Below are 202,500 nucleotides of genomic sequence, written 5' to 3'. Positions count from 1 at the left end.
AATTATAGAGATAGGTCATAAATGAGAGAGCGAAATAGACAGATGATAGACAGATAGATGATATATGATAAGACAATGGATGGATGGACCAATTATAGAGATAGGTCATAAATGAGAGAGCGAAATAGACAGATGATAGACAGATAGATGATATATGATAAGACAATGGATGGATGGACCAATTATAGAGATAGGTCATAAATGAGAGAGCGAAATAGACAGATGATAGACAGATAGATGATATATGATAAGACAATGGATGGATGGACCAATTATAGAGATAGGTCATAAATGAGAGGAAGAAATAGACAGATGATAGACAGATAGATGATATATGATAGACTTGTGATGGCGAACCCATGGCGCGTCTGGCAGAAGTGGTAGGCAGCACCCTCTCTGTGGGCACGGAAGATGGCACATGTGCATGTACCTCTCACCGACTAGTTGGTTTTCGGGTCTCTGCCATGCATGCACAGGGTGGCAGGGCTCATGCAGGGGATATACACACAGGTGAGGCGGTGCATGCCCGGAGGCGTGCGCATACATTGCATTTTGGAGGTTCAGGTGCGCTTTGGGCACTGGGTGCGGAAAAGGTTAGCCATCACTGTCACAGAAGTTGTAGGCTACCAAAAACTTATTGCCAAATTGTCTCTGATTTCACCAAATTCTTTCATGAACTAGAATGAAAACAAGCAAGAATGAACAACGGAACGGCTTTTCCCTTTCTGCCATTGATTGAGACATGCGGGAGAATTTTCCCATCATGGGCCTAAGCTTGTGGAACTCTCTGCCACAGGAAACAATCCAGACTTCTCATTCTCAGCTTTTAAAGGTCTGGGGGAGGGGGGGAAGCATGAAATTCTAACTCTGCTCTATCAAGAACGTGCTTTTATTTTAAGCTGCGGCTGCGTTTTATTTTATTTTTTTCTGCAGGACTCCGATCTATTTTAAATGCTGGATGATCATTTGGCCATTAGGCAAGGCAACAAGAGATTTCTTGGGAAAGCATCTCTAAGCCATATTCCTTGCAATTTTTGACCCTTTCTGGTCAATTTCTGTCTGCCTTCAAGTTCTTCAGTTCACTGGGTCCTATATATCAAAATGAAATTCAATGTAGAGAAAAGCAAGGCAAGAAAAACCAATGATATAGATAGAGGCTACGTGAAACTTGACTTAATGCCAGTAACTGTGAGAGGGATCTTGGAATTCAATGGACAATCATTTAAAAACAGTCCTAGGCTGCATAAACAGAGGGATAGAATCAAGGTCACGTGAAGTGTTAATAGCACTTTATCAGGCCTTGGTAAGGCCACACTTGGAACACTGCATTCAGTTCTGGTCTCCACGATGTAAAAAAGATGTGGAAACTCTAGAAAAGACTTCTCTCCACGTAAACTTGGACCCATTATTAAGGACTACTTGTCAACCAGTTGAGAATCCATCTGCTGGTGAAGCTGCCTATCCCACTTTTTTTTCTAGCTTACAAAGAGACTTAAAAGAGGAAAGATTCCCAATAGGTTCCTTCTCTGCTCCAGAGCCCCTAGTATTCGCCCTTGAGTGCAGGACTTAAAGGAGATTTAAAAGTCACGGTGACTTCACTTGCTATCTTGCGCGGAGATGCTGTTTAAAAGGAAAGCAGCTGCTTCACACATCGTGAACGCTTTGTGCCAACGCAATCAGCGTGAGGGGGTAACACTAGCCGGCTACGGTTTCTTGGCATTTTCTCTGAAGGATCCAGCCATCCAAACTACATGGAAGTCCTCAGCTTCCTGGTCGTTCCTTTAAAAGTACAGGCACCCCTTGACTTACAACAGTTCGTTTAGTGACCGTTTAAAGTTACAACGGCACTTGTTGTAACAACACGCAATAAAAGCAGCTAAGATTGTATGTGCACAACACTGGGAAAGTGAAGCGATTCCTACGGATGAGAATGTGATTAGGAAAATATTAGAATGTGCAGAAATGAATAGGTTAACCCTCGCAATTAAAGAGAAGGGACAAACTGAATATTATATTATATGGGAACTAGTCTACCTATGGTTAGAGAACAAATATGAAACTTAGAAAAGAAAGTAGATTAGTGCAATATAGAAAACAATATTAATGGAATGGAATGAGCTAAGAAGAGGATTGTTATAGTATCAGATATATCAGTATTAAGTCATGAAGGGACGCGGTCTCTCAATGGCTAAGACACAGCTTGCCGATCAGAAAGGTTGGCAGTTCAGTGGCTCTAATCCCCAGCGCCGCATAACGGAGTGAGCTCCCGTGACTTGTCCCAACTTCTGCCAACCTAGCAGTTCGAAAGCATGTAAAAAATGCAAGTAGAAAAATAGGAGCCACCTTTGGTGGGAAGGGAACAGCGCTCCGTGCACCTTTGGCGTTTAATCATGCCGGCCACATGACCACGGAGACGCCTTCAGACAGCGCTGGTTCTTTGGCTTTCAAACGGAGATGAGTTGGGAACAACTAGCACATATGTGCGAGGGGAAGCTTTATCTTTACCTTATTAAGTCATGAGCAGATAAATAATGAATATGGTTGTAAATTCTAATTGTTATTGCACAAGATATTTGTACCCAGACGACACACTGTTTAATGGAAGATAGTTTGTATTAAAGTAAAATTATATATGTATGTATGTATGTGTATGTATGTATGTGTGTGTACACACACACACACACACACACACACATGTTTTTTATTTGTGCTGATAAATAAATAAAGGGAGACTAGTATAGATCTATTTCAAGCTATTTAGCTCTCATCAGCTAGCCATACCCTTACTGGGATTCGAACCTGGGCTATATTACATATTAGGCAGACGTCTTAGCCATTAAGCCACAGGCTCTGATCCGTTATCAGCTGAGCCAGGGAGAAAGGTATATATTTAAAGTCACAACCCCTGGTATGCCCCAATTATAGGAGGAAGCTAACTGCTTCCATTCTCTGTCAATCGGCTCGTCACAAGAGTCCATCACGACAGAAACCCAATATTTTTACTGTTGCCTTTGCTATATTTGTGTTTTATTTGTGCTGATAAATAAATAAAGGAAGACTGGTATAGATCTATTTCAAGCTATTTAGCTCTCATCAGCTAGCTATACCCTTACTGGGATTCGAACCTGGGCTATATTACATATTAGGCAGACGTCTTAGCCATTAAGCCACAGGCTTATTTATCAGCACAAATAAAACACAAATATAACAAAGGCAACAGTAAAATATTGGGCTTTCTGTTTGAATGGTCTCTTGTGACGAGCCAATGGACACAGAATGGAAGCAGTTAGCTTCCTCCCATAATTGGGGCTTACCAGGGGTTGTGACACTATATATATGTTTACAACAGCACTGAAAAAAGGGACTCAGGGCCATTTTTCACACTTATGACTTTTTTGGTATCCCCACAATCACATGATCAAAAGTCAGATGCTTGGCAGTTGCTTCATATTTATGACCGTTGCTGTGTCCCAAGGTCACGTGAGCCCCTTTTGTGACCTTCGGACAGGCAAACTCAGTGGGGAAAGCTAGATTCACTTAACATCCAGGTTATCAACCGCAGCAATTCAGTTTACAACTGAGGCAAGAAAGGTCGTAAAGTGGGGCAAAATTCACTTAACACATGTCTCACTGAAGGACAGGATTTTGCGTCTCACTTGTGGTCGTAAGTTGCAACTACCTGTATGGTTTTATTATAGAAAAATCAGTGGGAGATCACGGCCTACAGAAAAAGCTCAACTCGGCTTCCTTTTTATTCCCCAGAGTGTCTTCAGGAGACATAGACAGATTTATAGTTATTCCTGGACAACAGAAATGAGGAGAAATGTTCAAATCTTTGTTTGGTATTGATATTTACTTCCATGAAAGTTTTACGCCAGAACGGTTTCAGTCTTTGGAGTGGGTGGCCATAACAAATTTAATAATGACAACAGGTCCTTGGGAAGGACTTGATCAGTGGGTAAACATGCCAGAACCAGTCTAAACATCTGGCTGATTGCAGAAGCATAACTTAAGAACTGTTGATAAGAAAGACAAAAAAAAATCTGAATAGTGGGTGTTGAAGAGAAAGAACTGGAGAAAATTGCAAAACACAAAGAGCTGCAAATAGAAACATAGCGGCAAAAATAATCAAAGGCAATCCCAAAAGTATTCAGCGCCTTCCCTTGGATGCAATTCTAAAAAAACTGGAGCATCACTTGAACACCATCGGCATTGACAAAATCCTTATCAGTCAATTGCAAAAGACAGCTGTATAATGCCTTGGTACGACCACATAGGGACGCCGTAGCTCAGTGGCAAAGACACTGAGCTTGTCGATCAGAAAAGTCGGCAGTTCGGCGGTTCGAATCCCTAGCGCCACGTAACGGCATGAGCTCCCGTGACTTGTCCCACCTTCTGCAACCTAGTAGTTCGAAAGCATGAAAAAATGCAAGTAGAAAAATCGGAACCAACTTTGGTGGGAAGGGAACAACATTCCATGCGCCTTCGGCGTTTAGTCATGCTGGCCACATGACCACGGAGGCACCTTCGGACAGCGTTGGCTCTTGGGCTTTAAAACTAAGAGGAGCACCGCCCCCTAGAGTCAGGAAGGACTAGTACATATGTGCGAGGGGAACCTTTACCTTTAAGACCACATGTGGAATATTGCATCTAGTTTTGGTCTCCACAATATAAAAAAATATATTGGGACTCTGGAAAGAGTGCAGAGAAGAGCAACAAAGAGGATTAGGGGACTGGAGGCTAAAACATACGATGAACGGCTGCAGGAACTGGGCCACCTTAGATAGGGGGCTGATATTGAAGACCTCCAATATCCCATCCAGCCCTACAATTCCATCACTCTATGATTCTAAGCTGTACCTCTAGCACTCATCAAACCACATCTGGCTATCCCAGATCCCGAGGAAGGATTTGATTGACCGACAAAAATGCCAAATCCTGTCTGAACATTACGGATGAATTTGCGAGTGTCCTCCATGCCAGGTGTTGCTAGTATAGCTGGCAGCAGATTGGGACAGTGAGGAGGGTTGGGGAGGAACCTGGGCCAGTCCTGGAGTCTGGGGAAGGCTCTGATGAGGGCTCTGTGTCGGAGGCAGAGAGGGGGACAGAGCCGTCTGACAGTTATCAGCTGCCTTCAAAGTCAGACATCAATGAGGCAGAAGAACAGCTGGAGCCTGTTCCCAGTGTGCGCATGCACAGAGCAGCCAGACGAAGGGAACAGCTAAAGAACAGGGGCCGACTCGGGAGTAAAGCCACAGATGGACGGTGAATCGCCCCTCCCAGAGGAAATAAAAGAGGAACAGAAGGGGAGTGGAGTTTGCAGGAGAGACAATTAGTTCGCTTAATTGGTTCGTGACTCTCCGAGACTCCTTGCCAAGTTTTGCAGTGAAGGGGAATAGTAATAAGGTTACAAACTTATTGGTTTTAGTAGAAATATTTGTTTTCTGTAACACACATCCATATTATGCCTTGTATTTGTAACTATTAGGATCTGTAGAATATCTGGCAAATGTCAAAACGTCTTACCCTTGCCATTTGAACTCTTATCAATCTGCAATCTATGGGCATCGAACTTATGCTGGAATCTAGAGCTGTAAAACTGACACCTTTGATATGTCCCCCCTTCTGCCTGAGAATCTCACCTTTGATCTGTGCCCTTCACAACAGGAGGCCAAATGGCCAATCCTGGGAACAGGAAAGAGATAATGTTGATAAGGCTAGTGAGGATGCTAGCCAGGATGTTATTCTGTGATGTCTCTAACTGTATAAAAAGGAGCTACACCTTCTCTGAAAGGTAGTTCTTTCATGCATATCCTTGGGGTATGTTGGGAAACAACTGACCATCATGACTTTAAACTTTGATCAAAGATTAAATGCCGATTGTTATTCAAGCCTCCTTTTAAGGCTCATTGTGACTTGGATGCATTCTCAAACTTCTATGGGTCTCAACGTATTCTCAAACCTAACAGCAGATCTCGGCCTGGCAGCTCTCCAAGCCAGATAAGGTCTGTGACTGTAAATCCTCCCTTGAAAGCTGGAGGTAAATGAGCAGAATTCACAGTCAGTTAATAAAAGGGGGTTTTGTCGGGACAACAAGGAGTTTGCTTCATGCTCTTGGGAAGCCTCGGTCAGAACACCAGACACTGCACATTGCCAAAATCCTGCTACTCCTTCTTAGAACTGTCTTCTCCTAAGACGATGTGCTGGGGATGATGGGAGATGAAGTCCCATCACTGGCTGGGGGAAGAAAGGAGCACCCACCCTCTATGCTTTAAAAAAAGACAAAGCTTGAATTAAAAATTTGCCCTTTTGGTGGCAAAGTTGCCAAGCGTCCACCCTCGGCGTCAATTTTCTCCATCAACCCTGACTTCTCACTGCCCGCTGACTGCGAAGGGGCCTTTGAAGCTGAATTAATTATGGAAAGCCTGATTAGCCATCCATTAATGGGTGATCTTTGGGCAAACGCCGGAGGATAAATGCAGAGATGGAATCTTTCGGAGTGGGCGTGCTCCTGGGACATGCTCAGGGTGTCATTTTTGGAAGGGAACCTCTCCTAGCTGCACCCGTGTTGCTACAGGGTGTGGGGCCCTGAAGAGTGCAAAAACAGATTGCAATTGTTCTCAGCCGCGCCTACGAAACTTGCAGCATTTTCTTAAGAAAGAAAGGAGGGGAGGAAGAAACATTTCCTGTGTGCGGCAATTCGCTGCGACAGGACGCACTTCCATTGCACAAAGTTCAACGCTGACAACAACACTTGGAGCCTCCGTTCCCTGTCCTGGCCGAGGGCTGCCTTCCCCAGTGTGCTCCTTTCCCCAACCGACTGGACTGCCATTCCCAGCATTCCTTCTGCCAGGAATTAGCCAAATGGATGGGAGACCACTAAGAAATCCTGGGGAATGGAAAGTGTCAGCCTCTGCTTTGCTACTGCTTCGGCTGCCATTGAAACGGGGAGGAGGGGGCATGGTATTTGGGAGGGGAATCATTGTTGTGCTGGAGGAAGTTTCTAGACACTGAACTGACCGCCTTACTGCGCATGTGGAGGAGGGGTGTTTCCCGCCAAGGTCAGCGGTCCAGCATTCCATCCTGGTGATGCCTTTCGAAGTTATCTCACACCTGACATTTGGGAGAATTATGATTGGACTGTGCAGGGGGATGCCAAGGGGAGGGGAATGAATTATACAATGTGTTATTCGCTTTCGCGCCTAATTAACCAGACTCAGCTTAGCTTTGCAACTGTTCATTTATGATTAGTAAAAGTACACTTGATTTCAATACAAATGGAGTCCAGTGGTTTTCTTTCCTGATTACTGAATGAAGTGCTGCTGACAGAAAGCTACTTGTGAAATGAAAAAAAAAATGTCCCTGAAAAGGGCAATACAGATAGTCCTTGACTTACGACCATAATTAGGCCAGGAATTACAGTCAGAAGCTGATCAACACCTGACCAGATCCAATTATATTATTGTTTTTGCAGTGAGCGAACACTGGCCAAATCAATTTTATCTACTGGGTGGGTTTTTTTTTCCTGTTCAAAGTTACAATGGCACTGAAAAAAATTGACTTATGACCGTTTTTCACACTTACGAACACTGCAGCATTCCCATGGTTACATGATCAAAATTTGGACCCTTGGCAACTGGTATGTAATTATGACCCTTGAAGTGTCCTGGGATTATGTGATCCACTTCTGCGATCTTCTGACAAAGTCCATGGAGTAGTAGCCAGATTCACTTAACAACCAGGTTACTAAACATATCATCTGCAGTGGTTCACCTAACCACAGTGGCAATAAAGGTGGTAAATTGGGGCAAAATTAACTTAACAACTGCCTCACTTAGCTAGAGAAATGTTTTGGCTCAATTGTCATAAGTCAAGGGGGTTAGACTAGAAGACCTCTAAGGTCCCTTCCAACCCCGTCATTCTATTCTATTCTACTTGTATTTAGGAAGGCAAAGAACATTTGGGTGGCTGAACCTCTCAACTGTTCAGCTAAAAACTCTGCCCTGGGGCTCTGAAAATATTGCTTCCTACAAAGCTAAAAATACCTTTAAAAAATGCAATTATTTTTTTTTGCAAAGTCTAACCTGGCTATACAATTTTCCCCTGATAGCTCAAAAGTGGAGATTTTGCATTTCCCCCAAAAAATGCTTACGCAGAACTCAGCACAAACAAACCCCACCAAAAATACATTTGTAAATGAAATAGGCATGTTTGGGGAAAAAAATGATTTAGATGCCTATTTCTCTTTAGGAGTTAAAGAAAAGATTTATTTTGAGAGGAAAACATATTTCGTCGTGCTATCTCTAAATTCAGTCCCAATCTACCTGGATATTTAGAAGAAGAAAAAAGCATATTCCAGATTGCTAATAGAAAAAGACCGCATGAAAAACAGATTACTGGAGCAGAATTGCATAAATTAGACACCGTTTCTTGTTTAATTTGAATAAAAAAAAAAAATTAGGGACAGCTTTTCTAAGCAAAGCGATGCAGCGTTAGCAGATTTAAATTCCTTCCTTGCTGACATCGACATAATTTTTAAAAACATTAAAAAGAAAGAAACGGAATAAATGATTGCAGCATCAAAACCAAGTGGATGCTCAGTGATTTGGGACGTATCCTGAAAAATAGTAGTTCTAGACTTACAAACATTTGTTGAGTGACTGTTCAAAGTTGCGACGGAAGTGACATAGCAATAGCAGTTAGACTTATATACCACTTCATAGGGCTTTCAGCCCTCTCTAAGCGGTTTACAGAGTCAGCATATGACATGACCGTTGTTCACACTTACGACCATTACAGCAACCCCGTGCTCATGTGATCCTAATTCAAATGCTTGTCAATGGATTCATATTTATGACGGTTGCCATGTCCTGGGGGCATGTGATCCCTATCAAGAGCCGAGGTGGCGCAGGGGTTAGGGTGCAGTACTGCAGGCCACTTCAGCTGACTGTTATCTGCAGTTCAGCGGTTCTAATCTCACCGGCTCAAGGTTGACTCAGCCTTCCATCCTTCCGAGGTGGGTGAAATGAGGACCCAGACTGTGGGGGCAATATGCTGACTCTGTAAACCGCTTAGAGAGGGCTGAAAGCCCTATGAAGCGGTATATAAGTCTAACTGCTATTGCTATTGCTATTTGGCAAACTTCCATCAAACAAAATCCAGATTCACTTAACAACCCTGTGTCCAACTTAACAACTGGAGTGATTCACTTAACTATTGTGTCAAGAAAGGTTGTAAAATGGGGTAAAACTCACTTAACAACTGTTTTGATTAGCAGTTTTGATTATTTACCTAACATCTGCAGGGATTCGCTTAACAATCACGGCAAAAAAGGTCCTAAAATTGGACTCGACTCGCTTAACAACCACCTTGCTCAACAACAGAAATGTTGGTCCCAATTACGCTCTTAAATTGAGGAGTACCTTGTGGAGATAGTCTTCGTCTTACGACCACAATTCAACCCAAAAATTTCTGTTGCCGAGACATTTCTTGCGTTTTGCCCCATTTTACGAGCTTCCTTGCCGCAGTTCTTAAGCAAATCCCTGCAGCTGTTCAGTTAGTCACACAGTGGGTTAAATGAAACTGGCTTCCCCACTGACGTCGCTCGTCTGAAGGTCGTAAAAGCGGGGCAGTGCAACCGTCATAAATATGAGTCAGTTGCTAAGCGTCCAAATTTTGATCAAGTGACCCCCGGGGGGGATGCTGCAGCAATCCTAAGTGAAAAATGATCATAATTCCCTTTTTTTTTCCCCAGTGACATTTTAACCTTGAACAGTCACTAAATGAATTGTTGTAAGTCGAGGACTTCCTGTGGTTCGCTTCCTTAATTTGATCCATTTGCACTTTTTTTTCCCTTTCAGGCTCTGTCTCAACCTGATCGGAATCCCCAAGTCCACTTCCCAATTCTATTTTTCCTGCATTTCTAACAATGCCAGATCTCTGGGATGCTGAAGCCAATCCTTCAACAATTGCTCCCCCCCCCTCTTTTTCCCCCCAAACTTTCAGACCCCCTGGTCACTCTGGGAAGCGGAGGCCGGACAGTGAATCCCCAGCAAGTTTCCTTTTGCATCTGTGCAGCTGTGAATCTCAAAAACAACAGCAGCTTCTCCCGGGGTCACGAGGGACCAATGCTCCACATTTTTTAATGAGCGGATGTAAGAAATGTGGGGGGGTTGGGGGGAGGTTGTGACAGGATATTGGCCTAATAGGACATCTGCAATTTTGCAAGCTTTGGGAAACCAGGCCTTCATTCTGGAAACATCCTCTGCTAAAGTTCAGGAACCAGCGAGCGGTCTCTGAGCACGCACAGAGAGCCTTTGTCTTCCTTAAGATGTGGCAGACAGAGCATGCACCTCTTGAAAGTTTTGGACTGGGCTCGAACTTAGCGCCTCCTGTTAAAGAACTGGGTTTTCCAACCTGGTGCCTTTTCTGGGCTTCCCAAGAGCCTGAAGCAAACTCCTGATCCTGACAAAAAACCCTTTTATTAATTGACTGTGAATTCTGCTCCTTCACATCCGGTAAAGTCTTTCAAAGGAGGATTTACAGTCACAGACCTTATCTGGCTTGGAGAGATGCCAGGGCCATATCTGCAAAACTTTGCAAGGAGTCTCGGAGAGTCACGAACCGATTAAGCAAACTAATGGTCTCCTGCAAACTCCACTCCCCTTTCGCTCCTCTTTTACTTCCTCTGGGAGGGGCCATTCACCATCCACCTGTGGTTTTATTCCTGAGTCGACCCCTGTTCTTTAGCTGTTCCCTTCACCTGGCAACTCTGCGCATGCGGACACTGGGAACAGGCTCCAGCTGTTCTTCTGCCTCACTGATGTCTGACGCTGAAGGCAGCTGAGAACTGTCAGACGGCCCTGGCCCCCTCTCTGCCTCCGACACAGAGCCCTCCTCAGAGCCTTCCCCAGACTCCAGGATGGACCCAGGTTCCTCCCCAACCTCTTCACTGTCCGAATCTGCTGCCAGCTCCACTGGCTGCTGGCGGGCCACAACCGGGTAAAGTGGAACTACAATGCCCATCATGCCCCGCCGGTGGCTTGGGGATTCTAGAAACAGGCATGCTGGTGCTTCTAGAAATGTTTGAGTTGTTAAAGAGCTAAGGAGTGGGAATGTGATGGCTCTCTCCAAAAAACCTCCCCTCTGCTCAGAATTCCATGTGCAGGTAGTCCTCGACTTACGACCACAATTGAGCACCGAATTGCTGTTGTTAAGCATTTGCTACGTGAGTTTTGGACCCATTTTCCGACCTTTCTTGCCGCAGTCGTTAAATGAATCACTGCAGTTGATACATTAGTAACCCGGTTGATAAGTGAATATGGCTCCCCTATTTCACTTTGCTTGTCGGACGGTCGCCGAAGGGGATCACCCGACCCTGGGAGACTGCAACTGGTCGTAAGTCTGAGTCAGTGGCCAAGCGTCTGAATTTTGATGGATGCTACAAAGGTCGTAACTGTGAAAAACGGCCGTAAGTCCCTTTTTTTCAGTGCCGTTGTCACCTTGAACCGTTGTAAGCCGAGCCTACTTGTAGTCTGGGACCATGGGCTTTGTAGTTAAGCCGGACGGAAATGACTGTCTCGCTTTGTTCCCTCGGCTGGGGCAACGCAGCAAATATTGCTGCATTTTCTTCCCAGCTCAACGCCGAAGGACCAGACTCCAAGCATTAATAATGCAGTAGACAATGTAATTATTCCTGTTTTTTTCTTTTTTTCCGAAGCCCCAGAAAATGTGTTTTTGGGTCACCAGACTAGCTGCCTCGGCATCCTCTCCGGTTGGCAACTGGGCTGCCTAGGAGCCTGAGGACGGCCACGGATTCCTGCCCTTCTTTGGTATAAACACGACCAGCATCACAATACAGCCGTCCTCTTTATTTAGAAGAATAAATAAAGAATAAAAAATAAAAATAAAACAACGGGCCGGGGCATTTCTCCAGCAGGGTGTTTGCCTTGGAAGGCTGCCGCCCCGCCAAGACAGCTGAGATTAGAGAAACATCTTTTTTGAAACCTTATCGTTCGTCCCCGGATAAATGTCCTTCTCCCCACCGCATCTGACCCCCCCTTTCTTAAAAGGGGCAATTGTGCTGTGTGAGCCCCCCCTGCACCTTTTCAACGCCCCCCCCCGACAGCGTAAAGGTGAGCCGTCTTCCACGCCCAGCGGCAATGCATCCCCTCCTGCAAGAAAGATGCAGGGTGAATTTCCCCTCTTTGGGAACAAAGGGCTGCAAACACCAGCAGTTCCTCCCGCACCCCCCCCCCCCCGGCCTTGTGCCAGTCCGCTCACGCCTCCTCCTCCTCCTCCTCCTCCTACACGTAAAGCTGCTCCGGTGTCCTTGGAGAACCCTGGTGCAAAGTCACACACTCACACACACACACACACGGGTGTGTGCACGCACCCCCCTGGCCTGCGGGGTGGGTGGGTGGGTGGGGTAAGCTTTGCTCCCTCTTCCCTGCGCACCCGTCCCGTTGTGGAATGCCGAAAGACGCGCCAAGATCTTGGGCTTTGCCAGAGCATGACGCGGGGAGTGACTGATGGGACATGTCGGGCCTGTCTCGGGAGCGGGGGGGGGAGGGGGGGGACTCTCACATAAGGCCAGATCTCCAAGCCAAAACTGTCTCCTTCTTCTTCACGGGAGGAAATTCGGCGAAAGGAGTTCAGCTCCTAGGAGGAAACCGCAGCACAAGGGGACGCACGAACCTCGTGGTTGAAATTAAAGGGGATCAGAGCATTTATGTCAAACTGGGAACATGGGAGATGTTGCATTCACACAAGATGCAAGGCATAATGTCTTTGCATTGGGTGGGTTGTTTGTTTTTGCTGAAGTCACCCCTTAAGCCACCCTAGCCCCTTGGAAAGAGGGGGAGACGGGGACTTGGGTAAACAGACTAACAGAGGGAAGGGACCTTAGAGGTCTTCTAGTCTAGCCCTCTGCTCCCACAGGAGACAAATGGTTGTCCAATCTCTTCTTCAAAACCTCTAGGGATGGAGCACCCACAGCTTCTGGTGGCAAGCTGTTCCACTGATTAATCCTTCTCATCACCGCTTAGAACATTTCTCCTCATTTTCAGGTTGCTTCTCCCCTTGATTAGTTTCCATTCATTGCTTCTTGCCTTGCATGGTGGTGCTCTGGGGAATAAGTTGAGCCTCCCCTCTTCTTTGGGGCAGCCCCTCAAATATCACGTCCTCCTTCTTTTCACAGGATTGACACCCTGGCTTCCTCCCAGGAAGCCGAGGGAATTCAGAAAGCGGATTAAACACCTTGTGGGAACGCAGCTATTCCACTGCTGAAGTGGCTGAAGGCAGATGAGTACGAAGGCAGGTGTATCTGAATTACGGCAGGGCGTTATCTGAGGACTCAGATTGTTGGGGGCAATATGCTGACTGGGTAAACAACTTAGAGGGGGCTGTAAAGCAGGGATCCCCTCAGGGATCGGACCTCAGGGACCACTAAATCCATAATTTTAAATTCTGCGGACCGCTAATATGAGCTGTGTAATGACTGGCTGGATGGGCGTGGCAAGGTGGTCATGTGACTGGGTGGGCGTGGCCAACTTCATGTCACTCACTTCAAGGGATGCCTCGCCGGGCTCTACTTGCCCCTCCCTTCCTAGCCCTTCTGCCCGGGCTCCTTAGGGCCCCAACAGGAAGCCGTTGCTGGAGCTAAGTATCCACCAGGAGAAAGAGTTGGCGAAACAGCTCAGTTCAAATTGGATCTGACCAAGAAGGAGACTCAGCAGAAGCACCACACTGAGGACTAGGAGCATAGGCTTTCCAAGACATGCAGAAGTGCAAAGCCAGGTCCCGGCGCTTGGAGGCTCAGTGGGCTGAGATGATCAGCCAGTTCCAGGCCGTGATGCTCTCCCACTGGAACGAGGCCCTCCGGCTCTTCGTCACCAGCGTTGCTTCCCTCCAGCCTTCGCCCAAAACCCCCCACCGGGAGGCTGAAGCAGACCTCAAGTGGCCCCCCTCCGACCTGTACAAAAAGACCCCAAAGGGGGAGACTCTCTGCAGCAACACAAGCGTCCATTGCACGTATCCGTCCCAGGGGCCGTAGTTTGAGGACCCCCTGATTTAGTGCAATATAAAAAAGGCAAATAATTTTTCTGCGGACCACTAAAATTTTCTCGTGGATCACCAGTTGGTGACCGCTGCTGTAAAGCATTGTAAAGCGGGATATAAGTCTAAGTGCCATTGCTATTGCTTTCTCAGTGGCAGATTTGAGGGCACAGACACCCCCCACCCTTTTCTGAAAGACCATAAGAGGCCTGTGCCCCTCGTAGCCTGTCAGCTTCTTTGCCACTTCACAAACAACAAACTTTGAAAGTGCAACATCCAGCAGTCACAAGTTTTAAAGAGAAACCAAGGATTAAAAGTACAAACACCCAGCTCAGCTCCTGGAGGGTGAATTTTGCATCCCACTCAAGGATGAATTAAGGCCACTCTGCACAGCTTCTAAGCCCAAACACAGGTAGTTCTTGAACCCAACTTTTTCATCGCTAAGCAGGGCAGTCGCTAAGTGGGTTTTGCCCCATTTTATGACCTTCCTCATGACCACAGTTGTTAAGGGAATCCCTGCAGTTGTTCAGTAAATCACACGGTTGTTAGATGAATTCTGGCTTCGCTGGTCAGAAGGTCGCATGACCCATGACCCCCTGGGCACCGCAACCGTCGTAACTACGAACCCGTTGCCGAGCATTCAAATTATGATCGCATGACCCTGGGGATGCTGCGACAGATGTGTGAAAAACGGCCGTAAGTCACTTTATTTTTATGCTGACTAGGTGGCTCAGTGGCTAAGACACTGAGCTTGTCGATCAGAAAGGTCGGCAGTTGGGCAGTTCGAGTCCCTAGTACAGGTTTCCTGCGTGAGCAGCGGGTTGGACTAGATGGCCTCCCAAGGTCCCTTCCAAGTCTGTAACTGTTTTTATTGTTTCCTGTACCATTGTAGCTACGAGTGGTCCCTAAGTGAACTGTTATAAATTGAGGACTATCTGTAAGGTCACCGAGGTCCCGCTACATGTTACAACGAGAAAAAGGGTACAAAAATATGTTGGAGAATCCTAAGAAATCCCACCAAAGCTTTTACAAAGTTTTCTTGGCCCAAATCTTTGCTTGCTTCTGGAAATCGCCCGCTGAATCCCACCAAATGCATTGGACTACATCGTCAAGCATCCCCCGCAGGGCTTCTGTTATGGAAGTTGCAGTCCAGACATCTGTGTCTCCACTGTACAAATTGGGGAAGTCAGTCAACGAGATCCAGGTGTGTTCCAGAGGTATTTCACGGGAAGAGTCTTCCACTCCTCTACTCACAATAGAATCCCTTATGCCACCAGGCTGGAATTTTGGGCTTGGACAATCTGGAACTACGCCACCTACAGTCTGACCTAAGCATAGTACAGTGTTTTTCAGCCACTGTGCCGTGGCACACTAGTGTGCCGTGACATAGTGTAAGGTGTGCCGTGGGAAAATTACTTTATATATAGTCAATATAGGCACAGAGTTAATTTTTTTTAACATTTTCTAATGGTGGTGTGCCTCGTGATTTTTTTCATGAAAAAAGTGTGCCTTTGCACAAAAAAGGTTGAAAAACACTGGCATAGTACACAAAATTGTCTGCCACAATGTCCTACCTGTCAAGGACTACTTCAGGTTCAACCACAATAACACACGGACAAACAATCGATACAAACTCAAGGTAAACCGCTCCAAACTCGACTGCAGAAAATGTGACTTCAGCAACGGAGTGGTCAACGCCTGGAATGCTCTACCCGACTCCATTGTTACATCCTCAAACCCCCCACAGCTTCAACCTCAAACTGTCCACCGTGGACCTCGCCCCATTCCTGAGAGGTCCGTAAAGGGGTCGTGCATAAGCGCACCAGCGTCCCTTCCGTCCCTGTCCTACCATCCCCATTTATTTGTACCCATTTCCTGTGCTCATCTCCATGTTCATACTTATACCTGCTATCTTGTAAACTAGATAGATAGATAGATAGATAGATAGATAGATAGATAGATAGATAGATAGATAGATAGATAGATAGATAGATATAGATAGATATAGATATAGATATAGATATAGATATAGATATAGATATAGATATAGATATAGATATAGATATAGATATAGATATAGATATAGAGGGAGAGGGAGAGGGAGAAGGAGAGGGAGATAGATAGATAGATAGATAGATAGATAGATAGATAGATAGATAGATAGATAGATAGATAGATAGATAGATAGAGATAGATAGATATAGATATAGATATAGATATAGATATAGATATAGATATAGATATAGATGTAGATGTAGATGTAGAGGGAGAGGGAGAGGGAGAGGGAGATAGATAGATAGATAGATAGATAGATAGATAGATAGATAGATAGATAGATAGATAGATAGATAGATATAGATAGATAGATATAGATATAGATATAGATATAGAGGGAGAGGGAGAGGGAGATAGATAGATAGATAGATAGATAGATAGATAGATAGATAGATAGATAGATAGATAGATAGATAGAGATAGATAGATATAGATATAGATATAGATATAGATATAGATATAGATGGAGAGGGAGAGGGAGAGGGAGAGGGAGATAGATAGATAGATAGATAGATAGATAGATGATAGATAGAAAGAAAGAAAGAAAGAAAGAAAGAAAGAAACAAACAAACAAACAAACAAACCATTGGCTTCACTCAACACCTACCAAATGTTGGATGTTCTCCCAAATCTTTAAACTAATCCAACTCACTGCGTTTACTTGGCATTCAGACAACACAACAAAGAAAACGACAAAACGAGATCAAAATTAAGTTTCATGTGTTCCAGGAGTGTGTAGTTTTTAAGTCTTTAAATGCCCCGGAGTAAGCAGTCATGTCATCCTCACCAAGTTTCCCCAAACAACAGAGAAGGTAACAACTGTGTGGAAGTTGTGCCAAAGGACTCCCGGAAAAGTTGATAAATTAGAATGCAGCTTTGCTGAGTAGCAGATAGAAATAGTCTTAAAGGAGGGAGGGAAGCAGGAAGGGAGAAGGGAGAGAGGGAAGGAAGGATTGGGGAAAAGGGAAGGAAGGAAGGAGAAGTTGTTGGAAGGAGAAGGTTGAGAGGGAGGAAGAAGAAGGAAGGGAGGAAGGAAGGAAGGAGAAGGGTGGGTGGGAAGGAACAAAGGGGAAGAAAGGAAGGAGAAGGAAAGAAGGAAGGGTGGAGGGAAGAAAGGAAGGGGAAGGAAGGAAGCAGAGAGATAAGGAAAGATGGAGAAAAAGGGAAGGAAGGAAGGAGAGGGGTGGCAGGGAGGGAGAGGAAAGAAGGAAGGGAGAAGGGAGAGAGGGAAGGAAGGATTGGGGAAAAGGGGAAGGAAGGAAGGAGAAGTTGTTGGAAGGAGAAGGTTGAGAAGGAGGAAGAAGAAGGAAGGGAGGAAGGAAGGAGAAGGGTGGGTGGGAAGGAAGAAAGGGGAAGAAAGGAAGGAGAAGGAAAGAAGGAAGGGTGGAGGGAAGAAAGGAAGGGGAAGGAAGGAAGCAGAGAGATAAGGAAAGATGGAGAAAAAGGGAAGGAAGGAAGGAGAGGGGTGGGAGGGAAGAAGAGGAAAGAAGGAAGGAGAAGGGTTGGTGGGAAGAAAGGAAGGAAGGAAGGGGTGAAAGCAAAAAGGAAAAGAAGAAAACTGCCCCCCAAAAGGGACGAACCTAACAGAGATCAATGTATGGAAATCAAATGCGCAGAAGGGTTGGGTGGGCACCTCATGCGTGGCACTGAGTACAGCAACAGCCCAGTGCCCAAGAAACGTTGCCAAACAGGAGGGCAAATTTTGCCATTTCCTTTGCAATGTTGCTTGGGCTCTCTCTTCTAAATACAGATCCTCTCGACTTACAACGGCCCTGGGAAAGAGCGACCATTCTGACCACTTTTCACACTTTACAACCGTTGAGGCATTCCCCCCGCCCCCTCCCCCGCAGTCACATGATCAAAATTGGGACCCTTGGCTGCAGATTCATATTTACGAGGGTTGCAGTGTCCCTCGATCAAGTTTTGTAAACCTTCTGACGAGGAAAGTCAAGCCAAATTCACTTAACAGCTGAGTGACTGACTTTAAAACTGCGGCGATTCCCTTAATATCTGTGGTAAGAAAGGTCGTAAAATGGGGCAAAACTCGCCTAACAACCTGCGGAGCGTAGCAACCAAAATTGTGGGCTCAGCTGTGGTCGTAACCCGAGGACTACCTGTACTATTTGCAGGAACATGTGAGAATCTCTGCCTGAACCTGTATCTCCAACCAGCCTGGAGAAAGGGCTGTGAAGCTCCTACTCCTCTTTAGCCATGGAGCTATGCTGTCTGGCTTACTCTACAGGGTTGTTGTGAGGACCAAGCAGGTAGAGAGAAGCATCATTTAGTTCATCCAGTTAGACGCAAATTAATCTAGTTATTCCAGTTAGTCGTAAGTAGAGGGCTATCTCTAATTTTGCATTTGGGAGTCGCACGAACCATTCATTTATCAGCCCCAACAGCAAATGTGTCTTTGGAACTGCCTGCTACAGGACCCCACCACACCACTCGCTTTGGCAGAGACTCGGAGTGTGTTGTGGACCGTCAGTGGCCAGCAAAGCTGGCAGCAGATTCGGACAGTGAGGAATCTGTGGAAGAAGATGGGCCAGTCCTGGAGTCTGGGGAAGGCTCAGAGGAGGGCTCTGTGTCGGAGGCAGAGAGGGGGCCAGAGCCATATGCCAGTTATCAGCTGCCTTCGGAGTCAGAGATCAGTGAGGCAGAAGAACAGCTGGAGCCTGTTCCCAGTGTGTGCAAGTGCAGAGTGGCCAGACGAAGGGAACAAGCGAAAGAACAGGGGTCGACTTGGGAGGAAGGCCACAGGGGGACGGTGAATGGCCCCTCCCAGAGGAAATAAAAGAGGAGCAACAGGGGAATGGAGTTTGCAGGAGACCATTAGTTCGCTTAATTGGTTCGTGACTCAGATATCGACCTGATAAGGTCTGTGACTGTAAATCCTCCTTCGAAAGGCTTTGCTGGAGGAGAATGAGCAGAATTCACAGGAAATTAATAAAAAAGGGGGGGTATTTTTGTCGGGACAAGGAGTTTGCTTCAGGCTCTTGGGAAGCCTCGGTCAGAACAGAGGGTTTCGGGTGTCGTGAGAACCCACCCCTGTCAAGACGGGAAAGAGATCCAGGCCAAGCGTGTGGGTTTGTTCCAACGCGATCTGCCTCCCGCCACACTCCAGCCCCACGCAAGACTTGCCGCGTCTTTGTGTATGGCAGAGAAAGATTATTATTAATCTTTTAAAGCAGGCCTTTTGTGCTCGGAAATGGTGGGTTAGCGCAGAGTTATTTTTAGGCCTGCGTGTCTCACTTTGGGGGCTCACAACTGCGAGCAGAGAAGCTGATAACATCCAGGACTCCTGCTCCGAGGTCCTGCAAAGCACCCTCCCTTCGCACGCACACAAACACACGCGCACTGGCCCACCTTGCCCACCAACACAAACACGCCTGGTTTTGTCCGCCTTGCACTTTCAACACTCAACGCTTTTTTTTCTCCTTTCCTCTTTTTTCTTTTTATTATTCCGAGAGGCCTGGTTGCAAAAGAGCAGCCACATTGCCAAGCAGGACTTCCCCACAACCTCTGTGTGTGTGTGTATGTGTGTCACACACACACGCCGAGTTGTCGACAGATTGTGTGGCACCAACATTTATCAACCCAGGCAGCTGCTCCCCTGCCCCAAATCCCCAAGAGGACGCACGGAAGCCATGCGTCGCACCGAACATTGGGCTCTTTACATTGCCCAATGTATTTATTTATTTTTCTTTTAAAAAAGAAATAAACCAGCAATCTCAGTTTGCCTGCCTCTTCAAGCCACCTTTCCCACTGGGGCACACCAGGGCTCCCTTGAGACGCATTCTCCTTCCAGGCGCATGGCATGAGATGCAGTCATTTTATACACCGGGCTCCACGCTGCATTGCACACGATCTGGGCTGCACACACACATACACACACACACAATTACACACACACACACACACCCTCCTCAAGACACACACTACCATGCCAGAAGCACACAAATCTTCACCTTCTCACAATCGGCACACACAGCTCCAAGAAGGGGAGAAAACCCCCAAAACGCCCAAATCCTGTTTGCCCACATCTGGCTCTTTGGTAGAGACACACATCAGGAAACACAGCCTGACAGGTAGAGATGGTTTCTCTTCTCACAAAAGCCCCGTTTTCCTTTCACACGCCCACCTGGCTAGGGAAAGGGGGCTGCTGCTGCTGAGATATATTTTTTTATTTATTTAAAAGGGGCAGAAAACCCAGAGGGGAAAAAGGAGGGTAACTCTTAATATCCATTTTTAATATCCACTTTTTAATATATATATTTTAACCCATTTCGCAACCTCGCGAGGCGCTCAGTCCAGCTTCGCTTCTTTTGGGGGGGGCTTGGATTTTTTTTCCCCACGTCGCCGCCCCTTGCATTGAGTTCCCAAGCCGGGAGGATGCCCGCAAAGACCCCGGCGGCTGGGTTCGCACGACCACGACCCCCCCACCCCCTCCTCAACCCAGGTCAGCGAAAGGCCAGCCGACGCACAGCAGCGGCTGCCGATCCTTAGAAAGCTCCCTTAAGCTCAACCCGGGACCCGCAGAGGTCGGGGAAAGAAGCGGGAAGCCGGGCTGGGTCGGGCCAAGGCGAAACCCTCCCGGACGTTGCGCGGGGCAAAGCGTCCTCCTGATAGCCGAAGTTAAGTTGCTTGCTCCGATCCCAGGAAGCGCCGGATCCGCCGGCCCGAAGAAGCGGAGGGGGGGGATCCAATCCCCTTCCCCTACTAAAAGCCCCGCGGGTGGGCTGCGCTTTAAACGGTGGAGCTTGCATTCGCCCACCCGGGAGCGCAAGAAAGGGCAGCAGCACTCTGTGCATGCCCAGAGGCTCGCTTCCCCGATGGGATTCCTTCCTTTTCTCTCCCGTTTGTTGCCCAGCCCTCCTTACGCTTCGAAGCGGCCAGAGGGGGTCCGATCCCTCCCTCCTGTCCTCGTCGCCCTCGGGCACTCTGTTCACGCCCAGAGGTATCCACATTTCCCCCGCCCCTCTCCCTTCTTCCCGGCTCACTCACCGGCTCCGGGGCGGCTTGCCTTGCGCGCCCAGGCTGCTCTTTTCGCCCGGCTTACAGCGGAGCCCGGCGGGACGCGCAGCCTCGGCTCGCCCGCGGAGGCTGGAGTGGGGAGGGGGGGGGCGGAGAGGAGGGGGCGATCCCTAGGCACGTCCCCGCCTCGCCTCCCTCGCCCGCCCCCGGCTTGGCCTTGAGTCGCCGCCCGTCGCCCAAGCCGGTCGGAGGAGCGGAGAGGAGCGCAGTGCGCAAGGAAGGGAGGCGGGACCCCCTTAGCGGAGGGAGGGGGAGAGGAGGGGGCTCTGGGGGGAGAGCAGCACCGTCACACACACATACACATAAACACACACACACACACACACACACACCACTTCTCCGCCTCCGAAAAAAGCAAGAGTGCCTCTGGGCGTACGCAGAGCGCTCTCTCTTGTCCGCGCAGGGAGCAGGTAGGTAGGTAGATTAGATAGATAGATAGATAGATAGATAGATAGATAGATAGATAGATAGATAGATAGATAGATAGATAGATAGATAGATAGATAGATAGATAGATAGATAGATAGATAGATAGATAGATAGATAGATAGATAGATAGATAGATAGATAGATAGATAGATAGATAGATAGATAGAACAAGGGGGGGAGAGGGAGGGAGGGGGACCGCTCCGCGTCCCCACTAGGCGTCGTCCCCACGCGTGGAAGGCACCCCACCCAGCAGCAGTTTGGGAAGCTGGGTGTGTTGTGTTCGAGTTGTGCAACGTGGCTTACCCGGTAGACGAACCCCGGTTAAGGAAAGGGAGGCGCGCCCCATAAGCCCGACAATCAGGCTACCAAAGGAGATGCGCGGAGTTGAGCGCAGCGTGTAAACACACACACACACACACACACAGAGTGCCCGTGTTGCGCTGGCAGAGCGTGACCTACTTCACACCGCTGTGGCAAAACAAAGCCACGTCCAACCCACAAAGTACCCGGACTTTCGTTTTGCCTAAACGGGACCTCCTGCAAACTTGCTCTCCTTTCTCGGCTGTTTCCTCCGGAGTTTAGGGCGTGAGAGTTGGGTTCATGAAAACTTGGGTTGATGACTTCACCCGTTTGCACCAAGGGGTCCTGAAAGGGTTCGGGTTAGGCTGGATTTCCCCCCTCCCCCCCCAAAAAAAAAGCACCCTTAACAGCCAGGGAAAAGCTGACATCAGACAAGGGTGTGTGAATGCAACTGCAAGCTTTTTTTGTTTTTAAAACCTGACCTGGTTAGCCATGTTGGATGAAAGCTAGAAACCTCGGGGGTGGAGGAGGGGCGTTACCTGGAGATGTTGGAGGCGCCACGCCTCTCCATAAAAAGCAAAACAAGGCGCCAGTCCTCATGGTTCCAAACACCCTGCTGTGAAGGAAAACCTTAACCCCATCATATCCTTCTGCAGATGGTGCAACAATGGCTTTGCTCTCCCAGAGCAGGGTTGTGCAACGCACTCTCCTTGCCTCTCCTCTCCGTTGTGGGAGTTTACGCACCTGGGTGGTCCTATATTCTCAGGAAGTCAGGTTGCCTCCTGTCTCAAATCCTTTTTTGTTCTGGGGAAATGTTCTACATATTTGCCATCTAGGGAGGGGGATGTAACACCCCACCGGCTCCATTCATTATACCCGAATCTCTCCCCCACCCAAAAAAACCTTAATCTTAATCTCTAATTTCTTTCCTGCTCTACACATCTTCGATGAGTCTCTATCTATCTATCTATCTATCTATCTATCTATCTATCTATCTATCTATCTATCTATCTATCTATCTATCTATCTATCATCTATCTATCTATCTATCTATCTATCTATCTATCCCTATGTATTTATCTCTATCATCCATCATCTCTCTATCATCTGTCTGTCAATCATCTCTCTCTCTGATCTCTCTCTCTCTATCTATATCCATCATCTCTCTCTCTCTCTCTCTCTCTCTCTATCTATCTATCTATCATCTATCTATCATCTATCTATCCCTATGTATTTATCTCTATCATCCATCATCTCTCTATCATCTGCCTGTCAATCATCTCTCTCTGATCTCTCTCTCTCTCTATCTATATCCATCATATCTATCTATCTATCTATCTATCTATCTATCTATCTATCTATCTATCTATCTATCTATCTATCTATCTATCTATCTATCTATCTATCATCTATCTATCTATATCGATGTATTTATCTCTATCATCCATCATCTCTCTATCATCTGTCTGTCAATCATCTCTCTCTCTGATCTCTCTCTCTCTATCTATATCCATCATATCTATCTATCTATCATCTATCTATCTATCTATCTATCTATCTATCTATCTATCTATCCCTATGTATTTATCTCTATCATCCATCATCTCTCTATCATCTGTCTGTCAATCATCTCTCTATCTATATCCATCATCTCTCTCTCTCTATCTATCTATCTATCATCTATCTATCATCTATCTATCCCTATGTATTTATCTCTATCATCCATCATCTCTCTATCATCTGCCTGTCAATCATCTCTCTCTGATCTCTCTCTCTCTATCTATATCCATCATATCTATCTATCTATCTATCTATCTATCTATCTATCATCTATCTATCATCTATCTATCTATATCGATGTATTTATCTCTATCATCCATCATCTCTCTATCATCTGTCTGTCAATCATCTCTCTCTCTGATCTCTCTCTCTATCTATATCCATCATATCTATCTATCTATCTATCTATCTATCTATCTATCTATCTATCTATCTATCTATCTATCTCTATCATCTCTCTCTCTCTCTTCCATCTATATCTAGCTATCTAGTTATCTAGACATTCTAGACTAGAGGATAGATTGGAATGGAATAGAATAGAATATTGAACAGAATAGAATAGAATAGAAAATATGGAATAGAATGGAATACAAGACAAGTAGAATAAAAACTTTATTTCCACTTTAAATATACATTATTCAGCATGCATTAAAATGAAATTTTGTTGCATTCAGCTCTCAAAAGATAACCATTATGCATACACACACACACACACACACACACACACACACACACACACACACACACGACACAGAAATATCAGAGAGAGGGGCAGGGAGAGAGAGACAGAAACTCATCAAGGAGGTGCAGAGGGCAGGAAAGAAATTAAGATTAAGGTGCGGGGGGGGGGGGAGGAAGAGAGATTCAGGTATGATGAATGGAATCTGTGGGGTGTTTTAGCCCCCCTCCCCAGTTGGCAACCCGGCATAATGCCGATCCCCGGGGGTCCCATGTGTGCCTTACAATTTGGCATTGCAGGCTGCTCCGGTTGCCATGGCAACTGGCTCAGTGCTGGGAGAGGGGGGGGTCTAGAGGGCCGGGTCCTAATTCAGCAGCAGCTTCCTTCCTGCCAGTCCCAAACTGCCATCATGGTCTCCGTCATGACGCAGGTAAAGGTGTGCTGGAAATGGTGCCCCTTTTTGTGCCTGAGTTTGGGCTCCAGAGACAAGGAAGCAGCGATCAAGCCTCAAACAGCAAACCGAGTCTTATCCCTAACCGAGATCAGCTGCTTGAGAAAATGCAGCTGCCGAATATTTGAGGCTTGCTCAGGTATGGTACACAACCTCGGCTAACTTCACCCGAACAGCCAGCCCACAACTCCCACAAATGCCTTAAAATCCCCAAAGACTCCAATCTTAGCCTGTCTTGGGGGTTTAAACCCAGTCACGGTATGCCCCCTTCTGTCAGTGGCTGGTGTTCCCAGGCTAAATGCAGGCTTGCCTCTGAGCATCCGCAGAGGGCTTTTTCTATCTGTTCCGACCTTGGCTTCCTGATACAGTAAAAAGCACGCGCTTAGTTCCCAAAACCCTCTTTTTATTTCAACGGCTGTGGATTATGTTCATTCACAGCCTGTAATGAGTCCTGAATAGTTGTAAAAAGTCCTACAGTAGGCTGCCAAAGTCCTTCGGGATAAGGCTGATAAGGCACCCGCCTTTATCTCCCTGGAAATGCTGCCAAAGACTTAATTGGCAATTAAGACAAACAGAGCAAAGAGTCAAAACGGAGCTTCAGAAGGTGAACTGACCAGCATGAACCAAGTTGATTCCTGCAAAGTCTCTCCTGTGCCATTGCTCCTCCTTTATGTTGGAGGGGCCAATTACCTCCAAGCCTTACTGCCGAATCGTCCCTTACTATCTTAACTGTTCTTGCCTTCTGGCAGCTCTGTGCACGCACTGGAAACAGGCTCCCCCTGTTCTTCTGCCTCGCTGGTGTCCGACTCTGGAGGCTCCGGAGGCAGCAGATAACTCCCAGATGACTCTCTCTCTGCCTCCGATGCAGAGCCTTCGTCCAAGCCTTCCCCAGCCTCCAGGGCTGGCCCATGTTCCTCCCCAACCTCCTCACTGTCCGACTCTGCTGCCAGCTTCGGAGGCCGGGTCTTACATTAATTTTTTTGCTCCAAAAGATGCATTAGGTCTTTATTTTGCAATTCGCAATTCGCAATTTAATGGGTTTCTATGCCGCCCAATCCTGGGGGACTCCGGGCGGCTTACAAATACGAAATGAAAATAAAATACAACAATACGAACAATTTTAAAAAACACAACATGCATTCGGTTTAATTGGGGGTTGAACCTGATTCGAAAATCAGCAACCCCAGGCCTGTCGGAACAGCCAGGTTTTGATGGCTTTTTGGAAGGCCGCGAGGGTGGGAAGGGTCCGAATCTCTGCTGGTAGTTCGTTCCACAGAGCCGGAGCAGCTACAGAGAAGGCTCTCCCCCGAGTGGTCGCCAGTCGGCATTGTCCGGTCGACGGCACCCGGAGGAGGCCTAGCCTGTGGGTTCTTATCGGACGTTGGGAGGTGTGTAGCAGGAGACAGTCTCTCAGATATCCAGGTCCCGTGCCATGTAGGGCTTTAAAGGTAATCACCAGCACTTTGTAGCACATCCGGAGACTAATGGGGAGCCAGTGCAGCTCGCGGAGGATAGGTGTAACATGGGTGTATCTAGGTACACCCATTATCGCTCGCGCGGCTGCATTCTGGACCAACTGCAGTCTCCGAACACTCTTCAATGGCAGCCCCATGTAGAGTGTGTTGCAGTAGTCGAGCCTTGAGGTGACAAGGGCATGAGTGACCATCCGAAGGGCCTCCCGGTCCAGATAGGGTCGCAACTGGTGCACCAGGCGAACCTGGGCAAAAGCCCCCCTGGTCACAGCCGACAATAGCAATAGCAATAGCAATAGCAGTAGACTTATATACCGCTTCATAGGCCTTTCAGCCCTCTCTAAGCGGTTTACAGAGAGTCAGCATATTGCCCCCAACAATCTGGGTCCTCATTTTACCCACCTCGGAAGGATGGAAGGCTGAGTCAACCCTGAGCCGGTGAGATTTGAACCGCTGACCTGCTGATCTAGCAGTAGCCTGCAGTGCTGCATTTAACCACTGCGCCACCTTGGCTCTTGCAACAAATGATGTTCTAAAGTCAGCTGCGGATTCAGGAGGACGCCCAAGTTGCGGGCCTTCTCTGATGGGTGTAAGATTTCACACACACACACACACACCCCAGGCTAATAGATGGAAAATCCAGACTATCCTTGGGAGGAAACATCAAAAGCCACTTGGTCTTTTTTTTGGGGGGGGGGGGGGGATACGATACTAAATGCATCCATCTGGCTGACAATCTTAACTGGGTCTTATTTTGGGGGTAGGGCTTATATTACGAGCATCCTGTAAAAATCATGCCACTGCTTATTTTCCAATTGGGTCTTATTTTCAGAGAAACAGGGTAGTTCCTTCCACAACCAGCATCCAGTGCCAAGGCTATTCTCTGGAATCACTTGAGCATGTACAGAGTGCTTGTTCCTCACTATCCGAAGCCCCCCCCCCGCAAAAAAAATCAACCTTGTTCAATCAGAAGCACCAGAGACTCTGTCTGGGGAAACTGAAGTTTCAGAAGCTTAACCGGTTGCATTAAAAGCAGAAGAGCTGCCACCTTGTGAAAATGATGCCAACCTCCTTGTCAGATTCGTCATTGGGTGCCGGTGTTACAGAAGCCCAGAAAACGGGCTACTCCGCTTATAAAGTGGTACTGTGGGACCCACCCATATTGTTCTGCTCCGAGCTCATTTTGATATTTTACCTATTTAGTTGCATCCTCTTTGCCTTCCACGTTCAAGGCCTACAAAAAAAAATGGAATTCAATTTATTTCCGGTTTGGGCAATCTTTGGGGAGCCAGATCAAGTCTGTTTGCCCCCAAATCCTGGGATTTGCTTCCTCAATCCATCTGCCTTTCCTTCTCGGCCTCCTCCGGGGAGAAGCATTAAAATTGCCCAGGATACATTCCCCCCCCCCCAAGGTTTTTATTTGTTAATATAAATGTTCACATGTTATATAAACAAAGTGATATCCGGGCCCTTTCTTTTACATCCTCTCATTTACGCAATCCATTTTACATCATAGTTCTGTTTCCATTTTCAGCCAATTTCTTCTCTTCCGTTATTTTTCATCTTTATACTTACTTTTTTCTTAATACATAAACAATACCTTCAATTTCCCCATCAATTTTTACACCAAATCATCATTTCATATTTCCTCCATTGATCTATTTCACCATAAACAACATATATCCCTCTAATTCAATTTCAACATAGAGAGTAATTTCTTTCCATTTTTATCCACAATTAACAATATACTATAATTTCTTTATTTCTTAATCCGTTACATAACATTAACAATCTTGCTACTATTCCATTTAGTCTACTAATGTAACTCTTTTTTCCTTTCCTCCTCTTTTAACCATTTTCTCTTGGGCTCTCAAAAATTCCTCTTTCAATTATTTTTCTTCTTCTCCCCCTTTCTCCTAACTTCTTCCTTTTCCTATTTTTCTGGTTATTGTGTCTTTTCTTCAGAGTACTTAATTTTATTATTCTAATAATTTCCCCCAGATTTTTCCCTATTGTCCTTTACGGTTTGATGGTTTCCTTGTCTGCTTTTTCTTTGTGACTGTAAATCCCAGTGAAATCATCTATCTACATTTTATTTTCAATTCTTTTTTTCTTCTGCATAGAATAGAATAGAATAGAATAGAATAGAATAGAATAGAAGTAACAAAATTGGAAGGAATCTTGGTGGTCTTCTAGTCCAACCCCCTGCCTAGACAAGAAACCTTATACCATTTCAGACAAGAGAAGAGGGGGGTCAATCTATTTGCCAAAAAAACCAGTTGGAAACAATCAAGGAAAGAAGCTTACTTGGCATTAAGGAGAAATGTCTGACAGTGGAAAAAATTAACCAGTGGAACAGCTTGCCACCAGAAGTTGTGGGTGCTTTAAACACTGGAGGTTTTTAATGAAGAAACTGGACCCTAAAATGATATAGGGTCTTCTGCTTGAGTAAGGGGTTTGAACTAGAAAACCTCCAAGGTCCCTCCCAAGTTTGGTATTCTGTATAAATTGAACTGGGGCTGCTTGTGAACTGTGAGGTTGTCTACTATTGGATGGGCAAGACAAAGGTGTATAAAGCAAGAATTTGTGTATTTCATCTGACGTTCTATCCTCAGGCTTCCCCAGCATCACGAAGCCAAGTCCTCGTCCCGATAAAACCCCTTTAATTTAATTAACAGTGAATTTCTCTCCAGCAAAGTCTTTCCTCTCCCACAGGTAGTTCACAATTACTGACCTTGATCAGATGTGGAGAGTGGCCAGGCCGATATCTTTCAGATGCCACAATTCTTGGCAAGAATGCAGGAAGGATCTAATTGTCTCCTGCAAGCTCCACTCCCCTTTTGCTCCTCTTTTATTTCCTCTGGGAGGCCGTTCATGGTCCACCTGTGGCCTTACTCCCAAGTCGACCCTTGTTCTTTAGCTGTGGCTTCGTCTGGCAGCTCTGCGCATGCACACACTGGGGAACAGGCTCCAGCTGTTCCTCTGCCTCACTGATGTCTGACTTCAAAGGCAGCTGATAACTGGCATGTGGCTCTGGCCCCCTCTCTGCCTCCGACACAGAGCCCTCCTCAGAGCCTTCCCCAGACTCCAGGACTGGCCCAGGTTCCTCCCCAACCCTCCTCACTGTCCGAATCTGCCATCAACTCTGCTGGCAGGCCACAAACAGCTGATGCATTAATGGTGGATACTTACAACCAAGTCTCTATGTGTCATACCAGCCTATAATGAAATGTCAGCACATGTGGCCATAGATGGCCACCTCCCCAACCGATTAAGCTCTTCCAAATCCTGCCAACTACAGATCCCATTACCCCCGTAAAAAGTCTTAGTGGATCCATGCCAAAATCCCGGGGAGGACACTGAGATCACACCCAGACACAGACAGATAGACAAAGGGTGGCTGGTGGCACTAATTGGAGAATCCCACTAAATTACTGTTTTTAAGTCCTCGCGAGCTTCTCTCTTCTCTTTGAACCTTGGATGTCTTGGGAACAAAAACTATCAGAAGCAGAGGGTACCTCTGAGCATGTGCAGGGTGCCTCTTCTCCCTCCACCCGGCCCCGGAAGATTTGAAGTGGATAGGTTATACACTCAGTAGGCGTTTAACGGGATTCAGATATTTTCAATTTTCTTAATAATGAATTTATAACCTGCTTTTGCTTCCTGATTGTTTGCGAGCTCACATTGGCAAGCATAGAACAAGGAAAATAATAATAATCTTATTATCCTACACTATCTGAATACCTGTGCTCCACTACTAAACGATGTGATCGGGCTTGATAAATAAATCGACACTCAACAGCTTAAAAATAAATGTGTAGTTACAATCAGCCTTTTTCCTTCTCTCCCGCAGGCTGGCCCCATTGATCCTCTCCTATCCCTTTCTCTCCCTCAGGCTAACTCCTTAGCATCAGAGCATTTTTCAGGTTGAGTCACGTGCTGGTCACACCCAAGCCCAAGTGGCAGTTGGAACAGAGTTCTTTTCAGGTGGGGAGGGTTAGTAGAACGTCTTAACTCCTTAGCATCAGAGCGTCTTACTAATACTAAAAGAAATTGTAATGATCCGATGGTCATTTCGGAAAATCCTTTCTTAGCAAGCACCTAGAAGCCAAGAGGAACATACGTGCCAAATATCAAGTTTGTAGGCTGTACATTTCTGGAGATTCAGTGAGGATGCATGAGTGGTATTCACTGATGATAGATAGATAGATAGATAGATAGATAGATAGATAGATAGATAGATAGATAGATAGATAGATAGATAGATAGATAGATAGATGAGGATGCATGAGTGGTATTCACTGATAGATAGATAGATAGATAGATAGATAGATAGATAGATGGATGGATGGATGGATGGATGGATGGATGGATGGATGGATGGATGGATGGATGGATGATGGATGGATGGATGGATTGATGGATAGACAGACAGACAGACAGACAGACAGACAGACAGACAGACAGACAGATAGATAGATAGATAGATAGATAGATAGATTCACTGGGTCATATTGCTATCTGAAACTTAAGATTTAGATCTTGTCTTTCCATCTTGTAGAAAAGGGTTTCTCAATTTTGGCTACTTTAAGACTTCAACACCCAGAATTGGGGAACTCTGGGAGGTGAAGTCCACCCGTCTTAAAAAGTGTCCAAAGTTGAGAAATAATGCTGGTCTAAAACGGATGGACAGGCCCAGCCTCTGCATTCGACTCCTGCCATTTAACGCAAAACCTGGGTAGCTTTTCCATCGGCTAAGGAAAAAGCGTGAGAGCGCTCACGAGGAGGGGGGCCTATTTTTAGCTTCCCTTTTCCCAAATGCAAAAGAACAGCTGTTGTGGCCTGTTTGTTGGAGGAGAGGGGGGTTAATGAGAGCGAGATTATCCACTCCCTGCCAATTTTTATTTTTTATTTTCTTTTTCAATGGCCCAGTTTGACCACTTCACCAGGCTCTTGGGAAGGACCAGGGGCGCCTCAAATCTGCCTTATTATTTGGCACTGTCCAGATGTGTCTGACTCCAAATCTCAGCATTCCCCAATCAGGGCCGGTTGGAACACTTGAAAGTCTTCAAAAAGGTGAAGTTTATTTATTTGGCCTTTCCCAGCCACTGGAAATGGTAGCGAACAAAATAAGGGCAAGCAATTAGATATATCTTTGGTATTTATTCCCTCCTCTGCAAACTCTTTCTGATTTTTTTAGGAGTGGAGTTTTAGAGAAAGAGAAAAATGGTCCCAGGCTGAATCATTTTCTTTGGCTTTTTTTTGTTTGTTTGTGTGTGTGTGTGTGTGTTTGTGTGTGTGTGTGTTTTTGCAGAAAAAAAGCCTGCTCTTGAAAGCTGCAGATTTCCAAATGAGGAGAAGATTCTTAGCAATCATATGAGATTATCAAATAAGATCTCCTGGTCCGTTTCCGGAGTCAAGAGTGGGTGATTTTTTTTTAAACAAAAGATATTTTCATTGATAATTAAAAACATATTTTATTCCTTATTTCACTAATATTATTATTAATGATGGATGGATGGATGGATGGATGGATGGATAGATGCATAGAGATAAAAGAGAGAATAGAGAATAGATACAGATGATAGAGAGAGATGATAGATGCATAGATGATACCCAAAGTATTTATAGTAATTTTAATATGATATTTATAATAGAAACATTAGAATATTATACTCCATTAACATTACGGCGCGGTGGCTCAGCAGCTAAGAGGCTGAGCTTGTCGATCAGAAAGGTCGGCAGTTCAGCGGTTCGAATCCCTAGCGCCGCATAACGGAGAGAGCTCCCGTGACTTGTCCCAGCTTCTGCCAACCTAGCAGTTTGGAAGCACGTAAAAAATGCAAGTAGAAAAATAGGAACCACTTTTGGTGGGAAGGGAACAGGGTTCCGTAAGCCTTTGGCGTTGAGTCATGCCGGCCACATGACCACGGAGACGTCTTCGGACAGCGCTGGCTCTTCGGCTTTGAAATGGAGATGAGCACCGTCCCCTAGAGTCGGGAACGACTAGCACAGATGTGCGAGGGGTACTTTTACCTTTACTTAACATTACAGCATCAAGGTTTTTTTCCCCATAGGGAGACTTTTCCTCTCTGACTTTATTTTCACCAAACACATTCTGTTCACTTCTGACTTGTGAACCTTGGCGGGGGAAAAAACTCCCAGCCAAGCCTTCACGCCCCAGCACCTAATCGGCATATATTTCACCCCTCATAAAACCCCCTGCTCTCCCGCGACAGACAGCAGGCTAATAAAACCTCACCGTTACATTATTCATGGGCCACCACTACCCCATCCAGTCAGGTCTAACTTGGGAATCCGCTCGATTAAGCTTCCCGGGACTGTCGGTCTCCGTTCCACTTGGAAAAGCTGCTGAGCTTTTAATAAAACTCTCGCAGCTGGAAGGCAATCTCCAGTTCCTAATTAAAAGAGCAAACCGGCTTTCCGAGAAGGATGCTCTCTCGTTGCCGTAGCTCAGTGGTTCCCAAACTTGGCAACTTTAAGACTTGTGGACTTCAACTCCCAGAATTCTCCAGCCAGCTCTGCAGAGCTGGCTGGAGAATTCTGGGAGTTGAAGTCCACAAGTCTTAAAGTTGCCAAGTTTGGGAACCACTGCCATAGCTCAAGAGCGAGAAATTTGGCGGAGGGTGTTTTAAAAAAAGCAAGCACCTAGTTTTTGCTGGATGTTTTGCTTTGCGTTCCTCTTGGGGAGTTTGTTGCCGGTAGTTCTCGGCTTACGGCCGTAACTGAGCCCACTGTGAACTCACCAAAGGGATGGGTTGCACTGGCCACCAGGGGGCACCAAGCGACCACTTTGATCCTTCCTGGGAATCATCCCAAACATACAAAGCCAGATGTTATTACAGCAATTGAGCCCAACATTTCCCTGTTGCTAAGCGAAACATTTCGAGTTTTGCCTGTTCGGGACCTTTCTTGCCACATGTCTTAAGTGAATCCGCCGCAGTGGATAAATTAGTAACCTGGTAGTAAGTGAATCTGGCATTGATTTTGCTTTTCAGAAGGCATTTTTGGAGCTTGTCGGGTGTGAGTCCCTGCTGGTGAAGTTGGACCTCAAGGGTCAAGTAGGTCTGCTGCTAACGTACCTGCCTCCCAACAGCGTTGCAGCAGCCCTCCCCTCGCTCCTCGAGTCAGTAGCCGAGCTAGCAATTGAGTTCCCCAGGCTTATGGTCCTGGGGGACTTCAATTTGCCTTCGCTCGGTGAACACTCTGACGGAGCGCAGGAGTTCATGGCTTCCATGACAGCTATGGGCTTGACCCAGGTAATTCGGGGCCCAACCCACGCAGCGGGTCACATGCTCGACCTCGTATTCCTCTCGGAGCAGTGGACTTGTGATCTTGGTCTGAGGGGTAATGAGATCATACCCCTGTCGTGGTCAGACCACTGCCTACTGAGGCTTGACTTCCGGAGGCCAAACCCCCACTGTAGGGAGGAGGAACCGACCAGGTGGTTCCGCCCCAGGCGACTTATGGACCCCCTGAGGTTCCAGATGGAGCTTGGGGTTATTCCTGATACTCTCACCCACAGTTCGGCGGAGACTCTGGTTGCTGCCTGGCACTCGGCAGCATCGGAGTCCCTTGACCGGATTGCGCCACCACGGCCCCTCCGGGTCGGCGGATCCCGGAGGCCTCCTTGGTTCACCGAGGAGCTCCGGGAGAAGAAGCGCCGGAGGAGACGCCTAGAGCACCTGTGGAGGTCCGATAAGTCCGAATCGAACCGAGCACTTTTAACAACTTGCACCAAGGAATATATCAGGGCATTGAGGACAGCAAAAAGAACGTATATTGCCACCTTGGTTGCGTCCGCTGAGTCCCGCCCAGCCGCCCTGTTTAGGATAACCCGCTCCCTCCTAAATAGGAGGGATACGGGGGACCCCCTGCAGGGTAGGGCTGAGGATTATGTCCAGTTCTTAGCGGACAAAGTTGCTCGGTTTCGGTCGGACTTGGACTCCACCTTTGCAGATCCAGCCGAGGCACAGGGAGATAACTTGACAGACCATCTCTGGGTTGAGTTTCAGGATGTTGCCCCTGGGGATGTGGACAAGGCCATACGAGCTGTGAGTGCCTCCACCTGTGTACTGGACCCGTGTCCCTCCTGGCTGGTTGCCAACAGCAGTGAGGTGACACGAGGCTGGATCCAGGCGGTCTTTACCGCCTCCCTTCGGGAGGGTCACTTCCCCGCCGCACTTAAAGTGGCGGTGGTGAGACCCCTCCTGAATAAACCATCCTTGGATCCAGCCGTTCTCAATAATTACCGTCCAATCTCCAACCTCCCCTTCGTCGGGAAGGTTGTTGAGAAGGTGGTGGCCTTCCAGCTTCAACGGTCCTTGGAGGAAGCTAGTTACCTTGACCCCTTCCAGTCTGGCTTCAGACCTGGTTACAGCACAGAAACCGCTTTGGTCGCATTGACCGATGATCTCTGGAGAGCCAGGGATGGAGGCCACGCGTCCATCCTGGTTCTCCTTGACCTCTCGGCAGCTTTCGATACCATCGACCATGGTATCCTTCTGCGACGACTGCGGGAGGTGGGGGTGGGAGGCACTGTTTTGCAGTGGTTCTCCTCCTACCTCTCGGACAGGTCGCAGTCGGTGTTGGTTGGGGGGCAGAGATCGTCCCCTAGGCCCCTAACATATGGGGTGCCGCAGGGTTCGGTCTTATCCCCCCTACTATTTAACATCTACATGAAACCGCTGGGTGAGATCATTCGGAGGCACGGGATAAAATACCACCAATACGCGGATGACACTCAGCTGTATCTGTCCGCCCCGTGCCAACTCAATGAAACGGTGGACGTGATGAACCGGGGCCTTGAAGCCGTTAAGAACTGGATGAGAGCTAACAAACTGGTACTCAACCCAGACAAGACCGAGTGGCTGTTGTGTTTCCCTCCCAATAATTTGGCCAGTGTTCCATCGCTCAGGCTGAAGGGTCAAATTTTATACCCCTCAGATAGGGTTCGCAACTTGGGAGTCCTCCTGGACCCACAGCTGACTTTTGACCATTAGCAATAGCAGATTTTTATATACCGCTTCACAGGGCTTTCAGCCCTCTCTAAGCGGTTTACAGGGTCAGCATATTGCCCCCAACAACAATCTGGGTCCTCATTTTACCCACCTCGGAAGGATGGAAGGCTGAGTCAACCCTGAGCCGGTGAGATTTGAACCGCTGAACTGCTGATCTAGCAGTCAGCTGGAGTGGCCTGCAGTACTGCACTCTACCCACTGAGCCACCTCGGCTCATCACCATCACCTGTCGGCTGTGACCAGGGGGGCATTTGCCCAGGTTCGCCTGGTATGCCAGTTGCGACCCTACCTGAACCGGGAGGCCCTCACAACAGTCACTCGGGCCCTTGTGACCTCTAGGCTGGAATACTGCAATGTGCTCTACATGGGGCTGCCCTTGAAGAGCACCCGGCGACTTCAGCTAGTCCAGAATGCGGCCGTGCGAGTGATAGTGGGCGCACCGCGGTTCGCCCACATAACACCTATCCTCCGCGAGCTGCGCTGGCTACCTGTTGATCTCCGGGTGCGCTTCAAGGTCCTACTTACCATCCATAAAGCCCTCCATGGTAGTGGATCTGAGTACTTGAGAGACCGCCTCCTGCCAATTACCTCCCTTCGACCTATTAGATTGCACAGATTAGGCCTCCTCCGAGTTCCATCCGCCAGTCAGTGCCGACTGGCGACTATGCGGAGGAGAGCCTTTTCAGTAGCAGCTCCGACCCTTTGGAACGATTTCCCCATGGAGATTCGCACCCTCACCACCGTCCAGACCTTCCGCACAGCCCTTAAGATCTGGCTATCCCGTCAGGCCTGGGGATAAAAATTCTAATCCGCCCCACCCGAATGTTGAATGAAAGTTGCGTTTTATTGTTTTAATTTTTTTTACTCACGTATTGTCTTATGTTTTGTCTTGCACTCCCCCTCCCGTGAATTGTAAGCCGCCCTGAGTCCCCTCAGGGAAAAGGGCGGCCTATAAATAATAAATAAAATCTAAAAAAAAAAAATCTAAAATTTTTTTGATATATATTTTTACTTTTATCTCAGGCATGAGGCTGACTGTAGGACTACATTTCCGCCGATGATGTATTCAAGCTTCTTGTGCAGTATTTGTTTTCTCCCAGATGACAGCAGCTTCTGCCTGCTCTGAGCTAAAGGTAAAGGTTCCCCTCGCACATATGTGCTAATCGCTCCTGACTCTAGGGGGCGGTGTTCATCTCCGTTTCAAAGCCAAAGGGCCAGCGCTGTCCGAAGACGTCTCCGTGGTCATGTGGCCGGAATGACTCAATGCCAAAGGCGCACGGAACGCTGTTCCCTTCCCACCAAAGATGGCTCCTATTTTTCCACTTGCATTTCTTACGTGCTTTCGAACTGCTCGGTTGGCAGAAGCTGGGACAAGTCACAGGAGCTCACTCCGTTACGCGGTGCTAGGGATTCGAACCACCCAACTGGCAATCTTTCTGAATGACAAGCTCAGCATCTTAGCCACTGAGCCACTGGGTCCCAATTATCTAGCTACCAGCCTGGGTTTTCCAACCTGGTGCCTTTTCTGATCGAGGTTTCCCAAGGGTCTGAAGCAAATTCCTTGTCCCGACAAAACCTCTTTTTATTAAGTTACTGTGAATTCCTCTCATTCACATCCAGCAAAGTCTTTCAAAGGAGGATTTACAGTCACAGACCTTATCTGGCTTGGAGAGCTGCCAGGCCAATGTTTGCAAAACTTGGCCAGGAGTTTCAGAGAGTCACGAACCAATTAAGCAAACTAATTGTCTCTCCTGCAAACTCCACTCCCCTTTCGCTCCTCTTTTATTTCCTCAGGGAGGGGCCATTCACCGTCCACCTGTGGCCTTCCTCCCAAGTCGAGCCCTGTTCTTTAGCCGTTCCCTTCGTCTGGCAGCTCTGCGCATGCGCACACTGGGAACAGGCTCCCCCTGTTCCTCTGCCTCACTTATGTCTGACTCCGAAGGCAGCTGATAACTGGCATATGGCTCTGGCCCCCTCTCTGCCTCCGACACAGAGCCCTCCTCAGAGCCTTCCCCAGTCTCTGGGACCCCGCCCAGGTTCCTCCCCAACCCTCCTCACTGTCTGAATGTGCCATGAGTTCCGCTGGTCGCTGGCGGGCCAAAACACTGCCTACAATTTACCCTGCTAATCCTTCCATTCTTTTCTCCTGCTCACGTTGCATAAAATCGAAATTCCTGCAGAACGGGGAAAAAATCGAAGCCTCAGCTGGGCTCCCTTTTTAAGCCCGAGTTCATTTATTTTTAATTAATCTTTTAATTAGCACTTAAGCGCTCTTTACAGCTATATTCATAAATATTTTAGCCCTGTTTATATCGTGTATACGTCTCGTGAAAATATTAACAAAATGCCACCTAGGCCGTGTGTGGAAAGACTTAAGCAGCCTTTTCTGGATCAATGACGGGGGGCAAAATGTTGAGCGATGCATTTAAGGAAAACCGATGGGGTTTTTTTTTTCCCCTCTTCTTTCTTTCTCGCCTCCTCCGTGCAGTTTAAGCACTGAGGCCTCTCGGAGCCCACTGTTGTTTCCAAAGGAGACTTAGAGAAGCATTTTCAACCCTAATTGAAATACTAATTTGAAAAGCAACAGGATCACACAGCCTGATGGGAAAATGAGGCTCCACAGGGAAGGAAAAACCATTCTTAGCATATCCCTAAAGATTTTCTTCTTGAAAGGGATGTGATGGCTCAGTGGCTAAGACGCTTGCCTTGTTGATCAGAAAGATCAGCAGTTCAACGGTTCGAATCCCTAGCGCCGCATAACGGAGTGAGCTCCCGTGACTTGTCCCAGCTTCTGCCAACCTAGCAGTTCGAAAGCAGGTAAAATCTGCAAGTAGAAAAATAGGAACCACCTTTGGTGGGAAGGGAAGAGCGCTCCAGGCCCCTTCGGCCTTGAGTCATGCCGGCCACATGACCACAGAGAGGTCTTCGGACAGCGCTGGCTCTTCAGCTTTGAAACAAGGATGAGCACCGCCCCCTAGGGTCAGGAAGGAGACTAGCACCTATGTGCGAGGGGAATCTTTACCTTTTAAAGATTTTTTGTTGTTGTTGTCGATTGTGGCAACATCACCCTCCCTGAACAAAAGTTAAAATATCTGTTGGAACACATTTTAGTCCTCATCTTGCGACTGTTCATTTAGTGACCAAAGTTACAACAGCACTGAAAAAAAGTGACTTTTGACCGTGTTTCACACTTAAAACCGTTGCAACATCCCCATGATTTACGTTGGGATGCTTGACAACTGGCTCATATTTGTGACGGTTGAAGCGTCCCGAAGGTCACGTGATCCCCTTTGGCGACCTTCTTGACAAGCCAAGTCAATGCGGAATCCAGATTCACTTGGCCACCGGGTGGACTAACTTATCTACTGCAGTGATTCGCTTAACAACAGAGGCAAGAAAGGTCATAGAATGGGGCAAAACCCACTTAACCAATGTCCCACTTAACAACAGAAATTTGGGGCTCAATTGTGCTCGTTAGTCATGGAGTACCTGTAATTAACACTAAAAATATAGGGTGTTTTTAAAAAAAAAGAAATATGGTTTTATGAAATTTTGCAGTCATAAACAAGTAAGTGTTTCTTTGACCTTCCTCACAAGAAAGCACAGATCAGAAAATGCCGGATTACAGTTCCCAACATCCCCAGCCTAGTACTTATAGTGCCAAGTGCATTCTTTACTTTAATGGACTTCCTTCGGGGGGGGGGGGGGGGACGGGACCCAACCCTTCTTACATTACCCTTTGGACAGTGTTGATGTGATTTGATTTAATCTAGTGAAAATAAAGACTAGGGGAGACATGCTAGCAGTGTTCCAATAATTGGGGGGTGCTCCTATAAAGAAGGGGGGGCAACCTATTATCTGAAGTAGAAATAGAATAACAGAGATGGAAGGGATCTTGGAGGTCTTCTAGTCTAACCCCCTGCTTAAACTGGAAACTCTAAATAGATAGGTAGGTAGGTAGGTAGGTAGGTAGGTAGCAGGGACGTGCAGTCACTAGAGGCAGGGGAGGCGGGGCCTCACCAGTCTCCTAAGGGAAAAGTAAGAATTTTAAATATTTTTTAAAAAATAATTAAAGCCAGGGTAGTTGCTACCAGATTCAAAGTCACAGTGGCTTGGTGTCTGCTCTCAGTGTTAACTATGGGAGGAGGCCAGAGAACTCGGGGCCTCTTTTGCCTAAGCAATTGTTCGCCTTTTAAAAGTTAAGGAGGAGTTAAAAAGGAAAACTTTCATATGCAAAAGAGGCACTGATTCTCCCGCCTCCTGATCGGGGAGCAGCGAATCATGCCTTATGAGCACGCTTATGTTGAGCATGCTTACGTTGGGCGGACAAGAGGAGAGTTGAGAGAGTTTCCACAGCTGGAAAAGGTGGATCGGACGGAGGGAGGGGGGGATTCAAATTTATTGTAATTTAATTTGTAATTTTTTTATTGTGAGGTGTGTGTGTGTGTGTTTTCTTTCTTCACAGCGGTGGGGTCGGAGGAGGCGGGGGGCGAGGTGGCGGAGCACGGAGGCGGCAGGGACGTTCTCGCTGCTGTGTCCCAACAGGCTAGGCGTTTCACGTTTATGTCCGCCATAAATGCGAGATGCCTGGCCTGTTGGACACAGTGGTGGCAGGGGGAGGAATGGGCTGGCTGGGTGGGAGGACGAGCAGGGAGGACGAGGAGCAGGAGGAGAAGAGCAGTGAGTCCAGGCAGGGAGCAGGTCGGGCGGGGGTGGGGGGTGGGCTGGCTGGCTGCAGGCCGGTGCAGCAGGATTGTTTGTCAGAGGAGGTGGGGGGGGGCAAGGCGGTGGAGTGCAACTCAAAACAGGTCTTTGTAGTTTTTTTTAAAAAAGCTGACATCCCACCACATTGCTCCCCACCAAAGCTGCCCTTGTTTTTAGAGCGAGACACCTTCCAAAATTAAGCAATGCATTTAACAAAAAACAAAATAATACCCCCTCGGACGAATTAGTGATAAAAAAAACTTTGGATTGTGCAGAGATGGACAAATTAACACTGAAATTAAAAGATAAAGAAGAGTCGGAATATTATGAAATTTGGAACAATTGGTACATATGGCTGCAAAACAAGAATAAAATTAATTAAGCCAAATATATATATAAATATATATATAGAACTGTGCATAAAGGTGTGTAAATATAGAAGCGAAATATTATATACGTGTACAGGTATGATGACATAACAATGTTGATGTAATGACTGTAAGGTGTTGTAGAAGGGAAAAAATAATTTTTAAAAATCTGCTAAAAATAAAAACCTTGCAGGAAAAAAGAAAGAGGCTCCTAGCAGTCAGGAATGTTTTAAAAGCTTTATTTTTAATTGTTTTCTTTTGCTTCTATCTTCCGGTTTGCAATCCTTTTCCTCCGCATTTCACAATGGCCGGAAGGATTGTGTTTTGTTTTTCTGCTGAGAGATGAACAACCAGCTTTCTTTCCCCTGTTGGGCCCGGATCTTTGGCAGACCCTTCCCCCTCAAAAGCTGCAAAAGAAGCTTTTTCTCACACTAGGAAGGGAAAGGAAGAACAGGAGAATTACGAAGAAAAGGATGATAGTGAATTTTAAAAAAAAAACATACCGAGGGGGGCTAGGAAGGTGTGGGGGTCCTTCCTAACACATCCCCCCCTCGTTGGGGGCTTGGCCGAGATGTTGCAACCGAGACCCCCCAGTTGCTGGGGGGTAACAGGGCAGGAGGACAGAGGGTGGAGGGTGCTCATTCCCGAGGCTCATCGGGGGCAGGGATCTTTGCACGGGTGGGCTCGACCCCCCAGATCTCCCGGGCGTACTGGGCGATGGTGCGGTCACTTGAGAACTTTCCGGAAGTCCCAATGTTCCGGATCACTTTCTTCGTCCATTCCTTGGAGTTCTGCGAAAGGCCAGCAACAGAGGAATTGAGAGAAGGGAGGGAAACCGTTTTCCTCTTATTTTCTTAAAATACATTTTTATTAGAAGTTTTACAAAAAGAATAAAAACTACCAGAAACTAAGAGAGAGGAGGAGAGAAAGAAAGAAAGAAAAGAAAATAGGCAAGGAAGGAAACTAATGAAGGAGAAGAAAGAGGGAGAGAGATAAAAGGAAGAAAGGAAGGAAGGAAGGAAGGAAGGAAGGAAGGAAGGAAGGAAGGAAGGAAGGAAGGAAAATAGGCAAGGAAGGAAAGCAGGAAGGAAGATGAGAGAAGGAAGCAGACAAAAAAGAAAAGAAGAGAAAAGAAGGAAGGAAAGGAATGGGAAGGAGAGGAAAACTTCCATTTTCCATTGTAGCAAATATAAGTACCGTGTTTCCCCAAAAATAAGACAGGGTCTTATTTTCTTTTGACCCCCAAAATAAACGCTTGGCCTTATTTTCGGGGAGGTCTTATTATTTTTGAGGTGCAGGAGGCAGCAAGCATGGTCACCTCATGGCTGCTGCTGTGTTGCAATATTTTAAGGGAGGCCCTATTTTCGGGGGAGAGCATGCGCTCAAAAGCCCAACTGGGCGTATTATCCGCGAAGGCCTTATTTCGGGGGAAACAGGGTACCATTGCGACTTATGGCTGGTGGGCAGGCTCCATCACAATCGTAAGTCACATCACAAACAATCAAAACTATTGAAAACCATTTTTAAAAAATCATCATTGACAAGAACGTAATCCAGTTTAGTAAAAAATATCGCCCTTTCTCCAAAGCACTTATTACAGATTTGCACTTGCAGCCTCTTTAGAAATGGGTCTCACAGTTTTAAAGAAAGTGTTAAGATGATGGATGAAAGACCGAAAAACAGATGCTGCTGGGAAGAAGATTTTATATCCTTATATTTTAGCATCCGTACCCCTAATTCATCCAGTCCCTGCAACTGTTCTTAACAAAATGTTTTAGCCTCCAGCCCCTTAATCATTTTGGCTGCTCTTCTCTGCACTCTTTACAGAATCTCAACAACTTTTCCGCATCGTGGTGACCGGAACTGGATGCAAAAATTTAATTTTAATTACCTGGATTAACCAAATGCAAAATTTAACAGAATTACACTTCGCTCTACCAGCCTTAGCTAAAGTAAAGGTTTGTGTGCTAGTCGTTCCCGACTCTAGGGGGCGCTGCTCATCTCCGTTTCAAAGCTGAAGAGCCAGCGCTGTCCGAAGACGTCTCCGTGGTCATGTGGCCGGCATGACTCAAAGCCAAAGGCGCAGGGAACGCTGTTCCCTTCCCACCAAAGGTGGTTCCTATTTTTCTACTTGCATTTTTAACGTGCTTTCGAACTGCTAGGTTGACAGAAGCTGGGAAAAGTAACGGGAGCTCATTCTGTTAAGCATTGCTAGGGATTCGAACCGCCAAACTGCCGACCTTTCTGATCGACAAGCTCAACGTCTTAGCCACTGAGCCACCATGTCCCAATTATCTAGCTTCCAGCCTTAGCTAGATAGTAGCTAATACAACTTATGGTCTTTCCGATTCTACTGTCCCTTGATTCAAAACAGCGCTAATATATGCAAATATATGCCCCTCCCCTCTGGCGCAAACTCACCTTGTAAAGGGCGCTGACTTTATCTTGACATTTAATGTAAGCTTCGTAGTCGGCAAAAACTTTAAACCTGCACCAAGAAAAAAAGAGTGATTACTGGAAAGTCCAGTTTTCTCATTAAGATGCTGGTGGGGCAGCGAATGAGACTCTTGAGGTCATCCAATCCAGCCCCTTGATCCAGATTAAAAGCACCCCCGACTGATGACACTCAGTGTTTCCCACCCTTACCAACTTTAAGACAAGGAGATTTCAACTCCCAGAATTTGTCAGCCAGCAATAATTCTGGGAGTTGAATCCACTTGGATTCAAGGGTGAGAATTTGAAACACTGAGCTTGCTCATTAAAGGTAAAAGTGAAGGTTCCTCTCGCACATCTGTGCTAGTTGTTCCCGACTCTAGGGGGCGGTATATAAGACACCTGGCTCACATCCTAGTTGATTGATGCTTGTATAAGGGGGTGAGAGACAAGTAAAGGGTAAAGGTTCCCCTTGCACACATGTGCTAGTCGTTCCCGACTCTAGGGGGGCGATGCTCATCTCCATTCCTAAGCCAAAGAGCCAGCACTGTCCGAAGACGTCTCCGTGGTCATGTGGCCAGCATGACTCAACGCCAAAGGCGCACGGGATGCTGTTCCCTTCCCACCAAAGGTGGTTCCTATTTTTCTACTTGCATTTTTTACATGCTTTCGAACTGCTAGGTTGGCAGAAGTAACGGGAGCTCACTCCGTTACGCGGCGCTAGGGATTCGAACCGCCAAACTGCCGACCTTTCTGATCGACAAGCTCAGCGTCTTAGCCACTGAGCCACCTACTCATTGTCCACTTTCGATTTCGTTGCTCTTGTTTTTAACTTTTGGTTACTTGAAAAATTTCACTTGAAAATTTTCAGCCCACTGTTGTATTGTCTCCTGCATGGATGAAGATGGAAGAAGGCCTTTGATTTCAGGCAAAATTTTTAAAAAGGGTGGGTGGGGAGGAAATTATCATAATTTTTAAAGTTAGGATTCTTAAAGCTTCGCTTTAAGCTGCCCCCTGCTGGACACCCATCCCAACGGCGGAAAAGAGAGGCTGAGCGAAATACTGTACCCCCCAAACAGATGTTGATGAGAGGGGTGGACTTCAACTCCCAGAATGCCTCAGCTAACGTGTGGACTTCAACTTCCAGAAGGAAAGATGGCTGCGGGATTCTGGGAAGAGAAGTCCACCCACCCCAGAGCTGCCAAGTTGGGAAACGCTAAATATATGGCCATATTTATTCAATTGATTAAAGGCCTGATTATGAGCAAATGCCTATACATGTAGACTATGGATGGATAAGCATAATAAAATATGGGAACCATTTAAATGAAACACAGTAGGTTTTAAAAAAAGCATATTTATGTGTATGTATATTCTAATACATTTATATAACTATCATGCAAACATTATAAATCTTATTTTTAATAAATATTTACAAATTATAAATATAACAATAGATATTTTGTAAATGTTTATTTACAAAATATAAAAACATTTATTACACAATTACTTAATTATACATATATATTCATAATATATGCCTTAGTTACTTCTAAGTAGAATGGCAACCATTTTTTTTTTGGTAACTTTTGTACTATATTTTACGCATTTTTCGTTAATTTTTTTTAAGCACTTGTGGTTTTTAATAATGGGTCATTGTGTTTTGTTCCTTTCAAGCTCCCTCCCCCACCTATTACTAACAGAATATCAGACAAAATAACAGAGTTGGAAGGGACCTTGGAGGTCTTCTAGTCCAACCCCTTGCTCAGGCAGGAGACAGATTAACAGAGATTAAGAGAGTTGAAAGGGACTTTATAAGTCATCTAATCCAACCCCCACCCACCCAAGAGGAGACCCTACACCGTTTCTGACAGAGGGCAGTCCAGTCTCTTCTTGGAAGCCTCCAGGGATGAAGCTCCCACAACCTCCGAAGGCAACTTCTGTTCCATGGGTTGATTGTTCTCACTGTCAGGAAATTCCTCCTTATTTCCAGGTTGAATCTCTCCTTGGTCAGTTTCCATCCATTGTTCCCTTTCTGGTTTTCAAAGGGGCTTTGGAGAATAGCTTGACCCCCTTCCTCCTCTCTGTGGCAGCCCCTCAAATATTGGAAGATGCTCTCCTGTCCCCCCTGGTCCTTCTCTTCCCTCGACTAGCCAGGCCCAGTTCCTGCAACCGTTCTTTAGAATCTATACCAACTGGCTGCCCAATCCCTTCTTACTTCAAAAGCAATAACAAATATATGAAAACAAACTCTGAGAAAAACCGCTTCCAAGTCATAAGGCTGGAATACTGCAACGTGCTCTACATGGGGCTGCCCTTGAAGAGCATCTGGCGACTTCAGCTAGTCCAGAATGCGGCCGCGCGAGTGATTGTAGGTGCACCTCGGTTCGCCCACATAACACCTATCCTCCGCGAGCTGCGCTGGCTACCTGTTGATCTCCAGGTGCGCTTCAAGGTGCTACTTGTCACTCATAAAGCCCTCCATGGTAGTGGATCTGCGTACTTGAGTGACCTCCTCCTGCCAATTACCTCCCTGCGGCCAATTAGATCGCATAGATTAGGCCTCCTCCAAATACCATCCGCCAGTCAGTGTCGACTGGCAACTACGCGGAGGAGGGCCTTTTCAGTAGTAGCTCCGACCCTTTGGAACGATCTCCCTGTGGAGATTCGTACCCTCACCACCGTCCAGACCTTCCGCACAGCCCTCAAGACCTGGCTATCCCGTCAGGCCTGGGGATAAAGATAATCTGTCCCCACCCGAATGATGAATGAGTGTTGCTTACTATTTTATCTTTATGTATTGTTTTGCGTCTATTGTTTGTACTCTCCCTTCCTTATTTTATGTAAGCCGCCCTGAGTCTCCTCAGGGAAAAGGGCGGCCTATAAATTCTAATAAAATCCTAAATCCTAAATAAGGGAAAAGGAAAATGTGCGGGTTGGCTCTCACCGGTCATGGTACATGAGCATGTTCACGATATCCTTAAAGAGATCCGGCTGCTTGGGTGAGAAGAAGCCGCTGCTCAGCTGGTCCATGGCTTGCTTCAGTTCGGGGATGCGGTCATAATAGTCCTTCGCGCAGTAGCTGTGGGGGAAAACAGGGTTTATTTTAGTCCAAAATGGTTGTCCTGCATTCTTGGGCAGCCTTAGGCAGGCTGCTCCTCCTTCGGCTCCCTACACAAATTAAACCGGAGGGAAAAAAACCCTTTTTTAAAAAATAGACATATTTTATCTGCTGTTTTGTGGGAGGAAACCCCAATCTGATCCCCCAAAGTGTCTCAATGTTTGGGATGTTTGTGGCCCATCAGCGGAGCTGGCAGCAGATTCGGACAGTGAGGAGGGTTGGGGAGGAACCTGGGCCAGTCCTGGAGTCTGGGGAAGGCTCTGATGAGGGCTCTGTGTCGGAGGCAGAGAGGGGGCCAGGGCCGTCGGACAGTTATCTGACAGTGACTCTCAGAGACTCTGTGCCCAGCCTTTCCTTGCACAGCACCTCATTTGGAAAATGTTGACATGGCAGCTTTCCAAGCTAGATAAGGTCTGTGGTCATAAATACGCCTTTGAAAGACTGTTTGCCAGGCCTTGGCTGGATGGGAATGAGATGAATTCACGTTCGTTTAATAAAAGGGGTTTTGTCGGGACCAAGAATCTGCCTTGTGCTTTTTGGGGAAGCCTGGGTCAGAACAACGAAATATCCAGGTGCCCATTTTAGCCTCACCAAGCAAGTTAAGACTCATGAAATTCTAAAGCTGCAAGAGACCTTAGAGGTCTTCTAGTCCAACCCCCTGCTCAGCCTTCCCTTGCCTTGAGCCCCTTCTGGCACGTACCCCTTCTTGTCCATCTCCTCCACGTCCTCCACCCGCATGCCAAAAATGAACAGGTTTTGCTCGCCGGCTTCCTCCGCCATCTCCACATTGGCGCCATCCATTGTGCCAATGGTCAGAGCCCCGTTCAGCATAAACTTCATGTTCCCAGTTCCAGAAGCTTCGGTGCCGGCTGTCGAGATCTGCTCAGAGAGATCAGCTGCGGGAATCACTGCACGAAAAAAAGAAGAAGAGCCGGTGTGAATCAGATCAAGGAGACTAGACTAGAGAGTGTGTGCCAAAGATGTTTCTTCCAAAGTCAACTGTTTCTCCTTGAAAACGTTTTGCTTCCCATCCAAGAAGCTTCCTCAGTTCTGACTGAATGGTGAAGGATGGCAGGATTTATACTCCTTGCAGTCCTCTGGTTGTTGGTACTCTTCCTGAGAGTCGCTGTGGCCGCTTGGAGGTTTATCTGTGCCCTCAGGGTCACCTGAATTTTGCAAATGGGTGTGGAACCTTCTTCGAAAGCATTGCGTTGTAAACAACTGAACACACTGAAACTCCTTTCAGCAGTGCCAGGAAGGTTCCACACTCATTTGCACAATTCAGGTGACCCTGAGGGCACAGATTAGATATGACATTACAGCTTTATTGATTAGCCTATAGGCCAGTGTTTCTCAACCTTGGCAACTTGAAGATGTCTGGACTTCAACTCCCAGAATTCCCCAGCCAGCGAATGCTGGCTGGGGAATTCTGGGAGTTGAAGTCCGGACATCTTCAAGTTGCCAAGGTTGAGAAACACTGGCCTATAGGCCATATCAAAGCATAAGGTTCGAACACCCATCGCCAATAAAATCCTACATGAACAATTTACAATAATAATAGGGCAAAATACAATAGTTATAGGATAAGATGCAATATAATTTAATACATTCGTACGTTAAATGGAATAAAATGACATAAAAGTATATCTCGGTGCCACCCTTACAATCTACCCCAATCAGTCCCACATATGGAGATCTCAACTGAACCATTTCGTTTAAGGACTGTGCTGTGTTAAATATTATTTTCAAGTTCTGGCCAAGTTGTTTTGACAGCGGGTTCCCAATGGGTCCTTCATTTGGTATATAGACCCAGGTACCTATCTCTCAGGGACGTGGTGGCTCAGTGGCTAAGACGCAGAGCTTGTCGATCAGAAAGGTCGGCTGTTGGGCGGTTCGAATCCCTAGTGCCGCGTAACGGAGTGAGCTCCCGTTCTTTGTCCCAACTTCTGCCAGCCTAGCAGTTCGAAAGCAGGTAAAAAAATGCAAGTAGAAAAATAGGAACCACCTTTGGTGGGAAGGGAACAGCGCTCCATGCACCTTTGGCGTTGAGCCATGCCGGCCACATGACCACTCAGATGTTTTCGGACAGTGCTGGTTCTTTGGCTTAGGAACGGAGATGAGCGTCGCCCCCTAGAGTCGGGAACGACTAGCACATGTGTGCAAGGGGAACCTTTACCCTTTACTTGTCTCTTACCCCCTTATACAAGCATCAATCAACTAGGATGTGAGCCAGGTGTCTTATATGTATGTATGTATGTATGTATGTATGTATGTATGTATGTATGTATGTATGTATGTATTTTGTGTCACAACCCCTGGTATGCCCAAATATGGGAGGAGACATTCTGCTTCCTTTCTCTGTCTATCGGCTCATCACAAGAGACCATCCAGACAGAAAGCCATTATTTTTACTGTTGCCTTTGTTACATTTGTGTTGCATTTGTGCTGATAAATAAATAAAGGGAGACTAGTATAGATCTATTTCAAGCTATTCAGCTCTCATCAGCTAACCCAGGTTCGATTCCCAGTAGGGTATGGCTAGTATATAATATATATATAATTTTAATCTTTAAAAACAGAAAGAAAAACATAAGAAAAAACACAAGGCATATATAACAATATAAAGTAATTATACAGCCTTCTGTATCGGCATTCATGTTTAGCCTTTATAGTTCTTCATTCTGCATTGCCTTCCTATTGATTTTACCTTGTCTAATAATATAACAACTGATTGACCATTACCATTATATTCACATTCTCTGATTTCTCTTTCAGCTTCTGTTTTCTAGCCACATAAATTCTATTCCATATTTTGTAGAAGTCCAATTCTTCTCTTTTCTTTTCTTTTTCGTTCCATGATCATTTTGTCCATCTCTGCACATTCGAGTAGTTTTCTAATTATTGTTTCGTCTGCGGGTGTATTAATTTTTTGCCAGTTTTGTGCGAAAGCAATCCTGTCTGCAGTGAGTGTGTGTATGATTATGTATTGAGATTGTTTATCCATTTTTGGTTCTAATATTAATAAGAATGCTTCTGGTTTCAGTTCTGTTTTTCGCTCCGTAATTTCTTCCAACCATTTCCGAATTTTGCACCAGTATTTCCTTGCGATGGGGCACATCCACCACTTGGGTAGAATGTCCCAGACTTGTGGCTACATCTCCAACATTTGGGGGATAAATCTGGATACATTTTGGCCAATCTCGCTATGCCATCTATAAAACATTTTATAGGGGTTGTCTTTGTAGGCTACTGCCATCGTAAATTTATAATTTCTTTCCCATAATTTATCCCATTTTTCTAACTCTATATTATGGCCAAAGTTTCTTCCCCTGTTAATCATTGTCTCCTTTACCGTCTCTTCCTCCATTTTATATCTTAAAAGAAAATTATATAATCTAGTAATCATTTTTCCTGCCGTTCCTAATAATATTTTATTTAATTCCAATTTGTTTCTCCTGCATTCCGTATTGTTCCCGATCTTTTTTAAATCTTGCTTTAATTTGTAAATAGGGCCACCATTCCATATTTATTCCTTGTGTTTGCAGATCTTGTACTGATTTCAGTTCTCCTTTTTCATCTTAAGAGTTCTGCACAGCTTACCACTTTACTGAGATCTGTAGTATTTGGGTATATCATTGCCGCCACCATTGATAACCAGATTGGGATTTTCATGTAATGGGTCTTTTTCTATTCCCCCCCCCAGACCTTAAGCAGAGCATCCTTTGCTATGTGTCTCTGGAAGGATGAATGAGATTTATTATTTCCCTCCCAGAGGAAGCCACGCCAGCCTCGCTGGAGATCTTCTACCTCTGCCGCTCCACAAATGCAGATGAACCTCCAAGCGGCCTCAACGACCCTCCGAAAGAGGACTAACAACCGGAGGACTGGTTGAACACTGCACAGCAGTGGTGGGTTTCAAAAAGTTTTGGAACCTACTCTGTGGGTGTGGCCTCCTTTGTGGGAGTGGCTTGCCGCCCATGTGACCTGGTGGGAGTGGCTTGCCGCCCATGTGTTTTCTCTCTCTCTCTCTCTCTCTCTCTCTCTCTTTCCTTCCTTTTGTCTCTCTGTCCCTTTTTTCTTTTTTTCTTTCATCTCTCACTCTTTTTCTTTCTTTTTTCTTTTTTTATTTATTTGTTTCTTCCTTTCTTTTTCTTTCTCTCTCTCTCTGTGTCAGTCAGTCAGTCAGTCTGTCTGTCTGTCTCTGTGTGTGGGTTCTACCACAAAACCGCGGACGACAAAATCGCGGTCGACGAAAGCGCGTATGTGACGTCATCACAGCGCGACGAAAAAGATCGAAAAAGATCGAAAAATGTAAAAATAAAGCTAAAACCTTCCCCTAACCCCCCCAAACCTAACCCTAAACTTAACCCTAAACCTAACCCTAAACCTAACCCTAAACCTAACCCTTAACGTAACGAAAAACCTAACGCTAACCCTTAACCTAACGCTAAACGTAACGCTAATGCTCTAACCCTAACCCTAACCCTTAACCTAACCCTTATCTTTATGTGAATCGGCTTGCTGTAATTTAATTTTTATTTCAATTTTTCAATCTTTTTCGTCGCGTTGTGATGACATCACATACGCGATTTCGTCGACTGCGCTTTTGTGGAACGCGCTTTTGACGGGTCACGCTGTGTGTGTGTGTGTGTGTGTGTGTGTGTGTGTGTGTGAGTGGTGGGTTTCAAAAGTTTTTGGAACCTCTTCTGTAGGTGTGGCCTCCTTTCCGGGTCCACTGGTGGAACCTCTTCTAACCGGTTCGGTAGATTTGACGAACCGGTTCTACCGAATAGGTGCGAACTGGTAGGGACCCACCTCTGCTGCACGGTGTAAAGAAGGATTCCTTGACGATCCACGCCAGCAGATCCTAGCCGAAGCAAAGAGACCTACCCTTTTCAGCCAGGGAGACGCGGTAGTTTTCCAAGAAGATCATCTTCAGCCGGTCACCAACAATGGGGTCGTGGTTGACGATGTCTCCGATGGCGGTAACAAGCTTGATGATCATTTTGGCCATGTGGTAGCCAGGAGCCGCCTGTGGGGGATAAGGGGGTGGGGGGGTTAACCGGTACTTGAGAGACCGCCTTCTGCCGATTACCTCCCTAAACCGACCAATTAGATCGCACAGACTAGGCCTCCTCCGAATTCCATCAGCCAGTCAATGCCGACTGGCGACCACACGGAGGAGAGCCTCTTCTCTGCTGCTGCCCCGACCCTATGGAACGAGCTCCCCATGGAGATCCGCACCCTCACCACGATCCAGACCTTCCGCGCAGCCCTCAAGATCTGGCTCTCCCAGCAGGCCTGGGAATAGGTTTCCAATCACCCGCCCGAGTGTTTGATTGCTGAATGAAAGTTGTGTTTTATTATTATTATTTTTTTTGTTCACTAATTGTTTGTTTTGACCTTGCACTTCCCCTCCCCTGTGGTTGTAAGCCGCCCTGAGTCCCCTCAGGGAAAAGGGCGGCATATAAATCCCAATAAACCTCTAAACCTCTAAACCTCTTCCTTTGGTTTGGGGACCCTCATCCAGCTCAGAAGAGAAACACCTGTTCTGCCTACTAAGAGTTTGCAAGGAAATGCCAGGACATCTCCAGGTAATCAGAGTATCCTGACCAGAACTTGGTTCCGGAGCAGAGAATATTGGGTTAAATCAATGTTTGCCTGTCTCAGCACGTGTAAGATGTGCGGACTTCAACTCCCAGAAATCTTAGCAATGGGCTATGCTGGCTGGGGAATTCTGGGAGTTGAAGTCCACCCATATTCAAGCATGCTGACTGGGGAATTCTGGGAGTTGAAGTCCACCCATATTAAAGCATGCTGACTGGGAATTCTGGGAGTTGAAGTCCACCCATATTCAAGCATGCTGACTGGGGAATTCTGGGAGTTGAAGTCCACCCATATTCAAGCATGCTGGCTGGGGAATTCTGGGAGTTGAAGTCCACCCATATTCAAGCATGCTGGCTGGGGAATTCTGGGAGTTGAAGTCCACCCATATTAAAGTATCCTGGCTGGGGAATTCTGGGAGTTGAAGTCCATCCATATTTAAACATGCTGGCTGGGGAATTGATAACGACATCACTGGAAGTTTTTAAGAAGAGACCGGACAACCACTTATCCGGAATAGCTATAGGGTCCCCTGCTGGAGCAAGGGGTTAGACTAGAAGACCTCCAAGTTCCCCCCAAGCCCTATGATTCTTTGATTTGAAAGCTAACAGATGTTAAAAGACCAAGCAGATATTCTCTCTGTATCCCCTCATCACACCTCTGCCTTGAGTATCCCAACTCCCATCTTCCCCAACCCTGCCCTCTGCTTTCCATCCTCACCTTGCCTCCAATCATGACTGTCCGCGGCACAAAGTGTTTGTTTGGTTCTCTCTTGATTCCTGTTGGGGGGAGTAGCAGGGAGGGAGAACAGCCCACAGTCAGATGAGAAACAAAAACCAGCTTCTCTTCTGGTTTCCCGTCTCTCCCTGCGAATCCTTTCAAAGGCAGGATTCGCACGGCCAACTTAGCCAGAAGTCCTGCATTCATTGAACTCATTCCTTTACTGCTTCTGAGAAGTAGCGGTTTGGTGCAATGGGGAAGGGAGCTGTCTAGAAACTGGGTGAGGATGAGTTCTAGTCCTCACCTTAGGCATGAAAGCCAGCTGAGTTAGACTCTCTCCATCACAGTTTTATGGTGAGAAAAGTGAGGGGGGGGGGGGAGGCTTAAAGTGGACCAAGTAAAATCAAGGTGGGATATAAATCCGACAATAACGAAATAATCAATGAACCAGGCTTAGCTGAGCTGGCATAATGTGCTAGGCACAAAATAATTTGCAAAACTGAAGAGGAGCTGAGGCTTATAATGTGCCCTTGGTTGTTTGGGGATGGATGGGTGGATGGATGCAGACAAAAGGAGAAAGAAGGAAAGAAAGAAAGAAAGAAAGAGGGAAGAAGGAAGGAGAGAGAAAGGAGGGAAGGAAGGAGATAAAAGAGGAAGAAAGGAAGGAGGGAGGAGAGAGGCAGGAGGGCAGGAGGATGGAAGGAGAGAAAAAGAAGGAAGGAAGAGAAAGGAGAGAAGAAAGAAGGAGAGAAAAAGGGAGGGAGGAGAGAAAAAAGGCGGGAGGGCAGGAGAAAGAAGGAAGGAGAGAAAGAAGGAAGGAAGGAGATAAAGAGGAAGTAAGAAAGGAGAGAGATAGAGATGGAAGGAAGAAAAAAGAGAGAAGGAAGGAAAGAGAGAAAGGGAGGAAGGAGAGAAAGGGAGGAAGGAGAGAAAGGGAGGAAGGAGAAAAGCGGAGGAAAGGTAGGGAGGAAGGAGAGAAAAAGAGGTGGGAGGGCAGGAGGAAAGAAGGAAGGGAGAAAGAGGAATTAAGAAAAGAAGAAGAGAGAAGAAAGGAAAGAGAAAGAGGAAATAAAGGAAGGAAGGAGAGAAAGAGGAAGGAAGGAGAGAGGAAGGAAGGGAGGCAAGAAACAAAAGGAAGGAAGGATCTGAATTTCACCCAGAGAATACCAAATCCCACCAATGACAAAACATGGGAGAGACTCCTGAAGAAAGGGGGGGGTATTCATTCTCCCCATGTCTGTCCGCCTGTAGCCACAGCCGGAGGACGGCACTCACTGTTGTAAAGTGTGATGACATGCAGGCAGTTGAGCAGCTGCCTCTTGTACTCGTGGATCCGCTTCACCTGCACGTCGAAGAGGGAGTTGGGGTTGATCTTGACCTTGTATTCCTTCTCCAGGTAGACAGAAAACTTCAACTTGTTCTCCTAAAACCAAGGCGGGGGACGGGGTGCAACGTAAACTTTGGGCTCAACTGTAGTTGTAAGCCGAGGACTACCAGAACGTATTTGGTCCCAGCCTGGCCAAAATCACACCTCTCCCACCCACTCCCACCTCCTCACCTGTTTGATTTTGGCCACATCCCGGATAAAACCTTCGTCATCCACAAAATTGAGAAGTTTCTTCAGCTGATCCAGATCAGAGATGTAGTCTTCTCCGATGCGCTAGAGAGGAAGTTACAGAAAGCAAAATTAGATTAGACTGGATGATTAGATTAGATGAGATTAGAATTCTTTGTTGGCCAAGTGTGATTGGACACATAAAGAATTTGTCTTTGGTGCAGATGCTCTCGGTGTACGTAAAAGAAAAGATATATTCGTTACAAATCATAAGGTACAACACTTAATAATAGCCATAGGGTATAAATAAATCAAATCATACTAGATTTATTGTTTTTATATGAGGTTTTATATTCCGTAGGCTGCCTTGAGTCACGATGTGCGAATAGGTGGCAATATAAACTCCATAAATTCATAAACAAATGCATAAATTCATAAATAAGTAAATAAATAAATATTTTAAAAAAATGAAAAACCCCTCATTGCTCCTGCAGGCATATTTCAGCTTCTACATACGATTCCTTTCCCTGTATTGGATACCTCAGACAGTCAGAAAACAAACCCAACAACAAAAAATGCTTTTAAGTGGTTTTGGTTCCCCCAACATGCAAGACTACAACTGTCCTTTTGGGGGGGGGGGTCACAGGAAACAGGAGTCCCACTGCATCTATTCAGTGAGAACAATTAACCAGTGGAACAGCTTGCCACCAGAAAGTGTGGGTGCTCCATCACTGGATGCTTTTAAGAAAAGATTGGCCATTTGTACAGAACGGTATAAAAGGGCTCCTGCTTGAGAAGGAGGTTGGACTAGAAGACCTCTAGGGTCCTTTCCAACCCTGTTACCCTGTTAACCATATGATTAAAATATTTGGGAATTGCTAAGCAGCAACCATTAGATGCAAGTTTCAACACCCAACACTCAACAGAAGCTTCACGCCATCTGCAAACCATGCTTTTATAACCAATCTTCATCAAACAAACCACAATGGGCTGGCTGAACTGTAAACCATGATTGACAATCTATAATCGGTATAGACAAGAGCCTAACTCCGAATGCAAATCAACTTAGCATCTTAAACAGAGTTTATGCAACCAATTGGTTTCAATTTGAACCGCATCATTTCATTAATCATTCGCTTTGATTTCAACCAAATCGAATTAACCTAATTTAATTTGTTGGTGTTAACTGCCTGCCGTTTGGAGAAAAGTTTAAAAAAAATAAAAAAAATAGGAAGGGAAATTCATGGCCAGAACAGATATTTTGGGGAAAGCGCATAGAAAATCTTTTGCAGATAAAAAGTTTAGTGACTAAAACTCCTTGCTTGATCTCATGACACTCTGGGCTAATTTTGGCCTAATTGCTTTCTCTCAATCCTGCTGCCTGGAATTCAACATCTACAAGAAAAAATAGGCTATAAATAAACAAATCAATATTAGGGAAAACTGCCAATGGGAAAGGAAGTGACTGTTTTAATGGATTATTTCATTTTTTAAAAAAAAGGAAATTATTAAAAACCACAGGAGCAAATAGCTATTAAGGAAGGTCGTAAACCAATTTATATTGATTGGTCCATTTTTACTCTCCACCACTTCCAGGCTAAAAACCATCATAAATTTGCCCCCAAATAATAGTATTTTGGAGATGAGCTAAGAATGGATTGTGGCGGTGATGGGGTTTTATTACTGTTGTGGCTAGCACGGCTGGCAACAAATTCGGACAGTGAGGAGGTTGGGGAGGAACACGGGCCAGTCCTGGAGTCTGGGGAAGGCTCTGATGAGGACTCTGGGTCGGAGGCAGAGAGGGGGGCACAGTTATATGTCAGTTATCAGCTGCCTTCAGAGTCAGACATCAGTGAGGCAGAAGAACAGGTGGAGCCTGTTCCCAGTATGCACATGCACAGAGTTGCCAGACAAGGGAACAGGTAAAGAACAGGGATCGACTCGGGAGGAATGAATGGCCCCTCCCAGAGGAAATCAAAGAGGAGCGAAAGGGGAGTGGAGTTTGCAGGAGACCATTAGTTCGCTTAATCGGTTCGTGACTCTCCGAGACTCCTGGCCAAGTTTTGCAGAGATCAGCCTGGCAGCTCTCCAAGCCAGATAAGGTCTGTGACCGTAAATCCTCCCTTGAAAAACTTTGCTGGATGTGAATGAGCAGAATTCAGAGTCAATTAATAAAAGGTGTTTTTTTTTGTCGGGACAACAAGGAGTTTGCTTCATACTCTTGGGAAGCCTCAGTCAGAATAATTACAGGCTCACCTCAGCTATAATCTCAGCCAGTCCAGGGTTGCATAAAACCAGCCACCGACGGGGCGTGATGCCGTTGGTTTTGTTCTGGAACTTGTGTGGTTCAAATTCGTAGAAATCTTTAAACCTAGGGAAGAGAGTGGCAATAAGGAGAGAGATCTACGCAGAGCAGGGGAAACAATTTCCGTTTGGCAAAAGGGCAGACGAAGATGGGAAAAGAAGAAGAAATAAAATTTTCTTTCTGGAGAAGGCAAAGAATTATCCACTATTGGGGCTGCGTTTGGATTCTAAGATAAAGGTCAAGGTTCCCCTTGCACACATGTGCTAATCTTTCCCGACTCTAGGGGGCAGTGCTCATCTCTCTTTCAAAGCCGAAGAGGCAGCGCTGTCCGAAGACGTCTCCGTGGTCATGTGGCCAGCATGACTTAACGCTGAAAGCGCATGGAACACTGTTACCTTCCCACCAAAGGTGGTTCCTATTTTTCTACTTGCATTTTTTATGTGCTTTCGAACTGCTAGGCTGGCAGAAGCTGGGACAAGGGACAGAAGCTCACTCTGTTATGCGGCGCTAGGGATTCGAACCGCCAAACTGCCGACCCATCTGATCAACAAGCTCAGTGTCTTAGCCACTGAGCCACCGCGGCACTGGATTCTGTAAATGTCTGAGAACCCGGATTGTTGTTGGGGGCAATATGCTGACTCTGTAAACCGCTTAGAGAGGGCTGAAAAGCCCATGAAGCGGTATATAAGTCTAACTGCTATTGCTATTGCTATAAATGCAATTCACATTTTCCCAAACTTGATTTAATTGTGTAGTCCGGGATCCTCCTCTTATCCTTAAATAAAGAATCTTAATCAGAATCTTCATCTTAACTATAGTGTTAGCTAGGATCCTCGTTGTAATCTTAACTAAAATCTGGCTTAGAATATTTTTCTTCAATTATAGAGTTAGCCAGGATCCTGATCTTAGCCTTAATTCAAATCTTAATTAGAAATTTTGTCTTTGACTAACCCTTCCAACCGTTTTTCACGCTTATAACCACTGCAACATTACAATGATCACTTGATCAAAATTAAACTGCTTGGCAACTGACTCCTATTAATGACGGCTGTTGGGTCCCAGAATCATGTGATCCCCTTTTGCGACCTCCTGACAAGCAAAATCAATGGGGAAGCCAGATCCACTTAATAACTGTGCTACTAACAGCCGCAATGATTCACTTAACAACCGTGGCAAGAAAGGTTGCAAAATGGGACAAAACTCACTTAACAAATGTCTTGCTTAGCAACATTCTTTTTAGGCTCCAATTGTGGTCGTACGTTGAGGACAGCCTGTATTACAGCAGCTGCAGAGTTGTGTGACACTCGGCCTGTATTTATGACGGTGGCCGTGTGATCCGCTTTTGCGACCCTCTGACAAGCAAAGCCCATGGGGAAGCCAAATTCACTTAACGACCATGTTACTAACTCAACAACCGCAGTGATTCCACTTAACAACTGAAAGGCAAAACTCAACATCGGTCTTGTTGAACCATGGAAATTTTGGGCTCAGTTGGTCCTACGTCAAGGACCTTCTATATTCCGGCACCTGTTCAGTTTCAAGAGAAGAGAGCTAACCCTTTTTGTTCCTTCCGGTTGCACTTTCGTGGGCTGCACAACCCTTCTTTTGCACAAGAGAGTCCATTGTGCCAGGTTTGCACAAGGGTCCAGTCTGCTCTCCTCTTGTTTGTCCCCCGATGGTGGGAGAAATCCCCCTCCCGCACTCCCCCCATCTCGCTGGGACTCCAGATACCTACACGGTGGCCTTCAGGATCTCAGAATGGATCCAGGCGACTCCGTTGACCGCATGGGAGCCCACGATGCAGAGGTGTGCCATGTTGATCCGTTTGACGCTGCCTTCTTCCACCATGGACATACGGCGCATCCGGTCGAGGTCTCCCGGGAAGGTGGCATAGACTCTCTGCAGAAGACATGGACAGACAGACAGACACACACACACACACACCGCAAAGACGCTGTTAGGGCAATCGTTGCAAATGACCAGATTCACACACAGCCTTGTGTGTGCCTTTGCACGGTTATTTTATGTTGTGGGAATGCAACCGTGATCCCTGGAAACAGCTGGAGAACACGAGGCCTCCTTGAGGGACCCAAAGAGAAGGCAGGAGAAAGAAGAGAACAGAGAGCCAGCTGGAATGGAGTAGCTAAGCAATGGGTTTGGCTGGCTGGCTGGCTGTCCAGGTCCTTAGAACACACAATAACAGACTTGGAAGGGACCTTGGAGGTCTTCTAGTCCAACCCACTGCTGAAGCAGGAGACACTATAACGTTTCGGATAAATGGGTGTCCAACTTCTTCTTTAAAATATCTGATGATGGAACACCCCCCAACTTCTGAAGCCAAACTATTGCTTGACGCCTCTCTCTGTTGGGAATTTTTCCTTAATTCTAGGTTGCTTCTCTCCTGGGTTAATTTCCATCCATTGTTTCTTGCCTTGCCTTCTGGTGCTTTGGAAAATAGGTTGATCCCCCTCTTCTTTGTAGCAGCCCCTTAAATGTTGGGAAACTGCTGTCGTATCTCCCCTGAAAGGTAAAGGTTCCCCTCGCACATCTGTGCTAGTTGTTCTCGATTCTAGGGGGCAGCGCTAATCGTCGTTTCAAAGCCAAAACGACAGCGCTGTCTGTTGTCATGTGGCCAGCATGACTCAACGCCGAAGGCACACGGAACGCTGTTCCCTTCCCACCAAAGGTGGTTCCTATTTTTCTACTTGCATTTTTTACCTGCTTTCGAACTGCTAGGTTGGCAGAAGCTGGGACAAGTCACGGGAGCTCACTCCGTTACGGGGTGCTGGGGATTCGAACCGCTGAACTGCTTACCTTCCTGATCGACAAGCTCAACGTCTTAGCCACTGAGCCCCTGCGTCCCTTATCTTCCCTAGACATGCCCAATTCCACAACCGCTCTTGGTATGTTTTAAGAGCCATGGTGGCAGTGGTTAGATTGCAGTACTGCAGGCGACTTCTGCTGACTGCCAGCAGTTCGAGTCTGACCATGCTCAAGATTGACTCATCCTTCCAAGGTGGGTAAAAGGAGGACCCAGATTGTTAGGGGCAATGGGCTGACTCTGTAAACCACTTAGAGAGGGCTGAAAAGCTCTGTGAAGTGGTATGTAAGTCCCTTTGGGGCTTTGGGCCAGAAGGTTGGGGCAAGAGATCATCTGGTGCTTTGGAGAATAGGTTTATCCTTTCTGTGGCAGCCCCTCAAATATTGGAAGATGCTCTCATGTCTCCCCTGGTCCTTCTCTTCACTAGACTAGCCAGGCCCAGTTCCTGCAGCTGTTTATCATATGTTGTAGCCTCCATTCTTCTAATCCTCTTTGTTGCTCTTCTCTGCGCTCTTTCCAGAGTCTCCACATTTGTTTAAATAGCGTGGCGACCAAAACTGGACTCAGTCTTCCCAAGTGTGGCCTTAGCAAGGCCTTCTAAAGTGGAACTAACTGTTGTAATGAAGAGGAAAAGTCTTTTGACAAAAAGAAAATAAAAAAGTAGGAGATGTTGTAATATAGTTCCTTGTGTAGGCGTAGCGGTCACCCATGGCACAGTTCATACCAGGGCATGCAGAGCCACGCTGAACCACACAGGAGAAAACAAACTCCTAAAACTCCATAACATCCTGATAGTTCATAACATAACATCCTGAGATGTGCCCTACCAATGACGCCCAGGATTTGACCATATATAGACAGAACTTCCCTGAGCAGTAGATTAGAAATTGTACTTTTACAGGCTGTTTTTAATCACATGCTATTGCTCCTCCTGCCTTTGTCCTATCTCAATAAAAGGGGCTCTCAGACCCCCAATCTGGGTCGCTCCATCCCGAGAAAGATCGTGTCCTGTCTTTTCTCCACATTGGCCTCATGGACGAACCACGGGAACGTTACAACTAACCCTTACACCTGATTTTGATCCTATATCCCTATCCAGGAGCAGTCTACCTTGATCTATCGGACTGCCCAAAATATGAGACATTCGGCCCCAATGAACCTTCCGGGGGGGGGGGGGGATTGCACTCACATCGAGGAAACGCTGGTTGATTTCATAGATGATCTCCAAGTGACGCGGCAGGAGGGTCTCAAAGAGGTGGACAGGCCAGCGCTCCAGCGCCTCTGGCAGCACGGTGTGGTTGGTGTATGCGCAGGTGCGCACGGTGACATCCCAGGCCTGCAATGCGGAGAGAGAGAGCAAAGCTTGTTTCAGAGGCACATCGTTTGCAAACATTGTAAAAAACCCAGTGCAATACTGCAAGTGACTTCTGCTGACTGCCGGCTGCCTGCAATTTGACATTTTGAATCTCACCAGGCTGAAGGTTGACTCGGCCTTCTGTCCTTCACAGGTGGGTAAAATGAGGACCCAGATTATAAACCGTGGAGAGAGGGGCTGTAAAGCACTATGAAGCGGTATATAAGTCTAAGCGCTATTGCTATTTTTTCCTCCCTTCCTTCCTTCCTTCCTTCCTTCCTTCCTTCCTCCCTCCCTCCCTCCCTCCCTCCCTCCCTCCCTCCCTTCCTTCCTTCCTGTTAAAATGCAGGATTGCAGCCTAACTCTGCTCACAGTCAGGAGTTTAGCCACCAGCTCAAGGGTGACTAAATCTTCTGTCCTTCTAAAGTGGGTAAAATGAGGACCCAGATTGTTGGGGGCAAGAGGCTGACTCTGTAAATTGCTTAGAGAGGGCTATGAACCACTGTAAAGTGGTATATAAGTCTAAGTGCTATTGCTATTTTTCCTTCCTTCCTTCCTTCCTTCCTTCCTTCCTTCCTTCCTTCCTTCCCTCCCTCCCTCCCTCCCTCCTTCCTTCCTTCCCTCCCTCCCTCCCTCCCTCCTTCCTTCCTTCCTTCCTTCCTCCCTCCCTCCCTCCCTCCCTCCCTCCCTCCCTCCCTTCCTTCCTGTTAAAATGCAGGATTGCAGCCTAAACTCTGCTCACAGTCTGGAGTTTAGCCACCAGCTCAAGGTGACTAAATCTTCTGTCCTTCTAAAGTGGGTAAAATGAGGACCCAGGTTGTTGGGGGCAAGAGGCAGACTCTGTAAATTGCTTAGAGAGGGCTATGAACCACTGTAAAGTGGTATATAAGTCTAAGTGCTATTGCTATTTTCCCTCCCTTCCTTCCTTCCTTCCTTCCCTCCCTCCCTCCCTCCCTCCCTCCTTCCTTCCTTCCTTCCTTCCCTCCTTCCTTCCTTCCATCCATCAATGCCTAAGGTTTTTTTTGTCAAATTACAGATTCTTACCTTATCCCAATCCAGCTTCTCAATATCCATCAAAATCCTCATCAGCTCTGGGATGGCCAGCGAAGGGTGTGTGTCATTGAGTTGAATGGCGACCTGCAGTTGTCAAAACACAACAAAACCGAGGGAATGGTGGGAACTTAAAGCCCTCCAAGGTCCCTTCCAAGCGGCATTGTCATTTCAGCTGTCCTTAGCCCATTTTACAGCTGAGAAGGCTGAGCTCCAAATTCCCCAATAAATCCAGAATAATTCCTCAAAGCTTCTGCTGCTAATCTCCCTCTGAACAAAAGAAGCAGCCCCAACTCTCCATCCAGCTGGGTGTGACCCATCTTGAACCCTCTAGGCCTGTTCCCAGTGTGCGCATGCGCAGAGTTGCACAGACGAAGGGAACAGCTAAAGAACAGGGGTCAATTTGGGAGTAAAATCACAGGTGGACGGTGAATGGCCCCTCCCAGAGGAAATAAAAGAGGAGCGAAAGGGGAATGGAGTTTGCAGGAGAAACAATTAGTTCGCTTCATTGGCTCGTGACTCTCCGAGACTCCTGGCCAAGTTTTGCAGATATCAGCTTGGCAGCTCTCCAAGCCAGATAAGGTCTGTGACTATAAATCCTCCCTTGAAAAACTTTGCTGGATGTGAATGAGTAGAATTCACCGTCAATTAATAAAAGGGGTTTTTGTCGGGACCAGGAGTTTGCTTCAGGCTCTCGGGAAGCCTCGGTCAGAACACAAAAGAGGAGAGGAGAAACGGGACTCTAAAGCTGAAAAGGGAGCTGAATCAAAACTGACCACCCCCCGCGATGGGGTCTCCACTGGTTCCCTGAAAAACTGCCCCCCCCCCAGGCTTATCCGGTGAGCTTTCCCACCCACTAAACCTCCTGGGACACAAGATTGGCAGATGCGCCACAAACTGCCTTGTTGAGTACCTTGTCTGGGAAAGCGTCGAAGGAGGTGCGGACAGGATCGCGGCTGCCAAACTTGGAGGATTTGAACCGGCGGATGATATCTTGAAGCGTGGCGGCCACCACGAAATACTCCTGCTTCAGACGCAGCTCTTTGCCTTCGAAGAACTGCGGAGAGAAAGGACAGACATCAACCTATTATTGCTGGCAGCAGAATCGGACAGTGAGGAGGTTGGGGAGGAACATGGGCCAGTCCTGGGGGCTGAGGAAAGCTCAGTTGAGGGCTCTCCGTCGGAGGCCGAGAGGGAGTTAGACGGCAGTGAGGCAGAGGAACAGCTGGAGCCTGTTCCCACTGTGCGAATGCGCAGAGCAGCCAGAAGACAAGAACAGCTCAGAAAGCAGGGTCGACTTGGGAGGAAAGCCACACCTTGGAGGTGATTGGCCCCTCCCAGAGGAGACAAAAGAGGAGTGAATGGGGAGGGGGCTTTTGCAGGAAACAATCCGTCCCTTCGGTCGTTTCAAGAGTGGAAAGTTCTGTTTGTGACTATAAGAGACTCTGTGCCAAGTTTTTGCCTTGCCCTGCGGTTGGAAACTAGTTATCTGGCAGCTCTCCGAGCGAGATAAGGTTCGTGTGGATAAACATTCCTCAGAAAGACTGTTTGCCAAGCCTTGCTGGCTGGGAATGAAAGGAACTCACAGTCATTTAAATAAAAGAAGTTTTGCAAGGACTCTGCTTCATGCTTTCTAAGGCGTACCTATTCTCCAAAGCACCTGAAGGCAGGAGAAGGAGCAATGGATGGGGAAAGATTGTCTATGGAGAGTCTCAATCCTGGTTGTCCCAAAGTTGCTTTTTTCAAGAGGCAACCGGACTTTCTGGCTTTTCTTTGAAGAGGTTTCGCTTCTCGTCCAAGAAGCTTCTTCAAAGAAAATCCAGGAAGTCCAATTGCCTCTTGGGGAAAAAAAAACACCTTTGGGACAATGGATGGAAACTAATCAAGGAGAGAAGCAACCTGAAATCAAGGAGAAATTTCCTGACAGTTAGAACAATTAACCAGTGGAACACCTTGCTACCAGAAGTTGTGGGTGCTCCATCACTGGAGGTTTGTAATAGCAGTAGCAATAGCAATAGCAATAGCAGTAGACTTATATACCGCTTCATAGGCCTTTCAGGCCTCTCTAAGCGGTTTACAGAGAGTCAGCATATTGCCCCCAACAATCTGGGTCCTCATTTTACCCACCTCGGAAGGATGGAAGGCTGAGTCAACCCTGAGCCGGTGAGATTTGAACCGCTGACCTGCTGATCTAGCAGTAGCCTGCAGTGCTGCATTTAACCACTGCGCCACCTTGGCTCTTCTAAGAGTAATTTTGTAAGAAGAGACTGGACAGCCATCCTTCTGAAATGCCAGGGGAATGGGCTAGAACAAGGCTCCCCAACTTTTCGGACCTCAGGGACCACTAAATTCATAATTTTAAATCCCGCAGACCACTAATATGATTTGGCTAATGAATGGCTGGGTGGGCGTGGCCAACTTGATGTCACTCATGTCAAGGGGCGCCTCGCCAGCCTCTGCTCGCCCCTCCCCTCCCAGCCCTTCCTCGCCTGCCCACCGGGGCTCCTTAGGGCCCCAACAGGAAGCAGTTGCTTTAGCGAAGCAGCCACCAGGAGAAAGAGTTGGCAAAACAGCTCAGTTCAAATTGGATCTGACCGAGAAGGAGGCTCAGCAGAAGCACCTCACTGAGGACTAGGAGCATAGGCTTTCCAAGCAGAGGGGAGACCTGTGGGAGTTGCAAGGCCAGGTACTGGTGCCTGGAGGCTCAGTGGGCTGAGATGGTCAGCCAGTTCCAGGCCGTGATGCAGTCCCATTGGAACGAGGCCCTCCGGCTGTTCTCCACCAGCGGTGCTTCCCTCCAGCCTTCGCCCAAAGCCCCCCACCAGGAGGCCGAAGCAGACCCCAAGTCGGAATTTCTACCCCGCTCCGACCCTCCCAAAAAGACCCCAAAGGGGGAGACTCTCTGCAGCAACACAAGCGTCCATTGCACGTATCCAGCCCAGGGCCCATAGTTTGAGGACCCCTGATTTAGTGCAATATAAAAAAGGCAAATCTTTTTTCTGCGGACCACCAAAACTTTCTTGTGGATCACCAGTTGGTGACCGCTGATTTAAATATTCCCTGGCACATTCGGGGGGGGGGGGAATAATAGAAAAAGATACTTACATTATCATTGGGATACAGAACACGGGAAATGTTTTCTGCCAGATTTCGGTCCAGCACAGCCTGGATGTAGCCACCCACATTGACTGAAGAAGGAAAGATTTAAAAAAAAAAATGGAGAGGAAAGAATAGGTTAATATAGTTTAATAAACCATAGGAAGCCTCAAAATTAAAATGAAAAGATCATTAGGACTAGAAACACAGCCTTCTTGGTGTTGGTGCCACCTCTAAACCAAGTTTGGTTCGGGGTCATGTTTCTGAGTTTATCACGTCTATTTAAATCGAAGTTTCCCAACCGTGGCAACTTTAAGGTGAATGGGCTTCAATTAACAAATGCTTCGCTTAACCACAGAACTTAGGGCTTCAATTGTTGGCATAAGTCACCCGAGATCAGTTTCAATCTCAGGTCGGTGCTACTTACAATCCTTCAGGTTGAACTCGTTGGGAGCCCTGGCGGACCACAACCGCATGGTGTTGACTGTGTTGTTGCGATACCCAGGCACGGGTGTGTCGTAGGGCAAGGCGAGCACCACCTGCGCGGGGATGGGGAGGGGGAAAAAGTAACCATGATCAGTCCCCAGTCAGACCCAGGCTGCACCTCGGCTCAGCCAGCTGTTGCGGAAAGATGCATGAGATCTAAAATGATAATGTTAGAATGGAGTTTGCTCAGAAGCTGAAATGCACCAAGTGAATGAGAGGAAGAGTGGGAAACAGAGGAGAGAAGAAAGATAGGAAGAGAGGGATAGGAGAGAGGGTAAGGGGGGAAGATGAGGAGAATAAGGAGGAGTGGTATGAAGAGAGAGGAGAAGGAGAAAGGAAGGGGAAGTAGAGCAGAAAAGGAGGGAAGAAAGGAGGTAGGAGAGAGGTAGAAGAAAGAGGTGTATGGAGAGCAGAAGAGCTAATAATGGGTTTTTATCTTTCTGGGCGTTGATGACAAGAGGAACTGATGTAATTACTACTTAATACAATAGGATATTGGCTATGTAATAGTTATACATGGGATTATATGTTATGAAAATGGAAAATGGAAAATAAAAAAGTATATTTTCAAAAAAATTGATAATGTTGGAAGGCCGTGGTCACCTCTTGAATGGACTACTGCAATATGCTCTACCTGGGTCTGCCCTTGAATACTTAGAGAGAGAGAGAGAGAGAGAGGGAGGGAGAGGGAGAGAGAGAGAGAGAGAGAGAGATGGAGGGAGGGAGAGAGAGAGAGAGGGAAAGAGAGAGAGAGAGAGAGAGAGAGAGAGAGAGAGAGAGAGAGAGAGAGAGAGAGAGAGAGAGAGAGAGAGATGTAGATCAGTGATGCTGAAAAGGGAGCATGTGCGCTTTTCTAGGCCGCAACCAGGGAGAGGAGCTGCCCAGGGGTCATGCGCGCATTAGAAAACAAACTCCTGGTTTCTAATCTTCCGGTTACTGGCGCACATGCATGGGCGATGATCAGCTGGCCAGCGCGCTTGCTCATGCTGGAAAACGGAAGACAGGCTCTTCCAGTTTCTGGCACTGCCCACATAAAGGCCAGGTGATTGTTGCACACGCATGTGTGCCAGAAACCCAGAAGAGGAATGGGCAATGATGCACGTGCTAGGCGACATGGCTCCATGTGCTACTTTGGGCATGCATGCCATAGGTTCACCCTCATGGATATAGATAAATAGAATGATAGATATAGATTTGATGAGATAAAGATGATAGATAGATAGATAGATAGATAGATAGATAGATAGATAGATAGATAGATAGATAGATAGATAGATAGATAGATAGATAGATATAGAGAGATAGATAGAGAGATAGATAGATAGATATAGAGAGAGATATGATAGACAGATAGGTAGGTACTAGGTAGGTATGTAGGTAGGTGGGTGGGTGGGTAGGTAGGTAGGTATATATATATAGAGAGAGAGAGAGACAGAGATGATAGATAAGTAGGTAGGTGGGTAGGTAGGTATATCAAGAGAGAGAGAGAGAGAGGGAGAGAGAGAGATGATAGGTAGGTAGGTAGGTAGGTGGGTGGGTGGGTAGGTAGGTAGAGAGAGAGAGATGATAGGTAGGTAGGTAGGTAGGTAGGTAGGTAGATTGATCGAGAGAGACAGAGAGAGAGAGAGAGAGATGATAGGTAGGTAGGTAGGTAGGTAGGTAGGTAGGTAGGTAGGTAGGTAGGTAGGTAGGTAGGTAGATAGATAGATAGAAACTAGCTAGCTACTTAGACAGAAAGATAGATCTGTCTGTCTGTCTGTCTGTCTGTCTAAGTAGCTAGCTTCTATCTATCATCTATTGTTCTATGATAGATATAGATAGATACAGTGGTGGGATTCGGCCTGTGTGTACCCCTTCGGGAGAAGCGGTTGTTAAGTTTCTGAGGAGTTTGGAAAACTGGTTGTTGGAAGAAATTATTAGGGCAGAGAACTGGTTGTTAAATTATTTGAATCCCACTGCAGAGATAGGTAATGATAGATAAATAGAGATAGATATAGATACAGAGAGAGAGACAGAGTGACAGAGAGAGAAAGAAAAAGAGACATAGAGACAGAGAGAGACAGAGAGAGAGGCACAGAGAGAAAGAAAGAGAGACAGAGAGACAGGAAGAGAGAAAGACACAGAGATACAGAGACAGAGTAACACACAGAGAGAGACAGAGTGATAGAGAGAAAGAAAAAGAGACACAGACACAAACACACACACATACACACACAGAGAGGGATGATACATTTTAAAAAGTCTGCTATGCCATCAGTGCAAAATCTGGCATTGCTATGAAGACCACAGAGCAAATGATAAAAGCTACAGGAAGAAGCCTTTTCGCCCAATTTTCCCTTTCTGATTAGATCACAGACACCTTTTTTCCTCCCCTCCCCCTCCATCTATCCCTGGTGAAGTAATTTTGAAATGAGAAGCCTGAGCAGGAAGCATCGCCAAAGAAATAAAGTCAAGGCTCTTGAGCCCAATTTAGGTCTAGGAATATCAGCTCAGTTAAGCCGATCGGCCCCAATTTAATTTGTCGAAATTCTTGGGGGAGAAATCCATTCAGTTCACTAAAGTGATTGGGAAAAAGGAACCCGGCAATTATTCAACCTCCTCGGGGGGGCATCACGTTTAAACCGATCTGAACCAGAAAGCTGGTTCCCTTTGCAAAATCAATTCAAGGCGCCTTTGGAGATTTTAAAGTGTTTAATATTAACAATATTAATACAGGTAAAGGTTCTCCTCGCACATCTGTGCTAGCCGTTCCCGACTCTAGGGGGCGCTGCTCATCTCCGTTTCAAAGCCGAAGAGCCAGCGCTGTCTGAAGACGTCTCCGTGGTCATGTGGCCGGCATGACTCAACCCCGAAGGTGCACAGAACGCTGTTCCCTTCCCACCAAAGGTGGTTCCTATTTTTCTACTTGCATTTTTTACCTGCTTTCGAACTGCTAGGTTGGCAGAAGCTGGGAGAAGGAACGGGAGCTCACTCCATTACGCGGCGCTAGGGATTCGAACCGTCGACCTTTCTGATCGACAAGCTCAGCAACCACTAAGCCACCACGTCCCTCTCATAGGTAATATAGTAATACTCTAATAAGGTAGGCTTAGTGGTTGTTTGAAGTTACAATGGAACCTCCCTCTCAAAAGCTACTTAAAATTCAGTTTTTATGTCCTAATAGCCCCCTCTCCCCCAATCACAATTGCACTTCGGAGGGGTGGGGGCTCAGCAACCAGCCCGCATTTATGGCCATTTACAGCAGCATCAAATGGTCATGTTACCACAATTTATGAGGGTTTTTTTTCCCCCCAGGAAACCATCATTTATTTCTGGTTTCAGACAAATAAACAAGGCTAAGCAAACAATGGGTTCACTTAACAACGGCCACAAAAAAGGCTGTAAAAATCACTCGCAGCTCACTCACCAACTGGGAGCTGGGAAATTCTGATCCCAATGGGGGTTTTACAGGTAGTCCTCGACTTACGACCACAATCGAGCCCAAAATTTTTTTGTGGCTAAGCAAGACATGGTAAGAAAGGATTGTTCCATTTTACAATCCTTTTGGGCCACAGTCGCTAAGTGAATCCCTGCAGTTGTTAAGTTGGCCGCACGGTTGTTAAGTGGATCTGGCTTCCCCATTGACTTTGCTTGTCAGAAGGTCACAAAAGGGGATCGTGTGACCTTGGGACACTGCGACCGTCATAAATACGAACCAGAGTCCCAATTCCGATCAACGTGACCATGGGGATGCTGCAACGGACGTACGATAACGTAGTTATCGTCCGGTCTCCAACCTTCCCTTTTTGGGGAAGGTTGTTGAGAAGGTGGTGGCCTTCCAGCTCCAACGGTCCTTGGAGGAAGCAAACTATCTAGACCCCTTCCAGTCAGGCTTCAGACCCGGTTACAGCACAGAAACCGCTTTGGTCGCATTGATGGATGATCTTTGGAGAGCCAGAGATGAAGGACATCCCTCCATCCTGGTCCTCCTTGACCTCTCAGCGGCTTTCGATACCATCGACCATGGTATCCTTCTGCGACGACTGCGGGAGGTGGGAGTGGGAGGCACCGTGCTACGGTGGTTCTCCTCCTACCTCTCGGACAGGTCGCAGTCGGTGTTAGTGGGAGGGGAGAGATCGTCCCCAAGGCCCCTAAATTATGGGGTGCCGCAGGGTTCGGTCTTATCTCCCCTACTATTCAACATCTACATGAAACCGCTGGGAGAGATCATCCGCAGGCACGGGATTAGATACCATCAATATGCGGACGATACTCAACTGTATCTGTCCGCCCCGTGCCAAATCAATGAAGCGGTTGACGTGATGGGCCGGGGTCTTGAGGCCGTTATGGACTGGATGAGGGTTAACAAGCTTGTGCTCAACCCAGAAAAGACCGAGTGGCTGTTGTGTTTCCCTCCCAAAGATTTGGCCAATATTCCAACACTCAGGCTGGGGGGTCAAATTCTACACCCCTCAGAGAGGGTCCGCAACTTGGGAGTCCTCCTGGATCCACAGCTGTCATTCGACCACCATTTAACGGCTGTGACCAGGGGGGCATTCGCCCAGGTACGCCTGGTGCGCCAGTTGCGACCCTACCTGAACCGGGAGGCCCTCACAACAGTCACTCGGGCCCTTGTGATCTCTAGGCTGGAATACTGCAATGTGCTCTACATGGGGCTGCCCTTGAGGAGCATCCGGCGACTTCAGCTAGTGCAGAACGCAGCCGCGCGAGTGATTGCGGGTGCACCCAGATTCACCCGCATAACACCTATCCTCCGCGAGCTGCGCTGGCTACCTGTCGATCTCCGGATGCGCTTCAAGGTGCTATTAATCACCCATAAAGCCCTACATGGCAGTGGATCTGGATACTTGAGAGACCGCCTTCTGCCAATTACCTCCCTACGACCTATAAGATCTCATAGATTAGGCCTCCTCCGCATCCCATCGGCCAGCCAGTGTCGGCTGGCAACTACAAGGAGGAGGGCCTTCTCAGCAGTAGCCCCGACCCTTTGGAACGAGCTCCCCGTGGAGATTCGTACCCTCTCCACCGTCCAGGCCTTCCGCACTGCCTTGAAGAACTGGCTCGCCCGTCAGGCCTGGGGATAAGAATCGCTACCCCGCCCGAATGATGAATGGATGTTGCTTACTATTTTATTATATGTTGTTGTCTTAATGTTGTATTCCCCTCTCCCTGGTTTTCTGTGAGCCGCCCTGAGTCCCCTCAGGGAAAAGGGCGGCCTACAAATGCTAATAAACCTAAACCTAAACCTAAACTTGTGAAGAACAGTCCCCGGTCACTTTTTTCAGTGCCGCCGTAACTTTGAACGGTCACTAAATGAATAGCTGTAAGTCGAGGACTTCCTGTCATGTAGGAACTTCAAACAGCAGCAGCGAGAGATGGAAATGAAAAGTCTTGTGGGAATGCAGCCAGAATGCCAGATAAGAGAAACGTTGGGTGATCGAATTCAGCCCCTTCTACCCAGTTCGGTGTGAATAGGTAGCGGCAGCGGCGGGAGGCTCCACCCACCTACCCGGATGGCATCACGCCCCATTTTTGATGCTCTGCGCATGCACAGGAGGTCCTGCACCTGCGCGGAGGTGGTGCGCGCAAGCAAAGCGAGCGAGCACTTCCATTTGCAGACAGTAGTGAAGGCAAGTTGATTCCGCCCCAGGTTGTATCCCAGGGAAGCTGTGATGTTTGGGGAGGAAACACTAGGAGGACATCCACGTACACTCACCTGCGCAAGGAGTCAAAAGCCGCTTACCTGCGTGTCAGCCCACTTCACTCCTCCCTCTCCGTGTTGCACGTGTCCGTAGAAGTGGACGGGGATCATGTACTCCGGGCGGGCCTTCTCCCAGGGATTGCCGTAACGCAGCCAGTCGTCGGCTTCCTCCACCTGCCAGCCTCCCAGGATCTTCTGGTTGAAAATGCCGAACTCGTAGCGGATCCCGTAGCCGTAAGCAGCCAAGCCGAGAGTCGCCATGGAGTCCAGGAAGCAAGCTGAGGGGCGACGGTGAAACCCACATGAGGACCAGTGAGCAGAATGGAAAGGAGACTAAAGTACATTGGAAAGCAGGAGGCTCCGACTTTGACAACATTAAGACTTGTGGGCTTCAAGTTGGGTGGGGAATTCTGGGAGTTGAAGTCCACGGGTCTTAAAGTTGCCAAGGCTGGATACCCCTGATTTGGTTCTGACTGAGGCTTCCTCAGAGCGTGAAGAGCCTGTCCTGGTCCCAACAAAACCCCTTTTATTAATTGACTGTGAGTTCTGCTCTTTCCCATCCAGCAAAGTCTTTCAAGGGAGGATTTACGGTCACAGACCTTATCTGGTTTGCAGAGCTAACAGGCCCCGATCTGCAGAACTTGGCAAGGAGCCTCAGAGAATCACAAACCAATTAAGTGAACTAATGGTCTCCTGCAAACTCCACTACCCTCTCGCTCCTCTTTTATTTCCTCTGGGAGGGGCCATTCACCGTCCACCTGTGGCGTTACTCCCAAGTACGTCCCTGTTCTTTAGCTGTTCCCTTCGTCTGGCAGTTCTGTGCATGCGCACACTGGGAACAGGCTCCAGCTGTTCTTCTGCTTCTCTGCTGTCTGACTCTGAAGGCAGCTGATAACTGTCAGATGGCCTCGACCCCCTCTCTGCCTCCGACACAGAGCCCTCCTCAGAGCCTTCCCCAGACTCCAGGACCGGCCCAGGTTCCTCCCCAACCCTCCTCACTATCTGAATCGGCTGCCAGCTCCTCTGGCCGCTGGCAGGGCACAACAGCTTTAAAGTGAGTTAGACGTAAGGCATGTTGGCTTGGTTTCCCTGAATAATGCTATGGTTTGTAAATGCACAAAATATAGAAAGAAACAAGCCACATTAAGGGTTCGCTGGTTGTGCGAACCAGTCCCAAGTTTGACTGAAACCAGGGGATTGCAGAGACCACTGGCTGAGTGTGGCACACTGGAGGCAGAAGGGTCCCCAGAAAAACCTGCATGAGTTAGTAAGTTCCTCTGAAATGGTTGCCTTAAAATAGCTGGATTGGAGTTGGAAAGGAGACCAACAGGAAATCTTCGAAGGCAGACAGGGTTAATCTCTTCCCTATTAACGGCAAGCAAACACCGTGGAGTGTCCGCGAGACCACCTCAGGGCCTCCACTCAACTCAGATTGCACTTTATTCTGAAGACCTCTCTCTCTCGCTAGCTGTCACAGGCTGGGTCTTGTGCAACACACTCGGGCTGAATTCGCACCATGTATCTAGCGTACAAAAACAGCCTGAGAAAGCTCAGCCTAATGAATACACTGTAGATCCATCCCTAAGTGGGTTGTGGGCAACAACCAGACTCTAGATCCAATGATGGCGAATCTATGGCATGGGTACCAGAGGTGGCACAGAGCCCTTCTCTGTGGGCACGCATGCCCTCTTCTGGTTTCTGGCACTGAACTTCATGGGCACTGGAGCGCTGGAAAACAGTCCCAAGACAGTCCATTTTTGGGGCATTTTCAGGCCATTTTGGGGGCTCAAAATGGCCCAAAATGCCCCCCATAATGGCCAAAAGCGCCCCAAAAACAGGCACGCACGCATTGGCCAGCTGGTCTTCGAGTTTCCAGCGCTCCGGTACACGCACATACACACGTGCATTCTGGTTTGGGTGCTGGTGCCGAAAAGGTTCGCCCTCACTAGATGATCGCCTCTATGCAATTTAGGGGGTGGACTAGATGACCTCCAGAGGAACCATCCTAATGCGGGGTGAGGTTTTTCGAGCAGAGGTTGAACCCTTGTCTAGGAAAAAAAAAATCCTCCTGACGGGAAGGATTTTAAACTCAGGGGAAGTTGGGTTCGTCTTTTCCCAACGAACCGGTTGTTTTTTATTCCGTTGTATCCCGCCGGTATCGTTTTTGCAAATCTCATTCAAAGGCGGAAGTGTTCAGCAAAACTTATCGCTTGATCAGCTGAGGAAAACGTCGCCCTTCAATACAATGGCAGACGGGGCTTCTCTGCTCCCCAAAAGGCAAGATCGTACAAGATCTTTGCAGGAACTTTGGAGCCGCCAAGGAAGGGGGCTGTTATGTCCCAACCTTCCCCTCCCTCATGCCCACCTGCCAGTCGCCCCAGTCCTCCGTTGCCCAAGCCGGCGTCCTCTTCAATTTCCTGCAGCTCCTCCATATCCAAGCCCAGCTGTAAGAGGGAGGAAAAGAGAATAATTTCAATTTTGGGACCCCAAAAATATTGGTTAGCTGGTTGTGTTCCTCCTTTTATTATTTTCACAATTAACTCAAGGAAGTCAACATATCTAAGATTCCTTCCTCCTCCTCCTATTTTTTCCCACCATAACCACCTTGTGAGGTAGGCTGGGCGGAGAGAGAGTGATTGGCCCCAAATCACCCAGACGGCTTTCATGCCTAAGGGTGGGACTAGAACTCACTGCCTCCTGGTGATTGGGCCAAAGTCACCTAGCTGGATTTCATGCCTAAGGGTGGGACTAGAACTCACTGCCTCCTGGAGATTGGGCCAAAGTCACCTAGCTGGATTTCATGCCTAAGGGTGGGACTAGAACTCACTGCCTCCTGGTGATTGGGCCAAAGTCACCTAGCTGGATTTCATGCCTAAGGGTGGGACTAGAACTCACTGACTCCTGGTGATTGGGCCAAAGTCACCTAGCTGGATTTCATGCCTAAGGGTGGGACTAGAACTCACTATCTCCTGGTGATTGGGCCAAAGTCACCTAGCTGGATTTCATGCCTAAGGGTGGGACTAGAACTCACTGACTCCTGGTGATTGGGCCAAAGTCACCTAGCTGGATTTCATGCCTAAGGGTGGGACTAGAATTCACTATCTCCTGGTGATTGGGCCAAAGTCACCTAGCTGGATTTCATGCCTAAGGGTTGGACTAGAACTCACTATCTCCTGGTAATTGGGCCGAAGTCACCTAGCTGGATTTCATGCCTAAGGGTTGGACTAGAACTCACTATCTCCTGGTGATTGGGCCAAAGTCACCTAGCTGGATTTCATGCCTAAGGGTTGGACTAGAACTCACTGACTCCTGGTGATTGGGCCAAAGTCACCTAGCTGGATTTCATGCCTAAGGGTGGGACTAGAACTCACTATCTCCTGGTGATTGGGCCAAAGTCACCTAGCTGGATTTCATGCCTAAGGGTGGGACTAGAACTCACTATCTCCTGGTGATTGGGCCAAAGTCACCTAGCTGGATTTCATGCCTAAGAGTGGGACTAGAACTCACTATCTCCTGGTGATTTGGCCAAAGTCACCTAGCTGGATTTCATGCCTAAGGGTGGGACTAGAACTCACTGACTCCTGGTGATTGGGCCAAAGTCACCTAGCTGGATTTCATGCCTAAGGGTGGGACTAGAACTCACTATCTCCTGGTGATTGGGCCAAAGTCACCTAGCTGGATTTCATGCCTAAGGGTGGGACTAGAACTCACTGACTCCTGGTGATTGGGACGAAGTCACCTAGCTGGATTTCATGCCTAAGGGTGGGACTAGAACTCACTGACTCCCACTTTCTAACCTAGTGCCTTAACCAGTAGACCAAACTTCCTCTTCCCTTCATAACATTCTCCTTTGTGAAAAATGCAGGGAGGGGGGCATCTTTGCAAACTTTTTTGCCCCCCTCTGGGATCGCTTTCCCTAAAGCTGCCCCCTCCCCAGTTCCCTGCCCCCCTCCCCAATCGGTTCAAGAGAGCAGCTCCCAAACCTGGTAAATGGCTTCATCGCAGGCATTTTGCAAGCCCAGGTTCACCATGGTGTTTTGCAGCGTCCGTCCCATGTAAAACTCCAAGGAAAGGTAATAAATGCGCTAGGAGAAAGGAAGAAAAAAAAAGGGGGGGTGTCAGTAAGTAGCCTTTCCCCCACCCACTCCGAAGAAGAAAACTTTTGGAATTCTACTCGAGATGAATTTGCAAATTGGAGATTTGCAGAAAAAAAGTGGAAATTTGCAATCTGAAATCTAGGCAGCATCCTAAAAAGCAGAGAAATCATCCTGCCAATCAAAGTGCGTTTAGTCAAGGCTCTGGTTTTCCCAGTTGCAATGGATGGCTGTGAAGGTTGGACCACAAGGAAGGCTGAAGAATGGAGGCCTTTGAACTCTGGTGCTGGAGAAGACTCCTGCATTGAGTCCCTTGGACTGCAAGGCCATCCAACCGGTCAGTCCTGGAGGAGATCAACCCTGGCTGCTCTTTAGAAGGCCAGATCCTGAAGAGGAAACTCAAAGACTTTGGCCAACTAAGGAGAAGGAGCCTCATGCTGGAGAAGAGCCTCATGCTGGGAACGATGGAGGGCAGAAGAAGAAGAAGGGGACAGCAGAGAAGGAGGTGGCTGGATAGAGTCACCAAAGCAGTCGGCCTGAGCTTCAATGGATTCCAGAGGATAGTAAAGAACAGGAAGGCCTGGAGGAACGTGGTCCATGGGGTTCCGGTGGGTAGGACACGACTTTGCATCTAACAACAACACATCCAACCTGAATCTTGGCTTCACGTAGTCCTCACTTTACAACCATAATCGGAACCGTTGCTAAGCCAGGCAGTTATGCAGGGAGTGACAGGGATTCAAACCGCCGAACTGCTGACCTTTCTGATCGACAAGCTCAGCCTCTTAGCCACTGTGTCCCTGTTATTCCTACATTATGGATGCTGCTCCCCCGTTACTGGTGGGGAAACGGGAAGATTTATATTCTAGAACAGTGTTTTTCAACCTTGGCAACTTGAAGATGTCCGGACTTCAACTCCCAGAATTCCCCAGCCAGCGAATGCTGGCTGGGGAATTCTGGGAGTTGAAGTCCGGACATCTTCAAGTTGCCAAGGTTGAAAAACACTGTTCTAGAAGACGTGTGTTCTATAAACCCTTCCATTCCCCACCAGTCTGTTAGAACTGAAGGCGCTTCTGGGATGAGAAGAGAAACGTTTTCAAATTAAAAATCAAGGAAGTCCAGTTGTCCTTTGCAAAGTTGATAGTTGAGAATCTTCATAGACACACTAAGAAAATAGCTGGGTTTCCCAAACACACCTGAACATACATGACCCCCCTTTATGTCTGGACTCATGTGAATTACAAACTCAAGCCAGTCAGAACAGAGTTTGAGTCCTAAATCCTTTTTCTCTTTTCTTGGAACCTAATCTTTGCACACGGAGTAGGCCGTTTTTAAAGCGCTGCATTGCCAGCGTTTCTATCAACAAACCCCGATGTGAGAAGCTGTCCAGAGCCAAAAACCTGGCATCGTCTGGCTTAAAATGTTAGCAGAAGTTCATCCGGCCTGACTTCGAGTCCTCCAAAATGCCTCATTTCACGAGGTGGTTTACCAATGGATGCTACATTTCCCATCCACACGGTTAATAAGTAAAGCACGCCTCTCCTCGCATCAAATCCGTAGACTCAAACGATCGAGGTTTATATCCGAATGAGAAAAGCCTGAATTTTGCAAAAGCCCATCAATATTTTGGAGAAGAAATGGAGAGAAAGACCCCAAAAACACCAAAGGAGAAGTCAGCTACCAGGGCTGCCCCAGAGAGGAGGAAAGGGGTCAAGCTATTCTCCAAAGCCCCTGAAGGCCAGAGAAGGAAGAATGGGTGGAAACTGACCAAGGAGAGATTCAACCTGGAAATAAGGAGGAATTTCCTGACAGGGAGAACAATCAACCCATGGAACAGAAGTTGCCTTTGGAAGTTGTGGGAGCTTCATCCCTGGAGGCTTTCAAGAAGAGACTGGACTGCTCTCTGTCAGAAATGCAGTAGGTAGGGTCTCCTGCTTGGGTGGAGGGTTGGACTAGATGACCTACAAGGTCCCTTCCGACTCTGTTCATCTGTAAACAGCAGGATAGAAAATCCTAAGAGATTTCTCTACCGCAAAATTTTATTATATTCTCATTCATTGGGACGATACTTTATTCCAGGGGTCTCCAAACGGGGCGATTTTAAAACTTGTGGATTAAGTGAATTTGGCTTGTCAGATTCACATAACCCCAGGATGCAACCCCCGTCATAAATATGAAACCGTTGCCAAGCGTCCGAATTTTGACCATCTGACTGCAGGGATGCTGCGATAATCCTCAGTGTGGAAAAAATTTCCCCCTTTTTTTCAGTGCTGTCGTAACTTGGAGCTGCCACTAAACGAAACTTGTAAATCAGGAGCAACCTGTATTCAATGCAATCGTGCAAATGGTTGCATTGGCAGATCCTCGGTTTACAAGGGTTGTGTGAACGCAACAAACCCCTTGTGTTAAGAACTGAATGCATCGTGCAAAACAGGAATGGAGCGAGGGCAGCCATAATACCCGCCTCTCCCAAAAAGAGAGATTTGTCAAGAGGAGCCTTCCCCCCCCCCGCCTTCTTGACCTCCCCCCCCCGCCGCCCGGTCCAGCTGCGCTGAGTTAGCCCTTGGTAAAAGTTTGCAAGCAGTATCCAGTATCCCCTGAAGGCTCCTGCTGACACAACAAGCATAGCTGGAATCAAATAGCAAAAGTTCACTCCAAATGTCAGGCCGGCTAAATTTAAAGAGTCGAGGCGCTTCTGCACTGGGGCGCGAAGGGAGAGGGCAGCCCACGCAGGGCAAGGACCCCTCCTGCAAGAACTTTTTTGGGGTGGCAAAGATGGGGCGGCTCCAGCTTTGGGACCAGGCTTCTGCTTGGCATTCAGGGTAGTTAGTCGGGCTACTACTACAGAAAAAAAAAAAAACATGGCTACCAACCTGCCTTCCATTGAGGACCTGCACACTGCAGGAGTCAAAAAGAGGGCTGGGGAAATATCTATAGAACGCAACCCTCTTGGACATAGATTGTTTCAACTCCTACCCTCAAAACGACACTATAGGGCACTGCACACCAAGACAACTAGACACAAGGACAGTTTTCCCCCTGAATGTCATCACTCTGCTAAACAACTAATTCCCACAACACTGTCAAATTATCTACTAATTATCTACTACTCTTCCTTCCTAGTACCTCTCTCTTCCCACTTATGATTATAGCCACGTTGCTTGTATTTTTAACATTTATAATGTTTTACTTCTTTCCTAGTATGATTTGATTGCTTATTAGTAACCTATGACTCTCACTAAGTGTTGCATCTTATAATTCTTGATGAATGTATTTTATTCTCCTTATGTCCACTGAGAGCATCTGCACCAAAGACAAATCCCTTGTGGGTCACACTTGGCCAATAAAGAATGCTATTCTCCTTATTCTATTCTATCCTTTTCCATTCCATTCTATTCCATTCTATTCTATTCTCCTTATTCTATTCTTTTCCATTCCATTCCATTCTCCTTATTCTATTCTATTCTCCTTATTCTATTCTCCTTATTCTATTCTCCTTATTCTATTCTATTCTTTTCCATTCCATTCTATTCTCCTTATTCTAATCTTTTCCATTCTATTCTTATTCTATTCTCCTTATTCTATTCTTTTCCATTCCATTCTATTCCATTCTCCTTATTCTATTCTATTCTCCTTATTCTATTCTTTTCCATTCTATTCTATTCTCCTTATTCTATTCTTTTCCATTCTATTCCATTCTATTCTATTCTCTTCTACTCTATTCTCCTTATTCAAGGTGTCTTTGCTGGTGGCTTTCCCCCCCTGCCCGTCCCTCATCCCAAACTGGGGCTGTGATTTCCCACCATCCTAAGCGATGCTATCAACAGCTATTAATAGGCACCTCTGCAGCTTTGATCTTGCCCCCCATGGCTGCCAGCTTGCCTCCCCACCCCCCACCAGCCCCTTGGAGTCCTGCCTGCCCATAACTGGCTGGGGAAAAAGAATCCGATGTGGACAACGGCCACCGACTTGCTGTTTTCCTCTGGGATTACAGCGCCCATCATCTCAGCCTGGGTGGGGATGATCAGGACTGGAGGACGGCGGGGTTCAAGGGGTGCAGAAGGGCTGTTTTTAGGGAGCCCGCAAGGAAGGAAAAAAGGGAGTTGTGAGTTCGATCCTAGGCAGAGGCAGAGTCTCCTGCTTGGGCAGGGGGTTGGACTAGATGACCTGCAAGATCCCTTCCCACTCTGTTAACTCAAACTCAAGGAGGTGGGGGGGGGGGTTCCTATCCCAGCAAGCACCAATAGGGGATGGTGGTTTTGGGGGGGGGCACGCGAGATCCTTTGACGGCAAGCAAGCAAACTCGTCTTCTCGCGCCCAACCAAGATCGCCCGCGAGCGATCCACGCGTGGCTAAAGCGCACAACAGCCCTGCCAGGTAGGCAGGAGGAGGGGGGAAGAGGAGGAGGAGTGGGGTATCCGCACCTTGGGGTCCTTCTCGTAGTAGTGCTGCTGGGTGCGGATCCATCGCCCGACCAGGTGGTCGCGGACGGTGTGGGCGAGGGCGTAGTAGTAGTCGCGGGGCGTGGAGACGTTGCGGTCCTTGACCAGCGTGAAGTGGAGGTGCCGGTTGAAGCTCTTCTTCAGGTCGGTCACGTTCTCCACGCCGGCCAAGCCCCGCACGCTGATCTGCTTCCTCTTCTCGAAGTCCGACAGCGGCAGCGACATCGCGGCGGTCCGGGATGGGCTGGACGGGACGGGACGGAGGGAGGGAGGAACGCCGGCAAATGCGCCCCATGCCTCGCCCCGCCGGCCTTTTAAACCTTCCCCTCCCTTCCCTCCGGCTGATGCATTATGCATGAAGGGCCGGGCCGGGGTCCCCGAAGCCCCTCCCGCCTTGCCCGGAGCTCCATCTGGCCACGGGCAGAAAAGAAAGGGAAAGGGGGAAAAGAAGAGAGGAGGACGCTAGAAAATTGTCTTTTTTGGGGGGGGGGGCGGAGAACGACCTAATAGGCCGGTTTGGATGACAAATTTCTTTTTTCTTTCTTTTTTTGCTCTTCTGCTGTTTTTTTTTTTTTTACTACTAGCAAAGATTTCTCCTGCGGATCTGGGGGTTCAAATTTTATTTGCCCTTTTTGCTCTTCTGCTGTTTTTTTTTTACTACTAGCAAAGATTTCTCCTCCGGATCTGGGGGTTCAAATTTTATTTGCCCTTTTTGCTCTTCTGCTGTTTTTGAGGTTGGCTGTTTTCACTAGTGAAAATTTCTCCTGCGGATCTGGGGATTCAATTCCCCCCCCCCTTGTTTCTTTTTCTTTTTGCTCTTCTGCTTCTTTTGTGTTGTTGTTTTCACTACTAGATTAAATTAGATTTAATAGATTTATAGGCCACCCAATCTCGAAGGACTCTGGGTGGCTTACAGAAAATAAATATAAGAATAAAGAATTTAAAAAAACAATAGAGTTTTAGAGTTTAGAGTTTTATTTCATTTGTATGCCGCCCTTTTCCCTAAGGGGACTCAGGGCGGCTCACAACTCAAACAAGGGAAGGGGGAATACAGACCGTTGACAATAGCAATAGTTAGACTTATATACCGCTTCATAGGGCTTTCAGCCCTCTCTAAGCGGTTTACAGAGTCAGCATATTGCCCCCAACAACAATCCGGGTCCTCATTTTACCCACCTCGGAAGGATGGAAGGCTGAGTCAACCCTGAGCCTGGTGGGATTTGAACAGCCGAACTGCTGAACTGCAGTCAGCTGAAGTAACCTGCAGTGCTGCATTTAACCACTGCGCCACATAGAAGACAGATTAAAACCTCATCATGCACCCAATCTGGTCGGGGCCGGACCTCAGTCATGAGGTCAACAGCCCCCCCCCCCCGGCCTGCCGGAATAGCCAGGTTTTAATAGCCTTTCGGAAGGCCATGAGAGTGGGGAGGGTCCGGATCTCTGGGGGGAGTTCATTGCATAGGGTCGGAGCGGCTACAGAGAAGGCCCTCCCCCGGGTGGTTGCCAGCCGACATTGTCTGGCTGACGGCACCTGGAGAAGGCCCACCCTGTGCGATCTTATCGGCTGTTGGGAGGTGTACGGCAGTAGGTGGTCTCGCAGGTATCCAGGTCCTAAGCCAGTGTTTCTCAACCTTGGAAACTTGAGGTCCTGTGGACTTCCAACTCCCAGAATTCCCCAGCCAGCTATGCTGGCTGGGGGATTCTGGGAATTGAAGTCCACAGGACTTCAAGTTGTCAAGGTTGAGAAACACTGTCCTAACCATACAGGGCTTTAAAGGTAATAACCAGCACCTTGAATCGCGTTCGGAGACCAATAGGAAGCCAGTGCAACTCGCGGAGGATAGGTGTAATGTGGGTGTATCTTGGCACACCCAGTATCGCTCGTGCGGCTGCATTCTGAACCAACTGTAGTCTCCAAACACTTTTCAGGGGCAGCCCCATGTAGAGCGCATTACAGTAGTCCAGTCTTGAGGTGGCGAGGGCTAGTAATGATTTCCCCTGCAGATTTTTTTTTTTCCTTCCTTTTTTCTTTTCCTGTATAAAAATAACTAGTGGATGCCATTTTTTGGGGGGGGCGTGATGGGCCCCTTTGGATTATAAATTGTGATTTTGCAAGACTTGGCTCCAGGAATATATTTGGATTAGGCTTTGAAGAACCTGAAGATAAGAAGCAGTTGAAGGAATTGGAGTTGGATTATGAACAGTGATGAAATTTGATTTTTTTTTAACTCCCAGTTCTGTGGGCAGGGGAAGGATATTGCAAAATCCCCATTCCCTCCCCACTCGGGGGCCAGCCAGAGGTGGTATTTGCCAGCTCTCCGAACTACTCAAAATTTCCGCTACCGGTTCTCCAGAACCTGCTGAATTTCATCCCTGATTATAAGCAACAATTTCACCCTTCTCTGAGATTACAATTTAGCAGTTAGACTTAGCAATAGCAGATAGACTTATATATCGCTTCATAGGGCTTTCAGCCCTCTCTAAGCGGTTTACAGAGTCAGCATATTGCCCCCAACAATCTGGGTCCTCATTTCACCCACCTCGGAAGGATGGAAGGCTGAGTCAACCCTGAGCCAGTGAGATTTGAACCGCCGAACTGCAGATAGCAGTCAGCTGAAGTGGCCTGCAGTACTGCACTCTACCCACTGCGCCACCTTGGCTTAAGTATATTACTGGTGGATTATAAATATCAAGATTTCTAAATATATACATACAAAGATAACATGTTTCTGCAGCCTCCAGCCCGCTGCCAGAAGAACAATGGAAGCCATCCTTCAACAAGAAAACTAACTTCGCACAAGCACAACACTGCTTAGCACACAAAATCATAGGGTTGGAAGGGACCTTGGAGGTCTTCTAGTCCAACCCCCTGCTTAGGCAAGAAACCCTGTCCCATTTCAGGCAAATGGCTGTCCAGTCTCTTCTTAAAAACCTGCAGTGATGGGAGCACACACAACCTCTGGTGGGAAGCTGTTCCACTGGTTAATTGTTCTCAATTGTTAGGTAATTTCACCTTAGTTCCAGGTAGATTCTCTCCTTGTTTAGTTTCCATCTGTTGGAATCTGGACTTTTTAAAATTACTATTGGCTTGGATATCTGTTTGGGTTCCTTTCTGTCCCCAAGTCAACATCTGGTGGATGACTTTGTATGAGCTCAGGGATGGATGGATCAGGCCAGAGGAATGCTTTGATGGACAGCTGCTGGAAGAGCTAAAGAAGCTTCTTGGATGAGAAGGAAAACGTCTTCGGAGAAAAACCAGAAAGTTCAGTTGCTCTTCGGGTGGGGGGGGGGAGGAAGGAGTGAACAAGGAGAGATTCAACCTGGAAGTAAGGAGAAACTTGACTGTGAGACCAATCAACCCATGGAACAGAAGTTGTGGGAGCTTCATCCCTGGAGGCTTCCAAGAAGAGGCTGGACTGCCATCTGTCAGAAATTATGTAGTATGTCCTGCTTGGGCAGAGGGTTGGACTAGATGACCTCAAAGGTCCCTTCTGACTCTGTTAATCTGCTTCTTGTCCTGCCTTCTGGTACTTTGGAGGATAGGGTGACACTCCCCCCCGTTTTTTTGTGGCAACCCCTCAAATACCGGAAGACTGCTTTATTTGAGGGGCTGCCACTCACACAGCATCTAGCCCTGAAAGAGAACAAGCATCTAGTCCTCAAGATTTGGAGTGTTACACTGCAAAGGTGCTGTGGCTACTTTGGGCCACCATGAGGCAATTTGAAAGCCTGCTGGCCGCTGCAGAACTACAACTCCCATCGCTCCCAGGCAGCAGGATCATCCCATGTCCTGTAAAGCCCCTTGGGGGTGGGGGAGGGAACGGCCCCTGTTGGCAGCCGTACATCGTGTTTTACAGATGGGGAGGGGCGACGGAGAATTGACTTGTTGGCACTGGTGATCCTGGAAGGGGGGGGGGAAGGGGGCAGCTGCCAGGATTCCTGCCCAGCCTAAACTCCTGGCAAGAGAACCAGGACGCACACCCAGACACACAACACACACACACACTGTGCCCGTCACTCAACTGGCAGGTCTATAAATACAGTGACTTTCAGGGCAAGGTCACAGCTCAGCTGACTGCAGCCTGGACCACTTAGCCCAACCTGAAGCCCCTGCCCCTGGAAAAGGCTGCCCCGAGGCAGGCTGGGAGATGTAGTCGCCTTCACACCTGGCCTTTAGGTCTAGGAGCCCCAGGTAAGGAAGTTAATACCCAGCCCTCTACTAGAAGATGACATATTTTGGGAAATATTAAAAGGGCAGAATATTTTCCCCCTAAAAGGCAGGAAGAAACGTATCTCGCTCCCTCGTCTTTATCAATGAGCCATTAAGGACTGAGCCAGCCTACTCTACATAACAAAGGTGGGATTAACCATCCACAGAAAGTCACCACAAGGCACCTGGGAAAATTACACGGTCTAATGGTTAAGGCGTCAGGGTAGATAGAAAGCAAGATGGCCATGAGCTCAAGTCCTGCCATGGAAGCCAGCTGGGTGATTTTGGGCCACTCCTTCTCTCTTAGCCCAACCCACCTCAGAGTTGTTGGTGTGGGGAAAATAGGAGGGAGGTGTGTTGGGATACGTTGGCTGCCTTGAGTTATTTGTAAAAATAATAAAGGTGGCATATGCATTAAAAAAATTAAACAACATATAATCCTCGATTTATGAGAGACCAAAATTTCTGTTGAGTTGTTAAGTGAGCTTTGCCCGCTTTTAAAACCTTTCTTGAGGGATGCGGTGGCTCTGTGTTTAAGACGCTGCGCTTGTCAATCTGAAAAGTGGGCAGTTCGAATTCCTAGCGTCACATAACGGAGTGAGCTCCCGTGACTTGTCCCAGCTTCTGCCAACCTAGCTGTTCGAAAGCACATTAAAAAATGCAAGTAGACAAATAGGAACCACCTTTGGTGGGAAGGGAGCAGCGTTCCGTGAGCCTTCGGCATTGAGCCATGCTGGCCACATGACCACGGAGACGTCTTCGGACAGTGCTGGCTCTTTGGCTTTGAAACGAAGATTAGCAACGCCCCCTAGAGTCGGGACCGACTAGCACAGGTGTGCAAGGGGAACCTTGGCCTTAAGGCCTTTCTTACCACAATTGTTAAATTAATCCCTGCAGCTGAGAAATTAATAATCCGGTTGTTAAGTGAATTCTGCTTTTCCATCGAGTTTGGTTTTCTGAAGGTCGCAAAAGGGGATAATGTGACCCTAGGACACTGCGGCCGTCGTATTTTGCTCACATGATGTTGCAAAGGTGGTAACTGTGGAAAAAATGATCCTAGTTCACATTTTTTTGTGCCGTTTTAACCTTGGTCACTAAAGGAACGGTCTCCTGTGGAAGGCTACCTGCAAACAAGGTTGTGTCCTCATTGCATCGCCTTCTCTCCCATCGATGTACGCCCCATATATATTCCCATCCTTGTGGGGTGTGCATGTGCAGAGAAAGGAAGTTTTCTGGAAAAGGCATGATTTCGTTTTCGCAAACGGGGGCTTCCCTAGCTCTGAAAAGCCAGCGCCGTTCTCGGCAGATGAAACCCAACTTTTAAAAACTTCCACACCCGCCACAGCGTAGCCCCAAGGATGAGATGCTTAGCTGCAACAAAGCTGGCCAATGGTTTTGGAGGGACGGCGTGCAAAGCATTGAGGCTGGATCCAGCTCCAATCCCAAGGCAACTGAGGGAAATCTCCAAGGGAGAAGGACAGAGAGCCCAATGTCTTTTACAGCTAAATTCGGCTCCTCTTTGCACCGATATTTGGTGGGGGGAGAGAGAAACAATTAACTCAGCAATTTTGAAGAGCTAAGATCTTTTGGGATGATGTTAACATTTGCATTCCCCAAATTGTTGGTTTTTTTTACATTTGAATGTTGTTCTCCATACCCATGTAAATATATCAGAGGTGGATGTGTTCATAAAGTCACCAGATTTTAACTTCTCCCCCAAATATTTCACCCTATATTGTCGACTTACGACCATCCATTTAGCGATCAAAGTTACAAACTTATGATTATCACAGCATCTCCATCTTCTATTCTATCCGTCATACACACACGCACGAGCAATTTCAACCAAACTTGGTACACATATGACTCGCTCCCTGGAAACAAATAATGTGGGGGGTAAGACACCACTAACACCCCTTGAGGTGTGTGTTCTGTAAGATACAGCCTGTTATGCCTTAAAATGGCTTCTACTGTGCTGCCGTAAAATGGCTTCTACCCTACAGGCAGTGGTGTTGCTATAATAGCTTCACAATACTCCACAAGGGGGCTCCCTCTGGTAAGGGGGAAAATCCAACATTAGAAATTAAGGTTGGTCCGGACATTTTACCCCTATAAATACCCAGGCAATGCCAGGTTATTGGCTAGTAGTTATACACATTTGGATGCTGGACAACTGGAACATATTTACAATGGTTGGAACTGTTTTGCAACCATGGGCCCTCCAGACTACAATTCCCAGAATCCCTTCTTGGCACGAGTACTCTGTTTTGAGTAGTACTACTGCAGGCCACTTCAGCTGACTATTATCTGCAGTTCAGCGGTTCAAATCTCACCAGCTCAAGGTTGAGTCAGCCTTCCATCCTTCCGAGGTGGGTGAAATGAGGACCCAGACTGTGGGGGCAATTTGCTGACTCCATTTGCTAAAAATCTGTAAACCGCTTAGAGGGGGCTGATAGCTCTATGAAGCGGTATATAAGTCTAATAAATAAATAAATAAATATGGGAGTTGGGAGGTACAAAATCAAAGAGCCCTGACCACTGGGCAGCTATGGGAGTATCTTTTGCAAGTATAACAGGCTTGAGATAGTGACCCAGGTCCCATGAATCAGTCCTTAAAAGACGTTCTCCTATAAGGTTCTAGTCCTCATGGTTTTAAACAGGCCAACTTAAAACAGCGTATTTGAAAGGCTGCTTTGATATTCAGTCTACTGCTTCAATGTCACGGCTGCTTCTCCTGAGCATCGGCATTTCTCCTGTGAACAAATACCTGGGTATTTAAGGATTCCCTGAAAGGATGTAGGATCAATTGTGCAAAATCTGCCTTTCTTTAGCACAGCCTAGCTCAGTCTTTCTCGGTGGTGCTGGCTGGGGAATTCTGGGAGTTGAAGTCCACCGGTCATAAAAAGTGGCCAACCGCGAGAAAAACCAGCATTCGTGCATCCGAGCCGTGAATTGCAACATCCCGAATGATTAATATATGGGGTGAGCCTCTTGGAACTCGAGATGAAGGATCCGGTGGCAGAGGAGACCCAGGGTGGATTTTGTTCGGCGGCTCCGAAAACCCGCCCTGCCCAAAAATGGCAGGCGGGAACTTGACCCCTTTCTTAAGAACTCAAAACTGTTGGAAGGACGAGACAAGAAGCAAACGCAACCTTCTCCGTCCTGCCTAGTTAAAGGTCAAATATGAAACGGGGCAGTTGGGAGCTGAAATCCGATCGGCCGGAGAAGTTATGCAGGATCCTCAAAAGGACGGCAGGCTCACTCATGCTCCACACCCCTGGGACACTTCAGCACACAAACGCACCCATGAAATGAGCATTTCTCCTGGATTATTTCCATTTCAAATGCATACATTCGAGCCTTTCTTTTCCCCGGGAGCTTCAGTCCAGCCTCTTGGCTTTGTCCACAATCCAAAGAGTGTCTTTTAATAGAACTTGCAAAAGTTGGTCTGTTACGCCTGCAAACCAGCATGGGGTCACCTGTTTTTCTCCTAAGACAGCAACTGCTTTTTAAGAGATGCTCCCTTAAGTTCAGTAAAGCAGTGTTTCTCAACCTTGGCAACTTGAAGATGTCCGGACTTCAACTCCCAGAATTCCCCAGCCAGCATTCGCTGGCTGGGGAAATCTGGGAGTTGAAGTCCGGACATCTTCAAGTTGCCAAGGTTGAGAAACACTGCAGTAAAGAATAAAAATTGGCCATTTCATTAAATGGCCTTATGGCTTTGTGGGTTCAGTGTCTACCACCCTATTGTGGTTTGTTCTGCAATTAAAATTCATCCAGTCTGGAGCACATCACAAACCCAACCAAGTTCCCTCTGTAGCTAGTGTTTCTCACCGACTTTAAAGATCCATGGACTTCAACTCCCAGAATCCATGGAGGTTGAATTCTGTGGACTTCAACTCCCAGGATTCCCCAGGCAGCCATGCTGAGAATTGAAGTCCACACATCTTAAAGTCAGACAGACAAGAGATGCATTTGGCAAGGACGGGAATCGGCAACCTTAAAACACTCATTTGAATCCGTTTCACCACAAAAAAAAACACTGGGAGCCACAAAACCTACTGGGCTTCGAAAAACTTAATAAATTGCGTGCCGGCAGGCGTCACACATTGGTGGTTGCGACATATATTTTGAGCGACAGGGAGCCGCAGCAGAGGGGTGAAAGAGCCACGGGTTGCTGACCCAAGAAGAGCTTGGACTACAACTCCCTCCACTCCTTGATGGAAGCAGACTTAAAGAAACAATGGAGGGGCTTTGGGGGTGCCTTCTGCTGAGCCCCCTTACAGACTGGACTGGAGGACGGACCTCCTATTCCCTGCGCCCCAAGTTCATTCTTCTCAGCTCACCTCTCGGCCGGTCTCAGGATGTTGTTCAAACATCCCCTGGCTGGGAGGGAGGAGGAAAACAGACACACACACACACACTCCCTCCCTTTGCTGCCTAATTAAAATTCTCCAGTCTCCACCAGGAACGGGGACAGCCTCGCTTTACACACGCCGTGTTTTTGGCAGAAGTGAAGGGAGAGAAAGGGACAGCCAAGCGCCTGGCGCAGGTCTCTCGATTTCAGCCACTTTGGATTGCACTGTCCGCACCCCCCCCTAAGAAAATTGGGCTTTGAACGCAACTTCTGGGCCGAGTCTAAGAGATGATTGCAAACTCCTGGAGGCCGAGAACAGCCGGTTCTTTGCCGAGGGCATTTTTGTATTCAGGTGGCGGAGAAAGTCTTCCAACAAAGGGGCCCTTCCTGAAAAAAACATTACCAGAAAGAGAGAATTTAATTTATTCCACCATGGAAGCCCAGCTCGCCTTTCTCTAAAGCAGCCGCAGGGCGAGTGACGGCTGTTTGCACAAGACGCAAAGCCCATCATGGCTACGTTCACTTAAACGGGGACTTATAAACCAGAGTTTATGGCCTGCCAAGCTCAACGGTGTTTGGTTCCAGAGTGAGGAACCCCTAGTTCTTTTCTTTCTAATAAATGGCCCTTTGTCAACAATTTCATTTTGAAAAGGAAACTGCCTTAAAACTGTCTCAGGGCTGCAGTCAGAAAAAAGAGTGTGTGTTGCAGCAGGACAATTTTTTTGTGACTTTTCACCAGAACTGTCCTGTCCCGCCCAGGATGACTCAAAAAGGGCAGAAACAGGAGAGAAAAGCCCTACTTCCCTCCCCTGCCTCCAGAGGAACCATGGGGCGCCAAGGTCCATGGCCTCCACTTGCCGGCAGCAGCAGGACACCAGCCCCCCCCCCCCCCCAAGGCGTTCCCTTTAAATGAAAGGGAGAAGGGCCAGAGGGCTATTTTAAAAGCGGCATTTATTTTGGAACCTCCTCCTCTTTTCTGCATCGGATTTTATTCTTACACACACACAGGAGGGGGGGGCGGGAGAAGGCAATTAAGAAAATGGTTACAGGAGACAGGGACGTCCACACACACACACCCACATACACACGTCGTTTTCAACAGAAGCCATTCAATCAAGGGAGGGCGGGGGGGGGGGGTCACCCCGGACCACAAAATTCTGCTGTGTAAAAAAGAAGAAGAAGAAAAGGAAGTTTGGACTTGGGGAGAGGCCGAGATTCTCCCTCCTCGGCCTTCGTTTTTCAATCGGGAGGATTTTAAATACTCCCTTCAGTCTGAAGTGACTAAGACTTTTTTTTTTGGGTAGGGGGGTGAGAAACATGTCCCTTGACTCACACACACACACAGACCCCCTGCTCAATTTGGTGCATGTGTCCTCCATGCACATCCGTGGACGTCTTCAAAGAGGGTTTTAAAGCAGAGGATGGAAATGGCTGCAGAGAGAACTCAAAAGAGGCGGCTAAAAAATAAGAGGGCTATTTGGCAAGAAGAAATGAAAAAAAGGACCCCAATGCCGTCCTTCCCCAAAACCCCTAAGCCACAGCCTCTCCATTTAGCCAGGAGATTTCCCCCAAGTTTCTGGGTCTCTCCCCCGCCTGGGGGAAGGGGGGGAAACCTCTGAAAGGAGAGAGAACAGGGGGACGTGGTTCAGAAAAAGCCGGCTCGGCTCCCGAAAGACACCTGTCAATCAGCCGAGGAGGAGATCGGAGTCACACCACGCCTCTCCAAATACAGACAAGGGCACAACTTCCCTGCTTTAAATGTCACACACACCCCAAGTCCAATTCCTGGCTCTGTATTGGTGGGAGGGGGGGAGGGAATAATGGTATAGAAAAAAATTTGATTCTTCAGTTCTGGGGAGGGGGCGGTGGGGGGGCCGGGGGCATGCCGAAGGGCGGCAAGGCCGGTACCCCCACCCCCATCATGGTGACAAAATTAGAAGGGTCCATGGGAGGCGGAGGAGGGGGAGGAGCGTACATCATGCCCGCGGAGCCAGGCGGGGGGGGCGGGGGAGGAGGCGGGGCCCCGGGGGGCAGCGGAGGCTGGACCCCGGGAGGCAAAGGCACCATGGAGGGGCTGCCTTGCATCTGAGGGCCCCCCGTAGAAGTTGCTGCCCCCGCCCCCTGCTGCTGCTGCCATGGAGGGATGCCCCCGGTGCCAGCGCTCGTGGTGGTCGTCGTATCTGGAAACGGAAAGAGCCCGAGGTCAGATCCGGGGGACGGGGGGGAGTGGAGTCCCACGTCCTGCTAGGGAGGGAAATGGCTGGCCCCTCCCTGTCTTGCGTTGCAAGGCCGATCAACAGAAAGCTTCATCCATTGAAAGGTGGACCTTTTAGGCAGGTACGACAGGGTGCCTCTCCCCCCCTCACGCCTAAGCGCCAAACCCGCCCCGCCTGAATGGGAGGCAACTACTTGACTTTGGGAAGCTGCCCGGGGGGCCTGAGAAAGGCACCCCCTAGAGACCCTATGGAGTCAGAGGGGGCTATAATCAAGGGGGACCCCTCCACCCGAGGGGCCCCATAGCGGGAGAGCGAGGGGGGGGGAGGGAGCAAAAATTCAAAGAAGTGCTCTTACTCACTTTGCTGCCATGGCAAGGGAGTACTGCTGCTGGGAGGCGGGGGTGGCGGCTGCTGCTGTTGCTGTTGCTGCTGCCATGGGGGGAGAGGACCAGAGGGAGGCGGGGGAGGCTGGCCACTGGGTGGAGGGGGCGGAGGGGGCATCATACCCATCGGAGGCAGCATCATACCTGCAGGGCCAGAGAGCCCGTTGAGCGGAGCACAGGAGCCACCCCCCTCCCGTCGCCTGCTTCCTCCCCCCCATGCCAGACCCTGCCGTGCCTGGCCCCCCAACGCCCCACTCACCTTTTCCTTGGAGGCGATAGGCCCCAGAGCCCACTGGCGCGTTGCCCAGGTACTGATCTTAAGGGAATGAAAGACCGCAGCCTTAACAACAGCGGGAAGGCAGCAGCCCCCTTCCCAGGACTGAGCTAGCACCTCCAACGAGGGACCCTCTGCTCAAAAGCCCCCCCCCTCCCTGGTGGGTTTCTGGTTTGTACTCACCCATGTGGTGGGGGCCAGGGTGCCCGTGGGGATGTGGTCCCTGGTTCATGGGGGGGTTGTGAGGCTGCATCCAAGGTGGGGGGCCGCTGGGGTTGTGCTGCATGGGGTGACCCCCGTGTCCTCCCATGCTCGACATGGGGTGAGGGAAATTGTGGGGGCCGCTAGGGCCCGTGGGCCCCCCGCTACTGCTGCTGCCACTGCTCCCACTCCCCCCGTGCATGTTATGGAAGGGCCTGTTTTCCGAAGGGCCGGAATTCATCCAGGGCGGACGGTTCTAGCGGGAGAGAGAAAGGCAGAAAAGAAGGGTCAGGCCAACCGTCGGAGAGTGAGGAGAGCCACTTGGCTCTTCACTGAGATCGTCATGCAAGTGGAACATCCCCTCCAAGCAGTGAAAGCATCCAAACAAAAGACACAGCTACAGAAAAGCCTGCCCCCCCCCCACTTCCGGCCAGGAAATGTGCACCAGGCAGGTTTTTCCAACGATGGAAGAGTCCGGATACTCACAGGAGGCGGCTGGCTGTTTCCTGGGCCCGATGGCCTGGGGCCACTGGACAGGGGAGAGTTCGACGGCCCGGAAGAGGATCCCACGGAAGCTGGGACCGGAGCTTCTCCCAGTTCGGCCATCAGAGACAAATATTCCTTGTCCATGCGGGCTTTGTCTTGTGCCGACTGGGGATCGCCAGGCCTGTCCAGAGAAAACCATGCTTTTATGTCATGCACAATGTACTAACATGCGCAGGTGACCCTGGGGGAAAGAGATGCTGCCTAGGAAACGATTAGAGAAGGGGGGCAGGATCCCCCAGCGGCTTAAGAATCAGAAACGTAGGAAGGACCTGTCTCGCTATGAAAAACCCTGCTTGCAACCTGACAGCAGCAACAACAGGGGGGGGGGCAGGGGGAAGGCACCAGAATGCGGGGGGGGGGCATCGGGGAGCGCAAAGGAATGCAAGTGTGGGACAAACCCAGCACCACACGGTCATCAGCTGGAAAAGTCCCAGGTGGACGGAAGGTTCCCAAAACAAAGTGAACTGATTGGCTAGATGAACGGACAGTGGGAGGAACAGGGGGAAAAAGGAGGTTTTCCTATGCTGTTTGCACGCAAAACTGTCCGAATTGGCTTTTCAACTTCTGTACCCCTATGGAATCTTCAGTAAAATTACTACTCTTAGTAAAAAAGATGTCCTGGGGGTTTCCTTTACTGGTTTAGCCAATGGGATGGTTGACATGACCAGCCCCTAATGGATCAGGCGGTTGAAAGTAGCAGCGGGCAGTCTGTATCTTCAGACTTGCACAGTTCTATTAATGTAGCCTTACAATAAAGTGCTTGTGTGAGTTGTGCTTCCTGCCTGATTTGGCCTTGGAGGGCTGACAAACACACCAACACCGTGGGGGGAATAATTAGCGCACCCAAACTGCAGAGGTCTTGAGCGGATTCCTCCAATGGAGGATGTTGGGCAGATGCTTCCATCCCTGTTTATGGTCATGACAAGGGAGAACGGGCACCGCAATTCGGCACAAGCAGAAGCCAAGAGACGGGAGAAAAAGACTTCCGAGGCTTACCGGGCGAATTTGCAGTCTGATGCTATGTGTCCGGCTCCTCCGCATTTGGTGCACACGGTGGTATTTGTGATGCTGCGAGTCTCCGTATTTTGCCATGGACGTAGAATCCTTCGGACAAGAGAGATGCCAATCAGAGCAGGGATAAAGGAGAAAAGGCTCTCTTTCCTGCAGCACCCCCTTCAGGCCGTCCCAAATCCTACCTGTTGTCATCTTCCCGCAACGTCCCGTTGAGGCGTGCCAGCTCCCGCAGCTGCATCTTGCGCAGGTCGTTCTGATCCTCGGGGGTCTCAATGCCTTGCTTCAGAATATTCCTGATCTGGGGGAGACAAAAGGCCTCCGTTGTTTCTGCCCTCCTTCCCGGAGCACCAACTGCCTCTAAGGGCACCAACTCCAATAAGACCAAGGAGCTTAGAGAAGGAATAGATCAGACATCCAGCCCTTGCTTATCAATGGCGACCGAGTGGAAGAAGTGGCCAGTTTTAAGTTTCTGGGTATCGTCATAAAAGGGGAGCTGACCTGGGCACTCACATTGCAGCCCTGGTCAAAAGGGCCCAGCAGGGATGGTATTACCTGAGACTTCTCAGAAAACAACAACTGAATGGAAAACTGCTGGTGATCTTCTACCGCTGCACCATAGAGAGTATTTTAACTAACTGCCCCTGTGTCTGGTTTGCCAATTGCACAGGGGCAGATAGGAGGGCGCTCCAGAGGGTCAACGCCATGGCCCAGAGGAACATGGGTTGCCCCCTCCCCTCTTTGGAAGAGCTCTATAGCTCCCGCTGCCTTCAGAGAGTTCAAAACATCCTTAAAGATCCATCTCATCCTGGGCAAAGCCCCCCCCCCCCTTTTGAACTATTACCATCTGGCAGACGGTACAGGATAATAAAAACAAGGAGAAATAGGCCGAAAAACAGCTTTTATCCCAGGGCAGTAACTATATTGAATTCTACAGTACAATGCAATATTAACGCAATATCAGGGGGTTTCAATTCAATCATATAGCATGTGAAGGATGTGTGTTTGTGTTTTTATTTTTATAATAATGTACACTGAAGAAGGCACTTAATTTTGTTGTATGGTTTGCAATGACAATAAACAAAACTAAACTAAACTGTCTCACCAGTCTTCTCGACACCACTGGGGATTGCCAGAGCTGGGACGTATTTCTGGAAAAGGGACGAGTCTTCCTTTGGGGGAAATATAGCTGTGCATTCCCTGGCCAGGAACGCTGCTCCCCACCCAAGAGTTATGTCACCAAACCTTTTGCTGCTCCCCTCCCAATTTGAAAGGGGATGGGCTCAAGAACCTGTCTAAGAGTCAGCCAATCGTTTCTTGCCTCTGTTTGGCAAAGCAGCCAAATAATTTGACAGGCATTCTGGGGAGCACCTTAATTTTCGCTACTTTTTCTGCCAAACCAGAGACCCTACTCAGAGCAACTTTCCCTGGGGGGGGGGGGGGGGAGAACCCCATAATGTTTCTATATGTCCAAAAGTGTATGTGGGGTACCTGCATAATGGTTATCTTTTGAGAGCAGAATGCAATGAAATTTCATTTTAATATATGCTAACTAATGTACCATTAAAGGGACAATGACTTCTATTCTATTGTGTTCTATTCTTCTGGAAGATCATACAAGGGGCTGTATGTATGTATGTATGTATGTATGTATGTATGTATGTATGTTGCATTTGTGCTGATAAATAAAGGGAGACTAATATAGATCTATTTCAAGCTATTTAGATCTCATCAGCTAGCCATACCCTTACTGGGAATTGAAAGCTGATGAGAGCTAAATAGCTTGAAATAGATCTATACTAATCCTCCTTTAATTATTTATCAGCACAATTGCAACACAAATGTAACAAGGAAACATAAAAAAAATGGCTTTCTGCCTGGATGGCTCCCAGAGTGAGCCGATAGACAGAAAAGGGAAGCAGTATGCTGCCTCCCATATTTGGGCATACCAGGGGTTGTGACACAAAATATATATAGACTGTTCAGACAATGTTCATAAATGTATGTATGTGTGGTGTGGTGTGTGTGTATGTATATGTATGTATATATATGTATGTATGTATGTATATGTATGTGTATGTATGTATGTATATGTATGTGTGTATATATAATATATAACATATAATATAATATATATGTATATGTATATGTGTGTGTATATAAATAAGTACGGGTGATCCTCGACTTACGATGGTTCATTCAGCAGCTGTGCAAAATTACGATAGTGCCAAACGAAGAGATTTGGGATTTCTGCCTGAAGTTACAGCCATTGCAGCATCCCTGCCACCATGTAAACCAAATTCGGGCATTTGGCAAACAATTGTCCATCCCAATTATTTCATGTTTGCTTCCTCTCACTGCTTCACTCTTGAAATAATGCATTGCCGAAGCTGTAGTTCTCCTCCGGTTACAGATTTTTGGGGTAGTTTGAACATAGCATGGTGATATTTCTGCCTTGCTCCTGAGTGTAGGGCTATGTTTCCCTTTAGCGTTATCCACGTGTTTACGTATCCAAGAGGTCCATGCAGCCTACCTGTTCCACAGCCTTCTTCACATTCTCCATCGTGTTGGCCGTGACCAAAGCATGCAGTGGCTCATCTTCGCCGGGCAACATCTGGCCATCTTTCCGCCCGACCTTCCCTTCTTTCACGGATCCTTTACCCCTGATCATGATCTTGGCATTGCACTCTTTCTCTATGTTCTTCAGTGTGTTACCCCTGAAGAGGAAAGGAGTGGGAGATTACATCAGGCAGCCAATGCCGGACAACCTGGTTAAGAGAGAAAGGCTTTCCACCAGTAACGGCCTCAAACCTGGGAAATGGGATAAAGGCTCCCACGAGAAATATACACCTGAAGGACTTCATTATATAAAGCAGGGGTAGTCAACCTTTTTATACCTACCGCCCACTTTTGTATCTCTGTTAGTAGTAAAATTTTCTAACCGCCCACCGGTTCCACAGTAATGGTGATTTATAAAGAAGGCAAGTAACTTTACTTTATAAAATTTCTAAAGGACAGTTACAGCAGACCCTACCGCCCACCATGAAAGCTGGAACGCCCACTAGTGGGCGGTAGGGACCAGGTTGACTACCACTGATATCAAGGAATAGTAATAGCGCTTAGGCTTATATATCGCTTTCCAGCCCTCTCTAAGCAGTTTACAGAGTCAGCCTATTGTCCCCATCAATCTGCTTTCTCATTTTACAGACCACGGAAGGACGGAAGGCTGAGTCAACCTTGAGCCTGGTGAGAATTGAACTCCTGGTAGTTGGCAGAAATAGCCTGCACTTTTAACCATTGTGCCACCAAGGAATGATGCAATGGGTTGTAAATGAACCTCCCCTTAGATTAAAATCACGGAAGAACATAAAAGCTATGCCAGGAAAAGAGAGCTTCTGGTTTTTCCTCTAAAATCAAAGAGCACATTTGCCCCATTAGAGAAGTGCCAGACCGCCGTACCACCCCACCCACTCACCCTCCTTGAAGCATTTCCATACCTGGGTCCAATCAGAAGCCCAACAAAGTTAATCTCAGGATATTCATCCTGCGGAATCATCACCTTATCGCTCACCCGAGTTGCTGGAGGTCTGGAAAGAACGGAGAAGAAACGTTTACACACCGTTATCTCCCCCATGAAACAGGACTGCACTGACTCCCATGAGTCTTTTCTGTCCAACAAGCTTAAGAGAACTTTACCAAATAAGTAACACGGGGCAAAATTAACCCAGGTTGTCAACTTTTCAGGAAATGGCTGAGATCTAGAAGTAGGGACTTCCAAGTTTTGGCCATATCGTCCTCAAAAATAATACAAACAATACAGGTAGTTCTCGATTTACAAGGTCATTTAGTGACTGTTCAAAGTTACAACAGCACTGAAAAAAGAAACTTATGATCGATTTTCACACTTATGACTGTTGCAGCATCCCCAGTCACATGAATAAAATTCGAATGCTTGGCAACCGACATGTATTTATGACGGTTGCAGTGTCCGGGGGTCACGTGATCCCCTTTTGCGACCTTCTGACAAGCCAAGTCAATGGGGAAACCAGATTCACTTAACAACCGGGTTACTAACTCAACAACTCCAGTGATTCACTTAACAAATGTGGCAAAAAAAGCCGTAAAATGACTTCAGAAATTTCTCACTTAGCAACATAAATTTTGGGTTCAAACGTGGTCATAGGTTGAGGACTATCTGCCAGGATTACAGCTGTTCATAATTACCTGCCCAGCACTAAAGGACCACAAAGGCTCTCCAGGATTAAAGGCAATTTCAATGCCACATATTTTCATTGTTCCTACTTGGCCCTTTAAAGTCTGGGGAGGGTCCGTTCAGAGCAACCCCCCCCCCTTCTGAGATGCGGCAGGTGGGGATAAGGAGCAGCCACGGGGCCCACTCTTTAAACCCCCTTATCGTGTCCACCTGTCAGGTCATCACTTTACTGAAGTCAGGGGACACCCAAACAACCCTTTAACCTCTAATTCATGGGTGTCAAATTTGCCATGTCATGTCATATTTTGCGATGCTTCCCCCCCTTCGCGGAGCTGGGGTGGGCGTGGCTTGCACGTGATGTCACCCCTTGTTCTGACCGAGGCTTCCAAGAGCCTGAAGCCAACTCCTTGTCGTGACAAAAAACCCCTTTATTAATTGACTGTGAATTCTGCTCATTCACATCCAGCAAAGTCTTTCAAGGGAGGATTTACAATCACAGACCTTATCTGGCTTGGAGAGCTGCCAGGCTGATATCTGCAAAACTTGGCCAGGAGTCTCAGAGAGTCAGGAACCAATGAAGCAAACTAATGGTCTCCTGCAAACTCCACTCCCCTTTCGCTCCTCTTTTATTCCCTCTGGGAGGGGCCATTCACTGTCCACCTGTGGCCTTCCTCCCAAGTCAACCCGTTCTTTAGCTGTTCCCTTCGTCTGGCAGCTCTGTGCATGTGCACACTGGGAACAGGCTCCAGCTGTTCTTCTGCCTCACTGATGTCTGACTCCGAAGGCAGCTGATAACTGTCAGACGGCCCTGGCCCCCTCTCTGCCTCCGACACAGAGCCCTCCTCCGAGCCTTCCCCAGACTCCAGGACTGGCCCATGTTTCTCCCCAACTTCCTCATTGTCTGAATCTGCTGCCAGCTCCGCTGGTGGGCCACAACACCCCTGCTCTATCTGAACACCCCCTGCAGATTAAGGAATCCGCCCTCTGACGTACTTGTAATCAGCCGGTGGCTTGAAGTCTGGATTGAGAGCCACCATCTCCGTTATCAGATTGTGCCTCTCCTCTTCGAGCTTCTTCCGTGTGCGGAATTCCCGGGTGTTCAAGCGCTTCCCCTCGCTATTGTAAATTGGCTCGGGGGAAGGAGACCTGCGGGGGAACAACATCCAGTGATTTCTCACGGGAGACAAAACATTTAAGGCCACCTATTAAGTACTGGCTCACCTCAACTCTAGTGCCACTCAGAAAAAAAAATAAAAATTAAAAAGAGACCACAGGAAAAGGAAGGTGTAAGTTTTCAAATCCATTAATGTGACATGGACAAGGCAGTTAATGGCCAACCACCGCCAGAAGGGAAAAATCTGGGTGGGGGGTGGGGGTTTACTGGGGAGAAGGAAGGAAAACAGGGTCAGACCTAGCCATGACAACAGCTCTGCCATGAGTGTGCCTATTAAAAAAGGGGAGGGGGCAGGGAAGATGGAAAAAGTTGATTCACACAGAGAACAAACTTTCCAACTTCATTATTCCACGGAGCCATACATTAGAAAGAACCCTGCCGCAGGAGATAAATCAATGAAGAATTATTCAGGTTAACTTTGGACTCTTTTGTTTTTGTTTTAAACATCAGGAAGTAACAAGACAGGTTAGGCTTCTATCGAATTCTTGCTGGTAATAATAGATTAAGCCTATTCAACTGGCACCACGTGAAAAGGGCGGATGTTTCTGTGCTGGCTTTACCTTCGGCTGCTGCATCGAGACCAAATGAAGCTGTTTATTATTGGGTTTAAGAGTCAGGAAATGCTTAAGGTACAAATGGAGCAAATGTACCCTTCTCATGCCACCTTCTGGGCCTTTAAAACCATTAGAGACAGACCTGCTTTCTCCATGGGGGTTCAGGTACCCAGAGAGCAGAGGTTTTAACAAAGGAAAAACGTTGCAGTTAAAAATCAAATTAATTTTTACCACAGCTGGGTTTATGGTTTATTTATTAAACCACACCTCTAGAATTCTGGTTAAGATTATGGATCTCCCCACCCCCCTCCCCAAAACATATTGCAATAAAAATTTAGAATCAGCTGCAAGAAGGGAAGAGATGTTGGTCATGTTATGTTAAAAAAAAAATACATCCTTCAAATAATGAGAATCTAAACCCTGTGATTTTTAGTTAGACAATCTCTCTTTTCTAGCTGGTTAAGTGATTGATTACAGCCAGTTGATCCCCATGTCTTCTCAGCCTGAAGTGAACCGTCAACACAAGAATATGAAATAAAACTGTCAGGTTTGGTAAGGAGTGATCATGTCTAAATTACACTTCTACGACTAGGACCCAAATTGGCCTAACCAACCCAAAAGGCGAACATTGTCCCTCATCCGCAATTGCTAGCCAGTTTTTTTTTAAAAAAACTCATTCGCTAAATTAATAATTTTAAAAGACACATGCAGACACGAAATAAATTGATTAAACCTTATGAGTTTCAAGCTTATTATATACCTAATAGTTTCACATTTCCAATAATAACAGCTGCCCTTTTGCAAGTATATAAAACAATTTATTTTTAATAAATGAAAAGAGGTATCAAATATTTTAACCAATATGGTCTCATCCGAAGAAACGTTATTCAACAAACATCTTATATATGTATATGTATATATAAAAATATAAAAAGAGTAACAATAACCCCTTGTTTTGCATTAACTTTTTCATTCATTTATTACATTAAAACCAACCACCCCATTTCATTCTTATAAACATAAAAAGAACATCAATCTAGTCCCACCATGAAGTTCACCGATTATGTTTAAATCTAAATCCGATTATTACGATTTAAAAAGCAAGCCAAAAGGGCATTTCACAGCTCTTTGTAACAGGCAATATATATCTCAAGAGCTAGCATTTGAAACTGTCTTGCAAGGCTCCCAAAAGTTTTAGCAGCCTCACTTTTATTTATACCTCCAAATTGCCATTTCAGATGGGCTAAATTTAAGGAAAGGCTTTCTTCCTTATTCCCATTTTTAACAATTAAATACTGGCTTGTAAGTTGGATAAGGTGGCTAAAACACAACTCCCAGCTTACACCTTCTGATAAATTAATTTTTTAGCAGCCAATTTCTTTTGGAAAATGAAACCATGTGCATGTTATTTATTTATTTAGGGATGACCCTTGATCCCAACAAGACCACAGGTGTCCAATTCTGTACACTTGTAGGTACAGAGTGCCCAGACCGCAAGATACTGGCCACTGCTATGTAGTAGCTGTTACCAAAGAGAATGGTTAGTGCACACCCTTCAGCCACCACTGCAAAATACTGCAAAATCAGCGGTCAGAAAAAGTTCCCAGACTGGGCTGAGAATCCCTCAGCGTGAACCTGTGAGAAAGACCTCTGGACTCTGCCAGGACCAGCACTGCACATGTTAAGATGAGTTGGCCACCATGCATTTCCCCCGCCCCCAAGTCAGGTTAAGCATGACAGCCTACGCAGGCTTATCAACAACCCCACATCAAAGAGGAAACCTGATCTCTTTCTGGTCTGGTTTCACAAATTCCCTACCAGTCAGATCTTGGCTACCATCTGTCAAGTCAGATCACTGAAGGTATTTCATTAGGAAGGAACTTCATTGAATTGACATTATGAGGCCACCAAAAATTTATTGAGAAAGGTAAAAAGTGTTACTGTCAGCTGGTTAAAACTGTTTTCCCAACCTGTCCTCAGGGTTAGGGGGGATGCCCAGGTCTCCTGTGCGCAGTTTACGAGTCAGGTCTTCTATCTGCAGTTGCACTGGAAGAAACCAGGTTAGGAAAGAAAAAAGGATGGAAAAAAAGACAATGTTACCAAAAAACATCTGAAATCTCAACATCAAAACATGAAGAACTGGAGAATTTTGCAAGGGATGACTGATTAACATCAACATAAGAACGAGGAGACCTTATAATGGTTATGTCAGCCAAATAAGTTTACCAGGAATCCAGAAACGGCCCTTTTTATTTCTAAGTAAGTCTTAAAAAAACAAGTATTCATCAGAAAGCACGGCATTCATTTCAAGATTTTTTTTTTAAAAAGGAAGTTTTTGATTTAGTCTGACACTGAAAAATAACCATCTTAACTTGCTGTAACTTGCTGACAGCTTTCCATAGGAATTAAAATATCATTAATTCTTACTCTTACATCAGATCAGCCTCAGTGTCTTATGCGTATTGCAGTTACAGTTCATACTGGAATCACATTTTGGGGGATTATGGTTTACAGGCTTTGTTCCTCCTAACTCATAAATACTAAAATGATTGATTAACTCTTGTGCCTGTATCAACTAAATACTAAAATACAGAGTTATGCAACATCTTAACATGTTTTCTTTCACTTGCTGGTTATCCAATTCTGCATAGAGCAACGAACACCTAAAGGCAGGACTAATCAATGTCAGATATTTACTTTTTAAAAATAGATCCATAATATAACATTTTAATCAGAGTGCAAGACAACGAATATGACCTCAACTAATGAAGGGTATCAAGACAGAGCCACAGTCCTTAAATTCCTTGATGGAAAGTGGCTTTTGGTCAGGGCCCACTGGCATTTACCCATGCATTTAATTTGGAGGCCACAAGCTAAAGAACCACAAAGCAAAGGTACACCCATTGTCACATGTGCAGAAGAATATGGAAGAGGGAGTAATGCCATCGTCTATACAGTACCTACTTCTCTAGCGTGACTATGGTTTCATGTTTTTAACGAAAACTGGATTTACACTTCTGACTTTTGCCAAAAACAGCCGAAGTTTGCTTTTACAGAGATGGCAGTCACTTTACAAGGAAGTGCAAGAAAGGTAATAAAAACAGGCCTACTCACACGGTGACCTGTTTTACGACAGTCACAACTTTTGCCTCTAATGGGCAGGCTCCATTAAGTCAAGGACTACCTGCAATTTGTGGCAAATTGGGTGGTTTTAAGTTCAGAAGAAAACCTTTCTAATTCCATGCACACCCATACCAAGATCCCTTTTCTACAGGGATTAAAACTGGGGAAAACACCACTGGCTCTTAGAAGAGTCTTTCCAGTATATCACTGGCTGTGGGCATATTTGAAATGGCTTTTATGAAATGGCTACCGGGGAGAGGGAATACAGCCAATAATACCCATTTACCAGGTAGGAAGCTAGAAAGGCTGACCCCCACTACTTTTCCACTATCCCAGGATATTTTAAACCAGGGGTCCCCAATTCGCAGTACATAGCCCAATGCCGAGCTGAACTGGTGCAAGCAGTGCGTGTGTGTGTGAACCCATTCTCCCTCCCTGGGGTCCATGGAGCCGGAAACATTAGGGGTTGCTGTTTTTAAACTCCCTTTGCTTCTTTCTGGGCAAAGGAACACACTTAAAAAAAGAACTGGGCTAGGTGGCCTATGTGGGGCCCAAGGATATTGTTCAAAGTAAAAAGTCAGGCTTGGGGCAAATCTTTCCGGTACACACTTTTTAATTTAACTTCTTTTTCAAAAGTTAAATTAGGCAGGGCAGAAAGCCTAGTAGTAGGCATCAAGGAATCCATTTCCAAACCTACATTAGAGATGCAGGAATACAAGAGTAGAACACTTGTAAGCTTTTAGGAGATTATATTAACTAACACTGTGGTCTATCAACATTTTTCATTCTTTTCCTTTACTGGTTATTTTGTTTGCTTTTCATTATCTTTCACTTATTTTCAAAGCAAGCAAAGTACCTTTCAAAACAGAAAGGATGGGGTATAAAGATGCAAACCAAGAAAATTCATTAGTTTTGATTTTCATAAAACAAAGCCTATACACTTATCATAAAGTGTCTCTATAAAATCACACAGCAAATAATTTTGAACTGATCTGTCACTCCAAATCAACTTTTATTTTCATGCTTAAACAGAAATACTGGCAGAAAAGGACGTGGATCTAGAATTACGTATTAACTTTTAGGCATGTGCACATTTTATTGAGTCAAAAAACCACTTTCATTTATTGTTAAATGTAAGAATAAGTGCAACTATATTGCAGAGTCAAGGGGTAAGATCAAACGTTATCATTTATTGGAAGGCAGAAAAGATATTTTTGGTAATTTGTCTCAAGGTGAAGGAGGCTCAGAATAGGCTGAAGTGAAAACAGAATTCATTTCCAAGAATCAAAATATAGAGCCTAAAATTCAGAGGCCAAGCATTCCTGTTTCAGAACCTGTCCAAAAGCTTGGCTCTGTTTCAGATTCTGTTACAAGATACAGGGGGTTTCATTTCCTTTGATCCATTATATTTCAAGAACACAGACAACTCCACAAAATTTGCATTTTATACTATTTCCAAATGTTCATAATCTCAAACATTTTATAAACTCTTTCCTTCAGAAGAGTATGGGATTTTTCACAACTGCTCTCTCTTTAGTTGAATTTGCACTATTAATCTGAGGTGATATTTCATATCTGCTATTAATAGTGCCAAATGATAAATTATCCCGTTGTATACAGTTTCATGTATCAGGAGCCTCTTACAGATCTACCCTGAATTTTTATGGATGTACATGGACCTTTGCTTGGCTCTCTTTGCTTGAGAGCCACAACCCACCCTCCCATTAATTATCTTTATTGACTGAACTGGGGACTGCCAAGCCCATCTTGAGCACTCCAGTAAACGAAGGGTGGTACTCCTATCTCCGCACAGACTGAGAATTCTGATCCAGTTCTATCCATTCACACACTGAACTGAATTTTACAAAAAAAATGTTAGAAAGATACATTTCTAAATCCAATGACTCAAACACCAGAGAATGCTTGACTATTGATTTGTATAGTTTACTGAATCGGTAGGATTTATTTTTTGCAGAATTAGTTTACACTGCACAACTTCATTAAACTAAGTGTTGAGTCCATTGAAATAAGCAAAAAGTCAACTTCAGAAATGTAAAGAAAACAGCCCTTTTTCAACTGCCGTGTAGAGAGGAATATTGATTTTTCAAACCAGCATTAAATGACACATTTTTTTCATTTTCTTGAGATGCAGAAACTCAGGGATTATGATGATGGTCTGATAATGGATTTCTGAGCAGCCTTCAGTAGTGCTATGGTTAGCTGATTTATTTTATTTCAAAATTCTCAGTGAATTATGCAAAAGAAAGGAGTTTTTAAAAATAATTGCTGTGCAGCCCAAATGCAACGTATAAGAGTTTAAACAGCTGTTAGTTGTGAGAAACCTGCTTTATGTAAAGGCAAGGATTGCATATAGTAATCAACATTAGAAACCCCTAGTTGATTTTAGGCCCGACATTGATCGACATTGACATATACATATCACATCTTCTAACACAAAATAAAAATAATGTTCATACCTTTACACAATACAACAACAGTTACCATTCTGTTCCACAATTAACTGATCCAACATCATAACTCCCATTGAACCAAGCAGTATCCCTTTTCCAGTAACTATGTACATTTGACTTCAGAGCTCCAAGCTAACCTAACAGAGCCCACTCTCAAGTATTGTAAAAAAAAAAAAAACTACACCAAAAACAAAAGAAGTTAGAAGACTTTCCTCTTATTGGTCTTCATCACTCTGGATACTCAAATTTTAGATTTGAAAAATTAGCATCAGCACACAAGAGAAAATGAAAGGGAATCATGGTTAGATTAGTTTGCTATATTTTACTGCGAAAGAGGTACTTGCTTTCAAACAAAAACAGCTCGAAAAGGGACTCTTAAAAGTGTTCTCTGCTAAGCAAGGAGTCCGTGAAGAGAACCAGAGACCCTGCCAATCAGTTTGCCAAGCAAGTGAATGTCAGCAAGTTTTAAGTCCCGGTTGTCTCAGCCGACTTTGCCACTTCTACCATGCCTGTGGAGGACACGGGTTCAATTAAACAGGGCAGGGAGCTGGGATGGAGCACAAGTCACTCTTTAAGTGGAGACAGGTTTATTTATTAAATTAGGAAGACAAGGCTGCCATAACCTGAGTTCTCAAAAACACACATTGAAAATGCCTCAGACAAACACAGTATGGCTTCTGGATCAGTATTGGTAGGAAAAACAAAAACTAGAACAAGCATTTACCTATGTAAGCTCTTTCTTGTTCCCGGGTGAGCCCAGGAGGGATGACGGTGGGCATGCCAGGGATGATGGTCTTCTGTTCCATGGTGTCTTGATTCCACCGGCTCCTCTTCCTCTTTTTATTAGGGTAATCTACAAATACAAGGTTATTTATAGGACCAGGTATCCCATGGCAGTTGGTCTATGGTCGGAAATATAGTTAACTTTGGCCCCGCATAGATGCACTTTTCAAATTTCACATACACATTTCTTGCCCTAAATTCTTATAAGCAAGCTTTGATGGGAACATGGGCAAACAGACTGTCTTACAACCAGGAAACCATTTTTTTAGTTCTCCAAAATTGGGATTTTCCCTCTTTAGACATGTATGTCCAACAAAAATCTTTTTGTAGCATTTGATAAAAATTCAGATGTGCGGTAAAGTGAATAAATCTTATTGTTGGAAAAGCAAACAACAAGTATCAGGTACAAAACTTAAAAATTAAGCCATGTCGTTTTGCCTATACATCTTAAATCTTTCCAAGCTTGAGAAATATTGTTGTCCTGTCTTTAATGATTTAACAGTGGTACATTATCGTAATTAAAAAACAGAAATTAGTCTTTCACTTTCTTTGTTATACTATATCTTGATGTTTTTCCCTCAGTAATTCCTGTCTAATGTGAAAGTTAATAGATTTGTACTTTATTTTAAAAACTGTTAGTAAAATTCAAAAGAATAAAGTAAGATGACATTTTGCTTAATTAACTTAGTGCTGTCTTGTAAAATCATTCAAATAGTCAGTCATGACATCATAATAATCTCTTTGGCTACAAAGAAGCATTAGATAATTCCATACAATTCTTTATAGATAATAAACACATGAAGATATGGCATAAAATATTTATGATATATCCAATTTTTTTTATCAGAGGACATGTTAACTTGGGAGACAAAATTAGGATTCCTGGATTTGCTCAATATAGTGATCACAAATTGTTTAAGCTACGCCCCAAAGAAAACTAAGTAGTTTGATAAATGACCAAACTTGGAATGCACTATTGCAAATGGTCATCACTGGCCTAAGTGTGAGTATAAAAGTCTGTTTAAGTGTAATTCAACTTTGTGTATAGACTACACTGTATATTCATCAGATTTTATATACTACTTTTATATAACAATATTGTACACCACTCATGGTGCCTCTGCAAGGGAGATGAGCCTTTTCAAAATTTGATAAAAGAAATGGCAATATTTCCAAATCCTAGAATGCAGTTCGCAATCCTGTTGTCGCCCTCCTCAAAAAATTTTTTTAAATCCTACAGAGATACCTATGAAGTGAACATATTTGAGTAAAGGACATGTTTACATAAGAAATGGAAATTCATATAACTAGTCTATCTGTAATGAGGGTGACATGTTTACATACTGGCTGATTATGGAAAAAAGGGGGGAAAAAAGGGGGGGGAAGCACCTCTGGCTAGTGCAATGTTTTCTCAACCTTGGCATGAAGATGTGTGGACTTCCAACTCCCACAATTCCTCAGCCACCATGCTGGCTAGGGAACATTGGGAATTGTAGTCCTCCCATCTTGAAGCATGCTGGTTGGGGGACACTGGTAGTCCACCTATCTTCAAGCATGCTGGCTGGGAGACACTGGGGGCTGTAGTCATTTTCATTTCATTTTTCATTTTATTTGTCTTGTATGCTGCCCACTCCCGGTGGACTCCGGGCGGTTCACAACAGACAAGGGAAAGGGGATAAATAGACAAGACAACACTTTAAAAAAAGACGCAACATTCACAATTTCCATGGGGCTGGATGTTTCACAAGCCCCCCGGCCTGCTGGAGCAGCCAGGACTTGGTGGTTTTGCGGAAGGCCAGGAGGGTAGTAAGGGTCCGGATCTCCACGGGGAGGTCATTCCAGAGGGCTGGAGCTGCAACAGAGAAGGCTCTCCCCCGGGGAGTCGCCAGCCGACATTGGCTGGCAGATGGAATCCAGAGGAGACCTAACCTGTGAGATCTTATTGTTCTGAGGGAGGTAATCGGCAGGAGGCGGTCTCTCAGGTACCCAGGTCTGATGCCATGTAGGGCTTTATAGGTAGCGACCAGCACCTTGAAGCGGATTCGGAGACCAATGGGGAGCCAGTGCAGCTCGCGGAGGATAGGTGTGACGTGGGTGTACCTAGGTGCACCCACAATCGCTCGCGCGGCTGCATTCTGGACTAACTGAAGTCTTCGAACACTCTTCAAGGGCAGTCCCACGTAGAGTGCGTTACAGTAGTCCTCCCATCTTCAAGCATACTGGAGGATGCTGGGAGTTGTAGTCAATTCATCTTCCAGCATGCTGGCTGGGTATGTGGGAGCTGTAGTCCACCCATCTTCAAGCATACTGGAGGATGCTGGGAGTCGTAGTCAATTCATCTTCCAGCATGTTGGCTGTGTGTGTGTGTGGGGGTGGAAGCTGTAATCCACCTATCTTCAAGCATGTTGGGGGACACTGGGAGTTGTAGTCCACCCATCTTCAAGCATGCTGGGAGTTGTAGTCCACGTGTCTTAAAAAAGTGGCCAAGGTTGAGAAACACTGGTCTAATGTATCTGATTTAGGATGCTTTGGAAAAGAAATAGGAAGGGCCTCAAATGCACTTTTCGGTCTGCATAAAAGTACCAAATCGCCCTCAAAAAGAACAAAAAAAGGAGCACGGGTCAAAGGAGGTTTGGCGCTTGCAATGAGTGACCACTAGGCCAGCCGACCGTCATAGATCAGAACGAGAAAGGGGGAAAATGCCCAGAAGGCGGTAATGCAGAACCACCTCATCCAAATACCCAGATGCGATCAGGGTACTCCCCCCCCCAATACAGCCCCCCCACTTGCCTGAGTTGCCTGCCCCGGCCTGGCCGCCGTCGTCCTGCTGGAGAAGGTGGAGGTGCTGGGGCGGCGGCTGCGGCTCGAGGCCCATGGGCTGCTGGGGCGGCGGGGGCGAAGGGAAGCGGTACTGGCCGTATTGGGCCGGTTGAGGCTGCTGGGCCTGCGGAGGAGGCGGAGGCGGCGGCTGAGGCTGCTGCGGGGGCGGCTGGGGCTGCTGAGGCGGCGGCGGAGGTGGTGGTGGAGGAGGAGGCGGAGGCAGCGCGGCGAAGGGAAACCCGGCGGCCGCCATGAGGCTCGGGATGGCCGGCTGAGGCTGGGCCTGCGCGGGGCCCGGAGGTGGCGGCGGAGGCGGCGGGCCTTGCATCACTAATCCGGGAGGAGGAAGCGGATAGCCGGCCTTGCCCGGCGGCGGGGGCGGATGGAGTTTCCCCAGCGGCGTCGCGTTGGCCCCGGTCGCCATAGGCGGAGAGCCGAGACGGAGGGGCGCGATGGCGTCGGCGGCTTCGCGAACCTTCCACGCCACCACTTTCCCTCACAAAGGCGGACGGCGCCGATTGGTCGCCCCGCCAATCGCTCACTTCCTTGCTCGGCGTTCTGTTGGCTGGAAGGCACGTCACGCGCTCGGCGCCCTGCGCCGATTGGAGGATATTCGTCCTCCGGGAAAAACATTGGCGCGGAGGAATGGTAGAGGCAGGCTGAAAACTCATTGGATGAAACCTTTGTCACCTAGGAGGAAAGCGCGGCTTCGAAGTTGCACATTGGCTCCGGGTCTCGGAGGGCGGGATGATTTAGGAACGAGGGAAGCTAGAGGGAGGGCGGGCTCCAGGATCTGAACGCGGGAATCTGATTTGTCAAACGCCCTCAGGGACCTTTACTTTCTCCTGGAGGACGCCTGCGAGAAATGACGTAATTTAGGTTTACTCCTATTGGCCGGAGGATTAGAAAGGAGAGAGGGTGTGTGTGTGGGGAGGGGGTAAGTGCAAGACGAACTTTGATTGGCTCGAAATCTAAGAGCTCAGGGTTGATTGGTGAGGCGTCAAGATCTCCTGTCTCGCCTCTTTTGCCACCTGACGCGAAAAGGGCGACAGAACTCATGGTTAGGGGGACCCGTCTGAACAGCAAAGGATTCTGGGAGTTGATGTCAAATGCCACGAGGGGCTACATTATTTAAGTGAACTAACCCAGTTTCCTTGGCTGGGTGTGACACAAGATACCAAATTAAACATTGGCTGCCCAATCTCTTATATGAATAAGTATAAGTGTTATCTTTATTGTCATTGTACTTAAATATAACGAAATTGGTTTTAACCTCACTGATGCAAAATTATAGCAGAAACGAAAAAAGAAAAAAAAATCCATTTCATTCTACCAATAAAACTACTAAATTGATATAGAATGATGCGTCTCAAGGTTTTTAATTTTGAAGATGGGTGGACTTCAACTCCCAGAATTCCCTACCCCAGCTGGGGTGGGGAATTCTGGGAGTTGAAGTCCACCCATCTTCAAAGTTAAAAACCTTGAGAAACATTGCAATAGAATATAATAAATACCACCTACATACATTCTCTTTCAAGTAGAATTTGGGTCTGCAGATCTTTTGTGTCTTTTTTTTCCTGGCAACTTGATCGTTTTAGGTTAGGTTAGGTTTAGTGGATTTATATGCCGCCCTTCTCCCAAGGACTCAGGGCGGCGTACAACATAACAGAAAACACATATTACAAAAATTAAAAAGGACATTAAATAAAGTATCCACACCCCCCCAATTGATATTTACAATAAAAATTTAAAAATTAAATTAAAATTAACAACCAAATTATTCCTATATTTTATTCTATTCAGGCCAGGCCGGCTTGCTGGAAAAGCCAACTTTTTAGGGCACGTCAGAAGGACCGGAGATCTGGGATTATGCGAAGCTCCGGGGGCAGCTCATTCCAGAGGGAAGGCGCTCACACAGAGAAGACTGTCCCCCTGGGGGTCGCTAGCTGACACTGTCTGGCCGACGGCACGCTGAGGCCAACTCTGTGGGATCGTACTGGACGGTGGGATGCTACTGGTGGCAGTAGGTGATCTCGCAGGTACCCTGGGCCTAAGCCATGGAGCGCTTTAAAGGTCATAATTATTACCTTGAATCGTACTCGGAAGACAACCGGCAACCAGTGCAGGCCGCCTAAAAGGGGTGTAACATGGGAGCACCTAGGTGCCCCTATGATAACCCGTGCAGCCGCATTCTGGACCAGTTGAAGCCTCCGGATGCTCTTCAAGGACAGCCCCATGTAGAGAGCATTACAGTCGTCCAGGCGAGAAAGGACGAGGGCATGAGTTACTGTACACAGAGCATCCCGATCCAGAAAGGGGCGCAACTGACGTATCAGGTGAACCTGGTAAAAGCCCCCCCTGATCATGGCCGTCAGGTGTTCTTCTAAACCAAGCTGCGTATCCAGGAGGACTCCCAGATTGCGGGCCCTCTCTGAGTGGGCTAAAGTTTCTCCCCCTTTCATCAAAGGTGGAACAAGATGCACAAATCGGGATGTCGGAAACCACAGCCACTCAGTCTTGGAGGGATTGAGCTTGAGCTTTTTTCCATTTTTTTTTTTAATTCCCTTTATAAACTGATTATTCTGCTGAGAAAGCCTGGTCTAAAAACGCTTTTTAAAATCAGAATCAGGAATGCTGACTGGAATACAGAGAAATCCCCCAATCCATGCACTCAGCAAGTATAAAAGATAAGCACTGAAGTGTCGTGGCACGACAAAACCGCGCTCGACTAAAGCGCGCCCCGATTAAACCGCGTCCCTGACGTCATCAACAAGGCGACAACAGCGAGCACGGAGAAAGAAAGGCGCTTTAAATAGCGCTTTGAAAGCAAGCCGATTCAAGTTAAGGTAAGGGTTAGGTTTAGGGTTAGGTTTAGGGTTAGGTTAAGGTTTAGGTTTAGGTTAAGGGTTAGGGTTAGGGTTAGGGTTAGGTTTAGGGTTAGGTTAAGGTTTAGGTTAAGGGTTAGGATTAGGTTTAGCGTTAGGTTAAGGGTTAGGTTTAGGTTTAGGGTTAGGTTAAGGGTTAGGTTTAGGTTTAGGGTTAGGATTAGGTTTAGGGGGTTAGGTTTAGGTGTTAATTTTAGGTTTAGCGTTTACAGCGTGCTTTTTTCTCTGCGCTGTTGTCGCGCTATGATGACATCAGCTACGCGGTTTCGTCGAGCACCCTTTAGTCGAACGCGGTTTTGTGGTGGAACCCTGAAGTGTAACTGCACCTATTTGGAAAAGGGATTGGCTTATTCTTTATAGAGAGGAAACATTAAAATTACATCTAAATCATATATTAGAAAATGATATGCCATATCTTTGCATCAATTGCTGATGCTGTATACAAAAATGATTTGGATCCCAGCTCTGTTGTGCTTTAGCCCCACCGTGCAAAGATTTCGACGCTTATCTTGTAAAAATTACGCCTTCAAGTCAAGGACTATCTGTATATAACCAAAACAGAACACATTGCATTTCCATCAGAGTAATGACTCCAAATCTCCATCTGCAAGAATTTTCTACTTTTATTTTTATTTTTTAACAAAAATCAAAAGCCATTCCACCGGGGAGTAAAATATCACAATTTAATATCCTTCTCTATGTTAAATAAGCTATATTTTCTTCTCTCTCTTTTGTTTTCAAGTTTGGATTTTCTCAGGACAACAACATTCCAGCTTTAGCAGTTATAAAACACAAGGAGAAAAAGGAAAAAAAATTTTTTTTTTAAAAAAGAGCAGCATTCTGGGAAGGAAAAGCCATAGCATCGGAGTTCAGGGGGATTGTGGTTACTCCCCACCAAGCCAAGATTGAGATTCTGACGTTGAGAGTTTGTTCTGGGCTTCGGGGTTTGCAAAGAATAACCGCCAATTCCAGTGACCTCAGATTCGATCGATGTTCCTCAACCATGGCAGCTCTAAGATGTGTAGACTTCAATTCCCAGAAATCCTCAGCCAGACTAGCTGGGGAATTCTGGGAGTTGAAGTCCCCACATCTTAAAGCCACCACAGTGGAGAAACATTGAAAGATGTTTTGTCATCGAAATGTCAACCTGTTAAAAGTAGCCTTTTTAAATCTCCATTTGGGCTGCATAAAGGCACCACTCTCTCAATCTGGTCAATTAATCCCTGGCATCCTCATCTCCAAATTGTTCCCCTGGGCCTTCAAATCTTGTCTTTCCATCAACCATCCCCACCTACCCACAATCATAATCTTCGTTTAATCACCCCATAATATCTTGCGGGGTGGAATCTGGGCAACAGAATGCAGCTGAGTGGATTACTGGCTGGATGCCCTTCTTGTTGCCAATGCGGAGTTTTGTTCAGCCGATATATTTCTTATTGTGCCTAGATTGAGAAATATCTACCTCTACCTAGGATTGAACTCACAGCCTCCCGATTGTGAGGCGAGAGCTCCACCTCTAGGCCACCGCACCACTCCCACCACCCGCTATGCCCCCTGGTTTATTCAAGCAGCAGGCTCCATTTCATGGCTTTGCAACTTGGCAGCCAAGGTTTTGTGCCGGAAACCGATACAGAAGTTCCCTGGCGTGCATGTGCGCGTCAGGAAACTGAGTTTCTAGTTTCCGGTGCGCGTATGCACATCGGCCAGCTGGTCTTCGTGCACGCATGGGTGCCAAAAACTGGAAGATCAGGTTACCGGCACGTATGTGCTCACTGAAAACCAGAAGCTCAGCTTCCGGGCGTGCCCATGCGGGCCAGGGAACTGTTCTTCCGGTTTTTGGAGCTGCCCTGCGTGCTCCTGTTTTGGCACCTGGTGCCGAAAACATTCGCCAACCCTGTCCTAATTTATCCTGAAAGCCATCTGTATTCTCCACCAAGAAGCTGCATGGCTCCCCTTGGAAAAAATGGTTTCAGAAATCAGCGGGCAAAGGTTTCTTTTTATGCACCTGGGAAAAGTTTCTCCCGAGCAAAAAAATTGTGGCACTGCTATTTTTAAAGAGATGGGATGTACAGGTTCAAGCACGGGCTACATCTAATATTTTGGGGTTGTTTAGTGTTTTGGTCCTAGATGTGAACCACTGAAGATTGCTTTCAATTCTCCAGAGCTTTGGGAACTACAGTTTTGTGGAAAGGTTAATCATAACACGGAAGTTTCGTAGAACAGGAAAGAGAAATTTCTCAACCAAGCAATTCTAAACCAGCCCAAACAGAAACAGCCGAACAGAATGCTGGGAATTTGCCTTAAGAGGTCAATCCTCACTTAATAACCAGTCGTTTTAACAACAATTTGAAGTTACGGCAGCCACCGAACGAGTCACGGAACCATTTGAAGTTAAGACAGCCATCAAACTGAAGTTTGGATGGCCACTGAAGTCATTTTTTTAAACACACATCCCCAGTCACACTGCTGCTCCCTGTGTGACCACGTTAGCTTATGTTAGCCACATGTTAGCCACATGGCATTTCATGGTCACATGACTGTGGTTTGCAAGTGATTTGGGGTTATGGCCAGTTTCTGGCAATCTTTTTTTTTTGCTAATTGCTAGCAAAAAAAATTGCCCCTTTAAAAATGAACATGTTTGCTTAATGATTGCAGTCAAACAGGCCTGGAAATTACTTCCGGCCATGTGGAAAGTCTTGACTTATAACCGCAGTGACTTGTGTGATCACAATTGCGGGCTCAATTATAGTTGTGGGTCAAGAACTACAATACCCAGAAGGCCACATTTTTCATCCACATGTTCATTTTGTACTCAAGACCCGCTAACCACCAAGTTTCCTCCCCTGAGATTTTCCGGATGGGTGGGACTAAAAGGCACCTGCCCATCAACAATATGAGGAAGAGCCTTGCTCTTCCAGAATTGTGGATATAGCGGCTGGGGAATTCTGGGGGTTGAAATCCCTACACCTTCAACTCCCAGAATTCTCAGCAACGGCCGTGATAGCTAGGGAATTCTGGGAACTGAAGTCTACATCTTTGGAAATGGTGCACTCACGCACATCGGCGTTCTTAAAATTGAATTGTTCCCCATAACACGAAATACGTAGATCAATTCTTTTCTAGCAAAAGCCATGGCTATTCCCTGTGGGAATTCTGGGAGTTGGCATCTGTAGAACCATTGACCTGGTTTCCAAATTGGAATCGGAATCACCTAGCATCTCCTTTAGCCATTCAAAATAGTCATTAAAAAACATAAAACACAAAACCACAATTACTCTTACCTCCCCCTCCCCACACACAAACGCAGAGCAGGAGTGAAATGCTACTGGTTCGGACTGGTTCAACTGAAGCGGTAGTAAAATTGCTACCAGTTCGTCCCAACCGGCAGTAAAGGAAATGCTACCGATTCAGGCAAACTGGTATTTCCGACGATCGGCTGCGACGCGCAATTTCTATTAGCCAGGAAACAGGATTTCCTGCTTTCTAGCTAATCTAAATGGCGTGGCACGGTGGATTCTCTCCCTTTCCCCGCTCCCACTGTTCGTTCACTTTTGCAGATGCGCTTGGCAGCAGGCTCCGCCCATTCTCTCGGACATCATTATGTCCGTTTGTGATGCTCTGCGCATGCGTGGGAGGTCCCGCACATCTGCAGAGGTGGCGCAAGCGAGCAATCACTTACACTGCTACTGGACCAAAGGTAAGTTGATTTCACCCCTGACTATCACATCCATTCCATTAACAGTCACCTGGTTTCGTTTGTCCCGGGTGGGGCCCTAAATTTCTCCAGCTGGCTGCCCCCCCCCAAAAAATAAACATTTATCCCTCGCCCCTTATTCCGGATTAACAGCCCAGAACTTCAATGTGCCCTGAAGACGTAAAAGCTGAAGCTTAGGAAGGAAGGTGCCTTCTTATACCCGTGGCAAACGATTGTCTTCACTCTGTCGGCAGTGCCAAGACGTGGCACCCACACACCATCTAGACATTTTAAAAGAAGAGGAACAGGCGGGGCAGGGGAAGGAAGAAGCATCAAAGCAGGCACAAGGTGTCAGCCGGGATCCTGGTGCGAGTTTCTCCCGAACTGCCAAGCGGTTGAATTATTGCAGAATTATCTCAAGAAACGTTGGCCCCGAATATGGGGAGCAGGGCCAGCCAGGCGCCAAGACCATCTCTGGTGCCCAACCAGCAGTCGGTCCAGGATCCAGGACCATCTGAGCTGTCCTCTGTCAACGACCACCCAGAGCATCCCCTATTCTGGCACGTTGCCGCCGTCGGCTCAGGAAGGCTCCACATTGCCTGCGCAGGGCCTGGGAGTGGAGGAAAGTCAGTAGCTGCTCTCGTGACCCGTCAGGATGTAGAGGTTGCTCTGCGCCGTGGGATTGTCGGTTGGGGTGCTCTCAAGGATGATGTCCCTGCAGGGAAGGGGAGAAGAGGGAGGGGCGATGAGCAAGGGAAGCAGTGTCAATCCAGGGCTGCGTTTCTTGACCATTTTAAGATGGGTGGACTTCAACTCCCAGAATTCCCCACCCAACATGCTTTAAGATGGGTGGACTTCAACTCCCAGAATTCCCCACCCAGCATGCTAAGATGGGTGGACTTCAACTCCCAGAATTCCCCACCAAGCATGCTTTAAGATGTCTGAATCCCACAATTCCCTGGGCAGAATCCCTGAATACAGGTGGACTTTTAACTCCACCTATAACCTCAGAACTTCAAATCTTCTCAACGATGTCAGGTTTAACATGGGTGGACGTAAGCTCCCAGAATTCCCCAGCCAGTGTGCTTTAAGATGTCTGGCCTTTGACTCACACAATTCCCTGGGCTTAAGTTTAGGTGGGCTTTAACCCCCAGAATCCCCCAGCCAGCATGCTTTAAATTATGTGAACTTCAAATGCTCTAGCATTCTCTAGCTGGCTTGCTTTAAGATTCATGAATTTCAACTCCCAGAATTCCCCAGCAAGCGTGTTTTAAGATGGGTGGACCTCAACTCTCAGAATTCCTCAGCCAGCATGCTTTAAGATGGGTGGACTTCTACTCCCAGAATTCCCCAGCCAACATGCTTTAAGATGGGTGGACTTCAACTCCCAGAATTCCTCAGCCAGCATGCTTTAAGATGGGTGGACTTCAACTCCCAGAATTCCCCAGCCAGCATGCTTTAAGATGGGTGGACTTCTACTCCCAGAATTCCCCAGCCAACATGCTTTAAGATGGGTGGACTTCAACTCCCAGAATTCCTCAGCCAGCATGCTTTAAGATGGGTGGACTTATACTCCCAGAATTCCCCAGCCAGCATCCTTTAAGATGGGTGGACTTCAACTCCCAGAATTCCCCAGCCAGCATGCTTTAAGATATGAAGACTTCAGATTTCTCCAGTCAGCAATTCTGAAATCCACCCATGCCTTAAGAACAGTGGTTCCCAAACTTGGCAACTTTAAGACTGGCTGGAGAATTCTGGGAGTTGAAGTCCACAAGTCTTAAAGTTGCCAAGTTTGGGAACCACTGCCTTAAGAGGATGTAAATCTTAATAAATGACTCTAAAATGACTCTAAATGTTACTGGGGAATTCTGGGAGATAAAATCCACATATCCTAAAATTGTTGACACTGGTCCAGGGATCATCCATCTATCTACACTGCCTTCCTAATGTTGCAAGAGGCTTCCAAGGAATCAGGACAAGGCCCACACTTAATTCATGCCAAGTTGTGACTCTGAACAGGTCACAAAGCAGATTTCCAGACTGTCAAGAGAATTACGCATAATTGCAAAATGCAAAATGTTTAAAAAGTGGGACGTTTCAGACTTCCGACTGCATTATTCCACCTCAGAGGGATTTTTCCTCCACCTACCAGAAGGACTCTGAATTCTCCGACGCCCGTCTTAAGTGGGAAGAGGGATTTTGAGCTTGGAATGCTTCCGGAATAACCAGAACAACAGGGCATTCTTGCAATGGCTGGCATCTTTCTAACTCAAATAAGAAACGGTTTTCCTTCCTTGCAATGTGCAATAGGAATCGGTCGTGGAAATGGGGGGGTGAAGTGGGAGCAAAGATGTGCAATTTAGAAACCTCTTTATCGGCAACTCACCTGTGACCACCCAAGACTCGGAACACCCTGGATTCGTCTGTGACCTCCTGGGTCACCTGGTGGGGGAGCAAAACAATTTATTTATTAAATGTATATACCACCCATTTCATTGTCCAGCAACTCTGGGAAGCTCATAGCATTGTAAAAGCAAATATTGTACCAACGTTAAAATATTAAACACTACCTGGATGCCCGTGCTTCACTATGAAACAATGTGATCGGGCTTGATACATTGACACTTAAAGCTTGAAAATTAATGTAGGCTGTGCACCTCCTTAGCATCAGAGCGTGTTAATATAAGGCAACTGGCAGTTGGAACAGAGTTCTTTTCAGGTGGGGAGGGGGAGTAGAACGTCTAAACTCCCAGCCCGCAGGCCGGATGAGTCATGCGCTGGCCACGCCCATGATAAGGCAACTGGCAGTTGGAACAGAGTTCCTTTCAGGTGAGGAGGGGGAGTAGAACATCTAACTCTGTAGCATCAGAGAGTGTTAATATAATACTGTATAAGAAATACTGATGATCTGATTTCAAAAAATCCTTTCTAAGTGAGCAGCTAAAAGCCAAGAGGAACATATGTGCTGAATTTCAAGTTTTTAGGCTTTACAGTTCTGGAGATTTCATGATGAGTGAGTGGTATTTGGCTTTTTTAAATATATAGATATATATATTAAGGTCCCTTCCAACTCTGTTAGTCTGTTATTCTCTCTCTTTCTCTCTCTCTCTCTCATCTATCTATCTATCTATCTATCTATCTATCTATCTATCTATCTATCTATCTATCTATCTATCTATCATCTATCTAAAGAGAATAACAGACTAACAGTTGGAAGGGACCTTGGAGGCCTTCTAGTCCAACCCTCAAGCGGGTACCATGCCAGATAAATGTTAAAAACCAACATACAAAGGGATGGAGTTGGGATCTTCAGCAAACTCTCAAATAATTTAATCCTTATTGAGCCTTCGGTGGCCCGCCTGGGGTCTTCATTGCATAGAAGGCTGACTCTGAATGATTCGTGGGTCAGTCTGTTGTGGACATTCACACACGAATGTTGCAAGAATCAAGTTCTTAACTGGAAGCAACAACATCATTTGGTTGTTTCCAAGTTCCCCTTGCACATATCTGCTAATCGTTCCTGACTCTAGGGGGCGGTGCTCATCTCCATTTTAAAGCCGAAGAGCCAGCGCTGTCCGAAGACGTCTCCGTGGTCATGTGGCTGGCATGACTCAATGCCGAAGGCGCACGGAACGCTGTTCCCTTCCCACCAAAGGTGGTCCCTATTTTTCTACTTGCATTTTTTACATGCTTTCGAACTATTTTGGCAGAAGCTGGGACAAGTAACGGGAGCTCGCTCCGTTACGCAGCGCTAGGGATTCGAACCACTGAACTGCCAATCTTTCCGATCGACAAGCTCAGCGTCTTAGCCACTGAGCCACTCACTGTACTATTATTTTATGGCAAAAGACTTCCATTGTGTTTTCACTCACCTCACTAGATTCCAGGCTTCGGCCTTGCATGCCATGTTTCCAGAAAGCCAAGACACTGTCTTGAAGGCACACTGCGGGGAAGGAAAGAAGAGACTTCGTTAGGGGGCGCCGTATTTGGGAAGCTGGGAAGCTAAGCAGTCTTCAGATGGGAGACCACCAGGTATAGACCCAGCTGGAAAGTTTAAACGATCCGAGTTGGGTGGTGAAACTTCTGCAAGAAAACGGCCAAGCTCAGAAAGCACCAAGCATGTTTCTTCTCTTTGTCTTTCTTTCTTTCTTTCTTTCCCTTTCTCTCTGCTTCTCTTCCTTCTCTCCACAAACACCTCTCCCTTCTAGCTGATGATATTACTTAGTTGGGTTATGAAACGCCTGCAAGGAAACCACTTAGAGAGCACCAAGGACCCCAGTTAAACTCTTGCAATGAGTTGATCGAAATGTCATCTCTTTTTTCTTTCTTTCTTTCTTTCTTTCTTTCTTTCTTTCTTTCTTTCTTTCTTTTTCTCTTGTCTTTGTCTCCTTCCTTTCTTCCTCCCCCTTTTATTTCGTTCTTTTTTCCTTTCTTTCTCTTTCTTTGCCTTGCCTTTCTCTCCTTCCTTCCATTCCTTTCTTCCTTCTGTTTCTTATATTCCTTTTCTCCTATTACTTCCTTCCTCCCCCCTTTCTTTTCCTTCCTTCCTTCCCTCTTATATTCCCTCCCTCTCTTTCTTTCTTTCTTTCTTTCTTTCTTTCTTTCTTTCTTTCTTTCTTTCTTTCTTTCTTTCTTTCTTTCTTTCTTTCCCTGTCTTTTCTTCCTCCTCTTCCACTCCACAAACCCCACTCCCTTCTAGCACTGATGATGTCACCTAGTTGGGTGGTGAAACGCCTGCAAGAAAACGACCAAGGCTCCGAAAGCACCAAGGATCCCAATTTCAACCCTGAGCTACCAATCTTCCTTACGTACCAATGGTTTCGATGGGGAAATTGAAAACAAGCTCGGGCGCAAACACTCCTTGCGGTGTCCCGCGCAGATTCACGACCCGGACGCAGCCTGGGGGTGGGGTGGGGGGGAAAAGAGGAGGGCTTTGAAGGACAAAGACACAGGCTGGGCTGGCATATGGTCTCCTGCCTTGAGTAGGGCTGGGCTGGACTAGAAGACCTCCGAGGTCCCCTCCCGCCCTAGGATCCCAAGTTCTAAAAAAAAAACTTACGTTCAAAACAAACAAGGACGGTATCTCGGTCCATCTGAGTGACGTGGCTGGCCAGGACGAGAGGACGTTCTGTGAGAGGAGAGAGAAGCCAATGTTGAGCCACAGAACTTTCTATAACATAAATTTTTAAAAAGCTGGTGTTTAAATTGCTTTCGGGATGAATCAACGGGAATTCTGGGAGTTGAAGTCCACACGTAGGGAGAGGGGTGATCTTCAAGGTGAGAATCGAACGGCTGGCAGTGGGCAGAGTTAGCCTGCAATACTCCCTTCTAACCCCTGGGAGGGAAAGAAGGAAGGAAGAAGGAAGGGAAAGAAGGGAGGGAGATAGCAAGGAAGGAGGCAAAGAAGGAACAGGTGATAGCAAGGAAGGAAGGAGAGATAGGTTGGAAGGAAGGAAAGAAGGAAGGAGCGATAGCAAGGGAGGAAGGGAGGAAGGAAGGAGATATAGCAAGGAAGGAAAGAAGGAAGAGATAGCAAGGGAGGGAGGGAGGAAGGAAGGAATGATAGCAAGGAAGGAGGGATAGGCTGGAAGAAAGGAAAAAAGGAAGGAGCGATGGCAAGGAAGGGAGGAGGAAGGAGAGATAGCAAGGAAGGAAAGAGGGAAGAGACAGCAAGGAAGGGAGGGAGGGAAGAAGGAATGACAGCAAGGAAGGAAGATAACAATAGCATATATATACATATATATATATATATATAATTTTTGTGTATGTGTGTATATATATATTGTGTGTATGTATGTGTATGTATGTCTGTAATGTGTGTGTATGTATGTATGTATGTATGTATATATATGTATACATATACATACATACACACACACACACACACACACACAAGGAGAACCTTGTGGCTTAGTGGTTAACAGAACTGCCTAATATGTAATACAGCACAGGTTCAAATCCCAGTAAGGGATTTTAGCTGATGAGAGCTAAATAGCTTGAAATAGATCTATACTAGTCTCCCTTTATTTATTTATCAGCACAAATACAACACAAATGTAACAAAGGCAATAGTAAAAATATTGGCTTTCTGTCTAGATGGTCTCTTGTGATGAGCCGATAGACAGAGAACGGAAGCAGTATGCCTCCTCCCATATTTGGGCATATCAGGGGTTGTGACACTATATATACATATATATATATATATGTATTTAGTGTCACAACCCCTGGTATGCCCAAATATGTATATATATGTATGTATGTATGTATGTATGTATGTATGTATGTATGTATGTATGTATACATACATACATACATACATACATACATACATATATATATATATATATATATATATATATATATATATGCTATTCACCATGCTTCACAGCCCTTTCTAAGCAGTTTGAAGAGTCAGCCTCCTGCCCCCAACAATCTGGGTCATCATTTTACCGACCTCGGGTGGACGGAAGGCTGAGTCGACCTTCAGACGATCAGGATCGAACTGCCAAATTGCAGGTAGCCGGCAGAGAGCAGAAGTAGCCTGCAGTACTGCACTCTAACCACTTGCGCTCTTAAAACATGAAGTCTTTAAAAAGGCAGGAAAGAGATGTTCTCAACTAGGGTTCTCCACAATCCCCTTTTCTGGACCCCCTGCCTCTGCCCCGCCCCGCCCCCACCCCCAACTAGCCGCTCTTACTGGAAGGGCTGGAGGTGGTGTGGCCGGTACTGAGCGAGAGGACGCTGAAATGCAGCTCGGCTCCCGGCTGATCGCTGCCGGTGACGCCGAAGCAGACTTGAGGGTATTCCTCTGACTCCACGACCAGCAGCTCAAAAAGGGAGAGGGGGTCGGGGAGCAGCACGGGGACGTGCTGGAGAGACAGAAAAATAAAAATAAAAATAAATAGAGAGAGAGAGAAAATATGGTGAGCCGGCAAGCAGAATGGGTCTGGGATCTAGAACCCAAAACTAGAGAGATCCCAGAGCGTTTGCAGCCGCTCCCTTACCTTCAGTAGCATAAATTTCTGCAGGGGTTCGTACCACTGTAGGAGAGCCAGGCTGGAGGGCAGGGCGGCACACAGAAAGGTGTTTCCTGAGTAAGGATTTCGGACTGGAATGGGGGGAAAACCCAGACAATGGGATTAGCCACCAACTGCTGGTCTCCCCTTTTTGCTCCTAGATAGGTGGACTTCAACTCCCAGAATTCTGCATGGCAAATTCTGAGAGATGGCCCTTCCTCCCTCCTTTTTTTCCTTCCTTCCTTCTTATCCTTTTTCTTTCCTTTTTTCCTCCCTCCCTCCCCTTTTCCTTCCTCCCTCCCTCCCTCTTTTTCCTTCCTTCCTTCCTCCCCTTTTTCTTTCTTTCTTTCTTTTCTTTCTTTCTTCCACTCTACTTTCTTTTTTCCTTCCTTCCTTCTTCCCCTTTTTCTTTCCTTTCTTCCTCCCTTCCCTTTTCCTTCCGCCCTTCCTGCTTTTCCTTCCTCCCTCCCTTTTCCTTCCTTCCTCCCTCCCTCCCCTTTTTCTTTCCTTTGTTCCTTCCTCCTTTTTTCCTTCCTCCCTCTTTTTCCTTTTGTCCTTCCTCCCCTATTTCTTTCCTTCCTTCCTTCCACTCTCTTTCCTTCCTCCCTCTTTTTCCTTCTGTCCTTCCTCCCCTTTTCCTTTTCTTCCTTCCTTCCACCCTCTTTCCATCCTCCCTCTTTTTCCTTCTGTCGTTCCTCCACTATTTCTTTCCTTCCTTCCTTCGATCCTCTTTTCCTTCCTCCCTTTTTCCTTCTGTCCTTCCTCCCCTTTTCCTTTTCTTCCTTCCTTCCACCTTTTCATCTCTCCCTCCCCTTTTCTTTCTTTCTTTCTTTCTTTCTTTCTTTCTTTCTTTCTTTCTTTCTTTCTTTCTCTCTCTTCCTTCCTTTCTTCCACTCTCCTTTCTCTTTTTTCCTTCCTTCCCTTCACTTCCCTCCCTCCCCTTTTCCTTCTTTCCTCCCTCCCTCCTTTTTCTTTTTTCCTTCCTTCCATCCTCCCTTCCCCTTTCTCTATTTTCCTTCCATCCCTCTCTCCCGCTCACCTTCCTCCCCTTTTTCTTTCCTTCCTTCCTTTCCTTCCTCTGCAGGCCTTAGTATTCAAAAATTAAGAACTGCTGAATTCCAATCCTTGCAGTGCAGGAAAAACACCTGCATTTTTATTTTATTTTTTGCATACAAAAGAGATACATGTCACGGGCCTGTTCTCAAAGATAAATAAGGTTCAAGTCCTCAGGGTTTTGAATGAAAAGGGTAATTTAAACAGGCACTAAAGAACCTGCTATATTCCAAGTCACGTCTAAACCTTGGCCGCCTTAAGACACGTGGACCTCAACTCCCAGAATTCCTCAGGCAGCCATCTTGGCTGGGAGAATTCTGGGAGTCGTAGTTCACACTTCCCAGAATTCTCAGCAATGGCCCTGATGGCTGGGGAATTCTGGAAGTTGAAAGTGGGGGAAAGGTACATTAAGGATTCAGAGGCAAATTCAAGAAAGGTGGAAAATCTGCTGATGAAGGAAGAGAAATGGCCACTCACCAACTTGACATTTAAGGCACCCTTTGGTATCTGCTATCTTGGCTGACAGAGCGAACTTCCTGCCACGAAAGGAAAATGGATTAAAACGTATACCAGTATATATATATTTACTGGAAAATATATATATAATACATACATACATACATACATACATACATACATACATACATACATACATATGGCAAATATATAGGTAGTGGCAGGTATTTCTTTTTCTGGGCACAATGAGAATACAATCTGCTGAATATAACTCTGCACTGGCAACAGGAAGGGCATCTGGCCATTAAAACACTTTTCTAGCTGCTCCATTCAGTTGCCCAGACTCTACCCCACAAGGGATTATTATGGGGTCATTAAATGAAGAGCGGAAATCTATGGGAAGAGCCACCGCTGCTAGCGAAGCCCCACCCGAGCTCTGGGGATAAAAGGCAGGGGGCGGAGATTAATAGATGTGACAGAGGAGAGGAGAGCAGTGGAAATCTATGGGCTGGTCCTTGGGATGGAAAAGCCACCGCTGCTAGTGAAGCCCCACCCGAGCTCTGGGGATAAAAGGCAGGGGGCGGAGATGAATAGATGTGACAGAGGAGAGGAGAGCAGTGGAAATCTATGGGCCGGTCCTTGGGACGGAAGAGCCACCACTGCTAGCGAAGCCCCACCCGAGCTCTGGGGATAAAAGGCAGGGGGCGGAGATTAATAGATGTGACAGAGGAGAGGAGAGCAGTGGAAATCTATGGGCTGGTCCTTGGGATGGAAAAGCCACCGCTGCTAGTGAAGCCCCACCCGAGCTCTGGGGATAAAAGGCAGGGGGCGGAGATGAATAGATGTGACAGAGGAGAGGAGAGCAGTGGAAATCTATGAGCCGGTCCTTGGGACGGAAATGCCACCGCTGCTAGTGAAGCCCCACCTGAGCTCTGGGGATGAAAGGCAGGGGGCAGAAATGAATAGATGTGACAGAGGAGAGGAGAGCAGAGGAAATCTATGGGCCGGTCCTTGGGATGGAAGAGCCACCGCTGCTAGTGAAGCCCCACCCGAGCTCTGGGGATAAAAGGCAGGGGGCGGAGATGAATAGATGTGACAGACAATTATTCATCTCCCGGTCGGAAGGACTTGTTAGCCTGCGGTGAGAGAGAGATTTTTTGCCAGGGCTGTCTAATAAAGAAATCATTGATTAAAATCATTATGATACAGAAGGACCTTGACAAACTTGAACATTGGGCACTATCTAATAAAATGAAATCCAATGGTGAAAAGAGTAAGGTTCTACATTTAGGCAAGAAAAACGAAATGCACAGGTACAGTATAGGTGGGACCTTGCTCAATAGTAGTAACTGGGAGAGGGATTTTGGGAGTCCTAGTGGACAGCCATTTAAATAGGAGCCAGCCGTGTGCAGCAGCTGCCAAAAAAGCCAACACAGTTCTAGGCTGCATCAACAGAGGGAGAGAATCAAGATCACATGAAGTGTTATAAGGCCTTGGTAAGGCCACACTTGGAATACAGCATCCAGTTTTGGTCGCCACGATGTAGAAAAGATGTGGAGACTCTAGAAAGAGTGCAGAGAAGAGCAACAAAGAGGATTAGGGGCCTGGAGACTAAAATATATCAAGAACGGTTTCAGGAATTGGGTAGGTCTAGTTTGATGAAAAGAAGGACTAGGGGAGAGATGATAGCAGTCTTCCAATATCTCAGGGATTGCTACAAAGAAGAGGGAGTCAAACTGTTCTCCAGAGCGCCTGAGAATAGAACAAGAAGCAATGGGGGTAAACTAATCATGGAGAGAAGCAACTTAGAAGTAAGGAGAAATTTCCTGATAGTGAGAACAATTAACCAGCGGAACAGAAGTTGCCTCCAGAAGTTGTGAATGCCCCAACACTGGAAGTCTTTAAGAAGATGTTGGATAGCCATTTGTCTGAAACGGTATAGGGTTTCCTGCCTAGGCAGGGGGTTGGACTAGAAGACCTCCAAGGTCCCTTCCAACTCTGCTATTGTTTGTTGGGGTTTGTTGTGTTTGGGGAGCTGAGCAAGCACATTAACTGATTAAGGAGAAATTCCTTCTTAAGTTTCTTCCCAGGCTCTTTATGCAGTTGTGGGCCAGGCCTGCTCTTATCTAATTGGTCCCTAGGCCCCCAGGTCCGTGGAGCGGCACTGGGCCGGCCAAAGAAAGCAAAGCCTGGTCCATGGGATGCACACAAAACCACGCTCCCTCCGGTCCACGGAAAAACCACAGAACCAGTCCCTAAGCCCCGGGGCCGCTGCCCTAGGCAGCATCTCTTCTACCAATCTCTCCCAAGGCCATTCTCCCCACCCCCACCATGCCATTACTCTTCCTTAGGGACCTCTGTCCCTTCCTCCCCCTCACCTCTCCCCACCTGGGGATGATTCTCTCCGTCAGTCGGTTGGTGGCAATGGAAAGAGGAACCGGCCGCTTCTGAAGCTGACGGCGTTGTTCGAAGAGACCCAGGAGGTTGTGCGAAGAGATCTGGGGGGACTTCCCTGAAACGAGAGAGGAAGGAATGAGTGAGAGCCATCAACCCATGGAACAGAAGCTGCCTTCAGAGATTGTGGGGGCTTCATCCCTGGAGGCTTTCAAGAAGAGACCGGACTGCCCATCTGTCAGAAATGGTGTAGGGTCTCCTGCTTGGGCGAGGGAGGGTTGGACTAGATGACCTACAAGGTCCCTTCCAGCTCTGTTAATCTGACTCTAGGAGTCTCTCTCCTTTTGAGCCTCTTCAACCTGGCTAGATGTCTGCAGAATCAATCTCCAAACTCACTGTTGTGGCCTGCTAGCAGTCAGTGGAGTTGGCGGCAGAGTTAGCAATAGCAATAGCTGTTAGACTTATATACCGCTTCATAGGGCTTTCAGCCCTCTCTAAGCAGTTTACAGAGTCAGCATATCGCCCCCAACAATCCGGGTCCTCATTTTACCCACCTCGGAAGAATGGAAGGCTGAGTCAACCCTGAGCCGGTAAGTTTTGAACAGCCGAACTGCAGAACTGCAATCAGCTGAAGTAGCCTGCAGTGCTGCATTTAACCATTGCGCCACCTCGGCTCTCTCTGAACACTGAGGAATCTGGGGAGGAAGATGGGCCAGTCCTGGAGTCTGGGGAAGGCTCTGATGAGGGCTCTGCGTTGGAGGCAGAGAGGGGGTCAGGACCGTATGCCAGTTATCAGCTCCCTTCGGAGTCAGACATCAGTGACGCAGAAGAACAGCTGGAGCCTGTTCCCAGAGTGCGCATGCACAGAGCTGCCAGATGAAGGGAACAGCTAAAGAACAGGGGTCGACTTGGGAGGAAGGCCACAGGTGGACGATGAATGGCCCCTCCCAGAGGAAATAAAAGAGGAGCAAAAGGGGAGTGGAGTTTGCAGGAGAGACAATTAGTTCGCTTAATTGGTTCGTGACTCTCCGAGACTCCTGGCCAAGATTTGCAGAGATCAGCCTGGCAGCTCTCCAAGCCAGATAAGGTCTGTGACCGTAAATCCTCCCTTGAAAGACTTTGCTGGATGTGAATGAGCAGAATTCACAGTCAATTAATAAAAGGTTTTTTTTTTCAGGACAAGAAATTTGTTGCATGCTCTTAGGAAGCCTCGGCCAGAATACTCACTTCCTTCCTTTTCAAATCTGGCTTGGCCTCCAACTCCAGAAAACAGGACAGGCGGTCCTCAACTTACGACCACAATCAAACCCAACATTTCTATTGCTAAGTGAGACATTTGTAAACTGCCCCATTTTGCGATCTTCCTTGTCACGGTTGTTAAGGGAATCGTTGCAGAGGTTAAGCTGGTAAGACATATGTTAAATTGATCTGGCTTTCCCATGGACTTCGCTTCTTGGAAAGTCGCAAGAGGGGATCGCGTGACCCCGGGACGTTGTGACTGTCATAAATACGAGTCAGTCGCCAAGTGTCCGGATTTTGATCATGTGACCATGGGAGGATGCTGCAATGTCCATAAGGGTGAAAAAGGGTCGTAAGTCACTTTTTTCAGTGTTTTTATAACATCAAACGGTTACTAAATGGGATGGTTGTAAGTGGAGGACTAGCTGTCGTTGGGTCAAACCATTTTAAGAACTGTGCCTGATTTTTGGGAAGGACAAATGCTCTGGAACTAAATTCCAAGGTGGAAATCTCTCCCGTCAAAGGTTCATATAGTAGATTAAGGGAATTGTAATGAAGATTGAACAGGAAGGATTGCCATTTATAGACAATTAAGGGTTATCTAAACCCAGATAAGGAAAAATGGAGAGGGAACATGAAATATACTCACAATGGGAAACTATTGAGATTTAAAAATAGAATCACAAATTGAGGGCGTGTAAGGATGTATAATTATATAAATATAATGATGAGAATAGCTGGGAATTGTAACCAGGTCTACATCTCGGCCAAAATTAGGCGGGGTGTGTGTGTGTGTTTAAAAGCATAATATGTATACTTTTTGGTTCTCCCTTTTTTTTAAAAAGGAGGAAGATATATGTTAAAATTAAATATGTATACTGAAAAGGAATTATAAATACCATCAACATAAAATGGAGCTCGCTCAGAAGCTGAAATACACCAAGTAAATGAGATGAAGAGTGGGAAGTAGAGGAGAGAGGTAGGGGAAGAAGAGAGGGATAGGAGAGAGGAGGATGGAAGAGGAGGAGAGAAAGGAGGAGTGGAAAGGGGAGAGAGGAGAAGGAGAGAGGAAGGGGAAATAGAGAAGAGAAGGAAAACAGAGGGAAGAAAGGAGGTAGGGAGGGAGAGGAGAGAGGCGGAAGAAAGTGATGGATAAGGTACAAATACGGTGTATGGAGAGCAGAAGAGCCAATAATTGTTTTTGGGGAGTTGATGGTAAGATGAATCGATGTAAATATTTAATAATACAATACGATGTTGGCTATGTAATAGTATACACCTGGTTATATGTTATGAAAATGAAAAAATTAAAAAAACTTTATATATACTGTATATATAAAAAAAGGTTTTCCAGCATGGCCACGAAGATGCAAATGTGTCTAACCAAATTCTCTTGGTTTTTGGCCATCCTAGAAAAAACTCCAGATATCCCTTTGCACAAAAAGCAGAAATTCCACCCCGGAGGAATGCAGTGGGACTGAACTTCCTTCGCAAGTCTTTTAAACAAGGAGCTTTCCTCACCCCCCACCCGTCAAATTTAGCTGGCACCAACATCCCCCGCAGATGGAAAATTTGTCCCCAAAACAGGAAAAAGAAAAATTATTTCCCAGGCCCAGCTGTGCCCCCTAGAGACTCACCTGCCAAAGTCAGGAGGGTGTTGTTAATACAGTAGACCCAAGAGCATCGGTGGGGAAGGAGCTGATGAGAGAAACAAAGGGGAAGAAGAGAAGAAATGGAGAGAAACAGAGGAAGAGAGAGAAAGGGCCCATCAATCTTGGTTAAACTCCGCCCAGGGCCCTTTTCTGATGGCATCAAACATGACAGCCACATTGGTATAGTAGTTCAGGCACCAGGCTACAAATTAGGCAATGTTGAGTTCAGTTCTGTCTCGGCCACGAAGGTTGGCTGGCTGAGTCACCAGGAGACTGTGAGTTCTAGTCTTGACTTTAGCATGAAAGCTTATTGGTTGACTTATTGGACCAATCACCAGGAAACTGTGAGTTCTAGTCTTGACTTTAGCATGAAAGATGGCTGAGTGACTTTGGACCAGTCACCAGGAGAAGGTGAGTTCTAGTCCTGCCTTAGGGACAAAAGATGGCTGGGTGACTTTGGACCAATCATCAGGAAACTGTGAGTTCTAGTCTTGACTTAGGGACGAAAGATGGCTGGGTGACTTTATTTATTTATTTATTTAATTAATTAACTAATTAACTTGTATGCCGCCCACTCTCGGAAGACTCAGGACGGCTTACAAATAAAAAGGGAAGGGGGGGATATAAAAAATAAAAGACAACAATTTAAAAATTCAACAGCATTCATAACTTAGGATGGGGCTGGATAATTCAACAGCCCCAGGCCTGCCGGAACAGCCAGGTCTTGGTCGCTTTGCGGAAGGCCGGAAGGGTAGTGAGGGTCCGGATCTCAACAGGGAGCTCGTTCCAGAGGGCCGGAGCAGCCATAGAGAAGGCCCTCCCCCGGGGGAGTCACCAGCCGACATTGGCCGGCAGATGGAATCCGGAGGAGGCCTAGTCTGTGCGATCTAATAGGTCTCTGGGAGGTAAACTTTGGACCAATCACTAGGAGACTGTGAGTTCTAGTCCTGCCTTAGGCATGAAAGATGGCTGGGTGACTTTGGACCAATCACCAGGAGAAGGTGAGTTCTAGTCCTGCTTTAGGGACGAAAAATGACTGGGTGACTTTGGACCAATCACCAGGAGAAGGCGAATTCTAGTCCTGCCTTAGACATGAAAGCTTATTGGTTGACTTTGGACCAATCATCAGGAAACTGTGAGTTCTAGTCTTGACTTAGGGACGAAAGATGGCTGGGTGACTTTGGACCAATCACTAGGAGACTGTGAGTTCTAGTCCTGCCTTAGGCACTAAAGGTGGCTGGGTGACTTTGGACCAATCACCAGGAGAAGGTGAATTCTAGTTCCACCTTAGGCATGAATGCCAGTTGGATGGCTTTGGGCTGGTCTCTGTCTCTGTCTGTCTCTCTGTCTCTCTCTCTGTCTGTCTTTCTCTCTCTCTCTCTGTCTCTCTCTCTCTCCGACTCACCGCACAGGATTTTCGTTGTGGGGAAAACAGGAGGAGAAAGGAATATTAGGGACGCTCGCTACCTTGCGTTGACCGATAAAAATAATAAACGTGGGATATAAACAACTAATTTAAAAATATTTCAAGCGACTTGCTAAATTTTACACAGAGTCAGGAATCCCAAGCATACTCATTGCAGTTTAAGCACAGAGCAGAGGCACTGGCCTGCTACAGGGGTGGCTTAATCATGGCTTGTAGCGGTCAAACAAGCCAAGATCTCCTCCCCCAATCCTCCCCTCGTGTTTCTCTTGAGGAGAACTCACCTTCTCCATCGTGTCTTCGTGGAGCTCGTGAAGATTCAAGGTGTATATACCTTCCTCTGCTCCCACCACCAGATACAGATCTGCAAACCGGAAGAGGAAGTTTATAACATTGAAAGAGAATGTGGTGGATTAGGGATGGAGAGAGACCCAAGTTCTAGTTTTCCCTTGTCCATAAATTCCTACCCTGCAGGGCTGGTGTTGCGAGGAAATATTGTACTGCTCTTTCTCAACCTTGGCAATTTTTAAGATGTGTGGACTACAACTCCCAGAATTCCCTAGCCAGCATGTTGGCAGGGTATTATGAAGTACACACCTCATAAAGCATACTGGCTGGGGAATTCTGGGAGTTGAAGTCCATCCATTCTAAAATATTCTGGCTGGGGAATTCTGGGAGTTGAAGTCCACTCATTTTAAAGTATTCTGGCTGGGGAATTTTGGGAGCTGAAGTCCATCTATCTTAAAGCACTGCTGACTGGGGAATTCTGGGAGTTGAAGTCCACTCAGTCTAAAATATTCTGACTGGGGAATTCTGGGAGCTGAAGTCCATCCATTTAAAAAAATATTCTGGCTGGGAAATTCTGGGAATTGAAGTCCACCCATTTTAAAGTATTCCAGCTGGGGAATTCTGGGAGCTGAAGCCCACCCATCATAAAGTACTGCTGACTGGGGAATTCTGGGAGTTGAAGTCCACACCTCTTAATTTACCAAGACTGAGAAACAATGTTATGTAGGCCATCTTCTGATGGAATGGAAATTGCAGAAATCAATGAGAAATAAATCCCTACCTCGTGTTTCTGGATGGATCCACGTTGTAGCTGAGTTGATCTTCAGCGGGCAGCCGTTGAAAACTTTGGAAAAGCAAGCTCCCATCTGGGAAAGAAGGAAATGGAATATTTGGATATTGAAGTGAGTTTGTGTATGCAGGAAATGACTGGGATTTATTCCTCCATTGTCAACTGTCCTTTTCATCTCATTCCTAGACTTCACATCAAATCTTCCTTGAAGTCCAGAGCTGTTATGGCCCTTTTTATGGCTTGTGGACTTCGACTCCCAGAATCCCTGAGCCAGCTGGCTCAGGAATTCTGGGAGTTGAAGTCCACAGATTGTAAAAGGATAGTTTTGTAATAGTTCCCCACCCCTGTTTTAGTCACAGGCAGATTTGAGACTTTTCTAATCCCCTCTGAGTGAGCAAAACTACCACTTTGGGGACTTGCAGTAAAATATTAAGGTTTTTTTGGGGGGGGGGGTGTAGGGAAGAAGGAAATGCAACTTACATGAACTTTGGGCGTAGGGGGTAATCCATGACACAGCAGCCTCTGGAAAGGTGATGGAGAGAGAAGGGGGAAGCATTAAAGGAACATTTTTTAAAAACTTTCCAATATTTTCCTCGTTTCATAAAACAAATAAGGCACTCTCTCTAACTGCATTCCTTGTTCAATTGCAGAATTAGTTGTGGTGGCCCACCAAGAGGCCAGCAGAGTTGGCAGCAGATTCGGAGAGCGAGGAGGTTGGGGAGGAACCTGGGCCAGTCCTGGAGTCTGGGGAAGGCTCTGAGGAGGGCTCTGTGTCGGAGGCAGAGAGGGGGCCAGAGCCGTATGCCAGTTACCAGATGCCTTCCATCGTTCCCAGCATGAGGCTCTTCTCCAGGGAGTCCTTCTTCCTTCTCATTAGGTGGCCAAAGTCTTTGAGTCTCCTCTTCAGGATCTGTCCTTCTAAAGAGCAGCCAGGATTGATCTCCTCTAGGACTGACCGGTTGGATGGCCTTGCAGTCCAAGGGACTCAATGCAGGAGTCTCCTCCACCACCAGAGTTCAAAGGCCTCCATTCTTTGGCGCTCAGCCTTCTTTATGGTCCAACTTTCATAGACATCCGTTGCAACTGGGAAAACCACAGCCTTGACTAGAGGCACTTTTGATTGGCAGGGTGATGTCTCTGCTTTTTAGGATGCTGCCTAGATTTGCCATCGCTTTCCTCCCCAGGAGCAAGCCTCTTTTAATTCCTTGGCTGCAGTCCCCATCTGCAGTGACCTTGGAGCCCAGGAAAAATAAAATCTGTCCCTACCTCCATTTCATTAGACTAGCCATATCCAATTCCTCCAACCACCAAACACAGTTTGAAAAATCCTGATTTAGCATGCTTACCGTGGCTTCTTCCTTCTTCTTCATGGTGGCCCACTCAGTGGATAGGAGGCAGTCCGCAGGCTTGGGAGAATCCACCACAGGAAGGTCTGGCGTTTCACCGAAGGCTGTGCTGCCTGTTGTCGAAAGAGAAATAACAAAATCACTAGCAGGAAAGCAGTTTGGATTTCTTTTCAATAAGCTTCCACCCATTATTTCTGGTCCTGTCTTCTGGTGCTTTGGCGAATAAGCCAATCCCCTCTTCTCTGGGACAGCCCCTTAAGTATGGGGAGAGCCCTACCATGTCACCCCCTAATCCTTCAGTTTGATACACTAGATCAGGGGTGCTCGAACATGGCAACTTTAAGACTTGAGGACTTCAACTCCCAGAATTCCCTAGCCAGGAAAGCTTTGGCAACTTTAAGACTTGAGGACTTCAACTCCCAGAATTCCCTAGCCAGGAAAGCTTTGGCAACTTTAAGACTTGAGGACTTCAACTCCCAGAATTCCCTAGCCAGGAAAGCTTTGGCAACTTTAAGACTTGAGGACTTCAACTCCCAGAATTCCCTAGCCAGGAAAGCTTTGGCAACTTTAAGACTTGAGAACTTCAACTCCCAGAATTCCCTAGACAGGAAAGCTTTGGCAACTTTAAGACTTGAGGACTTCAACTCCCAGAATTCCCTAGACAGGAAAGCTTTGGCAACTTTAAGACTTAAGGACTTCAACTCCCAGAATTCCCTAGCCAGGGAAGCTTTGGCAACTTTAAGACTTAAGGACTTCAACTCCCAGAATTCCCTAGCCAGGGAAGCTTTGGCAACTTTAAGACTTGAGGACTTCAACTCCCAGAATTCCCTAGCCAGGAAAGCTTTGCTGGCTAGGGAATTCTGGGAGTTGAAGTCCACAAGTCTTAAGGTTGCCAAAGTTTGGAGACCCCTGGCACTAGACATAAATGAAAGCAGTCCTTGAGTTACGACCACAAATGGGCCCAAAATGTACGTGGCTAAGCAAGACATTTGCTAAGCGAGTTTCGCTCCCATTTACAACCTTTCTTGCCACCGTTGTTAAGTGAATTGCTGCACTTGTTTTAAGTTAGAAACAGAGTTGTTAAAGTGAATCTGGCTTCTCCACTGACTCGTCAGGAGGACGCAAAAGGGGGATCACAAGGATACCGCGACCGTCATAAATACCAGCCCTTTTGCCAAGCATCTGAACGTTGATCACGTGACCATGGGGCTGCTGCAGTGGTCACTAAGTGTGAAAAACAGTCCTTGTACCTTTGAACGGTCATTGAGTGAGCTGTTGTAAGTCGAGGACCACCTGTGTACATCTTGATGAAATAAACGTGGAATATTTATTGGGAGTGTGGAATAAGAAGTCTGACTCATCTGAGGATGGTGAAAAATGGTGTAGGGTGGGAGAGGGGTAGGACTAGATGACCTTCAAGGTCCCTTCCAACTCTTGGTTATTATTATTATTCTATTCTTTGATAGCCACTTGGTCTCGGAATACAAAGTGGAAAATACCTCTTTACCTGGGGCGGTGTGGCTCCTGGGCCCTTCCAGATCCGAGCGCTCTCCATCCTGCTCCCAGGGAGCCTTATACGTGAGCTCCATGTTGAGAAAATCCCAAAAGGGTCCTCTTTTGATAGTGCTGGACAATTCCTCCCCAAGTCCCCCCGTCCGCTGCTCTTCCTGGGTCTGCAGAGGAGTAGGGGGAAACAAAGAGATACAGATAGATACAGATTTGGAAGAGACCTTATAGGTCATCTAATCCAACCCCACTTCCAAGCAGGAGACCCCTACACCGTTTCTGACAGAGGGCAGTCCAGTCTCTTCTTGAAAGCCTCCAGAGGTGAAGCTCCCACAACTTCCGAAGGCAACTTCTGTTCCACGGTTTAATTGTTCTCACTGTCCTTATTTCCAGGTTGAATCTCTCCTTGATCAGTTTCCATCCATTCTTCCTTCTCTGGCCTTCGGGTGCTTTGGAGAATAGCTTGACCCCCTTCATCTCTGTGGCAGCCCCTCAAATATTGGAAGATGCTCTCCTGTCTCCCCTGGTCCTTCTCTTCCCTAGACTAGCCAGGCCCAGTTCCTGCAACCGTTCATCATATGTTTGAGCCTCCAGTCCCCTCATCATCCTGGTTGCTCTTCTCTGCACTCTTTCTAGAGTCTCAACATCTTTTTTATAGTGTGGGGACCAAAACGAGATGCAGGATTCTAGATATGGTCTTACTAAGGCTTTTTAGAGTGGTATTAGTACCTAACGTGATTTTGATTGCATCCCTCTGTTAATGCAATTTAGGATTACATTGACATTTTTGGCTGCCGCTCCCCACGTTTGGCTCATATTTGGTTGTCCAATTGGGTCCCCTGCCTGAGGTTGGACTAGAAGACCCCCAAGTCCCTTCCAACTCTGTTATTCCGTAGAACTATATTCTAGAATGATAGAATTCTCACAATAGTTTGCAAAACCCAAAGGAAGTGGCCTTTTCAGGAAACAGGTGTAGTTTGAATAACCCAGAAGCATACCTGCTCTGTAGGATGCGCTGGGCGGATGGTTAGACTCCTAAGGAAGAAAAGGAAAAAAAAAAAGAAACAAAATAAGAGAATGTGTGTGTGTGGGGGGGGGAATCCAAAGATGTCAACCCTCCCATTGGCATATTCAGCAAAAGAAACTCCTGGGACATGATTTTTACCAAGAAAACACAGATAGTTCTCAACTTGCAACCACAACTGAAACCAACATGTAAGTTGTTAAGTGAGAAATATGTTTAAGTGAGTTTTGCAGTTAGCCAGTGGAACGGCTTGCCACCAGAAGTTGCAGGTGCTCCCACAACGGAGGTGTCAGGGGCTCCGACGGATGCCCTAATTAACTCATGAGCCTTGAGCCAAGTTTCAAAAGAAATCCAGTTATTTATTAGGAGCAACATGTCGGCACCTACCCGAGTGAAGTCAGCTCTGCCCCACATAATTTACGGCTCAACTATGACCCTGTTTCCCTCCCTCCTCCCAGGGTGTGTCACAAATCATAGTCTCCATTGGAGCATTTTCCCAGGGCTGTAGAAAACACGCCTTTCCGGCTGGCTCTGGTAACCTGGGAAACAGCCTTGGGAAAGGTAGGCATGGAATGTGCTTCTGGTTGTGGCTGCTGAGCTGCTCTGTCAGTCCCCCCCCCCAATGCCTATGGCAACTCGAGAGCAGGCCAGGGATGCTGTATGAGTTGACAGGAGGCTTTTAAGAAGAGAGTGGACAGACAGTTGTCTGGAGTGGTTTAGGGTCTCTTGCTCGGGCAGGGGGTTAGACCTCCAAGGTCCCTTCCAACTCTGTTATTGCATTAATGGGGAAAGCTACATTCACTCAATGACCAAGTATTTCATTCAACAGCTGCGGGGATTTGGCTAACAAACTATGACAAAAAAGGTCGTAAAATCAGGCACAATTCCCTTTAACAGCCACCTTGATTGGCAAGAGGAATTCTGTTCCCAATGGTGGTCATAAGTTGAAGATTACCTGGTTTGGGTAGGAACCATATTGAGGCTACAATAGAATGGAATGGAATAGGATAGGATAGGATAGGATAGGATAGGATAGAATAGGATTCAGAACAGAATAAGGAATAGAATGGAATGGAATAAGGAATAGAATAGAATAAGGAATAGAATAAGGAATAGAATAGAATAGAATAAGGAATAGAATAGAATAAGGAATAGAATAGAATAAGGAATAGAATAGAATAAGGAATAGAATGGAATAGAATAAGGAATAGAATGGAATAGAATAAGGAATAGAATACAATAAGGAATAAAATACAATAAGAAAAGAATAGAATAGAATAAGGAATAGAATAAGGAATAGAATAGAATAAAATAAGGAATAGAATAGAATAGATAAGAGGGGGTGAATAGAATAGAATAGAAGTAAAAGGAATGGGAATAGAATAGAATAGGATTCAGAATAGAATAAGAAATAGAATGGAATAGAATAAGAAATAGAATAGAATAAGGAATAGAATAGAATAAAATAAGGAATAGAATAGAATAGAATAGAGGGTGTGAATAGAATAGAATAGATAAGAGGGTGTGAATAGAATAGAATAGAATAGAAGTAAAAAGAATGGTAATAGAATTCAGAATAGAATAAGGAATGGAATGGAATAGAATTAATAGGAATTGGAATAGAATAGGATTCAGAATAGGATAGCATTCTTTACTGGCCAAATGTGATTGGACACACAAGGGATTTGTCTTTGGTGCAGATGTTCTCAGAGTACATAAGGAGAATAAAAATACATTCATCAAGAATAAAAAGATACAACACTTAGGTTACCAATAAGCAATCAAATCGTACTAGGAAACAAATAAAAACAATATAAATTGGAAGATATCATGATGGTCCCAAAAGCCCCCCACCCCCTTTCTCCTCCAATTATGCTGAGCTGGACAAGACCACCATTAAAACGTTTCATCGGGGATAGAAAACAACATGCCAGGTTTAATGTTGGCTTGTCTGAGGGGAAAACTCGGCCAGTTCTCCAGCGTTTCTAAGGTTAATCTCCCATCTCCTTCTTACCTCTCTTCTAAGGCCTCTTCGACGGACTGAAGCAGGCTCCTAGGGAAGGTGAAAACACAGCACAAGGTTACCTATCAGTTGCTCAGTCTTTCTATCCCACCCAAGTCACCGTTTGCTCCATCGGGGTTTTTCCCAAAGGTGCTTTTTCAAAAGGCAACTCGACTTTATGTTTCTCCTTGAAGACATTCGCTTCAATAAGAGCCCGCCGTGCCCCAAAAATGCCAACGCAATTCTAGGCTGCGTTAACATAGAATCAAGGCCCTGCGAAGTGTTAATATCACTCCTGACGGGCCACCACACCTCTCCCAACCCGATCACGTCTTTGCCCTTCCAAAATTCCTTACTCTCCATCTCCAAGAACCATCCAATTCTCTTCCTCTTCTTCGGTCTGCTAAAAGAGACAAAAAACGGTTCATATTAAGCGGGCCAGAATAAAACAGATCCGGTTTTATTTTTCGCCCTCACAGGATGAGCTGCTTCACTTCCCAATTCTGTCCCCCCCCCCCCCCCCCAGGAAAACAGGACTGGTGGGAATGTAGAGGCAGCCAAGGTGGCGCAGTGGTTAGGGTGCAGTACTGCAGGCCACTTCAACTGACTGTTATCTGCAGTTCAGCACTTCTAATCTCACCGGCTCAAGGTTGACTCAGTCTTCCATCCTTCCGAGGTGGGTGAAATGAGGACCCAGACTGTGGGGGCGATATGCTGACTCTGTAAACCGCTTAGAGAGGGCTGAAAGCCCTATGAAGCGGTATATAAGTCTAACTGCTATTGCTATTGCTAGTCCTCAACGTATGACCCCAAAACTTCTTTAATTAAGAGAACCAGTGGTTAAGTGAGTTTTGCCCATCTTTCTTGCTTCGTTCATTTGTTTCAGGAGTGTGAAGATCTGTCCGTGAATCTCAGAGGCTCTGTGCCCAGAGTCTTTCCTTGCACAGCTCCTCATTTGGGAAAATATTGACATGGCAGCTTTCCAAGCTAGATAAGGTCTGTGGTCATAAATACTCCTTTGAAAGACTGTTTGCCAGGCCTTGGCTGAAAGGGAATGAGAGGAATTCCCATTTGTTTAATAAAAGGGGTTTTGTCAGGACTAGGAATCGGCTTCGTGTTTTTTTGGGGGAAGCCTAGATCAGAACAGGGATGCTGGAAAGGTCCTATCATAAGTCACTTTTTTTCAGTGCCATTCTAACTGAACGGTCCCTAAGCAAACTGTCGTAAGTCGAGGACTGCCTGCATTCCATATCTAGCAAACTGGAAGGAGGGAAAAAAAACAGCCAACTTACATTATGTGTGAACAAACCTCAGTTTGTTTCATCACCAGTTAAAAGGAATGATATCCTCAGCTGTGAACCAGAGTTTACAGCCGGACTATAGCTGCATTCATGAATTAAATCAAGCCAAACAATTTACACTTGCACAATACGTCAACACAGACAGAACTACACACCGATGAAGGCCACTTACTGGGTTGCCCCATGGCTCCGTTTCTTTCCGTAACGGAGGGCCGAATTTAACCTGGTTAACTGGAAAGAAAGCAGAAACAATTTCAAGGTCAGAGAGATGGGCAGAAATGAGGTTCTACTCACGGCGTTCGAAAGCCCAGGTTTTAAAGCAACGCGACACGAAGTTAGAAAAATGGGCCCTTTTGCGCTGCCTTTGGACCACAATCTGCTAAGATGAGTTAAGAACGAGTGAGGTTGTCCCCTTTCTTTCAAGAGGCAATGGGACTTTCTGGTTTTTTCTCGGAAGGCGTTTCGCTTCTCATCCCCGGAGCTTCTTCAGCTCCGGCTCCAATTCCCCACCATGCAGACAGAGCTGAAGAAGCTTCTGGGATGAGAAGCGAAACGCCTTCCGAGAAAAAAACCAGAAAGTCCAGCTATCAGGCCTGCATTTATATTCCTTTTAGAATTTGGGCCTGCCACACTTTCTCTTATTTCATTATGCTGTTTCTTTAAGTAGAGTCAATGGGATGGGGGATTAGAAGGAGTAGGATTTTGGAATGTATTGTTTTTCATTCTTCGCTAGAAGCCAAGGTCATCCTTTGTCTCCACACCAGTACACCTGACCGGAAGAAGCTGGGCGTGGACGCCAGCGTGGAAGGAGGAGATTGGACCATGTGATGGACTGTGGGTGTGGGGACAAGGTCATGAACTTTTAACTGGGTGGGATTCTGATGTAACTTCCAGAGTTGGAATCCCCACAGCCGTGTGCCAACATGCCTGCTTTATTAAATTGGAACTTTAATCATAGTTTTGCCTTCGACTCTGATTTAATTCTACATGGTATTTGGAACGCTTATACCAGCTGCCTCTTGAAAGAAAGCATCTTTGGGACAATAATGACTTGGAGGATTGTGGATCTCCGTAGACAACAAGATGGGTTGCATGGAATTCCCTCAAAGGAGCAGAGTCTTTTAGAAAAAAAAAATAGTTTTACATTTCATCATGGAACTGCAGTGCGGGGAGGGACCTTGGAGGTCTTCTAGTCCAGCCCCCTGCTCAAGCAGGAGACCCTATATCACTTCAGACAAATAGCTGTCCAATCTCTTCGTAAAAATCAATCAATCAAACAAATGATCAGAATAGAGCAGAAAGGGACCTTGGAGGTCTTCCAGTCCAACCCCCTGCTCAAGCAGGAGAGCCTACACCCCATGGTGATGAAATATTTGCAACCAAATTGATGTTGTGGTCCACCACTGTCTGGAGTCGGACAGTGAGGAGGTTGGGGAGGAGCATGGGCCAGTCCTGAGGCTGAGGGAGGCTCGGACGAGGGCTCAGTGTCCGAGGCAGAGACGGGGTCAAGGCCATCTGGCAGTTTTCAGCTGCCTTCGAAGCTAGATAGCAGTGAGGCAGAGGAGCAGCTGGAGCTGTTCCCAGTGTGTGCATGGGCAGAGCTCCCAGAAGAACTCAGAAATCAGGGTCAACTTGGGAGGAAGGTCACAGGTGGAAGGTGATTGGCCCCTCCCAGAGGAAATAAAAGAGGAGCGAAAGGGGAGTGGGCTTTAGCAAGAAACAATTCTTTTGTTTGTTCCTTCGTTCGATTCCTTTCAGGAGTGTGAAGATCTGTCTGTGAATCTCAGAGACTCTGTGCCCAGAGTCTTTCCTTGCGCAGCCCCTCATTTGGGAAAGTATTTACATGGCAGCTTTCCAAGGTAGATAAGGTCTGTGGTCATAAATACGCCTTTGAAAAACTGTTTGCCAGGCCTTGGCTGGATGTGAATGAGAGGAATTCACATTCATTTAATAAAAGGGGGTTTGTTGGGACCAGGACTCTGCCTCCTGCTTTTTGGGGAAGGCTAGGTCAGAACAATTGCCAAGCTCGAAGCTCAAACCAACAGCCAAACCTACATTTGCACAGAAGGGCATTCCAACATACGAATTAAACTTACGCTGGATCTCAGAGAGGGTGCCTTCTGATGGCCCACGTGGCTTACTCGAGCAGATTTTATCGGGGAAAACGTCATAAGCCTGAATTGGGAGGGAAAGTCACAGTTTTTGTTTCATAGGTAAATAGGTAGGTAGGTAGGTAGGTAGGTAGGTAGGTAGGTAGGTAGGTAGATGGATAGATAGATAGATAGATAGATAGATAGATAGATAGATAGATAGATAGATAGATAGGAGAGAGATAGAATAAATAGTAGATAGATACAATACAATACAATACAACAGCAGAGTTGGAAGCGACCTTGGAGGTCTTCTAGTCCAACCCCCTGCCTAGGCAGGAAACCCTATACCGTTTCAGACAAATGACTATCCAGCATCTTCTTGAAGACTTCCAGTGTTGGGGCATTCATAACCTCTGGAAGCAACTTCTGTTCCACTGATTAATTGTTCTAACTGTCAGGAAATTTCTCCTCAGTTCTAAGTTGCTTCTCTCCTTGATTAGTTTCCACCCATTGCTTCTTGTTCTACCCTCAGGTGCCTTAGAGAATAGCTTGACTCCCTCTTCTTTGTGGCAACCCCTGAGATATTGGAAGACTGCTATCATGTCTCCCCTAGTCCTTCTTTTCATTAAACTAGACATCCCCAGATCCTGCAACCGTTCTTCATGTTTTAGTCTCCAGTCCCCTAATCCTCTTCGTTGCTCTTGTCTGCACTCTTCCCAGACTCTCCACATCTTTTCTACATCATGGCAACCAAAACTGAATGCAGTATTCCAAGTGTGGCCTTACCAAGGGATTATAAAGTGGTATTAATGCTTCATGTAATCTTGATTCTATCCCTCTGCTTATGCAGCCTAGAACTGTGTTGGCTTTTTTGGCGCACAGCTGGCTCCTATTTAAATGGTTGTCCACTAGGGCTCCAAGATTCCTCTGTTACTACTATTGAGCCAGGTACCACCTATACTGTACCTGTGCATTTTGTTTTTCTTGCCTAAATGTAGAACCTGACTCTTTTCACCAATGAATTTCATTTCATTAGATAGTGCCCAATGTTCAAGTTTGTCAAGATCCTTCTGTATCTTTAGCCTGTCTTCTGGAGTGTTGGCTATTCCTGCCAGCTTGGTGTCATCTGCAAATTTGATAGGTAGGTAGGTAGGTAGATAGATTGATTGATTAAATAGTAGGTAGGTAGGTAGGTAGGTAGGTAGGTAGGTAGGTAGATAGATAGATAGATAGATAGATAGATAGATAGATAGATAGATAGATAGGCAGATAGATAGATAGATAGGCAGATAGACAGATTAAATAGTAGGTAGGTAGGTAGATAGATAGATAGATAGATTAAATAGTAGGTAGGTAGGTAGGTAGGTAGGTAGGTAGGTAGGTAGATAGATAGATAGATAGATAGATAGATAGATAGATAGATAGATAGATAGATAGATAGATAGATAGATAGATAGATAGATAGATAGATAGATAGATAAAATTTCCTGGCCAGCATGGGGAATTCTGGGAGTTGAATTCCAAAAGTCTTAAAGTTGCCAGGTTTGGAGACCCTTGGACTCTTTCATCGCTCTGCTGCAGCTCCCTGTCGCCGGTTCAGCTCCACAGTTGATAGGCCTTTTGGTTAGGACAGGTAGAGGAAAAAAGGACGCCGCGCTAGGAGGAGGCTTCCGGTCGGCTCCAGAATGGAACGGAGGGCTTCCAGTTAGGACCTTTGTGACTCTTTGAGTGTTTAAGGTTGCCGACCCCTGCTCTAGCAGACCTCTTAGAAAACGGTGTCAGCAGAGAAGGTATTTGTAGGCAAACATACATTTGAAATGTGTTTGAATATTAATAGCTGGGGTTGATGGATGAGCACAACTCACTGATAATGTCTCCTCGAATGGTGATGAAATGTTGGCAACCAAATTGCCAAGCTCAGAGCTCAAATCAACAGCTAGATGCAGCCAGTTCCTGCAACCGTTCATCGTATGTTTTAGCCTCCAGTCCTCTAATCCAGTGTTTCTCAACCTTGGCAACTTGAAGATGTCCGGACTTCAACTCCCAGAATTCCCCAGCCAGCATTCGCTGGCTGGGGAATTCTGGGAGTTAAAGTCCAGACATCTTCAAGTTGCCAAGGTTGAGAAACACTGCTCTAATCCTCTTTCTTGCTCTTCTCTGCACCCATTCTAGAGTCTCAACATCTTTTCGGTATCATGGTGACCAGGTCCGGATTTTCCCAGGTTTGAAGTGAAAGCGATTAATGTAACCCCCATCTTCCTCCCCCCTCCCCCAATGTGCCCCCAACACAACTGTACCTCGAAATCCCCATCGTCCAAGGCAGTTGCGTCCAATTCAGGGTTTGTGGCTTTATCCAGTAATTCTACGGCAAGAACGCGGGCCAAAGGCTGGCAGACGAAAGGATGCTACAGAAGAAGAGACACGGATAAGCCGAAGAGATCAAAAGCACTCCCAGTTTTCATTGGGGATCCCAAGGGGGCCCCAGGATTTGCCACAGCAAATGGACACCCCTGTCTGAAAATCTCCCATAATACGTTAAAGCCAGGGGTGGGATTCAGCCGATTTGGACTGGTTTGGGTGAACTGGCTTCTAATTTTGCATCCGGTTTGCCGAACCGGTTGTTTTAAGGACCGGCTGGCCCTGCCCCTCCTGCCATTTAGCAATAGCAATAGCAGTTAGACTTATATACCGCTTCATAGAGCTTTCAGCCCTCTCTAAGCGGTTTACAGAGTCAGCATATCGCCCCCACAGTCTGGGTCCTCATTTCACCCACCTCGGAAGGATGGAAGGCTGAGTCAACCTTGAGCCGGTGAGATTTGAACCGCTGAACTGCAGATAACAGCCAGCTGAAGTGGCCTGCAGTACTATACCCTAACCACTGCGCCACCTTGGCTCTTTAAGTACAGGGCCAGCACGGAAGCTCAGGGCGAAAAATGGACCTACTGGAAGTTCTGGAAGTCCACTAACGGGCTGGTTTCCAGCTTCCGGAGGGGGCTGAGGGAGGCTATTTTCGCCCTCCCGGAAGTCTGGAAATGGCTCTGTTTCCGGCCTTCAGAGGGCCTCCGGATCCTGGGGAGACTGTTTCTGCCCTTCTGGAGGCTCAGGGAAAGCCTCCGGAGCCTGAGGAGGGCAAAAAACAGACCTACTGGAAGTTCGGAAATGGACCGGTTTCCAGCTTCCAGAGGCCTCCAGATCCCAGGGGAGGCCATTTCCACCCTCCCGGAGGCTCGGAAAAAACCTCCGGAGCCTGGGGAGGGTGAAAATGCCCCTCCCCCTACTGTAAAGAGGCTGAGTAGGCCACGCCCCTCCTCAACAACCGGGCAGAGAAGTGGTTGCTAAATTTTTTCAATCCCACCCCTGGTTAAAGCTGCTTTAGGGATGAAGCTAGCAAAGAGGAATACCCCCCCCCCCAGAATGGGGAAAACAGGAAGCCCAGTAAAATATCCCATAATCCCCTGGAGTTGACACTAAATCAGGACACAGGTAGTCCTTAAATTACAACAGTTCATTTAGTGACCGTTCAAAGTGAAAATGGCACTTACGACCATTTTTTCGCACGACCTCTGCGGCGTCCCCACAAGGTCACATGATCAAAACTCACCTGCTTTGCAACCAACTCACATTTATGACGGTCCCCGGGGATCATGCGATCCCCTTTTGGTGACCTTCTGTCAAGCAATGGGGAAGCCAGATTCACTTAACAACCGTGTCGCTCACTTAACAACCGTGACGATTCCCTTCGCAACGAAAACGGGGCGAAAGGCGCTTAAGTAAGGTCTCGGTTATCAACATAAAGCTGCACACGGTGGTCGTAAGTCGAGGACTACTGAGGAAATAAAATGGCCGCTCACAAATCTCTCCAGCATCCCCAGTGAAGACGATGCGGTATTCCTTTTCTGTGTTGTTTCTAGACAATTTTGATTTGGGAAGGGGAGCTGGAGGGTGGGATTAACTTTTGCCCACTCCCCAAGCTGGCATCACCTGTAAGAGTTTTTCTGCCACTGGTCGTTTTCTTGGGTTTTTGGTCAAGGAGAGTTTGAGGAAGTGGTGGAAATCAGGAGACCTGGGAGGACAAAACAGGAGCGCAAATGAAGAGAATAATTCCTAGTGCCCCAGGGAAAGAATTGTGTCTCTTACACACCCCCACACACTCACCAACACGCCTTATCTTTTAGCTTGGGGGGCTGGAAGTTGCTCTTCGACATCAACATCAGAGCCCTGCATGGCAAAACAAAACAGAGTTAAAACCAACTTTCTTTTTTCTCCTTCGTTTTAAAGCAGGGCTGTCCATATTTGGCAGGTTTAAGACTTGTGGACTTCAACTTCCAGAATTCAATTCAACTCTATTGCTGGCTGAGGAATTCTGGGAATTGAAGTACAGTTGAATTGAATTCTGGGAGTTGAAGTCTGAAAGAGCCGAGGTGGCACAGTGGTTAAATGCAGCACTGCAGGCTACTTCAGCTGACTGCAGTTCTGCAGTTCGGCTGTTCAAATCTCACCGGCTCAAGGTTGACTCAGCCTTCCATCCTTCCGAGGTGGGTGAAATGAGGACCCGGATTGTTGTTGGGGGCAATATGCTGACTCTGTAAACCGCTTAGAGAGGGCTGAAAGCCCTATGAAGCGGTATATAAGTCTAACTGCTATTGCTATTGCTAAGTCCAGAAGTCTTAAAACTGCCAAGATTGGCTGGCTGAGGAATTCTGGGAGTTGAAGTCCACAAGTCTTAAAGTGGTCAAGTTTGGCTGGCTGAGGAACTCTGGGAGTTGAAGTCTAGAAATCTTAAAGTGGTCACGTTCGGCTCATTGAGGAATTCTGGGAGTTGAAGTCCACCAGTCTTAAACTTGCCAAGTTGGGAGACCTCTGTTTTAAAGAAACGGGAATAACTTCTCTGCAAAATTACTTGCCTCCCATTGGCTGATTCCAGGTGATGTCATGGAATGCTCAAACATTCCACCGAAATGAAAGGACCATTCACAAAAATGCTCAATTGCTTTGTTTTCCTTCATCTTCTTCACCCTCCCCGTTGCAGGAAGTCCTCAACTTACGACCACGACCGAGCCCCAAATTTCCATTGCTAAGCGAGACAGTTATGTAACTTTTGCCCCGTTTGCTACTTTTCTCGCCACCATTGTTAAATGAATCCCTGCGGTCGATAAGTGAGTAACACGGTTGTTAAGGGAATCTGGCTCCCTTGTTGAGTTTGCTTGGTCGCAAAAGAGGATCACAGGACCCCCTCCACCCCTGGGACACGGCGATCGTGATAAATATGAACCAGTTGCCGTCCAAATTTTGATCACATGCCCATGGGGATGTGATAACGATTGCAAGTTTGAAAAATAGTAATAAGTGGCTTGTAACTCTAAATGGTCATTAAATGAATGGTTGAAAATTGAGGACTACCTGTGTTGAAGAGTGGCTGAGGCTGATGGGAGCTGGAGTCCCAACTGTTGGGAAGATGCCACGGCCAGCATTTTTGCAGACAAATTTGGGGCTTTGGTAATTCTTAAGCCAGAAACGGCTATGAAGGATGGTCAAATATACAAACACACACATCAAAATGTTGTGTAGCTGGTTTTTCTAAAAAGATCAAACCAGTGGCATATTATTATTGTTATTATTATTTGCTATTGTGGGTGGATTTAATCCTGCCTCTCCCCAAGGAGCCAAATTGATATGCTGATTTTTCAGTGATGGAAGCAAAAAATGTGGGTTTTGCAGCCGTCACCAAAGAATTCTAGGATTTTGGAAGCTGTAATTAGGAACTCAGAAATACACGCCTACCAAGACGGGTTATTTTAATCCTTTTTTTTAAACCAGAGGGACTGAGAAGGTAGTGCTTGCATTAAAGAATAGAATAAAATGGAATTAGATTAAAATGGAATTAGAATAGAGTAGAACAGAACAGACTAGAATAAGAATAAAACAGAATTAGAATAAGAATAAAACAGAATTAGAATACAATAGAATAGAATTAGAACTAGAATAAGAATAAGAATAGAATTAGTATAAATGGAAGAATATTAGAACAGAACAAGAATAGAATTAGAATAGAACTAGAATAAGAATAAGAATTAGAATAGAATTAGAGGGGAAATCAGGGCTGTGGCCAATTTTAACCAGCAATTAATCAGGAAGCTAAGACCAAATAACTTACAAAGTAAGGTTTAGTGAGACTCCAGATAAAACGTATTTATAACTTTTTAAATTCTGTTTTTTACTTATGAGATGTTAGAGTCATGTATTTTAGATGGGTGGCCATAGAATTTTAATAATAAAAAAAAGAAATAAAGAAATAATAAAGAAATCAAAGGAGAAGTAAAAATGAAGAGCAGTTTTAAATGCTCTTCTTTTAAATGCTTAAAGCATTTTGGCTGGGGAATTCTGGGAGTTATAGTCCACCCATCTTAAAGCATGCTGGCTGGGGAATTCTGGGAGTTATAGTCCACCCATCTTAAAGCATGCTGGCTGGGGAATTCTGGGAGTTATAGTCCACCCATCTTAAAGCATGCTGGCTGGGGAATTCTGGGAATTATAGTCTACCCATCTTAAAGCATGCTGGCTGGGGAATTCTGGGAGTTATAGTCTACCCATCTTAAAGCATGCTGGCTGGGGAATTCTGGGAATTATAGTCTACCCATCTTAAAGCATGCTGGCTGGGGAATTCTGGGACTTGTAGTCCACATATCTGAAAGTTGCTAACATTTCAAATCATTGTTTTAAATCTATGCCAGCCTCTACATCCAGCCTGGTCTTCCGTGCTCTCTCCAAGCTTTCTTTCACCCTTACCTCATGGGATGCAGGTCAAAGAGCGGTGGCTGCAGCTCGGCCAGTTCAATGGCGGTGATGCCCAGGGCCCAGATATCACACAGGTGGTTGTATCCGCCTTTCTTCTCCACCGCGGCCACCTCTGGTGCCATCCTGGGAGAATCAGACAGAATGCAAAGTAAGAAGAGGAAGGGGATTCCCAAGCACATTCATTCTTTTGTTGTAATAAATCAGCAAAGGCAATAACTTCCAAGAACTGGATTTAAGCGAATAACAAGAGTTGGAAGGGACCTTGGAGGTCATCTAGTCCACCACCACACCGCCCAAGCAGGAGACTCTACACTGTTTCTGACAGATGGCAGTCCAGGCTCTTCTTGAAAGCTTCCAGTTTTCATGCAACACAACAACATCGGCAGTGGGATTCAGCCGCTTCAGACCGGTGCGGGCGAACTAGATGTAAATTTTGCATCCGATTGTTGTAAGGATTGGCTGGCTCCACCAACCCCGCCATGCCACTCCCAGGAGTCTCCATGCGGCCCGTTAATCATGCTGGGTAAGTACAAGGCCCTGGCAGAGCGCGAGGGAGGGCAGAAAAAGAGGTCTTCCGGAAGTACCGGAAATCCTAAAAACCTGCGCTGCTTCCAACCTCCGGTGGGCCACCGGAGCCCGGGTGAGGCCGTTTCCCCCACCAGGAGGCTCAAGGAAAGCCTCCAGAGACTGGGGAGGGCGAAAGCTCCCCCCGCCCCATTCCGTGGTGCAGGAGGCCGAGTAGGCCACGCCCAACTAGCAAGCGGGCAGAGAACTGGTTGCTAACATTTTTGAATCCCACCGCTGGAAAACGTCCTATCTCTGCAGCAGAGAAGCCTAATCAATAAAACCAGCAACGGGGTCTGAAGGCGAACAAATAATCGTTATCCCTCTCTCAACCACTGTGGCCCAAATTTTATTCGCTCCGTTACGCCATGCCGATTTTCAACCCTCTGCCTTTTTCCCCCCACTCGTTTCCCTTTTTAACCAGACGACTCCATTCTGGATGAATGAATTGAATTCATTCATGTTTCAGGGTTTCGCCTTGGGATTTGCAGGACCGCCAAGTTTAAGACTTGCTCATTCTTCCGCGGGACACACACACAGCGTCGACCTCGCAATAGCGGTGCGGGGGGCAGGTTGTAAAGTAGCAAACACAAGGTTTTTACCAATAGGGCGTTCCGATGAACGATTTTCGCTTGGCCACCGAAGCGGTCAATTCTGCCGAGACCCCAAAGTCAGCTGTGGAGGAGAGAGAAGGAGGAACAATAGCTGGAATAAGTGGTGCAGTTATGCAAAAGATGGGAATTGTAGTCCAATTTTGATGTCTAGTCTAGTCCAGTCTAGTCTAATTCTATTTTTATTCTAATTCTATTTTTATTCTAATTCTATTTTATTCTATTTTAATTCTTATTCTTATTCTAGTTCTATTCTAATTCTATTCTGTTTTATTCTAATTCTATTCTTGTTCTGTTCTACTATTCTTCCATTTATACTAATTCTATTCTTATTCTTATTCTAGCTCTATTCTAGTTCTATTCTAATTCTGTTTTATTCTTATTCTAGTCTGATCTGCTCTACTCTACTCTAATTCCATTTTATTCTATTCTTATTCTAGTCTGTTCTGTTCTACTATATTCTAATTCTATTTTATTCTAATTCCATTTATTCTATTCTTATTCTAGTCTGTTCTACTATATTGTAATTCCATTTTATTCTAATTCTATTTTATTCTAATTCTATTTTACTCTAATTCTATTCTTATTGTTATTCTAGTTCTATTCTAATTCTATTCTTATTCTATTCTGTTCTGTTTTACTGTATTCTAATTCCATTTTATTCTATTCTAATTCTAGTTCTATTCTAATTCTATTATTCTACTCTGTTCTGTTCTACTATATTCTAATTCCATTTTATTCTAATTCTATTCTTATTCTAGTTCTATGCTAATTATATTATATTCTAATTCTGTTTTATTCCAATTCTATTCTTATCCTGTTCTGTTCTTCTCTATTCTAATTCTACTCTATTCTAATTCTATTTTATTCTAATTCTATTCTTATCCTTAGCCATATTTTCTTGTGGATCTCAGGCCTGCCAATTCTATTCTTAACTGTTGTTAAGTGAATCCCCAATGACCTTGCCTGTCGGAAGGTTGTAACTTTGAATGGTCACTAAAAGAAGGCTGTGTTAAGTCGAGGACTTCCCGTAGGCTCAACCATCAATCCCAGCCAGGATAACTCAAACTCGGACGTCTCTGTTGGGCCACGTGCGAGATCAAAGCTCATGCGTGGAAGGCGGAGCACATGCGTTGACATTTGCGCGCCCACATTTCCGAACTGGTAGGGAAAGTAAGGGAATACCACCCCTGGATGGAAGGTGTGTCAAAAAATTCAAGATGGTGGCCGCGGCCATGCAGCCGGAAGCCCCGCCCTCTTTTAATGAACAATCCGTGCTAAGAAAGCGGCGGGATTTCCACTGCAAGGCCCCGTCCACCATCTTGACTTTTTTTGACCTGCTCTGCGGACAAACCCAGATGCTGAACGGGAAGGGAAACCCCGAGGAGGAACTGACCCAATTTGACATCGCCGGTGGTCGTCAGCAGGATGTTGGCCCCCTGAAGGAGAGAAGAAAGAGAGTTCAGAAAGGTTTGGCAGTCATTTTGGGGAACACTCTGCCCGTCTCCCACTCGGAGCCCCCCCAAAACTACTCTGTCTCACCTTAATATCTCGGTGCATTTTCCCTTTGGTGTGCAAGTGGTGAAGTCCCTAAAAGGGAAACAGAGATAAAAGTCAACAATTCTGACAGCTTGTCAGAGAGACACGGTGACTCAACCAGGTTTGCATGATGGATTAACTTATCATGGTTTGTTGGGTGAACCCTGATTGGTTACGGAGACTATTTCTCACTTTAAGAGAGGGGAACTTCAACTCCCAGAATTCCCCAGCCAGCATGGGAGTTGAAGTCAACTCACCTTAAAGCATGTTGACTGGGGAATTCTGGGAGTTGAAGTCCATCCATCTTAAAACATGCTGGCTGGGGGATTCTGGGAGTTCAAATCCCTTCATCTTAAAGCATGTTGACTGGGGAATTCTGGGAGTTGAAGTCCCTCCATCTTAAAGCATGCTGGCTGGGGAATTCTGGGAGTTCAAATCCCTCCATCTTAAAGCATGTTGACTGGGAAATTCTGGGAGTTGAAGTCCATCCATCTTAAAACATGCTGGCTGGGGAATTCTGGGAGTTCAAATCCCTCCATCTTAAAACATGCTGGCTGGGGAATTCTGGGAGTTCAAATCCCTCCATCTTAAAGCATGTTGACTGGGGAATTCTGGGAGTTCAAATCCCTCCATCTTAAAGCATGTTGACTGGGGAATTCTGGGAGTTCAAATCCATCCATCTTAAAGCATGCTGGCTGGGGGATTCTGGGAGTTCAAATCCCTCCATCTTAAAGCATGCTGGCTAGGGGATTCTGGGAGTTCAAATCCCTCCATCTTAAAGCATGTTGACTGGGGAATTCTGGGAGTTCAAATCCATCCATCTTAAAGCATGTTGACTGGGGGATTCTGGGAGTTGAAGTCCCTCCATCTTAAAGCATGCTGGCTGGGGGATTCTGGGAGTTCAAATCCCTCCATCTTAAAGCATGTTGACTGGGGAATTCTGGGAGTTCAAATCCATCCATCTTAAAGCATGTTGACTGGGGAATTCTGGGAGTTCAAATCCCTCCATCTTAAAGCATGTTGACTGGGGGATTCTGGTACTTGAAGTCCATCCCTCTTAAAACATGCTGGCTGGGGGATTCTGGGAGTTCAAATCCATCCATCTTAAAGCATGTTGACTGGGGAATTCTGGGAGTTCAAATCCCTCCATCTTAAAGCATGTTGACTGGGGAATTCTGGGAGTTCAAATCCATCCATCTTAAAGCATGCTGACTGAGGAATTCTGGGAGTTGAAGTCTATCCATTTTAAAGCATGCTGACAAAGGAATCATGGCAGTTGAAGCCCACCCATTCTAGGTTTGCCCAGGTGGAAAAACACTGCCCTATATTTTGCTTCTATAGTCCTCTGCAATGCAGCCAGACAATCTATGTTGTGTCATGTTTCATTTACTGCAACTCAAAAGGAAGGAAATTTGCTGAGGTGGAAAAATGAGGAGAGAACAATCCTAAGGAGAAATCAAAATGATTTAGGAGCCCAGAGCAATTCTACATCTGGAAGATTTAGGTCAGAGGAAGGAGGAAAAAAAGGAGAGGTAATTAAAGTTGGTAGAATTATTTCTGGCATGGAGAAACAGATATATATTTTCCCCTCTAATACAATTTGTATTTATAATACAAATAAAGTTAGTGTTAAGATTCAAAAGAAATTTTAAAAAATCTACATACAGATAGTCCTCAAGTTACATACGAGCCCAAAATTTCTGTTGCTAAGTGAGATATTTGTTAAGTTTCCCCATTCTACGACATTTCTTTCCACAGTTGTTAAATCAAACACCGCTGTTGTTTAGTTAGTAACATCGTTGTTAAGTGAATCTGACTTCCCCATCAACTTTGTTGGCAAAAGGGGATTGCGTGACCCTGGGGCACTGCAATCGTCATAAATATGAGTCATTTGCCAAGAATCTGAATTTTGATTATGGGACTGCGGGGAATGCTTCAATGGTCATAAGTTTGAGGACCAGACATAAGTCACTTTTTTCACTGCTGTTGAAACTTCAATCAACACTAAACAAATGGTTGTAAGTTGAGGAATACTTGTATCACGTGTCTCCCCATTTATATTTCCTTCCAAACCAGAAATCACGTCTCCATGGTCATGTGGCCGGCATGACTCAATGCCGAAGGCACACAAAACGCTGTTCCCTTCCCACCAAAGATTGTTCCTATTTTTCTACATGCATTTTTTTACGTCCTTTCAAACTGCTAAGGTTGGCGGAAGCTGGGGCAAGTCACGGGAGCTCACTCCGTTACGCAGCGCTAGGGACTCGAACCGCCGAACTGCCAACCTTTCTGATCGACAAGCTCAGCATCTTAGCCATTGAGCCACCTAATATTAAGTTAAGAGTAGACAAATAATGAATAGGAGTGCAAATTTTAATTGTTATTGCACAAGCCATTTATACCCAGACGACACACTGTTCAATGGAAGACGGATTGTTTGTATTAAACTAAAATAATTTTTTAAAATAAATAAGAACTTTCAGAATGCCCCAGCCAGAATTCTGGGAGTTGAAGTCCATAAGCCTAAAACTTGGCAAATTTGGAGACCGCAATTCGGCTTCTTGCAGGCTCCAACATGTATGTGCGCATGATTGAATGCACAAACACCCCACAGAGCCAACAACCCATATTTTAGCCCTGTACTCATAGCTCTGCCTCTGCTACAGGAAGGCAGGAAAGAAACAGGATACACAATGGACCAACACAATTTCCTTTCCAAGGTGCACAGGGCTGAGATCCCTTTGCTATTTGACAGGGTCAGAAAGAGAAACCCATCAGCTGTTTTGAGCCCAGCCACGAAAACATCCTCTTAAAACTCAACGAACACAGCTGGCCCCCACAAGAAGACTGGAGACTGGATAGGAAAAGGATGGGAGACCACCAGGAAATTGTGCGCACAACTGGGAAACCGGGAAAACACCTCGCAATTATAATTACAACTGTGTGTAGTTCCCGACTTACGACCATAATGGAGCCCTACATTTCTGTTGCTAAGCAAGGCAGCTGTTCAGTGAGGAATGCCCCATTTTATGACCTTGCTTGCCATATTTGTAAAGTTGCAGTTGTTGAGTGAGTGACACGGCTGTTAAGGGAACTTGGCTCCCCCAATTACTCTCCTTGTGAGAATAGCAATAGCAATAGCAATAGCAGTTAGACTTATATACTGCTTCATAGGGCTTTCAGCCCTCTCTAAGCGGTTTACAGAGTCAGCATATCGCCCCCAACAACAATCCGGGTCCTCATTTCACCCACCTCGGAAGGATGGAAGGCTGAGTCAACCTTGAGCCGGTGAGATTAGAACCGCTGAACTGCAGATAACAGTCAGCTGAAGTGGCCTGCAGTACTGCACCCTAACCACTGCGCCACCTCGGTCACCAAAAGGGAACAGGAGACCCCGGAGTACAGCAATTGTCATATATATGAATCCGATGCCAAACAGCCGAATTTTGATAATGTGACCATTGCTGGAACTGGGTATGTCTAGTTTAATGAAAAGAACGACTAAGGGAGACTTGATAGCAGCCTTCCAATATCTCAGGGGTTGCCCCAAAGAAGAGGGAGTCAAGCTATTCTCAAAAGCACCTGAGGGCAGGACGAGAAGCAATGGGTGGAAACTAATCCAGGAGAGAATCAACTTAGAACTAAGGAGGAATTTCCTGACAGTGAGAACAATTAATCAGTGGAACAACTTGCCTCCACAAGTTGTTGTTCTGACCCAGGCGTCCTTAAAAAGCAAGAAGCAGAATCTTGGTCCTTGCAAAACCTGTTTTATTTACACGACTGTGAATTCCTTTCATTCCCAGCCAGCAAGGCTTGGCAAACAGTCTTTCCGAGGAATGTTTATCCACACGAACCTTATCTCACCAGATAACTAGTTTCCAAATGCAGGGCAAGGCAACCCTTGGCACAGAGTCTCTTATAGTCACAAACAGAACTTTCTGCTCTTGAAACGACCGAAGGGACGGATTGTTTCCTGCAAAAGCCCCCTCCCCATTCGCTCCTCTTTTGTCTCCTCTGGGAGGGGCCAATCACCTCCAAGGTGTGGCTTTACTCCCAAGTCAACCCTGCTTTCTGAGCTGTTCTTGTCTTCTGGCTGCTCTGCGCATTCGCACACTGGAAACAGGCTCCAGCTGTTCCTCTGCCTCACTGCTGTTTAGCTCCCTCTCTGCCTCCGACGCAGACCCTCGTCTGAGCTTTCCTCATCCCCAGGACTGGCCCATGTTCCTCCCCAACCTCTTCACTGTCCGACTCTGCTGCCAGCTCCACTGGCCATCTGCAGGCCACAACAGTTCTGAATGCTCCAATACTGGAGGCTTTTAAGAAGATGTTGGATAACCATTTGTCTGAAGTGGTGTAGGGTTTCCTGCCTGAGCAAGGGGTTGGACTAGAAGACCTCCAAGGTCCCTTCCAACTCTGGTTATTCTATAAGGAGTTATTCTATAAGCAGTGGGATGATCCAACAGTCATATATGTACAAACTGGACCGGTCACTTTTCCCAGTGCTGTCGTAACTTCAATCCCTAAATAAATGGACGTAAGGTGAGGACTACCTATATATCAGTCCCGGAACTCAATATTGTATATTTTTCCCGGGCAGCAAAAGTGACCCCACCTACACACTCACCTGGAGGGTTTCTCTGCAGACATAGGCAATCTGTTTTTCGGATAGAGGCCCCGTACCTGAAAAAAAGAGAGAAAAAAACAGAATTATCTTAGAACATAGAGCTTAGAATAACAGAGTTTGAAGGGACCTCGGAGGTCTTCTAGTCCAACCCCCTGCTCGAGCAGGAGAGCCTCTATCATTTCAGACAAATGGTTCCCCAGACTCTTTTTGAAAGCCTCCAGTGATGGAGATCCCACAACTTCTAGTGGGAAGCAGCTCCACCGGTTAATCGTTCTAACTGCCAGGAAGTTTCTCCTTAATTCCAGATTGCTTCTCTCCTTGGTTAGTTTCCATCTGTTGTTTCTTGGTCCTGCCTTTTGGTGCTTTGGAAAATAAATGACCCCCTTATCTTTATAAGAGCCTCTCAAGTATTGGAAGACTGCTGTTATGTCCGCACTAGTCCTTCTGCTCATTAAACGAGACATACCCAGTTCCTGCAACAGTTCTTTGTATGTTTTAACTCCCCCCCGTCCACTAATCCTCTTTGTTGCTCTTCTCTGCACTTTTTCCAGAGTCTCAACACCTTTTTTACATCGTGGCGACCAAAACTGGATGCCGCATTCCAAGTGTGGCAATAGCAATAGCAGTTAGACTTATATACCGCTTCATAGGGCTTTCAGCCCTCTCTAAGCGGTTTACAGAGTCAGCATATCGCCCCCAACAGTCTGGGTGCTCATTTTACCCACCTCGGAAGGATGAAAGGCTGAGTCAACCTTGAGCCTGGTGAGATTTGAACCGCCGAACCGCAGATAACAGTCAGCTGAAGTAGCCTGCAGTGCTGCACTCTACCCACTGCGCCACCTCGGCTCTTACCAAGGCCTTATAAAGTGATATTAACCCTTCACGTGGATCTTGATTCTATCCCTTTATTAATAACTATTAATCTTGAGTTTCGGCATCTACTGGCCATTCACCACCCAAAAGGCAAGTTTGCATCTTTCCATATTTTGGGATTAAACTGCGCATGATAAAATTCCGAGAGTCTCCGCAAAACTTTCCCCCACAGAAACAAAGAGGGCATTAATTCACGGAGGAAGGCCCCATCTTAATCACCTTTAATCCACGCTAATTAATTCGACGCAGTGCAAGTGGCACTTTGGTTTAAATTCTGCACGGGGGCCAACACCGCGCTGTTTCTACTCCTCTCCGCCATGCAGCCATTACTTCCTTTTCTAACTCCCCCACCCCCCGGCTGCAAATTTGAACCCCCTCCTGGCACACAAGGCACCGAGATCAAAAAAACGGGAAGTAAAATTTTCCAAAAGAGAAGTAGACAAGGCTGGATCAAGGTTTCTTTCGGTTTGCTGTGAGGGGGAAGGGAAATAGATGGCCAAGGCAAAGGATTTAATCTTCCATTTGCAATGTCCGTTTTCTTTCCGTTGTGCCCAATTCTCGGACGCTGCCTGGACACACCTGGCCTATAGAATATACATCTGTTCTGACCAAGGCTTCCCAAGAGCATGAAGCAAACTCCTTGTTGTCCCAACAAAAACCCCTTTTATTCATTGACTGTGAATTCTGCTCATTCACCTCCAGCAAAGTCTTTCGAGGGAGGATTTACGGTCACAGACCTTATCTGGCTTGGAGAGCTGCCAGGCCGATATCTGAAGAACTTGGCCAGGAGTCTCGGAGAGTCATGAACCAATGAAGCGAACTAATGGTCTCTCCTGCAAACTCCACTCCCCTGCCGCTCCTCTTTCATTTCCTCTGGGAGGGGCCATTCATCGTCCACCTGTGGCCTTCCTCCCAAGTTGTCCCTTGTTCCTTAGCCGTTCCCTTCGTCTGGCCACTCTGTGCATGCGCACACTGGGAACAGGCTGGGGATGCTGTAAGAGTCATACAACGGAAGCGAGACTGTTGGTGGCGCAATACTGGAAGAAGGAAGAATTGCCTACTATTCAAGAATGGACATTAAAAGTAACAAACTTAGCAGAGATGGCTAAAATATCAGCATATCTTAAGGATCATTCAGATGAGAAATATAAACTGGAGTGGAGAAGATGGATTGATTATATTCAAAATAAATACGGGACTAAGAAATTCCAGATAGCTTATGACTGAAAAAGCAAGGAATGACATAATTTGTTTACAGTTTGCTTAACAAAAGAGGAGTTAAAGCACAAATGAAAGATGATGCTAAGTTTCTTTTAGAATATGATTGTTAAAGATGTACACCCTGTATTTGCTCTGGGAAGTCGGGGGGGAGTGGAGCTAAATATTTGTAAAAGCTTTTTAAAATTTTCAATATAAAAAAAGAGTCGTAAGTATGAAAAACTGTCTTTTTTTTTTCAGCGTCGCCGTAACGTGAAACAGTCACTAAATGAACTGTTGCAACTCAAGGACTGCCTGTAAAACACTTGGATTCGTAGAGCAAAGCAAAAAAACAAATCTCCTTTATCACACCCACGCATTTTTCAGGTGTAAATTCTTGGCTTTCCATTTAAAAAGGAATTTTGGATGCAAGTTAGTTATTGGCATAATCCCCTCTACCACACAGAACATGTTGACCTCCAGCCTGCCCGGAGGCTGTGGATGATGGGAACCAGAGCCCTACCTTTCCAGAGAACAGCTGGGTAAAGGAATGTGGTCCCACCCAAGGCAAGCTGGCGATTTACTCAAGGGATAAAGCTAGCAACATCTGTATGCAAAAGCTGTTCTATCCACAAGCTAGAATTCATCTGCTAAAAAAAAATTTAATTAAAAAGTAATATTTGAAACGAGGCAGAGAGAGAGAGAGAGAGAGAGCTACACTGCTCTTACAGCAAAACCACCCTGGAATAAATAATATCTTAGAATTTAGAACTTAAAACAACAGAGTTGGAAGGGACCTTGGAGGTCTTCTAGTCCAACCCCCTGCTTAGACAGGAAACCCTATACCACTTCAGACAAATGGTTGCTCAGTCTCTTCTTAAAAACTTCCAGTGTTGGAGCATTTACCACTTCTGGTGGCAAGCAGTCCCACTGGTTAATCATTCTCACTGTCAAGAAATTTCTCCTCAATTCCAGCTTGCTTCTCTCCTGGATTAGTTTCCATTTCTTGTTTTTTGCGTTGCCGTTTGGGGCTTTGGAAAAGAGGAGCGAAAGGGAGTTTGCAGGAGACCATTAGTTCGCTCCATTGGTTCGTGACTCTTCGAGACTCCTGGCCAAGGTTTGCAGATATCGGCCTGGCAGCTCTCCAAGCCAGATAATGTCTGTGACTGTAAATCCTCCCAAGCCAGATAAGGTCTGTGACTGTAAATCCTCCCTTGAAAGACTTTGCTGGAGGTGAATGAGCAGAATTCACAGTCAATTAATAAATTGGTTTTTTGTCGGGACAAGGAGTTTGCTTCAGGGCCCCTCCCAGAGGGAATAAAAGAGGAGTGAAAGGGGAGTGGAGTTTGCAGGAGACCATTAGTTCGTTTCATTGGTTGGTGACTCTCCGAGACTCCTGGCCAAGTTTTGCAGATCTCAGCCTGGCAGCTCTCCAAGCCAGAGAAGGTCTGTGACCGTAAATCCTCCTTTGAAAGACTTTGCTGGATGTGAAGTAGCAGAATTCACTGTCAATTAATAAAAGGGTTTTTTATCGGGACAACAAGGAGTTTGTTTCATGCTCTTGGGAAGCCTCGGTCAGAACATATACAGCCTTGAGAAAGGTATGCGTGGAATATGCTTCTGGTTGTAACTACTGTGCTGCTCCATCAGTTTCCCCCCCCCCCCCCGGTGCCTATGACAACTTGAGAGCAAGCCAGGGACGCTTGGAGAGTTGACACTGTGGTCGTAAGTTGAGGACTACCAGTATTACAGTTTCAGAAAAAGCCAGCCACCTCGGGATTAACATAGCAGGTTTCAGCCTGCAAATTATGCTGGAATGTAGGTAGGAATGTAAGCTGCCCACACCATCTCCACCATCTCTACAATAAGTTGTTAGCTATAATCCACTTAGAAATGGATCCTAAAGGAACACCCAATAATACTTTCCTCCCTCCCTCCCTCCAACAAGAGGCAGAAACTCACTGTGATAAATCTCCTGCAAGGATCCTCCTCCACAGTATTCCATGCAAATCCACAGCCGATCATTCCTAAACTCCGGAAATAACAGGAAATGTGTAACAGGGAAGTGGGTATATATATATATCTACATACATACATAATTATTTGGGGAAGCAAAAGCTTTGCTGGCTGGGTGAGATGCAATCCCCAAATCAATCTTTCTAAATCTTGGCGGCTTGAAGATGTGTGGACTTCAACTCCCAGAATTCCCATGCTGACAGAGGAATTCTGGGAGTTGAAGTCCACCCATCTTAAAGGACGCTGGCTGGGGAATTCTGGGAGTCAAAATCCAGCCATCTTTTTTTAAAAATTTTTATCAATTTCATGTATACATTCACAATTATGTGATCTCATAACTGTTATTAATAATATGTATTTATAACAATTTTTCCTACTGTTGACAATATACTTGAAGATTGCTTTTTTAACATCCCATAGAGCCATCTTATCTTACAACGGTCCTACTTCTTCTTCCCTCCCTCCTTCTTTCCTTCCCCCGTTTCTTCTCTCCTACTCCCCTTCCTTCCCTCCCTCCTTCCCCTTCCCTCCTTCCTTCCCTCCTTCCTTCCTTCCCTCCTTTCTTTTCTCCTTCTCTCCTTCCTTTCCCCCTTCCTTTCCTCCTTCCTTCCCCCCTTCCTTCTCTCCTACATTCCCTCCTTCCTTCCCTCCTTTCTTCTCTCCTTCTCTCCTTCCTTCCCTCCAGCCATCTTAAAGCATACTGGATGGGGAATTCTGGGAGTTGAAGTCCACCCTTCTTAAAGCATATTGGATGGGGACTTAAGCACAGTACACAAAATTGTCTGCTACAACATCTTACCTGTCAACGAGTTCTTCAGCATCAACCACAATAACACACGGGCAAACAATCGATACAAACTCAAGGTAAACCGCTCCAAACTCGATTGCAGAAAATACGACTTCACCAACAGAGAGGTCAACGCCTGGAATGCTCTACCTGACTCCATTGTTACATCCTCAACCCCCCCCACAGCTTCAACCTCAAACTGTCCACCGTGGACCTCACCCCATTCCTAAAAGGCAGCCTGCCTTCCGTCCCTATCCTACTGTCCCCATTTATTTGTACCCATTTCCTTTATTCATGCCCACGTTTATAGTTATATCTCTTATCTCATACATGTCTGACAAACCCAAAGAATACATAAAAATAAATAAATAAACAGGTTCCCGTTGTGTTGTTCCAGAGGAGGAGTTCTCTACCTGAGGTAGCTTCCAAAATACATCACAACATTGTGATGGCGACAATCCCTGAGCGTAGTGATTTCTTGCTGAATGGATCCGATGTCATCTCCTACGATGGGAGATCCAAGGGAGAAAACATGTCAGCCTCTTGCCTTGGGAGGGTCTGCTTTCAAACTAGGTCACCCCTGACAGAACAGCAGGGTCCTACGTTCGAGGGACCTTGGAGGGTCATCTAGCCCAACCCCTGGCTCAAGCAGGAAACTCTACACCAGGGATGGCGAACCTTTTCAGCATCAAGGGCCCAAACCAGAACATGCGTGCATGTCTGTGCATGTGTAGGAGCACTGAAGACCAGCTGGTCAGCACATGCATGCCTGCTTCTATGGGCCTTTTTCAGGCTGTTTTTGGGACTGAAAACGGCCCGGAAAATGGCCCAAAAACTGCTGGAAAACTGCCTAGTTTTTGGCTGTTTTCAGGCCATTTTCTGGCACTCCGCAACGTCCAGCTGGCTGGCGCGCATGCCCACAGAGAGGGCACTGCCATAGGTTCCCCATCATGGCCCTATACCATTTCTGTCTGTCCGTCTGTCTGTCTCTCTATATCTATCTATCTATCTATCTATCTATCTATCTATCTATCTATCTATCTATCATCTATCACTCCCTATCTCTATCTATACCTATCTATCTATTTATATCTCTATCTCTATCTATCTATTTATATCTATATCTATCTATCTATCTATCCATCTATCTATCTATCTCTATCTCTCTCTATCTATAACTATCTATCTATTTATATCTCTATCTATCTCTATCTATCTCTATCTATCTCTATCTATCTATTTATATCTATATCTATCTATCTATCTATCATCTATCACTCTCTATCTCTCTCTATCTCTATCTATTTATATCTATATCTATCTCTATCTATCTCTATCTAGCTATTTATATCTCTGTCTATCTATATCTAGCTATCTATCTATATCTCTATCTATCTGTCTGTCTGTCTGTCTGTCTCTATCTATCTATCTATATCTCTATCTATCTATATCTCTCTATCTATATCTCTATCACTCTATCTATCTATCTATCTATCTATCTATCTATCTATCTATCTATATATATCTAGCTATCTCTATCTATCTAGTTATATCTAGCTATCTAGCTATCTCTATCTAGCTATTTATATCTCTATCTATCTATCTATCTATCTATCTATCTATCCCTATATCTATCTATCTATCTATCTATCTATCTATCTATCTATCTATCTATCTATCTATCATCATCTATCTCCTTTATTGTCAATGTACAAAATAAAAACGAAGTTGGTTGGATCTCTCCTTTTTTATTTCATTTCATTTCCTGAGCTTGGCCCACCTCAAACGGCTAAACCTGGAGTGGTACTAAGAAGTCCCCGACTGTTTAGAACACAAAGTTGGAATTGCCACTTACCTGGGTCGATTTTCACAATTTTAATGGCGGCCAGTTCTCCTGTTTCTGTATCTCGCCCCTGCAGAGAAAACCAGAGTGATAATTGAAAGGGACGGGACATTCAGGAAAAAAAACCCCGTGCTTTGCTTTTCTGTGGGAGAAGAGATTTAGTGAAACACTTGGTGGGTTTTTTTATTTCTGCCCCAACTTTTCCACACTCCTGCCATCTGCCCTTTGGCCTAAGAGAAGGAGATGACCACTGCCCCCTGAGCTCAGACACAACCAATAGGGTAGAACCCACAGGGAGTAAAGCTTTACTTTACCTTATCATATGCTCTGCTATCACTCTTCCACCCCGAGTAACACGGAAGTCATCCCAAAAGAATTAGCTTCCTGTAAAGGATGAGGCCAGTCTCGGAACCCCCTGGCAGGTTCTTCATTCATTTGTTCATTCATTTGTTCATTCATTTGTTCATTCATTCATTTGTTCATTCATTTATTCGTTCATTCGTTCATTCATTCGGCTGACTTTGGGTCAATCACCAGGAGACGGTGACTTCTAGTCCTGCCTTAAGCACAAAAGCCAGATGGTTGACCTTGGACCAATCACCAGGAGACAGTGAGTTCTAGTCCCGCCTTAGCCATGAAAGCCGGACCAATCACCAGGAGACAGTGAGTTCTAGTCCCACCTTAGCCATGAAAGCCGGATGGGTGACCTTGGACCAATCACCAGGAGACAATGAGTTCTAGTCCCACCTTAGCCATGAAAGCCGGATGGGTGACCTTGGACCAATCACCAGGAGACAGTGAGTTCTAGTCCCGCCTTAGCCATGAAAGCCGGATGGGTGACCTTGGACCAATCACCAGGAGACAGTGAGTTCTAGTCCCGCCTTAGCCATGAAAGCTGGATGGGTAACTTTGGGCCAATCACCAGGAGACGGTGAGTTCTAGTCCTGCCTTAGGCATTAAACTCAACTGGATGACTTTGGGCCAATCACCAGGAGACGGTGAGTTCTAGTCCCGCATTAGCCATGAAAGCCGGATGGGTGACCTTGGACCAATCACAAGGAGACAATGAGTTCAAGTCCCGCCTTAGCCATGAAAGCCGGACGGGTGACCTTGGACCAATCACCAGGAGACAGTGAGTTCTAGTCCCGCCTTAGCCATGAAAGCCGGATGGGTGACCTTGGACCAATCACCAGGAGACAGTGAGTTCTAGTCCCGCCTTAACCATGAAAGCCAGATGGGTGACCTTGGATCAATCAGAAGGAGACGGTGAGTTCTAGTCCCGCCTTAGCCATGAGGGCCGGATGGGTGACTTTGGACCAATCACCAGGAGATGGTGAGTTCTAGTCCCGCCTTAGCCATGAAAGCTGGCTGGGTGACTTTAGGCCAGCCACACTCTCAGTCCAACCCAATTCACAAGGTTGTTGCTGCGAGGGAGAATGGGAGGAGAAAGATATGTTGGGTATGTAGGTTATTCGTAATTAATGTGGGTTGGAAATCCATTTATTCATCCATTCATTCCTTGTAACAATCCCATAGGATCTCAGCGATTATACAAGAATGCAACTATAAAAACATCCACAGTCCAGTATGATTCAGAAACAAAATGAATAAAAACAGCTGGAAAAGTGGACATTGGACCCCATACCGAAAGGATTCGTAGAAATAACTTTGAAATACAGGAGGCTCAATAGCAACCTTTATACAACTTGTGTACAGGTAGCACTCGACTTACAAACAATTCATTTAGCGACCGCTCCAAGTGACCACTTACGACCGTTGCAGCCTCCTCACGATCAAAGGCTCAAAATCCAGACCCTTGGCAACTGATCCACATTAATGACGGTCGGCGCATCCCAGTGTCATGTGATTTCCCTTCTGCGATCTTCCGACAAGGAAAATCAACGGGGAATCCAGATTCACTTAAGAACGATGTTACTCGCTTAACAACAACAGAGATTCCCTTTACAACAGTGTCAAGAAAGGCCGTCGAAATGGGGAAAAATCACTGGACAAATGTTTCACTTAGTGACAGAAGTTTGGGGGGCTGCAAAATTTAAATCCTAAGTTGGAGGACTTCCTAGGTTGTTTTTAAAGTCTTTGAAAATAAGATGGCCCCATAAATTATTTCCAGATACCAGGAGAAAACCTTGGCAGTTAGAAACATGAGCCGAGTCATCGACACTTTACAAGCACATGTTTTGATGATTGTGCAGCCAAAACGCACCTCTCCAATCTCTCTGTTCCACTGGATAAAACTCACAAGAAATTCCATCCATAGAAACAAGTATTTCTATGTCCACAGAGATCAAAGGGTCAAACTATTTTCCAAAGCACTTTTGAAGGCCAGACAAGGAAGAATGGATGGAAACTGACCAAGGAGAGATTCAACCTGGAAATAAGGAGGAATTTCCTGACTGTGAGAACAATCAACCCATGGAACAGAAGTTGCCTTCGGAAGTTGTGGGAGCTTCATCCCTGGAGGCTTTCAAGAAGAGACTGGACTGCCCATCTGTCAGAAATGGTGTAGGGTCTCCTGCTTGGGCAGGGGGTTGGGCTAGATGACTTCCAAGGTCCCTTCCAACTCTGTTATTCTATTATGCAGAAGTTGTGGGAGCTTCATCCCTGGAAGCTTTCGAGAAGAGACTGGACTTCCCTCTGTCAGAAATGGTGTCGGGTCTCCTGCTTTGGGGGGGGGGGGGGTTGGACTAGAAGACCTCCAAGGTCCCTTCCAACTCTGATAGCTCTGTTAAACTGCAATCCCCCCTCCCCCCCAGCCAGGATCCTTTCCTCTTGGGGTCAAAACAAAAAGGTCACTAGAAATGTCCATTTGATTATATTTGGCACAAATAATGGACCCTTTCCTTTGTAGATAAGATTGCTACAGCATGGATCAATAAATAAGAGGTTAGCCCTCAATTTACACCAATTCATTGAGTGACCATTCAACGTCGCCCCCCGCCCCGGTTTTGGCAATCCCATTGCGTTAAGCCAGGGCTCAGCAAACTGCGGCTCCGGAGCCACATGTGGCTCTTTCCTTCTCCCTCTGCTGCGGCTCCGTCATCGGTCGGTGCCACAATTTTGAGAGGAGCTTCCGGGGATGGGGGAGGAGGGTAGAGAGAAGCACAGTGTGCCAGGAGAAGACTCTATGGCAAGGGGAGGGGTTTCCAGTTGTCTCCACAATTGATAGGGCTTTCGGTTAGGACAGGTAGAGGAAAAAGTACGCCGCGCTAGGAGGAGACTCTATGGTGGGGGGAACCGATTGGCCCCAGAATTGAACAGGGGGCTTCCGGTTAGGACCTTTGTGGCTCCCGGTGTTTTCTTTTCTGTGGGAAACGGGTCCAAATGGCTCTTGGAGTGTTTAAGTTTGCCGACCCCTGCGTTAAGCCATGATTTGCCAAAAAAACACCAACAACCCGGCAATGTGCTCCACTTCTTCAGATGCCATTCTGTTTAGCAATTGGGTGACTTCCTGTCTTCCTTGTTGAGCCAGCTCAACCGCCACAAAGGGTGTGAGGAACACGGGCCCATGTGGGGTTGCAAAGAATCTGTGTGATGCAACCCAACGAGGAAGGAGAGCGAAGCGTGGGGAAACGTTGGCCTTCAGAAATGCTGGGTGCTCCGTCGGTTGGAGGCTTTTCAGAAAAGACTGGGCAGCCACTTATCTGAAATTGGGTCAACCCAATTGACCCAAGAAATGGAGAGATGGAGGGAGTGGCAGGTTTTATTTTCCTGGGCTCCAAGATCACCGCAGATGGGGATGGCAGCCAAGGAATTAAAAGAGGCTGGGAGTCGGGCAGCCTATAAATTAATTATATATATATATATATATATATATATATATAGATAGATAGATAGATAGATAGATAGATAGATAGATAGATAGATAGATAGATAGATAGATAGATAGATAGATAGATAGATATATTACAACCCCCTGTATGCCCAAATATGGGAGGAAGATCACTATTTCCATTCTCTGTCCTTCGGCTCGTCACAAGAGACCATCCAGACAGAAACCCAATATTTTTTTACTGTTGCCTTTTTGATATATATATATATATATGTTTTTTATTTGTGCTGATAAATAAATAAAGGGAGACTTATTTATCAGCACAAATAAAAAAACACAAATATAACAAAGGCAACAGTAAAAATATTGGGTTTCTGTCGTGATGGACTCTTGTGACGAGCCGAAGGACAGATGATGGAAGCAGTTAGCTTCCTCCCATAATTGGGGCTTACCAGGGGTTGTAAAAATCTAATATATATATATATATATATATATATATATATATATATATATATATATATATATATATATATATATATATATATATATGTGTGTGTGTGTGTGCTTTTTTTTTATATATATATATAAAAAAATAGTCCTGTGTTAACAGGGCTATCCATCAATCTGGACACTTGGATCCCCATTCATATTTTCTTTGGGTCCAGGCTTTCAAATCGGCAAGCATAGGTAGATTTCCCACCTATGAAATAGCAAGTAATTACTGTAGTAGGAGATTAAGAGAGGCTTGCTCCTGGGGAGGAAAGCGATGGCAAATCTAGGCAGCATCCTAAAAAGCAGAGACATCACCCTGCCAATCAAAAGTGCGTCTAGTCAAGGCTCTGGTTTTCCCAGTTGCAACGGATGGCTGTGAAGGTTGGACCACAAGGAAGGCTGAAGAATGGAGGCCTTTGAACTCTGGTGCTGGAGAAGACTCCTGCATTGAGTCCCTTGGACTGCAAGGCCATCCAACCGGTCAGTCCTAGAGGAGATCCACCCTGACTGCTCTTTAGAAGGCCGGATCCTGAAGAGGAAACTCAAAGGCTTTGGCCACCTGATGAGAAGGAAGAAAGACTCCCTGGAGAAGAGCCTGATGCTGGGAACGATGGAGGGCAGAAGAAGAAGAAGAAGAAGAAGAAGAAGAAGAAGAAGAAGGAGAAGGAGAAGGAGAAGGAGAAGGAGAAGGAGAAGGAGAAGGAGAAGGAGAAGGAGAAGGAGAAGGAGAAGGAGAAGGAGAAGGAGAAGGAGAAGAAGAAGAAGAAGAAGAAGAAGAAGAAGAAGAAGAAGAAGAAGAAGAAGAAGAAGAAGACGACTTCTACCTACCTACCTATCTATCTGTTTATCTGCCTGCCTGCCTATCTATCACCTGAGTCCCTTGGACTGCAAGGCCATCCAACCGGTCAGTCCTAGAGGAGATCCAACCTGGCTGCTCTTTAGAAGGCCAGATCCTGAAGAGGAAACTCAAAGGCTTTGGCCACCTGATGAGAAGAAAGAAGGACTCCATGGAGAAGAGCCTCATGCTGGGAATGATGGAGGACAAACGAAGAAGAAGGGGACGGCAGAGAAGGAGGTGGCTGGATGGAGGCATTGAAGCAGTCGGCCTGAGCTTCAATGGACTCCAGAAGATGGGAGAGGACAGAAGGCCTGGAGGAACGTGGTCAAAGATGGGTCGGACACGACTTTGCAACTAACAACAACAATTCCCTAAAGTACCAGGAGGCAAGACAAGAAGCGATGGATGGAAACCAAATCGAGGAGAGAAGAAAACTGGAATTAAGTGGAAACTTCCTGATAGTGAGAACAATTAACCAGTGGAACAGCTTGTGGATGCTCCAATATTAGAAGTTTTCAAGAAGAGACTGTCTGAAATTGGATCAGCCTATTTCCCAAAACACCAGAAGCAACAATGGATGGAAACTAACCAAGGAGAGAAGCAACCTAGAACTAAGGAGAAACTTCCTTAACAATGGGGATAATTGACTCTGTTCCAGATGTCATGGATGCTCCATCATTGGCGGCTTTTAAGAAGAGATTGGATAACTATCTTAGAATAACCTGCATTGCCGCTTTGAAGGTACACTAAGCGGCACACGTTAAAATTGAGATTTCGCTGCATACAGCTCTCAAAGGGTCCCCAGTTCCAACATTACACGACATAAACATGGCAAAATCAATAAACAAATACAAAATTATGCATGTACCCACATATATGTATATGACACGGAGAAACAACAGAGTCTAGTTTGGATGTATTCATGTACAGGGCGAGAAAAAGGAATATTGTGACTTTTACCAGATGGGTGGCATAAGGCAGGGGTCTCCAACCTTGGCAACTTTAAGACTTGTGGACTTCAACTCCCAGGATTCCTCAGCCAGCAAGCTATTACAGAATCTGGAAGTCCGGCTAGAAATACTTTGAAAACTCCTCTCCCAGAGGGGAGCAATAAAACCAGAAAATCTGTCTGGAATGGTGCAGGGTTAACAGATTAACAGAGTTGGAAGAGATCTTATAGGTCATCTAGTCCAACCCCCGGCCCAAGCAGGACACTCTACACCTTTTCGGACAGATGGCAGCCCAGACTCTTCTTGAAAGCTTTCAGTGGTGAAGCTCCCACAACTTCCAAAGGCAACTTCTGTTCCATGGGTTGATTGTTCTCCCTGTCAGGAAATTCCTCCTTATTTCCAGGTTGAATCTCTCCTTGGTCAGTTTCCATCCATTATTCCTTGTCTGGCCTTCAGGGGCTTTGGAGAATAGCTTGACCCCCTAACTCCTCTCTGTGGCAGCCCCTCAAATATTGGAAGATGCTTTCCTCTCTCCCCTGGTCCTTCTTTTCATTAAACTAGCCATGCCCAGTTCCTGCAACCGTTCATCGTATGTTTTAGCCTCCGGTCCCCTCATCATCTCTGTTGCTCTTCTCTGCCCTCTTTCTAGAGTCTCAACATCTTTTTACAGTGTGGTGATCAAAACTGGATGCAGGATTCCAGGTGTGGCCTTACTAAGGCTTTATAGAGTGTTATTAGTACCTCCCTTGATCTTCATTGTATCCCCCTGTTAATGCAACCTAGGATTTCATTTTCATTTCATTTCATTTTATTATACTTATATGCCGCCCTTTTCCCCCGAAGGGGACTCAGGGCGGCTAACAAATCAAATCAGGGAAGGGGGGGGTACAGACAAAAAATAAAAAAACGAAACATAACAATACATAATTTAAAAACACACAACAGTCATACCATTCGAGACGGATTGCATTAGGGAGACCCCTTCTTCTTTGGGGCAGCCCCTCAAATATTGGAAGGCTGCTATCATGCCACCCCTGGTCCTTCTCTTCCCTAAACTAGCCATGCCCAGTTCCTGCAACCATTCATCGTATGTTTTGGGCCTCCAGTCCCCTAATCATCCTGGTTGCTCTTCTCTGCACTCTTTCCAGAGTCTCAACATCTTTTTTTTATATGGTAGCAACCAAAACTGGATGCAGTATTCCAAGTGTGGTTTTACTAAGGCTTTATAAAGGGACATTAACACGTCGCATGATCTTGATTCTGTCCCTCTGTTAATGCAGCCTAGGATTGCGTTGGCTTTTTTGGCAACTGCTGGCTCATTATTTAAGTGACTCTCCTCTGACAGATGAGCAAAGATCTGGAGGCTAAATTGTCTGATGAACAGTTGAAGGAGCTAAATATGTCTAGATTAATGAAGAGAAGGACCAGGGGAGACAGGAGAGCATCTTCCAATATTTGAGGGGCTGCCACAAAGAGGAGGAAGGGGGTCAAGCTATTTTACAAGGCTCCCTGAAGCCAGAGAAGGAACAATGGATGGAAACTGACCAAAGAGAGATTCAACCTGGAAATAAGGAGGAATTTCCTGACAGGGAGAACAATCAACCCATGGAACAGAAGTTGCATTTGTAAGTTGTGGCTTCATCATGGAAGCTTTCAAGAAGAGACTGGACTGCCATCTGTCAGAAATGGTGTAGGGTCTCCTGCTTGGGTGGAGGGTTGGACTAGATGACCTACAAGGTCTCTTCCAACTCTGATAATCTGTAAACCTGTAGTATCTAAGCAATCAACCCATGGAACAGACGTTGTCTTCGGAAGTTGTGGGAGCATATCTCTGGAGGCTTCCAAGAAGAGACTGGACTGCCCTCTGTCAGAAATGGTGTCGGGTCTCCTGCTTGGGCAGGGGGTTGGACTAGATGACCTACATGGTCCCTCCCAACTCTCTTAATCTGTGAAGTTAAGGAACTAGGACAAAATTTGTCTGAATGTGTCTCTGCGCCTGGATTTTGACCACAGGGATGAAAAATGGCCGCGTCGCTTTTCCAGTGCTGTTGCAACTTCCAACCGTCACTATATGAAACCGTTACAAGTTTCTTTCTTTTCCTCTTATCAGATGCCACGTTATTCCACCCGCCACGGGAGAAAGACCCGTCCCTCCGCCCCAACCCATCCTATCCATTCCCGAGCTGAAAATAGCTATCCTGGCTGCCAGCTGATCAGCCCATAGCTATTCTGGAATTAAGAATTTCAGGAAATGCCACGCTGCTTTCGGAATAATGTCGGCGCAGCGGGCATCAGCCAGAATCTAAAGAAAAGGAGCCCCCCCCCCTGATTCATTTTGAAGTCCCACGGGGGGGGGGGGGAGGTTGGGGAAGTCCAGGGAAAGGCGTGGAGGGGGGGGCTGTTTTATTCTCTTTTGATATGCAGAAAAGAGCTGAGATCCGCCCCTCCCTGGTGGTAGCAAAACGGTGTCACAAATCAGGGTGGGAAGAGTGTGTATCTTCCACATTAAGGCTCAGCAATTGCTATCCTGGTTCCAGAAGAAGCCTCCTGGGTTTCGCTAGCCAGGCTGGGCTGCGCTAACCGTGGTTCGGTTGCTGCCACCCAGAGTGTCCATCGTAAATATGAGGCAGTTCAATTCAAGCGACTGAATCGGGGTTTTCGTGACCCTAGGGCCATGATGGCAAACTTCTCAGCACGGAAAAGGGGTCATTTTTCCGACTGTTTTTGGCCCGAAAAACAGTCCAAAAACAGCCTGAAAAGAACCCGACAGGATGGTTTGGGGTCACTTTTCAAGCCATTTTCAGACCCATTTCGGGCCATTTTCAGGGCTCAAAAACCAGCTCAAAAACCAGCTGGAAAAACGCCCCCAAAACAGCCTGAAAACAGCCCAGAAAACAGCCTCTGTTTTGGGTGTTTCTTTGGCCGTTTTCAGGCCTTTTTCTGACGCTCCAGCACCCACAAAGACCAGTTGGCAACGGTGCCCGTGCCCACAGAGAGGACCACGCGTGCCATACTGCCCTGGGGGATGCTGCAACGACTGTACGAGAAACGGTGGTAAGTCACTTTTTTCCCAGTGTCGTCGTAACCTGGGGCAGTCTCTAAATGAACTGCTGTAAGTCAAGGATAATAAAACCCGCCCTGGAGGGGGACAAAATTCAATTTTACCAGCCAGACAATAAGGCCGAACATAAAGAGAAACGCAGGAAGCATCAGAAAATAGGATTATCGTTATTATGACTACTGGCATTAATGAAGCTAAGGGCACCTCCCAGGCTTCTAAGGATGACACACAACCACATGCACACTTAATTGTGAGAAAACAACATACGGGAGCTTCACAACAGCTGTTCAGCCTTCAGTGGATACAGAATCCGTTCCAAAAACCACTCATGTTTTGTAATATTTTTGTTCTTCTACATCTTCCCTCTGGCCTCAACAGGCTAAATCAAATTCAAGGCAAGTATGGGGAGAGGGGGGAATATTGAGGACTAGGAACTTGAATGATTCATTCAAAGATGCATTTTGGGGCAAAATGGCCTAATTTTCCCAAGTCTCCCAGTCAAGGCTCTTCTACCAGCGTAAAGATGATCATGCTGGGTTAGAAATTGTAAGCAACGAGGCCCCAGCATAACTGCAAGACGCCAATTGGACAGGATTATTTCAATAGCAGTTTTTAAGATGTGTGGACTTCACCTCCCAGAGGTCCTCAGCCAGCCGTGCTAAGTGGAGAATTCTGGGAGTTGAAGTCCACGCATCTTATAGGTGCTTAAAGGTAAAGGTTCCCCTCGCACCTATGTGCTGGTCGTTCCCGGCTCTAGGGGGTGGTGCTCATCTCCGTTTCAAAGCCAAAGAGCCAGCGCTGTCCGAAGACGTCTCCGTGGTCATGTGACCGGCGTGACTCAACGCCAAAGGCGCACGGAACGCTGTTCCCTTCCCACCAAAGGTGGTTCCTATTTTTCTACTTGCATTTTTTACGTGCTTTCGAACTGCTAGGTTGGCAGAAGCTGGGACAAGGAACGGGAGCTCACTCCGTTATGGGGTGCTTGGGATTCGAACTGCCAAACTTCCAACCTTTCTGATCGACAAGCTCAGCATCTTAGCCCCTGAGCCACCACGTCCCTTACAATCTTGTAAAGTGCTTACAAGATTGGAAAACATTGTTTTATAGGATCTATTTTAATCAAGAAATCCTTTTCCACTCTGGATGTGATGTAACAAGCCAGGAAGAAGCTAGTTCGATCAACGGGTATGCTCAAATAAATATTATCACTTGGATGATGAAATGGGCAGTGAAGACCCATAGACCTGCCTTGATTTGTCGCACAATTATTTATATCAAAACATTGGATCGGTGTTTCTCAACCCTGATAACTTTAAGATGGTTGGACTTCAACTCCCAGAATTCTCCAGTAAACATACTTTAAGAAGGGTGGACTTCCAGGCAGCTGAATTCTGGGAATTGAAGTCCACCCATCTTAAGTTGCAAAGTTTCAAAAATAACCCATGTGATCCTCTCTTTTGCAACCATCTGACAAACAAAGTCGACAGGGAAGCCAGACTCACTTAACAACGGCGTCCCTGATGTAACAACCTGGATTCGCTTAACAACGGTGAGAAGAACCGTTGCAAAATGAGGGTCAAATTCGCTTCCAGGTGTCTCACTTAGCATCAGAAATTTTGGGCTGAGTTATGGTTGTAAGTCGAGGACCACCTGCATTTCACCATTCAGTATAAAACAAATCCGACTTGTCATTTTTATCTCTTAACTGTTCTGTCCTTGGTCCTCTCTGAACTTGGGTGCTTTCATATAGACGTTTCATTACCAATCGAGGTAATATCATCCGGGCCAGTAGGGAGTGGAGTTTCCTCTCATTTTATACTCTTTTGCTTACCTTATCACTATTGGCGGGGTTGGTATTAAATAAAATCCAGTAAATCTATAAATATCCCACTATCAAGGATCTCAAAACATGCCTGGCCACCAAGAATTCATACTTTCTATAAACCACTCTGGGAGTCGGGCAGCCTATAAATTTAAAAAATAATATTATAGTCCTGTGTTAACAGGGTTATCCATCAATCTGGACACTTGGATCCCCATTCATATTTTCTTTGGGTCCAGGCTTTCAAATCGGCAAGCATAGGTAGATTTCCCACCTATGAAATAGCAAGTAATTACTGTAGTAGGAGATTAAAAGAGGCTTGCTCCTGGGGAGGAAAGCGATGGCAAATCTAGGCAGCATCCTAAAAAGCAGAGACATCACCCTGCCAATCAAAAGTGCCTCTAGTCAAGGCGATGGTTTCCCCAGTTGCAACGGGTGGCTGTGAAGGTTGGACCACAAGGAAGGCTGAAGAATGGAGGCCTTTGAACTCTGGGGCTGGAGAAGACTCCTGCATTGAGTCCCTTAGACTGCAAGGCCATCCAACCGGTCAGTCCTAGAGGAGATCCACCCTGACTGCTCTCTAGAAGGCCAGATCCTGAAGAGGAAACTCAAAGGCTTTGACCAACTGATGAGAAGGAAGAAGGACTCCCTGGAGAAGAGCCTCATGCTGGGAACGATGGAGGGCAAAAGAAGAAGAAGGGGACAGCAGAGAAGGAGGGGGCTGGATGGAGACACCGAAGCAGTCGGCCTGAGCTTAAATGGAGTCCAGAGGATGGTAGAGGACAAGAAGGCCTGGAGGAACATTGTCCATGGGATCACGATGGGTCAGCTATGACTTTGCAACTGACAACAACAACTGTAGTAAGAGACCTGTTAGTGTGCAACAATATTTCTCAATCTCAGCAACTTTTAAGGTGCCTGGACTTCAACTCCCAGAATTCAAAGCAAAGCTGGCTAGGGAATTCTGGGAGTTGAAGTCCAGGTCTATTTTCAAGTTGTTGAGGTTTTGAGAAATTCTGGCCTGCGGCGTCAAAAAAAACCTAGAAATCAGATAAGCTTCCAGCAAAGTAATCCCTGTTTAGTAGCTGCCTTCCTCCCAGGACCCCCAAGGTTTCAGGAGGACCCCAAACAGGGGGCAAGAAACCGATGATGGGTGCAAAAACATTGCCAAGGACCCTCTCTTTATCTCCCTTGAGCTCTTTCTTCTTAAAACAGCCCCATAGTCCTTCCTCCCCAACCTTTCCAAAACCTCTGCCAAGTCAGCAATTTTAATTTGCAAGGCTCTTTCCCCAAAAAATTCTTCCTTCCTTTCTTTCTTTTTCTTTCTTCCTCCCCCCAACCTTCCTCCCCTTCTTTCTTTCTTTTTCTTCCTTTCCTTTCTTTTTTCTCTTCCTTCCTCCCTCTGACCCTTCCTCCTCTTCTTTTTCTCTTTCTTGCTTTCACACCCTCACTTGCTTTTTTTCTTCCTTTCTTCCTCCTTCTTAACCTTCCTCTTCTTTTTCTCCTCTTTTTTCTCTCCTTCACCCTTCCTCTTCTTTTTCTTCCTTTCTCTTCCTCTCTTGATTTTTTCTCTTTCTTCCGTTCTCCCTCCTAACTTTTCTCCTCTTTTCTTTTTCTTCCTCCTTCCTTCCCAACCGTCTTTTCTTTCTTTCCCTCTATCACTTTTTTCTCCTCTTCCCTCCCTTTTCTTTTTTTTCCTCTTTCTATCTCTCCCTCTCTTGCTTTTTTCCTTCTTCCTTCCTCCTTCCCAACCTTCCTGGCCTTCTCTTTCTTTCCGTCTCTCTTGCTTTTTTCTCTTCCTCCCTCCTTCCTCCCTGATTCTTCTTTTTCTTTCTTACTTTCACTCTCTCTTGCTTTTTTTCTCTTCCTTCCTCCCTCCTAACCTTTCTCCTCCTCCTTTCTTTCTTTCCTTCCTTCCTTTTTTCTCTCTGTCTCTGCTCTTCCTGCCTTCCTTCCTTTTCTTTCCTCTCCTTCCCTCTTTCCTAACCCTCAGCACCGCAAGATCCGTGCGTGCCAAACCCCCTGGCAAACTCGGACAAATGAGCGCATTGTGGTCATTCGGTCACTCCAGGAAAGCGGAGCGAAAAGGGAGGGGAGATCCCGCCCGCCCGCCCTGCCTACACTTGTAGCAAAGCCAGCCTGCCCCATAGAGCCCGACCTTGGCAGGGGAAGCAACCAGTCAGCCAGCCAACCAGCCAAGCCTGCCCACCCCCTCGCCTCACCATTCCCTCGCCTCGCCTTCTCCAAAAGGCGCCCTCCACCTCGGGCCAACGCTTCAGGGGGGGAAAAAAAGCTTACCAGGGAAATATAGTAAAGAGAATATACATTTGGATTATTCATGCAATAATTGCGGCTAGAATTGTATTTGCACAACACTGGGACGACGACGAAACCCCTAAAGACGAAAACGTGATTTAGAAAATATTAGATTGTGCAGAAGAAATGTGCAGCAGATCAACACTAGCAATTAAAGGAAAGGAAGCCTCCGATTATTATCCTAGATGGGGGTTTGTCATTGGCTAGTCAATGAATATGGATCAAAAGTAAATAGGATTAAATAATTTAGGAAGAGAAATGCTGTAACAGGAGATCCGTGCGGCTGTAAGGTTCAAATAAGAATATGCAACTAAAGAATTTGGTGGTAAGCTAGAACTATTATGACACACACAACAATTGTACGCAGACGACACACTGATTTATGAAGGATGAAATGTTTTGTTTCAAAAGGAAAAAAATAAATAAAACTTTTACCCCAAAAAAGAAGCTCCCGGTGCAAAATAAATGAGAGAGACACGGACACGCCCCGGGGAGACCAGCCCTGGAACCCCGGCCACAATTTCCTGCTTCTCCCTCCCCCTTCTGCACCCCTTCCCCAGTCCGATCCACACCCCTGGATCGGGGGAGATGGGGGGGGGAGCCCCGCAGCGTTCCCATCCACGCTCCCCATTGCGCGTCTCCAAAAGCGCGCTTTGGAGAAGTTGGCCAAGGTTTTGGGAGGGGGCTGGAAGAAAATAAGGGGGGGGCTGCCAATCAGCGGGACCCCCCATTAGAAACCCCCTCCCCTTGCTCTCTCCCCTCCCCACTCCTCCCTCCTGGAGACCCTCCCACCCCAGCCAGGACGGCTCCCCAAGCGCGCCCCGGGGGGAGGGACCCTCTCCAAAAAAGCCGGCCGTGCGCCCTGGGCGCGCCGTCTTTTGCGCACCTTGTAAACGTCGCCGTAAGTGCCCGAGCCGATGCGCTGGATGAGCTCGTAGCGCAGCCGCGGGTCCTGCAGCGAGACATCCCGCAAGGCGCTCATGGTCGTCCCCCCGCTCGCCCAGCCAGGGCCGGACGGCGCAGCCGGGGCCAGCAGCGGCCGAGGCGGGGTGGAGTGCGGGGGGGGAAAGGCGCCGCCTCCGGGGCGGAGAGGAGCCGCAGAGACGGCCGAGCCAGCAGGAAGGAAGCCGAGGTGGAGCCCCAAAAGCCCCGCCTTGCAAAGCCCGCCCGGGCTCTCTGCCTCCGCCGCAGGAAAGAGGACGGCCGGCAAACGCGACGGAGAGAGGGAGGCGGGCTCTGCACGGGCGGGGAAGAGGCCCCCTGGGCGCGTGCAGAGCGCTCCGCTGCGGAGGAAGAGCGCGCGCCTGTTACAGGGGACTCCCCCACTGATGACCTCAAGGGAGCCCACCTTCCATGAAGCCAATAACCCCACAAGCCACTTCTCTCTCTCCCTCTCTATTTTTCTTTCGTCTATCATCTATCTTTCTATTTGTCCTTCTGTTTATGTAGTCTGTTTTTTTCTTTCTATCTTTCATCTATTTATCTATATCTAGTCATCTTATTTCCTTTTTCTTTCTTTTTCTAACTATCTCATCTAGTTTGCTATCTAAATATCTATCATCTATCCATCTCCTCTTATTTATATCTATCTTATCTATTTTCTATCTTCTATCTAATCATCTATTTTTTAAAATTCTATCATCCATCTCCCTCTCTTATATCTATCATCTATCTATCCATCCATCTCCTCTTATTTATATCTAATCAATTTTCTATCTTCTATCATCCATCTCCCTTATTATCATCTATCCATCCATCTCCTCTTATTTACATCTATCTTATCTATTTTCTATCTAATCATCTGTTTTCTATCTTCCATCATCCACCTCCCTCTCATATCTATCATCCATCCATCTCCTCTTATTTATATCTATCTTATCATCTATTTTCTATGTTCCATCTATATTACCTATTTTCTATCTATATCTAATCATCTATCTCCCTCTTTTATATCTATCATCTATCCATCCCTTATTTATATCTATCCATCCAACCATCCATCCATCCATCATCTATCTATCACCTACTGAGCTACCTATCTATTCTCTTATCTGTCTTTTTCTATTTGTCTATCTCTCTATCTCTAATCTATTATCTATTATCATCTATCCGTCTATCTATCTGATTTTATTGTTTTTTTCAAAATGCAAAGAAAAATAAAATAAAATAAAAATAGTGGAAAACTAAGAAGCAGAGGAAGGAAGGGAAAAAGAAATCTAGTGTAAAGGGAGAAAAGGAAAGAAAAAAAGGCGCCAACTTCCGCCTCTCTTTAGCAGAGTAGAAGAGAACATTACAAACCACAACTGTTTTGTTCTTACGCAACAGCTTGTACTCAATGTGCCTGTCTAGTTAACAAATCCAAAATCCAAGTTTGGTGGGTTTTTTCACTGTAAACCCAAAATCCGGAAGCAATCTCAGAATAGAACCAAGGTTAGATATATTCCCCTTTGTGGATAAAAGAATAAATTTGACCCTCTCTGCTTCTCTTTGCTGCAGGGAGTAAGATATCCCTATTCTATTACTAGAATAGGATTCAGAATAGAATTGAATTGAATTATAGAATACAATAAGATTGAGAATAGAATAGGATTAGGAATTGAATGGAATGGAATAGGATTCAGAATAGAATAGTATAGGATTCAGAATAGAATAGAATTATAGAATACAATAGAATTCAGAATAGAATAGGATTCAGAATAGAATAGGATTCAGAATAGAATAGAGTTGAATTATAGAATACAATAGGATTGAGAATAGAATAGGATTCAATGGAATGGAATAGGATTCAGAATAGAATAGTATAGAATAGGATTCAGAATAGAATTATAGGATTCAGAATAGATTAGAATTAGAGAATATAATAGGATTGAGAATAGAATAGGATTCAGAATAGAATAGGATTCAGAATAGAATAGAGTTGAATTATAGAATACAATAGGATTGAGAATAGAATAGGATTCAATGGAATGGAATAGGATTCAGAATAGAATAGTATAGAATAGGATTCAGAATAGAATTATAGGATTCAGAATAGATTAGAATTAGAGAATATAATAGGATTGAGAATAGAATAGGATTCAGAATTGAATGGAATAGAATAGGATTCAGAATAGAATAGTATAAGATTCAGAATAGAATTATAGAATAGAATAGGATTCAGAATAGAATAGAATTATAGAATAGAATAGGATTCAGAATAGAATAGAATTATAGAATAGAATAATACAGTTGGAAGGGACCTTGGAGATCTTCTAGTCCAGCCCCGCCCTCAAGCTCAAATTCTAATCTCAGTAGTGGTCATAAACCGAGGACCACCTGCAACCAGATAGGGAGGGGTGGAAAAGATTCTAGAGAGCTGCCTTCAATCCAGATTTCACGGAGTTTTTTCTGTTAAAAAAAACAAAACACGATTCCAATCCACTCATTTCACCGCTGAGCAACGAAACTACATCCGAGACAGAAACCGTTCCAGTTGTGTGCACATCCTGTTGACATTTTTAGCGTTAACGCAGCTATATTTGGACCTGGGCAGAGCCTGCTAGTAAGGTTGTTGTCAATCTGGATATTTTTATTTTTTTTTAATCTGGCCTGTTTCACGTTAAGGACTTCTGAATTTTGTAAATCAAACTGGGATCTGTTTTGCAGAGCAGCATTAGAGCAGCATTCACTGGAAAAAAAGAAATATTTGACTTCAGCCCAAGCATGCGTTGCATTGCTGGCTGATTTATTATCACTGCCACTGTTTGTTTTGCAAGTAGATTTTTTTTCCGGCATCTTAGCCTGCGATCCAAATAGAATGAAATAAATATGATGACTCAAGAAAGGGGAATCCTACTTAGGAACAAGCCCCATTATAGAAGCAATGATGCCTCCCCGTTTATTTCATGGCCATTCAGTTGGCATAAACTGGAGTGGTCCAGTGGCCTAGAAGAAGAGCTCTCGCCTCACAGTCAGGAGGCTGGGAGTTCGATCCCGGGTAGAGGCAGATATTTCTCTCTCTGGGCACAATGAGAATATATCGGCTGAACAAAACTCCGCATTGGTGACAGGGAAGGGCATCCGGCCAGTAAGACACTCTCGTAGCTCCATTCAGTTGCCCAGACTACACCCCACAAGGGATTGTTAAATAAAGAGGAGAGGAAGGGGAAGGAGGGAAGAGAAAGGAGAGGAGGAAGGGGGGAAGGAAGGACCGAAGGAGAGAAGACAGCAAGGAAAGGGAGGAGGAAGTGAAGGAGGGAAGGAAGGAGGGAGGGAAGCAGGGAGGGAAGGAGAGAAGAAAGGAGGGAAGGAAGGAGGAAAGGAAGGAGAGAAGGAGAAGGAGAGAAGAAAGGAGGGAAGGAAGGAAGGAGAGAAGGAGAGAAGAATAGAGGGAGGGAGGGAAGGAAGGAGAGAAGAAAGGAGGGAAGGAAGGAGGGAAGGAAGGAAGAAGAAGTAGGATTGTTGTAAAATAAGATGGGTCTATGGGATGGTAAGATAAAAATAAATAGAATTTTTTAAAAAAGATGATTAAATTGGCTCCAATTCTTGATTTACAACCGCAATTTAACATTTCTGTCGCTGAGCACAACAGTCGCTCAGTGAGTTTTGCCTCATTTTACAACCTTTTGTGCCACAGTTGTTCAGTGAATCACTGCTACTATAAAGTTAGTAGCAATAGCACTTACTTATATCCCGCTTCACAGACCTCTCTAAGCAGTTTACATTTAGTGTTCTGACCGAGGCTTCCCGAGAGAGCCTGAAGCAAACTCCTTGTCCCAACAAAAAACCCTTTTATTAATTGACTGTGAATTCTGCTCATTCACAGCCAGCAAAGCCTTTCAAGGGAGGATTTACGGTCACAGACCTTATCTGGCTTGGAGAGCTGACAGGCCGATATCAGCTTCCCAAGAACATGATGCAAACTCCTTGTCCCAAGAAAAACCCCTTTTATTAATTTACTGTGAATTCAGCTCATTCACAGCCAGCAAAGCCTTTCAAGGGAGGATTTACGGTCACAGACCTTATCTGGCTTGGAGAGCTGCCAGGCCGATATCAGCTTCCCAAGAGCATGACGCAAACTCGTCCCGAGAAAAACCCCTTTTATTAATTTACTGTGAATTCTGTTCATTCACAGCCAGCAAAGCCTTTCGAGGGAGGATTTACGGTCACAGACCTTATCTGGCTTGGAGAGCTGCCAGGCTGATCTCTGCAAAACTTGGCAAGGAGTCTCGGAGAGTCACGAACCAGTTAAGCGAACGAATGGTCTCCTGCAAACTCCACTCCCCTTTCGCTCTTTTATTTCCTCTGGGAGGGGCCATTCATCGTCCACGTGACCAGGAAACAGGCTCCAGCTGTTCTTCTGCCTCGCTGATATCTGACTCTGAAGGCAGCTGATAACTGTCAGGCGGCCCTGGCCCCCTCTCTGCCTCTGACACAGAGCCCTCCTCAGAGCCTTCCCCAGACTCCAGGACTGGCCCAGGTTCCTCCCCAGCCTCTGCTGCCAACTCTCCTGGCGGGCCACAACATTAGATAGTTGTAACCTTCAGGACAAATTTGTTTACTGATTTTGATCTTACTTTGGATTCTTCAGGTAGGTTTTCGCCGCCTTGCCTATGCCGAATTCTTTAAAAATGAAAGAGAAATGAAGTCATTCTTGCAAACGTTACTTTGAAAGCTTTGGAACTGACCTGGTTTCTATTTTCATCCTGCCCAGACTATGATGCTGATTTGTGCAATGAGGAATAAAAACGGTGTCCGCTCACTGGTGTTCCATCACCTAAAACTGTCTCCTGACATCAGCCCCAAAATTTGAGCAGGGAAGAAGCCGCGAGGCTGAATGTCAACAAAGGAACATTTTCCAGAACTAAACCTGGTTAGTTTACATCTTAACAGGAATTATGCAGTAGAAACAACGGACGAATATTTTAAACGGTGCTGGACTCGGCTGTTTTTAAAGGTTTCATAAAGATTTGTCACGGTATCAGCGATCTTTTGATCCTTGAGCAATGCCTTTAGAATAGAATAAGAATTGGTAGGGACCTTGGAGGTCTTCTAGTCCAACCCCCTGCTTAGGCAGGAAACCCTACACCACTTCAGGCAAATGGATATCCAAGATTTTCTTAAAGACTTCCAGTGTTGGAGCATTCACAACTTCTGGAGGCAACTTCTCTTCCACTGGTTAATTGTCCTCCCTGTCAGGAAATTTCTCCTCAGTTCTAAGTTGCGTCTCTCCTTGATTAGTTTCCACCCATTGCTTCTTGTCCTACCCTCAGGTGCTTTGGAGAATAGCTTGACTCCCTCTTCTTTGGGGCAGCCCCTGAGATATTGGAAGACTGCTATCATGTCTCCCCTGGTCCTTCTTTTCATTAAACTAGACATACCCAGTTCCTACAATTGTTCATGTTTTAGCCTCCAGTTCCCTAATCCTCTTGGTTGCTCTTCTCTGCACGCTTTCTAGAGTCTCAACATCTTTTTTACACCGTGGCGACCAAAACTGGATGCCATATTCCAAGTGTGGCCTTCCCAAGGCCTTATAAAGTGGTATTAACCCTTCACGTGATCTTGATTCTATCCCTCTGTTGATGCAGCCTAGAACTGTGTTGGCTTTTTTGGCAGCTGCTGCACACGGCTGGCTCCTATTTAAACGGTTGTCCACTAGGACTCCAAGATCCCTCTCCCAGTTACTACTATTGAGCCAGGTACCACCTATACTGTACCTGTACATTTCGTTTTTCTTGCCTCAGTGCAGAACCTTACTCTTTTTACCATTGAATTTCATTTTATTAGATAGTGCCCAATGTTCAAGCCTGTCAAGATCCTTCTGTATCTTAAGCCTGTCTTCTGGAGTGTTGGCTATTCCTGCCAGCTTGGTGTCATCTGCAAATTTGATGAGTTCCCCATCTATACCCTCATGCAAGTCATTGATGAAGATGTTTTGATAGCCTTTAATAGCCTTGGATTGATAAAACCAAGGTAATAAGGTTGGATAACTCACCTAAGAGTACGTCTTATTTTAATTAGGTTTATTTTTTAAGTGGGAGAAGGGAAGCTTTGCATTTTTAAATTGTTTTCAAGTTCAGTTCCCCCTCTCTAAATGGATGGCATGATAATTGGGGGCTCCAAAGACCGCCACATCTTGTGGTAATGAAAGGACACAGGAAAGCTAAGAGATTTAATTTTCTTAGACAGCAAGAAAAGAAATTTCTGTACTCGAGAGATGCACGGGTGAAACGCAGCCTGGGGCAGGGACGCAAACCCTGCAATATTTGAACTTTTTTGTTCCTGACAAACCGCAAGCAGCACATTCGTATCTTCCCCAGCAGTCCTTGAGTTACGACCACAACTGAGCCCCCAAATTTCCATCGCTAAGCGAGACCGTTGTTAAGGGACGCTTGCCCCAGTTTACGACCTTCCTTGCCACACTTAAAAACTGCAGTTGTTAAGTTGGTAACCTGGTTGTTAAGTGAATCTGGCTTCCCCATGGACTTGGTCATAAAAGGGGAACACGTGACCCCGGGGACACTGCAACCGTTGTAAATATGAGCCAGTGGCCAAGCGTCTGAATTTTGATCAGTTGTAAGTGTGAAAAAGGATCGTAAGGCACGTTTTCCAGGGACATTGTAACTTTGGTCACTAAGTGAATAATTGCAAGTTGAAGATTGTACTTTGGAAAACTTTGCTTTTCTGCTGACTTCTAATCAGAAAAAGCCATCGGAGATTCAAAAGTTCAAAGACAAGAGACATTTTCCTTTCTAGAACAAAAGAGAACCTTAAAATTTATTAATTCTGTCTCCGCAAAACGTCTACGAAAAATCCTTAAAGTCCTATACAAGTGCAGAACCAAACTTCTGGCTCAAGATCTTTTGGAAATATTTACTTTTATCCTCGATCAAAGATAACCTTAGTGGGAAGATCACATCTGCATAATTTTTGTTTAAATGGTTAGCCGTCACTCAGAATGATTTCTTCGCTGTTCTGTGCAGTAGTTCTGCCTTATCCCTTCAACAAGCCGGGTTGCCTGGTTTGTTAATGACATTAATACCACACATTTGTTTTTAAATAACAAACGTTTTGATATTCAGCCATGTTAGGATCATCGGTTAAAAAAAAGATTTCTATCCCCTGGTCATTACAAACACGAAATTATCCCACGTCCCATTTGCAAACATGAGACTTAAGGTAAAGGTAAAAATTCCCCTCGCATATCTGTGCTAGTCGTTTCCGACTCTAGGGGGTGGTGCTCATCTCCGTTTCAAAACCTAAGAGCCAGCGCTGTCCGAAGACGTCTCCGTGGTCATGTGGCCGGCATGACTCAACGCCAAAGGCGCACGGAACGTTGTTCCCTTCCCACCAAAGGTGGTTCCTATTTTTCTACTTGCATTTTTTTACGTGCTTTCGAACTGCTAGGTTGGCAGAAGCTGGGACAAGCAACGGGAGCTCACTCCGTTATGCGGCGCTGGGGATTCGAACCGCCAAACTGCAGACCTTTCTGATCGACAAGCTCAGCGTCTTAGCCCCTGAGCCACCGCATCGTCCCTGTTATGAGTCTTAAGAAAGAGAGGTTTCAAAAAATAAGTCCTTTTGCACACTCTAACGGGATTTGAAGTCAGCATTCTTTTGTCCCTAACCCTACACAACCCTACACAACCTTCCGGGGCGTTGTGTTCGATCTCCGGATCCCTCCAAATTAATCCTCTCAATTTCCAAGCAAGATGTGAGACCCAACCAGCCAAGAGGCGAAGAAGATGATTAAAAAGATCTTCTCCAAATGTTGGCCAGGGGGAAACTGGAGGAAGGAAGAACTGGGCAAACTTTTGCCAAGACATCGGAAAAGTTTCTCGTCCAGCTTTGCTCGGGGATCAGAGGGTCTTCCGGGGCCGCTTGAGGAAGGACAGGGCGTAACTTCGAGGAACAGAAACCTTCTGCTTTTTCAGCTGGACCTGTGACTGAGCCGTGAGCTGCAGTTTGATGGCGCTGGAGTTGATCTTGGCCGCTACCAGGAGTTCCTTCATGCCTTTCATCTTCTCGCTCTGGAAGGTGAGGACGAGGCCTTCGGGGCGGGGACTGGAGCCGGTGCTGAGACCCTCCTCCTTCTCCGGAAGCGGCCGGTCGGATCTCTGGGTGGTGCTCGGACGCCGGCGTTCGGTGGCCTTCTTGGCGAGGGGCGGCTCTTCTGGCTTGGATTCTCGGCGAGGGCCCCGACGGCGGCCTTCCCGGGGATCCTCGCTGCCTTGGTCGTCGTCGTCATTCGCATCCAGGTCCCTGCTCACCAGGGTCACCTTTTGCCGCACCTGGGAAAGCAAAGGAAGGTTCTTACGACGGTTCTGCGGAACTGTGTTTCTCAAATTTGGCATTTTTAAGAAGTGTGGACTTCAACTCCCAGAATTCCCCAGCCAGCATGTTTTAAGAGTTGGCTTCAACTCCCAGAATTCCCCAGTTAGCATGCTTAAAGAGGCATGGACTTCAACTCCCAGAATTCCCCAGTTAGCATGCTTAAAGAGGCATGGACTTCAACTCCCAGAATCCCCCAGTTAGCATGCTTAAAGAGGCATGGACTTTAACTCCCAGAATTCCCCAGTTAGCATGCTTAAAGAGGCATGGACTTTAACTCCCAGAATTCCCCAGTTAGCATGGTTTAAGAGGCATGGACTTCAACTCCCAGAATTCCCCAGCCAGCATGTTTTAAGAGTGGACTTTAACTCCCAGAATTCCCTAGCCAGCTTGCTGCTTATGGAATTCTGGGAACTGAAGTCCACATCTTTTAAAGCCGCCAATGCTCTGATTTAGCCAATGCAAAACATCTCCCATGCCATGCCTTCTTCAAATCCCTAAATTAATTTATTCACTTGTAGGCGCATCCTGTTTTTCAAACGCAAGTCAGCCTTGTAAATTTAAACTCCTGCATTAGCCTCCGTGTTTTTATTTTATATTGTACAACTGGCTTGGAAGATGTTGAGATAGTATTACACCAGGGATGTCCAAACTTGGGAACTTTAAGACTTGTGGACTTCAATTGGCTGGTGAATTCTGGGAGTTGAAGTCCACAAGTCTTAAAGTTTCAAACTTTGGACACCCCTGTATTAACGCTCTGACTGAGCTTTTAAAATTCCCAGGGATGCCGACACCAGATGTGGGAATAGATCCGGCTGCCATTGAGACCGAAAGAGGGGACAGGAGGAGAGAAAACAATACAGGTGGTCTCCATTTAACAAGCATTTGTTAAGTGACTGTTCGAAGTTTCAACGGCACTGCTAGCTGCAAAATTCTGGGAGTTGTAGCTCAGATATCTTACAACATGCTGGCTGGGGAATTCTGGGAGTTGTAGCTCAGATATCTTACAACATGCTGGCTGGGGAATTCTGGGAGTTGTAGTTCAGACATCTTATAACATGCTGGCTGGGGAATTCTGGGAGTTGTAGTTCGGACATCTTACAACATGCTGGCTGCAAAATTCTGGGAGTTGTAGGTCGGATATCTTACAACATGCTGGCGGGGGAATTCTGGGAGTTTTAGCTCAGACATCTTACAACATGCTGGCTGGGGAATTCTGGGAGTTGTTACCTCGGACATCTTACAACATGCTGGCTGGGGAATTCTGGGAGTTTTAGCTCGGACATCTTACAACATGCTGGCTGGGGAATTCTGGGAGTTTTAGCTCGGACATCTTACAACATGCTGGCTGGGGAATTCTTCGAGTTGTAGCTCAGATATCTTACAACATGCTGGCTGGGGAATTCTGGGAGTTTTAGCTCAGACATCTTACAACATGCTGGCTGGGGAATTCTGGGAGATGTAGTTCAGACATCTTAAAAGTTACCAACATTGGAAGCCCCACTCTACAGTCTTCCTCTGCTGTGTGCAGCCATCATGCCCTGGCAGAATACAACAGCTCCAATCGCAGTGACCCATTCTGAGAAGGCCACAAAGCCCTCTTGCGTTCCTTAAAATGACCTTGTACTAAACCATATTGTAACTCCTTCCGCCTCGGCCAACCCCATAGCCCTCTCTGTGTGCCAAAGGCGACATCTTACCATCCCATCGAAACGGCTGAGGGACTGGACCAGGAAGGTAGCCCAGCCCACATGGAGGACGGGCGTGGGGCTGCCCTCTTCCCATTTGCAGATGCCGTCGTAGAAGCGCAGGAGGTGGATGAAGCACTCGGGGTCCTGCAACGCCGAGCCTCCCGTTTGAGACGGCGACGCCTAAAGAGGAAGTCAAATTCCTCAGTGATGGGACTACAGGTAATAGCAATAGCAGTTAGACTTATATACCGCTTCATAGGGCTTTCAGCCCTCTCTAAGCGGTTTACAGAGTCAGCATATCACCCCCACAGTCTGGGTCCTCATTTCACCCACCTGGGAAGGATGGAAGGCTGAGTCAACCCTGAGCCGGTGAGATTTGAACCGCCGAGCTGCAGAACTAGCAGTCAGCTGAAGTGGCCTGCAGTACTGCACCCTAACCACTGCGCCACCTCGGCTCATCAAGGTAACCCTTGATTAACAACAGTTCCTTTAGAGACCGTTCAAAGTTACAACTGTTGTGGCCCACCAGCAGCAGACTCGGACAGTGAGGAGGTTGGGGAGGAACATGGGCCGGTCCTGGAGTCTGGGGAAGGCTCTGAGGAGGGCTCTGTGTCGGAGGCAGAGAGGGGGCCATGGCCGTATGCTAGTTATCAGCTGCCTTCGGAGTCAGACATCAGTGAGGCAGAAGAACAGCTGGAGCCTGTTCCCAGTGTGTGCAAGTGCAGAGCGGCCAGACGAAGGGAACAGCTAAAGAACAGGGGTCAACTTGGGAGGAAGGCCACAGGTGGATAGTGAATGGCCCCTCCCAGAGGAACTAAAAGGGGAGCAACAGGGGAGTGGAGTTTGCAGGAGACAATTAGTTCATTCCTCCATTCTTGCCAAGCATTGTGGCGTCTGAAAGATATTGGCCTGGTCACTCTCCAGGCCCAATAAAAGTCGGTAATTGTGAACTATCTTGAAAGAATGTGGGAGAGGAAATACTTTGCTGGAGAGGGATTCACCGTGAATTAAATAAAAAGGGGTTTATCGGGGCGAGGACTCGGCTTCGTGCTGCTGGGGAAGCCTCGCTCAGAACAACAGCAGCACTGAAAAAAGAGAACTTATGATCGTTCTCATTTATGACCGTTTCAGTATTACCACGGTCGCACAATCAAAATTCAGATGCTTAGCAACTGACTCATATTTATGACGGTTGCAGTGTCCTGGGGTCATGCGACCTTCTGACAAGCAGAGTCAATGGGGATGCCTAGTTCACTTTACCACCACATTACTCACTTAATGACAGCAGTGATTCACTTAACGGAGGTTGTAAAATGGGGGCAAATTCACTTAGCCACACTCTTGCTTAACAATGAAAACATTGGGCTCCATTGTGGTCGTAAGTCAGGGACTATGGTAATTGGCCACATAGCAATGGTTGATTATTTAGTATTATTGTTGTTATGCCACTGACCTCTCCTCTTTCGGCAGCTCCCTTCTCTTCAGTAGAATCTGCGAGGCTGGCCACTTCCTTGAGTAAATTGGGAACGACGTCATTGGCCACGTCGAAGAATTCCTTATAAATCTCTTCATCTTCTCGGCAGTAGTTGTAACTTCAGACACACAGAGAGAGAAAAAACGCACAGAGAAAAATGCAATCATAAAAGCCCAGTCCGACCCAATGCCACTGAAAAAGAAAAACAGGAAATTCAAGAAGAAGCCATCATGGCTGCACAAAGATCTTTCTGACAAACTGAAAGACGAAAAGGACAAGCACAGAAACTGGAAAGAGGGACACATAAATAAGGCTGAGTATCCACAGATAGCCAGAAGATGCAAAGACAAACTCAGTAAAGCAAAGGCTCAGAAGGAACCTTGCTACGAAAGTCAAAGGTAATAATAAAAAGTTTCTGTTGACATATTAATAACAAGTGGGACCTCTCTGTAGGAAAGGGGACATTAAAAGGAACTCACTCCTGAATCACGGTGGCGGAGTCGGCCCACGCCTCCAGGGCTTCCTTGACGTTTTTGTTACGGCAGTGATAGCTGGCCAGGTAGATGTAGGGGTAAATGTGCTCGTTGTTGTAATATTGCTTGGCGGAATTGATCCCCTAGCAGAAGACAAGAGGGGGGGTGGGTTAAAAAAGGGGGTTAAAAAGCCAGATAGCTGCATGGGGGCTCATTAGAGGAATTCCTGAAGCACCAGAAGACAGAAACGAGAAACAATGGATGGAAACTAACCAAGGAGGGAAGCAACCGGGAATTGAGGAGAAACTTCCTAAGGGTGAGGGCAATTAGCCGGTGGAACAGCTTGCCACCAGAAGTTGTTGCTGCTCCATCATTGGAGGCTTTTTTTAAAAAGGAGATTGGACAACGCTTTGTCTGAAATGGTGTAAGGTTTCCTGCTTGAGTAGGGGGCTGGACTAGAAGACCTCCAAGGTCCCTTTCAGCTCTGTTCTGATTCTGAATCCAAAGGACAAGACCTCACCCTCATTGCCGAAGACTTGAGGGATCTTCAATCAGTGGAAATCTCCTTCTAGATCCTCAGAGATCACAGGATTTTGATTTTGGGGATCTGGGAATCCAGATCTTCTAGATCCTCAGAGATCACATGCTTTTGATTTTAGAGATCTGGGAATCCAGATCTCTTCGATCTTCAGAGATCACGGGCTTTTGATTTGGGGATCCGGGGATCCACAAGATCTCCTTGACCCTCAGAGACCACAGGCATTTAATTTCAGGGATCTGGGGATCCAGAAGATCTCCTTGATCCTCAGAGATCACCAGCTTTTGATTTTGGAGATCTGGGAGTCCACAAGATCTCCTTGATCCTCAGAGATCACAGGCTTTTGATTTTGGAGATCTGGGAATCCATGAGATTGCCTTCTAGATACTCAAGAGATTACAGGCTTTTGATTTTGGGGATCTGGGAATCCACAGGATCTCCTTCTAGATCCTCAGAGATCACGGGCTTTTGATTTGAGGGATCTGGGAATCCACACACATCATTACATCCATTCACCAAGGGCATTGTCCCTTATTTTTAATTTATTTATTTATTTATTTATTTTTTATAAATGTGTTTTTATTTTCCATTTTCATTTCGTACAGTCACATATATACTGTGCATAACCGGGGCCATATAACATTAAACAATAAACACAGCCATTCCTCTTGTCAACAATACCCCCCAAAATAGAAACCCAATGTACCTCTTCGACCTCTTTGTCCCTTATTCATGGCTCACCCTTTGGGTCATGATATGATGGCACACCAGATATCATCTCGAGTCCTCTCTGCCCCCCCCTCCCAAAAACACAAGTCATCCTCGACTTATAACAGTTCATTTAGTGACCGTTCAAAGTTACCACGGGACTGAAAAAAAGGACTGATGACCGTTTTTCACAGTTACGACATTGGCAGCAATCCCATGATCAAAAATTCAGATGCTTAGAGATTGGGAGGGAGGGAGGGAGGGAGGGAGGGAAGGAAATGAATGAATGAATGAATGAATGAATGAATGAATGAATGAATGAATGAATATAACAATATACCACTTATTAGTGTTTTCCAGCCCTCTCTAAACGCTTTATAGAGTCAGCATTTTTGCCAACAATCTGGGTCCTCATTTGACCCACCTCGGAAGGACGGAAGGCCGAGTCGACCTTGAGCCCGGCGAGATTCGAACTGCCAAATTGCAGGAAGCAGAAGTGGCCTGCAGTACTGCCCTCTAACCACTGCGCCACCGAGGCTCAGGTAACGTAACGGGGAAGGGGCTTGGAGGTGGATGGGAAATGAAAAAAAAAGGGGGGTGGGGACCCCTTCCTTGCCCCCTGAAGAAAAGGCATAGGATAAATCAGAGAGTAGTTTTCATCAAAGTAAGACAAATTTGTAGACTTTATTACGAGAGCTGTAAGACACCAATAAAGCTCACCCTGAAGTGGGACTTTATGCTCCCACCCACCCAAATCCTTAAAGGGACAGGAAAATACCTGGTGGTATATGAAGAGGGGGTCAGGACGTCCCGGGGTGGGCTCCAGTTCTTCTAGATCAGCCAGGTTCCCCAAAGCCATAGGATACCTAAGGAATAAGGAGAATCTTTATAGGTTGTGGCCCGCCATCAAAGCTGGAAGTTGGGGAGGAACCTGGGCCAGTCCTGGAGTCTGGGGAAGGCTCTGAGGAGGGCTCTGTGTCGGAGGCAGAGAGGGGGCCAGAGCCGTATGCCAGTTATCAGCTGCCTTTGGAGTCGGACATCAGTGAGGCAGAAGAACAGCTGGAGCCTGTTCCCAGTGTACGCATGTGAACAGTGGCCAAACGAAGGGAACAGCTAAGGAACAGGGGTCGACTTGGGAGGAAGGCCACAGGGGGACGGTGAATGGCCCCTCCCAGAGGAAAGAAAAGAGGAGCGACAGGGGAGTGGAGTTTGCAGGAGACCATTAGTTCGCTTAATCGGTTCGTGACTCTCTGAGACTCCTGGCCAAGTTTTACAGATATCGGCCTGGCGGCTCTCCAAGCCAGATAAGGTCTGTGACCGTAAATCCTCCCTTGAAAGACTTTGCTGGATGTGAAGGAGCAGAATTCACAGTCAATTAATAAAATGTGTCTTTTGTCGGGACCAGGAGTTTGCTTCAGGGCCCCTCCCAGAGGGGACAAAAGAGGAGCGAAAGGGGAGTGGAGTTTGCAGGAGACAATGAATTATTGATTCCTGCCAAGTATTGCGGCCTCTGAAAGATATCGGCCTGGCCACTCTCCAAACCTGATCAAGGTGGGTAATTGTGAACTCTCTTGAAAGACTGTGGGAGAGGAAAGATTTCGCTGGAGAGGAATTCACTGTGAATTAAATAAAAAGGGGTTTATCAGGATGAGGACTCGGCTTCGTGCTGCTGAGAAAGCCTTAGGATACAACACTAAAGGCCTCCTCCCTGGCCTTCTCCGTTTTTTAAAGATGGCGCCCTTATGTCAAGGAGATCTCAACTCAATCAACAGGGAGGTAAGAGGGAAGTACTCCATTACACCGCTTCCATCAGCGGAGAGGAAAGTATCCTAACAACATGGTCTATATCAGAATCAAGCTAGAGGGTCCTTGGTGGTCTCTGAGCTTGGATTTTTCCTTGCAGACGTTTCATTACCCAACTAGGTAACCTCATCCGTGCTGCTGGAAAGGGAGTGTTTGTTTTCCTTCTAGCACTGATGATGTACCCGAGTTGAGTTTTGAAACGTTGGCAAGAAAAAAAAAAATCCAAGTTCAGAGAGCACCAAGGACTGTACTGTTTTCCTCCTTCTCTTCCTCCACAATCCCCACTCCCTTCCAGCCTTGATGACGTTCCCTAGTTGGGTCATGAAACATCTTCAAGAAAACAATCAAGTTCAGAGAACACCAAGGACTCCACAGTTCTCCTTCTCTTCCTCCTCCTGCTTCTTTTAAGCTCAGAGAAAATCAAGAACCCCCAGTCCTCCTCCTCTCTACAAATCCCACTCCCTTCCAGCCCTGATGACGTTCCCTAGTTGGGTCATGAAACGTCTTCAAGAAAACAATCAAGTTCAGAGAACACCAAGAACTTCACAGTTCTCCTTCTCTTCCTCCTCCTGCTTCTTTTAAGCTCAGAGAAAATCAAGAACCCCCAGTCCTCCTCCTCTCTACAAATCCCACTCCCTTCCAGCCTTGATGACGTTCCCTAGTTGGGTCATGAAACGTCTTCAAGAAAACAATCAAGTTCAGAGAACACCAAGGACTCCACAGTTCTCTTTCTCTTCCTCCTCCTCCTCATTTCAAGCTCAGAGAAAACCAAGAACCCCCAGTCCTCCTCCTCTCTACAAATCCCACTCCCTTCTAGCACTGATGATATTCCCTAGTTGGGTCATGAAACGTCTGTAAGAAAGCCACCAAGCTCAGAAAGCACCAAGGACCCCACAGTTTAATTCTCAGCTGTAGCAATTCTCTACTATTGGTAGCAAGCAAATAATCAAGCAGAAAACATTACCCCAATCAAGAAACTGTAAGGAGACCCCCCCACCATTCCAGGCAAACAACTGTATATAAACAGAGAGCAAACCCCACTCCTTTCCAGCACTGATGACGTAACCCAGTTGGCTCATGAAACGCCTGCAAGAAAACAACCCAGAGAAGACCCCACGGCCCAACTCCGAGCTATAAATATTCTCTTCTATTGGGACTCATGCCAGTTAGCAGACTAATGAAGTGGGAAGGGACCTTGGAGGTCTTCTAGTCCAGCCTCCTGCTTTGGTGGCTCGCTGAACCAAAATTAGGGCAGCCCCCCCCCCCCAAAGGAAGTGGGAACTACTCACCTCTCCAAATGGTGCATGTCGTACAGGACCCATAGTAGTTTCTGCAAGGGGATAGAGAGGAGAAGTGGTGAGGAATAAGGGAAAGCATCAACCATCAATCTTGCAAGGTAGTGCAGACAGAGAAACACATCCGGATCAATCAATTCTATTTTTAAGAAGTAGAAATCCTTTTTTTTTTTTTTTTTTTAAAGGACTTCTACTTTTTGTTCTGACCCCCATCTTGTCCGTTCAGAAACGAAAGCCAAACAGAACTTTCAAAGGAATGTTTTTTTATCAGTCCCGGCTCTTGCTGGCTGTGAGCCCAAAATAAACACAGATAATTGCTCTGGCAAAAGTCCTATAACTCATAAACTACTGCAAAACAGGATTATATAAATCAAGTCACTTATCCAAGTTGGCTTTGCTCGATGTTTGCACGCGAACGGGGAACGCTGACTTCTGCAACCAGGGCGTGGCACCATCAGTCTCTTTTTATCAGCAGGAGGAGATCTGTTGCTCGTTATCATCTCCTGTGAGTCTTCAATTGTTCCTTACCTCTGGTCAGCCCTTCTCCTGCATGCATCCCGAAACAACTCACAGGAGATTTCTGTGTCAGCCTCTCGTGTTTCCTCCCCACTGATCCAAGGTTCAGTCATTACCTGGGGACCAACTAGTCTCTGCGCCCTGCTCGGAGTCAGAACCCTGTCCAAGGTTCTCCGCCTCCTCCAGGCTTGACTCATAGGGCCCCTTGCTGTCAGAGTCTGATAGCAGCTCCATAGGCTCCTGCCGAGCCACAACACTTGTATATTCACAAGACCTCGTGCAAACACAACAGTATGCTTCCGGGTTACATTTACAAGCAGTCCTAAACTTACAACCACCCAATGTTAAAATACTGAAGTTTGCAAACAGTGATTGGTCTCGTTCGAGACGATGAATCTGCGTACAGGCAGGAGGTTGAACAACTAGACAGGAACAATCTGGAACTGAACACACTCAAAACCAAGAAATGGTAGTAGATTTTAGGAGAAACCCTCCCTTACTACCACCTTTTGCAATACTAGACAACACAGGATCAACAGTAGAGAGCTTCAAGTTTCTAGGTTCTATCATATCTCAAGACCTGAAATGGACACTTAACATCAAAAACGCCATCAAAAAAGCACAAGGAAGAATGTTCTTTCTGCACCAACTCAGGAAGTTCAAATTGCCCAAAGAGCTGCTGATTCAGTTCTACAGAGAAAGGATTGAGTCTGTCCTCTGCACCTCCATCACTGTCTGGCTTGGCTCTGCAACCCAACAAGACAGACGGAGACTTCAGAGGAGAATCAGGACTTCAGAAAAAACAATGTCTACCAACCTGCCTTCCATTGAGGACCTGCACACTGCAGGAGTCAAAAAGAGGGCTGGGAAAATATCTACAGACCCTTCGCATCCTGGACATAAATTGTTTCAACTCCTACCCTCAAAACGACGCTATAGAGCACACTGCACACTAGAACAACTAGACACAAGGACAGTTTTTTCCAACATGCCATCACTCTGCTAAACAAATAATCCCCACAACACTGTCAATAATTTACCAAGACTGTATTACTATTATTCTTCTCTTCTTTCCTAGTATCTGTCTCTTTCCACTTATGACTATAACCATGTTGCTTCTATCTTTAACATTTATATTGTTTCATTTGTTTCCTAGTATGATTTGATTGCTTATTAGTAACCTGTTGTGGCCCAGCAGGAGCCGTTGGAGCTGCAAACAGACTCCGATAGCGAGGGACCCTATGAGTCGGCTCTGGAAGATGTGGAGGACCCTGGACAGGGTTCCAACTCCAAGCAGGGACCAGAGAGGCTGGTTGGCCACCAGGAGGCACCTGAGGCATGGAGCAGCAGTGAAAGCCAAAGGGAGTGTGCCCATGTCGGCAGGCCTTGGAGCAGTGGGGAGGAGCTAAGGGAGTTGGTCCCGGACGCCAGGCAAAGGCGGGCAGATAAACGCCAAGAGCAACTATGCAGATACAGAAGATAATTGGACCCAGGTGGTTGTAATTAGGCTCCGAGAGAGTATATAAGGAGAGACTTTGGGAGGAGGCTGTTTGCAGGATTCAATTAATATACCAATGCTGGAGCAGCTCTCGTGTGTATTTCTTGGAAAACTGGATTGCTGTCAAAGTCTTGTCAGTGTGTTAATTTACTGTGAATAAATTGTCTAGCAGTAATCTTTGTGTCAGAGTGCCTCGGCGTACAGAGGGGGGGGGGTCAGAACAGTTACCTATGACTGTGTTGTGTCTTTTTATTCCTGATGAATGTATTTTATTTTTCTTTATGTACACTGAGAGCCTATGCACCAAAGACAAATTCCTTGCGTGTCCAACCACACTTTTTGCCAATAAAGAATTCTATTCTATTCTACGTCACAGAAAAAAGTGAGTTAACAACCAATCTGGGGAATTGCTGGGAATTGAAGTCCTTCTGTCTAAAAACTATGTGGCTGGTTAATTCTGGGAATAGAAGTCCACCCCTCTTAAAGCCTGCTGGCTGGGGGATTCTGGGAGTAGAAGTCCACCCATCTGGCTGCTGGCTGGGGAATTCCACCTATCTTAAGTTTGCCACAGTTGAGAAACACTGCCATACATCATTAAGCCCCCCAGAGGATGAAGATCTCTTCGAAGAGAAGATATGAAGGCCACATCACAAGAGGTGGACTAGATGATCTTCTCTTGCCCCGATCAAGCCTCAAGCCAGACCTATTCTTTGCTCACCTGCTGGAGCTGTAACAACTCCAGGCTGTCGGAGTGCAGGTCAATGGAGGGGTTGATGGCACAGACCATGAAAGCAACCTCCATTTGCCGAGTGCAGCGCAGGTAGGAGCCTTTCAGGTAAAGCCAGCTCTGCAAAGAGAAGAGAAAGGTTTGAAGCAGGAATCAGAGGCTGGCTGACTTGCAGAATAATGATTGACACATGCCCATCCTTTTTTGGTGGCGATGTTATCACACTAGAATCCAGGAGACAGAGAGTTTCACTCCTGCCTTAAGCCTGAAAGCTGGCCGGGTGACTTTGGGGCAATCACCAGGAGACGGTGAGTTCTAGTCCTGCCTTAGGATGAAATATTACTAGGCAACTTTCAGCCAATCACCAGGAGATTGTGAGTTCTAGTTTCACCAGAGACGTAAAAGTCGACGGACAGACTTCGGGCCAATCACCAGAAGATTGCGAGTTCTAGTTCCCCCTTATCCATGAAAGTCAGCTGGGTAACTCTGGGCCAATCACCAGGACACGATGCATTCTAGTTCCACCTTAGGCCAAAAACCGATTGGTTGACTTTGGCCAATCACCAGGAGATGGGGAGCTCTAGTTCCACCAGAGACTTGAAAGCTGGCCGGGTGACTTTTGGCCAATTACCAGGAGACGGTAAGTTCTAGTCCCGCCTTAGGATGAAATATGACTAGGTAACTTTCAGCCAATCACCAGAAGATTGTGAGTTCTAGTCCCACCTTATCCATGAAAATCAGCTGGGTAACTCTGGGCCAATCACCAGGAGACGGTGAATTCTAGTTCCACCTTAGGCCAAAAACCGATTGGTTGACTTGGGCCAATCACCAGGAGATGAGGAGCTCTAGTTCCACCAGAGACTTGAAAGCTGGCCAATCACCAGGAGACGGTGAGTTCTAGTCCTGCCTTAGGATGAAATATGACTAGGTAACTTTCAGCCAATCACCAGAAGATTGCGAGTTCTAGTCCCACCTCATCCATGAAAGTCAGCTGGGTAACTCTGGGCCAATCACCAGGAGACGGTGAATTCTAGTTCCACCTTAGCACAAAACCCAACTGGGTGACTTTGGGCCAATCACCACTGATTTCTGACAATCTGACAATCACAGATCCTGACTCCTACGCCGCCGCCTCCTCTGATTTGGCTGCTGGAGGAACCGGCTTAAACTAAGGTTTAAGGTTTAAACTAAGAAGAGAAACCCATTTCCGTTACCCGTTCAGCCACGCCCGAGTTGACCGTCTGCCCACGCCGGTCCTCGTTGCCTTTCCCGTGCCACGTGACTTCAGCCGTCTGCTCCCCGTCCTTGCCAAACACGACCCACGCGTGGTCCTCCGACAGCGCCAGGTGCACATCGTAGAGCCCCAGGGCCTGGCACGCGCCAACCACCGCAAAGGCCACCCCAGAACTGTCTAACTTGGTACCTGAGCCGGAGACAAATTCAACCAACTTTAGACCGACATGTGAGCCAACCTATTCTTCAATTTATGCTCTACGGGTAGCTTACAAGGGCCTAAAAATTGCAAAATATGAAGGATAGGAACACTGATGGGCCTTGATTTACAACGAGCCACTTAGTGACTGTTTGAAGCTAACAAAAACGGTGCAGGAAGTCCTCAACTTTAGTGACCGTTCAATCTCACAACGGCACTGAAAAAAGTAGACTTCTGACCCTTTTTTTCGCCCTTACATCGTCACGACTGAGATTTGGATGCTTGGCAACAGATTCCTATTTCTGATGGTTGCCATGGATTCATATTTATGAGGGTCGCGGGGGGTCCCATGATCAGCTTCTGACAAAGTCAATGTGGAAGTCATTTCCATTTCTTGAATTTATAGGCCACCCAATCCCGGAGGACTCCGGGCGGCTTACAGAAATAGGAATATTAAAAAGGATTAAAACAGATAAAACAGATTCACGGAACAACTGTGCTACTTAGTTAACAAATGTCCCGATTCCCTTAACCACCGTGGCCAGAAAGGTCGTACAATGGAGCGAACCCACTTAACAAGCGTCTCGCTTAGCAACTTAAAATTTCAGGCTCCACTGCGGTCGAGCATTACCTACCCACTTGTGTCCAACTCCAGGGGGCGGTGCTGGCCTCCATTTCTTAGTCGAGGGAGCCAGGGTTGACTATATGCCAAGCTGCATGGAATGCTGTTACTTTCCCACCGAAGTGGTACCTATTTATCTACTCGCATGTGCACTTGTTTTCGAATTGCTAGGTGAAACAGGAGCGGGAGCAAGGAACGGGAGCTCACCCCATCGCACGGCACTTGGGGTTCGAACCCTGAAAAGTCAGCTCTCCAGCTGAGAAGCTCAGCACCTTTAACGATGGACCCCAAAAATTGTATTTACCGCCCAGATTCAAAGCTCCAAATGCTCCCCCTCCCTGCAGTCCTGTGATCCATCTCATTTGGGGCATTCCACAACAAGCCCACCTTTCCAATTTTTGCGATGTTCCAGAATCCCATGACTTCAATTTACAACTTTTTTTTTGTCGGAAATCAGCATTTACCTCCAACTTCTGACAAAAAACACCCATTCCGGACACTGGGTCCATTTAATGATTCATTTAACGACCGCCGCAAACAAATGTCAAAAAATTGGGACGGTCACGTCTGCTGAACCACCGGCATAATTTATGACCCTAATCCTGGGCTCAATTGCGGTCACGTCAAGGATGACTGTCCGTTCCCCCTAGGCAGCATCTCCTAAGGCCGTGAAGGTGAACTATGACATGCGTGCCAGAGGTGGCATGCACAGCCTTTCTATGGGTATATAGGCTGTTGCCAGCTGCTCTTCGGGTTTCCAGCGTACGCACCAGCCAACTGGTATTCACAGGTGCTGAAAAACGGACTGAAAACGGCCCGAAAAACAGCCAAAAACCAAGCTGTTTTGGGGGCATCTTCCGGGACATTTTCGGCCCGTTTTTCAGATTGTTTTCCGACCATTTTTCAGGCTGTTTTCCAGCCATTTTGGACCTCCAAAACGGCCTGAAAATTGCCCCCAAATGCCCCAAAAAACAGGCTGTTTGGGGACAATTTTCAGGCAGTTTTCAGACCATTTTTGACCCAAAAAACTGCCTGAAAATTGCCCAAAAAACACCCCAAAACAGGCTGTTTGGAGGCAATTTTCAGTCCATTTTCCGGGCTGTTTTCAGGCCATTTTTGACCCCCAAAACTGTCTGAAAATTGCCCAAAAAACGCCCCAAAACAGGCTGTTTGGAGGCAATTTGTAGGCCGTTTTCCAGGCTGTTTTCAGGCCATTTTTTTCTATTTTTGGCTCCCAAAATGGCCTGAAAATTGCCCCCAAAACACCCAAAAACAGGCTGTTTGGGGGCAATTTTTAGGCTGTTCTCTGGGCTGTTTTCAGGTCATTTTTGACCGCCCAAATTGCCTGAAAAACAGCCAAAAACCAGCTATGCACACTCAGGCCAGCTGGTTTTCAGCTTTCTGGTGCTCCGGTGCGCACACGTGTGTTCCGGTTTGGGCACTTGGTTCAGAAAAGGTTTGCCATCACTAAGACCTTCAGCCACACCCCACGGCCTCACCTGTGATGAAGCTAAACAGCGACTGGATGTGGGCTCGGTCCTTGAAGTAAGAACGGCTCAGGCTGTTCCAGATAACGTCCGAGACTTTCTTGACCAGTTCCCGGGAGGAGTAACCATCTGGCCGGGGGTAGAGCGAGAGATCTACGGCGCCGCGGATCTGGGCGGTGAAGCGGGCGTGCAGGGCGCCCACGATGCTCAAGTCCGCCACGGGGAAGTAGGTCAGGCTTTCGGGACCCTGAGCCGGCTCGAAGCTGATGCCGGGAACGTTGGTGGGGAGGACGCGGTTGACGGCCAGGAAGTGCTCCACGAAGCCCAGCACCAACGAGAGGAGCACCAGATCCGGCTGCTCCCGGTGGAGTTCCAGTTCGAACAGGCGCACCACGTCGGAGACGGAGCGCAAGGGGAACAAAGCCTTCTGGGCGCTTTTCAGCCCCATGGCCGCCGCAGGGCTGCAAGGCGAGAAGAGAAGGGGGGCTCTGAAGGCCCTGCAACGTTCCATTTTATTCCTATTCCTTATTCTATTCTATATTCTATTCTGTATTCTATTCTATTCTTTATTCTATTCCTATTCCATTCCTATTCCTTATTCTATTATTTATTCTATTCTATATTCTATTATGTATTCTATTCTATTCCTTAATCTATTCCTATTCCTTATTCTATTCTATATTCTATTCTATTATGTATTCTATTCTATTCTTTATTCTATTCCTATTCCATTCTATTCCTATTCCTTATTCTATTCTATTATTTATTCTATTCTATATTCTATTCTATATTCTATTATATTATGTATTCTATTCTATTCTTTATTCTATTCCTATTCCATTCTATTCCTATTCCATTCTATTCCTTATTCTATTCTATTATTTATTCTATTCTATATTCTATTCTGTATTCTATTCTATATTCTATTATATTATGTATTCTATTCTATTCTTTATTCTATTCCTATTCCATTCTATTCCTTATTCTATTCTATTCTTTATTCTATTCTATATTCTATTATATTCTCTATTCTATTCTTTATTCTATTCCTATTCCTTATTCTATTATTTATTCTATTCTATATTCTATTATATTATGTATTCTATTCTATATTCTATTCTATTATGTATTCTAGTCTATATTCTATTATGTATTCTATTCTATTCCTTATTCTATTATTTATTCTATTCTATTATGTATTCTAGTCTATATTCTATTCTATTATGTATTCTATTCTATTCCTTATTCTATCCCTACCGTACCCTACCCTTACCCTTACTCCTATTCTATTCTATTCATCTAGTCCAGACTAGTCTAATCCCCTAAAGTAGGATTTTCCAATTTTGCAATCTTAAGAAGGGCGCATTGCAACTGCCAGAATTGCCCAGCAAGCATGCATTACAATAAATAGACTTTAATTACCAGGAATTCCCCAGCCAGTATGCTTTGAGATGTGTGGACTTCAATATAGACTAGACTAGTCTATACTGAAGCCCACACCTCTTAAAAGTTTCCCGTCCAGGGAATTCTGGGAGTCAGAGTCCACCCCTCTAAAAGCAGAAGTCTCTAACCTTGGCCACTTTAAGGCTCGTGGACTACAACTCCCAGAATTCCACAGCCACCTTTCCTGAGGTCCACAAGGCTTAAAGTAGCCAAGGTTGGAGACCCCTGCCTTAAAGCATACTGGCTTGGGAATTCTGGGAGCTGAAGTCCTTTTATAGTTAATGCATGTTCTCCGGGGAATGCTGGGAATTGCAATCCACCCAATTTCAAATTGCAAAGTTGGAGGGGGGGGGGGCTTTTATTTAAGGACAAGCCAGCCCAGCTCAACCCCATGCAAAGCAAAATCCCCTCCCCCGGGGAAAGGCAGCCCCCCCACCACCCCGGGAAGCGGATCCTTCCACGATCGCCACTCCCTTAAGGGAGACAAAAGGACCCTTCCCCGCTTTACAAGCGGCTGGAGGGAGGGGGGACTGGAAGGCAGCTCTCCTTGCAGCCCGGCCGGTTGGCGGAGGGGCTTCTCCACTCCTTTGATGCAAAGGGGGGGGAAAGGGGGCTCCGCGCCCCCTTGCAAGGCGCCCCCCACCTCAACCCTCGCGCGCCACTCACCTCCCTGCTGGACAATTCAAACGCGCGGCTGCAAAGCAATCCCACGCCTGCGCCTGCGCCCCCCGCCCCGCCGCGCGCAAAGGAGCCTGGGGGCTGAAGTCCCGCTTTTGCAAGGCACGCCGGGAAAAATTGTTTTGGAAGGTGAGGTTTTTTGGGGGGGGGAGGAGACTCCAAGGGATGGCTTGGGCGGAGTCATGGAGAGCCATTTCCCCTCCCACAAAAACTTTTAATCCTGTGTGTGTGTGTGTGTGTGTGTGTGTGTGTGTGTGTGCAGAATATTAACAGAGTTGGAAGGTACCTTGGAGGTCATCTAGTCCAACCCCCTGCCCAAGCAGGAGACCCTACATCTGCCTCTACCTCGGATCGAACTCACAACCTCTTTTGCCAGCATTTTGAAGTAAAAATGCAAACATTCAAATGGACTTGTTTGAATTCCCAGGGATTTTGTTTTCAAAAATGAGCCCGGAAGTGTTAGAGTTCCAAGCATTAGAGTTCCTCTAAACATTTTTATCTCTAGGTTCACAGCAGAGACCACAATCAGGAAGTCCCACTGAATCTTGGGTAGTATTTTTTTTTAAAGTCAACCCTATGCACTCTGGGACTTGTAGTCTACTGGAATAGAAATGGAATTTCCAAAGGCTGGCTGGAAGAATTATTTTCTGCATTGTTGCAGAATGCATAATTCTGCATTTTCTGCATTCTGCCTTTTCAGTTCTACATTTAGTGCCATGCTTTTTCAAATAAATTCATATTTTTCCCCCAGAAGCATACATTTCCCTCTTCTTAATTCTAATCTTAGATTTAATTCAAGTTCTTAAGAAGAGGATGCAACTGAGCTAGGAGAATTCTTCACTTTGACCTCAGGATTTTAAAGCTTTTTTAAAGATAATTCATATCTCTGATATATGTGGCACGTATGATTATGTCAAGCAGGGAGTGCTGTGGAATGCAGTGATTTAACAACTGCGATTGGCTTAAAAGCGGTGATACGGTGATAAGGTCGTAAAATGGGGCAAAAACTCAGTTTACAACTGCCTTTACCTCGCAGTGAAAATCTGAGTCGTGGTTGTTTTTTCTCTGAATGTGTAGAAGAAAGTTTTGACTGTTTAAAAGTTGTATTTATGTGATGTACCGTCATGATTCTAGCTGCAGTCATCATCTTCTTTTAATGAAACCATAATCCCTGTCATCGGGGTGGAGTCTGGGCAGAGTGTTTGAATGGCCGGATGCCCTTCTTGTCACCAATGCAGAGTTTTGTTCAGCAGATACATTCTCATTGTGCCCAGAGAGAGAAATATCTGCCTCTACCTGGGACTGAACTCCCAGCCTCCTGATTGTGAGGCAAGAACACCACCTCTAGGCCACCGCACCACTCACAATTCTAATTGTAGTATTTTGTGCAAATTCATAAAATTGGATGAACAGAGAAAAGCTTGAGGATATATGATAGGAACCCACAAGCGAAAGCTGTCCAAAAACGACCATTCTTAAAATATCAGCATCCCCATAGAATCACAGAGGGATGTGGGTGATGGTTAAAAAAATAAACATTTGGGTAGAGATAAATATGCTTTTTGCCTGAATATGTTAAAACGCCCCATGTCGTCATCAAAACTTTCCTTTATCCCGCTGTTCTGACCAAGGCTTCCAAAGAGCCTGAAGCAAACTCCTTGTCCAGACAAAAGCTCCTTTTATGAATTGACTGTGAATTCTGCTCCTTCACATCCAGCAAAGTCTTTCGAGGGAGGATTTACGGTCACAGACCTTATCTGTCTTGGAGAGCTGCCAGGCTGATATTTGCAAAACGTGGCCAGGAGTCTTGGAGAGTCACGAGCCAATGAAGCGAACTAATGGTCTCCTGCAAACTCCACTCCCCTTTCGCTCCCCTTTCTTTCCTCTGGGAGGGGCCATTCACCGTCCCCCTGTGGCCTTCCTCCCAAGTCGAACCCTGTTCTTTAGCCGTTCCCTTCGTCTGGCCACTCTGCACATGCGCACACTGGGAACAGGCTCCAGCTGTTCTTCTGCCTCACTGATCTCCGACTCCGAAGGCAGCTGATAACTGTCAGACGGCCCTGGCCCCCTCTCTGCCTCCGACACAGAGCCCTCCTCAGAGCCTTCCCCAGACTCCAGGACTGGCCCAGGTTCCTCCCCAACCCTCCTCAATGTCCAAATCTGTTATCACCCCGAGGGCAAATCAGACATCGTCAATCTGTATGGCCATTTCCTTCTTTTTTTTTTAATCAGCAGATTAACTTTTAAGTTTCTGTCTTCTATTTTTCCTTCCACCAATGTCTATTATGTACAAAAGGAATTTATTATTATTATTATTACTTCTGAATCCTATAGAAACCAAGTGCAAACCGTTTTTTCTTCTTTTAAAACAAAACCAAAACAAAACCCTAAACAATCCAGCGGGTTAAAAGACATAGAAACGCAGGAAATAGGTATAAAATTCTACAGCAAAATCAATGCCCCTCGTAGTAGCTGGTACAACTCCCCCCCCCTTTTTTTTGAAAAAATAATTATAATAAAGTGAGAACTGCCTTGGTGAATTCAGACCCCCGAAAAAAGTCGCTCCCAAGTCAGCATCCAGTTTCCGACGGCGGGCAGCGAGAAGAAGAATCTCGCCACACCCTGTGAGCATTCGTGGATGCCCACGCCCCCCCCGGTCCTTCCATGCTGTGGTTAGCACGACACGCTATCGTTGAGGGACGCAGATTCCCCGCGGCCAGGACCGCGAGTAGCCGGGCTTGCAAGTACAGAAATAGGAACCGCTGGTGTTGATGCAGCGTTCGGATTTACAAAGCCGCCCTCGATGGTTTAGCTCCTGGCACTCGTCGATATCTGTAAAGGAAGGAAGACATCACAAAAATGGACAAGAGGACATCTTCCGTTTTCTGCTTCCCACCTGGTCTTTGGGGCTTCCTGCGTATACTATTACAATTATAGTTAATACAAGTGTTTATTATATTATAGTTACTGTTATGAGTTCATGTGTTAATATTTAGCATGATTTTTTTTTATTCTGATCTTTGTCTGTGTAACTGACATACCATCTATTCATACACTGTATTCAAAAGCGCATATACAGATACAGATATAGATATAGATATAGATATAGATATAGATTAGATAGATAGATGATAGATGATAGTTGATAGATAATAGATGATATAGATAGATAATAGATAGATAGATAGATAGATAGATAGATAGATAGATAGATAGATAGATAGATAGATAGATAGATATAGAGGAGAGATAGATAGATG

General features: G+C 46.3%; 5 protein-coding genes across 9 annotated transcripts in view; all 5 read right to left on the bottom strand.

Annotated features, from left to right (window-relative positions):
- RASGRP2 (RAS guanyl releasing protein 2) overlaps positions 1-21,206 on the bottom strand; it is a 69,576-nt gene extending 48,370 nt beyond the window's left edge. Inside the window, exon 1 of the mRNA XM_087705331.1 lies at positions 21,112-21,206. The gene's annotated coding sequence lies outside the window, so the exon portion shown is untranslated. The remainder of the gene's footprint in view (positions 1-21,111) is intronic.
- A 19,162-nt stretch (positions 21,207-40,368) lies between these two features.
- PYGM (glycogen phosphorylase, muscle associated) lies at positions 40,369-79,217 on the bottom strand. The gene is made up of 19 exons (XM_087705329.1): positions 78,910-79,217; positions 74,375-74,476; positions 72,757-72,835; positions 70,434-70,669; positions 64,632-64,743; positions 64,214-64,296; positions 62,022-62,165; positions 61,103-61,195; positions 59,894-60,040; positions 57,619-57,782; positions 55,835-55,949; positions 53,582-53,683; positions 53,299-53,446; positions 52,024-52,082; positions 50,590-50,731; positions 46,400-46,607; positions 45,526-45,660; positions 42,567-42,633; positions 40,369-40,936 (listed from the first exon to the last, which is right to left on the bottom strand). Exons 1-19 carry the CDS (start codon positions 79,150-79,152, stop codon positions 40,784-40,786), a joined length of 2,532 nt encoding a protein of 843 aa, XP_087561455.1. The 5' UTR covers positions 79,153-79,217; the 3' UTR covers positions 40,369-40,783.
- A 9,214-nt stretch (positions 79,218-88,431) lies between these two features.
- SF1 (splicing factor 1) lies at positions 88,432-107,776 on the bottom strand. Of its 5 annotated transcripts, none has more exons than XM_087705325.1 (13): positions 107,237-107,776; positions 104,388-104,516; positions 100,040-100,115; positions 97,335-97,487; positions 95,626-95,715; positions 94,662-94,845; positions 92,314-92,429; positions 92,114-92,221; positions 91,058-91,238; positions 90,554-90,827; positions 90,356-90,412; positions 90,069-90,240; positions 88,432-89,677 (listed from the first exon to the last, which is right to left on the bottom strand). In XM_087705325.1, the coding sequence occupies exons 1-13, from the start codon at positions 107,688-107,690 to the stop codon at positions 89,431-89,433; spliced, it is 2,241 nt and encodes a 746-aa protein (XP_087561451.1). In that variant the 5' UTR covers positions 107,691-107,776; the 3' UTR covers positions 88,432-89,430. The 5 variants fall into 5 exon arrangements, with proteins under 5 accessions (XP_087561451.1, XP_087561450.1, XP_087561452.1 ...); XM_087705324.1 differs by having other exon boundaries at positions 90,073-90,240; XM_087705326.1 differs by having other exon boundaries at positions 90,073-90,240; positions 90,356-90,407.
- A 2,980-nt stretch (positions 107,777-110,756) lies between these two features.
- MAP4K2 (mitogen-activated protein kinase kinase kinase kinase 2) lies at positions 110,757-174,618 on the bottom strand. Its single transcript, XM_087705322.1, has 32 exons — positions 174,433-174,618; positions 160,290-160,347; positions 158,848-158,938; positions 157,594-157,658; positions 153,562-153,617; positions 148,941-148,988; positions 148,795-148,837; positions 147,390-147,462; positions 146,215-146,346; positions 143,584-143,646; positions 143,410-143,491; positions 141,726-141,833; positions 139,432-139,510; positions 137,508-137,566; positions 136,391-136,437; positions 136,047-136,085; positions 134,007-134,043; positions 133,010-133,175; positions 131,503-131,615; positions 130,637-130,678; positions 130,148-130,232; positions 129,363-129,442; positions 127,641-127,701; positions 124,759-124,882; positions 122,392-122,450; positions 120,850-120,953; positions 120,543-120,714; positions 118,905-118,973; positions 118,658-118,744; positions 117,718-117,788; positions 116,232-116,287; positions 110,757-114,560 (listed from the first exon to the last, which is right to left on the bottom strand). The coding sequence occupies exons 1-32, from the start codon at positions 174,526-174,528 to the stop codon at positions 114,473-114,475; spliced, it is 2,553 nt and encodes an 850-aa protein (XP_087561448.1). The 5' UTR covers positions 174,529-174,618; the 3' UTR covers positions 110,757-114,472.
- Positions 174,619-180,808: 6,190 nt separating this feature from the next.
- MEN1 (menin 1) lies at positions 180,809-197,576 on the bottom strand. Its single transcript, XM_087705321.1, has 9 exons — positions 197,132-197,576; positions 194,793-195,001; positions 193,570-193,698; positions 190,832-190,872; positions 188,518-188,605; positions 186,500-186,636; positions 186,000-186,138; positions 184,556-184,726; positions 180,809-182,815 (listed from the first exon to the last, which is right to left on the bottom strand). The coding sequence occupies exons 1-9, from the start codon at positions 197,565-197,567 to the stop codon at positions 182,384-182,386; spliced, it is 1,782 nt and encodes a 593-aa protein (XP_087561447.1). The 5' UTR covers positions 197,568-197,576; the 3' UTR covers positions 180,809-182,383.
- Between the last annotated feature and the right edge of the window lie 4,924 nt (positions 197,577-202,500).

Source organism: Thamnophis sirtalis, unplaced genomic scaffold (assembly GCF_051295495.1).
Source record: "Thamnophis sirtalis isolate CommonGarterSnake01/CBP01778 unplaced genomic scaffold, rThaSir2_p1.2 scaffold_2, whole genome shotgun sequence".
NCBI lineage: Eukaryota > Metazoa > Chordata > Lepidosauria > Squamata > Natricidae > Thamnophis > Thamnophis sirtalis.
This window is presented reverse-complemented; position numbering and strand designations above follow the sequence as displayed.

Bases quoted from the DNA above. Each gene is read 5' to 3' on its own strand.
- PYGM (XM_087705329.1), bottom strand. From the start codon at position 79,152: ATGTCGCTGCCGCTGTCGGACTTCGAGAAGAGGAAGCAGATCAGCGTG. The intron at 72,836-74,374 runs GTTTGGGAGCTG...TCCCTCTTACAG, and splicing joins GCGATGAAGCCATTTACCAG to CTGGGCTTGGATATGGAGGA. The intron at 55,950-57,618 runs GTAGGTATCTGG...TCTCTTCCCTAG, and splicing joins GAGATCCTGAAGGCCACCGT to GTTTAAAGATTTCTACGAAT.
- SF1 (XM_087705324.1), bottom strand. From the start codon at position 107,690: ATGGCGACCGGGGCCAACGCGACGCCGCTGGGGAAACTCCATCCGCCC. The intron at 91,239-92,113 runs GTAAGCCTCGGA...TTCTCTGGACAG, and splicing joins TCAGACTGCAAATTCGCCCG to GCCTGGCGATCCCCAGTCGG. The intron at 90,828-91,057 runs GTGAGTATCCGG...CTCTCCCGCTAG, and splicing joins GAAACAGCCAGCCGCCTCCT to AACCGTCCGCCCTGGATGAA.
- MEN1 (XM_087705321.1), bottom strand. From the start codon at position 197,567: ATGGGGCTGAAAAGCGCCCAGAAGGCTTTGTTCCCCTTGCGCTCCGTC. The intron at 186,637-188,517 runs GTATTTTCCTGT...GTCTTCTGCTAG, and splicing joins CCCTCTTCATATACCACCAG to GGGATCAATTCCGCCAAGCA. The intron at 186,139-186,499 runs GTGAGTTCCTTT...GTGTGTCTGAAG, and splicing joins TCCGCCACCGTGATTCAGGA to TTACAACTACTGCCGAGAAG.
- MAP4K2 (XM_087705322.1), bottom strand. From the start codon at position 174,528: ATGAGCGCCTTGCGGGATGTCTCGCTGCAGGACCCGCGGCTGCGCTAC. The intron at 141,834-143,409 runs GTGATGCCAGCT...CTTCTTCTGTAG, and splicing joins TGGCAGAAAAACTCTTACAG to CATCCTTTCGTCTGCCAGCC. The intron at 136,438-137,507 runs GTAAGTGGCCTT...TGTCTCTTTTAG, and splicing joins CGGAGCCATGGGGCAACCCA to CAGACCGAAGAAGAGGAAGA.